The 288,358-nt window shown below is 36.2% G+C and overlaps 1 protein-coding gene and 1 long non-coding RNA gene across 2 annotated transcripts; both read right to left on the minus strand.

The window, feature by feature from the left end:
• Positions 1-71,800: 71,800 nt before the first annotated feature.
• On the minus strand, positions 71,801-187,022 carry LOC139360894 (uncharacterized). The gene is made up of 3 exons (XR_011618456.1): positions 186,983-187,022; positions 74,389-74,580; positions 71,801-72,328 (listed from the first exon to the last, which is right to left on the minus strand). It is a non-coding gene; the product is annotated as an uncharacterized lncRNA (long non-coding RNA).
• Positions 187,023-213,095: 26,073 nt separating this feature from the next.
• Positions 213,096-214,488, minus strand: LOC105499106 (keratin, type I cytoskeletal 18). The gene has a single exon (XM_011771571.3). It carries the CDS (start codon positions 214,450-214,452, stop codon positions 213,160-213,162), a length of 1,293 nt encoding a protein of 430 aa, XP_011769873.2. The 5' UTR covers positions 214,453-214,488; the 3' UTR covers positions 213,096-213,159.
• Between the last annotated feature and the right edge of the window lie 73,870 nt (positions 214,489-288,358).

Here is a 288,358-nt window from a genome sequence, read left to right on the forward strand (position 1 = left end):
ATACCATCTAATTGAGCCATTGGTTTTGAAGAGGACTCTTTGTTAGTTTAATCTATGCCTTAACAAATAAAAAGAACAAAGTTATTTTTGGCAGAGCAATACCATGAGAAACACAGCTCAACATTTTTTAAGAAAACCAAACTGAAAGAAATCCTGTTAAATGCTGAATGTTGCTGAGTTTTAGGGAGATTTATTTGTCAGCAGTGTTTAAAGCAGTCTCCTGCTAAGAATCTCACTCTGAAGGCTGGGAAGGGCGTGTGGAGCAGGATGAAGAGAATGGGTGAATGGGTACAAAATACGCATAGGAAGTGTAAGTTCTAGTGTTTGATAGCACAGTAAGAGTGACTATAGTTAACAATTTATTGCACATTTCAAAATAGCTAGAAGAAAGGATATTGAATGTTCCCAACACAAAAAAATGATAAATGTTTGAGGTGATGGCTATCCTAATTACCTTGATATGATTCTTGCACGTTGTACACAGATATCAAAATATCACATGTATCCCACAACATGTACAATTGTTAGGTATCAATAAAAAGCAGAACAAAAGATAACATAAATGACAAAGGAATGTGGGTTTGAATTTTACACAAATATTGATAGAAAAAATTTTACCTAAAAGATTTAAAGGGTAAGCTAATCTCATGTATCTGTAATTATCATACGCCCCCCAAAAAGTATAAAGGGAAATTAGGGCTTAAATTCTCACTTTAGGTATTCAAACATCTGTAAATAAATTGTATTAAATTGTTTCAAAACTTAGACAAATGACAGTGTGATTATTGCACCATGCGCATTATAAACTAAGCATGTCCAAAATTAACCTCAACTTGTATACTTCCATTCATACTCCACTGACCTGAACTTAACCATATGACCCCATCCCAGCATAAATTTAGGAGATTCTATTACTAAAAGCAAAAAGTTATAATAGATGGAGGAGAACTAGCAGTCTCTGCCAAATGTCTACCAAATAGAGTATATATTTCTAACCTGTGCATTCAGTTGGTTTCATGTTCCAATGTCGGGCTACTTTTCAAGAGTCAAGGGATTCAACTTAGTTTCTAAAGTGAACCTCATATTTTCCTAGCTTTCCCAAGTCTGCTAGAAATATTCTGGCAATATTATTTGGTTTTCTGCAACCTTGACCTAGGAAAATTATCTATGAAAATTCTGCCAGTTCTTCTACACTCAGACCAAATTCTGCTCTCATGAAGCTTTCCTAGATCCTTTTCACCACACTTTAATCACATATTCATCCATACTTTTTTGGGCATCATCTCTATGCCAAACCTTGGATTAAATATTAGAGAATGGTAGATGAATAAGAACAATTTTCTGCCTTGGACATTGTCTCTCTCACTCTTCTATATCTTCTTGTTTTATTTCACATGCTAGTTGTCACATTCTATATTTAATTGGAATTATTTGTTCACATAATCAATTTTGGTTTCATCAATTCCTTGAGGCAAGGAAACACAGTTTGGTTTTTTCATTCTATTGCCATTTAACAAAGGACATTACCTATTGTAGTCACTGTTTTGAATCAGCCAAGAGAGTGAGTGAAATTATAAATCATATTGTCAGTATTCTCCAAAGCATATTTCATATTAAAGTTCTGTGACTCACTACTTTTTAAACTGACTTTGCCTCATAGTATCATATTATTTCCACTCAAATTTGTTAGCACTGCCCAAATTAAAGTAGGCTTTTTGGTTTAAATCTAGAAATATTTTTTCAATCAAATAGTTCCTGAGATAACATAAAATAGATATTTCAAAATAGAATAAGCTGGGCTTTTGGCACATTAAACACAGACATGTCTTTGTTAGTCCCCCTGACACCTCATTAAAATAACAGTACATAAAATAGAAATGTGTAAGGCCACAATAGTGAAAAGCATGGGGGTAGAGCCATCAACAGACAAGAAATGAAACAATTACCTGTAAAATGGAAAGCATATTGCCTTCCATAATGTTGGCAGGCCTTATCCAATCAGTTAAAGGGCTGAATAGTACAAAAAGGCTGACCCTCCTCCAAGTAAAGATAATTTTTCCTCACTGATAGCCTTTGAACTAGGATACAGGAATTTTTTCCTGCCCTCTTACTTGAACCGAACCTTTGGTTCTTCCTTGGCCTTGAGTCATCCAACCTTTGAACTGGAAGTATCCCATCAGCTCTTCAGATTCTTAGGCCTTTGAACTCAAACTGGAATTAAACTATTGACTCTACTGTGTCTGTAGCTTGCTAACTCACTTCAAAGACCTTGGAGTTGCCAGCCTCCATAATTGTGTGAGCTGGTTTCTTTTTTTTTTTTTTTTTTTTTTTTTTTGAGACAGAGTCTCGCTCTGTCGCCCAGGCTGGAGTGCTGTGGCCAGATCTCAGCTCACTGCAAGCTCCGCCTCCTGGGTTCCCGCCGTTCTCCTGCCTCAGCCTCCCGAGTAGCTGGGACTACAGGCACCCGCCACCTCGCCCGGCTAGTTTTTTGTATTTTTTAGTAGAGACGGGGTTTCACCGTGTTAGCCAGGATGGTCTCGATCTCCTGACCTCCTGATCCGCCCGTCTCGGCCTCCCAAAGTGCTGGGATTACAGGCTTGAGCCACCGCGCCCGGCAGCTGGTTTCTTATAAATCACATATATAGAACCAATAAGATGTATGTGTGTGTGTGGGGGGGGGGGGGGTATATGTATGCAGACATACACATCCTGTTAGTTCCATATCTCTGGAGAACCCTGACTAATACAGAAAGGAGAAGGTGATTTAGAAATTCATTTAGAGTAATGGAACAAGAAATAGAGGTTTAAAATATTTGACAGGGAGGATAAGATGAGTGGAGGAGTTGAGATTACTGTTATGAAACTGACTGGGGAGAGACAACAGCAGGATAGTCAAGCAGAAACCTTTTGTGTTTGTTCCTCCCCGCGAAAATAACCCAAAAGACAAACGACTACATTTTGATTAAAATAACTAAAGGAAAGCACCAGTGTGCATCAGAGGAGTAGCAGAAACCCTGTAGAACACAGAAACCCAGGATGATTACATGGAGAAAGAAAGAAAATACCTGGCCTCCACCCCATCCACCAGCCCAAATCAGCTCAGGACCAGCAGGGACTTCTCCCTGTGGAGAAAAGGTAAGCAAGAGTACTTCAGCAGCTCCAATCAATACCTTAGACACCTATGGTCCTTACCACTAGGAAACCCCTACAGTCCACATACACTAAGCCCAGCTGAGGGAGCTTCCTGGAGTCCACACAACCATGCTCCCCATAGATAAACAGCCAGCAGTGCCCCACTCGCTGTGGCCTATTGGGCTACACCATCTTGGAACTGGAACTACTGCTGGAGTGTGTCCTGCTGCAGTGGTGAGTGGCCACAGCACCCTTCCACCAGTGAAACTTAGCTGCCACTGAGCCACCCTTGCCTGGTGGTCTGCCATACCTGAGCCAAACTACTGCTACACCCTACCCCATGGGGCCAAGCTACTGTGGAGGTGGTCCATCTACCCCTCCCAGTCACTACTGAGCCTTTCCTCTCAGGGCTTGACCTAAAGCTGTACACTGCCTTCCAATGAAACAGCGCATTGGCAGAGCCATTCTATCTACCCCCTCTACTGCTGCTGCTCCCCATCCTCTGTGCCTGAGCTGATGCGGCACCCTGCATCCCAGGGAAATGGTGTCTTGGCTGTCCAAAGTAGTAATGCCTTCCAGGCCTGAGCTGAAGAGGTGCATCACCTCCTGGGAAACCAGTGCCTTGGCCAAGCCAAACAGACCTACATCCCAGAGCAGAACTGACATAGTATCCCATGTCCCAGGGAAACAGAGCTTTGACTGAGCTGAGAAACCCCACCCTACAGGCAAAACAACTCTAGGACCCTGCTTCCCTGGAACTAGACTAGGACCCTAGACACTTGAGCTTTTGAGACACCCTTCTACCTGGGAAGTGGAGTCATGATTGTGCTGCTTCCTGCCCCCCAACGGCACAGGCTACACTCTACCATTCCGAGATCCTTCCTGGCGCTGCGTCTGGACTCAGAGTTTGAGATACTGCCGTGTCCCATCATCTAAGGATCCAGAGTCACCACTAAAAGATGCAGGATGAGAAACCAACACACAAAATTGTGTAGTGTTTCTATGCACTAACAGTAAACTATCTGAAAAGGAAAGCAAGAAAGCAATCCCACTTGAAATAGCTACAAAAAAGATACCTAGTAATAAATTCAACCAAAGTGATAAAAGACCTCTACAATGAAAACTATGAAACATTGATGAAGGACATTTAAGAGGATACAAATAAGTGGAAATATAACCCTATCATGATTAGTAGAATTAATATTGTTGAAATGTTCATACTGCCCAAAGAAATCTACAAATTCAATGCAATTCCTATCAAAATAACAATGACATTATTCACAGACATAGAAAAAATCCTAAAATTCATATAAAACCACAGAAGACTGAACAGTCAAAGCAATATTGAACAAAAAGAACAAAGCTGGAGACATCACACTACCTGTCTTCAAAATATGGTAATCGAAACAGCATGGTACTGGCATAAAAACGAACACACAGACTAATGAAACAGAATAGATAGGGAGCCCATAAATAAACACGTACATCTACAGCTAACTGACTTTCAACAAAGACGCCAAAAGCACTCACTGGGGAAAGGACAGTACTCTCAAAAAATGATGTTAAGAAAATTGGGTATCCATATGCAGAAGAATAAAACTAGACCCCCATGTCTCACATAAACAGAAATCAAATCAAGATGGATTAAAGATTCAAAGGTAAGACCCACTAACTATGAAATTACTAGAAGAAAACATAGGAGAAATGCTATGATGTTGGTCTGGGCAAGCGATTTTGGATAAGACCTCAAAAGCACAGACAACAACAGCAAAAAAAGAATCAAATAGCATTACCTGAAACTGTAAAAACTTCTGCACAGCAAAGAAAATAGCAATATGAAGAGACAGTCTACAGAATGGGAGGAAATATTTGCATACTATACATCTGACAAGGGGTTAATATCCAAAATTTTATAAGGATCTCGAACAACTCAATAGCAAATAATATAATTCAATTAAAATCAGCAAAATATCTGAATAGACATTTTTCAAAAGAAGAGATAAAAATAGCAAGCAGGTATATGGAAACCTCTCAGAAGCACCGATCGTCAGGCAAATGCAAATCAAAACCACAATGGGATATCACCTCTCTCTAGTTAGAATGACTGTTATTTTAATAGAAGAGAGAAGTGTTGGCAAGGATGTGGAGAAAAGAGAACTTTACACACTATTGGTGGGAACGTAAATTAGTGTAACCATTATGAAAAACAAAATTGAGGTTTCTAAAAAAATTAAAAATAGAATTACTATATGATCCAGCAATCCCACTACTGTATATATGTACAAAGGAAGTGAAATCAGTATGTCAAAGAAATAACTGTACTTTCATGTTTAATGCACCAATAGCAAAAATATGAAATCAACCTGTGTCCATCAAGGGATGAATGGATTAAAAAATGTGGTATATATACACAATGGAATACTATTCAGCCCTAAAAAGCAATAAAATCCTGTCATTTGTATTAACATGAATGAACTTGGAGGACATTATGTTAAGTGAAATAAGACAGACACAGAAAGACAAATACTACATGATTATCACTTATGTGTCGAATATAAAATGCTGATCTCATAGAAGTAGAAGGCAGAAGAGCGGCTACCAGAGGCTGAGGAGAGTAGGGGAGAAGCAAGGAAGGCATGAGGTTGGTCAACAGATATAAAGTAGATAGGAGGAAATAGTTTTGGTGTTCCATTGCACAGTAAAAGTGATTGTAGTTAGCAATAATATATTTCACAAAAGCTAGGAAAGGGGATTTTGTATGTTCTCACTACAAAGAAATGATAAATATTTGATGCAATGGATATGCTAATTACCCTGATTTGATCATTACACAATGTATACACTATGCAAAAAGTAAATTATACCCCATAAATATGTAAAATTATGTGTCGATTAAACATAACACTGTAAAAAATAAAAAACAACAAAACTGACTTGGCAAGATAAGAAATAGAGGGTGTGGGATGGTGTAAATAAGCCAGTTGCTTATCATCAATAGAGAAAGCCACAGACAAATATTAAAGTCAATAAATGTAAGCATTATTATATAATATTTAGAAAGAGGACAGCAGCCATAAAAGGACCTTCAAGCAGAAAATGTTCAAATTGATTATTTCTGGGAAATGAACCAAACAAGGGATGATTGGGAATAGAAGATTATTGATTGTATTAAACACCTTTCTGTACTATTTTATTTAAAAACGTGCATGTATTACTTTGGCAAAATTATAAAAAGTTGATTTTCATTAAAATGAATTAAATACCAAATTTCTTTTTCAAAAAAAGCAAAGCATCAAATAAGACTATAAATTCTAATTTTATTTCTCTATATGCAAAATTCGTTTCCCTATTATTAAAAAGCAAGTTGTCTCTTGTATAGTGAACGGAAGGCATATATATCATTTCGTATGAATCAACACATTTAATATGCAAGGAAATTATTTTGCAACTTGTCCAGTTGCTCACAAACAGTAAGTGACAGACTAAGGAATCATGCACCTTTTCTTGTGACCATAGAGCAGATGCTCTGAAACTATTGCCTTGGAAGGGAAATTTGGGAAGGCAGTGTAGGGGCTGAAAAGGAGCGTTATAAAATCATAGACATGGTATTAAATTTGGCAATGGCATGAAACATTGATAGTTAAAATAAAAGGCTTTTGGAAAATACTGAATGAAAGGTTCAGGATAAAATTATGACCCTTTCTCATGCATGCACCCTCCTTCCTCTTCCCTGAATCCATCCCACACCTACTGTCAAAAAGATAGTGCTAAAACAAAACTATAAGTATTACAATCTGGGTCCCCATACCACCCTATGAGTAACTTTATCCATCACTTACTCTGGTGTACTATAGGTGCCACTTCAATTATCTGTCTCCCAAAAAGATTGTAAAATACGTAAGGATGGGAATATATTACATTTATGTGTGTATCTTAATGCCTAACAACACATCTTGTATACAGCTTGTACTCAATAAAGACTGGTTAGATTAGCAGAATAATTGTGTTTAGGCTCAGACTGCCCAAGATATCCCTGCTCAATTAACATTGATTTAGTGTTCATTATGTGCCAGGTACTGAGGCATGGTCACTGTCTTTGAGAAGTTCACAATTTAGAGCTAGGGAAAGTCACATAGATAGATAGATAGATAGATAGATAGATAGATAGATAGATAGATAGATAGATAGGGCACAAATACAGTTGTTCAATATTGGGAGAGTTAGGAAAGGAAAGAGACTATCTTTAAATATCACTGGTTAAAAAGAGTGAAATGGTACCAGCACTATTACTTTAAGGTATTGAGGACTCTGCAAATCATATTTTACTATGGTCTTAGTAGGGAGGATACTCACTGTACAGTGTGTTCTTAAGCCATATCATTCATTCGGTACAGGAAGAAATAATTATCTAGGTTTCTACATATCTGTCATTTGGATTCATTGGCTTCATGCTGATACACAATAAATTTTGTTTTCATTGGTCTCGGTTCTTTTTATCCTCCTAGAAGCATAGTTTAACAAGAAATAAATTCTGGTTTGATCAGTTGATAAAGGGTTTCTCCTTTTTGTTTTCACAAATATCTTTGGAGGAAATGTCCACAGGGTAGTAAACTGTGTGCCTCGCTATATGCAGGTTTCCTGGAACTCTTCCAAAATATAAGGCAGCTTATATCAATGATCATTGCTAGTCATGTTTTTTTCAATGATGAGGGGGTGAACAAGTTGAACTGTGATACTCTAAGAGTGTACTTTATGATGGTGCCAAGTAAATGGGGAAAAATAAAATTCATTCAAAACAAAACCCATTAAAAATTAAGCAATCTTTTTGACAAATATAATAATTTTGACAAATATAATACTTTTTCATATATAATTCTATAACATTACATAAACAACTTGGTTGAACTGCAGTATCAGAACCAATTATCTTACTAATTATCCAGATTAAATATACTATGAAAATTTCACTGTGACTAAGGAAGTCTGTTTTAATTAGATGGGTTACTTTTCATAGGTTTTCTCAATAAGCTGAATTATATATTATATTAATGATCTGTCTTAGTCAATCACATCCTTCTAAATCTTATCTATATCACAAATGTTTCATGTTTTCCTTAGTTAGAATTTAAATTAATTATGACCGTTGACTTAACTATTTCTCAAACTTTCAAGTTCTTTTTAATATTTATACTCAATTAGCCCAATCTATACTTACATCACCAAAAAATCCAGTTGTGTGCTTTGCACTATATTTCAAAAATTAGATTTTCCTTGTGGTCTTGAACATAAGCCTTTTTTTATGCCAGAAAATTACACTGGGAACCTGCCTCTGGAGTCTTAAAATAATCATAATTTTAAAAATTATTTTTTTGTTGAACAAAATTATATATATTTATCATGTACAACATGTTTTGAAATATATTTAGGTTGTGGAATAGCTAAATTGAGATAAATGAAATTATTTTTTGTGGCAAGAACACTTAATATCTCTCTCAGCAATTTTTAAGAGTATGATACATTGTTATTAAGTGTAGTCACAATGTTGAACAATAGATCTCTTGAACTTATTTCTCCTATCTGATTTTCTATCATTTGAACCAACATCTCCCCAATCCTAGCCTCTGGTAATCAACATTCTACTATCTACTTCCATGAGTTCATCTTTTCTAGATTCCACATGGGAGTGAGATCATGTAGTATTCGTCTTTCTATGCCTGACTTATTTCACTTAGCATAATGTCCTCCAGGTTCATTCATGTTGTTGCAAATGATGAGATTTCATTCTTTATTAAGATTGAAAGGTATTCCATTATGGACATATAGCACATTTTCGTTATCCATTCATCTGTTGGTGGACACTTAGATTGATTACATATCTTGGCTATTGTAAATAAGGCTACCATGAGCATGAGAGTGCAGATATACCTTTGAAATACTGATTTCATTTTCTTTGTATGTATAACCAGTAGTGGGATTGCTGGATCACAGGGTAGTTCTATTTTTACTTTTATTTTTATTTGTAGATCCTTCATATTGTTTTCAATAATGGCTACATTAATTTACATTCCCACCAACAGTGTGCAAGGGTTCCCTTTTCTCCATATCCTCTCTAAAACTTACCTTTCATCTTTGTGGATAATAGCCATTCTAACAGGTATGAGGTGATATCTCACTGTGGTTTAAATTTACATTTCTCTGATGATTAGTAATTTTGAGCATTTTTTTTTTCATATACCTAATGGCTATTCGTATGTCTTCTTTGAGAAATTTCTATTCAGATCTCTTTCCAATATTTTAAATGGGCTGTTTTCTTACTATTGAGTTGAGTTCATTATATATTTTGGATATTAACTCCTTGTCAGATGTATAGTTTGCAAGTATTTTCTTTCATCCTATAGGTTGTCTCTTCATTCTATGGTTTGTTTCCTTGGCTGTGCAGAAAATTAAATTTTACCTAATTCCATTTGTCTAATTTTGTTTTTGTTATGCTTTTGGACTCATATCAAAAAAATCATTGCCCAGATCAGTGTTGTGGAGCTTTTTTCCTATGTTTTCTTCTACTAAGTGTATTGTTTCACATCTTACATTTCAGTCTTTAATCCATTTTAAATTGACTTTTGGATATGGTATGAGATAAGGGTCTAATTCCATTCTTCTGAATGTGTTTATCAAATATTCTTAATACCATTTATTGAGGAGACTATCTTCCCCATTGTGTGCTCTTGGTACCCTTGCTGAAAATCAATTGACTATAAATACGTGGACTTATTTATGGGCTCTCTATTCTGTTCCATTCATCTATGTGTCTGTTCATGTGCCAGTACCATGCTGTTTGGGTTGGTTAGCTTTGTAGTATATTTTGAAGTCAGATACTGTGATGCTTTTAGCTTTGTTCTTTTTGTTTAAGATTGCTTTGGCTATTCGGGGTCTTTTGTGTTTCCACACACATTTTAGGATTTTTTTTTTTTTCTATTTCTGTGGAAAATGTTACTGGTATTTTAATGGGGATTGAATTGAATCTATAGATTTCTTTGGGTGGTATGGACATTTTAGCAATATTAATGGTCCAATCCATGAGCACAGAATGTATTTTCTTTTATTTGTGTCCTCTTCAATTTTTTTAAATTGCTGTTTCATAGTTCCCAGTATATGGGCCTTTCCCTTTTTGGGTTAGATTTATTCCTAGTATTTTCTTTTATAGCTATTGAAAATAGGCTTGTTTTCTTGATTATTCTTCAGGTAGTTCATTTCTGGTATATAGAAATGCTACTGATCTTGTATGTTGATTTTGTATCCTGCAACTTTGCTGAATTCATTTATTAGTTCTTAGTCTTTTCATGGAATCATTAAGGTTTTTTTATACATAAGATCATGTCATCGGCCACAATTTAACTTCTTGCTTTCCAATTTGGATACCTCTTATTGCTTGCCTTCTTGCTCTAGGCTAGGACTTCTAGTGCTATGTTGAACAGAAGTGGCGAGAGTCAGCATCCTTGTCTTGTTTCTTATCTTAAAGGTAAAGCTTTCATTTTTTTTTTTACCATTGAGTATGATGTTAGTGGTGGGCTTGTCATATATAACTTTGATTGTGTTGGGGTACATTTCTTCTATGCCTAATTTGTTGATAATTTTTATGATGAAAGGATGCTGAATTTTTAAAATTGCTTTTTGTCCATTGCTCAAGATGATCATATGGTTTTTGTCCTTCATTCTGTTAGTGTGGTGTATCGCATTTATAAATTTGTGTATGTTGAACCATCCTTGCATCTTGCATCCCTGAGACAAATTTAACTTTGTCATGGTGCATAAGCCTTTTATTATGATGTTGAATTTGGTATAATAGCATTTTGTTAAGTAATTTTTCATCTACGTTCATCGGGGATATTGGCTTGTAATTTTCTTTTTTCCTTTGTTTGGCTTTGGTATCAGGGTAATACTGGCCTCATAAAATGACCTTGGATGTATTTTTTCTTCAATTTTTGGGAAGAGTTTGAGAAGGATTCTTATTCTTCCTTAAATGTTTGGTAGGACTTAGCAGTGAAGGCATCAGCTACTGTGCTTTTCATTTTTATCACTCATTCAATTTCTTTTTTGCTGTTTCTTCCCGATTCAATCTTGATAGGTTGTATATGTCTAGGAATTTATTCATTTCTTCTAGTTTATCCAATTTGTTGGCATAAAATTGTTTATATTAGTCTCTTATGAGTCTTTATATTTCTGTCATACCAGTTACAATATCTCTAATTTCCGATTTTATTCATTTGAGCCTTCTTTTTTTCTTAGTCGAGTTAGTCAATTTTATCTTTGAAAAAAGCAACCCTTAATTTTGTGAATCTTTTCTCTTGTTTTCATAGTCTCTATTTCATTTATTTCTTCTCTGATCTTTATTATTTCCTTCCTTTTGCTAACTTTGTGCTTAGTTTGTTCTTATTTTTCTAGTTTATTAAGGTGTAACATTAAGTTATTTGGGATCTTTCTTCATTTTTTACTGCTGTAAACTTCCTTTTTTATAACTGTTTCTGCTGTGCTCCATCACTTTTGGTATGTTGTGTGTTCATTTTCATTTGTTACAAGATTTTTTTTAAGTTTCCTTTTTAATTTATTCATTGACCCATTGGTTGTTCAAAAGTATGTTGTTTTATTTTCAGGTATTTGTGATTTTTTTTTTTTTAAATTCCACCTGATATTGATTTCTAGTTTTATACCATTGTGGTCAGAAAAGATACTTGATATTATTTCAATCTTTTAATATTTGTTAGGACTTATTTTGTGTCCTAATGTATGATCTCTCCTGGAAACTGTCTTGTGTGCCCTTGAGAAGAATATTTTCTTTAGCTGTTGGATCAGATGTTCTATATATGTCTGTTAGGCCCATTTGGCCTAAAGTGTAGTTTAAGTCCAATGGCTTTTTATTGATTTTCTGTCTGGATGATCTGTCCTTTGTTGAAAGTGGGGTCTTGAATTCTCCTACTATTATTATTTACTGTCTTTTTCTTCATATCTATTACTATTTGCTTTATATATTTAGGCATTCCAATGTTGGGTGCATGTATTTGTAATTTTATATCCTCTTGGTGAATTGACCCCTTTATCGTTATATAACGATCTTCTTTGTCTCATTTTACAGTTATTGACTTAATGTATATTTTATCTCATTTAAATATTGCTACTCTTACTCTCTTTTGGTTTACATTTGCTGCAATACCGTTTACCATCCCTTCACTTTCAGTCTATGTGTGTCCTTACAGGTGAAGTGAGTCGCTTCTGGCAGCATGTATGTCATTTTAAAAAAAAATCACTCAGTCACTTTTATATCTTTTGCTTGGTGAATTTATTTACATTGAAGGTAGTTATTGATATGTAAGGACTTATTGCTGCCAATTTGTTAATAGTAATTTTGAAGTAGCTTAATGATCACTCAGTAGAAGCGCAAGACTGCTTAGAATACTTTGCATCTCTTTCTTTTCTCCTTCACCTAGTCCATGTCTAACAATACTTATAAAGTTTGGTCTCAGTCTGTGTTACCCCTGCCCCACTCCATAAGCATGATAATGAAATACTGCCAAGGCAAAAATGCTATAAGGGGTAGGTTAAGTTTAAAGACAGTATAGAAAAAGGTCTACTTGGCATTTTTAAAGTTGAATTCTAGCAATCTCTAACCTGCTAAAGTAAAACTATAGAAATACATTTCGTAGAAAAACTATAATCAAGGTCCTTGATCAATATATTTTTGTGATTAGGAACTAACCTCATACACTTTTTCTACTCAAATGAAGATTACTTATGCCACTGAAATTCATGCTTTGCTGTTATGCTCCCAATTATTTGACTACTTCTTGCAGCCATTTTCCAAATATAAACTTTGTCTTAATTTACCCTGTTCTTCTGGAAAGCCAAAATGTGTAAGAGTAAGATCAATACTTGTTAATGTATTATCAGCTCATTTGAATCATGCAGCCTATCACTGAGCATGGATATGAAGTACTTACTGTATTCCAGACACTGTTCGTGGCATTGACACAGGATTCATGAAACTTTCATTATCAAAAGCTTTCTTTGGAGAAGAGGACTGTTTTGATTTTACTTTGTTTTGTTTGCAGAGATGGTGTTTGCAAATATATTACAGGAACTGTTTTAGTGAAAAATAATCTTAATAGGTTGATGTAAAAATGTTACTGCAATCCAAAGCATTCAGTAGAAAAGTACCTCAGGCAGCAGAGATCACTCATGTTATACAATGGACTGGTGAGCCACAGAAAGATGTAGATTTTGAGATTTGCTTCCCTGTTAAAAATATTCTTTAAAAACCCTTAATATTAGAAAAAAACTAAATTAAACTTGAAATATTTAAATGTGAGGGAAGCAGCTCATAATTAGCATAAACATTTGGAGTAACTGCCTGTAGATAGTTATTCTCTCCTCTTAGCTTGAGTCCCTAAGTCTAAATCATCAAGCCTGACCTGACCACTTCAGAGACTGACAATAGATGTAGCGAATAAGAGTCTAGTTGGGTGTCTAAAAATATTCCCTTCATAAAAGTCAGAACTAGATTTCCAGGACACAGACCTAGAAACCATGTTTCTTTGTTTCTCCTTCCCCTATTTTTCTCTGTCTCACTAGTGATTTTGTTAATTAACACTTTATCCAAGTGTTATATCTCTTAGAGGCTCAAGAGAGTGTGAAATTGTCCTGCTGATAATGACAAAGATGAAGGAAAATCTTAGTCTTATAGCTGTTACTCTACATCTAGACTTAATATTTAATATTTTAAAGACTACTCTGGTGACAGAAAAATATGATTCTATGGCAATGGTTCTCAAAATGTGATCCCTAGACTAGCTATATCACCACTACTCAGGAAAGTGTTAGAAATGCAAATTATCGAGCCCTATTCCAGACCTAGTAAATCAGAATATCTGGAGCTGGGGCCCAGTAATCTGTGTTTTAACAAGTTGCTCTGGTGATTCTCATGCATGATAAAGTTTGAGAACCATTGGTCTGTGAAATTACTATGTTGCTTGTGAATATATTATTTAGTGATACAAGAAGGCTTAGGTTGAATTATTGGTTAGTAATTTACATTGTAAACCACTGCCTTAGAATGTAAAACAGACTAGTTCAAGTCCATGGGGCTCCATCATTATTGTATTTCATTACACAGCATGTAGGTCTGTTGGCAGAGAAAGAACTAATTGTCTTAGTAAATACAAAAGAAGGAAATGCCAGCTGGTGAGTGGCAACACTTGTTTAAACAAAGGCTCCCAACTAAAAATGCACTCAGTAGTTAGGGTTTTAAATGCCATCATATTCATTCTTGATACTTTGTATAATCTTCAAGAATTATTATTGCTTCTTTGTCCCTGTCTTACGTCATAGTGATCTCAATCAGCTCATTTACCATTGTGGTTTTACCATGTTAATGTTATTTGTTCTAAATAATGCTAATTAGTAGTATTGCTAATTTTGATGCCAAGGCAATATTGTTGTTGAAGAGAAAGTAGGAGTTCCCTGAATGAAGGTAAAGGCAGAATTTTATCCCTATGAACTCAATTTTTCATAGTGGAAAATTCAGCCCTGTTCATTTCCTCCTCTCTCACTCACCACAAGTGATCTGTTGTCAGGTCCTGTAACTTTTTTTCTCAGCCTTCTCCATCCACCTTCTGCATTTCAATTCCTTTGCCACTGCTGTGATTCAATTGCTAATCATCTCTCAACTGGTTGACTCTAAATCCAGAGACACAGAAAGGATTACTGTATCTATAAAATCCCAACTATTTCACAGGTCTAATAGCCATTCTAGCGTCTAAAGTGAGCTCAGGTACTTCTTTATTGCTGCTGTTACCATAAGCGAACTGAATAGGAGAACCACCTAGGTGGATTGTGATGGTTTCGTTCCTTTAAAAATCTCCCCTGCCTCCCTCATAATGTACTATATTAATGATGATTGCAGTAATTCATTTAGTCAAAAATTTTTTCTTATGTGTCAGGAGCTGTTTTAAACATAAAGATAACAGTAGTCAACAAAGACAAACATCAGAAACACTCTGCTTGTAGAATTCATAATGTAATGTTAGTAATGAGTGGATGAAGACATACTGTTATATCTACATCTATATCTATAGCTATATCTACATATATATCCACATCTACAGGTGTATTAATATCTAGCTATCTATTTTGTTATTTTTGATATGATGGTGAAAGACGTCTTCTGATGTGGTGACATTTGAACAGAGACCTGAATGAAGTGATGAGGATGCCACCTGGCTATATGTGGAAAAAATGTTCCAGTATAGCAATTGAGGAGCCTGGGGGAAAGAAAGGAGAGTGATATGAATAAAGAGAGATAAGGAAGGGGCAGGGTAGAAAAAGAGGTCAGAGGTAGGAAACAGATCACCAGGGACCATGTAGATTATAGTGTAGGATTTAGTTTTTATTTTAATGAGATGAGAAGCTTTTAAGATTTTGAGAAGAGAGATGATATAATGTGGTTGATATTTTTAAAGGATAACAGTGATAACTGTGAAGCAGAGACTATAGGCAAGCAGGAGTTGAAGCCAGGAGACCAGTTAAGGGACTATTTGCAATAAAACTTATAAGATTTGATGATGGCATAAACCAGGGTGGTAGGGGTAGAGGAGGTGATATTTCCTATTGGATTTAATGTGGTGAGGGATTGGCAAGAGTCAAGGATAAACATAAAAATTTTGGCCTGAGCAAACCGAAGGTGGAATTACCATGTGCTGAGACAGGGAAGGGCTTAGAAGGGGAAAATTTGCTGGGGAGAGGAGAGAGGGGATGTTGTTGAGGAAACAAGATTTTAGCATCGAATGCATTATTGGGATACCTACTGGAAATCAAATTAAAATAAGCCATAAATTATTGGAGTCATGAATTCAGGTAGGAGATTTAAAAATATACCCTTAAGTCTCATTCTTTTCTAAATTAATTTTTTTATTGTATAGTGTTGTCTAATATTTCTGTTCTTAATACAAATCAAAGCTGCTCATTCCTCAAAAATACAATACACAGATATATAAAAGAAAACTAAAAATTAGTATCATCTATTCTTTCCAGATATCCGTTGTCAACACCTGAGTGTACATATTTCCAAATCATATGTTATATGCATATATATTAGTTTAAACCATATGAAACTACTACTATTCAATCTTTTCAACCTATACAAAATTGTATATTTCATCCCAATATATAGAGATATTAACACTTCATTAAAAAATGTGCAGAGCATGCTTATATATGCAATTGTCAGATGTTTGAATTATTTCAACTGATACTCTTATGTTGCCCATGACCAGAAAAACCTGGAATAACTGGAATAAGTCTAATGCAGGGAAATGAATGAAGAGAACGTTACAATATGTCATGTATGAAGTGATGAGTGCCTGAATTACAGTATACAAAATTCTTAATTCCTCACATGCCCCTTGCTTACTCTCCATAAACCAAATATTCCAGTTTAATAATAACTTTGCTTAAGGATACAGCTAATCATTTCCCAGGATACACAAAATAAATTATATTTTTTCTACTATTAGCATCTTACATTAATGTGGTTCATTTATTATAATTGATGAACAAATATTAATACACTTATTAATACACTTTTATTAACTAAACACCAAAGTTTACATTAGAGCTCAATCTTTGTATTGTACATTAATGGGTTTTAGCAAATATATAATGCCATGTATCCACCATTACAATACCATACAGAATAATTTTACTCTCCTAAATATCTTCCATACCCTGCCTATTCACCTCTCCCTTCCTCCCTCCTCCTGGACCGCAATAATCACTGGTCTCTTTATTGTCTCTATAGTTTTGCTGTTTCCAGAATGTCATATAGTTTAAATTGCAGCCTTTTCAAACTTGTTCATTATTTACTTAGCAGTACTTAAGCTTCCTCCATGTCTCTTCATAGCTTGACAGCTTATTTATTTTTATCACTAAGTAATATCTCATTGTATAGATGTACCAGTTTGTTTATCCATTGACCTCTATGGTGACATCTTTGTTGCTTTCAAGTTTTGGCATTTATAAATAAAGTTGTTATAAACACTTGTGTGTAGGTTTTTATGTGGATATACATTTTCAACTCGCTTGGGCAAATACCAGAGTACAATTAATTATTTGTATGGTAGGATCATGTTAACTTTGCAATAAACTGCCAAACTGTCTTCCAAAGAAGCTATACCATTTTGCATCCCCATCACCATCTTTATATGTGTAATCAAGATTATTTTTGAGATTTTTATCATAGTTTTTATAATAATATACAATTTTTGCCTAAATGGGTTTCTGCCCTGGCCATTTTACAAAATTTCAAATCACTAGTATTAATTGGGGAAAGGCTATTCTCTTTTTTTTTTCTTTTTTTTTTTTGAGATGGAGAGTCTCGCTCTGTCGCCCAGGCTGGAGTGAAGTGGCCGGATCTCAGCTCACTGCAAGCTCCGCCTCCCGGGTTCACGCCATTCTCCTGCCTCAGCCTCCCTAGAAGCTGGGACTACAGGCGCCCGCCACCTCACCCGGCTAATTTTTTGTATTTTTTAGTAGAGACAGGGTTTCACCATGTTAGCCAGCATGGTCTCGATCTCCTGACCTCGTGATCTGCCCATCTCGGCCTCCCAAAGTGCTGGGATTACAGGCTTGAGCCACCGCGCCCGGCCCAAAAAGGCTATTCTCTCAAGTCATACATAGTCTTCATATTAGTTTTATATCTTATAAACTATTGATGCAGTCTCTATTTAGAATGTAGAGCAATTTAGCAAAAACTATTAAATAATGATGTAGCTTATTTTTACAAGGATTTCTCTGGTTGATGGGTGGAAAGTCAACTATATAAGTACAAGAGCAGAAACAGAGAGACCAGATATTATAATAGAAGAAGTAGGTATTCGATGATCCTAAGATCTAGAGCATTAACTCTGGAGATAATGTGAAGTGCTCAGCTTCAGAATATAACTTGAATGTAGAAGCAACAGGACGTAGTGATAAAATGAATGTGGAAGATGAAAGAAAAGACTAATGATGACATTTGTAATATTGACATGAACAATTAGATTTTAACTGAGGCATGTAGGGGTGAGGGTCTTGGGAAGAGTCAACAATTCAACCTGGACATACGATATATGAGATAGCTATTAAACATTCAAATGGAGAGATGAGTATTTGGATTTAGTAGTCTCAAATTCAGTAGAGTTCATAAGAATCTAAATTTGAGAGACACTGGCATATATAAAGAAATCAAAGCCATGGGACAGAATGAAACCTAAGAATTGAATATAAACTTCTTCCTAATACTGTACTTATGGTTCCAAGTAAATTCACTTACAATCAAAGAAACTTACCTTATTATGGATATGGTTAGCAATGGATGTGATGAAAGTGACTCTTATACTATGGTTTGGATGTCTCTGTTTTCTTCGAATTGTCAGTATATCTCAAAGTTGGATCTCTAGCCATTTTGTAAATATATAGATGTTCTGGGTTCTCTTATATTGTCTTTCCCCTTTGTTTCTGTTGTAACAATTTGGGTCTACCCTTCAGTGTTTTACCCTCTGCAAGACTGTACACTAAAAACAGTGAATTACTTCTCATTGGCTAGTCTATTTAAAGTAGAGCCTGTTCTTTTTAACTCAATTGCAATACCTTGATTTTTAGATCTATCAAATATAGAACAATAAAATGTTCAAACTGCTAAACTTCAGGGGTATTTAATGGAAGGACAATTTATAAAGGTGTGGAGAGTCTGTTAGGAAAGTACAAGCACTGTAGGACACAATGTTACTAATCCTATGCCTAAAGAATGAGAGTAGAAGGAAATTTCCAGAACCTGGAGACAAAGAGCTGTGTGAAGAAGGGCAACTGACAGGAGCAAACAAAGTTGGGGATTTGCAACCAGCTTAAGCGGATCTGCAAGGAGGAGGCAGAAAGAATAAGCACCCTGATCTTATTTGTCTCCCAGTTTCCTACCTGTGGGTGTTCTTAATATTTAGGACTCTCCATGGGTGCCACCATAGCTAATTTAAAAGAATAAATAAAGTTTAGAGACTGCATCTCACTATGTTGCTTAGGCTTGTCTTAAATGCCTGGCCTCAAGCAATCCTCCCACCTCAGCCTCCCCCGTAGCTTGGATTACAAGTGTGATCCATCATGCCCAGCTCTGTTATTTTAAAGAAGAAAAATTGCTCTCAGCTCTCATACTCCAAGAGGCTTTAACCCCAGGCTAAACACAACTTCGGCACAGACATTTGGTAAAGTGGAGGGAGCTGACAGTGCCAAGGAAATTGATAGTGCCAAGGCTAAAGGGATATTGAAGATGTGTAGGCCGGGCACGGTGGCTCACGCCTGTAATCCCAGCACTTTGGGAGGTCGAGGTGGGTGGACCACCTGAGGTCGGGAGTTTGAGACCACCCTGACCAACATGGAGAAACCCCGTCTCTACTAGAAATACAAAATTAGTTGGGCGTGGTGACACATGCCTATAATCCCAGCTATTCGGGAGGCCAAGGCAGGAAAATCTCTTGAACCTGGGAGGCGGAGGTTGCGGTGAGCCGAGACCACGCCATTGCACTCCAGCCTGGGAGTGTAGCAGAAGGTGCTTATAGACAATATATTCAATCACATGGCTAGTTGCAGAAAGGAAAATGATGGCCATTACACATTTTATTTATTAATATAAGTCAACTTTTATTCTCTATTTTGTATATAGACTATTTGGTTATTTAACTTGAAATGTTAAAATAAAAAATATTATTAAGTGATAGTGACTAAGCTAATAAAGGAGCATATATTATCCAGAGACGAACAGAGTTATTTATGGGCAGGGTGACTATATAATTTATTTTTATAACTTGGAAAATTTAAGATATAAGGGGAAGATAACAAAATTATAAATTAAAAATATTTATCTATGTCAGTGAACCTCAAAATTAGTTCTGTTCAAAAATTTTCTATAATGACTCTCAAAAAACATATATCTGCATACATTAAAACAATTTTATTCATATTCTGAACATTAAAATATAAGTGAAATAATTATTAAATATCCACATACTTCTATCAGTTTTAAAATATATATTGCTAATAGTGTATCATTAGTATTTTTCTATAAAACATATTTTTCCAATGTTGTCTTGTTTTAAATTTTTTCCAAGATAATATTTGCAACTTCCTTGAAGTTGCATTTAGTGGCTAATAAATTTTGAATTGGTGACAATTTCGAATGCCTTGTCTCTGTAAACTTTAATAATTTTAATTGAGAGAAGTATCTCTGTATAGGTGCTTAGTTGCCTGGTAAGCTCAAGCTAAATCTGCTAAATGGGAGATATTGTCAAGGCTGTTTTTTCATATTTAAAAGAATAAATATTTAATTTCAAATATTTTATTTTTTATTCATACTAAGTGTCTTTGATAAATATTTTACCAGAAAAACTTATAAAATAAGTTGCTTCTATTCATGATGCTTTTTAAATATTTCATTGGATTTAGAGACCATATAGTCATATTCTTTCTATTTATCTCCTTTTCAGGACAGAATACATTTTTTTCAATTAAAAATATGAACTCCATTAAGACATTCTTCCTACATGTCTAGATTTCCAGGCACAATTATAAAATTTCAAAATTAGATATCATATTACATGTAAGCTCTTACAGTTTATTGTTTCTTCCTTGCCTTTGTAAAAATAAATTTTAATAATTTACTGTTTATAAGCTTTTTAAAAATAATTGCAGTTTGCAAACAAAGTTCTTTGTTGCTCCCTTTTGTGACTACTGTGATTAAAGCCTTCATACTGATTTTGAACAAAATGCAGCTGACATTTAGAAGAATCATTTAGAAAAACATCGTTCAGACAACAAATATGGTCAATTGATATGCAGTAGTGATGGTTGAATAATTGGATATCCATGTGCAAAAAAAACACAAAAAAAGTAAGAGAGAGAGAGAGAGAGCTCCCACCCATACTTAACACCATATACAAAAATCATTTCAACATGGACCCTAGATATTAATTTAAACCCCAAATTATAAAACTTGTAGAAGAAAATATAGGAGAAAATTGTTATGGTCTAGGATTAGCAAAGATTTCTTAGATACAACACGATAAGCACATTCCATAGAAGAAAAAAAAAATTGGACTTCATCAAAATTCAAAAGATGATTAAGAGAATGAAAAGCCAAACCACAATTCTGATAAATTATTTGTGTCCATGTTATACGTAAATTTAAAAATATGTAAATATATATTCACTATATATGTACATATGCATATATATACACATACATTCTCAAACGCTAAGAAAACAACCCAGTAAAAACTGAAAATGGGCAAAAGAGTATATGGACACTTATCCAGAGAGGAAAAATGGATGCCAAATATGTGAGGATGCTTATTAGTCATTAGGGAAATGAAAAATTAAAACCACAATAAGATACAACTACACATGTACTAGACTAGCTAAAACCTCTGACCATACCAAATGTTGGCAAGTATATTAAACAATGGGAAGTTTTAGTCGCTGATGATTGGAATGTAAAATAGTACAGCCAGTTTTGAAAAAAGTTTGGAAGTTTCTTTTAAAAATTGTTTATATTTAAGATGTACAATATGACATTCTCAGATACACATACATATTGAAATTATCACTACAAAGAAATTTACATAGCCATCATCTTTCATAGTAATTTTTTTGTGGTTAAGAGCACCTAAAATTTATTCTCTCAGCAAATTTTCAGTATTTAATGTTATTAATAATAATCTTCATGCTATACATTAGAGCTCTAGACTTATTCATCCTACCTAACTGCTAATTTGTGTCCTTGAACTACATCTCTCCATTTTCTCCCGCATCCCCACCCCTTGTAACCACAGTTCTACCCTCTATTTCTACTTATTTACCTTTTCTCTTTTTAGATTCCACATACAACTGAGATCATATACTATTTGTATTTCTGTGTCTGGCTTAGTTCACTTAGCATAATATCCTCCAAGTCCATCCATGTTGTCACAAATGGCAGTATCTCCTCTTTTAAGACCAAATAATGCTCCATTGTATGTATGAATCACAATTTCTTTATGGATTCATCTGTCATTGGACACTTAGGTTGTTTCCATATCTTGGCTATTGTGAATAATGCCATAAAGAATATGGGAGTACAGCTATCTCTATGGAATGCTGATTTCATTTCATTTGTGTAGACACCCAGTAGATGGACTTTAATTTTAAAAATTGATATTTTTAGTTTTATTAAAGAGAGAAATTAGTTGTTAAATAAATGCAGTAAAATGTCATATGTATTAAATTTTCCAAAAGAATGAGATTCCTTATTAAAATTGTAGATTTTAATTCAATAAAATATTTTTATTCACTTTAATAAACAGTCATCCATCTAATTTTTCTCCAAACTTGTATGGGTTTCTGAAATAATTTGGAAATATTGAGGTCCACTTGCCAATGAACTTGCTTCCTTATTTGCAAAATAGGATGCTGAATTATCTTAACTGCCAGGACATGATTGTTGTGACTATAATGTGACAGATTATAGAGAAAGGTTTAAATAAAAGAAACATCCTACAGAAATATAAAGCATTTTATCATGAAAATAATCAAATATTTGTTCCATATTTTTTCAGAATCAAAATTATTAAGAGCAAACCCATCTGGATTTTTTAGGATAAAGGTAAGTTTATGTGACAAAAATGAAAACACACATGGCTAAAAGTAGACAAAAGCATATTTATTTCTCAGATGAGCTCAATAGGCTAAAGGTGTGGCTCAGCTCAATCATGGTATACAGTGGTGTAGATACTTTCCACATTGGTGTAGCATCATTCCCTAGCATATAGACTACTTCTGTATGGTCACAGTTGTTCACTGCCTCATTTGGCTTTAACCAAAAGGGGATAGGAAATAGGGAAAGTTCAGATTCACAAAAAAATTGTTTATGCTTATACTTTATTAGCAAGGCTTTAGTTGAGTGTCCAAACATGGCTACCTACAAAGGAGGCTGGGAATATTGTCTTCAATTAGGTTAGCCTATATGACCAGGGAGAAAAGTGCAACAAATTTAGAGGAGAAAACTACCAGTCAGTTGCATCCCCCTATGCAGCATATCTGACCACTTAGTATTTACTATGGAATTCAGTAATAATATTTTAATGAATTTCTTTGTATTCATGATGTAATTGACTTTGTGTCTAAGTCATACCGTTTATCTTTTACTCTGTGTGGATTTTCTTTACAGGCTATAATTTAGTATAAGACAAAAAATAATTTTGACAAGTCTTCTGCATTTTATAAGGATTTTATCTCTTCTAGTCACAAAGGAACTCTGTTCCATCATCAGATGTCTTGCTTCTCAGTATCGCACTGTGTAAAACTTCATGAGCGTTGTGGACGAAATTAATGTTTGAAATTGGTTAACTTTGATGGCGTCTGTGAGGGATACGAAAAAAAAAAAGTGAGGAGAGAATATCTGAGCTATTTCAGAGAAAAACACATTTTATACAAAAAGCTTATAATGCAACTTACAGATTTGGCAAAATGCCCAAGAGGTAGTTTAACATGCCATAGTAATGGGAGATTGCTTTAATACGCTCATGAAGAAGCAATTTCTTTGTTAAAGGCTTTCCAATTGAATGAGTATGTCCTGTGCATACCGTAGGAGGCCTTCCTTTCCTAGGAACCCATGTGCATTGCTTAATGCATGTCTGGAGACAAACCTAACCTTGATTTTCCAAGGGAAAAAAATCTTACCTTTAATTCGAAAAATGGACTTAATATATCAACCCATTAAGCCTTTCATTATTAAGTATTATTTCTAGGATTAGGAATAACCTCATACTATTCAAAACTCCCTCCGTTACAAGAAGCATGTGGTTTGGGACAGAAGGTCTCAAATCTAATTTCAAAATTTCCATGGTTGGTGTAAATTACTTTGGGCAGAAAGGTGGTAGCAGAGTTCCTGTGAAAGATACTATTTTAAATGTCATAGAGAGAATCGATAATCAAGGTTTGTAACATAAAGTTTCTTTTGGCAGATACAAGAATGGAGAGAGGCTCTATAAATTCCCTAAGGTCTTTTGTCTTATTCCTACACAAGGAATTAATAGTAAGTGAACAGTTTGAGCAACTTAAAAAAATAATTCCTTCATGATCTGGAGAATGAAAAATGAGAATTCAAAAGAACGTGTTAGAGTCATTAAGCAGCTATTTCAGAAATTGTGAAAAATAGGGGATGTGAAGTCATCATAGTGAGAAACCAGTTACATGCTTATTTTTTAAAAAATATTTTACAAAAATGTATCATAGATTCAGACAAGTAAACAAATCTTAACTGTACAACTTGTTAAATTTTCACTAAGTAAACACATCCATATAACCACTACCAAGATCCGGGAGTAGAATATTACCATCACCTTTGAAGTCCTCCTTGTACCTACTTCTAGGCTCTAAGTGCCACAGTAAAAGTAACCATCATCCTGCTTTCTAACACCTTCAACAAGTGTTGCCTGGTCTTGAACTTTATATGAGTGAAATTATACAATATATAGTCTTTGGCATCTTTCACTAAATGTTATGTTGATACTTTTCATGTTAATGGTGTGTAACAATAATTTATTTCCTCTCATTGTTATATAGTGTTCAATCGTGTGAATATTTCGCAGTTTATTCTTTCTAGAGATGATATGCATTTAGATTGCTTCCAGTTTAGACCACATGTGAATAATACTGCTATGAACACTTTTGTATCTATAGATAGATAATTGATAGGTAGATTAGATAGATAGATGCAGGTACACACATTATTTTGGGTTATGCATACTTAGGACTTGAATTTATTTGTCATGCATAAATAAAGTATATATATGTTCAGATTTAGGAGATATTGACAAAGATATTTCCAAAGCAATTGTACCAAAATAAACTCTCAACAGCAAGATATGAAGGTTCCAGTTACTCTCTATCCTCAAAGATCCTTAAAATTGTCAGTCTCTTTAGTTTTAGGCATTCTGATTGGCATGTGATTACAACTTCTTTTGTTTTAAAATTCATATGTAAATTTGCATTTAAGCATATAAGAATAGTTTAATTCATATATGATTTAGGGGCAGTAAAATTAATTATATAATATCACTAAATATAATAAATCATTGCAAACTTCAAGCATTCTGCACTATATATGAATATACATAGAGACAGATTTTAGTTTGTGAATTATTTACACATGTTATCTTAATAGCAATTTATTTTAGTAGAAATTTTAAGACCTTCATTATCCTTTAGGAATCAGATGAAACATTTTCTACATTTCCATTTGACTGAATAGGTTATATCATAAAATATAATCAAATTATTGAAAGAAACACTTTAATAGCACATGCTGAGTCTCTATCACAAAATTTGGTTCAAGGAGTTTATGTTCCTTTCCATTTAAGGAGTTGAGTCATTATGCTGCAATAATGAGAAATTAATAGATTTTTTGAGTTCTGCAAGCAAAAAATCTTACACTCCTACATTATTCTTAATTATAAAATGTTATGGCTGATTTCCTTCAATGTCGATCTATACAACAAAGGTACAATTTTAAATGGATGTAAACCTTTCACTAAGGCACATGGAAAATTTAGTTTGTTCTTAACAATTGTTCAGAAATTAAATAGCCTGCAATTTAAGAATCATAGACTTCCTGCTAAAGAAATAGTTGATACAAAAACTAAAATGTCCTTATAACTCACTACCTCCAGACCTTCTTGAAAGAGGGAGCTAGTCATCAGTTAGCACTGTTTTGTAGGTCTAGAAAACCATCTAAAAAATAGTAACAAGGCTTCATAAATGTTTCTTTCATTGATTTTATTTCTTAATATAACATAGTATGATAATAAGGTGGATTAATCTGTGCAAGTTCTCAAATGATCTAAGGTTAGAGGCACTGAATATAGAAAATGAACCCACAGGTTAGAACTCAATAACATTCATTTACCCTTTAAACAACTGGAGAAATCCATTATCACTCTGTTTAAGATGACTATCTTATTGCCAGCTGTACAGTGTTTTATCTGCTTTTTTTAAGAATTAAACTCTAACTCTGTTGGAGCAATTTAAGCTTGATCCTAATGCTTTCCTCTCTGTAGCATGCCCTTTCTCATGTGACTTTGTAGTTTCACTAGAGGCAGAGTTAACTTTCTTCTTGATTTGGGCTCAACCATATGACTTGCTTTGGCTAATACGTTTTAGCAGAAGTGATGCAACCAAAATCATGAAACCTACTTGGTTAGTAGGACTATGCTCTTGAAATTGTGCCACCACTATGAAAAGAGAATGGGTCTCAAACTAATGCTGAATAAAATGGAGCCCAATATATAGCCAGGAATCATGCCCAGCAGAACTTGACATTTGAAGCAGCCAATCAGATGATTAAAGGAGCGATTACCCAATCCACAATTAACCTCCATACCCATGAGCGTAAAAGTAAATCTTTATGGTTACATGCCACTAAGTTGGTTATATAGCATTGTTGTCGCTGTAAGTCATTGATATAATTCTCTTTTTTATTTTTGAGATGGAGTTTTGATCTTGTCACCCAGGCTGGAGTGCAATGGCTCAATCTTGGCTCACTGCAATCTCTACCTCCTGGGTTCAAATGATTCTCCTGCCTCAGTCTCCCGAGTAGCTAGGATTACAGGCCCCCACCACCATGTTCAGCTAATTTTTGTATTTTTAGTAGGGACAGGGTTTCACTGTGTTGGCCAGGCTGGTCTTGAACTCCTGACCTCAGGTGATCCACCCACCTCGGCCTCCCAAAGTGTGGAATTACAGGCACAAGCCACCACGCCCGGCCTCACTGATGTAATTCTTAAAGGCAGACACTATGTTGAATTCGAGTTTGTCCATAGCTTTTATCTAAATGCATATAGTAGGTGATCAAAAAAAGATTATGATATGAAATATATGAAAATAATTATTTTCAAAAGCCCAAGCTTTGAGGACTTCATTTTCTTCTCAGTATTTTATTTATTTGCTGTTATTTTATTATTTTATTTTTTATAATTTCAACTTTTATTTTAGATTCAGGGGATAGCATGTGCAGGCTTGTTACATAGGTATATTGTGTGATGCTGAGGCTTGGAGTATGATTGATCCCATCACCTAGGGGCTGAACATAGTACCCAATAGTTAGTTTTTCAACCCCCACCCCTTCCCTGCCTCCCGCATCTATTAGTCTCCAGTATTGTTGCTATCTTTATGTCCATGAGTACCCAATATTTAGCTCCCACTTATAAGTGAGAACGTGCAGTGTTTGGTTTTCTGTTCTTCCATTAATTCGCTTAGGATAATGGCCTCCAAATGCATCCATGTTGCTGCAAAGGACATAATTTTATTCTTTTCATGGCTGCATAGTATTCTGTGGTATATATGTATTATGTTTTATTTATCTAATATACCATTGATGGGCACCTAGGTCCATTTCAGGTCTTTGCTATTGCGAATAGTGCTGTGATGAACATACGAATGCATCTTTTTGGTATAATAATGTATTTATTTATTTTTTGATATATACCTAGTAGTGGGATTGCTGGGTCAAATAGTAGTCCTCGTTTAAGTTCTTTGAGAAATCTTCAAACTGCTTTCTACAGTGGCTGAATAATTTGCATTCCCACCAACAGTTTATAAGCATTCTCTTTTCTCTGCAGCCTCACCAACATCTGTTGTTTGGGGACTTTTTAGTAATGGCCATTCTGACTGATATGAGATGGTATCTCCTTGTGGTTTTGATTTGCATTTCTCTGATGATTAGTGATATGGAGCATTTTTTTCATGTTTGTTGGCTGCTTGTATGTCTTTTGAGAAATGTCTGTTGATGTTTTGCACACTTTTAATGGGGTCGTTCTTTGCTTGCTGAATTGTTTAAAACTCTTATAAGTTCTGGATATTAGGCCTTTGTCAGATGCATAGTTGGTGAATATTTTCTCCTATTCTGTAGGTTGTTTACTCTATTGCTAGTTTCTTTTGCTGCGCAGAAGCTCTTTAGTTTAATTATGTCTCACTTGTCAATTTTTGTTGCAATTGTTTCTGGGGACTTACTCATAAATTCTTTCCCAAGGTTGATATCCAGAATGGTGTTTTCTAGGTTTTCTTCTAGGATTTTTATAGTTTGAGATCTTACATTAAAATCTTTAATCAATCCTGAGTTAATTTTTGTATATGTTGAAAGGTACTGGTCTAGTTTCATTCTTCTGCATATGGCTAGCCAGCTATCCCAGCAACATTTATTGAATAGGGAATCCTTTCTCTATTGTTTACTTTGTCAGCTTTGTTGAACAGCATTTGGTTGTAGGTGTGCAGCTTTATTTCTGGGTTCTCTATTCTGTTCCATTGGTTTATGTGTCTGTTTTTGTACTGGTTCCATGCTATTTTGTTTACTGTAGCCTTATAGTTTGAAGTCAGCTAATGTGATGCCTCTGGCTTTGTCCTTTTTGCTTAGGATCGCTTTTGCTATATGGCCTATTATTTTTGTTCCATATGAATTTTAGAATATATTTTCTAATTCTGTGAAAAGTGACGTTGGTAACTTGATAGAAATAGCACTGAATTTGTAGATTGCTTTGGGCCATATAGCCATTTTAACAATTTGATTCTTCCCATCCATGAGCGTGGAATTTTTTTTATTTGTTTGTGTCATCTATGATTTCTTTCAGTAGTGTTTTGTAATTCTCCTTGTAGAGATCTTTTACTGTTGTCAGTATTTATTATCAACATTGATACTGAGAAAAGCTGAAAGAATAGTACAGGGAACACCCATATACCCACCACTTATATTTGCAAACCTAACATAAAAGTTGATATGTCATTTACAATAACCAATAAAATAATCTCATAGAATGTTCATGCACTTTTCCCCATACATTGTGGTTATCACTTTGTTTTATCATTTATTACATTCCTTAAGTAACTCAGGAAAAAAAAAAAACAGATCAAGGCTAGTATGCTAAAGGATAACTACTCAATACATGCTCCATTGGGATTTTAGAAAGAGTAATTGAATTACTAAGACAAATTACATAATTGCATTGCATATACATTACATTACTAAGTATACATTTAGGTAAGAATGGTTTCTGTTATTGATTATCTTTCCCTGGCATAGTTCTTTCGAGAAATGCCCAAATAGACATACTGAGAAATAACACTTCATGTTGAGGAACAGGGAATCATTTTTCATGGAGTGGAACTAGGCTAGGTTTGTCATCTCTGGGTGTCCCACTAGACACAGGGTCTCTTCCAGAGATAAGGAGAAGAAGTGACTTACATTTCAGGGCTTATCATTCCACCCACTATACATTGTGTAACTATAAATAAAGACTCAAAGGTGTTTAAAACAAAGAGATTATGAAGTTGAGGAAGCACAATCTAGTCTAAACCACTCAGCATGCTATACATCCCTCTCATGCTATGTGCATTTGTGTTTTTTGTTGTACTGTTGAAGCACACCAGTGTGCATTTAACTCATACTAATTTAACTACATACACTCAAAAGGGAAGAATGGAGGAATAAGAGAGAGAAGAAAAACAATTAAAATATTTGTAGTGATTCTGTAGTTATTCCATTCAACCAAACATACATTTAGATAGAAGAAATAAGTTCTACTATTCAATAGCAGGATAGGGTGACTATAGTTTGCAACACTATATTGTATACTTCTGAATATTCTGAAGAGAAGAAATGTTCTAACACATAGTAATTATGAATACTCAAGGTGATGAATGCCCCAAATTCCCTGACTTGATCTTAACATATTCTATGCAAGTATCAAATACTCATATGTACTTTGTTAATATGTAAAATATTATGTATCAATAAAATAGAAAAAGAAAAAAATACATGTTTTCATACACTATAATCTTAAAATATAAGCAAAATAGTTCATCTGTTGCCAAACTGAAGAAAGAGAGCTCTCCTAAAGGAAGAGCTAGATAAAAAGCTATCTGTGAGATGGGATGTCCAGACAAAATCAACCCCCACAATTCTAAGGATGATCAAAGGTAATTTTGACTTCAAATGATATTGTGTACACTGATGTTAAAATCTAAGCCTCATGAAAAATTGATTTCAGTCCCCTGACATGAGAATAAAACCTCTCTCAAATGAATTATGAAGTATCCAATCTATCACATAGAAATAAGATTTATTAAATTTTATAATGAATTAATATTTATCAAATACTACTAATATATGAATCATAGTTTTACTGTTTACCATCTGTAAAATGATTTCCAGTAGTTATTTGCCTGTTTCTTATCTCCTATACTAGATTCTAGACATTTTGCTCTCTTTGCATTGCTCAGAGCATTAGAATATTTCACTGCATAATCTTGTGAATGAACAACTAAATAAATTAGTAAAAAAACATTAAATGTAAACAGATGGGAATATAGATACTATGGTTTTATATTATGCTAACTCAATATAGAGTCAGACAAATTATGTTAAAAACAAAAGAGGAAAAAGCAGTGTGATATAACAGCTACGACACATAGGAGATCTAATCTGATGAAAAGCAAATCTTTTCTTATTTGAATCATTTAATTGTAAGGATTGACTTGGAAAAATATAGAACTAAAAGAAAATACTACAATATTTTATAATGCTAACATTTTTTGACTTCTTAAAACAATCCTACGAGGTAGGTACTATTCTTATCTTCATTTTTTAGATGAGAAAACTATCACGTGAAGTTAAGTAATTTGCCTAATGTCACACAGCTGATGTTATTGCTGGAATTTGAACCCAGGCAGGCTAGCTCCAGTCTGTATATAGAATCTTTTTGTTTTAGTACCTAGTATAGGTATATGACACTAAAAACTTATATCTATACAAATGTTTCCCCTTTTTGCCCTGTTGGGAGTGAGAATTCATATATATGAATTAGATTGTGACTATCAACTCTCATTTTAAGAAATATATTCCCAAAGCGATGTACTTGGCCATGAAATAATAATTTTAAAAAGGAAAAACCTTTGGAAGCATTTTTGAATCTAACACTATATGAGGAAATAATGCACAAATCAGCAAAATCAATCAATTCTACATTGTAGAAGCAGCTTATAAGAAAAGAGATAACTCTTCGGTACCAACAATTGATCAACACATGTTTTATGAGTAAAAAACAAAAGCAGTCTTTATTGTAACTGTACTGAAGTCCAAATAAAAATCTAAACGTATTGATAGTCTTTTTCAGCTTTATCACTAACATTTCACGTAACAAATTGCTTCTCAAACCCATGTTCTATCTACAATTTATCTGGAAACATCATTATCTATTGTGGTTTAGTATCGTTTGGATAGGTAAAGACAAGCACCCCAAGAAGACTGAATACAGGCTGTATCTTGTCAATTACTTAGGAAAGCCCTGATCATTGTGTTCTCTTTATATCTAGGAGTAGGTATGCTTTTGTATTTTTCTATGTGTGTTAATAAATTCACATTTTCCAGTGCTCATTCTAATGAAAATTGGGGCTGCCTATTTCCCATTTGTTCCTTTTCTCAAATATGTTTTGTCCTCTTCTCTGCTGTCACTCCTTTCCTATGATTACTTAGAACTACTAAATAAATGTTTGTGAATAATGAATAGTATCACATAAACAAAAATCCTTAAACCCCAACCACCTTACATGCTGATTTTCTAGCTTCCAAACATCATAATTCACGACTACTTTTCTAATTGATTATCTTGACATCCAAAAGGATAAATCCAATCCAATGAATCTTCTGATTTTCTTTGGGGCAATTTTAATACAACCCAGAACATTCAGTGGACTCCACAGGACCTTTACTACTTCTTTTAACTTTAAGATTGACACACCTATCTGGAATTTGATTCAGATTAACTCAGCCAGTAAGTTCTGAGGTAAAAAATGAGATTGTGGTTTATTCCCCATAAGCCTAAAAGACATGTATTTTTTATTTTACTAGTAGCACTTCCATTCAGACCCCTGATATTTGGTAAATCTATTATTTCATTTTGATAAACTGTAAAATTACAACAAAAGGCCACTTTCACCTTATTTACAATATACAGTTAGAATTCATTAAATATAATTTATATATTAGGTAAATGTACAATATTAATAGATCAAATGTTACTTCCACTGCCTGCTTTTTAAATAGCCTGTGTCCCCAAATAAGCAATCACATATATGAGCAAAGACACATTTATACTCTAAAAACAAACTTCCACCATTAAAATACCTAAGCTTTAAAACTTCCAGATGGATGGTTTCTAATTAGGAAGAGGGAGAACCTAACACTTTCATAGGTAGTAAGAAAAGTGCCTAACAAAGGATTTTAGCTAATCCTGTGTGGGTGGAAATTTCAGTCAAGAGAAAAGAAACCTCATAAGAAAGATGTTGAACAGAAAAAAACAAACTTTTTTAATGCTACAGGAAGGAAAAATATAGTAACTTACCAAAATTTGACACATTTGTCTGTGTCACCACATTATAGGGCAAACAGGCTATATGCGTCTATCAGAGTCAATAAGAAAACACCTTTTTAACACCTCCCATGTGATATGGCCTAGGTCAGTAAAATTCAGACCTAAGGAGGAGACATCCTTTTTTTTTTTTTTTCTTCCAGATGTGAGTGGGAAAATACTTTGCAACACCATTGAGGTCATTATGATGAAAGCGATTAAAGGTGATCTGGGGTAAATATAACAACATAGTTCACTGACTGACGGTACAGAGTCTTAAGGTTGAACTGGCTGTATTTGATCCTGGTTCTCCTATATTTGTCTGCATGGCCATGAGTAAATTATGCAACCTTTCAGGTCTCATCGTCTCTTTATATAACACCAAAGTAATAGAATTCTTATAAGGAATAAACAAGATTTTGTATGTGAAGCTCGTGGGACAGTGTCTGTAATGCAGCAGAGCTGTAGTTATGGGTTTGAGATGTTAACAAGACTCATAAGACAAAATTAGACTTTACTCTGATTCTACATTTACTTAGTTTCATAGAACAATTCAAGGCAGGAAATACAACAGGTAGGTCATCAGCATCTCATTGGCAGACCCAGCATCTATCCAAGTTCACACATTCTTTTTCCCGTTACTCTTCTACAGCATGAGCACCAAGGTGCCTGTGGGTCACCTTGAAATATAAAGGCCACAAGCCCATCTCCTTATTAATCTTTTATACTGTCCCAGTCACATAGGCCAGAGTCCTGCATGCCAAACCAGAGCTCTGTCAACATAGGCAGCTTCCCACAACAAAGGGGGGAGACATAGCTTTTCCCATTTATCTTTACTGTTTGCAAGGAGATAATGGTGCAGATCCCCAGATCATTCTCTGTAAGGTCTGCATCAGCCCTAACCTTATGATAATCCTTGATTCACAGTCAAGCATGTAGAAAGTGTTCTAAAAATGTTGCCTGTTATTGCTCCAATTAGCAAAACAGGTAATATTTTAGGTGAGTTAGTGTGTACTCTCACGGCTAATGAAGGGTACTGACAATAACACATAAAAGTGAAGACTCTGGAAGAATTTAAATGATCCATTGAGTATTGAGACAGTAACTGTATGTTGTAAATAGAAGGAGTTGCTTTTTTTGTCTGATCAGTATCCACTTCCTCTTTATTCTGGTAAGAATATAATATTGTAGTTTTTCTTTGTGAGGTTTATTCTTTCTTCAATCCCATGTAGTTCTGATGGGTTGAACCACCCTTCTATCTAATGGCAGGACTTGCATCACAAATATCTGCCCCTGTGGTGAATTCAGGACTGACATATGACTTAAGCGAGGTCAATGAGTATTACCTTGGATTTTTCCAGAGATATTACAAAAGAATTTTTTTTCAGCCACTAGTTTGTTACAGTAGCACTTCCTGGGAGAGTGTCAATGACCTGATACCAAATGGATAAAGCCTACCTGGGAATAAAGGAGACACGGAGAAAATCAATGACAAAAGATGAAAAGAAGGTAAAATCTGAGCTCTCTGGAATTTTCAAAAATGTAAGTCAATAAATTCCTTTTTTATTTTCAATTCAGTTTGAATTTGATGTCTGTTAAATGGAGTCTATAAGATTCTTGACTAATACAGGGCATGAATTGGATGAGGAGATGCACTTGGAAAGAGCCTGCTTAAAGAGAAAGAGCAAAATCTATAACAAATAATTCTAGCAAGTATTTGCCAATGTAGATCAATTCCATACATGTATCAATGGCTGAAAGAGGTGGTCTGAAAAGGACTAGGATTGAGGTTGGAGAGAGGGTCAGGTAAACCATTTATTGGGAATAGACACTTATGAATGTCCCCTGGCAGATATGAACAGTCTATTGTAAAGCAAAGATGAATTGCAACAAGCTTAATTCCTGGAAAAGACTGGCAAACCTTTGGCACACAAGACATATCCAGTCTGTTGCCCAAGACATAGGACTTGGCTTCTTTCAAGAACCAGAAATCCTGTGGGGATGAAAAAACCTGGGGTTATCCCAGAGACAGAGGCAGAAGCAGCCAGAGACCAGAGGGAAGATGAAATTGACATTTAAGGAAACTTCCTGATTGTGTTAAAAAAAAAATTCTTGTGGATCCAATGTGAGCAGTGTGGAGATGAAGGAGGAACATGGCTGGTATTTGGTGAGGGACTACTATGCGACAGGCCTTGCTATTTTACATTACTAGGAAAATATAAAAGATATTATTTGCTTCCCAAATTTATTGGATAAGAAAAATAAAAGGCCAGTAGAACTAAAAGTTTTTTTAATGTTTGTCATTCAAATGAAATAAACCCTTTTAATGAATCCAGTAAAGTTGTAGGATATGAAATCAACATACAAAAATCAGTTGTTTCTCTATTCATTAATAATATACTATCTATAAAGAAAATTAGCAAAGCAATCTCATTAACAATAGCATCAAAAAGAATAAAATAAGGAAGTGAAGGACTTCCTTATTTCTGAATTTTAATTAGAATTTCTGAAACCATAATAAAACAAATTTTAAAAGACATGAAAGTATCTCCTGTTCATGATAGGAAGAATTATTATTGCCCAAAACAATCTACAGCCTCAACGCAATCCCTATCAACATCCCAATGGCATTTTTTCCAGAAATATAAAAAACAATATTAAAATTCATGTGGCACCACAAAAGACCCCCAAACAGCGAAACAATCTTGATAAAGAAGAACAAAGCTGGAGACATCACACTTCTTGATTTCAATATATATTACAAAGTTACAACAGTGAAAACAGTAAAGTACTGGCATAAAGACAGACATACAGACCAATGGAATGGAATAGAGAATCCATAAATAAACACACATATATGGTCAACTGATCTTTAATGAAGCTTCCAAGAACACCCAATAGAGAAATAACAGGCTCTTCAACAAAGGGTGCGGGGAAAATTGAATATCCACCTGGAAAAGAATTAATTGGGATACTTGTCTTACACATACATTTTATTCAAGTATAAATGGATTAAAGACTTAAAAGTTAAGACCTGCAACTATGACACTCCTTGAAGAAAACACAGGAAAATTCTTCATGACATTGGTCTTGGCAATGATTTCATGGATATGACACTAAAAGCACAGGCAACAAAAGCAAAAATAGACAGTGGAACTAAGTCAAATTAAAAAGCTGCATAGCAAAGCAAACAACAGAATGAAAGGGCAACCTGTGGAATGGGAGAAAATATTTGCAAACCATATAGCAGATAAGGGGTTAACTGCCAAACTATACAAAGGAGTCAATAACAACAACAACAAAACCCTAATAACCCAGTTAAATGGGCTGAGGACTTAAATAGACATTTCTCCAAAGAAGACATACAAATGTTCAATAAGTATATTAAAAGATGCTCATCATAACTAATCATCAGGGAAAGGCAAATCAAAATTATAATGAGATGTCGCTTCACATCTGCCAGGATAACTATTATCAGAAAAGTCCTCTAAAACAAAAGACAAATGTTGGCACGATTGTAGAGAAATTGCAACAGTTGTACACTGTTAGTAGGAATGCAAAATGGTGCAACCACTATAGAAAATAGTGTGAAGATTCCTCCAAAAATTAAAAATAGAACTATCTTATGATCCAGCAATCCCACTTCTGAGTATTTAGCCAAAAGAATTGAAATCAGGATCTCAAGAACTTATTAGCACTCCCATATTCACTGCAGTACTATTCACAACAGCCAAAATGTGGAAACAACCTAAATGTTCATCAAGGGATGAATGAATAAAAAATACAGTATATGCATTCAATGGAATATTACTCTAAATATACAGAAGGAAACCCTGCTATGTGCAATAACATGGATGAGCTCTGAGGACACTATGCTAAGTGAAATAAGCTAATCAAAGAAGGGCAAATACTACATGATTCCACTTTTATGAAATATCTAAAATTATAACATTTATGGAAGCAAATAATAGAATTTGGGGTATCAGACTTAGGGAAATGGGGAGTTGCTAATCAGTTATGCAAGATGAATATGTTATAGAGATCTGCTACATAACATTTTTCCTATTAACAATATGGTATTGTATACTTTACAATCTGTTAAGAGGGTAGATCTCATGTTAAATGTCTTACCACAACAAATAAAAAAAAAACAGCAGTTATCGACAGCAAAAAATAAAGCAGTGATTATATACTTTTTAAAAATAGTAGAAAATGGGACAATTTCTCTTAAGGACAATCTCATTAGTGGAGATGTTATATAGCATTAGATACATAAAAATATCAAAAATTTTAAAAAGCAGCATATATATAGCAATAAAATATTTCTCTTTTATTGGTTAATAGAAAATATTGATGACATACAAATATACTAGAGACTTAAAATCAAAATTGATATAATACAAGTAAACATTACAGGGTTATGTGATATATTCTGGTCAGGCATTTCTGTAAATTAGGTAAAATGAAGCATATATATACAAAAGTATCAGTATATAAAACATCATTCCTAAAAACTGCAGATGATTGAAAGTCAAGCTGTATTCTTTAATAGTCTAATATAATTTATTCACAATTTACTACATGATAATGTTAACAATAAGCATAGAGTACTTAATGAGGGCTCACTAGGAATATGTTGAATAGTTTCACATATGTTTTCTAATTTATTAAAAGAATTCCCTCAGGCTCCAGCACACTACAAGATCAAATGACATCACATTAAAAGTAAAAACCTAGATTTCCATGGCTCTTACCCCCAGTGCTTATAAAGGACTTCCACTTACCTGCAAAAATCTCACACGGTTATATCTGAGAGTCTGCAGGTGTGAACCTATGTATGTTCATATAAGTGCCTATAGTTGCTGGGTACCTTCATAGTCACAGGCAATGGGCATACTATTGAAAACTATTTTCAGCCACTGCGGGACACTCTGTTATTCCTCCAGACATCCAGAGATAAAGTCTCTTCTAGTCATCCTCTGGGTGCCATGTCCTATTTCTGTTAGGTCAGACATCTAGAATTGTCGCTGAGCAGTACAAATGAAGGCTTGATACACTTCTGTTGGCAAAGCTGTTCAAGAGTGGTGCAGTGAAGCAGTACAGTGAACCCTTAAATCAGAATCTCTGGCTCTACCTGCCTACTGTGGCATGTGCTTGTTCACTGTTATTAGTATACTACAAAAGATGAAGCATCTGATAAATGTTGCCTTCCCTGCTGTGTTTAAGTTCCATTCAACCAGATATTTGGCTCTTTGTTCATGCCAACTTGCAAAAAAGTAACTGACACTCATGTATTAGCAATGAATTGGCCGGCCATCAGTTCAGTGCTGTTTTGGGGATACTGCCAATGCAGTGGCTCAAAAACTCCCCATAACCGACCCGATATTCTAGCCAGAGATTTTTTAAAAATTATATGTTAGAGATGCTCTAAGTTTGCGTGGAAACAAACGTGGCAGTATTTTCTCCATATATTTAATACAACATTGAATCAGTATGTCATTAGCTTTGCCCTGGCCACCTCTAAAAGTCACCATATTGAGAAAGCTCCTCAGCTTACCTTCGTGATAAAAGCTTAAAGAAAAAGAAGGAGGTTGTTTCTTCTGTTAAGAAAATTAAGGCCTGAAATGATATTTTTAAATGCCTATGCATTTTAGAATACAAAAGCTGACAAGAGTAAAATGAAGAACCAGCAAGGATGCATCCACAAAGGAGCACTTGCCCAAGGATCTGCATCGTTAACATTTACACTCATTAAGATTTGAGAAATAATTTGAGGCAGTTGTTACCAACCTTTGCAGTATAGTAGAAGCATCTGGGGAGGATTAACAAACACTGTATTCTGGATCCCAGCCCCCAAATCTCTGATGTAATTGGTCTGGCATGTAGTCTTTGTGTTCCACAGGTAATTCTAATATGCAGTGGAGGTTGAGAACCACTGTGACAGGGGAATATGATATTGATTACTGAAAACATTTACAAAGGTGTTTTAAAGGCCATTTCTCTTCTGAGGAGAAATGTGAAGAAAGTGTTCATCAATGTGGCAAAAGAAACTGGGGAGGTTTTTCTAGGAGAAATAATGGTGAATATAAAAACTCAGAGGCAAGCCTAAGACATGAACTCTCAAAAGTAATTAGGTTTGGAATACAGAGGTTTATGAACGTGACTGGATGGAAAATAGGGACTTTTAGATAAAAGTGTATAAACAAGTCGAGAACCTTACCACCCAGAATCAGGAAATTAAATTCAAACTGAGAGCCAATTAAGAGCCATCATAGGAGTCTGCAAATGGCAGTGGCATGATGAAAACCATGTTTTAAAATGAAAACGTTGGCCAGGTGCGGTGGCTCATGCCTGTAATTCCAGCACTTTGGGAGGCCGAAGCAAGCAGATCACTTGAGGTCAGGAGTTCGAGACCAGCCTGGCCCACATGGCAAAACCCCATCTCTAACAAAAATACAAAAATTAGGTGGACGTGGTGGTGTGCGCCTGTAATCCCAGCTACTCGGGAGGCTGAGGCAGGAGAATCGCTTGAACCCAGAAGGTGGAGGTTGCAGTGAGCCGCATTGTGCCACCGCACTCCAGCCTGGGTGACAGAGTGAGACTCGGTTAAAAAAATAAATAAAAAGAAAAAAGAAAACATCACTAATAGCATAGCAAGGTAGTCAATCCAATGTATGTTTTTAAAAAACCACCTCCAGGGAGCTGCATTTCCTTGTTTCTCCCTAAGAGGCATTTTAAGCTACAACAATGAAATATATCCACAAGGAAACTACATGTGGGATCATCAAATTATCTAATATTTAACAATGCAATTTTATGATGTCTGTTGAGTTAGGCCAGATTACAATTGTTAGTATATGTTTAAAGACTGATGAAAATGAAGATTTTTGAGTTAATTTGACTTTGTTGCAAATAAGCAGGACAAAGGATCCATGCACCTGCACATGATGCCATGAAACCTGAGTTGTTCCTTGGGAAGCAATTATGCTTGAAGTTAGCTTGCCAGAGCAAGCAGGAAGTGAGGACTCTATCATGTGAGAAGAGCCAAGAACAAAGGACTCAGTACTTTTTAAATATCATTCTGCTTAAGGTTTTTTCTTTGTACGTCAGCACTCAAAGATCCCCCTCAATATAAAAGGACATCATTGCAGGACCACAGTAAAATACTTTCTTGTTCTAATTTTTACTTCGTTCTTGGGACAGCAGTAGGCCTGAAGACTACCAACTATACCTGGCAACAACCAGATCAGGAATGTGCTCTGTTGAACCATTGGGTATGTAATGGTGCTTGTCAACGGAGCTGAGTAGATTCAGATAAGGGGAGGCTCTACTGAAGAACTAATCAGTGACGGGATGATCAGTTGAGGTCATTCGGTTTAGGTGTGGTACTCCTAATCTAAATATGTCAAACTAAAAGTCTTTAATTTGGGACTTACAAAACAAGGATTTGAGGAGAACCCAAAAAAATATATTTGGTAGAACCATATGAAAGATAGGTTAAATGGCTAAACTTAGCACTTATATAATTAATTGTAACAAATTTGGCCCAGGTATTGTCAGACTCTGCCAGGTTTCCAAGTCTTATATTCCCCTTTCCCAACAAATGAGACAATTTGCCTTCTATCTGATGCTTCAAATTTTAAGACATATTATGACCTTATGTGGTCAGAGTTCCTTAAGGTATAATCCTTGACCAGCTGTATTAAAATTCCCGAGTTTCTTTCTCCAAAAATGTGACTCCTTGGTCCTATCAGAGACCTCTTCAATCAGAACATCTGGTGGATACAGCCCATTAATATCCATTTGTCTATGTTATCCAAATACCAAAGTTGAAAACCACTGCTCTGGTAACTTTCAAATATAGTACTTCCTAAAGTCAGGGAGTTGTATACTAGGCAGGAGTTTTATGCTACCAGCCTAATACCAGACTGGGTACCAGCATTTGGATATTGAAGTTCTAAGGCCTGCAGGTATCACATCCCCACTTGACAAAAATTCCTCCTGGTCCTGTTGACCAGTTTTGGTCCTTGCCTAGTATTAAAGTCACTCTCCCAGACTATTACATATTTTGGTTGTTAATAAACTCTCTATTTAGTCCCGATGCTAAATCTCAGTGATTACTATGGCCTCCACTAGCACATTATCAACTTCTAACAGTTCTTTCTCTATGGTCTGGGATGGAAAATGATACAGTATTTCAAAATATTGCTGGTTATGGTCTGATTAGCAGTAATGAGACAGAAAAGAATAAGGAGACCCACTATCTTAGACATACCCATTTGAACAGGTATATTCTAGAGGGCAAACTCAATTATTATCTTAGATAGGAAATCCAAGCCCTAGGGTGTGGGTGAAGGATCAAAGTGCTAAATGTGTAGGGATGGTACTCCAGGGACTCTTTATTGGAGGATTCAAAATAAAACTGTGCTGATTTCTTAATTGCTGGCAATGGCAATGGAGGAAACAGCAGTCAACATTGGAAAATCAGGATTGACAGATTTGGGGATCATGCAATCTTAGAAGTAGGTAACAGAGTTCCAAGTATTGGTCTTTACTATAAGGGCAGAATTCCACCCAACTGGAGTGAATTTTTTTTCTCTTAAACTTCATTTCTTATAGAAGTTACCAAGTCAAGAACTTACAAACAGGCAACCCCTCTTTGGCATATGATATAGGGACATATCTTAGAACCTACTGGAAGAAAGGATGACTTGATGGGCTAGAGCCTCTTAAATCTCTCCTATGTTAGGTTGAACCTGAGGCTGCTTATCAGAATTATCCTCAGAGCATCTTTGTTATTATTGTCTTGTTGTTTATATACAGATCCAGAAATTCAAGAAGCATATAATGAGAATCTCCTATGTTTTGTACATTTTAAAACTGCACAGGTCATTCATATGAGCTACAGTCCTAAAAATCAGAATCAGGCTGAATCTGAAAGGGGTACTGGGCAATGGGCAGTGGTGGTGAAAGTGTCAAGTGAATGTAACTATTGGGCCAATCAAAATAAATCTCTGGGCAAAGTGCAATAAAGAATATTAATGCTTAAGAAACATAAAGCAATTCTTTTTTTCTGGTCCACCTACTCCACTGAATCATAAAATGTAAATAAAAAGAGTTCAGCTTTGTATTCCAAAATTGTGGAGGGTTGAGAATTACTGCAATCCGAGGAAAGGGGAGCCTTTTCAGCACTTTTACCTTTCTCTCGCCCCTGCAAATATAGGTTACCGTGACACACAGAAGATTTTATTTATACCCTATGGACCATTACACATTTAGGTCTGTTATTCAAAAGAATTTCGTACTATGAAAAATCTCTGAAACATCTAAAGAAAGTAATTTTGGCACTTTTCTATCATTCAAAAATTGATAAACGATTCACTTCTCACCTCCCAGTTATATTATTTTAGATGAGGGAATTTTGTTATCAGTGATTCTTTCATATCTGTCCAGAAAACCCATTACAAACAACCACAGGAAAGCAACTATCATCTCGCTAAAAGTGAGAGTAAACACAAGGCTTAATTTGTTCATGTGCAGTAAACAGTTTATTTTTGAAAGCAGAACCTGAAGATTTTATTTCTTTGTGGTCATTTTGATCTCCCCAGTTGAAAGATACTACTGAGAGATAAGGAAGTGTCAAAACCTAGCAGCAAGTAATCAGAGTTGAAGGAATATAACTTTCTTTGGCATTATTGTCTTAAATCTTCTTTGGCTCAAGATAGTAAAGCTTGTACCCCTTACGGGCTTTCTTCTGAGATGGCTTGAGATACGAATCTGGCCTGTACATACTTTAGGAGCCAAATAGTGAAATACAAAGATTCAGTTGGTAATTAGGTGCTTGGGATTCAGATCTTGCTGCCAAATGAGGAGGAGAAGGCAAAATCTGTTATATTGCTTCTAAGTTGGAGAGGCTAGGTCACTTCGTGATTATGTTTGTCAGATACCCAAGATCATTATCACCATGGAAAAAGACAACCAACTCCAAAACAGCTTTGATCAGCAGGAGTGCACACCATGGATCTGGGACTAGAGAGGACATCATATCCCTGAGACCAGAGTGGCTTTAGAGTGGGAGTTCAGAATTGCTAATTGGCTCACTGTTTACTGAGGGATACACCCTCCTGTTGCAACATGCACTCAGACTAGTAGAGCTCTTGTATGCATTGTCTTTTTCTTTTAAATGAAAATAGTAATTCTATGAAAGATGATTTCACAGTAGGTATAAATATCTAAAGCTGCAGTTCTTTACTGGTGCCAAGGAATCCATACTGTTTGTTGTTTAAGTCGAAAGTCAGTTATGTTGTGACTGTACCTTATTCAGTTACATTTTGAAATTTCTTTGACAGACATTATTTTTCCTCACGCAAGCTTTTCTGAAGCTGAACAGACAACTTCCATAAACAAATAATTGACACTTCTCTAGAAAATGTAAACCTCAACGTGCAATATTCTGTCTTTGGAAATAGTAAAAATATATACAAAGAATAAGCTGGTTTATAACAAGAAAGCCAACTATTATTTCAAATCTCCAGACTAACACTTTCACCTTTTCACTTTATTCCAGATAACTGCTGCATGAAGGTAAGTACAGGGGAAAAAGGAATCTGACACAAAATTGGTTTCTAGTATACTCTGGAATGAGATGATTAGTGCTGGATCAGACCCTGATCCAACTTGGGTCAACCACGCTCTTTTCCATGGGAATTTTAAAGTCACATTGAGAGAAAGAATGGCCAACCTTGCTAAACATAAAGTCAACATCTATGAGTTGTTTTCAACAAATCATCTACCATATTTTTTTCTTCAGGAAAATCAGGGGAAGCCTATCTCAAAGGGAAAAACAAAATAAGCAAACAAGCATAAAGTGACAATTTGTGCAAAAGGAATACCGGGGAAACTGCTTATAGTTAACTTCTGTGTTCTGGAGAAATCCCTGACTCAAAGTTCATTGAGATACCTCTGAATCCTGATACTAAATATCACCCCCACAATTTGTATGTATAGTCTAGTGCAAGTAATGCAGTTTCCCTGACTAGCAACAGTAATCTTTTCTAATACATTAATTTTAAAATGTGGAAAAAAAATCTTATTGGTAGTGATCAAAAATGTAAAATCTCTGATAATAATAACACAATGTTATAAATGATATGGGATTTTATATCAAAAATATAATTACTGAAGTATATAAAAGAAGATATGCATAAATGGAAAGAGGTAATCAATTTCTATGTTAAAAAGACTCATATAAAGACAAATTCTCATTCACTTAAAATATATTCTGGATGAATTATGGCTATCTTTTAACTTGACAAAATGATTCTAAACTTCTTTTTAGAAGAATTAACAAAAAAACTAAAAAGAAAGAAGGAGGTATCTTTCAGTGTTGTATATTAGAATCTGGATTAAAATGCTAATTATTACAATACTGTGTAAATGTGCAGGAATAGAAAGATCTCTGAAACATAAAATCCAGAAACAGACCAAGTTTTATCTAAACAATTACTGTTTGATTAAGAAGGATCATCTAACAAATAGGGTTTGGTTAAATTATTATTTTTGGAACTATAAATTAAAATTGGAGCTCTATATCCAATTATACAACAAAATCAATCTCAGGTAAATTAAATACAGAAATCTAGTTAAAAATCATACATGTACACAAATTAGAATAATGTATGGTTAAATATTAATTGGATTGCTGGTCAAGGAAGACCTATTTAAGTACAAAAGTAAATAAATAGGAAGGCCTAGTTGGAGGAATCAGGCAAGAGAAAGAAATAAAAGGCATCCAAATAGGAAAAGTAGAAGTCAAAATATTATATCTCTCTTCACTGATTATATGATTCTGCACCTATAAAAACCTAAAGATTCTGCCAACAGGCTACTAGATCTGATAATTTCAGTAAGATTTCAGGATACAAAATCAATGTACAAAAATAAGTAGCATTTCAATACACCAGCAGTGTCCAGACTGAGAGTCAAATTAAGAACACAATCCCATTTACAATGACCACACAGAAAATTATATACCTAGGAATACAGCTAACTAAGGAGGTGAAGGATCTCTAAAAGAAGAACTACAAAACACTATTGAAACAAATCAGAGATGACTCAAATTAATGTAAAAACATTCCATGCTCATGGATTAGAAGAGTCAATATCATAAAAATGACCATACTGCCCAAAGCAATTTACAATTTCAACACTATTCCTATCAATCTATGAACATCATTCTTCACAGAACTAGAAAAACTATTATAAAATTCATATGGAACCAAAAAAGAGCTGAAATAGCAAAAGCAATCCTAAGCAAAAAGAACAAAGCTGGAGACATCAGGCTACCTGAGTTTGAACTATACTGTAAGGCTATAGTAACCAAAACAGCATGGTACTGGTAAAGAAAGAGACACATAGACCAATGGAACAGACTAGAAAACTTAGAAATAAAGCCATACACTTGATCTTCAACAAGGTCAACAAAAGCAATGGTGAAAGGACTCCCTATTCAATAAACAGTGCTGGAATAACTGGCTAGCCATATGCAGAAGAATGAAACTGGATGCTTACCTTTCACTATATATAAAAATTAGCTTAAAATGGATGAAAGATTTAAATGTAAAACCTCAAACTAAAAATCCTAGGAGAAAACCTAGGAAATACCCTTCTTGACATAGTCTTGGCAAAGAATTTTTGGCTAGGTCCTCAAAAGTAATTGCAATAAAAACAAAAATTGACAAGTTGGACCTAATTAAAGAGCTACTGCATAGCAAAAGAAACTATATGAGCATGTGAACAGAGTACATAGACAACCTACGGAATTGGAGAAAATGTTCACAAACTATGCATCCAACAAAGGTCTAATATCCAGAATCTATAAGGAACTTAAATTAACAAGCAAAAAGGAAATAACCTCATTAAAAAGGAGCAAAGGACATGAACAGACACTTCTTAAAAGAAGACATACAAACAGCCAACAAACATGAAAAAATGTTCATCATCACTAACCATCAGAGAAATGCAAATTAAAACTACAGTGAGATACCATCTCAGGCCAGTCAAAATGGCTATCAAAAAGTCAAAAAACAAATGCTGGTGAAGCTGCAGCAAAAAGGGACGCTTATACACTGTTGCTGGGAATGTAAATTAGTTCAGCCACTATGGAAGGCAGTTTGGAGATTTCTCAACTTAGAACTACCGTTCAACCCAGCAATCTCATTATTGGGTATATATTCAAAAGAAAATAGATCATTATACAAAAAAAGACACATGCACTCATGTTCATCACTGCTCTACTCACAATAGCAGACATGGAATCAATCTAGGTGCCCACCAATTGTGGATTGGATAAAAACAAAAAATGTGATACGTATACCCCATGGAATACTATGCAGCCACAGAAAGGAATGAGACCATGTCCTTCACAGAAATATGGATGGAGCTGGAGGCCATTATCCTAAGCAAACTAATGCAGGGAGAGAAAACCAAATACTGCATGTTCTGACTTCTAAGTGGGAGCTAAACATTGGGCACACATGGACATAAACACGGGAATGATAGACACTGGGGACTACTAGAACAAGCAGGGAGGGAGTTGGGAATGGGTTGAAAAAGTACCTATTGGGTACTATGCTTACTACCTGGATGTGGCATGCTCATGTAACAGACATGCACATGTACCCCCTATATCTAAAATAAAAGTCGAAATTTAAAAATAAGTAAACATGATATATGGGATTATATAAAGATTTAAGATATTCTTATGTGAATAATAACCACAAGCAAAAATAGATATATTGGGAAAAATATGTTCACATTATATATCAAATTAGATCCTGATATTTTAGATAAAACAATCTTAAACAGATAAAGGACATGGACTAGCAGCTCAGGAACAAAATAAGAAAAATTAATAAACATGCAAATTTACAAAGTATCCAAGGAATTAAATTAAAACAACAATGAAATTTCACTGGCCAATTTGTTGTTTGTTTATTTGTTTTGCTATATTAAGAAGTACCTTAGCCCCCTTGCATGTTTCTGAATTAGAGTAAATATGTATGACCTTACCATTAAGCTGCTTTCCAAAACATATGAAAAATGCTCAGAGCCTAAATCAGTTATTTAATTTGGGGAACTTATTCTATGGAAATTATGAAAAATATTCACAAAGAAGTAACCATGAAGATGGAGAGTGCAGAAATTTTACCACCTGAAATGGCTAAAATATACAGTAATAATTTATCAATTAAATTGTTGAAGGCTGGGTCCATCCTGCAGACCCTGGCTAAGCAACAGATGAAAGGAGTACTCAGACACAGGTATGCAGTGTTAGAGCAGCTAGGGGACTGCTGAAGAGTGAGCAGTTTTGATAAGCTGGAGCTGCTTGCTTTTATTTAGTACAGACATAATGCCAAAAGCCTGGAGCCAACACAGTCTGTGGGTAATTAATATTATTGTTCCCCCTTTCTAGGAGCAGTCTTGCGTGGATGATCAAAGGTCGATTCCTGGTTAATATAAGTAAACAAGCCTATTTACGCTAAATTCCCCTACACTTCCTTGTACTTACTCCTTACCCTCTGCCTCAGGGTAAAAGAACAGCTTCCTTCAGCTTCTTTTCCCCCAAAGCTATGCAGAACCTTCTGACCTTTCAGAAAGTTTGTGCCCTTTCCCTATAATTTATCCCACCACTCTGACCAATCTCCTACGTCTCCCCCTTTTCTGTTGTTTGCATCAGGTTTTGCTGATTGAAGAGGACAGGTGTGTGCAGCAACAGGTTTGACAGGCATACCAGTTACAGCTCCTGTTCTGGCTTTGCATCCTAGAATTAGTAAACAGCATAAGACAAACATGAGTATAATCAGTAATACTTTTTTCCAATCAAGGAGTGACCCCCCCAGGAGTGGCGGCCTATTCAAGAGAGATGTTCTTGCACATCCTTCCATATGCCTGTTTGTTGGGCATGTAGATCTATGGTGTTTAGGCATTCTTGAATTTTAGTTTTAAGTTGCTTTATGTCTGCTGTTAAATTATCATGTACGGTTCCCCAGAGGTGGTGTTTCACCTCATCCCAACTATATATTGATTGATTCCGTGGTAGAGAGGTGACACAAATATGCTTATGCTCCCAGTCGCAGTTTAATTCCTGTTGGAATGCCAGTGTATCTTGTCATTCCCCTACCTATTCCAAGGCAGCCTTGAGGGCTTGCAGATGTGCAAGAATTTTTTGATTTATACCCTGCTGTAGGAGAAGTTCATTAGACACATTTCTGGCTAAGCTATCCACAAAGGTAGCTATTTGTGCCAGTTCAGTAATAGATGCAACAGCAACACTAGCAGTGGCTAGGATGACTATGGCTGAGACCGTAAAGGCTATAAGTATACCTATGAATCTTTTGCGTCTGACCTGGGACAGGGCTCATGCTAAGGTGGCAAGAGCAGAGGAACCTTGCCAATTGCATATCAAATTGACTGGTAGTAATGCCTCAGATTGTCTTCTTAATACCATGACACTAGTAATATTTAAATTAGATATATTGTAATTAGTGATACATGAGGCGAACCAAGCCTTTCCCTGCACTCAGGTCACAAACATGGAGTTTTGGGGTGTTATGGAAATACTGGTTTCCATAAGGAAAGTATATGGATGGGAAGTGCAAATCAGGCATTGAACTGTGTAATTATGAATAAAGGTCATAGTATAATTGTTACTGGAATTTTGATATTTCCTATGCCAGGTTTTAAGGGTGGTGCTAAGATGTCCCAGGTACCATAAAGTGTCTTGGAGTGGCATGGACTTTATTTGGGGTCTGGGGTTTCCTATCCCCCCATCGGCCCAAATCACAGGGGAATGGGATGTGCCTATGAAACTGTGATTGATGCCACAATGGACGTGGACATCAGTATGGTTAGCCTGCAAGTGGCCGTGGGGTCTCCAGTCTACGATGTTATCATTGCCTAACTGGAGGCTATGGGCTTGTCCCCTATGACAGACCTCCCAGCCAAAGTGGGATCCATTACTTTCCTGCCTTTGTCCTTTAGCACAGGGAGGAATGTTGGGAAAGCGGCATTGGTTGTGTTGCCCAGTTTGACACTACCTTCAACCAAGAATGTTAAGGCATTTCCTTTCCCATGATGTAGCCATAATTGTGTTTGAGCAGGTACACAGTAGGGGTTAGAACTTTTATAACTTACGCACAGTGGGAGGATAGTGGAGTGATATGTAGTGTTACCTGACACCTTAGTCCAATGTGTGCCATTAATGAGGGACCTTACTGGGGGTATGTCAATCCCTCCTAGCCAAGTAGTCACATTGTTACAAGCTGGGAAGGGGGCGTCCACCCAAGTAACAAGGTGGAAGAAGGGCAGATCCAGAAGATGGGCCCAATAGAGAGTAGCGGGTACGGGTTGCAGGCAGAGTGAGAGAATAAGAAAGGTTAATAACCTGCGAGAGTTGCAGTGTACAACAGAAAGCATAGCAAGGAACAAATTATCTGGAGTGAATGGTATCTGTGTCCAGAGCAGGATTTGCTCAGCCTTCTGAGTTGTCTTCTTTAGCATCCCTCAGGTAATATCCAGGGTCTGTGTCATCTGAGGAAGCCGCATCGTCTGGGGCTTTGGGTCCTGCAGGGTCATTTCCTTCATTTCTGGTACCAGGTTGGGTCCTAGCCACATCACGGTATGGTTTGATGTGTTGTGCTGGAATCCAAAGAGGACCTGAGGGGTGTGAACACAAGCATATCCTCTTTCCCACGTTAACAAATCATTTGGACCACACCATACATTACTATTTATATCTTTCCATAAAGCTGCAGGTTTTATGTCTTAAGGGGCTTTTGCAAAATGCTTTTCTATGGCTGATTGAAATTTATCTAAATTTAAACAGTCAAGGGTAAATAAGGCTTGTGCCAGTAGTGTTGTAGGGTCCTTACTTATATTCCCCCTTTTTTGTTTTCTGAGTATCTCTTTAAGGGTGGAGTGGACATGTTCTACTATGGCCTGTCCTTGGGGGTTATATGGGATGCCTGTGGAATGTTGGATGTTTCATGTGTGACAAAATTGATGAAATTGTGAGCTGGCATAAGCCAGACCATTATCAGTTTTAATTTTTGTGAGTCATCCCATAAACGCAAAAGTTAAGAGAAGATGTTTAATGACATTTTGGGAAGACTCCAGGAAGAGCATGAGCACTAATTAGATGGGAACAGGTATCAATGGATATATGTACATATCTTAGTTTTCCAGATTTAGGGATGTGTGTAACATCTGTTTGCCATAATTGATTAGGTTCTAGTCCTCTAAACACCTGTTGAAGGAGGGGATGTGCCTGTGAGCTGGCAATCTGGGCACTGTAAAATAATTTGTTTAGTCTTTGGATGAGTTGAAATTGTTTAGTTAAGTTTCTCCAATTTTAGTGGAACAATTGATGCGACTGGGTGGCTTGGTCAAGCAGTGACATCATAACCTGCAGGTCTGCTTGATCATTGCCATGAATTAGTGGACTGGGCAGTGAGCTGTGGGCCCAAACATGTGGAATAAAAATAGGATATGTTCATTGATCCAGCAGTTGCTGAAGTTGAAGAAAAGGTGCACACAGGGTGGGCTTGAGAGTGGACTTAATGAGGGCTGTCTCAATGTTCTGCAATAAATAGAGTAAGCAGAGTCACTAGGCTGAGAGGAAAAAGTTTCTAGGACCACTATTAGGGCTTTAACTTCAGCTCTCTGAGTACTAGTAAATCCAGATTGAGTGAGGGAGTTATGCGGTTCCCACCAAATAGCTGCCTTTCCATTTTTACCACAGCCATCAGTGAAAAGTGTTAAAGCGTTAGGTATGGGGGAGTAAACAACCTTTGTAGGTATAACTATAGGAGTATGAGATAAGAACTGGAGTAGTAAGCAGGAAGGGCATGTTTTATATGACCCACATATTCAGAGAGTGCTATCTGAAGGTTTAGAGATAGGGGCAGGACTGCTTCAAATTGTTGTTTACTTAAGGGTATTCTTATGACATCAGGGTCATAACCTAGCAATTGATTGCATCATCTGTGGCCTGTATAGATGACTTTACTAACTAGCTGGACATAGGGAGATAGTGTTTTAGTCTAGGCATGTGAGCAAAAAACCCATTCTAGGAAATGTAGCCCTGGGGCCATCTGTCTTATTAATCCTGTTGGGGAATGTTTAGTAGGAAATACAAATAATTGGACTGAATATCATGGGTTTATGCGATCTAGTTGCCTCTGAGAAATAGTTTGCTTTATTTCCTCAATTTCCCTTTTTGCAGCAGGGGTTAAATAACTGGGGTAGTCCAGGGCTGCACTGCCCTTTAGCATAGAAAACAGGTTCTGTAATTTATCAGTACTTATGCCCAAGGTGGGGCAAAGCCAGTTAATACTGCCCAGTAATTTTTGATAATTATTTAAGGTGTATAAGTTGTCAGTGTTCAGTTTAACCTTTTGAGGTCTCACTGACCAGGAAGTTAGTATGTATTTAAGATATTTCCAAGGAGAGGTCATCTGTCTTTTTTAGGTGCTATGATTAAACCTTTTAACTGTGTATTCTTTTTGACAGAGACATATACATTTAAAAGTATTGGCTCTGTTGGTGCTGCCAGTAAGAGATCATCCATGAAATGGATGATCTTGCAATTAGGAAATTCTTTTCTACTGGGGAGCAAAGCCTGATTTACATGATACTGACACATGGTAGGACTGTTTAGCATTCCTTGAGGAAGTACTTTCCAGTGAAATCCGCAAGCTGGCCATTCATTATTGATAGCTGGTAGTGTAAATACAAATTTTTTTCTGTTCTGTTTTGCAAGGGGAATAGTATAAAAACAGTTTTTAAGTTAATAATGACAATGGGTCAATCTTGAGGAATCCCTGTGGGGGAAGGGAGCCCCTGTTGAAGGGGCCTCATAGGTTGCAAATTAGCATTGATAGCATGTAAGTCATGTAAAGGTCTCCATTTACCATTTTTTGGGAATGACAAAAATGGGCGAATTCCAAGGACTGTTTGATGGTTTTATATGGCTGGCTTTTAATTGTTCCTTAACTGATTCATGGGCTCTTTGTAATTTCTCTCCCTTTAAAGGCCACTGTTCTACCCAAATTGGATTATGAGAGAGCCACGTCAGGGGCAGGGAAGGAATAAGTGGCTGTTAATAGAAAGGGGTCAGCAGAGTGACCCCCTAATTGGGCTAATAGGTCCCATCCCCAAAGATTAACAGGGATGGGCATGATTAGAGGTGTATGACTGCTTTCCTTCCCTCTGAATTGCTACATGTTAGGGAGTGTGCACTCTTCCTGGCTGTATGTGCTTCCCCGATGCCAACAATTTTTGTTTCTTAGTGACCCAATGCCAAGTTTTGATTACTAATGATCGAAATGTCCGCTCCTGTGTCTAATAAATCAGTAAAATTTTCATTTCCAATTTTTAAGGTAATCGTGGGTCTCTGATCAGTGATTAATTGGTTCCAGTATACTCTTGTGGCTCCCGTGCTTCCAAAATCTCCTTGTCCCCTTTCCTTTCCCTGGGCGTTGGGGATCCAGTATGGTACAACTAGTAACTGAGCTATTTTAGATTTGAGGGGAAGAATATGTAGACCTTTATATTGCAACATAACTAATATCTCACCTTGACAATCACAATTACCCTGGTGAGCACATTGATTCCTTTACTGGATAGGCTTGATCGCCCTAGGACTAATCCCAGTGTTCACGGAGGCAGTGGGCCCCAGATTCCTATTGCAACCCTTTTAGGGTCTTCTCCTCCTTTTAGCACTAATTTGTTGGGGGCAGAGTTAAGTCCAGTCCTGTACTCCCCAAGGTGGCTGCTCTAAGAGAATTGTGGGCCTCCCATCTGACCGAGGAAAGCCTCTGGTATTGCCCCAGTTTGGAGCGGGGCTTATGGCTGGCCCTGCATTAAATTTCCCACCTGATTACTTAGGGGGGTTCCTTTTTTTAAAAAATCAAATTTAGACCTGCATTGATTTGCCCAATGTTTCCCCTTTTTACATCAGGGGCATATAGAGGGGGGTACTTTTCCTGAGTTACTTTGGTCTTTACTATTGGGGCATTCCCGCTTCATAAGACCTGGCTCTTCACATAGAAAACAATTTGGGTTTTTCTGCCCTTTTCACGTTAGGAGGCTTTAATGCCATAGCCAATATTCTGGCTTTGTGTGTTTCAGTCCCCACCAGCTGACATGCTCATATAAGTTTCCCAACTGTAGCTGCCTTTCCTCTGATTGCCTGCATTGCCTGCTGGCAGTCTACATTAGTATTTTCATAAGCCAACTGCAACAATAAGATATCAGCGGCCTGTGCATGATTGTTTTTTAATTGCCTGGGTTAACTGATTGATAAATTCAACAAATGGCTCCTGAGGCCCTTGTCGAACATTTACAAAAGATCCCTGTTGAATTCTGCATTTGAGAATTCGGCCCCAAGCCCTGAGAGCACACAAAGACACTTGTGCATAGGCCTGGGGAACAAAACTTAATTGTTGTTGTACATTGACATAGGGACCACTCCCCTGGAGCATAGCAGCCGTTATGTTTTGCCTGGCAAATTGATTCTGGTTGGCTTGTTGTTTGCACAAGTCATCATATTCCGCCATCCAGAGGAGGTATTGACTGGTCTCTAAAGTTGTTTTAGCTAGCACTGACCAGTCCCATGGGGTCATATGGAAGTTGTCTGCTGTAGTCTCAATTAATCCTTTCATAAATGGGCTAGCGGCTTCATTTTCTCTAATGCTTTTCCTTATCTCTTTATAAGTATTGCCTTGTCGATCTTGCATCACCGGGCAGGGCAAGAGCTCCCCTTTTAATGCTGCTTGCCTAAGTAAGACAGGGTTCCATAACTGTACTGTATCCCTTGTCTTTTTTCCAATGTATTAGGGGAGAGGGCTCAGGGAAAATCTATTTCCTCTTTCGTATCTTTACCCGGTAATAGCAGGGCTGAGGGAGGAGGTGGTGGTAAGGTAGGTGATGGTTCTTCCTCCTTTCCCATTTTAGGCTCTTCTGTGTAGAGCAGGGCCAAAGCAGCCCTAAGGCCCATAACGTTAAAGATGTTACTGGGACCCATTGCCATTGTGCATCATGATGTTTGTGATTTCTCCCCACTTGCTCCCAGAGCTCTAGGTCTAGCGTACCTTTTTCTGGGAACCATAGGTTACGGGAAACAACAGTTTGCATTAGATTCCTTAACTGAGCCTGAGAAACCGAGGCTCTGCCAGCTTTAAACAGCTGTTTCAATATTTTTACATACTGTTGTTATTGATCTGATAACTGTTGTCCCATGATGAAACCCTAGCTTGAAAATTCCCTCAAACTTGGAAATCCCGAGCGGGCACCAATGACTTACTGCACAGTCTCTTCACCTTCATTTTTGAGGGTTCTGTCACAATCCATTGCAGTGATCCTCATACAGGGCACCAGCTGCCAGGTCCATCCCACAGACCCTGGCTGAGCAATGGATGAAAGGAGTACTCAGACACAGGTATGCAGTGTTAGAGCAGCTAGGGGACTACTGAAGAGTGAGCAGTTTTGATAAGTTGGAGCTGCCTGCTTTTATTTAGTACAGACATAATGCCAAAAGCCTGGAGCCAACACAGTCTGTGGGTAATTAACATTATTGTTCCCCCTTTCTGGAAGCAGTCTTGTGTGGATGATCAAAGATCGGTTCCTGGTTAACATAAGTAAACAAGCCTGTTTATGCTAAATTCCCTTATACTTCCTTATACCTACTCCTTGCCCTCTGCCTCAGGGTAGGAGAACAGCTCCCTTCAGCTTCTTCTGCCCTGATGCTATGCAGAGCCTTCTGACCTTTCAGAAGGTTTGTACCCTTTCCCTATAATTTCTCCCACCACTTTGACTGATCTCCTACAGTTGAATGTAATTGTGATAGTTAAAAATAGTTATTAGATTATCAAATAGTAGTAAGAGAAGCTCACAATATTGCAAGGAATGGTAGATTATAAAATAGTATTCATGATAGTCCATAATAGTTTAAATTATAACGTTGTTTAAATAAATGACTAGACGTATACAGACCAAAACTACAGTTATAGATGGATTTGTATGGTGAGATTTTTATTTTCCAAAACTTTCCAAATTTCCCAGAATTAAAACAAAAAAGTACAATCATGCCAACAGAAAAAAAAATGTTAAAAAAATAGTAACAATAATATCAACAATTCAAAACAACAAAGCAAAAATGAAAGACAGAAAGTAGGCAGGAATAGTCATTCCAGACACAGGGGACCCATGCACAAAAGTACTAAAGTAGTAAAGTTTGAGATATTCTGGAAACTCCAAGCAATTCCATGTAGTTAAGACACAGGCTAAAAAAGGGATAATATCAAAAGATGCAGTTCAAAAGGACCTTGTCCTAGCATAAAAGAGTATATTAGTTTCCTGGTGATACTGTACTGAATTACTACAAACTCAGAGCCTGCCATGAGGAGTCTGCTCTGGAGATACATTAGTGGTGGGGAGACCAGTTATAAGTGTTACCTTAACAAATCAAGGGTAAGTTTTTAACTAGCCTGGATAAAATGTCATTTACACAGAGACTTGTAGAACGTGAAAGAATGGAGGGTAAACTGGTGTCTTCAAAAGCAAGGATGAGAGAGATTACCTACCTCACTCCTTTCCACAGATCCAAAGCCTGTGCTTAGGGCAATGTCTTACATGTAGCAGGGGATCAAGAGATTCATGTTGAGTTACACTTGCTGAGTCACAACTTGCTGATTTGACCCAAGCAATAATTCATTCTATTTTCCTAAGTTTCTAGAGTTCAATGATACCATCTCAGACTTCCTTAAATCTGTCTGAACCTTTTAGTTTAGCATTTGGTCAAGCAACAACATTGTTTTGCTTGTATTCTTTATTTCACCAACTATGTTGACATATAATTCTGTTATTAAAATTGACCTGTCATATTAGCCACTATCTAGTTGGTGAAAGAGTGGTATTCTATAAACTACACCTTTGAAAGCTTGTTTTTGTAAGCAAACTTTCATACTTTGTGGACTCTCCATATAGATATGGCTGATATTTTTCCAGGTAGATATGACTACAACTTCTGTTCTCTCTCTTTTTTTGTGTGTGTGTGTGTGTACTTTTGTTATGGCTTCAAGGACAAGTACTATATAATCATAAAGGGATTTATTGAGTAGTTGTGAGGTTACTAGAATAACAACAACAACAAAAAACTTTTCTGTATATTTTGCATAGCCTTACTTCCCTCTCCAGTATCCTGATATATCATAAAATTTTGAATAGTAGTCAGAGTTTGTTATGTCAATTGTTAAAATGGATAGTTCTCTGTTATTTTAAATGTAGCTGAACCTGAATAAAGTATAAAAAGAGCAGAGCTCAAAAGTTCAGCATCTTAGAAACATTATGTGAATATTTACAATAAACTCCATGCTATTTCTCATCTTAATTTTAGAATTTATTCTGAATCATCTTTACATTGAGTACACAAGTATAATTTAATAAGCATCCTCAAGTAATATTAATGAATGACACTTATACTCAAGTTATGTCAAGATATATTAATGACAAAGACACCAGAGCATATTTTGTATGACAATATAATGATCTTGTAGGGCAGAAATAGCTGATAATTCAGGAGAAAGCAGGACTCACTGCAAAAAGAGTATCTTATAAAAAATGTAAATGAGATAAAGAGATCGTGTGGAAGGTAAAGCATTTTGCCAGGTAAGTGCAGTATGAAGGGCAAGTAAGCTAGTAATGGCCAGGGACTTGCTACAATTGAAGGACTCCAGAATATAAGCTGAATAAGAAAGGAAGTCAGTGTATGGGGGGTGGGATTGTGGGTACAGAAATATTAATGTAATATAAATAGATTGGAGATTTAGGGGTCATTGAAAAATAATGGAGTGAAGATAGGGAGTAGGCTAGAAGGACTGGCAGGGGTGGTCAGAGTTGTAATTACAGTCACACACAACATAACAATGTTTGGGTCAACGACAGACCACATTTATGAAGGTAGTCCTATAAGATTATAAAGGAGCTGAAAAATTCCTATTGCCTAGAGATATAGTAGCCATTTGTAAAGTAATAGCATAAAACATTACTCACGTATTTGTGATGATGCTGGTGTAAATAAACCTACTGCCCTGCCAGTCATATGAAAGTATCACATATACAACTGTGTACAGTACATAATACTTGATAATAAATTACTATGTTACTGGTTTATGTATTATACTATACATTTTTGGTTATCTTTGTGTGTACTCCTACTGATTTTTATTAAGTTTAACTGTAAAACCGTCTCAGGGAGGCTCTTCAGTAGGTATTCCAGAAGAAAGCATTGTTATCATAGGACATGGCAGCTCCATGTGTGTTATTGCCTCTGAAGACCTTCCAATGGGACAAGATATAGAGGTAGAAGACCGTGACGTTGACATTGATCCTGACGCTGTGTAGGCGTAGGCTAATGTGTGTGTGTATGTATTTGTTTTTAACAAAAATGTTTAAGAAGTAAATAAATAGAACAAAACTTATAGAAGAAATATTTTTGTACAGCTGAACAATGTGTGTATTTTAAGCTAAGTTTTATTACAAAAGAGTCAAAAAGCAAAAAAACTTGAAAAGTTTAAAAAGTAGAAAGTGTAAAGTAAGCAAAAGATAATTTTAGAGAAAGAAAAACATTTTTATAAATTTAGGGTAGCCTAAGTATACAGTATTTATAAAGTCTATAGTAGTGTATAGTAATGTCCTGGCCTTCATATTCACTCACCACTCACTCACCCAGAGCAACTTCCAGTCCTTCAGCCTCCATCCATGGTAAGTACCCTATTTAGGGTACCATTTTTAATCTTTTGTATCATATTTTCACAGTATCTTTTCTGTTTATGTTTAGATAAATACTTGTCATTGTGTTACAACTGTGTACAGTATTCAGTAGTCGCATGCTATACAGATTGGTAGCCTAGGACCCATAAGCTACACCATATAGTCTAGGTGTGTAGTAGGCTATACTATTTAGGTTTATGTAAGTACACTCTATGATGTTCGCACAACTAAATCACCTTATTGATGCGTTTCTCACAATGTATTTCCATCATGAAGTAACTCATGACAATACAAGATTACATGTTGAGCATCCTTAATCCAAAAATCTGACACCTGAAAAGCTCCAAAATCCATAACTTTTTGAGCATTGACATGACACCACCAGGGAAAATTCCATACATAAGTACTTAAACGTTGTTTCAGGCACAAAATTATTTAAAATATTGTATAAAGATACCTTCAGGCTATGTGTATAAGGTGTATATGAAACATAAACGAATTTCATGTTTATCCTTGAGTCCCATTCCAAAATATCTCATTATATATGTGCAAATATTCCAAAATCTGAAAAAAAAAAATCTAAAATCTGAAACACTTCTTTCCGGTCCTAAGCATTTCACAAAGGGATACTCAACCTCAGTACTACTATTCTGAGTGTTAAGTGGGAGAAATAGAAGGTGTCCTGGGAGCCTAGAACCAGACAGACCTAACAAAGTTTGCAATGTCAGGCAGTCTTCCTAACAGAAATGATGCTTAAGCTTAGCCTTATAAGATGTGAAAGGGATAGGCTGAGAAAGTTGAAAGTGTTACATTTAGAAAGAAGGCCTTGATCTGTTAAACTTATGGTGCATTGGAGCAGTTAATTAATTTATTTATTCAGGTAACAAATTTTCTGAGTGTCTTCTATGTTCCAGGCACCATTTTAGAGGTAAGAGACAGAAATATGTAAAGCCAAGGAGGGAGAGTTTGGGGAAGCCACGTTGTAGGTGTTGAATAAGGATTTCAACTTTTATCTTGCAGGCAAAAAGAATCCATTGAAATAATTTGGACAGTAAAGGAACAGATTTGCATTGTTTCCATTATAAAAGCTATACATGATTATGGTTTAAAAATTAAAGAAGATTAAGCTAAAAAAAAGATATTCCCTTTTTCTGGTTATTTATCCCACAGACATAAAACTATTGATATTTCTATTGTTTCCTTACAAACAGACACACAGACACACAGACACACACACACACACACACACACGTACGTGTATTAGTTTCCTTTACACAAATGTAACAATACGTATTTTTTCTGTAACTTTTTTAGATTTAATATATTTTGAACCTTGTTATATTAGTAGTTATGTATCTACTTCATTTATTTAAAAACTTTATTTTCTTGCAGTACAGTATTTTAATATATTTAATTTTCCATTTGTTATCAGACATCTAGGTTGCTCCCAGTTACTTGCTGTAGTAGTTTCTGAGGGCTGCCATAACAAAGTACTACAAATCAAGTGGCTTAACCCATTAGAAATGTATTGTCTCACAGTTCTGGAGGATGGAAGTCCAAATTCAAGGTATCTGCAGGGCAATACTCCCTCTGGAACCTGTAGGGGAATCTTTCCTTGCGTCTTTCTAGCTTATGTTTATTTGCCAGCAATCTTGGGCATTCCTTGGCGTGCAGTTGCATAATTCCAGTATTTGTCTTTGTTATCACATGACATTCTCCCTATGTGTTTCTGCCCAAACTTCCCTTTTCCTATAAGAATAGCAGTCATATTGAATAAGAACCTAGTCTACTCCAGTATGACCTCCTCTAAACCAATTACATCTGCAATGACCCCATGCCCAAATAAAGTCACATTCTGATTACTGGGGGCTAGGACTTCAGCATATCCTTTGGTGGGACACAACACATGACTCTAATATAGAATGCTGCTAAAACCCTCCTTGTACACATTTTTTTCCAATTTATGCAGTGAGTGCATTTATGAAAACACTAAGAATCAAAATGTAGCCAGGAACTCAGCCCTGTCCCTATCCATACCTCCTCCTAATCTCTAACCTTTCCCACTCCTATCACAATTGATTAATTTTACCTTTCTGCAGTTAATATAAATGGAATCACATAGTATATTCAATTTTGTTTTTGATATATTTGGTTCTTTGAGGTTCATCCATGCAATTAGTTTCTGCACTGTTTTATTTGTATTGATATATAGAATCAATTCTCAAACTGTAGTCTGGGCACCCTTGGGAATTCCCAAGACCCTTTCAGAGGGTCAGTAACATCAAAACTACCATCATCATCAGATATTATTTGACTTTTCATTTTCTTTTGAGTATACGGAAGTTTTCAAACGCTATGTAACATGTGATATCAAAACAGAATGAATGCAAAAGCAGATACGCTTCTTTCACTAAACCAGGCATTGAATAGATTTGTAAAGTTGTAAAGCAATGCCACTCTCTCCAATAATTTTGTTTTGGAAAATAACAATTTTTCATAAAATGTTATTTATTTTAACGTGGAATAAGTGGGCTGGAGGATAATTCTTTGAGCCTCTTCTGTTTCTGCACTTTCTTATGAATGGAAGGACTCCCTGACTTTGTTTCGGAGTGCTTTTTCAAGGATGTTTATATAAGGAATAGCTTTGGGAAAGAGAGGTACTGTCTCCCTCCTGAACAAAGGGAAGACATGCTTACTGCTCATTATAAAATAATCAGGCTCCTAAGCTCAGGGTTTCTCTCCTATAACATTACTCATTGCATGTGCTGCTGTCACTTGGCCGTAATCATATTGTCCTGGGGGAACTTGGGCTTGGAAAACTGACATAAGATAATGCTGATACTCTGTGTACTGCTATTGCTGTAAGTTACAATGTCCTTTGTCTTTGACTTGATATTCTTGTGTCTTCTACCAGCATGCATGAAACTCTGGCAGGCGAACTTGTTAGCTTACAAGCAGAGTAAATTCTCAGACACTTCACAATTCTTGACAGAACATTTAAAACATCTCAGTTTCAGTTGCTAATACTGTAAATATCGATAGACAAAACTCGTATAAACAAAAGCATTTTAAGGTCTTCAATTTTTTGTTAGAGTGTAAAAGTCTCCTTAGATAAAAAGTCTAAGAACCATTGCTATTATAGGTTTTCATTGTATGATGTGTCCTATATTTATTTGTCCATTTACTAACAGACATTGGGTTGTTTCTCATTTTGGCAATTACAAATAAAGCTGCTGCAAACATTCTAACATATGTTTTTTGATTCAGTTTTATTTTGGGAAGATATGTGTGCTTTATACTATTATAAATAGTACCATTTTTAACATTTTCCAATTTTGCTAGGATATAAGAATGCAATTGATATTTTTGTATTAACCTTGCCAATACCATTATTAATTTGATTAGTCTTCCTGTTATTTTTTATTTTCTAAATAGACAATGATATATGAGAATTAGTTTTATTTTTTCCTTAAAAACACACATACTTTCGTTCATTTTTCTGACATTTTTGCACTCTTGGAACTTTCAATTCAATGATGAATAGAGGTGATTATAGAGTACATCCCTTTATTCTTTATCATAGAGGGAAGGCTTTCAACATTTTGCTATTAAATTCAATGTTTCACATAGTTTTATTTTTTGTAGGAAATCTTGACAAATTTAAGAAAGTTGTCTCCAATTTCTAGTTCGCTAAGAGGTTATATTTTCTTTTTGGTAAGTAATGTTTGGACATTGTATTTTATCAATTGCTTTCCTCATATCAATTGAAATGATCATGTGATTTTTTAATCCTTTATTTGATGGTGTGCAAAATGGCACTGGTACATTCTTAAATATGAATCCAACCTTTAATTCTTGTAAAACTACTTGACCATAATATACTTTATGTATATCTTGATGTGTTATGTTATTTTTTCATTTATGATTTTTGTATCAATTTTTCTGATACTGGCCTGTAATTTTCCTTTATTATGAGTCTCATTAGGTTTTTCAACTCAAACTTTACATTAGAGTCCCAAAACAAGTTGGAAAGTCTTCACTTTTTGGTTCTCTAGAAAAATTTATATCAAATAGGTATCTTTCTTAAAATTAAACTTTTAGAAGAATTTACCTGGGAAGTAATTTGTGCCTGGAGTTCTCTTTGTGAGGATTATTTAATAAAATGTGGCTATTCAGAATTTTTAAAAATTTTTCCTTTTAAATTTATATGTAATAACTGTACATATTTATGGGATACAGTCAATAATGTGTTTTAAGAAATTGCCCATTTTATATGTTTATAATTATTCTAACATTATTAATAACATCCTTTATGCTCTCTTAAATATCTGTGTAATCTGTAGTAATTTATCTTTCTTTGTTCCTCGCATAAATATATATCTCTATATATATAATTATTATTACACTTTAAGTTCTCGGGTACAGAACTTGCAGAACGTGGAGGTTTGTTACATGGGTATACATACATGTGCCTTGGTAATTTGCTGCACCTATCAACCTGTCCTCTACATTAGGTGTTTCTCCTAATGCTATCCCTCCTCTGGCCCCCCCAACCCCCGACAGGCCCTAGTGTGTGATGTTCCCCTCCCTGTGTCCATGTGTTCTCATCGTTCAACTCCCACTTAGGAGTTAGAATATGCAGTGTTTGGTTTTCTGTTCTTGTGTTAGTTTGCTGAGAATGATGGTTTCCAGCTTCATCCATGTCCCTGCAAAGGACATGAACTCATCCATTTTTATGGCTGCATAGTATTCCATGGTTTATATGTGCCACATTTTCTTTATCCAGTCTATCATTGATGGGTATTTGTGTTGGTGCCAAGTCTTTGCTATTGTGAACAGTGCCACAGAAACGTATGTGTCCATTTGTCTTTATAATAGAATGATTTATAATTCTTCGGGTATATACCCAGTAATGGGATTGCTGGGTCAAAAGGTATTTCTAGTTCTAGAATCTTGAGGAATTGCCCGATATTTATGGGATACATTCAATAATGTGTTTTATTAAGAAATTGCCCATCATTCACAATGGTTGAACTAATTTACACTCCCACCAACAGTGTAAAACCATTCCTATTTCTCCACATCCTCTCCAGCATCTGTTCTTCCCTGACTTTTTAATGATTGCCATTCTAACTGGCATGAGATGGTATCTCATTTTGGTTTTGATTTGGATTTCTCTAATGACCAGTGGTGATGAACATTTTTTCATATGTTTATTGGCTGCATAAATGTCTTCTTTTGAGAAGTGTCTGTTCATAGCCGTTGCCCACTTTTTGATGGTTTTTTTTTTTTTCTTGTAAATTTAAGTTATTTGTAGATTCTGGATATTAGCCCTTTGTCAGATGGATAGATTGCAAAAATTTTCTCCCATTCTGTAGGTTGCCTGTGCACTCTGATGATAGTTTCTTTTGCTGTGCAGAAGCTCTTTAGTTTAATTAGATCCCATTTGTCTATTTTGGCTTTTGTTGCTGTTGCTTTTGGTGTTTTAGTCATGAAGTCTTTGCCCATGCCTATGTCTTGAATGGTATTGCCTAGGTTTTATTCAAGGGTTTTTATGGTTTTAGGTCTAACATTTAAGTCTTTAATCCATCTTGAGTTAATTTTTGTATAAAGTGTAAGGAATGGATCCCAGTTTCAGCTTGCTGCATATGGCTAGCCAGTTTTCCCAAAACCATTTATTAAATAGGGAATCCTTTCCCCCATTGCTTGTTTCTGGCAGCTTTGTCAAAGATCAGATGGTTTGTAGATGTGTGACATTATTTCTGAGGCCTCTGTTCTGTTCCATTGGTCTGTATCTCTGTTTTGGTACCAGTATCATGCTGTTTTGGTACCAGTATCATGCTGTTTTGGTTACTGTAGCCTTGTAGTAGAGTTTGAAGTCAGGTAGCATAATGCCTCCAGCTTTGTTCTTTTTGCTTAGGATTGTCTTGGCTATGTGGACTCTTTTTTGGTTCCATATGAAATTTAAAGTAGTTTTTCCCAGTTCTGTGAAGAAAGTCAATGGTAGCTTGATGGGAATAACATTGAATCTAGAAATTACTTTGGGCGGTATGGCCATTTCCATGATATTGATTCTTTCTATCCATGAGCATGGGATGTTTTTCCATTTGTTTGTGTCCTCTCTTATATCCTTGAGCAGTAATTTGTAGTTCTCCTTGAAGAGGTCCTTCACATCCCTTGTAAGTTGTATTCCTAGGTACTTTATTCTCTTTGCAGCAATAGTGAATTGGAGTTCACTCATGGTTTGTCTCTCTGTTTGTCTGTATTGGTGTATAGGAATGCTTGTGATTTTTGCAAATTGATATTGTATCCTGAGACTGCTGAATTTGGTTATCAGTAAGGAGATTTTGGGCTGAGATGATGGGGTTTTCTAAATATACAATCATGTCATCTGCAAACAGAGACAATTTGACTTCCTCTCTTCCTACTTGAATACCCTTTATTTCTTTCTCTTGCCTGGTTACCCTGGCCAGAACTTCCAATACTCTGTTGAATAGGAGTGGTGAGAGAGGGCATCCTTGTCTTGTGCCAGTTTTCAAAGGGAATGCTTCCAGTTTTTGCCAATTCAGTATGATATTGGCTGTAGGTGTGTCATAAATAGCTCTTATTGTTTTGAGATATATTCCATTGATATCTAGTTTATTGAGAGTTTTTAGAATGAAAGGCTGTTGAATGCCTTTTCTGTCTATTGAGATAATCTTGTGGTTTTTGTCATTGGTTCTGTTTATGTGATGGATTACATTGATTGATTTGTGTATGTTGAACCAGGCTTGCATCCCAAGGATGAAGCCGACTTGATCATGGTGGATAAGCTTTTCGATGTGCTGCTGGATTTGGTTTGCCAGTGTTTTATTGAGGATTATCACATTGAAGTTCATCAGGGATATTGGTCTAAAATTCTTTTTTTGTTGTGTCTCTGCCAGGTTTTGGTATCAGGGTGATGCTGGCCTCATAAAATGAGTTAGGGAGGATTCCCTCTTTTTCTACTGATTGGAATAGTTTCAGAAGGAATGGTACCAGCTCCTCTTTGTACCTCTGGTAGAATTCAGCTGTGAATCCATCTGGTCCTGGAATTTTTTGGTTGGTTAGGCTATTAATTACTCCCTCAATTTCAGAATTTGTGATTGGTCTACTCAGGGACTCGACTTCTTCCTGGTTTAGTCTTGGGAGGGTGTATGTGTCCAAGAATTTATCCATTTCTTCTAGATTTTCTAGTTTATTTGTGTAGAGGTGTTTATATTATTCTCTGATGGTAGTTTGTATTTCTGTGGGATTGGTGGTGATATCCCCCTTTATCATTTTGTATATCGTCTATGTGATTCTTCTCTCTTTTCTTCTTTATTGGTCTTGCTAGCAGTCTATTTTGTTGATCTTGTCAAAAAACCATCTCCTGGATTCATTGACTTTTTGAAGGGTTTTTCCTGTCTCTATCTCCTTTAGTTCTGCTCTGATCTTAGTTATTTCTTGTCTTCTGCTAGCCCTTGAATTTGTTTGCTCTTGCTACTCTAGTTCTTTTAATTGTGATGTTAGGATGTCGATTTTAGATCTTTCCTGCTTTCTCTTGTGGGCACTTAGTGCTATAAATTTCCCTCTACACATGCCTTAAATATGTACCAGAGATTCTGGTACGTTGTGTCTTTGTTCTCATTGGTTTCAAAGAACATCTTTATTTCTGCCTTCATTTTGTTATTTACCCAGTAGTCATTCAGGAGCAGGCTGTTCAGTTTCCATGTAGTTGTGTGGTTTTGAGTGAGTTTCTTAATTCTGAGTTCTAATTTGATTGTACTGTGGTCTGAGAGACAGTTTGTTATGATTTCCTTCTTTTGCATTTGCTGAGGAGTGTTTTACTTCCAACTATGTGGTCAATTTTAGAATAAGTGCAATGTGGTGCTGAGAAGAATGTATATTCTGTTGATTTGGGGTAGAGAGTTCTGTAGATGTCTATTAGGTCTACTTGGTCCAGAGCTGAATTCAAGTTATGGACATGCTTGTTAATTTTTTGTCTCGTTGATCTCTCTAGTGTTGACAGTGGGGTGTTAAAGTCTCTCACTGTTATTGTGTGGGAGTCTAAGTCTCTTTGTAGGTCTCTAAGCACTTGCTTTATGAATCTGGGCCCTTCTGTATATATATTTAGGATAGTTAGCTCTTCTTTTTGCATTGATCCCTTTACCATTATGTAATGGCCTTCTTTGTCTCTTGATCTTTGTTGGTTTAAAGTCTGTTTTATCAGAGACTAGGATTGCAACCCCTGCTTTTTGTGCTTTCCATTTGCCTGGTAGATCTTCCTCCATCCCTTTATTTTGAGCCTATGTGTGTCTCTGCACATGAGATGGTTTTCCTGAATACAGCACACTGATGGGTCTTGACTCTTTATCCAATTTGCCAGTCTGTGTCTTTTAATTGTGGGGTATTTAGTCTGTTTACATTTACGGTTAATATTGTTATGTGTGAATTTGATCCTGTCATTATGATGCTAGCTGGTTATTTTGCCCGTTAGTTGATGCAGTTGCTTCATAGTCTCGATGGTCTTTACAATTTGGTGTGTTTTTGAAGTGGCTGGTACTGGTTCTTCCTTTCCATGCTTAGTGCTTCCTTCAGGAGCTCTTGTGAGGGAGGACTGGTGGTGACAAAATCTCTCAGCATTTGCTTGTCTGTAAAGGATTTTATTTCTCTTTCACTTATGAAGCTTAGTTTGGCTGGATATGAAATTCTGGGTTGAAAATTCTTTTCTTTAAGAATGTTGAATATTGGTCCCCACTCTCTCCTGGCTTGTAGGGTTTCTGCCGAGAGATCTGCTGTTATTCTCATGGGCCTCCCTTTGGGGGTAACCCAACCTTTCTCTCTGGCTGCCCTTAATATTTTTTTCCTTCATTTCAACCTTGGTGAATCTGACAATTATGTGTCTTGGGGCTGCTCTTTTCGAGGAATGTCTTTGTGGTGTTCTCTGTATTTCCTGAATTTGAATGTTGACCTGCCTTGTTAGGTCGGGGATCTTCTCCTGGATAATATACTGAAGAGTGTTTTCCAACTTGGTTCCATTCTCCCTGTCACTTTCAGGTACACCAATCAAACATATATTTGGCTATTTCACATAGTCCCATATTTCTTGGAGGCTTTGTTCATTTCTTTTCACTTTTTTCTCTAATCTTGTCTTCTTGCTTTATTTCACTGAGTTGATCTTCAGTGTCTGATATCCTTTCTTCCACTTGATCGATTTGGCTATTGATACTTGTGTATGCTTCACGAAGTTCTCTTGCAGTGCTTTTCAGCTCCATCAGGTCACTTATGTTCTTCTCTAAACTGGTTATTCTAGTTAGCAGTTCATCTGACCTTTTTTCAAGGTTCTTAGCTTCCTTACATTGGGTTAGAACATGCGCCTTTAGCTCTGAGGAGTTTGTTATTTCCCAGTTTCTGAAGCCTACTTCTGTGAATTCATCAAACTCCTCCTCCATCCAACTTTGTTCCCTTGCTGGCAAGGAGTTCTGATCCTTTGGAGGAGAAGAGGCGTTCTGGTTTTTGGAGTTTTCAGCCTTTTTGTGCTGGTTTCTCCCCATCTTTGTGGATTTATCTACCTTTGGTCTTTGATGCTGGTGACCTTTGGATGGGGTCTCTGAATGGACGTCCTTTTTGTTGATGTTGCTACTATTCCTTTCTGTTTGTTAGTTTTCCTTCTAACAGTCAGGCCCCTCTTCTACAGATCTGCTGGCGTTTGCTGGAGTTCTACTCCAGACCCTGTTTGCCTGGGTATCACCAGCAGAGGCTTCAGAACAGCCAATATTGCTGCCTGTTCCTTCCTCTGGAGGCTTCATCCCAGAGGGGCACCTGCCAGATGCCAGCAAGAGCTCTCCTGTATGAGGTGTCTGTCGGTCCCTCTGGGAAGTGTCTCCCAGTTAGGATACATGGGGGTCAGGGACCCAGTTGAGGAGGCAGCCTGTCCCTTATCAGAGCTCAAATACTGTGCTGGGAGATCCACTGCTCTCTTAAGAGCTGTCAGGCAGAGATGTTTAAGTCTGCTGAAGCTGTGTACACAGCCACCCCTTCCTCCAGATATTTTGTCCCAGGGAGATGAGGGTTTTATCTGTAAGCCCCTGACTGGGGCTGCTGCTTTTTCAGAGATGCCCTGCCTAAAGAGGCAGTCTGGCTACAGCAGCCTTGCTCAGCTTTGGTGGGCTCCACCCAGTTTGAACTTCCCAGATGCTTTGTTTACACTATAAGGGGAAAACTGCCTCCTCAAGCCTCAGCAATGGCAACGACCCTCCTTGCACCAATCTGGAGAGTCCTAGGTGGACCTCAGACTGCTGTCTAGCAGCAAGAATTTCAAGCCAGTGGATCTTAGCTTGCTAGGCTCTGTGAGGGTGGGACCCGCCAAGCCAGGCACTGGAGGGGGTCTCCTGGTCTGCTGGTTTTGAAGACCATGGGAAAAGTGCAGTATCTGGGCCAGAGTGTACTGTTTCTCCTAGTACAGTCTCTCATGGCTTCCCTTGGCTAGGAACGGGAAATCCCCCAACCCCTTGTGCCTCCGGGTTGAGACAATGCCCCACCCTGCTTCGGCTCACCCTCCCTGGGCTGCACCCACTGTCTAACCAGTCCCAATGAGGTGAACTGAGTACCTCAGTTGGAAAAGCAGAAATCACCCGCCTTTTGTGTCAATCTCGCTGGGAGCTGCCCTGGCATATACATTTTGTTTATTGTCCCAATCATTCTTGCCAGTACATTAGCAGTGTTTTAGTCTTTTCAAAGGACCATCTTTTCACTATCCCTATCGCTTTCCATTCTATTAATTTCTTTTATCTTTATCATTTCTTTTTTATTGTATTTGTGTAGAATACACTGTCCTTTTTCTAATGTCTTGATAAGTTGTTAGGATGCAGTCTGGAAAACAGAAATCACACAAATACTTAAAACAGATGGCTTTTAACAAATAGCATTGTTTAATTCCTATTCTCAGCCTCAGATAACCACTAATGCTTTTTATCACTATAATTTAGATTTGTCATGGCTTGAATTTTATGTAAATAACATCATATAATATATATTCTCTTATACCTGGCTTTTTCACTCAGTAAAATGTTCTCCAGATTATCTAAAAGATCTAAGATTATCTCCAGAATATCTAAGATATTCCATGTTATCCATAGTTCTTTCTTATTACTAAGTAGTATTCCATCATATAGATATACCATAATTGTTTTGAGTTGTTTGCAGGTTTTGGTTATTAGGATCATCTTGATTTGTTTTCTGTTGCTAATAACAGAATACCTGAAACTGGGTACTTTATAAAGAAAATATATTTATTTCTTACAGTTATGGAGGCTGAGAAGTCCAAAGTCAAGGGGCCACATCTGATGAGGGCCTTCTTGCTGGTGGGGACTCTGTGCAGCGTCCCAAGTTGACCCAGGGCATCACATGGCAAGGGGACTGACCATACTAATATGCTAGCTCAAGTCTCTGTTCCTTTTCTTAAAAAGCCATCAGTCCCACTCCAGTGATAACCCATTAATCCATGCAGGAGATTAGGTCATTCATGAGGGCAGAGTCCTCGTGACCCAGTTACCTATTAAAGCCACCCCCTCCCCCTGATAGTGCCACATTAGGGATTAAGTTTCAACATGAATTTTGAAGGAGACAAAAATTCATACTATAGCAAGGATAAAGAGTCTATGAACAGTACTATATAAGTTTTTGTGTAGATATATATTATTTTTCTCAAACAGGTGTGGAAATTCTGAGTTATATGGAAATTATATTGAGATATTAAATGCAATTCTTAAGAAGGTTTAGTTAGTGACCCTCTTATAGTCCCTTAATAGCTTAACAGTATACTTTTCAATATTAGGCACTTTTTTCACTGTAACTTCATTGATATATTTGTGGGTTGTTAGGTGATGCTACACTTAAATTCTAGGCCTGAATTCATGGTAGTAAACATTTGTTAAGTGTTAGCAGTATTATAATTACTTTATGTCATTTAATTTTTTATAATAACCCAAAAGAGTCTGTATTCTCAATTTTTAGATGAGGTATAAACTGAGGCAAAATCACATTAATTAACTTACCCAAAGACACAAGCCTAATAAGTTGCAGAGCTAGGAATTGAACTAAGTTGTCTTCTCAAGTCTATGTCTCTGTTACCTTAAATATAGAATTAAAGGGTAAATATGTACCTAAAAGTTGAAACAAGAAAGAAAAAAGATGCACGTGGATTTAGCAGAAACTGCAATATTTATTGAAATGAAGTAGATTCTGGATGTCTAATTTTGTTCAATATATGCAAATTACAGATTAAAGTATAGAAATTAGGCTAGAAAATAAGTTTAGGTATATTTTAAAACGTTCATTAATTTTGTCTATCTTGTGAAACTCTGATAGCCTCACCCAGTTTAAGAACTATTTATTTCAGAAGTCAGAACTCAAACTATTTATCTATAACATATACATACTGTATTAGTCTGTTTTCACACTGCCAATAAAGACATACCTGAGACTGGGCAATTTACAAAAGAAAGAGGTTTAGTTGGACTTACAGTTCCACGTGGCTGGGGAAGCTTCACAATCATGGCAGAAGGCAAGGGGGAGCAAGTCATATCTTACATGGATGGCAGCAGGCAAAGAGAGGAGCACTTGTGCGGGAAGCTCCCCCTTTTTATAACCATCAAATCTTGTGAGACTTATTCACTATTTCGAGAACAGCATGGGAAAGACATGCCCCCATGATTCAATTACCTTTCACCGGGTCCCTCCCACAACATGTAGGAATTCAAGATGAGGTTTGGGTGGGGACACAGCCAAACCATATCACACACCAAATATTGTTTATGTATTATTTTGGTATTAGACTAGTTTTTGTAAACACTAATAGTACATAATTGATTAAATAATTAAAATGATACATGCCAGTCTTGGTCTGTTTTTGGTGCAATGGCAAAATACCATAGAATACCATAGACTAGGTAATTTATAAGTAATAGAAATTTATTTGTTATAGTTTTGGAGGCCTGGGAAGTCCAAGATAATGGTGCCAGTACATTTGACATCTGATAAGGGCTATTCTGTAGATGGCCTTTTGTTGAGGCGTTCTCACATGGTGGAAAAGACAGAAGGCATAAACACTGTGTTCACACATGACAGAAGAAATGGAAGGGCCAGGAAGCTGCAGCCTCCATGGTAAGGACACTAATCCCATTTATGAAGGCAGAGCCCTCATAACTACTTCCCCAAATGGTCTACCTCTTAATACCACCACAATGGGAATTAAGTTTCAATATAAAAATTCAGAAGAGCACAAACACTCAAACCATAGCAATGTCATATTTTTGAGTTTTTTTCTACTTTTTGCAGTGGCTGTTTGAGTTTCTGTACAATTTCTTCTACCAGTTGTACAAAACAAATGCCTATATAGCTGTCATATCGTCACTTTATTTCTCAGCTGTTGACAAGGAATGAATGAAAAATCTACAGTGTTACTGTATTAATCATGATGATAGGAAAAGTTCAATTAATGTCTCTTTCAAAGAAGAAAAGTAACAGTTGTTTAGTATCAATTTTTTGACAATGTGAATCTTTTTTTTTGAGAAATTATTTTAAAACTTGCTAGTAAAAGAGGCTTTAAAATAACAGTTTATGTTCTGAAATATAGAAACTATATTACAATCTCTGTATGTAAACAGAATGTATGTTTGTTGGGTGCAATGCTTTTCAGTTTATCACAGCTCCTATTGATATAGAATATTGCCATTGAGATCTCTAAAGAGAACAGTAAATAATAATTTCCTGAGAAAAAATAGTATCTTTATTAGATAAGTGAAAACAGTTTAATCTATTACTGAGAGATCTATAAGACAAACATTTGAGAGAGGAAAAGTCACACTTTGTACATGCCGCCTGACAAGGATTGCTTATAGGAAGAAAAGGGGCCATGTGCATTGTAAGATAGAAAGACAGGAATTTGAACTAAACAAACTTAAAATATCTGCTCACATACTTAGTACTTGTAATGCATATTACAAATATTTTTCTATTTGCCCAAGAAGAAAATTCCCTTGTATGAGCCATCTCTGATTTTATAAACTGTAATCATGAAAACAATAGCCAGTTTGGTTAAAAAAAAATACAACATTCAAGGTTTTAGAACTGATATTTAGTTATTACAAACTGCACAAATTCTCAAAACTATTAACTTCCTTAAAAATAAACTCTTTCTTTCATATCGATTATAAAAAGGCACATTCACCACTCACAGAAACAGTGATTTCGGATTGCAAGAAACCCATGCAAAATCTATATGGAATGCCATTTACAGAGTGTCGTAAAAGTGAACTGTTGCTAATGAGCCCTTCCCCGTGGTTTGCGTCATGCTCATTTCTAACTCTGCTTTTATGGCAGCTACTGTTCAGGAAAAAATCCCATCCATTCCATGTAAATCTGGCTGTTCCCTGCTCTAGTACCAGTGTTAGGAAACTCAATTTAAATCAAGCCTAATCACTTCTGCCAGCTGCAGTGCACTTCCCAGTACTCCTCACCCACCTGTACATTCTAGCATGACTTTGTTTCTTGCATCTCTCAGCCTTACTCCAATTCAACCACACTCTAATTGGCTGGCTGGGGATTCCACTGTCACTCAAGCTAAACCCCAGGCTCATTGAGAGAATTGGAAGCTGAGTTTGCAGTTTGAGTTTCGCTCCCAGGGTACATATTTCCTGGCCTTTTTATTTTTTCAAGCTCCTATAAGTAGCCAGAGAGAAAGTTAAAACAATGCATGAAACTGTACCTTAAAATACAGCAGCTTTTTCTTTTCTGACAGGTTTAATTGTTTAGTTCCATGTTGGTGGTCAAGAAGGGAACTGAAGGCTTGTCTTCACATTTTGCTGTGAAAAAAAATGAATCATGACATCATTCCATGGCCCTTTTCAACAACCACTGGTTTACCACTTTTTAAAATGATCTCTTGTGACCTAAACATTATTTGGTTTCTGAGAGGAAAGTTAGCAATACTTTTCTGTAAGTACCAATTCAGACAATTTAAGATTTAGTTTTCTGCTTCTAAATTAGAGCTGTTAGCCTCAAATCATTTAAATGTTTTAAATTCACAAAATGCAAAATATTTCTGGATTGTTACTAATGTCCAAGATACTAGATAATATAAGAGACAAATTGTATCTCAGTTATGCTGTGCAAACATTAGGGGAGATATTATTAGCTCTGTGTCACTGAGTTTTAATTTCACTGACAATGAACAAAGGACCAGCTGGTGGAATCTCTTACTGTGTGGTAAGTGTTAGGGGGGCTACAAAGAAACCTGACACAAAGTCCTTGCCTTCAAGTAGTTTCCATCTTTTGAAGGAGATATTTAAATAGAAAATGCCCAGTTACATATAAATTAAGGACCAAATTTGAAACACAAGCCACAATTAATAAAGTACTCTGAGGTGGTGAGAGATGACTAAGGTAGGTATTTGTCTCAGTTACCACTCTTGACTAGCGATTTTCTCCTCTGCTTCTCTGGTCAAAGGCAGAGCAGCAGCAGCAGTAAGCCCAATAACTGGTTAACCTCAGCCCTCAAATAATTCTAAGTGGCTTTGTGTGATTCAGCAGGAACGCACAGTATGGCCATTGCACAATCAATTTCCCCGAGTCAATTGCAAATCTGACTTATATCAAAACTACAAATTTGCCAAATTGACTTAAGCAATGAAAAACAACCTTTTTACCCTAGATTTAAATTCATGTGAACAAGTACCAGACTAGAGTTGACTCCTAGGGGACCGAAGTGAGCTTTTCTTTTTCTTTCTTCACAGTTTTTTTTTTTTTTTTTTTTTTTTGGTATTAGTTTATGTCTGTTTTTTGATCACATAGCCTTAATATAACACAATCTTTTTAAAATGCCTTGTTTTCATTTCCTAGCATAAAATTTCCCTATGCTCACTTTTTATTTCCAATCTTGGTCAATTAAATATTTTAGTATATATTTTCCAGTTGTTGCTTATTTTCCCCCTTTTCACAATTATCTTATTTAACTTTATCATACGCTTGACCCATTTTGTTTCTACTAGACAAAATGTAAGCAAATCTCCTCAATAAAAGAAATGTTTGTTGTTGCTCCATTAAAAACAACATTAAATAGAACATAAACCTTACTTATAATGTTCTCACTTCTGAGGAGCTGTCATGTCATTGAGTTGGCTTTTATTAACTCTGGGAATTCAAATGGCTTATCCCTTTAAAATGGAACATCCAAATAGTAGATACAGAGTACCTACCCTTCTCCTATGCTCACACAAATCACAAATCTAAGTCATTGGACTTGGCACTGAGAAGGACGGAATGAGTCTCATTGTCTCATTTTCCTGTTATATAAAATCACTCTGTGTAATTTCAGATTTTTTTTTCTCTCTGGAAGAAAGTCCCTTAAGTATCTTTGTCTGAAACAAGCTATTTTATTAAATACTCTAAGCAGTTTTCCTAAATCTTTATTCTTTGTTGATGAGGATGAGGATAATGTTGATTTGGGGGGTTGTCTAGTCCAAAATAATCTTTCCAAGCATATTACAAGCTAGAGATTTATATGAGATTTTGTTTGTTTTTTTCAGTGATTTCAGCTTTACCAGAAAGCTGGTCCCTTCTCTTGTAGCTAACTTGCTGAAAGATAACCAAAACCCTGTGGCATAGAAGGAAAAAATATCAGTTTTTAAAATATGTAAATTTAACTATTAATCATTAGCAGGTCTCTTAAATTCCCCAAACCTCAATTTCCTCATCTCTAAAATGAAAACATTGAACAACATATTTTTTAAGATCTGCCATAGGTAGATACTGAGATAAAGATCAATTGCATGAAAGCAAACTTCTTAGAAAATTTAATTATTAAGTCCATAGATAGCCCAGAACCACTATTTACTTCATTTTCCCAAACTAGTCCTTTTCCTACCATCGAGATGAATCTCCATCAGATTGGACCACCCAGTGTTCTCACTCTTTCTATTTTACTTCACCGTTGTTCTTCTGGTCTTCTCAGATCCCTTCTCAGATCTTCTCAGGTCCAGCTTCCTTTTCCTGTCAATTTCATGACGCCCATTAAGGTAAGGGGCTTCAGATTCTGAGTGTAGCAGGCAGGGATGAACTGAAATGGTATAATGAAAAAAAAATCATAAATTGTTTCCTTGGTAAAATTGATAATTTAATGATGTAACAACAATATATTGTTACACTAACAGCATATCTGTTCTCCCCATCTTACCTTATTACTATTGCCCTATCTTTGTTTTGATCAGGACCTAAGAAGGGCTACGTCAATGTATGCTAATATCACATTTTAGAAAAGAAGTTAGGAGGTAAATAGCATGCCTTCAACACATGATCCTGAGGCACTCTCCACATTATTTGTCTTTTCATAAGCAGGTATGTCCTGGTGAAAGTTGTCGCTTTCCTACTGTTTTCAGGGACTAGCAGTCTCCACTGTAATAGGATATTCAAGCTCTTATTTCCCTAGGGATCAAGCTCATTATGAAATTGTACCTTCTGATTTCCATCTCTCATCAAAAGGATGCCTGTTCTATGTATTGATTATTCAAGTCCTTGTAGATAAGCTGATAAATGATTTTAAATATGCTAATGATCGCTCATTAATGTGTCCACACTAGTGTTTCATTTTTTAAATTTTATTTATTTTTGGAGACAGGGTCTCATTCTGTCACCCAGGGTGGAGTGCAGTGACACAGTGATAGCTCACTGCAGCCTGGAATTCCTGAACTCAAGCAATCCTCCTAAGTAGCTGGGACTACAGGTACAGGCACTACACCCAGCTAATTTCTGTATTTTTTGTAGAGACAGGATCTCACTATGTTTCCCAGGCTGGTCTTGAACTCCTGACCTAGTGATCCACCCGCCCTGGCCTCCCAAAGTGCCGGGATTACAGGTGTGAGCCACCACACCCGGCCCAGTATTTCTGTTTTTAAAAGTCTTCAGTAACTATACTAAAAGAATCCAACTATATAACCATGTGAAAATCCTAAGTTCAACTGAAGGACTAGACGGGAGGAAATATTTTGGGCTTGGGAAATTTTTAGAATTGCTCTATTTATATCAATAAGGAGAATGCTTACGAATAAAATTATCAATAAGTGTTTGAAAACAAAATGAATGACTTTGTCTATTAAGGATCTACATACAGAAGAGTGATTATATACATAGAATTGACTGAAGTTCTTCTGTTTTTTTTTTTTTTTTTTTTTTTTTTTTTTTTTTTTTTTTTTGAGACAGAGTCTCGCTCTGTTGCCCAGGCTGGAGTGCAGTGGTGCAATCTCGGCTCACTGCAACCTCCACCTCCCGGGTTCAAGCAATTCTCCCTGCCTCAGCCTCCCAGGTAGCTGGGATTACAAGCACCTGCCAGCACGCCTGGTTAATTTTTGTATTTTTAGTAGAGAAGGGGTTTCACCATGTTGGCCAGGCTGGTCTTGAACTCCTGATCTCAGGTGATCTGCCCACCTTGGCCTCCCAAAGTGCTGGGATTACAGGCGTGAGCCACCGCACCTGGCCAGAAGTTCTTAAATACAAATGCATATGTATATGGCAATTCAGACAGAACGTTCATCTGTACTCCATGACTCTAAAGTTTCCAACCACTTCCCACAATTTTGTTTCCCTGTTCAATAAGCAAAATGCCAATGTAACAAGGTACCATAAGGCAAAATTTTCTCTTAGAAGAACTTTGCTATCACAAAATTCCTATCCCTTTCCCATACCTCTTTCACATTTAGAGTACTTAATCGGTGGTTACAACTAAACAGAGCAGGCCTTGCTTCAGTTTTCTACTTTTGGGATACACTACTTAAACTGACATCCAAAGTACTTGAAGACTTTGTGAAGGAACAGATCAGGAAACGTTGAGGACAAACCATATGGGATTTAGAGGAAAAGCAGCTATAAGTAAGAGGGATTTTTGAACATGTTGACATTTAATGAATATGTAATGTCTTATGCAAATAAACACATAACTTTTTTCCTTGAATCAGTCTGATAATCAGAATCTGATACCATTGTCACTTGGTTTAAACAGAAATATTTTGAGTAATTCAATAACAATTCAACCACGTGACTATTTGGGAAGCAGTCTGTTAAAATAATCAACATCCATAAGCTAACAATATGCATCTGAATTTCTTAAGCAGATCATGATTATGCAATGTTTTCAGCAACACAGAACAATTGAAATACAAGACATTTGAACTGGATTATTCCCTCCATGATTCTTTTCTGATATTTAAAATGATACTTCATCATTCTTATTTCTGTCCCATTAATGTTCCTCCTTCAACTCTGATGTGTAAAGGCATCTCATACTTCAAACTACCAAAAAACTAAAATATGACTGTTGGTTCTTGTTCTTCCCACCCACCACAATAAAACCTGCTTCACATTAAGTCATATTTAGTTTGAACAGCTGTCCCAATTTGCCTAGGACTAAGGGTTTTCCCAGGACACAGGACTTTCAGTGCTGAAACTGGGAAAGTCTTAGACATGCCAGGATGAGTAAATCACACTAAGCCATCATCCGTGTACACTCATGCATCACTTAATGACAGGAATACATTCTGAGAGATGCAGCATTAGGCAATTTCATTGTTGTGCAAACATCATAGAGTGTACTTACATAAACCTAGATGGGATAGTCTACTACACACCAGCGTATATGCTATAAACTATTGTCATATGCTACAAACCTATACAGCACATGACTGTACTTCATGCTGTAGACAACTGTAACACAATGGTAAGTGTGTGTGTATTTAAACATATCTAAATATAGAAAAGGTATAGTAAAAATACAGTATAAAAGATAAAACAAGGGTACACCTATATATGGCATTTGCCATGAATGGAGATTGCATGTCTGGAACTTGCTCTGGGTGAGTCAGTTAATGATTGGTGAGTAAATGTGAAGGCCTAGGACATTACTGTGCACTACTGTAGGCTTTATAAGCACTGTACACTTAGGCTACACTAACTTTATTTTTCTTTCTTCTGTAATAACACTGGCATCAGCACAAATATGTGCATAATATGTTGTGCTATGATGTTACAACAGCTATGACATCTATAGGCAATAGGAATTTTTCAGCTCCATTATACTCTTATAAGACCACTGTCATCTATATGGTCCATTGTTGATTGAAACATTATGTGGCACATGACTAGTTTTTCTAAATCAAAATCTAGGTGTCACCCAAGATTCTTCCTCCTTAATTCTCTAGCTCTAAACCATTAGTAAATCTTGAAGTCCCTGCTATTAAAATGACCCCTGAACTCACCACTCTTTACGTCTCAGCTGTAGCCACAGCAGGTGGAGCCAGCATTACCCCTCACCTGTGCCACTATAAGGGCTAAGGAAGTATTCCCCTTGTAGCCTTGCCCATTTACAAAACTCCGTACCCGTGAATACCAGATCATGCATGATCTTGTCTCATCTCCTATTACTCTTGAACCTGCCACTACAATTCAGTTAGGCTGTCTTTTGTTCTTGTTCCTCAAACATGCTGAGTTTGATCCTGTCAGGAGATCTGTGCACCACTGTTTCCATAGCTTGCACTGATAATCACCTGTTTTTTTCCTGCAGCTAATTACAGTGCTTGCCATATATTCTAAGATTACGTAGAACCTCCACAGAGAGCCTTCATTGACAACGCAATTTAAAAATCCACTCAGTGACTTTCAATCACATCACCACAATTTAATTCTCTGTGTAACAGAGAGATTAAATTCTGTGTAACAGAGAGCTCTGTAACAGAGAGATCTGTTAACAAGTATTACTGTCTGATATTTTCGTGTTTCTACTTGTTTATTCTATATTTTAAGGTCAATTTTTTACAAAAGGTGCATAATTATGAACACCATAAGAACACAATCCTTTAAAACAGATGCAAAAATATGTGCAATGAAATATTTAAAACTAAATGTGTATCTTTGGAAAGTAAGTCATGGGTGATTTGTATTTTTTTATTTATGCTTTCTATATATTCCATATTTCTATTATATTCAATGCTTTTATAAGTTTATAATTAAAATCAGTATCATAAAAGGGTTCTAGCCTCTGCTATGGCCTCTGCTTGGAAACCTCACCCAGAATTGTTTAGTAGGCCATAATCCCCGTTGCTTTGTCTTTTTTTTTCTTTTTGTATGCCTTTAGCATAGTACTTATTGGATCATTTGCAATTTTCTCTTTGTAAGTCTCACTCTACATTCTGAGCTCCAGTGATGAATAAAAGGCAAGGTCTGTGTCTTTGGGTTTTCATTCCTAGTATCTACAGCATATATAAACAAACTCTGCCTTTGAACATTTCCATTCATAGTTATGCCATCTATATTGCTATTTATCCATAATTTTAAAATGGTTTTACACTTCTAATTCCTATCTACACACGTTTAGTTGCATAGTTTTTCTTAAAATAACAATCTCAGCATATGTCAATAAACTATCTTAAGCATGTCACTTGAAACTGCTCTACCACCAGTTCATTCCCCTTTTAAATTTCAATAATCATACATGGCAAACTCCTCGGGATAGTCTAGATTTCCTATATTTTGTTGCATCAACTACATAAATATGCCCTAACTAGGTTGATTATGTGTTTCACTTGCTTGTTTTGTTTTTTTCCAAAAATGTCTGCTGTAGAAAGTTTTCTTAGAAAAATAAATTTTTTAATTTAAACTTTTTCTTTAATGAGCAAAATATTTGAACAGACACTTCACCAAAAAAGACATACAGATGGCAAATAAACACATGAAAGATGCTGATAACCATGAGTCATTAGGAAAATGCAAATGAAACCCACAATCAAATACCACCACACACTTATTATAATATATGCAATTAAGACTGACTATACCAAGTGTTGGCAAGGATGTGGAACAATTAGAACACTCAAGCGATCCTGGGGAATGTAAAATGGTGCAAATTATTTGGAGAATAGTTGGATTGAGTCATGTAGTAGGTGCATATTTAAATTTTCAGAAAATATAATTTTTAATCCTATTAGAGTTTTAAAGATTAAAAATCTTGGCATATATATTCTGGAATTAATATGCCTGTCTTTCTCTCCCTGGATTTGTCTTTCTTATTGAGTGTGCAAAGGAAATAGCACAAAAACTCATGACAATCTAGTGATGTGAAAAACATAAATCTATCACATGACATTTTAAAGTCCCGCAATTGTGATGTAAATCATTTACCATTGACATTGCAACATAGGAAAAGTTAACAAACATTAGAAATTCTAATTATATCACTCTAATTTATATCATGTACCATGAAAATCAGAGAGCTAACTTCTCTTGGGAGAATTAAGTAAGGTGATAGATGTCTTGCAGCTTACAAATAAGTAAGAGGTTTCCAGGTGAAAGTTAGGAAAAGGTGATCCAGGAAGACTCAATAGCATTATGAAATGTGTACAATTAGGAGGAAGTTAAGAGTGCAGGAATTTTAGAGAAAACTGGAAGGAGAGAGGGTTACAGATATAGATAGGAAATCAAGTTAGAAAAAATGTATTTGTATGTGGAACTGAGGAGACAGTGTTTATTCACTAGAAAACTGGGAGCCATTTGAATAGATTAGAAGTTTTAGGTGATTAATCTGACAGAACTGTAGAAGACGAATTTAAATAAGAGGACTTAATGTTAGGAAGAATGCCTGAGTATCTTAAAATAAAATATACTGGTACAATTTATTGCCTTTGAGATAGCTTCAAAATGTATCTTATTTCTTATTTTAGATTATTTGATTTATCAAGCTATATATTATCAAACTATCTCTTACTCATTTCCTTTTGTGTTTGGTTTGTTTTACCTTCTGCAAAACCATGAAATTAATATATTCTTTCAAACCAAGCGTGTATGAGGCAATATCTAAAAATCATTCTTTAAGACAATACAAATATTTTAACACTTAGTAATAAAGAATACTGAGCAAACTAGTAATAAAGAGTACTGAGCAAACTACTAACATTTTTTATGCACCAACAAGCTTGTAAAAAAAGGTTAACAGATAACAAAATAAAAATTCAGTCCTCTAGATGGTAAATTTTAATTACCATCCTGAAATGGCTCTAATTTAACATTTATCTAAGCTACTTTTAAATGGTGTTTTTTTTTTCACAGTAGTAATTTTAGTTCTCACAGATATAAGGAAGATAAATATTTTGCCTGAGGAATCACTCAAGATCTGATTATTAGTCCACTGCCATGTTATTGTTTAGAATTTTGAATAAAAGTAAAGAGGAGATATAAATACCATGTCATTTATCTATGAATGAAGTTTCATTTCATTTCATTTCTAATGTTCTTGAAAAGTATCTTGACTATAATTAATAATGTATTACATATCTCAAAATAGCTAGAAGAGAGGACTTGGAATGTCTTGAGTATAATCAGTTATATTTTTTTTCTAAGCAACTGTAACAAACACAGAGAAAGCTGAAATACATCTCTAGATCTATGTTTGAAGGCACTGGAGAAATATTAAGGCAGTGAAGATTCAAGGGGTCAACATGCCAAGAGAAAAAATCCAGAGCAGTGAGCCTCAAATACCACACTGCTTTACTTTTTGAGGCATTTGTAAATTCACAATTAGTATTAATCCAAACAGAAAGCAGTGGACTAAGAGGATGGGAAGATGAGCAGAGCTACTAGTAGTCTTATGCAAGTCAAGTGATAAAAGCTAAGGTTACGGCCCATCAAATATGAGGGGCCCTGGTAGCCACTACAGATATTCAGTTGTGATGGCCAAAGGATTAAGAGTGAAATAGACTAGCCTGTAAAAATACTGAAGCCCTGTTTTGAAACAGCTAAACTCCAAATTGGGTTAGGTTTACTTACCCTGAATATCACTGCATGCCAGAATCAAAGTACATTCCTTCAAGAGTACATCATCCAGTGATGCAAATTATTATTATTATTATTATTATTTTTTTTTTTTTTTTTGAGACGGAGTCTCGCTCTGTCGCCCAGGCTGGAGTGCAGTGGCCAGATCTCAGCTCACTGCAAGCTCCGCCTCCCGGGTTCCCGCCATTCTCCTGCCTCAGCCTCCCGAGTAGCTGGGACCACAGGCGCCGCCACCTCGCCCGGCTAATTTTTCGTGTTTTTAGTAGAGACGGGGTTTCGCCGTGTTAGCCAGGATGGTCTCGATCTCCTGACCTTGTGATCCGCCCGTCTCGGCCTCCCAAAGTGCTGGGATTACAGGCTTGAGCCACCGCGCCCGGCCGATGCAAATTATTTCACAGTGTGTTTTGTATAATGTCCAACAATCCATTAAAAAGTAAGCAGTCCTATAAGACCCAATGCATGAAAAAGAAAAGACCAAATAAATAACAGAAGCAGAATCTAAGAGATTCAGATATTAGTGTTATCAGAGGTGAGGTTTAAAATGACTGCAATTAATATGTTCAAGAAAGTAGTTGAAAGCATGAAGAATTTCAGAAGACAACAGAAAATTATGGCAAAAATAAAATATCTAGAACTAGAAAAGATAACTGATATCAAGAACACAATGAGTGTGCAATAGCACATTAAACACTGTTTAAAAAGGTGTAGTGAACTGGAAGACAGTTCAATGGAAAAATGCATATTAAAATATGGAGAGACAAGGGTTAGAAAATACAGATGAGATCATAAGAATCATACTGAACATGGTGAAAACATCTAACATATAAGTCATTAAAATAGTAAAAAGAAGAGAGAATGATCAAGAATTTTCCCAAGTCCATGAAAGACATCAAGCCACAGATTCAAGAAATACCCCAAATACCAAGCAGAAAATATGCAAAGAAAACCACTCCAAGACATATCACAGTAGTAAAACTGCCAAAAAAAAAAAACCAAAAAAAAACTAACAGTTGATGCCAAAAGACAATGGAATTCGTCTTCAATGTGTGACAGGAAAAAACTGCAAGCATAGAATTTTAGACCGAGAAAAATGTCTTTCAAATAAAGGCAGCAAAAAGACATTTTCAGTGAAGTAAGAACTGACAGGAATCAATCATCTCTAGCCAACATGCAATAATGAAAATATTAAGGGAAGTACTTAAGCAGATCAAAATGAACTCATTTGGAAGCACAGAGGATTGAAGAGTAGCACAAAATATTAAATTAAAATAAATAAATATTGGCTGTCTAAAAAGTAAAAATGTTATGGTATTTAAAATAAGTGTATTGTAAGAGTATATGAAAATGACAGCAGAAAAGATGGGAGGTTAGTAAAAGTATTATCAGTCTGTTTTTCTGGAAGTGATTGAAGTACTAATTTACAACATACTTTAATGAGTTAATGATGAATATTTTAATTGCTTAGATAAATGAGGAAAGTTAAAATATAAGCTGACCAAGTAGAAACAGTCAATATTTACAAAAGCAAAACAAAAGAAGGCAAGGAAAAAGAGAAATGGACTGAAGAAAAGTTAGGGAAATTAAAGAGCATATAGTTTTATAGTTGATTCAACCCCAAATATATTATTTACATTATTAAATGCATTAATTAAAGTGTTTGAATGTGAACTGGACTGTAGTAAAAACAAGCTTGGAAGCAAGGATCTCACTGTGATGGTTCAAGAGAGAGAGGTTGAATGAAATGATGTCAGAAAATAGCAAAGAGACCATTCAGAGACACAAAGTAGGAAACAAACTAGGCAGATAAACATGGTCATGGGTGCTGACAAGTTGATGGGTGCAGCACACCAACATGGCACATGTATACATATGTAACAAACCTGCACATTGTGCACATGTACCCTAGAACTTTAAAAAAAAAAAAAAAGTCATGGCTGGTTGCAGAAAAGATGATAACATGAAGTAGATATGAGATCTTAAATTTACTCTAAGATTGTGTATTAGTTTGCTAAGACTACCATAAACAAGTGTCACAGACTAAGTGGTTTAAACAATATAAATTTATTGTCTCAGTTCCAGAGGCTGGAAGTTGAAATCAACTTTCTGAGGACTGCGTGGAAAGGATCTGTCCTACGCTTCTCTGCTTGGTTTTGTGGATGGCTTTCTTTTCCCTAAGTCTTGTCACATTGTCTTCCCTCTATCCGTGTCTGCGTACAAATTTCCTCTTCTTATAGGGACATGAGTCGTATTGGATTAGGGCCTACCCTAATAACCTAATTTTAATTTGATAACCTTTGTAAAGACCCTATTTTCAACCTATTTTCAAATAAGGTCACATTCTGAATCACTGGAGGTTAGGACTCCAACAATGTGAGTTGGGGGTGGGAGGACATAACTTCAGCCACAATAGATTGCTTATCATTAGTGTAGTGATCTGAAAATAAAATGCATTTGGACTGCTAAATAAGCCTTTTGAAAATGTTAGCAGAGCTATAAAAATGTTAGTAGAGTATATAATTCCTGTTATACACGAGTGGAAATAGATTCTGCTATCATTAGCAGTAAATCAACTGAAGGATCTCTTATTTGTGTACAATTATGGGTTCCACACATAGAAAGATTTCAAAATGCTGTAGAAGATAGAACTAAAGTGTTAGTCAGATACCAGTTAATATCATTTACAAAGAATAAGAGATTTGAAATCAGTTATTTAATAAAAAGATATTCACTTCTTTTTTTCCCATGCCCAGAACACCCAATACCCACCCCCAAAATGTTGGATGAGTTTCTACAACTCCTTTTAAATATTGTTTGTGGCATTTTAATGACATCATAATTGAATACACGCTGATATACACTGATATTTTTTAAAGTTCTACTTAGAGTACATAAATGCTCAGCTATCTTGCCTCTTTTATTTTTAAATAATACCTTAATACCACCACATTAAATTATATTTTTGTCCTTCAAAGTGGGTTGTGTGAAAAACAAGAAGTTTGCAAGATATTCAATTTGGGTAGAGGAGGAAGGAAAATGTAATCTATTTTAATTCCAGAAATATAAAAAATTAAGCTTTTTTGATTTCTCTTGTAAAATTTGTGCATTTGAAACCTGATCCCCAATGCAGACATACAGGGAGGTGAAACTATTAAGAGGTGTTTAGATCATGAGGGTACCAGCTTTGTGAATGGATTAATTATGTGGATTTGTTATCCTGGGAGTGGGTTACCTATAACAGAATGAGTTTGGGCCCCCTCCTGCTCTTTCTCTTTTTCTTACCCACTCTTTGCCCTTCTGCCATAGCTTGACAGAGCAAAAAGGCCCTCAGAAGCAGCAGCCCCTCAATCTTGGACTTCCCACCCTCCAGAACCATGAGCCAATACATTTCTGTTCATCATAAATTAACCAGTCTGTGGCATCCTTTATAGCAGCACAAAATGGGTTAAGATAGAAAATTGGTATTGGAGAAATGGAGTGTTACTATAACAAATACTGAAAATGTAGAAGCAGCTTTGGAACCTAACTCTTGTTCATATCAATGAGCTTATTGAAAATTGGTTTTGTTATACTTTGTTTCACTTAAAGTCACAGTATCCAAGAACCTATCAACAACATTAAGTGAGGACTTACTGTGCAGGTATTAGAGTTTTCTCTCTTTTTTTCTTAGTTTCTGTAGAAAAGTATTTCTGAATATTGTTTGTCTTTTCATAAAACGTAGTTTTTTATTTTTAAAAATTGATACATAATTGTACATATTTTTGGGGTACATGTGATATTTTGATACATATAAATAATGTATAATCAAATAAGAGTATTGGGATATTTATCATATATCAAACATTTATAATTTATGTTGGGAACATTCCAAATCTTCTCTTCTAGCTATTTTGAAATATATAATAAATTACTGCTAATTGTTGCCACCTTAACACTAGAACTTACTCCTACCTAACCGTATTTTTGTACCCATTAACCAATCTCTCTTCATCTCTCCCTCCCACCTACTTGTCCCAATCTCTGGTGACTGGCATTCTACTCTCTACCTTTGTGAGACAAACTTTTTTTAGTTCCCACATGTAAGTGAGAACATGCAATAAGCATCTTTCTGTGCCTGGCTTATTTCACTTAATATTATGACCCAGTTACATCCATATTGCTCTAAATGACAGGGATTCATTCCCTTTTATGGCTGAATAGTATCCCATTCTGTATATATACCACATTTTATCTCTTTATTCATCTATTGATGCATACAGATTGATTCCATATCTTGGCTACTGTGAATAGTGTTACAAAATCATGATAGTGCAGATATTTCTTTGATATATTGATTTCCTTTCTTTGTATAAATAACCAGTAGTGAGATAGCTGGATCATACGATATATCTATTGTTAGTTTTTTGAGTAACCTCTATACTGTTTTCCATACTGGGTATATTAATTTACATTCTTACCAACAGTGTGTTAGTGTTCCCCCTTCTCAGAATTCTCACCAGCATTTGAGATAGGCAATAAGAAAAGATGTAAATTTTGAAACATCAGTAAATCAAAATGGGGTGAGAGATGATGTTAGAGTTTGTTTTGTTCCTTTTTTATTTACTTGCAATTAAAAATAACCTGCTATAACTAAAGAGGTCTTTTATAAACCTCATGGTAACTACAAAGCAAAAACCTATAATAGATACACTAAATATATACTAAACGTATATATCACAGAATAAAAATGTGCTACTAGAAAAAAATCAATAAACCACTAAGGAAGAGAGAGACAGGGAAAAAAGGCACAAGGAATCTAAAAAAAAAAAAAAAAAAAAAACTAGTAACAAAATGGCCACAGTAAACTCTTACCTATCAAAAATAATTTGAATATAAATGGATTAAATTCTCCAATTTGAAGACAAAATGCCTAAATGGATTAAAAATAAGACCCAACTATATGCTGTCTACAGAAAACACTTCATCTATGAAGAAATACATAGACTGAAAGGGAAGAGATAGAAAAAGTTACTCCACGCAAGTAGAAACCAGAACAGAGCAGGAGTAGTTATACATTTTTTTTCTCTGTTGCCCAGGCTGGAGTGCAGTGGCGCAATCTCGGCTCACTGCAAGCTCCGCCTCCCGGGTTCATGCCATTCTCCTGCCTCACCCTCCTGAGTAGCTGGGACTATAGGTGTGTGCCACCACGCCTGGCTAATTTTTGTATTTTTTTAAGTAGAGACGGGGTTTCATCATGTTAGCCAGGATGGTCTCGATCTCCTGACCTCGTGATCTGCCTGCCTCGGCCTCCCAAAGTGCTGGGATTACAGGTGTGAGCCACCGCACCAGGCCGGGAGTAGCTATACTTTTAACAGATAAAATATGCCTTAAGAATGGAAAAGAAAAAACAAAGAAGACCTTTGTATGATAAGGGAGTCAATACAACAAAAGGATATGACAAATTAAAAATGTATATGCACCCAAAACTAGAGAACCCAAATATATTATTTATAACAAATGTTGATATTTTCTGTTGCTTTTCTGTTACCTATTTCAGTGCTGATCTTTGTTACTCCCTTTATTCTAATTTTGGGCTCCTTTTGTTCTTCTAGTTTCTTGGGGTACAAACTTAAATTATTTGAGATTTTTCTTTTCTATCAATGTGGACATTTATATGCAGCAAAAGCTGTTCTAAGAAAAATGTTAAGTTTTTGTATGTTGTGTTTCCATTTTCAATTGTGTTAAAATACTTTTTGATTTCCCTTTTGATTTCTCCTTTGATCCATTGATTTCTCAGAAGTATATTGTTTCATTTTCACATATTTATGAATGCTCCATCATTCTTTATATTATTGAGTTCTAGTCTCATACCATATCATTGAAAAAGATATTTGATATGATTTTAAACTTCTTAAATTTGTTAAATTTTTAACAATTTGTGAAATTGTTTTGGGGACTAACGTGATCTACCTTGGAGAACATTCCATGTGTGCTTGAAAAGAATATGTATTCTGCTGCTGTGGGATGGTATATTCTGTAAATGTCTGTTAGGTTCATTTGGTCTACAGGGTTGTTCAAGTTTGTTGTGCCCTTACTGACTTTCTGTCTATGATCTATCCATTGTTGAAAATTGGGTATTGAAATTCCATACTATTATTGTATTGCTATTTCTCCCTTCGGTTCTGTTACTACTTTATATACTTAGGTGTTCTGATCTTGACTACACATTTACATTTTTATATCCTCTTGATAAATTGACCCCTTTTTATTATATAATTGCAATATTTGTTTCTTGTGACTTTTTTTTTTTAACTTAAAGTTGTAGCATCAACTCTGATCTCTCTTAGTTACCATTTACAATGAAATATTTTTCTTTCTTTTTTTTTGTTTTTGAGACGGAGTCTCACTCTGTCACCCAGGCTGGAGTGCAGTAGCGTGATCTTGGCTCACTGCAAGCTCCACCTCCTGGGTTCATGCCATTCTCCTGCCTCAGCCTCCCGATGAAATATTTTTCAGTCCCTTCACTCCCAGCCTATTTGTATCTGTAAAGCTAAAGTGAGTCTCTTATTGGCAACATATAATTTAATCTATTTTTCTTTCATTCGGTCACTCTACATCATTTGATTAGAGATTTAATTATTTACAGTTAAAGTAATTGTTAATAGGTAAGAACTTACTACTGTCATTTTATTGTTTTCTGTATGTCTTATAGTTAATTTTCCCACTTTCCCTCTCATGCCGCCTTCCTTTGTGTTTCATTGATTTTTTGTAGTGACTTTCTTTGATTTTTTTTACACTCTATTTTATGCATCTTCTATAGTTTCCTTTGTGTCTACCATGGGTGTTGCATAAAACATCTTACAGTTATAACAGTCTATTTTAAGTTGGTAATAACTTCAACTGCATACAAAAACTTTGCACTTTAACTTCTACCCCCATATTCATGTTATTGATGTCAATTTACATCTTTTATGTATCTATCCATTAAAAAATTATTATAACTATAGTTATTTTAACACTTCTTTCTCTTTTGTACTAGAGTTAAAAAGTGGTAAACACATCACTATTACAATATTGGAAAATTCTTATGTTTTCATATTATTCATTAGTGTCTTTTCATCTCAACTTGAAGAGTTCCCTTTAGCGTATCTTACAAGGCAGATATAGTGGTGAAGAAGTCCCATAGCTTTTTTTCATCTGGGGGAAGTCTTTAGTTCACCTTTATTTATGAAGGACAACTCTGAAAGCTATAGTATTGTTGGTTGACAGGTTTTCTCTTTCAGCACTTTGAATATATCATCCCTCTTTCTCATGGCCTGCAAGATTTTTGATGAGAAAACTATTCATAGTGTTGTATCTTTGACAAAGCAAATAAAAACATAAAGTGGGGAAAGGACACCCTGTTCAACAAATGGTGCTGGGATAATTGGCAAGCCACATGTAGAAGAATGAAACTGGATCCTCATCTCTCACCTTCTACAAAAATCAACTCAAGATGGATCAAGAACTTAAATCTAAGACCTGAAACTATAAAAATTCTAGAATGTAGCATCATAAAAACCCTTCTAAACATTGGCTTATGCAAGGATTTCATGACCAAGAACCCAAAAGCAAATGAAATAAAAACATAAATAGCTGAGACTTAATTAAACTAAAGAGCTTTTGCATGGCAAAAGGAACAGTCAGCAGAGTAAACAGACAACCCACAGAATGGGAGAAAATCTTCATAATCTATACATCTGACAAAGACTAATAACCAGAACCTACAATGAACTCAAACAAATTAGCAAGAATAAAAACAATCCATCAAAAAGTGGGCTAAGGACATGAATAGACAATTCTCAAAAGAAGATATACACATGGCCAACACACATACAAAAAAAATGAACAACATCACTAATTATCAGGGAAATGCAAATCAAAACCACAATGCGTACCACCTTAATCCTGCAAGAATTTCCATAATCAAAAAATAAAAAAATAATGTTGGCGTGGATGCAGTGAATAGGGAACATTTCTACACTGCTGATCCAAGTGTAAACTAGTACAACCACTATGGAAAACAGTGTGGAGTTTCCTTAAAGAACTAAAAGTAGAACTACCATTTGATCCAGCAATCCCACTACCGGGTATCTACCCAAGGAAAAGAAGTCATTATACGAAAAAGACTCTTGCACACGCATGTTTATAGCAGCACAATTCACAATTGCAAAAATGTGGAACCAACCCAAATGCCCATCAATCAACTAGTGGATAAAGAAACTGTGGTGTGTATATATATATGTGTGTGTGTGTGTGTATATGTGTGTGTGTATATCTACATATATATGTGTGTGTATATATATATGATGGAATACTACTCAGCCATAAAAAGGAGTGAATTAATATTCTTCGTTAGGGAGTTTTTGGATTTCCTTTTCTTTAAGGTTGGTTACTGGTGCTTTATTTTTTTTTCCTTTGCTGGTTTTAAGTTTCCCTAATTATTCATAATCCTGTGACCTAGCATTAGTATTTGTACATATAAAGAAGTAGGAACCTCTTCCAGTCTTTTTGCACTGCATTTGGCAGAGAAATCTTTCACAAGTCAGCCCATCCAGACATTCTGGGTGGGCCCACTGGCAGGGACTGCAGGTGAGCTTGCTGCTAGAGTCCTTGGACTGGCTTTCCTGGTGCTAAGGTCAGCAGGCATGTGGGCCTGGCTACTGTGTCCACAGGGCTAGCCTAATGCCTTTGTCTATAGGAGCAAGCCTGGAGCCTGGGCCAACTGATGCAGGTCTTGTGCCTTCATCAACTTGGCTGAGTTTGGCACCTGCATAAATGGGGCAAGCCTAAACTGTGGGTCCACAGGTGTGGGCCTGGATTCTGGGTCTCTGGGGTCCAATGGGGGTAGGCCTGATGACTGTGTCCACAGGAACAGGCCTGGAGTTTGCATCCATAGGGATGGACCTAAAGACTGGATCCATAAGAGCTGGCCTGGGGCCACTGAGGCTGGCATAGTGCTAAGGTGGGCCTGGAACCTGAATCTGCTGGGGGATACCTGGAGCCTGGATCTTCAGTGGTGGGCTTGGAGTCTGAGACCTTGTGGGCTGGCCTGGAACTTGAGTCTGTGAGGGCTGGTCTGATGAAGTGGTTCACTGGGGCTTGCCTGGTGCTGAGGTCTGTGGTAAAGTTGAATGCTTAATTCACTTTCCTTTCCCCGTACAGAGGGTATCTCTCTCCATGCTTTAATGTGCAGATGTGAGAAAGGGATAACACATGTAATGTAAAAGCATCCTTTCTGTCCTCTTCACTGCATTTTTCTTATTTCTGCATTCCACTTAAGTGCCATAATCTCTCACCTGGATTCCTTAGCTCTTATGAAGGTATTTTTATGGGTGGATGATTGTTCAAATTGATGTTTTTGTAAGAGCATGAGAGCTGGAAATTCATATTTTTCTATCTTGCTGACATCAGTCTCCGAATATATTTTGAAGGTAAAACCAATAGTACTTGATGTGGAATTAGGAGAGAACAGGGGAAAACTGAAAATAGCTCTAAGGTTTAGGGCCAAAGCAACTCAAATTGACATTGGGAAGAGCATGTTTGGTTCAGGTGGGGTGGAGGAGCTCATTAGGGAGAATGAAGGAAGGTCATTAAGGACAAAGGAAGTGCATTAGCAAGGAGAAAGAAAGTTTGGAAGTATTATATAGGAACAAGGAGTGGGCCCACTCTAGATCCATGGTACAAACAATGAGTTTATGAAATACTAGAGCCAGTAGAGAAGGAAGCTGCAACAGAAGCAGTGCTATCAGGGGAAAGCAAAGTTTCAGATAGAGTAATAAGATGAAGGGAACATCTTAAAGAAAGATCTAAGGGATACAGATTTATGATGTGGAGTTTCGCTGATCAGAATAAAATGAGGCTCAGAGACACTAGTGGAAATATTTGTGAAAAGAGGGTTTGGGATAGATTAAGGAATGTACAGAGTTATGTGGGTATAAGAGTCAGGGAAGAGGGACATACAAAGTGGAGGGCATTATATAGTAATGCCTACTGACCTAATATTTTGATAATTGATATTATGATAACATCATTTGATTAAAATATATCATTATTATTTCAAATATAAATCAAGTTCCAAAGAACTCTTGAAGACAAACCATGTCAAGAAGTTCAATGCTAAGAATGCTAATAACAATGTAGTTGGAGATTTAATCCAAATACATGAAAATTTTTATAAATCTAGTAATTTATAAAAATTAAAAATATAAAATTGTTGTAAGGCTATATTTAAACAAGCACCAAATGTGTGACATATTTTTCAAAGTACAAGTTCAGAGGAGAGATAACTAAGTGTGGTCTCAGGTTGCCTGAGGAGGTATAATAAAAATAGTGAAAAACAACATAGTTTCAAGGGGGAAGAAGAATTTTAGGCAGACAGAAAGATAAAAATGTAAGGAACTTTGCTGAGTTTCTAGGTAGATTTTCTTCTTCTATTCAAAACATAAATTCTACATGAATACTGAAATATTGTATTAGTATGATTATTAATTATTGGATATTTCTTTTCAAATGTATTAACCAGCTTGTCTCTACTGACATAGCGATACATTTTTATTTTTAATTATGCTACTGACATAAAAAGAAAGCAAAGACAGCAGATGTGTATTCCACAGGATTTAAAGATTAATCTATCCTCCATTGCACCCACTTAGTTTCAGGCAGGAAGAAACACTTGCTAATGAGTCAGATGATTACCAGCATGGAGTTTATTTAGAGGAATTCCATGTGTGAGGGTGGGCTTGGAGTGAGTACACTCAGAAGTGAAAATGTGAATGCCACTCTTTCAACATTATTAGCAAAAAGACATGCTGACAGTGCTTTGCACAACTGAACTTTATCAATTGTTAGTGTTTTAAAGTGAAGCTTAAATCGAGATGTTCTCCTAACAGAGACTAATTTTATAGGTGTTGGTAAGCTGCCCACACAGCAGAGGTATGCATGACAAAAACCAGAAATTGAAATAATGCCATGTACTTGGAAAGTCTATGGCAAGAATTCTACTGCCATCAAGAGCATCTTTCCTTCATAGCAGGTTAAATGTGTCTCTAATTCAATTTGTAAAAGGCTAAATCTTTGTTGGAGAAATAGCTGTACCAGCTCCCCCAAAGCACTATGAATACTCTGTCTATATCAAGCTGAAATTTATTTTACAATAACTATTTGCTTTTAGATGTAAACTCAACAATTCACTACAACAATACATGCTGTTTATCATTAATTTGCTATGAATGTTAGAGGGATACACGCATACTAATAATCTGCCACAAAAAAAAAGAAAGCATTTCTTCTTTTGATTTCAGATTATAATAATTGCTTGGTTATTTTGTTTTAGTAAACAAAATACTTCAAATTTATAAGTTAATGAGTCTGTTTGCAAACATATGATAAAATATATTTTCTAACTTTGATTTTTTCAATTCTATGTTAAAATGCTGTTTTAATTTTTGTCTTTTCTCCAAAAGACATCTTATCTCTTTTTAGGAAATCTGCTGATTTCAGAAATATTTAAGATACTTGATAATCTGAAAGGGGCTGCACAGTTTCACTTCTCTCAGCATTTAATGATATCCAATCTTAGGTAATACTCTTGTACAGCTACAGTGAAAAAATCATTACTCTTTCTAGAGTGAGTCTGACATATCCCCAAATAAAAGATTTACTTGAGGATTGTCTCCTTAAACATCATAGTATCACAGAGTTTATAGTACAGTTGCTCCAAGGTTTGTACTTAAAGGTGATTCTGAGCAATAGTTACAGATGTTGACATTTATCTGATAATGTAGATTAAGATTTTTGAATTAAGTGACTTTGCCTTTCTCATAATGGTGCAAATGGTCAAATATATTAATGAACAAAACAGTTGCTTACAGCATTTTTGTTTTCTAACAGACCCACTACCTAGAATCCAGATACCTGGGTTCTAATCTTATTTGCTGTTTGTTAGTAAGGCTAACTAACCTGAGTCTGTTTCTGTTAATATTTAAGACAGTGATGTTAACTTATATTTCATGGTTGTTGAAAGAATTAAATGATTGCCTGTCACATATTTGGTCACATCATAACAAACTAATTAACTGCCTATATTTGCTCTAGCCCCATAAAAATTATTTAAATCAATTACACGATTATAAAAGGTGATAGAAGGGAAATATTCTCTATTAGGTAATAGCAAGTATCTGGGAAAACAGTTATTTCCACAGGCATAGAATCAGTATTATATACTCTCTATTTTCCCATCCTCAACACACACACATGTGCCACCATGGTCTCCACACTACCAGAAGGCATGAGGCACCCATTAAAGGAAAGACTATTACCTCCATATAGTAATTGATAGGAATTGGATGGGAAAAAGAAAGATATGTAGGCCAAGATCTAAATCTGGATAACATGAAAGTCAAGGTATAAAAGAAAGGAGAACATTAGTACAATGAGTAAACAGTTATTCTAGGATTTTGGCTTTCGAAATTTGAAGAGCATCTGGAAGAGGCAAAGCCAGCAGACAGTGGATATAGGTATCTAGAGTTCAGGAATGAATTCTAGATTAGATGTATATATTAGAAGTTCAATAGCATTTAGGAACTAATTGAAGCCATGTGTATGGATGAGATTTCTCTATAAGAATACATAGGATGAGAAAAGGCAATGTCAAAAGATAGAATATTACCTTAGGGACACCTGTATACAAGCGTAGTCAAAGGAAAAGAAACCCACATTGGGAAATAAAATATTTGGTAGATAGATATAAGGAAAACAAATATGAGTAGTCTCACAGAAATTTGGGAAAAAGGAGAAATAGGAAATAGGAAAAGTGATCATTGGATTTAACGGTTATTTTCTAGGAAAAGTGACAACAATTGCCATATTTATCTGATGTCTACGAAATTAGTGACTTAGAAATTGCAAAAACAGTAAGTATAGCCTATTTCATTAGGAAGTTTGAGAACAGAGGGAAAAAACTGGACACTATTTATTGTGGGACATAGGCTCTAAATACGGTATTTTCAGAATACGTCTTAAGCAGAGGAATCCAGTATACAGAAAGAAAGTTGAAATGCAAGGGAGAGAATAATAGATACCAGAGGAGAATGGAAATGAGTCTTGAAGAAGAGGAATGGATTAACATCTAAAACTTAGTGTGATTTCCCATGACTCCAAGGAAGGACGGATAAAAGGTTTCATTAATGCATAAAAACTGTCAGATACAACATAACATCACTTGGTCATCTGCCAGAAGTCACATTCAGCTAAGATAGTTCATACAATAAATTACTGACTTTCAATGCTGATAATTCTATTATTTCAACAGTTGAGAAGGCAGCCTATGAAAACGTGCTAAACTCTACCCACTAAAAAATTGGAGGTGAGGTAGAAGGGATAAAATGTCTGGAAGAAAGTGACTGAATCAGATAAGAAGGTTCAACTGAAATTAAGGAAATGTCTGGAGCCTGAAATGGCCTATAGACAACAAGAAGACGGCTTCTAGAAAGTTCATAGTAAAAGCCACTGTGATGAGTTGGGTGGAGATTACAAACACAAGATTCATACCAAAGGATGAAAGATACTGAGAAAGATAAATAACAAAATTTGTTTGACTTCTGATACTGTGAGCTAGAAAAAAGACTATGAATCTAGATCAGAACATGATATCCAGAAACAGGTGGTTTTATCTGACAATACAGAACCTTTCAATATTTATTTTCATTGAATCTTTGCTACCAAGGACCATGATTTTCAAACTGAAAATAATAAAGTGAGCATGGTCAAAAGGTATTTGAAACAGGAGGTGACATAAGAGAGAATAATTTCCAGTATTAAAGAATACATAAATAATTCCCAGAGGACAAAAAGTACTGGCAAATCCAGCAAATACAATCCTTTGAGACTGTTATTTTTAAATAGAAAAACAAGGCGCAAGGAAGCATGAGGGAAAAATCATCTTAACTACTTTTCTTAAAAGAGAGATCACAGAATCTTAGGAACCATAATGCTAAAGGCAAAACGCTATAATGTATTATTATATAATATATAAATATATATATAAATATATATAAATATATAAATATAAATATTATATAAATACTTTGTACATATGAGAGATCAAAGAAGGAAAAAGTGATAACACATAGCTTGTGGGGTGTCTTAGTCCATTTTGTGCTGCTATAACAGAATAACACAGACTAGGTACTTTATAAACAATAGAAGTTTATTTGGCTCACCGTTGTGCAGGCTGAGAAGTCCAAGAGCATGGCACTGGGATCTGGTGAGGGCCAGGGCCTTCCTAGTGCATCATGCCATGGCTGAAGGTGGAAGAGTAAGAGAGCAAAAGAGAGCAAGAGGAAACAAAGATGACTTTTACCAGGAAGCCACTGCTGTGGTAACAGCATAAATCCATTCATGAGGACAGAACCCTCATGGCCTAATCACCTGTTAAAGGTCCTACTTCTTAATATGGTCACAATGGCCATTACATTTCAACCTGAGTTTTGGATGGGTATTCAAACCATAGCATGGGGATATCCACAAAGGCTCTTTAGAAGAGATGCCTTTTGAACAATAAAGAATGGGAATATTTTAACATGAGAAAGAGGGCAGGAACAGAGCAGGGGCAGTGGGTAGGGCATGTCAGACAATGGAAATAGCACTTCAGAGAAAGAAGCAAGAGTGTACTTGTTATGTTTGAAAAAAATAAGTGGTATACATATGGTGGAATAGAAAATAGATCTGGAACTAAAATGAAGTAAGTGGGTATATTATGCTTTTCCTGGTAATGATAGTGTTAGCAAATGATAGGTTAGCTTGAATGCCAAGCTAAATATTGACCTTTTTAAAATTTCAAGGTGTAGCATTCATAATATTAAAAAAACTCTATCTACTTTAAACTCACAACCAAATCAAGAGGGAAGAAGCAAGGCCTCTATCAAGACATCTTTGCAAATTCTAACATGTTAGGGGTCCTTTACAGAAAGCCTCGTTAACCCTTTACTTTACTGTAGTAAAGGTCAATACTGCAGCACTTCCTACACACTTTAAAGGTTTTCATTATTCACTTCTTAATATGCCTTGAGTCGTCTTCAATACATCCCTTCACAGTGTAGGTGTTCTATTAAGGGTTTTGCTCTATTTTATAAGATGTCAGCCTGGCAGGCAGAGTTGTGGAAAGAGTGAGTGATGAGAGTCAAAGATGTTCAGAACTCTGATGACCTAAGTATTACATTTTGATCATGTGCATCTTTTTAAATAAAAAATTCAATAAAGGTCTTGATACTTCAAAGACTGTTACCCATCAATACTAGGTCCCTTATTGTCAAGATATTGTCACCATCAGCCTTCTTCAGACTAAATGCACAATGCAATATGGCAATTTTATTTATGCATGAATAAACCTATTCCATTCCCTTAAGTTTCCGTAGTAAAGCAAACAATATAATTTTCTGGGCAGTTGGAAAAATAACACTTGTACATTTCAGTAGCATTCCAACAGATGTACTGGTAGATATTTTAATAGCTTAGGCAATAACTTAAACAATAGTGTTGATTATAGACTTGGAAAACTCAAAATTATAAAACATACATAAATTGAATTTAGGGTACTAGCAAGGGACACATGTTACACTGATCTGGTTTTAAACTAGGGATCCATATGTTTGACTCAGATTTAGCCTTCCAGTTAATCATCTGTAAGATGGGAATCATTTACATAATTGTGATAGTATCAGAAACAAAATAGAATATAAACGTACATAGTACATAGTAAATGACTAATTTTATTGTAACATTTATATTTGCGTCTTTTAATAAAGGTATTTCTTGACCCAGATTTGGCACAGACATTTGTCTAAATGATTATTTAAAATATTTGAAACTTTTGGAAAACATATGTAAGCTGAAGTCTATTAAGACCATTTTGTTTTGAAATATTAATTTTTCTCAAGCAACCTATTACTTCACAGGGACTTCTGTTGTATCTTCAACATAACCCATTTTTTTCACAACTCAGCTTCAACTTGCAGGGAATATTTCATCTAGTCAAGTATTGACATAGAAAATGTATTCCTGTCCTAACCCAGGCAATAAACAGCCGACACATAGAGGTTCAATATTTGTGCACCAAGTGTTATACAGATGATTTGTGATGACACAAAAGTGTACTTTTCATCTTTTTGAAAGCATTTCCTTGGCTTTCTGCTGAAAGAGGGGAAAACCTGCCATCACACGTTTCTATTTAGACACCTGAATTTCATTGAGGAGACTTGGTGACAGAGTGACATGATTACATGCTGCCTAGTGGTTTTGCTGAGCAGGGGGATACCAAGGCAGGTTTGAGGATGAGGGAGAATGTGAGAAATGAGTTAGTTCATGCATTTGATATTTGCTTAACCAAAATGACTATATGTAGTTATAAAAAGACACACTGCTTTTGTATGCATCTTTCACATGGCCATATTTTAACCCCCAATTAGCTGAAGTCTCCCCGGTTTTCCCTAACGCCCAGCCAGCTGGCTTCTGAACATAAGGCAGGCCTGATGCCAAATCCTAGAGTATCTGGCACCTACAGGTATAATGACCTGCCTGTGGCCACAGGTCACCTACATCTACCAGGCAGGAGTGACAATTTGATTTTTATATCTCTTGTCATTACAGTGAAGCAGACGCACATACTCATGGCATCTATTTCCTGTCACTGGAAGAAGGAATTGGTAACTTTTTTTTTTTAACTAGGTCATTTTACTTGCTAATGAAAACAGGTTTTCCTGAAGCAGCTAATAACCTCAAGGCACATGGATGAGACAAATTTCTTCAAAATGGGGACATAATTTCTTCTCAAGCTGTTGAATTAGTGTCACCTTAGGCCAGAGGAAACTGAGAATGCAAGCCAATTGAGAAAAAAATTCTTGGGGGATGACCCTCAAGTATAGAGCACTCATTTTATAAAACAGATTAGGTCTATTCAATACACAGAACAGCTACAGTTTTACCTGGTTCATACATAACTCCTCAATCCCAATAGATACATTCACCAGTTCTCCACAAGAAATAGATTAAAAGGGAGTACCCATCCCAATGAAACGCTCTTAGCAGTCCAGTGAATGGAAGAAATGGAGAGCAAAATGCAATCATCCATCAATGACAGCCACCACTGTGCTACTTTTAGCATCTTTGGAAGCCAGCAGCTAGAATGGCAGTCCCACTCAGAACACCTACATCTATACCCAGCTTCTACCTACACAGTAAAACTAGGAAGCTTTTTCTTCCTGGTTGATCATTTTCCATTTTTAAAGTGCTTTCTGAAGAATATCAACAAGTGAAATACATATCATTTTCACTAATGGCCTTGATCTCCTACAACTCCAAACACAAATCTTGAATAAATCAACCACCAAAGTAATGTTTTTTATTTGAGATATTTACTGTTCTTCAAAAGTGGAAATATCTCAAATGAAGCATAGATCTAAACTGGTAAGGAGTACAATAAAAATGATATATATAGTACATGTGTATGAATGTATACATTTATACATACTTGATGTTTCATATTTAATATTTGGCATTTCCTCATGGGAATATATCTCTTCATTTCTGCATTAAAAAACAAATTTTGAAGCAATAATGTTGTTCCTTTTACCTTTCGACATCTATTTAATTATGTTTAGGAATGGGGGCTTTAAGATTATAACAAAATCTACATAGTTATTCTGCTTCCTCCAAATACTATTGGTCCTAATAAAGCAAGTTCACACTTAAAAGGGCATCAGTCTCAATCTAAGAGAGTCACTCTATTTTTTTTTTTTTTAATTTTGAGACAGAGTCTCACTCTGTCACCCAGGCTGGAGTGCAGTGGCACGATCTTGGCTCACTGCAAGCTCTGCCTTCCAGGTTCACGCCATTCTCCTGCCTCAGCCTCCCAAGTAGCTGGGACTACAGGCGCCCGCCCCCACGCCCGGCTAATTTTTGTGTTTTTAGTAGAGACGGGGTTTCACCTTGTTAGCCAGGATGGTCTGAATCTCCTGACCTCGTGATCCACCCACCTCGGCCTCCCAAAGTGCTGGGATTACAGGCGTGAGCCACCATGCCCGGCCTCTATTTTTAACACATTAAAAAGTCTAGTGTGAAGGGAGACAAATGTTTAATCTCTCCATTTGGATTGATAAGGTATATGCAGTTTGTGTTTCTCTCGCTCTCTCTGTGTGTTCGCCCTGTTGTATATTGTGTAACTTACCTCCCTGGAGATAACTTTAACAGACACACCTCAGGCCCTGGAAAGTGACCCAATACCTTGGAAATAGGCATCAGGCCAGGTTGACAGATGGATATCAGTTTGACAAGAAATATGCTGGGCTACGGATCATGTAAGTGCATCACAAGCCAAATTCTCCTTTGAAACCACTCAAAGGGAAGTCTGTGAATACTTGCATGCTTTTATACGTGAAGAGATTTTCTAATTAGGCTATTACGGTATTATCTTAAATGGATTACTTAGAAGTAAATTTAGTTGTTCTTGTTTGTTGATTTTACTTTTTTTGTTAGACTTTGAGTTTATACACTTATCCATATACAACACGAAATGGTTTTTATATTGCTGAAATTTGTGGAATGCTCTCAGAAATTGTATCCAAAAGGCTTCTGTCCTCCTGCGCAAGTCTCTAGCCAAAGCAGGAAAATAATCACTCAGGACTGTTTCTCCTGGATGCTGAAGCTTGCTACGGAATTGCTAAATGTATTTTACCCCATCTTGTACTTGATTGAATCTGCTCTATAAACTAAATGAAGATGAAATATCACCTTCTTTGATAATCACTAAATAGTTCACAGATTAGCATGAAACTGCAAATGAAGGGATAATGTGTCTTTTTGAGAAAAACAGATGCTTTCTGTTCTAAAGTATATGTGATAACACAGTGGAATAGTTAATGTACAATGCATGCCATCTGCTGACTAATACAGAGTATTTACAAGGGTAAATACTTCCAATAAACTGTGCTTAGTAAATGACTATCTGACTTAATACAACTACATTTGAACCACAAATTTGATTTTGCCCGTTGTTTTAAATTTCCTGGCCATGATTTGGCATTAAACTAATTAGAAAAAAAAATTAAAGGTAATTGCTTTGAGGTCAGATGCCATGGTAAGTTTTCAAATGCCTCTCAGAGATATAATAAATAATGAATAAATCTGAATGCTTCTCCCTTTATCCATGTGAATTGAAGAAATACATTTCTTAAAACCCCATAGGGAGAATCATGAATTTCTGTACTTTTCCCATTTCTAATGTATGTTTTGTGCTACTTTACAAATCAATTTGAATGTAAAAAACATAATTGAAGAAATGTGATTTGTTATGTCTTTGTTTAGTAACAGATGACTTTTAGAGATTGTGTACAATTTATAATCAGTAGAAACAATCAAAGAAATGATGATGACCTATCTCTGTACTGTTAATAGTTAAATCTTTACAACTGGAATGTGTTTATATGTAAATCCATTTAGCAGTGCAAAGCAATTTTCAGGTAGTGATTTTATGGCTATAATAATTTCTGCCATCAAAGATAAATAGAATAACAGAATAACAATATTAATTATATTGTTTTCTAGAGTAAAATTTTACCTCTAATGATAACCTTTGATTTACTGCCACAGATAATTCATATTTTCAGTTTCTAAGGTCAAATATCATTTTAAATGTCATGGAAACTTTATCACCAACTTCATTTGACTTGTACATGTTATTAGATTATAATATCACCACCTCTGCATAGGTATTTATTTAAATTGATTATGTGAATTCCCATTTTAAGGGTCATGAGAAAAGAGAGTATAAAGCAGAAAGAAACTGAAAGTAATTTGAGTCTTGAAATAAAAGAATCTTACTTTGTGATCAATTAAACACTTTTTCACCTGAGGGCAGTTCTTAGTTCTTACAATGAGGAATAGTTAGAACTCAAGGGAAATCTCAGTCTTACTGCCTTGAGGAGTCAGAATATAAAGTTTTAGGTGGTCTGAATGGTTGGGAATTGAGGAAAGAATTCACAGAAAAGAGAGTCAAAGAGGGGGGCTCCAAAATCTGCATATAAATTCCATTTAAATATTTAGCTGACCTCTACACTGTGCATGTGCAAGAAAGACCAGGAACAACAAAAGGAAGGATAGCTGCCTATTTCAGCAAAGACAGAGTTTGAATCCAGCCAAGGTAACTAATAAAATCAACACAATTCAGAAGAAGAAAACAGAGTCTCTACAACATATAATTTAAATGTCTACTAAATAATAAAAAAATTAGTAGACATAAGTGAAATGTGGCTCATGTTTAATAGAAATCAAGCCTGAAAGGACCCAGATGTTGAAATTAGCAAGCAAAAGTTTTAGATCAGCTATGAGAAATATGTTCAAAGACTTAAAAGCTATGGTCATAATGAGTGTACCAATGGGGAACATCAAGAGAGAAATGGAAGTTATTTTTAAAAGGACCAGGCAGAAAGTCTGGAAATGTTAAAATACAATATCTGAAAGTACAAGTTCAGTAGAAGTGCTTAATAGGAGATTAGGAGAAGACAGAAAGGATGCAGTGAACTTGAAGAGATCAACAACAATTATCTAATCAGGAGAGCAGGGAGAAAACATACTGAAAAACAAAATAGAGACTAGTGACCTGTGGGACAATATTAGGGATCTAATACATATGTAATTGGAATATTAGAGAAGACTAGAAGAGAGTGAGAGGATGAGGCAGAAAAAAAACTGGAAAAAAAATGGCCAAGGTTTTATAAGTTTGGGAAATATATATATATTTCCAAACTCAAGAGGTCCAGAAAACCCAAAGCAGGATAATGCCCAAAAAACATGCCTAGGCATATCATAATCAAACTTCTGAAAGCCAAACATAAACATAAAATTTAAAAACAGGTAGAAAAAACAACATATTATATACAGGAGAAGAATTAATACAAGTAATGACTACATTCTCATCAAAGGAGACCAGATGTTATATTTAAATTTCTGAAAGAAAAAAAAATCGTTTAACTCAGAATTATATGTCCAGTGAAAATATCCTCCAGAAATGAAGCTCAAATAAAGACATTCTCAAAAAGAAGACCTGCATTAGAAAAAAGAAATGCTGAAAGTATATCATCAACCCAAATAGAAATTGTACCATAAAATGGTGTTAAAAATGAAATGAAGAAGGCCGGGCGCGGTGGCTCAGGCCTGTAATCCCAGCACTTTGGGAGGCCGAGATGGGCGGATCATGAGGTCAGGAGATCCAGACCATCCTGGCTAACACGGTGAAACCCCGTCTCTACTAAAATACAAAAAAAATTAGCCGGGCGAGGTGGCGGGCGCCTGTACTCCCAGCTACTTGGGAGGCTGAGGCAGGAGAATGGCGTGAACCCGGGAGGCGGGGCTTGCAGTGAGCTGAGATCCGGCCACTGCACTCCAGCCTGGGCAACAGAGCCAGACTCCATCTCAAAAAAAAAAAAAAAAAAAAAAAAATGAAATGAAGAACACCAAAGAAGGCCAATATCTGGGCAAATGTAAAGGACAAGTTTTTATTGCCATGTATTTTATTTTCTTAAATTTCTTTATTAGAACCACAACTGTTTAACTCAAAATATGAAAAAGTAATTGTGGGTTTCATAGCTATGGCACAGTAAAACATAAGATAACAAAAATTAAAATAGCAGTAGGTATAAATAGAGTTATGAAGGCTTTAATATTATGTGGACTTTGATTCTGTAATTTATAATCTCTAGATCTACTGCTAAAATAACCCAAAGAGGTATAGTTAAATGTTAATATAGTAGGTAAAATAGAATCTTAAAAAAATAGGCCATACTCCTTAAGAAGGCAGGAGATAGGGGAAAAGAATATGTAAGTATAAAAATTGATATACTATGAAAACATTGGTCTTAAGAAACCTGATAAGGCTATTGTACTATAAATCAGTGTAGACCATGCATATTGCTAGTAGAGATAAGGATGAATACTTCACAATGATAAAATGATCAAATCATCAAGAAAATATAGTCCCACATGTGCATGCACCTAGCAACAGAGATTTAAAATACGTGAAGCAAAAAACTGACAGAACTAAAGGTCAAAAGTAGATAAATTTATAATCATAGTTGAGTATTTTAACACCCATTCTTAGCAATTTATGGACAAGTACACCAAAAGAACTGAAAAATACATAGAATATTTGTACAAGTAATCAAAACAAATGATCAAAATCAACCAATTGAAATATATGAAAAACTATACCCATGAAGAGAAGAATACATTTTCATTCAAGAGCACATGGAACAGAACAATGACCAAGATAAATCAAACTTTGAAAGGACCGAAATCGTAGTGAATATGTGCTCTGCCTACAATGGAATGAAATTAGGAATCAATAAAATAATGTATCTAGAAAAGGCTCAAATGTTAAGAAAAATTATCAACTTACATCTAAATACCCATGGGTCAAATAAATCAACATCACTTTTTTCAGGAATATTCAAATTAAAATATAACTGTGATACAATTTCACAAACACTAGGATGCCCCCCTCACCCAACAAGAACAAAAAAAACAACCGAAAACTACCAAAACCAAACCTGAAAACACCAAATGTTGGAGAGTATGTAGATCAACTGCAACTCTCTTACTTTTCTGGCAAGCAATTAAAATGGTATAACCACGTTATTACATATTTTAGTAGTTTTTTTTTTTTTTTTTTACAGAGGTAAGCACACACCTGCTTTTTGACTCACCATGTATACCAGGTATTTATTCAAAAGGAAAGTAAACATATATTGACAAAAAGACTTATACAAGAATGCGTATTGCACCATATCCATAATAGCTAAAAATCAGATACAACCCATCAACCAAAAAAATAAATTAGGTTGTATCTATGCAATGGAACTACACACATAAAAATAATGAACTAGTGATATACAAAATAACAATGAATCTAAAGAACTGTAGGTTTAGTGAAGAATCCATACATGAAAGAGTATATTTTGAATAATTTTTTATCTGTGAAGTTTAAGGAATAGGCAAAATTACTGTATTGTGATGGAATTCAAAAAGAGCTTGCCAATGAAGGTTATGGGTTGGCTGGAAGTGGACATGAGAAACTTGTCTGGGGCTATGGAGTTTTCCTATTTATTGATTGGAATAATTATCACCAAATTACATACACATTTATCAAACTGTACCCTTCATAACTGAGCATTTCACTGTATGTAACTTTCACCTAAAAATAACTGTAAACAAATATTGGACTCTAGTTAGTAGACAAGGTTTGCTTTTTGTAGTGGCATGGGTTAGCAATTCTGAAACTAATATTCTAGGTGTGAACAAATAAGTTAATATATTAAAGATAATAGGTGGAAGTTTTCTCATTATTGGAGAAAAGTTACAAAGATGGAAGAGAAGGCTAGAATAAACCCTTTAGTATGGAACTGGAGTTATCAAGGAAATAAATTTGTGTGTGTGTGTGTGTGTGTGTGTCGGTCTGTTTGTTTTCTAGTTCAGTCCACGTAAAGTAGCAATAGTTTCCCAGAACATGGCCTACCTACTACCTACATCTTGGTTTCTAAATACCATTCTCCACCAAAATAAGAAATATGGCTTCCTAGGAAAATAGCTGACTCTAGCATCGAGACTGTGCCAGCAAATAATTAAGTGCTCAAAGAATTGCAAGAACACACAAAAACATACCATAGTCAGCTGAAAGAAACTTGCACAGCTCAAATCTGGGAAAATTTGAATATCAAAATAAATTAAAAAATACTAAGGGAATACAGCCAACTGAGTAAAATAAGAGCCCAAGAATCCATGTTTTCATATTAATACTAAATAAAGAAATAAGTTAATAAAGAAGGAAAAGATCTTCATAGTACAATGCCAACTAATTGATATAAAATCCATAATGGTGTTACAATATTATCAATGGAAGATAAAGCTAATGGGTGAAAACTGAATGAAAAAGGATATTTCTATAGCCTCATTGCATCACTCCACAACTTATAAATTACAAACAAAGATATAGTTACTTTACATTGGCACATTCTGGCAGACGGTATTTTAACCAAGTTCAGAGAATGTATGCATATACACATACAAACACACACACATTTATAGAAGGAGGGAATGATTAAGGAGCAAAACAATATATAAACAATTGGTAGACTCAATAAGGATATATGACAGTTCTTGGCACTATTTTTATATCTTTTATCTTTGAATTCATATTAAAATTAAAAGTTAAAAATAAAATATCATCAATGTTCTGGTTCCACTGTAGTAGTATACACCCACTGCAACCCATTGTGCCACTGGTGACAACAACAACTCTGACCAAAATATAAAAGCCAGCTACCTGAGGACTCTGAAAAGTAAAGAAAAGCAGGAAGATTGTGGAGGGAGGGGATCAAAACATGGTAAAGCAACCTGTTAGGAGGAGCCTATACTCAGCTTGTTTTCTAAGTGTTTTTACTATCTTGCTTTATTTTCACATAAACGAAACTGAAAATCATACACAGTCCATCATGGTTGCAGTTATGTAAAAAAAAAAAAAAAAAAAAAAAAAAAAAAAAGTTCGTGCAGTGGGATAAAACCCAAAGAAATTTTAGTGAATAGATGCAAGCTATATTTTTTTAGTATAGGTAAACATTTTTAAAATGTTATGGTTTGCCATCGAGTACATGGAAACAAAGAAGGGAACAACAGATACCAGGGCCAACTTGCAGGTGGAAGCAGATAACAGGGTATGGATAGAAAACCTACCTACCTATTGGGTACTATGCTTATCAGTTCGGTAACAAAATAATCTGTACACCAAACCCCTGTGACATGTAATTTACTTATATAACAAACCTGCACATATACTTCTGAACCTAAAATAAAAGTTTAAAAAAATGTTATGGTTGGTATATATCTTATGATTTCCCATTTAAACAAAAGTTTTCAATTTACCAAAACTTTTGGCCATAATCCTGTGATATGATGGAGTTTCTACTCTACTAACAAATTCGCCAGTGGCAAAAATAATGAAAACAAATGGTATTCGGTCAATATAATATGCACATGTACAAAATTTTGCTAAGATTGTGCTTCAACAGTGTTTTGTATTTTCCAACTTTAACAAAGGAATTTCTTAAATTCCTGTGAGATTAAAAGAAAATTAGATTAAAATTAACCCAAAAATGTAATGATATAGACGATTAAAAATGTCAAAAAGTCTACGTAAATGCTAGATCTTTTAGTTTTGAATGTCTACTGTTTGGAATACTTGGAGGAAGTTTGGATATTTTATAGAATTGGGAGTTATTAAATTAGAATACTTGCAAATGATAAAGTATAATTTTTAACAAAAGCATAGGAAGAACATAAAGTTTAAAGTTAAATATAAATGTAATAAATTTTATTGTAGGTATTAACATTATTATTACCATAATTTTTATGTGCTACAGCACTAAAATCACTCTTACTGAGGAGATCTTGAAAATGTACTGTTTTCCTCAGAAGCATATAAAAGCGTTGGGACTGGAGAAAGAGATTACCTTGATCTCTTGTACATTAATAGAGAACAAACAACAAAACACAAGTCATTGTAACAGATGATCATAAATTGTTGCCAAAAAAACCCACATGGTTATGGGACGAGAAGATCAAGAATTGAGTGATTGTTATCTTCAACAATCTGGGGGACAAGGTGGAAGACAGATTAGAGAAGGTTACATTTTAAGGTGATTTTTCCTTTTCAATTTCTTTGATCAGTGTTTTGTTATTTTCATTGGAGAGGTCTTTCACTTCTTTTGTTAAATTTAGTCCTAGATATTTAATTTTTATAGCTCTTATAAATGGGATTGCTTTCTTGATTTCTTATTCAGAGTACTCACTGTTGATGCATAGAAATGCTACTAAGTTTTCGAGACCATCCTGGCTAACATGGTGAAACCCTGTCTCTACTAAAAATACAAAAAAACTAGCCGGGCGAGGTGGCGGGCGCCTGTAGTCCCAGCTACTTGGGAGGCTGAGGCAGGAGAATGGCGTAAACCCGGGAGGTGGAGCTTGCAGTGAGCTGAGATCCGGCCACTGCACTCCAGCTTGGGCGACAGAGCAAGACTCTGTCTCAAAAAAAAAAAAAAAAAAAAAAGCTACTAAGTTTTATATGTTGGTTTTATATCCTGAATTTGTTTATCAGATCTAAATAAATAGAACCGATTATATATTATAGGAATAGTTTTTTTGATGGAGTCTTTAGTTTTTTCTAAACATAAGATCATGTTGTCTGCAAATAAGACCATTTAACTTCCTCCTCCCAATTTGAATGCCCTTTATTTATTTATCTTGCCTAATTGGTGTGGCTAGGATTTTCAGTAGCTATGTTGAATAAAAGTGGTGAAAGGTGGCATCCTTGTCTTGTTCCAGTTCTAAGAGGAAAGGCTTCCAATTTTTCTCCACTCAGTATGCGGTTAGCTGTGGGTTTGTCATATATGGCACTTAATGTTTTAAGGTATGTTCCTTCTATGTCCAGTTAAGTAAGGATTTTTGTCATGAAAAGATGTTGAATTTTATCAAATTCTTTTTCAGCATCTATATTTTCTTGGTCTTTTTTACATTTTGATTTTTGGATTCATGGGGTACATGTGAAGGTTTGTTACAAGAGTATATTGCGGGGGCGGAGCAAGATGGCCGAATAGGAGCAGCTCCAGTCTCCAACTCCCAGCGCGAGCGACACAGAAGACCGGTGATTTCTGCATTTTCAACTGAGGTACTGGGTTCATCTCACTGGGGAGTGCCGGACGATCGGTGCTGGTCAGCTGCTGCAGCCCGACCAGCGAGAGCTGAAGCAGGGCGAGGCATTGCCTCACCTGGGAAGCGCAAGGGGGAAGGGAATTCCTTTTCCTAGCCAGGGGAACTGAGACACACAACACCTGGAAAATCGGGTAACTCCCACCCCAATACTACGCTTTAAGCAAACAGGCACACCAGGAGATCATATCCCACACCTGGCCGGGAGGGTCCCACACCCACAGAGCCTCCCTCATTGCTAGCACAGCAGTCTGTGATCTACCGGCAAGGCAGCAGCGAGGCTGGGGGAGGGGCGCCCGCCATTGCTGAGGCTTAAGTAGGTAAACAAAGCTGCTGGGAAGCTCGAACTGGGTGGAGCTCACAGCAGCTCAAGGAAACCTGCCTGTCTCTGTAGACTCCACCTCTGGGGACAGGGCACAGTAAACTAAACAAACACAGCAGACACCTCTGCAGACGCAAACGACTCTGTCTGACAGCTTTGAAGAGAGCAGTGGGTCTCCCAACACGGAGGTTGAGATCTGAGAAGGGACAGACTCCCTGCTCAAGTGGGTCCCTGACCCCTGAGTAGCCTAACTGGGAGACATCCCCCACTAGGGGCAGTCTGACACCCCACACCTCACAGGGAGGAGTACACCCCTGAGAGGAAGCTTCCAAAGCAAGAATCAGACAGGTACACTCGCTGTTCAGAAATATTCTATCTTCTGCAGCCTCTGCTGCTGATACCCAGGCAAACAGGGTCTGGAGTGGACCTCAAGCAATCTCCAACAGACCTACAGCTGAGGGTCCTGACTGTTAGAAGGAAAACTATCAAACAGGAAGGACACCTACACCAAAACCCCATCAGTACATCACCATCATCAAAGACCAGAGGCAGATAAAACCACAAAGATGGGGAAAAAGCAGGGCAGAAAAGCTGGAAATTCAAAAAATAAGAGCGCATCTCCCCCGGCAAAGGAGCGCAGCTCATCGCCAGCAACGGATCAAAGCTGGACGGAGAATGACTTTGACGAGATGAGAGAAGAAGGCTTCAGTCCATCAAATTTCTCAGAGCTAAAGGAGGAATTACGTACCCAGCGCAAAGAAACTAAAAATCTTGAAAAAAAAGTGGAAGAATTGATGGCTAGAGTAATTAATGCAGAGAAGGTCCTAAACGAAATGAAAGAGATGAAAACCATGACACGAGAAATACGTGACAAATGCACAAGCTTCAGTAACCGACTCGATCAACTGGAAGAAAGAGTATCAGCGATTGAGGATCAAATGAATGAAATGAAGCGAGAAGAGAAACCAAAAGAAAAAAGAAGAAAAAGAAATGAACAAAGCCTGCAAGAAGTATGGGATTATGTAAAAAGACCAAATCTACGTCTGATTGGGGTGCCTGAAAGTGAGGGGGAAAATGGAACCAAGTTGGAAAACACTCTTCAGGATATCATCCAGGAGAACTTCCCCAACCTAGTAGGGCAGGCCAACATTCAAATCCAGGAAATACAGAGAACGCCACAAAGATACTCCTCGAGAAGAGCAACTCCAAGACACATAATTGCCAGATTCACCAAAATTGAAATGAAGGAAAAAATCTTAAGGGCAGCCAGAGAGAAAGGTCGGGTTACCCACAAAGGGAAGCCCATCAGACTAACAGCAGATCTCTCGGCAGAAACTCTCCAAGCCAGAAGAGAGTGGGGGCCAATATTCAACGTTCTTAAAGAAAAGAATTTTAAACCCAGAATTTCATATCCAGCCAAACTAAGTTTCATAAGTGAAGGAGAAATAAAATCCTTTACAGATAAGCAAATGCTTAGAGATTTTGTCACCACTAGGCCTGCCTTACAAGAGACCCTGAAGGAAGCACTAAACATGGAAAGGAACAACCGGTACCAGCCATTGCAAAAACATGCCAAAATGTAAAGACCATTGAGGCTAGGAAGAAACTGCATCAACTAACGAGCAAAATAACCAGTTAATATCATAATGGCAGGATCAAGTTCACACATAACAATCTTAACCTTAAATGTCAATGGACTAAATGCTCCAATTAAAAGACACAGACTGGCAAACTGGATAAAGAGTCAAGACCCATCAGTCTGCTGTATTCAGGAGACCCATCTCACACGCAGAGACATACATAGGCTCAAAATAAAGGGATGGAGGAAGATTTACCAAGCAAATGGAGAACAAAAAAAAGCAGGGGTTGCAATACTAGTCTCTGATAAAACAGACTTTAAACCATCAAAGATCAAAAGAGACAAAGGAGGCCATTACATAATGGTAAAGGGATCAATTCAACAGGAAGAGCTAACTATCCTAAATATATATGCACCCAATACAGGAGCACCCAGATTCATAAAGCAAGTCCTTAGAGACTTACAAAGAGACTTAGACTCCCACACAATAATAATGGGAGACTTCAACACTCCACTGTCAATATTAGACAGATCAACAAGACAGAAAGTTAACAAGGATATCCAGGAATTGAACTCATCTCTGCAGCAAGCAGACCTAATAGACATCTATAGAACTCTCCACCCCAAATCAACAGAATATACATTCTTCTCAGCACCACATCATACTTACTCCAAAATTGACCACGTAATTGGAAGTAAAGCACTCCTCAGCAAATGTACAAGAACAGAAATTATAACAAACTGTCTCTCAGACCACAGTGCAATCAAACTAGAACTCAGGACTAAGAAACTCAATCAAAACCGCTCAACTACATGGAAACTGAACAACCTGCTCCTGAATGACTACTGGGTACATAACGAAATGAAGGCAGAAATAAAGATGTTCTTTGAAACCAATGAGAACAAAGATACAACATACCAGAATCTCTGGGACACATTTAAAGCAGTGTGTAGAGGGAAATGTATAGCACTAAATGCCCACAAGAGAAAGCAGGAAAGATCTAAAATTGACACTCTAACATCGCAATTAAAAGAACTAGAGAAGCAAGAGCAAACACATTCGAAAGCTAGCAGAAGGCAAGAAATAACTAAGATCAGAGCAGAACTGAAGGAAATAGAGACACAAAAAAACCTCCAAAAAAATCAATGAATCCAGGAGTTGGTTTTTTGAAAAGATCAACAAAATTGACAGCCCACTAGCCAGACTAATAAAGAAGAAAAGAGAGAAGAATCAAATCGACGCAATTAAAAATGATAAAGGGGATATCACCACCGACCCCACAGAAATACAAACTACCATCAGAGAATACTATAAACACCTCTACGCAAATAAACTGGAAAATCTAGAAGAAATGGATAATTTCCTGGACACTTACACTCTTCTAAGACTAAACCAGGAAGAAGTTGAATCCCTGAATAGACCAATAGCAGGCTCTGAAATTGAGGCAACAATTAATAGCCTACAAACCAAAAAAAGTCCAGGACCAGATGGATTCACAGCTGAATTCTACCAGAGGTACAAGGAGGAGTTGGTACCATTCCTTCTGAAACTATTCCAATCAATAGAAAAAAAGGGAATCCTCCCTAACTCATTTTATGAGGCCAACATCATCCTGATACCAAAGCCTGGCAGAGACACAACAAAAAAAGAGAATTTTAGACCAATATCCCTGATGAACATCGATGCAAAAATCCTCAATAAAATACTGGCAAACCGGATTCAGCAACACATCAAAAAGCTTATCCACCATGATCAAGTGGGCTTCATCCCTGGGATGCAAGGCTGGTTCAACATTCGCAAATCAATAAACATAATCCAGCATATAAACAGAACCAAAGACAAGAAGCACATGATTATCTCAATTGATGCAGAAAAGGCTTTTGACAAAATTCAACAGCCCTTCATGCTAAAAACGCTCAATAAATTCGGTATTGATGGAACGTACCTCAAAATAATAAGAGCTATTTATGACAAACCCACAGCCAATATCATACTGAATGGGCAAAAACTGGAAAAATTCCCTTTGAAACCTGGCACAAGACAGGGATGCCCTCTCTCACCACTCCTATTCAACATAGTGTTGGAAGTTCTGGCTAGGGCAATCAGGCAAGATAAAGAAATCAAGGGTATTCAGTTAGGAAAAGAAGAAGTCAAATTGTCCCTATTTGCAGATGACATGATTGTATATTTAGAAAACCCCATTGTCTCAGCCCAAAATCTCCTTAAGCTGATAAGCAACTTCAGCAAAGTCTCAGGATACAAAATTAATGTGCAAAAATCACAAGCATTCTTATACATCAGTAACAGACAAACAGAGAGCCAAATCAGGAATGAACTTCCATTCACAATTGCTTCAAAGAGAATAAAATACCTAGGAATCCAACTTACAAGGGATGTAAAGGACCTCTTCAAGGAGAACTACAAACCACTGCTCAGTGAAATCAAAGAGGACACAAACAAATGGAAGAACATACCATGCTCATGGATAGGAAGAATCAATATCGTGAAAATGGCCATACTGCCCAAGGTAATTTATAGATTCAATGCCATCCCCATCAAGCTACCAATGAGTTTCTTCACAGAATTGGAAAAAACTGCTTTAAAGTTCATATGGAACCAAAAAAGAGCCTGCATCTCCAAGACAATCCTAAGTCAAAAGAACAAAGCTGGAGGCATCACGCTACCTGACTTCAAACTATACTACAAGGCTACAGTAACCAAAACAGCATGGTACTGGTACCAAAACAGAGATATAGACCAATGGAACAGAACAGAGTCCTCAGAAATAATACCACACATCTACAGCCATCTGATCTTTGACAAACCTGAGAGAAACAAGAAATGGGGAAAGGATTCCCTATTTAATAAATGGTGCTGGGAAAATTGGCTAGCCATAAGTAGAAAGCTGAAACTGGATCCTTTCCTTACTCCTTATACAAAAATTAATTCAAGATGGATTAGAGACTTAAATGTTAGACCTAATACCATAAAAATCCTAGAGGAAAACCTAGGTAGTACCATTCAGGACATAGGCATGGGCAAAGACTTCATGTCTAAAACACCAAAAGCAACGGCAGCAAAAGCCAAAATTGACAAATGGGATCTCATTAAACTAAAGAGCTTCTGCACAGCAAAAGAAACTACCATCAGAGTGAACAGGCAACCTACAGAATGGGAGAAAATTTTTGCAATCTACTCATCTGACAAAGGGCTAATATCCAGAACCTACAAAGAACTCAAACAAATTTACAAGAAAAAAACAACCCCATCAAAAAGTGGGCAAAGGATATGAACAGACATTTCTCAAAAGAAGACATTCATACACATGAAACAGACACATGAAAAAATGCTCATCATCACTGGCCATCAGAGAAATGCAAATCAAAACCACAATGAGATACCATCTCACACCAGTTAGAATGGCAATCATTAAAAAGTCAGGAAACAACAGGTGCTGGAGAGGATGTGGAGAAATAGGAACACTTTTACACTGTTGGTGGGATTGTAAACTAGTTCAACCATTATGGAAAACAGTATGGCGATTCCTCAAGGATCTAGAACTAGATGTACCATATGACCCAGCCATCCCATTACTGGGTATATACCCAAAGGATTATAAATTACGCTGCTAGAAAGACACATGCACACGTATGTTTATTGCAGCACTATTCACAATAGCAAAGACTTGGAATCAACCCAAATGTCCATCAGTGACAGACTGGATTAAGAAAATGTGGCACATATACACCATGGAATACTATGCAGCCATAAAAAAGGATGAGTTTGAGTCCTTTGTAGGGACTTGGATGCAGCTGGAATCCATCATTCTTAGCAAACTATCACAAGAACAGAAAACCAAACACCGCATGTTCTCACTCATAGGTGGGAACTGAACAATGAGATCACTCGGACTCAGGAAGGGGAACATCACACACTGGGGCCTATCATGGGGAGGGGGGAGGGGGGAGGGATTGCATTGGGAGTTATACCTGATGTAAATGACGAGTTGATGGGTGCAGCACAGCAACATGGCACAAGTATACATATGTAACAAACCTGCACGTTATGCACATGTACCCTACAACTTAAAGTATAATAATAATAAATAAATTTAAAAAAAAAAGAGTATATTGCATGATGCTGAGATTTGGGTTTCTATTGATTCCATCACCCAGAGAGTGAATATAGTACCCAATAGGAAGTTTCTCAGCCCTTCCCCTACTCCCTCCCTCCTTTTGGAGTCCCCAGTGTCAATTGTCCCCATCTTTATATCTGTGTGCACTTACTGTTTAGTTCCCACTTATAAGTGAGAACATAGAATATTAGGTTTTCTATCTCTGCATTAATTCACTTAGGTTACAGGCCTACAGCTGCATCCGTGTTGCTGCAAAAAAACATGATTTTATTCTTTTTTTATGGCTGCACAGTATTTCATGCTGTATGTGTACCACATTTTCTTTATCGATGGGCACCTAGGTTATTTCCATGTCTTTGCTATTGTTTCAGCATCTATTGAACTGATCACATGGTTTTGGCCTTGATTCTATTAATATGATGTGTCTCATTTATTAATTTCCATATGTTGAACCATCTTTGCATCCCTGTGATGACTGCCACTTATCCCACTAGATCATGGTGAATGAGATATTTTTAATATATTGTTGAATTTGATTAGCTAGTATTTTGTTGAGGATTTTTGCATCTATATTTATTACATATTGGCCTGTAGTGGGGGGTGTATGTGTGTGTGTGTCCTTGGCTGGTTTTGGTATCAGGGTAATGCTGCTGACCTCATATAATGAGTTTGGAAGTATTCCCTATTCTTCAATTTTTTGGAATACTTTGAGCAAAACTGGTATTCATTATCCTTTAAATGTTTGGTAGATTGAACGATATCCCATGTTTATGGATTTGAAGAATATTGTTCAAATGACTGGTATAATCAACAATGATAAATAGATTCAATGCAATTCCTATTGAAATATCAATGACATTTCTCATGGAAATAGAAAAAACAATCCTAAAATTTGTTTGGAACTACAAAGGACCCAGAATAACCAATGCAATTCAGAACAAAAAGAATGAGGCTGGCTGCATCACACTATCTCGCTTCAAAATACACCACAAACTGTAGTTAAGTAAGCATGGTACTGGCATAAAAACAGACACATATACCAATAGAACACAATTGAGAATAGAGAAATAAATCCACGTTTCTAGCCAACTCATTTTTGAAAAAGGTGCCAAGAACATAGATTGGGGGAAAAGCAGTCTCTTCCATAAATGGGACTGGAAAACCTGCATATCCATTTGCAGGAGAATAAAACGAGATCCCTATCTATCACCATATATAAAAATCAAATTGAAATGGATTAATGACTTAAATTTAAGACCTGAAACTATGAAATTACTAGAAGAAGACATTGAGGAAATGCCTTGGGACATTGGTCTGGGCAAAGGCTTTAGGAGTAAAATCTCAAAAGCATAGGCAATAAATAAAATACTGACAAATGGGATATATCAAGCTGAAAAATTTCTGCCCAGCAAAGGAAACAATAGAATGAAGAGAAAAGCTACAAAATGGGAGATGATATTTGCAAACTATCCATTTGACAAGGAATTAATAACAACTCAATAGCCAAAAAAAACCCATTTCAAAAATAAATTATTTGAATAGACATTTCTGAAAAGACATAGAAATGACAAACAGCTACATTAAAAAAATGCTCACCATCATTAATCATCAAGGAAATAATACAAACAGAAGTCACAATGAGGTGTCACCTCACTCCAGTTGAAATGGCTATCATTGAAAGACAAAAAATAAAATGCTGGTGAGGATGCAGAGAAAAGGTAACTCTCAGACACTATTGGTGGGAATGTAAATTAGCAGAGCCATTATGAAAAAGAGAGGTTTTTCATAATGGAGGTTTCTCAAAAAACTTAAAATAGAACTCCCATATGATCCAGCAATCCCACTACTGGGTTTATATTCAAAAGAAAGGAAATCAGTATGTCAAAGACATATCTGCACTCCCATGTTTATTGTAGCACTATTCACAACAGCCAAGATATAAAATCAACCTAAGTGTCCATCAATGGGTGAATGGATAAAGCAAATGTGGTATATATCCATGATGGAATACAATTCAGCCAAGAAAAAGAATAAAATTCTTTGATTTGCAGCAACACAGATGAACTTGGAAGGCATTATATTAATTGAAATAAATCAGGCACAGAAAGGCAAATATTGCATGTTTCCACTTACATATGGGAATTTAAAAAGTGGATCTAGAGGTAGAGAGTAAAATGATGACTACCAGAGGCTAGGAAGGGTAGACGAGAGGGAGGGATGAAAAGAGTTTTGTCAATGGGTACAAACATACAGTTAAACAGAACGAGTAAGTTCTAATAGTCAATTAAGGTGCTATAGTTAATAATAATTTGCTGTATATTTCAAAACAGCTAGAAGGGAAGATTTGGAATATTTCCAACACAAAATATAAATATTTGAAGTGATGGATATCTCGATTACTTTGTTTTTATTATTACACATTCTATGTGTGTTTCTTTTTACATTTTAAGTTCAGGAGTACATTTGCAAGTTTGTTATATAGGTAAAGTCATGCCATGGAGGTTTGTTGTACAGAGTATTTTGTCATCCATGTATTAAGCCGAGTATCCATTGGTTATTTTTCCTCATCCTCTCCCTCCTCCCACCATCCACCCTCCAGTAGGCCCCAGTATCTGTTGTTCTCCTCTATGTATCCATGTGTTCTCATCATTTAGCTCACACTTACAAGTGAGAACATGCAGTATTTGGTTTTCTGTTCCTGTGCTGGTTTGCTAAGGGTAATGGCCTTCAGCTCCATCCATGCTCCTGCAAAGGACATGATCTCATTCTTTTTTTTTGGCTGCATAGTAGTCCATACTGTATATGTACCACATTTTATTTATCCAGTCTATCACTGATGGGCATTTAGGTTGATTCCACATCTTTGCTATTGTGAATAATGCAACAATGAACATTCGCATGCATGCATCTTTATGATGCAATGATTCATATCCCTTTGGGTATATACCCAGTAACAGGATTGCTGGGTCAAATGGTAGTTCTGTTTTTAGCTCTTTGAGGAATCACCACACTGCTTTACACAATGGTAGATGTGATTTACACTTCCACCAACAGTGCATAAGTGTTTCTTTTTCTCCACAACCTCACCAGCATCTGTCATTTTTTGATTTTTTAGTAATAGCCATTCTGACTGGCGTGAGATGGTTTCTTATTGTGGTTTTGATTTGCATTTCTCTAATGATCAGTGATATTGAGCATGTTTTCATATGCTTGTTGGCCATATGTGTGTCTTCTTTTGAAAAGTGTCTGTTCCTGTCCTTTGCCCACTATTTTTTACATTGGATAAAATTTATTATTTCTTCCATGTATGTTTGCTTGAATTTTCCAGAGAAATATTGTGGGTCTTGAATTTTCTTGTTTTTATTTTTTATTTCAGTAGCTTTTGGGGTACAACTGGTTTTTTGTTACTTGGATGGTGGTGAATTCTGAGATTTTAGTGCATCTGTCAACTGAGTAGCACACATGGTACATAATGTGTAGGTTGTTTTTTTTTTTTTTTTTTTTTTTTTATCCTTATACACCTACCCCTCCTGACTCCCACTTCTGAGTCTACAAATTCCATTCCATTACTCTGTATGCCTTTGCATACTCATAGCTTAGCTCCCACTTATAAGTGAGAACATACAGTTTTTGGTTTTCCACTTCTGTGTTACTTCACATAGAATAATGGCCTCCATTACAAGTTGCACAAAAGACATTATTTCATTCATTTTAATGGATGAGTAGTATTCCATGGTGTATGTATACCACATTTTATTTATCCACTCATTTGCTGATAGGCACTTAGGTTGTTTTTACATCTTTGCAATTGTGAATTGTGCTGCTATAAACATACGTGTGCAAGTGTCTTTTTTTATATAATGACTTCTTTTCCTTTGGGTAGATACCCAGTAGTGGGATGGCTGGATCAAATGGTAGATCTACTTTTAGCTGTTTAAGAATCTCCATACTGTTTTCCATAGAGATTGCACTAATTTACATTCCCACCAGTAGTGTACATGCATTCTCTTTTCACTACATCCATGCCAACATCTATTGTTGCTTGACTGTTAAATAATGGTCATTCTTGCAGGAGTAAGGTGGTATCTCATTGTGGTTTTAATTTGCGTTTCCCTGATGATTAGTGATGTTGAGCATTTTTCCATATGCTTGTTAGCCATTTGTATATCTTCTTTTGAGAAATGTCTATTCCTGTCCTTTGCCCACTTTTTAATGGGATTATTTATTCTACTTGTTGCTGATTTGTTTGGTTCCTATAGATTCTGGATACTAGCCCTTTGTTGGATATGTAGTTTGCAAATATTTTCTCCCATCCTGTGGGTTGTCTGTTTCCTCTGTTGATTATTTCTTTTGCTGTTCAGAAACTTTTTAGTTTAATTAGGTCTCATTTATTTTTGTTTTTGTTACATTTGCTTCTGGGGTCTTACTCATGAATTCTTTGCCTAGGCCAGTGTCTAAAAGAGTTTTTCCAATGTTGTATTCTAGAATTTTTATGGTTTCAGGTCCTATGTTTAAATTTGTGATCGATCTTGAGTTCATTTTTGTATAAGGTGAGAGAGAGGGATCCAGTTTCAGTTTCATTCTCCTACATGTGGTTTGCCAGTTTTCCCAGAACCATTTATTAAATAGGGTGTCCATTCCCCAACTTATGTTTTTGTATGCTTTGTCAAAGATGAGTGGGCTGTACATATTTGGCTTTAATTCTAGGTTTTCAATTCTGTTCCATTGGTCTATGTGCCTACTTTTATACCAATACCATGCTGTTTTGATAACTATAGACGTAGTATAATTTGAAGTTCTGTAATGTGATGCTTCCAGATTTGTTCTTTTTGCTTAGTATTGTTTTGGCTATTTAGCCTTTTTTTGTTCCATACTAATTTGAGGACTTTTAAAAATTATTTGCCCACGTTTTAATTGTTTTTTTTTTCTTGTAAATTTATTTAAGTTTCTTATAAATGCTGGATATTAGACCTTTGTCAGATGCATAGTTTGCAAATAATTTCTCCCATTCTGTAGGTTGTCTGTTTGTTGATAGTTTCTTTTGCTGTGCAGAAGCTCTTTAGTTTAATTAGGTCCAATTTGTCAATTTTTGCTTTCGTTGTGATTGCTTTTGGTATCTTTACAATGAAATCTTTGCCTGGTTCTATGTCCAGAATGGTATTTCCTAGGTTATCTTCCGGAGTTTCTGTAGTTTTAGGTTTAATATTTAAGTTCTTAATGTATCTTGAGTTGATTTTCGTATACAGTATAAGGAAGTGGTCCAGTTTCAATCTTCTGCATATGGCTAGCCATTATCCCAGCACCATTTATTAAATAGGGAGTCCTTTCCCTGTTGCTGGCTTTTGTCAGCTTTGTCAAAGATCAGGTGGTTGTAGGTGTGCAGCCTTATTTCTGGGCTCTCTACTCTGTTCCACTGATCTATGTGTCTGTTTTTGTACCAGTAAAATGCTGTTTAGGTTACTGTAGCCCTGTAGTATAATTTGAAGTCAGGTGACATGATGCCTCCAGCTTTGTTCTTTTTGCTTAGGATTGCCTTGAGTATTTGGATTCTTTTTTGATTCCATATGAATTTTAAAATAGTTTTTTTTTTTAGTTCTGTGAATAATGTCTTTGGTTGTTTGATAGGAATATCATTGAATCTATAAGTTACTTTGGGAAGTATGGGCATTTTAATTATATTTATTCTTCCTATCCATGAGCATGAAATGTTTTTTCATTTCTTTTTGTCATCTCTAATTTCTTTGAGCAGTGTTTCATAGTTCTCATTGTAGAGATCTTTCACCTCCCTGGTTAGTATTCTATCACATGTACCCCATGAATATATACAACTATTATGTATTTATAAAAAAGGAAATACTATATCAAATTTAAGAATATTGGTTGGGAGGCTGAGGGGAGGATCACTTGAGTCCAGGAGTTCAAGACCAGCCTGGGCAAAATGGTAAGACACTATCACTACAAAAAATAAGCTTTAAAAATTAGCTAGTTGTGGTGGTGTACACCTGTAGCCCTTGCTACTCAGGAGGCTGAGGTCAGAGGATAACTCGAGCCCAGGAGATTGAGGTTGCAGTGAGCTGTTATCACACCACTGCACTCCAGCCTGGGCAATGGAGCAAGACTGTGTCTCCCAAAACAAAACAAAACAACCACAACAGAAAGGAATATTCATGGGATCCTTCTAATAATATAAACAACATATATTTTAGAACATTTGGAAAAAAAGAAAATTTGAAAAAAGTGATGTTTCAAAATACCTAGGCATTTAAACTAATCTTTACATCATTATAAAATTTAATCTGAGGAGCTAGACTATACTTAATTTAAATATGCCCTAATTCTTAGAAAATGCCTGAGTTTAGGTTACTGTATTAGAAGACAGTGAAGACGACTATGTAACGCTATCTAACATCTTAAAATTGTTTTTGATCCTTGGTTTATTGAGAAACACTTGAATTCATCAATCTAATCCAATTAACTTAATTTGTATTCCTAAGAATAGCAGGGCTTTTGCATTTTAAAAATTAATTTTTACATAACTCAAAGCCACTTTTATTCTTATATTTTTCTAAACTTAGAACATGCTTTCAAGAAACAATAATAAGTCATGAATTATTTCAATTTCATTGTTCTTCACTCCTTTCTGCAACAGCTCCAAAATCCTCTGAGATCCAACATCTCTGTAGGTTTGCATTTGAAAACCACAATAGCCCAAGCCTCAACCTCTGTAACTTTTATTTCTTCACATCCCTCATTTATTCTGCTTTCCCTTGTGTATTTTTCAGATGCTGGTGCTTCATCTCTTTAAAATGCAACTAGATTTTTAAACCTAACTCATCTCTCCAAAGCTTCTCTTGACAAAGACTTATAGAGCCACCTGGGGATCAGTATAGAAGACAGTCTAATAAAACAGAACAGTCTCAAGACTTTTCACTTCGGCTGCATTGAAAGAGGGCATGTAAACCCTTATTGCAGAGATCACTGTGAGGAAAATGCAGTTGGAGTTCCGTGAAAATAAACTGCTCCCCCTCAAGTCAAGGAAATAGAAAATATTTTAAAAGGTAACACAAGTAAATTAGATCTGAACAAAACACATAAATTAGATTTAAATGTAAAGAAAAGATGGTAGAAAATGTTTTTTTAAAAAATGAAATACTGTTATTTGCAGCAACATGGATGGAACTGGAAGTTATTATGTAAAGTAAAATAAGCCAAGTACAGAAAGACAAATGTTTCATGTTCTCCCTCATATGTGGGAGCTAAAAAAGTAGATCTCAAGGAGGTAGAGAGTAGAACGATGCTTATCAAAGGCTGGGAAAGGAAGGAAGGGATGAAGAAAAGTTGGTGAAGAGATGCAAAAATATAGTTAGATAGAAGGAATACATTCTAGTATTGGTAGTATGACAGGGAAATTATAGTTAAAAATTACTTATTATATATTTAAAAATAGGGTAGGCACAGTGGCTCATGTTTGTAACACCATTGCTTTGGGAGGCCAAGGTGGGAGGCTCGTGACCCAAGAATTCAAGGCTGCAGTGAGCTGTGATTGCAACACTGCACTCCATCTAATCTAGGTGACAGAGCAAGACCCTGTGTAAAAAAAAAAAAAAAAAGCTAGAAAAGAAGAGTTGTCATTTTCTCAATACAAAGAAATGATAAATGTTTGAGTTGACTGATATCCCAATAATCCTGATTTGATCATTACACATTGTATACATGTATCAGAATATCACATGTATCCCTCAAATATGTAAGACTATTGTAGATCAATAAATTTTTTAAAGATTAATATGTAACAAACCATTCAATGCTGAAATAATAATTGAAAATATTGCATTGAGTAAAAACATTTACTTGGCCCATATAAGAAACACATATGTGTATCTCATGTAAGAAATATATGTATTACATAATATGTAATATATTTATATAAAATATATATTTCCTATAAGAAATCTAATCAACCTTTGTATCTGTGTACAGTTACTGAGGCATAGAATATTCACATATTTGTGATGTTCTTGATATACAATATATTAATGGTTTTAGACACTAAACGAACCAAAACAAAACCATCTCACAATTATGAGACCTTAATGTAACCTAATCCAAGCATGAAGCTATGAAGAGCCTGCTAGATTTCAACTGATCTTCAATCCTTACATTGAAAGGTGACAATTAAATTGTACTGTAGTGGCTCAATACTTAATTTTACATAATTTTAAAAAATTTAATGTATATGACATTATTTTTACCCCAAGGCTTCATTCAGAAAATGATGTATTTGTTTAAAACATATTCTGCAGCACTTACAATGGATCTGTCTCCATCTTAATATAAAAATGACCATCCATTTGATAAATATTTCCTCAATAATATAAATTACTCAATAACTATGAAAGATATCTTTGTGACCAAAACCCATCAAGCTACCAATCTGCTAGGGCAATGAATCATCATCATAGTAATAAACTCAATAAAAACCACTTAAAAGGAGGGCTGAAGTCAGATAAAAGTTATCAATAGAGATAAAGCAGGGAGTTAGTAATATACTTAGAAAGTGAATACATGCACTTGGTCAGACATTATTAGCTTTCCATGTTCTTAAGAACACTACTCAATACTCCACGGAAAAACTTTTAAGGAATTTTGAGTGCTATTTGTCTTACCTAGCTTTATTGCAAATTATCCTAAATTGTTACTTAACATCATGCTTTAACATAATCAGTAGAATAAAGCACACTGGTCCATCAACATACATTTAGCAATTGTAATGTGTAAGGCATTGCCAAACTCAAAGTCTGTTGTTGATCTCCAGCTAAAATGTGAGGTTTTTTCCCTCCAAATAGGTTCTTCATAACGTTTTAAAACATCAAAACTTATTTACTTGGTAATCAATAGACTTTAAAACTTGTAACTGAAGTGTATTATAATACCTAAAGAGACATATTTCATAAGCTGATACTTTGATAAATATTTACCAAGTATATAATTGTACAATCAACACCTTGTATTACGGGTGCTAATTGTGGCATCAACACCCTGTATTAAGGGTGTTGATTGTTCTCTGTATTAAGAAAGAGAGCATTATATGCATTCCAGAAGCCTCCTTATTTACCCTCCCAGTGATTCCATCTCTACAAATAACTACTATCCTGCCTCTAACTGGATAGGTAAGTCTTTGCCTCATATTGAACTTCATGTAATGGAATCACATAGTATAAGCTCTTCTGTGACTGGCTTCTTCCAATATTACATTTGTGGGATTCATCCACATTGTTATATGTAGCTATAGGTCATTCGTTTTCATTGCTGTATAGTATTCCACAATGTGAATATACCCCCCATTTATTTATCTATTCTTCTTTTGTAGAACATTAATATTTCTGTTTGAAGCTATTACAAGAGGTGATGCTAGGAATATTCTAATGTATGCTTTTTTGTAAACATGAGTATATAACTGGGATGAAATTGCTAGGTTATTATACTTATTAATTTGTAAATACATTTTAAAGTTGAAAAATGAAAGTGTTAAAAAATTCACTAGGAAGTTCACCATTTTGAAAAAACATACAAAGTAAGAAGTTAAAGGAACACTCCCCAACTTTAACCTAAGTCTTAGCCCATGCCAGATAACCACATTCTGCAATCTTACATATACTTCTCCAGACTTCTTCTGTGCTATGTGGAATTAATAAAGGCAGAACAACCATTACAAATGGGAGTCAAGAGTGAAATCACACCAGGTGTTGAGTGAGGCTGTTAATTCTCATTTCAAAAATATCTCATCACCAATGTACAGAAAATATTTCTGATCACATCATGGTAATTAAACTGAGAAGCAGACAGCATGAGATTGGGAAACTACTGCTATCTTTGCCAGTAGATAGCCAACAGCTCGAGAAATTTGTTTACTGACATTTTAAGGTACTTTCCTTGATTTTATAATTTGAATGGCACTCAGCTATGTGATCCCTTATGGTAATAGCCAAGTTTTACAGCTTTACACAAGTCTTTAACATAAAAGCATCTGAATGAAAGCACTTCTGATTCAAATTACAGCAGATACATGTATTTTTCCACCAGAAAAAATAAGCTTCACACTTTTAATTCTCTCAGTTTACATGCTATTTTCAAACTTAAAAAGAATTAAACCCAAATATTTGTCACTATCTCTCATATAAAGAAACATAAAGCCAGACAAGGACACAACAAAAAACAGAGCTACAGATCAATATCCCTGATGAACATAGGTGCAGAAATCCTCAACAAAATACTACCAAACTGAATCCAACATGATATCATAAAGATAATATACCACAACCAAGTGTGTTTTGTTTTAGGGATGCAAGCATGGTTCAACATATGTAAATCAATAAATGTAATTCACCACATAAATATAATTAAAGACAAAAACCCTATTATTGTCTCAATAGATGCAAAAAAAGTATTCGATAAAATTTAGTATCTCTTCATGATAAAAACCCTCAACAAACTAGGCATAGAAGAAACATACCTTAAAATAATAAAAGTCGTATGTAACAAACCCACAGCCAACATCACACTGAATGAGGAAAAGTTGAAACCATTCTCCCTAAGTAATGGTAAAGAAGAACAGAATACCTATCCACCACTCTTATTCAACACAATACTGGAAGTCTTAGCTAGAGCCATCAGGCATGAGAAAGAAAAAGTATCCAAATTGGAAAAGAGAGAGTCAAATTATCTCTGTTTGCTGACGATATGATTTTTAAACCTAGAAAACCCTGAAAACTCCTCCAAAAGACTCTTAGATTTGATCAATGAATTCAGTAAAGTTTCAAGATTCAACATCAACATACAAAAAACAGTAGCATTTCTATACACCAATAATGATCAAACTGACAACCAAATCAACAAGTCAATCCCATTTACCATAACTACAAAAAAAAAAAAAAAAGAAAAAAAAAGAAACCTAGGAATATTTAAGATGGTGAAAGATCTGTACAAATAAAACTACAAGACACTGATGAAACAAATTGTAGATGACACAAATAGGAAAACATCCCATGTTCATGGATTAAAAGGATCAATATCATTAAAATGACCAGACTTCCTGAAGCAATCTACAATTCACTTCCATTCCTATCAAAATACCAATGTCATTTTTCACAGAATTAGAAGTAACAATCCTAAAATTCATAGGGAACCATAAAGGAGCCCAAATAGCCAAAGCAATTCTAAGCAGAAAGAACAAAACCAGAGTCATCACACGACTTGATTTCAAATTATACTGAAAGTCTGTAATAACCAAAACAGCATGGTACTAGTATAAAAACAGACATAAAAATCAATGGAACAGAATGAAGAAATCAGAAATAAAGACACATACCTACAGCCACTCTGATCTTTGACAAAGTCAACAAAAACATACACTGGGAATAGGACACCGTTTTCAATAAATTGTGCTGGGAAAATATTGGATTGCTATATGCAGAAGAATGAAACTGGACCCCTATCTCTCTCCATATGCAAAAATTAAGATGAACAAAATACTTAAATGTAAGACCTGAAGCTATATATACTAGAAGTAAACCTAAAAAACCTCTTCTGGACTTGGAGTAGGCCAAGAATTCATAACTAAGACCTCAAAAGTGAATGCAACAAAAACAAAAATAGACAAATGGAACTTAAACTAAAGTTTCTGCACAGCAAAAGATATAATCAATGGAATGAACAGGCAACCTTCAGAATGGGATAAAATATTCAAAAACTACGCATCTGTCAAGGGACTAATATCCAGAATCTACAAGGAACTCAACAGCAAAAATCCAAATAATGCAATTTAAAAATGGACAGATGTTCCCCTTCCTGTGTCCAAGTGTTCTCATTGTTCAATTCCCACCTATGAGTGAGAACATGCAGTGTTTGGTTTTTTGTCTTTGTGATAGTTTGGAGAAGGGAGGGATAGCATTAGGAGATATACCTAATGTAAATGATGAGTTAATGGGTGCAGCACACCAATATGGCACATGAATGCACATGTACCCTAGAACTTAAAATATTATAATAAAAAAATGGACAAATGATCTAAATAGGTATTTCTTTAAAGAAGATGTACAAATGGCCAAAAGGCATATGAAAAAATGCCCATCATCACTAATCATCAGAGAAATGTAAATTAAAACCACAATGAGATATCATCTTTCGCCAGTCAGAATGGCTATTATTGAAAAGTCAAAAAATAACAGAGGTTAGCAAGCTTGTGCAGAAAAGGGAACTCTTGTACAGTATTGATGGGAATGTAAATTAGTACAATCTCTTTAGAAAACAGTATAGAGATTTCTCAAAAGAACTAAAAAGAGATCTACTCTGTAATCCAGCAATCCTACTACTGAATATATACCCAAATATATATCAAAAAGATAAGCACACTCATATGTTTACAGTACTATTCACAATAGCAAAGATATGGAATCATATCTTTGCAAAATGGATGGAACAGGAGGCCATTCTCTTAAGTTAAATAACTCAAGCAAAGTTAAATACCAAATGCTCTTACTTATAAGTGGGAACTAAATAATGTGGACACATGCACATGAAGTGTGGAATAATAGACATCGTAGACTCAGGGGAAGGAGACTGGGAAGGGGGTGACGGATGAGAAATAAAATAATGTGCAATGTATATTGTTTGGGTAATGGTTACACTAAAGTACAGACTTTACCACCACACAATATATCCATGTGACACTTGTATCCCCTAAATTTATGCAAATGAAAAAAGAAATATATTTAACAATGATAATCTTAAGCAAACAATTTTTAAAACCCCACTTTCTCTTCTCATAGACATTTACATATTTAAAATATCCCCACCACTTTAAATAAGTGTCATTTTTCCCCACTGTTTAAATCTGGATTAAACAACAGTTTTCTTTGAACCTCACTTAGTTCTCTTACTGCACTCTACTCTTCTTTTTCTCTACTTTTAAATTTGCTGAAGATTCTGAAATATCACAGGAAACAGAAGATAATGTTTTACTTTTGACTTTAGATTAAAGATATTTTGAAGCATCCTTCTGTTTTCAGATAAATTATTGTATTATGTAAAGCTACTTCCTCAACAGTAGCCTTAGAAGTGTCTCAGTGCCGAAGATTCCTTGTCTCTTTCTCCTGAAGTTACTCGTACATACAGATCTTACTTTTAAATAAAATCGACATCTCAGTGTTTTATAAACAATCCTCACTGAAACTTATTTGAACAATAGTTTTTAAAAGTACACTTTTCCTTTTTAACTAACATTTATTGAGTGCTTAGTATACATCATGTCCTAACTTAAGTGCTTTGTACGTACAATCTCATTTAGTCTTCACCCCCTCCTCAACAAAAGGAAAGCTAAGATTAATAATATTATTATGGTCATTATTCTTATTTAATAAATTTAAAAATAAGGCATAGTGAGGTTAAGTAATTTTCTTAAGACCATGCACAATCAAATGCAGGAGCCAGGATCTGACCCAAGGCAGAGCGACAGTGAAGTCCACCTACTTAACTACCATGCTGTCTCCCAGTTTCATGGATATGTCTGTATATTCAAAAGACTTTTAATCTACTCACTGTTCCCACACAAAACTCTCAAAACAGTAAAGAAATATCTTCTGCTGATGAGTTGATGGGTGCAGCACACCAACATGGCACAAGTATACATATGTAACAAACCTGCACGTTATGCACATGTACCCTACAACTTAAAGTATAATAATAATAATAAAGAAATATCTTCAATCACCAAGAACTGGAATAATTACTTTAAGGAACATTCAGTACCCCTAGAGACTGGATTGTCAAAAAACTAAGGTGGCCTACTGACACCAATTGAGCATCTTAAGACTGATGGCCCTTGTAGGTGGATTCAAAAGGAAGATGGAACAACTTAGGCATCCACTGTCCATGAAAAAGATCATCATCTTGGGGATGTGCAGTGACTGAAGGGGCAGGCAAAATGTATCAAAGATTCAGGGAAAGTGGGTGGAAGAATGACAGGAGTTGGAGTAAGGGAAGAAATTAAGGAAAAGAACAGATCATCAGTACTTACAGCTCAGAAAGAATATCTGCTATCCTACTACAAAAAGGCACACATTTCCTACTCAACCCCCAAGAGTCAATGCTATATAAGCCTGCCTTAAGACTGGTGGGAGGTGAACACATATTGATGGTATGTGAGGGCAGGAAACCAACCCCTGAATGAGAAGATATTGTTCTTATGTCAGATTAGCATAGGAGCCCTGCAAAGCTAAGTGGGAACAAATCGAGCACTGTAAAATACTCCAAGTGGGGAAAAGGTGCCAATTCCGGTCTCAGAGCCACTCCAGGTAAACTTCCCCTGCTTAGAAGTTTTACACTGAGCAATACACGAAATTATGAAATCACAATATTAGAGGGATTTCATAAAGTTTAAGATTGCATATCTCTAAATATCTTGTTTACCCATCTGTAATGCTTTTTTCTTCTCTCTTCTTTTCCAATTAGAAATCAGCAGGGGAAGATAAAAGGGATAAAAGTTGAGAGGCAGGAAAAAAATCTCATGCACATGCATATAACACATATACAAATGTCCCAATTCTGTAACTGAAATATTAAGCCCTTAAAAATCATCAAAACTATGGACTATATTCAGAGTTAAATCTTTTCCCCTTCCCTAACTGGGCTTTGCCAATGTGAAGTGAGGAAGAGTAAGGGAAGGTAGAAAAACAGAGACTTAGTTGTCTTTGCTTCCATAGGATGTCACCATTATTTTCTGGGCCAAGAGAATATTTATTATGTTAATTCTTTCTTATGTAGGTATTTTTATGGATTCTTCCAAAGCCCCTACTAAGAAAAATCATTTACACTTCTCATGACACAGGAGACTCCCCTAGAGGCAGATCATTCTACACAGACTCTTTATTGTTGTTCCTTGGCCTTTCTAACCTGTCCCCTTTGGGCAAGAATTTTTTTTGTTGGTTTTTTTGAGACAGAGTCTCGCTCTGTCGCCCAGGCTGGAGTGCAGTGGCGCGATCCCGGCTCACTGCAAGCTCCGCCTCCCGGGTTCACGCCATTCTCCTGCCTCAGCCTCCTGAGTAGCTGGGACTACAGGCGCCCGCCACCACGCCTGGCTAATTTTTTGTATTTTTTAGTAGAGACGGGGTTTTGCCGTGTTAGCCAGGATGGTCTCGATCTCCTGACCTTGTGATCCGCCCACCTCGGTCTCCCAAAGTGCTGGGATTACAGGCGTGAGCCACCGCGCCTTTGGGGAAGATTTTTAAAAAAACCCAGGCCAGATCTGTTTCCTCACTTGACCCGCATCTGGTCCAACTGCATCTTTTGGAAGTCCCACCCAAATTCCATGTAGCTGCCTCTCCTCATTGCATCATCAGAGTGAGCAGATCCATCCAAATCCTCTCAGATTTACACTCCTGAACTGTATGGCAGATGATAGGCCACTCTGTCCCCATACAGCAGGAGACACAAATGAAGCCCTTCGAATGTTCCTGTCACACGTCAAGTGTTGTCTCACCTATGGTGAACTGAAAGATAAAATTCCTCATGCCTTCTTCGCAGGAGGGTGAGTTCACAACATGCTAGCAATTCTCCCCCAACTAATCTTAAATATAAGGCTGGGCGCAGTGGCTCACATCTGTAATCCCAGCACTTTGGGAGACTGAGGTGGGTGGATCATCTGAGGTCAGGAGTTCCAGATCAACCTGGCTAATAATGGCGAAACCCTGTCTCTACTAAAAATATAAAAATAAGCTAGGAATGGTGGTGCACACCTGTAATCCCAGCTATTCAGGAGGCTGAGGCAGGAGAATCGCTTGAATCCAGGGGACGGAGGTTGCAGTGAGCCGAGATCACGCCACTGCACTCCAGCCTGGGTGACAGAAAGAGACTTCCTAGCAAAAAAAATAAATAAAATAAAATAAAAATAAACCAAACCTTTCTTAATTACCACTTAAGACAAGGTGGAAAGTAAATGATAAATAGTAGGAGACCATAAAAAAGCCTTTAATTTGGGCTTAATATTAAATTATTAAAATATGCTTATTTTATTTTATAAATAACAGACTTTAGTTGCAATGCTGCCCTATTCATTAGAACAAAACAAAAATAAATCAAGTCCAAATGTTTTTGCCTAATTTCAACAAAACTGTACAATGTCGTATGACAGTTTCCATTGAACTTTTGACTTTAGGTGGCTATCTTTTAAAGAAGATCCTGTTGTAAGAAATAGTTGAGGGCTTTATCCTTAGTTTCAGTGTACCCTGTGAATACTTTGTTATTCAAGTAATCCACTTCTGAAGAGCTTTTGCAATTGTTTTGCATCGTTATTTTAGTTTACCTTTGCAACTTGTGGCAACCACAGAAAGACCAACAGGAGAGGCACTAATGTTAAACAGAGAAGGATTTAGTGGGGTGCAGGGAAGACTAATTGTATATCTCTTTATTCATTAACAAATGTTTTAACATTGCAACAACTTTTATTTTTCTAAAACTTTCCCCAAATATGGGACTCTGATGAAGAATACTGAGATAATAAAGACCCACTATACTCAGTTACTGTGGGCATATTTATATATTGATAAAGGCACAGAATAGCATCTACAAGGAAATCTACCAATCATATATGTATGGACACTAATGAGGTAAACATCTGTCAGTTTAGTTAGTTGATTCATTTATTTCCTCATTATGAGTCTTATTTTCCTGCATCTTTGCATGTCTGGTAAATTTTGATTGTGTTTCAAGACACCGTGATTTTGCCTTGTTGGATACTGGATATTTTTGTATTCCTAAAATATTACAAAGCTTTATTCTGGGATGCCATTAAGTTATGGAAATAGTTTTATTACTTTGGATGTTCCTTTTAAGATTGGTTTGGAAGGACTAGAGCAGTGCCCAGTCTAGGGATGATTATTCCTCACTACTAAGGCAAGACTTTTCTGTATACCCTATCTAATACTACATGCTTTCCTTCTCTGACTGGTAGAAACAGGTACATTTCTCAGCCCTGTGTGTACACGGGACACTTCTACCCCTAATTATTTTAAGTTTTTCTTTCCCCTGACTCAAGTAGTTTTGTCATATGCTGATCAGTACTCAACTGAATACTTGGGTGGAATTCTTTGCAGATCTTTGGAGATCTCTCCTCTCTAGTGTTCTGTCCTGCAATCTCTAGCCACCTTGGTCTCCCAGTACACTTAGCTTTCTCCTCAAATTGGTGAGTTTACTGGACTTTGCCTGATTTCCACTCCTACACTCCCATACATGCACCATGGCCAGGAAACCTGCAGGCAGTAGCTGGATTTATCATATGGTTCTCCTTATTTGTTTCTTATCTCCCAGAGATCTGTGCCCTTCATTGCCTGATGTTCAGGAGTTCATTTATTTTATTTTTCCTTTTTATTGTTACTGTTTCAGGCGGGAGGTTAAATCCTGCCCCTCTTATTCCTTCTTAGCTGAAAATGGAATTCCTCTGTTTGTTTTAAATAGAAGAAAAGGAAGAAGATATATATATATACACACACACATACACACACACATATCTTCTATATCTTCTATATATACGTGTGTGTGTATAGATACATATATAGATACCCCCCCATACGCACATATGTGAATATGTGTGCATATTTTAAATCTGTGTTCCAAAGGGGGCTTTGTTTTCATCTCAGAGTGTTAGGTCTATTCCAATGGTCCCACTAAAACTGCTTAAATTGGCTACTAACGATTCTGCTGTGGCTGCCACCAACTTTTGTGACCTTTTTCTCTCTGTGAACTTGATGACTGTTTTATGAAGCTCCCAAGAGAAGAACCTGGATCTTAGAGTGGTGAACAACGTTCTCTGGGATGTACTGGAAGAGAATCTCTGGTACCACTAAGCATCACGCAAAAATGCCATGACTTATCTCCCAAAAGACCCCGAGCAACTCTCCCATAGAGGCGCAAACATTTTTGTACACTCTAAGGTCAAGACTTTCCTACTGTCCGTTACTTCTAGCATCATTATCAAAGAATTGGTCTAGAGACTGCATTTTCAGATGACATATCTTGCCCCTCCATCCTTTTCCACCTTTCCTCACCAGGGTTCCTCACTGTGCTTAAATAATAGAATGTATATATTTCAAATATCTTTTGTTCATTTTATGTAAAATGTTATTTCCCATATCTGCGATATTTTCTTGATGAATAATGTAAAATAAGATTTTCCAAGATGAAATGGAGATTATTACTCTGTTGAAAATTTATACTGGTTATGATATTTCACATAAGGCAATGTTTTATTGCTCTCCAATAATAAGGGAACAAATTTCTATGTGAAATACATAAACTCACTTTTAATAATGTAATTGGAAAGGTTAACTGTTCCTGTTTGTCCCTTACTTCTCATCTTTGGTTTCTTTCTTTCTTTCAGCCCCCTATTTTTCTTTTGCGTTTGAAAATGTTTTACTTCACTTGTGTCATCCTGTCCCCTTTAGCCCTTCAATATATGTAGATACCTCTGGAGTGCCTTTGAATCTGCTTGGCATCTTTACAAAAAGTGGTAGTATAAGTTGAAGAGTTTAGCTTTCCTTTGTCCTAATCCATTAATAATTGCCTAATAGGCCCACAAAATTGAATCCTGGGAGATGTGATAGCATATTCTTATTTATCTGTAAAGAAATAAATCTACTTAGAAGATTTAATCTTAGAATCCTTTAAGAAATGGGCCCAAATGTCATTGACTTCCAACTGAGAAGTCAATTTTTTCAATGTAGGAAAATAACGCACCATTTTTCATGAGAAAAATCTTTATCAGTTTTCGATTTTTAAGAATATTATCATTAATATCAATTTAAAGTACACGTAATGTCAGATTGTACAGATCAAACAAGAAGAGTCATTCTTAGGTTCATGTTATATAAGCTTTTAGATGATGTAGGAGTGTGTGGTGGTGGTAGTGGTGGTGTGTGTGTTGTATATTGGTTACATGAGGAATACAATGATTATAAGAAGATGCCTTTCTTTTTTCATAGATAAATGGATCCATGGATGGATGCATTGGAAAAGAACATAAATTATGTCTGCACTAAAGGCAGTACAAAGAAAATTTCTTATAGATATACATAAAGCCAGAAATGTATCAAATATACTTTTGACCACAATCTATACTATTGATTGAAATCATAAAATCTTACTTTTGTGAAATTGGAATAAGGAAAGTAAGTAGCCAGAGACCAAGTCTGACAAATAGTGAATCTATTAACAGTGATGGATAAAAGTATGGATTCTGGAAATAATTTTAAAAAGAATTCTTTAAGATCTGGCTAAGTGTCAAAATAAATTTGAAATTGGGAAAATGAGAAATCAAAGAAGATTCTAAAATCATATTTTAGAGTCTTGTATTAGACAGAAAGAAGAATGATGAGGAGGAAAGTTATGGGAAATGTGTAAAGTTCAATTTCCCACAGAATCTTGGCAAGACCCTGGGAAAGAGAATAACCTCCTTTCATGAAGATATTTAAATCAAAAGAACGTATTTATCTGAATTGGTTTGAAAGCAATTCTACCTAGAGCTACAAAAGGTGAACTGGAAAATATTTTACAATATTTTAAATTACAGAAGCCTAAGCCACAAGTCAAAGGCGAACATCTCTTTTTGTTTATTTTTTATTCAACAAGAACTTGCTAAGTGCTTAAAATGTTTTAAATAAGCTGATGTGTTCAGTACTGAATCTAAAAGGGAGGTGGCTCATGAAGTAAGAAACTTCCTTTCCTCTATAAATACAACACTATAGAAGCAACTGTATTAATACAGGTTTCGGTTTAGGCCAAGAACAGTGAGCTAATTTTCTATCCTTTTCACTACAGAGATGGCACGGCTGGCATGCCATCTCTAGGTGTTTCCCTCTGAGTTCTTCTTGAAATGGTAAGGAAGGATGTGACCCAGTCTATTTCTACTTTTGTACACAATTCCCCTAATGAATAGAGAACACTCTTCTAAAGGGCATACCCAAATGTAGTAGCTATGTAGAAACCATGAGAAAGTTGAATGTCCAGATATACCTCATTTTATTGTGCTTCGCTGCATTGCATTGTGCAGACATTTTGTGTTTTCTAAATAGAAGGTTTGCAGCAAACCTGCACCAAGCAAATGTATTGGCATCATTTTTCCAACATTGTGTGCTCACTTCACATGTCTGTGTCACATTTTGGTAATTCTCACAATATTTCAAACTTTTATATTACTATTACATTTGTTACAGTGATATATAGTTGATGGTCTTTGATGTTACTATTGTAATGGTTTTAAGGTGCCATGAACCATGCCCATATGAGGCAGTAAACTTAATGGATCAATGTTTTATGTGTTCTGACTGCTCCATCGATATGCCATTGTCCCATCTCTCTCCCTCTCCTCAGGTGTTCCTATTTTCTGAGACACAATAAAATATTGTCAATAACTAACGCTACAATGACCTCTAAGTGTTCAGGTGAAAGGAAGAGGTTGCACATCTCTCTCTTTAAATCAAAAGCTAGAAATGATTAAGCTTAGTGCGGAAAGCATGCTGAAAGCCAAGACAGATTGAAAGCTAGGCCTCTCGTGCCAAACAGTTAGTTAATTTGCCAACACGAAGGAAATGTTCTCAAAGGAAATTGAAAGTACTACTCCAGTGAACACACAATGATAAGAAAGTAAAACAACCTTATTGCTGATATGAAGAACGTTTTGGTGGTCTGGATAAAAGATCAAACCAGCCACAACATTCCCTTAAGCCAAAGCCTCATCTAGGGCAAGGCCCTAACACTCTTCAATTCTTTGAAGGCTAAGAGAGGTGAGGAAGCTGCAGAAATAAAGTAGAAAATAGCAGAGACTGGTTCATCAGGTTTAAGAAAAGAACTATTTCCATAATATAAAAGTACAAGGTGAAGCAGCAAGTGCTGATGTACAAGCTGCAGCAAGTTATCCAGAAGATCTAGCTAAGATCACTGATGAAGATGGCTACAGTAAAACAACAGAGACAATGGAAGCAATTTTCAAGGGAGACAAAAAACATCCAGATGACTAAGATGTATCTAGGACTTTCATAGCTAGTGAGGAGAAGTCAATGTCTGGCTTCAAAGCTTCAAAGTACAGGCTGACTCTCTTATTAGGGGCTAATGCAACTGGTAACTTTAAGTTGGCTCATTTACCACATCAAACATCCAAAGGCCCTTAAAAATTATGTGAAATCTACTCTGCTTGTGCTCTACAAATGGAACAGCAGAGCCTGAATGACAGCACATCTGCTTACAGCATGTTTTACTGAATATTTTAAACCCACTGTTGAGACCTACTGTTTAGAAAAAAAGATTATTTTCAAAAATCACTGCTCATTGACAATGCAGCTGGTCACCTAAAAGCTCTGGTGGAGATAAATAAGAAGGTTAATCCTATTTTCATGCCTGCCATCACAACATTCATTCTGTAGCCTATGGATCAAGGAGTAATTCTTGACATTCAAGTCTTATTATTTAAGAAATAAATTTCATAAGGCTATAGATGTTATAGATAATGATTTCTCTGATGGATCTGGGCAAAGAAAATGGAAAACCTTCTGAAAACAATTAATTATTCTAGATGCCATTAAGAACCTTCATGATTCAGGGCAGGTGGTAAAAATGTCAATATTAACAGGAGTTTGGAAGAGATTGTTTCCAACTCTCATGCATGACTTTGAGGGGTTTGAGACTTCAGTGGAGGAAATCAATGGAGATGTAGTGGAAACAGCAAGAGAACTAGAATTTAAAATAGAGCCTGAAGATGTAACTGAATTGCTACAATCTCATCACAAAACTAGAACAAATGAGGAGTTGCTTCTTATGAATGAACAAAACAAAGTAGTTTTTTGAGTTTGAATCTACTCCTGGTGAAGCTGCTGGGAACATTATTGAAATGACAGCAATTGATCTAAAATACTAAATAAACTTAGTTGATAAAGCAGTGGCAAGGCTTAAGAAGACACTCCAATTTTGAAAGAAGTTCTGTTGTGAGTAATAGCATCACATACTATGCAGAAATGTTTTGTGAAAGGAAGGGTCAATTGATGTGGGAAACTTTACTGTTGCCTTATTCTAAGAAATTTCCCCCACCACCTGACCCTTCAGCAACCCGCATCCTGATCAGTCAGTCAGCAGCCATCTATATGGAGGCAAGACTCTCCACCAGCAAATAGATTACAACTCACTGAAGGCTCATATTTTCCTTAGCATTTTTTAACAATAAACTTTTTATTTTAAAATTAAGGTATGTACACTGTTTTTAGACATAATTCTATTGCATACTTTGTAGACTACAATATAGTGTAAATATAAGTTGTATATGCACTGGGAAACAAAAACAATTTGTGTGACTTGCCTTATTGTAATATTTGCTTTATTGCTGTGGTCTGGAACCAAACACACAATATCTCTGAGGTGTGCCTGTTACTGGTTCACAGTTCATTAAGGACACTGGTGGAATCATTAGAAATTCTAAGCAACAAATCTAATGAGGCACAGAGAAAGAGATTAAATTAAAGTCTGTAAAATTGCAATGGCTATAGATTTTAATTCACTATAGAATGAGGTGGTCTATTTCTAAGAAGCCTATTTAACCCTACTATTTTACTCTCCCTAAAACCAAAGAGAATAATCACTCAAAAGAGCAATCATTGGTGCACAGGCAAACATGGTAAAATAGAATATAATCCCGTTTATGTGTGTGCATTTCTGTGTTTATGTATGTGTAGATTAGAAAGCAGACAAGAGACATAAAGCTTGTTTTAAGATTGCTATCTTAATCACTGAAATTTTAGGCTGAAGGTTAGTTTCCAAATGTGTTTAAATTATTCAGTGGAAGTTCTGATAAAAAGAATTATGTAGTCAAAAGAAGTTCCTGCTACTTATATTAAAATGCTTGTTATGCTTCTCTATGTTTTTTGCAGGAGCATTTTTGGAGTCCTGGTAAAATGTCTATATAAGGGTAACAAACTATCACCATTGTGTAAATATTTGTTTCAAAACTGTGAAGAAATTATAATGAGAGAGCAGGAAAGTAAAATAAACAGAATAAATAAGATCACATGAAAATCAGATATAGGCTGCCACCATGAATGAAATTTGTATTCAATGCCTCCCTAATCACCATGATTAAAATGATAATATACACAGAAAGTTTTGAAAATGTATTACATATGCTCAGGAATTTATAACTTAGCTAATATAAAATTATTCATTTTTCAATAAAAACCTAAGGAAATTTTTTATTAATATCATCTTTCTTCTTTGTTGTGCATATGCATTATCACAAATTGGAAATTTTGAAAAGATGCGTTTTTCCCTTAGAAGGAGCACTGCCACTTCTAAGTGGCATCAACTACCTCATTTGTAATGAAATATTGATAGAATTAATATTGGAGAAGCCCAATAATACTGATTATTATAAAAAGCAGAATGATACTATATCCTCAAGACATACACACCTACATGCCACTGTACATTCGACTACAACAACTAGCAGTAGTAGTGGTAGATCTTCTAATAAGATGGTAGCTGGCTCAGGGTGTTTTGATCAACATATCTGCATTTTTATCATACAATAATATAGTTCCATATGCCCAGTATTTGATTCTACGCCTCAGTCTTCAGAGTAGATGTTCCCTAGGCTTCCTTTTTTGCATACAGAAGGTGGATTTCCAATAGAAAATTTGAAAAAGTAACTACTGTGCTTTAATTTATCAAGGGAATTAATTACATATTCCCTGCATCTTGCCCTCAATTCTCTCACTTCCCACTTCCATTATACCATTCAGAGATGGCCTTAAAAGCAGTTGTGGTCTGCCATCAGGTGATTTCTAGAAGGGTAAATGTTGTTAACAATAATAGCTAATATTGCTTTAGTAATTTCTATCTGCCAAACACTTCTCTAAGTGTTTCAGCCATTTTTATTAACCACATTTTCAGAAGAAACAGAAGCTTAGAAAGATTAAGTACTTTATTCAAAATTACAGAGTTATTAAGGGTGGAGCTAGAATTCAAACCTCCGATGTGTCCTACTCAAGAAAACAAGTATTTAATCACTCTTACACTGCTTGCAATTCAAAAGTAACTACAGAAATACTGGTTATGTGCCAATTTCTGATGTCTTGAGGCTAGATAGGAAAAACTGAGGATGACTCAGAAAATTCTAGAATCACAGACAGCATATGGTTCATTGAGCATATGCTGATGGCACTTAGTTTCAGTCCCAGTCTTGTCTTTAATATATGTCTGTGTCAAATGAGGCAGCAAGATATTCTCGGGCCACTCTAGACATTTAGATCACTGATGTTCTCTCTTTTGTCTATGTATTTGGAATATCTGTTACTGATGCAAGTTTAAGATCTTCATCAGTCACTTGCCTATCTTTTTGTGAAGATTTTATCAACTATTTGTTCATACGCTTTTTCCTGTTTCCACCAGCTTTGAGGTATATTTGATATACAAAGAACTGAGCATATTTAATGTGTACAATTTGATGACTTTGAACATATTTAAACACCCATGATACCAATACCACAATCAACATAACAGACATATTCAACACCTCTTAAAGTTTCCTTGTGTCCCTCTTTGTTTTTGTTTTTGTGGTAAGAACACTTCTTAACAGATTTTGAAGTGCACAATACGTTATTGCTAATTATAGGCACTACGTTGTACAGCAGATCTCTAGAACTTACTCATCTAGCAAAACTAAAACTTTGTACCAATTAAACAACTCCCTACTTCCCTCACCCCCTTCCCCTGGCAACCACTATTATATTCTCTGCATCTATGATTTTAACTATTAAATAACTTCTCCAAGTGGAATCATGCAATATTTGTCCTTCTGGGGTTTATTTTATGTAGCACAATGGCCTCCAGTTTTATCCATATTGTCACAAATGGCAGTATTTCCTTCTTTTTAAAGCTGAATAATATTCCATTATATATTATATATTGTAATATTATATATAGGAATATTATATATTATATATAATGAAATATATAATATATAATGAAATATATAATGAAATATTGTATATTATATATAATGGATTATACATAATGAAATATATATTGTATATAATGAAATATTGTATATTATATATAATGGAATATTATATATGTAACAAAATATTATATATTATATATAATGGAATATTATATATGTAACAAAATATTGTATATTATAACAGAATAGTATATATATTTTGTATAATGGAATATATAATTAATCATACACCATACATTATTCATTCATACATTCATCCAGACACTTGGTTGTTTCCGTATCTTGTCTAATATGAATAATGCTTCAATGAACATGGGAGTACAGATATCTCTTTGAGATTATTATTTCAATTATTTTGAATATATACCCAGAAGTAATAGTGCTGGATCATATGGTAATTCCATTTATAATTTTTTGAGGAACATCCATGCTGTTTTCCATAGCTGCTGTACTATTTTATACTCCCACCAACAGTGTACAATGATTCCAGTTTATCCAGATCCTCACCAACACTTCCTTTTTAATAATAGCCATCCTAACAGGTGTGAGTTGATATTTTATTGTAGTTTTGATTTGAATTTTCCTGTCAATTAATGATTTTGAGTACATTTCTATATACCTTGTTGGTCATTTGTATGTCTTCTTGGAGAAATTTCTGTTCAAGTTCTTTGCCCATTTTCAATTGGGTTATTTATATGTTTATTTGCTATAAATTTGTAGGAGTTCCTTATACATTTTTGAAATTAGCCCCTTATCAGGTGTATAGCTTGCACATATGTTCTCCCATTCTGTAGGTTCTCTTTTTATTCTCTTGATTATATCATTTGGGGTGCAAAATATTTTTGTTTGATGTAGTACCATGATATGGTTTGGCCCTGTGTCCCCACTCAAATCTTATCTTGAATTGTACTCCCATAATTCCCATGTGTTGAGGGAGGAAACCGGTGGGAGATAACTGAATCATGCGGGCAGTTTCCCCCATACTGTTCTCATGGTAGTGAATAAGTCTCATGAGATCTGATGGTTTTATTAGGGGTTTCCGCTTTTGCATCTTCCTTATTCTCTCTTTGCCTGTTGCCATACATGTAAGACAGGACTTGCTCCTCCTTGCCTTCTGCCATGATTGTGAGGCTTCTCCAGCCAAGTAGAACAGTAAGTCCAATTAAACCTCTTTCTTTTATAAATTGCCCAGTCTCACGTATGTCTTAACTAGCAGTGTGAAAAAGGACTAATTCATACCACTTGTCTATTTTTTCTTTTATTGTCTAAGCTTTTGTTGTCATATCCAAGAAATCATTGCAGAGACCAATATCCAGAAGATATTCCCCTATGTTTTCTTCTTGGGGTTTTAGGTTTCAGGTCCTACATTTAAGTCGTTAGTCCATTTTGAGTTGGTTTTTATGTATGGTGTAATACAGGGGTCTGATTTTATTCTTACATATGTGAATATTCAGTTGTCCTAACACTATTTGTTGAGGAGTGCCCTTTTTTTCATTGTGTGTTCTTGGAACTCTTGTCAAAAATCAGTTGGCCATATATGTATGGATTTATTTCCGTCCCTTGGTCCATATCTCCACCTTCATGCCAGTACCATACTGTTTTAATTATTGTAGCTTGTAATATATTTTGATGTCAGGAACTGTGATGCCTCCAAGTTTGTTCTTTCTGAAGATCACTTTGTTTATTCTGGGTCATTTGTGGCTCCATATGAATTGTAGGATTGATTTTCTCTTTATGCATAAAACATGCTATTCTAATTTTGATGGAGATGGCACCGACTCTGCAGGTTACTTTGGGTAGTACAGACATTTAACTTAAGTCTTCCAATGCATAAATACAGGATGTCTGTCATTTATTTGTGTATCCTTTAGTTTCTTTAATCAATGTTTTGTAGTTTTTAGTGTATACACCTTTCACTTCATTGGTTAAGTTTATTCCTAACCATTTTATTATTTTTGATGCTATTGTAAATGGGATTGTTTTATAATTTTTGAGAGTTCATTATCAGTGTATAGAAATGCAATGTATTTTTGTATGATGATTTATATCCTGCAATTTTACTGAGTAGGTTATTAATTCTAACAGTTTTTTTTGTGGAGTGTGCTTTGTGAAATCTTTAAAATCTATTGCCTAATGTCTGAGAAGTACAAAAGACTTGGCTTCTGTACATTATAATAAGATCTTTTTTATTTACATAGATATATTCTTTATAGGATATTCTTTATAGGAGTACTAATAGTCAAATTTTACTGTTTAAATTCTATTTAAATAGTTAAATAGAATTTCATATGCTTCAAGAGCTTTGGTGAAGATGTTGAGATATGGAATAAATATCTCAATCAATTGTTATCCACTTTTTAACCTGCATCTGAATAAATGTAGCTGCTCTTAGTCATCTCTGTTGCCATCCTCACAGGTTCTATATAGCAATCAGGTGTGGCTAGTCAAAGTAGATTCAATTATACACCTATAGAATGTTTTTACTTATAGCTCAGAAATGTCAACACAGATATATTTTGAATTCTATACAGTAGAATTATAGTATGTTAGAAAACTTCCTTAAACTTGAGCAACTCTGAAAGCTCTGAAAACCTTCTTACCCTGCATCCCTCATAGATTGTAAATGGTACATAGATGTCCGTGAGAAAACTCAATTTTATTTTTCAGAAAATTTTATTTTATTTCTGAAAAATAAAATTTTCTCCATTTTATTTTTCACCATGATATGCTTGTTAAAAGTCCATTTCCAAGGCCAGAAAGTCTGTTGCTATTTTCCAGGTGTTCTGAAGAGGGACTTTATTCATGGTTTCTGTGTTGCTAAAACTTAATCACATAATCTCCTACCAAGTCCTGAGATGGCACAAAGTAAATAATGCTTTACTGAATAACAAGGGGAAAGTTAATGAAAAGGTTAGGGAGGGGAAAGAAAAAGAGCAGGACCCCACAGAGGAAAAAACAGAGTTGGATTTCTTCCATTTAGTTCTGATATATCATGAAAACTAATGATATAACTCTCATGAACTGCATGCAAATCAGGGCATTAATCTCTAGCAAAATGGCTTATGTTATAGGAACCCACAAACAGATTTCCTTCAACTGCAGTAAATCAAACATGGTGGGTAGTTTCCGTTTGACTGATGAGTACACATGTCACTGGCGGGAGGGCAGTGACATATGGAAGAGCAATAAATATTTTTTTCTGACACTTCAGCAGCCCTTGCTCAATGACACTAAAGGAAGATAGAAGACTTCAGGAGAAAATGCAAGCCTGTCTCTATCAGCTGTCGTACCACTGCCGAGGCGGCAACTCCGAGGTAATTTCGTGTTCTTTGGTGTAGCTTGCACATTTAGTCTTAAACAAATGAGTAGTCTGAAAGCAAAGAATCAATAGTTCTCTCAGAACAGTGCTTGCATTTTCCTTCTAATTATGGCATTCTCTCAATAACTTAGATGTCCTTTAATGACAGTGATATTGGGCATCTTTAGATTCTATGACACAGTGCCCAACCAAAGTTTGTTAAAGCCTTTATTCTTTGTCCCCCTAAACAATAAAATCATAAAGACAGAAAGTGTCTTTATAATTTCCCATTTTCAATGGGAAAAAATCAGGGACAAATGTGTTAAAATATATTACACAGGACGCATTTTACATATTATATTATAATCCATGTCCAAGAGATTTTGAGGTATTTGGTTCCAAAATGCCTTTTACTAATTTTTTCAACTATCTCAGCATTTTCCCAACCTCCTCAAATGTTATGATTTTGGCACTGATTAAGCATGTTTATTAATTGCTACCATAATTCCCTCTAATAGGCAAAATTGAACTGTATTAAAATATAAACCTGAGTTGTTTCCAATTTGACACACGTGGCTTCTAATTCCTTTTGAACACCTACTGTCAGGTACCAGAAGACACCCTAAATCTCAAGTGCTGAGCTGACTCAACTCATGGTTGACCAAATGCATTTCAAAATGGACCTCTAACAATTCCGGTGCCAGGAACCAAGTATAGTGAAGTATAAATAACTCACGGGATTCAACCAGATTCTGTGAGCCAGTACTGGGAACGCAGAGTCCTGAGTTTCCCACAGGGGACTGATCCAACCAGAGAGCCAACCATTTTCAGGGCTGCCAAGCAAATCACACAAAGAGATGTATGTGGCAATTAATAGCAATAGGAGACAGGCAAAGTATACATTTTGAGATCCAAAGAAAATAAGCTGGAGAGGTGTGGATACCACATCATGGTAAAAGCATTGTAAGGCTCTTTGGTCATGTTACTAGGAGCTGTGTTTGCTTTTTGAATGCCCTTATTCCAATTTCCTGATTGTACATTAAGGGAAATTAACAAATCTGTCTTGGCCTCATATTCATTCAAAATTTCATACTTAAAATGTAGGAATATTATGGAACAGAAAAAGAGGTCAGAAATTTGGAGTTACAATTTTCTTCTACCACTAATTATCTTTATGACATTGGGCAAATCACTTATTATTTGTATTTATTTATGACGTGTTTTTGTTGTGCTAAATGAAGCCTAGGGTAGTTCTACCTTTCAAATTCTGACATTTTAATTCTACTTATTATTGAAGAGATATATTTACAATCATATCTTTCTATTTAGCTGTTGTGTTATAATCACAATTTATAATGAATCATTCTTGCTCATAAGTTATGTTATGCATTGTCAATTTTACAAAATATATTTCAAGATTTAAAGTTTTCATGAATTGCAAGTGTCAATATACCTAATATATAATGTAGTTTTCTTCAATATACCTAATATATAAACATTACAAAGCTAAAAATTAAAAAATATATAAAAGCTAAAACATTTCACAGAACAGATAAAAGTAGAGAGATTACTATTCACTATATTAAAAGTTAATTTTTTCATCAATTAATTCAACAACTATTCATTGAACAAGTACCATGAGCCAGATCCTGTATTAAGGGGCTTGGGATAAGGAAGATGGGACTTGAATAAGGAAGATAAGGACTTTATCTTCATAGACCCCGCATGTTGGGGGGAATTAAAATCAGCTAGGGAATATTTATATTGTCATTTATAAATGTCCTGGGCAGTGTAGTCCCTGTCCTAATGAAACACAGTTTAGCTGGAAGAAACATCGTTTAGCTGCAAAACAAGTGGTTACATGAATACTTTCACTCATGACAGGTATTACAAAGAAGTGCAAGGAACAGAGGGAACATAAAACATTGCAAATGAACCTGCTATGGGGATCAAAGGATGCTTTTCCAAGAAAGTGACTTTATCCTATAAGATAAAGGAGGGAATTTTGTTTCTTAAAAGTGAGAAAAGCAAATGGAGGAGGGAGGAAAAGAAGAGTGTTTCTGGTGTGGAGCATGTGCCAAAGCCTGAGACAGAATGGATTTTGGAACACTGGAGGAAATTAAAGGCCACTGAGTATCATTCGTGCACAGTAATTGAGAGGTAGAATTGCAAACCAACACACTGGGGAGATGGACAGTGATCATATCAGCTAAGGCCTGGTTGCCAATTTTCTCATTTCTTTGATTTTAAAATAACAAATACATTTTCAATACAATTCTACCCATTTAAAATATTGTATAAAAATTGTTTGTATCTCTTTTGTAAAGTGAGAAAAACAATATGTAAACCTGTGATTATCAAAATGTTTGAAATATTGATGTTAACCTGCCCCTGAGTATATATGCCATATCATTTTTATGTGTGTCTGTGTGCATGTGTGCATTCTATTACTGAAAATTTCAGAATTGTATAAGCTCTTTCTCAAGGGACATATACGTCTCCTATAATACTCAAAATAAAAAATTAGTTTGCTGGCAAAAGATTTTAAAATATTATCTGGTTAGTTATGATACTGCTGGGAAAGTGACATAAATTGTAAGGGCAACATTAATTTTCTAGGGCAGTTCCAAACATTATATACTTAGTTCATGTGCTACAGAGTAAAGAAAAAATTCTGGGGTTCCCAGCCCAGATTCTGACTCAAACATTTTATTTTTCCTCATGCAGAGGCTTAATCAGGCCAATTGAACACAATAAAGAATTCAATCTTATATTTACAAGTAATATTGAATAATTATGCATAGACATAAGGGAAATAAATTATCCTCTCTAGACATTGTATCGTGAAGATATATACCCTTTATATCAATAAACTATTTGTAGAATTTACTCTGAAACTTAGGTATTCCAAAGCTTAAGAGAAGCTCTTAGAAAGGACACCAACACAGCTAGATTCATTGATGAGGACTGGAATAAGAATCAAAGCAATGCTCTTAGTGGCAGATGCCTCTAGATCATTCTGTTTTCTAGCAAGCCCTGAAAACTTAGCTGCTCTGACATGAATCACACCCATTCCTTACATTAAGTACAAGCTAGGAACATGCAGTCAGAAATTGATGAGGGAAACAGTGCGCTTTGAGTGTAAACATTTCTTTTTGAGGGTTTTAAATTTCCTATTTCAGTTCCATTAAGTCTAGCTAATTTCCACTTCTTTTCTTTCAGTTTTTTTCTGATACATCCCTCTATCAAACATTGATAAACGTGTGAAGTAAATACATGTATTAGTTTATTTTTGTGTAATATAATGTCACATTGTGTAAACTATGGGTTCAAATTACAATTCTGCATCTGACACCATTTTTGTTTTTTTTTTTTTTTTTTTTTTTTGAGACGGAGTCTCGCTCTGTCACCCAGGCTTCATTTGTTATTTTTATTTTTCAGAATCTGGGGCAGAAAGTTCAGGCTTTAAAAAATAGCAGTTACACTCAATCTACCACATATTTTAGATTCAGTCTGTAAATTCAGGGAATAGTGTTTTTGTTTTTATTTTTTTCTTTTTATTCTTTAATCTCAGAAGATTAAAGAAGAAAATATAAAACTCAATTTAGATCAACTTTATAACATGTTAAAATTGAAGTTTAAATCAAGAACCAATGCACAATGAATATTACATTTCAAAGTCAGATTACTACATGCAGAAATTATAGGCCAGATGTAGTACCCTATGACTATAATCCCAGCACTTTGGGAAGTCAAGACAGGAGGATTGCTTGAGGCCAAAAGTTCAAGACAAACCTGGGCAACAGTGTGAAACCCCATCTCTACAAAATTTAAAAAATTATTTGGGTATGGTGGTGCACACCTGTAGTCCTAGCCACTTGGGAGGCTGAGGCAGGAGGATCACTTGAGCCAAAGAGCTCCAGCCTGGGTGACATAGCCAGACTCTCTCTCTGTCTCTCGCTCTTTCTCTATCTATCATCTATCTATCTATCTATCTATCTATCTATCTATCTATCTATCTATCTCTATCTCTCTCTCTCTCTCTCTCTCCCCCTCCCTCCCTACTTACTTATATGTGTGTGTGTGAAAATATATGTGTGTGTGTATAGAAATATGTATATATAAGAAATATTTTTTAACTTTTGGATGCACATCGAAATAACCCAAGGAGCTCAGGAAAATACTGATACCTCAGTTAGTTCTATCTCGAGGAATTATTACATTTGGCTGATGTAGCCTGGGAATTGGGATTTTTAAAAAGCTCCCTGTATTAGGGTTCTCCAAAGAAATATAATGAATAGGGGAAAGAGAGTAAGAGAGAGACAGAGAAATAGGTAGATGAAAGGAGATTTATCAGGGAAATTGGCTCACAGAATTATGGAGTCTGGGAAGTCCCAGACCATCTGCATGCTGCAAACACTGGGATACCAGTATCACGGCTCAGTCCAAGTCTGAAGGCCTCAGAACCTGGGGGACTGCTGGTGTTAAGTGTTGGAATCCAAAGACTGAAGAGCCTAGACATCCTGTCCAAGGGCAGGAGAAGAGTGTATCTCAGCCCCAGGGGAGAGAGAGGGGGTGGGGGAGGGGGAAGGGGAGGGGAAGAGAAGGGGGGAAGAGGGGGAGGGAGAGGGAAAGAGAATGAGAGAGGGAGAGAAGAAGAGAGGGAGGGAAGGAGAGGAAGAGAGAAGGAGAGAGGAAGAGAGAGGGAGGGAAGGAGAGAGGGAGAGAGGGAGAGAGGGAGAGAGGGAGAGGAGGAGAGAGGGAGAGAGAGAGAGAGCAATTAGCTTTTCTTCTGTTTTTGTCCTTTTCAGGCTTCCAGCTGATTGGATGGTACCTACACACATTCAGGGTGAATCTTCCCCCACTTAGTCCATTTAGACTCACACACCAGTGTCCTCTGAAAACACCCTAACAGACATACCCAGAAATAATGCTTTACCAGTTCTCTAGGTTTTCCTTAATTTAGTCAAGCTGACACCTAAAATCAGCCATCACAAATCCACCCCTTGTCAACTTTGCACCCTTATGTATCTCCTTAAATCATAATTTCCTGCATACAACCAAAAATGCACTAATTCCTTTCCAGAAAAAAAGATAAAGTCATTGGGTGATGTTTACTCTTCTCCTGATATCCCATAACAAATACTGTAATTTTTTTTTTTTTTTTTTGAGACAGTCTTGCTCTGCCGCCCAGGATGGAGTGCAGTGGCATGGTCTCAGCTCACTGCAACCTCTACCTCCCAGGTTCAAGCGATTTTAGTGCCTCAGTCTCCCAGGTAGCTGGGATTACAGGCCTGCACCACCACCCCCGGCTAATTTTTGTATTTTTAGTAAAGATAGGGTTTTGCCATGTTGGCCAGGCTGGTCTCTAACTCCTGGCCTCAGGGGATCCACCCACCTTGATCTCCCAAAGTGCTAGGATTACAGGTATAAGCCACCATGCCCAGTCTATGACATAAATTTAACAGTACTTAAATACTGATATAAAGTCAATAAATTTTATGTTACATGATAAAGAAATGAGAGGAAAGAATGATATGTACTTAATGTTGAAAGCCACCATTTTAGCTAATAGTAATGTTTCAGAGAACGTTAAGAGGATATACTTTCCAAATGATTAACCAATGTAGTTGCTCAATAAATATTTGTTGAATTAAATGAATAACTAATGCCTCAAATCCTAAGGCTAGTGAAATATTAATGTAGGAATTCTGTTTAAACTAGTGAAATAGAGATTTAAGTATCCCTCAGCTGATACTGCTTGTGGACTTGCTAGGAATAAAGCCAGCTGTCTTTACAGAGTCTTTCTATAAGAACTATAAGAGCATAGCTAGTTCTTCTGTTATTTATTGAATCACATATAGTGTAGGTTTATTAATGTCTAGATCGGTTATAATTTGATATGTGTAGAAACTTTTGTTAAAGTCTAAAAACAATATTCTTGGATTAAATGTTATCTGGACAGTACAATTTCAAAATAGATTCTACCTATTAAATTTGTAGGTATTGTGTTACAGAAAACTAAGGAGTATTCTTCTTATACAGGTCACAAAATAACAGTTACAGACCTGAATTTGGGAAATAATTTAGGACTGTTAGAAAGCTCTACCAGCTGAGAGGTTCTAGCAAAATATTAATTAATTAAATTTCCCATGAAGCTTTCTACGATTTACTCTGTACCTGCACCCTTGTGTGTTACCATCACATTCACATTTTAGCACAACCAGAACTTTTTACTTCAACCATTCTTTCCTCTTCTGTACTTAACACCAGTCAATTTGCTTTGCTTCTTGTATTTCCAACAACTTTAAAACTCTAGTCTGAGGGATGCTCTATAGTTTTGGGATTAAAAGCAGACACAATGGCAGCTTATCAACAAGAAAGTTGTGTTGTCCATACATATGGACAATTAACTTTGGGAGTTTAGAGAAGGACTGGGAATAACTGAATATTAATATCTCCCATGTAGCATCATAACTAGAGAGGTTTAGACAGTTGTCCTTTTCTTTAGCCAATAGTGATATAAATTCTTTCAATGGTCCTTCTGCTTGCAATATTATAAATGTCTCATTAATAGGCTCTCAATTTGCAGAGAATTGAATTTTGTTATTTTATTCAAAGAAACAGTTATTTTATGTCATCATCAGTTAATTTCTGCCTGTCAGTAAGGAAACTATTTTCTTAGTTGGTTGATTGAAAAGACTGGGCACATTCTTTAATGACACTGGCTGAAAACCAGTAAAAGACCTCAGTATCACTTCCAATGAGATACATTAATTATTATCCATATTAAGAAACTCCTCAAATTGCATTTCACAAAGTGATTATATTTCTGCTGAGGCTGTTACTCAATACTCTGGAAAAGTAAAAAGCACTGTATTGTAAATTTCTTTGTGTAAACATCACTGTAATATTTAATAATGATTTACTTAAAGTTTCTATCATCTTCATCCACCTCACCATAACTCTCTTTGTTCATAAATAAGTGCAAGTGTAGGGTATATGGCTATTTAACAGCATGTTTTTTTCTCCACCCTGAGTACCCCAAAAGTTTAGGACAGATTCCTAAAATCCAGCAGAGTTAACAAGACTGAGATACAGAAAAGACTAAAGACGTAAGGAAGAACTAGCCTATTGATTTCATTTGTTTCCATCCTATTACAGATTTGGCCTGGCAAAGTTTACAAACTCATGAAACTAAGCTCAATAATGTCCTCAAGGATAGGTATTGTTAAGTACAAGTGTAGTCAACCAATAGAGGAGCAGTTCTATAAGGAGGAGGCAATTACTTTGCAATTAGACAATCCTACTGTCAAATGCTAGCTCTGCTACTTACTAATGGTTTAACTCCTCTAAGTCGCAAGTTATCATTAGCACAATAGAAAGAAGTTTCTGAGAAAGCTGAGTGGTATTCAGTCAGTTTAGACTGTTATTCAGCAAATATTCATAGATCATTTACTGTATCTCAAGTATAACACAAGGGCTGAGAATATGAAAATGAAAAAGGCAGATTCTGCATTCAAGGGGACTAAGAGGTGACAGGCATACAGACTTATAAACCACTATAACAGAATATGGTAATCACTGTAATTACAGTGTGTGGTGGGTAGAAAGGGGAAGGATGTCCAGAGATGCTTAAAAGAATAAAGGAACTCTCCACAAGGAAGATAGCCTTGGGCTGAGGCTTTGAGGGTTCAAATAAATTATTAGAGATACTATTTTAGGGACGGCATACTTGACAGAAAGAAGAATGATATAAATGACATAAAGATGTAAGATTAGTCTTGGGCAAGAGATTAACAGTCAGAGGATATTAAAGAGCAGTTATAGAAAAGTTGCATTGGTCAGGGAAGTGAGGGCCAAGAATGAAGATACTAGTATATCATGCCAAAGAATCTCTGATTTTATTCTAAAGGTGATGAGATATTTTGTGCAAATCTCAAGAAGAGATTAACTTCTTGCAGAAAATATTTTATTTGAGGAAGATTATTATCAAAAGATTTTTGGAAGATGGAATGGAAATGGGTAAAAATTAAGGGAGAGAGAACAGTGAAAAGGATATTCAATGGTACAGGTAAGATATAATGAGAGTGCTGGTAGGGCTGGAGACAAGTTCATAGATCAAGACATTAGTCATGGAGTAGAATGAATAAATAAGTGTACACATGGAGTATGGGAGATAGGGAGAGCTAGAGCTAGTTTTAGGTTTGGAACTTGGACAACTGAATGAATGATATTGTTAATTAACCAGATAAGAAATTTCAAAAGAAGCAGGTAGAAATGAGGAGGTGGTGAACTTGATAATAAGCCTCCAGGATATGAGGTGTTTATGACATGTTCATTTGAAAGTGTAAACCATCTGGAAAAGAGCCTGACATATCATAGTCAATAAATTGTAAACCATCTTCATTTTGCACCAAGAAGAATTTTCATTAAGCTATTGAATACATGTAAATTAACTTGAAGAAGAATAACTGATATCCTTTCAGTTTAATAACAAGTTCTTTTCTAGAGATATTGCACATGCTCGTCCTTTTGCCTCTACATTTCTGCCTGCCCAGTCTTTCACATGGCCAGTGAAAGACTTCTTTCATCCTTCCAGTCTTGATTTGAACATCTACTAAGTCAGGCTTTTTCTAGTCATGCTAAGCAACAGTCTTTTCCCAACTTAGTATGTATTGTGTATTGCTATTCATAGCCTTCATAGAAAATTTCTCAATTTTCAAATAAATAATTGATATTGACTTATTTTCTTATTAGATTATCTGCCTTTCCCACCAGATTCTAACCTAAGGTCTACACTGAATAAATGAATTAAGTCCGTACACTCTGCTTTATTCTTAATTATTCAACTTGTAGATATGAAAATTATTTAAGTTATGTGTATTATAAATATATGCAGAACTCACTGTTTTCAGCTTTTGCATATTTTACTCCTAAACATCTCAGAATAAAGCAGGGAAAGAAGAGGAAGTTAAAAAAAAAAAAAGTAAAATTGTGAAATAGTCTTTTCCACAAGTAATAAGAAATGCCTGAGGTTTTTGCACCATCCCATGGCAAATGTATTGATGATTACAATTCTAACAATAACAATAAAAGAACCAACAAGGAAATATCCCCAAGAGCAATGAAAGTCAAGAAAATCCTACTCGAGCATCTATTACAGAAAAAACACTGTACCATTTTTCACACGTGATAAAAATGATTTACAGTATCTTTCTTAAATGAATTTACAATTTAGTAATGACGATAAGAAAATTACAAATGACTAAATCACATGGCAGAATGTAAAACAAACGATGAGAGATGTTCAAACACAGCAACATCAGAAACTATAAAAGTCCTTTCCCAAGTCAGCAATGTGCTTTCTTAAAATATAGGACATCATTTCTAAGGTAAGCATAGACAAAGTAAAAATCCTGAGAGCAAGGGATGGAGTCAGGCCATGGGAACGTGATGCTGTCTTTGGAAATGCATGCCACAGAGTGTAATGCAATCATAGGATCAGAAACCACAGAATAAGTTCATGGTTTCAGTGCATATGTGGTAACCATATCTTATCAAATTTTTGTGAGTTTTTAGGCATCTTAGTGAAAGTAGTTTTAGTAAAATGTAACAGTGACTACAGAATACATTTTTAAGGAATTCCATATTCTACCTAGGGGCATGCTAAATTATTGCATATACTACTATGTTCTAATTGTTTTTCCTTCATGTAACTTTTGACTTTCAAATACACATAAAAGACCCATAATGTCTACAGCCTGAGAAATTATATTTGTGATTTTTATACTCATAGTCCTTTTATTGCTTACCTTATCACCTGAGAAATACAAATCAATGGTCAATTCATTTCCTTAATGATGCAGGACCAAACAAAACCCAGGCCAATTGTCCTGGTTGTGAAGTGATGAGACATTTTGTCAAAGTAAATAGGATATGAAGACACTGAATGATACATTAAATAAGGTTTCAATAATAGTCATCTTTATCATTAATTCCACAAATTAATTATTAAATATCTGCTTCTAAAACTTTTCTTCATGTTGAATTTTAATACACCAGAATTTTTATTTAAACATAATGAAGAAATTCTACAGTAAAATTAAAAAATCTTACTTCTTTTGGCCGGGCGCGGTGGCTGACGCCTGTAAATCCCAGCACTTTGGGAGGCTGAGGCGGGCAGATCATGAGGTCAGGAGATAGAGACCATCCTGGCTAACACGGTGAAACCCCATCCCCACTAAAAATACAAAAAATTACCCAGGCATGGTGGTGGGCGCCTATAGTCCCAGCTATTGTGGAGGCTGAGGCAGGAGAATGGCGTGAACCCGGGAGGCGGAGCTTCCAGTGAGCCAAGATTGGGCCACTGCACTCCAGTCTGGGCGACAGTGTGAGACTCAGTCTCAAAAAAATAAATAAATAAAAATAAATCTTCTTTTACCACATAGATCAGGCCAAAATTTACAATAATGCTTATGACTCCCATGACTATTGCTTTTAGATTAAGTTCAATGTCTGTATTCTTCCACATGTGTTAATTTGTGTCTTAACAATTTAATGCAGTCATTTGATAATGAAATAGATCATTTTATTTCTACCATATTCATTATAGTTATTATTTTATAAGTAATATTTCCTTAAGTATATGATTTCATTACAATTTTATGTGAACTGTAAGAACTTACTGGTGTCAATGGCTCCATTCTTTCAATAGATAGTAGCAATGCATTCTCTTTAGCACTCCACTCATCACTTTATCCTTTTATTAACATTATATCAATATTAACTTTTATTAACATTATATGCATTAATTAAAAAGTCCTATGTTACTCCTTAAAAGTCCTTTATTACTGACAAAGGATATAATAGTTGCAAATTACATGAAACTCCGTATTTATTTGTAAAGGGTACAGCATAAAGAAATAATTTTCATAATAAAACGTAATGCACCGTGGGGTTGGGAGGGTGGAGCAAGATGGCAGAACAGAAGGTTGTACCAATTGTCCCTCAATCCCCCTGCAGGAACACCAGATTTAACAACTATCTACACAAAGAAGTCACCTTCATAAGAAACAAAAATCAGGTCAGCAATCAGAGTACCTGGTTTCAACTTCATATTCCTGAAACAAGCACTGGGAAGGGCAGGAAAAAAAGTCTTGAATTGCTAATGCCACCCCTCCCCCAGCCCCATGGCAGTGACTGAGTAATGCAGAGAATCTGTGCATTTGGGATGGGAGAACACAGAAATTCTGAGACTTTGCATTGAACTCAGTGCTGCCCTGTCACAGCAGAAAGAAGAATTGGACTGTATTTAGCTGACACCCACTCATAGATGGAGCATTTGGACCAGCCCTAGCCAAAGGGGAATTGCCCATCCCAGTGGCTGGAACTTAAGTTTCTCTGCAGGCCTCACCACTGCAGGATAAAGTGCTCTGGGGTTCTAGGTGAACTTGAAAGGCAGTCTAGGCCACAAAGACTGCAACTCCTAGGTGAGTTCTAGTACTGAGATGGGCTCAGAGGCAGGGGACACATGAACTGCTGGGACACCAGTGGAGGCAACCAAAGGAGTGCTTGCACCACCCCTTTCCCAATCCCAGGTTGCACAGCTTGCACCTCCAAGAGACTCTTTCCTTCTGCTAGAGGAGAGAAAAGAGAAGATAGAGGACTTTGTTTTGCATCTCAGATACTAGCTTGGCCACAGCAGGATAGGGTACCAGTGAGAGTCATAAGTCCCCCTTTCCAGGCCCTAGGTCCTGCCTGACATTTCTAGACATATCCTGGGCCAGAAGGGAACCTGCTTCCTTGAAGTTAAGGACCCAGTCCTGCCAGGACACATCATCTGCTGACTAAAGAGCCCTTGGGCCCTGAATAACCAGCAGAAATACCTAAATAATATGCTATGGGCCTTGGATGAGACTGAGATTTCCTGGTTTCAGGTGAGACTCAGCACAAGATTCCTCCTGCTTGAGAAAAGCAGAGGAAAAAGTAAAGGAGATTTTGTCTTATACCTTAGGTACCAGTTGGGCAGCAGTGGGGTAAGATACCAAATGCTCTCTTGGGGTCCCCAATTCCAGGCATTGGTTCTTAGACAGAATTTCTGGATGTGCACTGGGCGACAAGGGAACCCACTACCCTAAAGAGTGAGTCCCAGGCCAGGCAGAATTTACTGCAAGCTGCCTGAAGAACCCCTGGGCCTGAAAGGAACATCAGCAGTAGCCTGGCAGCACTCCCCGTGGGCTTGTGGTGGTAGCAGCCATGGGATGAGGCTCCTCTGCCTTTGGAAAGGTGAGGAAAGAGTGGGAAGGACTGCGTCTTGTGGTTCGAGCGCCAGCTCAGTCACAGTACAATAGAATACCAGGTAGACTTCTAAGGTTTTTGACTCTACTTCCTGGCTCCCAGACAGTACCTCTGGACCTGCCTAGGGCCTGGGGGAACTTGCTCCCCTAAAGGGAGGGACACAAAACTGGCTGGTTTCACCACCTGCTAAGGGCCTTGAAAAAATAAACATAGGCAGTAGCCAGGTAGTGGTTACAGCAGACTATAGGCAAGACCCAGTGCTATGCTGGCTTCAGGACTGACCCAGCACAGTCTCAGTGGTGGTGGCCACAGGGGTGCCTGTGTCACCCCACCACCAGCTCCTGGCAGCTCAGAACAGAGACACAGACTTTTTTTGATTGGGAGAAAGTAAGGGAAGAGAACAAGAGTCTCTGCCTGGTAATCCAGAGAATTCTCCTGGATATGATACAAGACCATCAAGGTGGTACCTCTACAAGTCTGTAAGTGCCAGTGTTATTCAGCTTGGATTCCCCTAATACAAGCTTAAATCACAACACCCACATCCATTCAAATACCTGGAAAGCCTTCCCAAGGACGGGTACAAAAATGCCCAGCCTGAAAAAACTACAATAAATAACTAAGCAATGGCCAGACAGAGATGAATATCCATGGGTATTAAGATCATCCAGGAAAACATGATCTCACCAAATGAATTAAATAAGTATCAGGGATCATCCTGGAGAAACAGAAATATGTAATCTTTCAGACAGAGAATTCAAAATAGCTGTTTTGAGGAAACTCAAATTCAATGTAACACAGTGAAGGAATTCAGAATTCAATTAGACAAATTTAACAGGGAATGAAATAATAAAAAAGAATCCAACAATTCTGGAGTCAAAAAATGCAATTAGCATGCTGAAAAATGCATCCGAGTATTTTAATAGCAGAATTGATCAAGCAGAAGAAAAAATTAGTCAGCTTGAAGACAGGCTATTTGAAAATACACTGTGAGAGGAGAAAAATGAAAAAGGAATAAAAGAAAACAACGAAACATGGCTACAGGATCTAGAAAATAGCCTCAAAAGGACAAATCTAAGAGTTATTGGCTTTAAAGAGCAGGTAGAGAAAGAAATTGAGGTAGAAATTTATTCAAAGGTATAACAACACAGAACTTCTCAAACCTAGAGAAAGATATCAATATCCAAGTACAAGAGGGTTAGAGAACACCAAGCAGATTTAACCCAAAAAACACTACCTCAAGACATTCAATAATCAAAATCCCCAAGATTGAAGACAAAGCAAGGATCCCAAAAGCACCAAGAGGAAAGAAACAAGTAACATACAATGAAACTCCAATACATCTGGCAGCAGACTTTTCTGTGAAAACCTTACAGGCCAGGAGAGAGTGGCATTACATATTTAAATGTGAAGGGAAAACACACACACATACACACACACACATACACACACACAAACTTTTGCCCTAGAATAGTAGTATAGCTTGCAAAAATATCCTTCAAACATAAAGGAGAAATACATGCTTTCCCAGACAAACAAAAGCTGAGGGATTTCACAAACACTGAACCTGTCCTAGAAGAAATGCTCAAGACAGTACTTCAATCAGAAGGAAAAGGAAGTTAATGAGCAAAAAGAAATTGTCTGAAGGAACAAAATTCATCAGTAATAGGAAATGCACAGAAAAAAACACAGAATATTATAGCAATGTAACTGTGGTGTGTAAACTACTATTATCGTAAGTAGAAAGACTAAAAGATGAACCAATCAAAAATAATAACTACAACAACTTTTCAATACACAGACAGTACAATAAGATGAATAGAAACAACAAAATGTTAAAAGGTGGGGGGAATGAAGTCAAGGCATAGAGTCTTCATCGGTTTTCATTTTGCTTGCTTGTTTATGAAAACAGTGGTAAGTTGTTATCAGCTTAAAATAATGGGTTATAAGATAGTATTTACAAACCTCACAGTAACTTCAAATAAAAAGTACAATGGATACACAAAAATAAAAAGCAAGAAATTAAATCATACTACCAGAGAAAATTACCTTCACTAAAATAAAGACAGGGAGGAAGGAAATAAGAGAAGACCTGAAAAAAAAAATAACAAAATAAGAGGAGTAAGTCATTACTTATCAATAATAACATTAAATGTGAATGAACTAAACTCTCCCATAAAAAGACATAAGAGTGAACTAATTTACACTCCCACCAATAGTGTAAAACCGTCCCTATTTCTACACATCTTCTCCAGCACCTGTTGTTTCCTGACTTTTTAATGACTGATGTGAGATTGTGGTTTTGATTTGCATTTATCTAATGACCAGTGATGATGAGCTTTTTTTCATGTTTGTTGGTCACATATCTTCTTTTGAGAAGTGTCTGTTCATATCCTTCACCCACTTTTTGATGGGGTTGTTTTTTTTTTTTTTTGTAAATTTAAGTTCCTTGTAGATTCCGGGTATTAGCTCTTTGTCAGGTGGATAGATTGCAAAATTTTTCTCCCATTCTATACACTGCCTGCCATTGTGGAAGACAGCATGGTGATTCCTCAAGGATCGAGAGCCAAAAATACCAACCAGCAATCCTATTGCTGGGTATCTATCCAAAGGACTATAAATCTTTCTACTATAAAGACACATGAACACATATGTTTACTGTAGCACTATTCACAACAGCAAAGACTTAGAACCAACCCAAATGTTCATCAATGAAAGACTGGATAAAGAAAATGTGGCACATATACACCATGGAATACTATGCAGCTATAAAAAAGGATGAGTTAATGTCCTTTGCAGAGACATGGATGAAGCTGGAAACCATCATTCTCAGCAAAATATCACAGGGACAGAAAACCAAACACTGCATGTTCTCACTCATAAGTGGGAGTTGAACAATGAGAGCACATGGACACAGGGAGGGGAACATCACACACCAGGGACTTTTGGTGGGTGGGGGGGAGGGGTTGGGGAGGGATAGCATTAGGAGAAATACCAAATGTAGATGACGGGTTGATGGGTACAGCAAACCACCATGGGACACGTATACCTATGTAACAAAACTGCACATTCTGCATATGTAACCCAGAACTTAAAGTAAAATTAAAAAAAAAAAAAAAAAAAAGAGTGCCTGCATGAATTAAAAAAAAAAAAAAAAAAAAAAAGACCCAATGATCTGTTGCCTACAAAAAATACCAAGAAACACACTTCACCTATAAAGATACACATAGACTGAAAATAAAGGGATAGAAAAGGATATTTTATGCCATTGGAAACCAATAAAGAGCAAGAGTCACTATACTTATATCAGACAAAACGTATTTCAAAACAAAAACTACAAGAAAAGACAAAGAAGGTCACTATATAATGATAAAAGGGTCAATTCAGCAAAAGGATACAAAAATTGTAACTATATATGCACCCAACATTGTAGCACCCAGATATATAAAGCAAATATTATTAGAGCTAAAGGAAGCAATAGACCACAACGCATTAATAGCTGGAGACTAGAGCACCTCACTTTCAGCACTGGACCGATCTTACAGACAAAAAGTTAACAAAGAAACATTAGACTTCATCTGCACCATAGAACAAACGTACCTAATAGATATTTACAGAATATTTCATCCAACGGTTGCAGAATACAATTCCTTTCCTTGCATATGGATTATTTTCAAGGATAGGCCATATGTAAAGTCACAAAACAGGTCTTAAAGCTTTAAAAAAAAAAAAAACCCAAGTAATATCCAGTATCTTCTCTGACCACAATGGATAAAAACCAAAAATAACAAGAGGAACTTTGGAAACTATACAAGTGCATGGAAATTTTAAAATATGGTCCTGAATGACCAGTGGGTCAATGAAGAAATTAAGAAGAAAATTGAAAAAAATTCAAACAAATGATAATGGAAACACAACATATCAAAACCTATGGGATACAGTGAAAGCAGTAGTATTATAAGTTTATATAAATTTATAGCTATAACTGCCTATATTATATACCTATTCTATGCCTATTATTATAAATTTACGTAAGTTTATAGCTATAAGTGCTTACATCGAAAAAGAAGAAAAACTTCAATAAACAACTTAATAATGCATCTTGAACTAGAAAATCAAGAGCAAACCAAACACAAAATTAGTAGAAAAAACAATAATAATGAAGATCAGAGCAGAAATAAGTGAAATTGAAGTAAAGTTCATCGGTACATTAAAAAAAAGAAATAAATAAGACCTCCTATTTGACAGGACTATTTGGTGACTATAGCCAATAATAACTTAACTGTATATTTTTTAATAACTTAAGAAATGTAATTGGATTATTTGTAACTCAAAGGATAAATGTTTGAGGGGATGGATACCCCATTCTCTATGATGTACTAATTTCGCATTACATGCCTATATCAAAACATCTAATGTACCCCATAAATATATGCACCTATGTACCCGCAAATTTTTTTAAAAAATCAAAAAATTAAAAAGAGAAAACAATATAAAAGATCAATGAAACAAAAACATAGTTTTTTTGAAAATATGAACAAAACTGACAAATTTTTAGCCAGACTAATGAGGAAAAAAGAGAGATGACCCAAATAAATAAAATCATAGATGAAAAAGGAATATTACAACTGATACCACAGAAATTCAAAGAATCATTAGTGGCTAATATAAGCACCCATATGCCAATAAATTGGAAAATCTAGAAGAAATGAACAAATTCCTAGACATATACAATCTACCAAGAATGAGCCAGAAAGAAATCCAAAACCTGAACTCACCAATAACAAGTAACAAGAGTGAAGTCATAATGAAAAGTCTCCCGGCAAAAGAAAAAGACCAGGACCTGAGGGTTTCACTGCTATATTCTACCAAATATTTTAAAAACAGCTAGTATAAATCCTACTCAAAATATTACAAAAAATAGAGGAGGAGGAAATACTTCCAGACTCATTCTATGAGGCCAGAGTTACCCTGATACCAAAACCAGACAAAAACATATATATATATAAAGAAAACTACAGGCCAATGTTACTGATGAATATTGCTTCAAAAAGCCTCAACAAAACACTAGCAAGCCAAATTCAACAACACTTTAAAAAGATCATTCATCATGACCACATAGGATTTACCCCAGGAATGCAAGGATGGATGGACATATGCAAAGCAATCAGTGTGATACATCTTATCAACAGAATGAAGGACAAAAATTACAATTGATAATTTCAACAGAGGATGAAAAAGCATTTGATAAAATCCAACATGCCTCCATGATAAACACGCTAAATATCTGGGTATATAAGGAACATACTTAAACATCATAAAGACATATGTGAGAAATCCACAGCTAGTATCATACTAAATGTGGACAATTTGGAAACCTTTCCCCTTAGATACAGAACATGACAAGGATGGCCACTGTCAACACAGTAGCATTTCTATATGCCAACAGTAAACAACGTGAAAAATAAATTTAAAAAGTAATCCCATTTACATTAGCTACAAACAACATTAAACACCTAGGAATTAACTTAAGCAAAGAAGTGAAAGATGTCTATAATGAAAAATATAAAAGATTGATGCAAGAAATTGAATACAAAACAAAATAGAGAAAGATATTCCATGTTCATGGATTAGAATAATCAATATTGTTAAAATGTCCATATGAGCCAAAGCAATCTACAGATTTAATGCAATCTCTATCAAAATACCAATGACATTCTTCACAAAAATAGAAAAAAAAAATCACAAAAGACTCAGAATAGCCAAAGATATTCTAAGCAAAAAGAATAAAACTGGTAGACTCATATTATCTGACTTCAAATAATACTAAAGAGCTATTATAAACAAAACAGTATGTTACTAGCATAAAAGCAGACACATAGATCAATGGAACAGAATAAGGAGCCCAGAAACAAATCCACACATCTACAGTGAACTCATTTTTGAAAAAGGTGCCAAGAACATACACTGGAGAAAAGATAGTCTCTTCAATAAACAGTTCTAGAAAAACTGGATATCCATATGCAGAAGGATGAAACTAGACCTTTTCCTCTTACCATATACAAACATCAAATGAAAATGGACTACAGACTTAAATCTATGGTCTCAAACTATGAAACCACTACAGGAAAATATTTGGGGAAATCTCCTGGGCATTGGACTGGGTGAAGAGTTATTAAGTAATACCCCACAAGCACAGGCAACCAAAGCGAAAATGGACAAATGGGTTCACATCAAATTAAAAAGCTTCTTTACGGCAAAAGAAACAGTAAACGAAGTGAAGAGACAACCCACAGAATGGGAGAAAATATTTGCAAGCTACCCCTCTGACAAAGGATTAATAACCAGAAGATGTAAGGAGCTCCCACAACTCTATAGGAAAAAAAATCTAATAAATCTGATTTTTAATGGGCAAAATATTTCAATAGACATTTATCAAAGGAAGACATAAAAATGGCAAACACACATATGAAAAGGCACTCAACATCATTGATCATCAGAGAAATACAAATCAAAATTAGAATGAGGTATCATCTCACCCCAGTTAAAATGGCTTTTATTCAAAGGCAGACAGTAACAAATGCTGGTGAGCATTTGGAGAAAAGGGAACTCTCATACACTGTTTTTGGGAATATAAATTAGTACAACCACTATGGAGAACAGTATGGGGGTTCCTCAAAAAACTAAAAATAGAGCTACCTTAGGATTCAGCAATCCCACTCATATGTATATACGCAAAAGAAAGGAAATCAGTATACTGAAGACATAACTACACTCTCGTGTTTATTGCAGCACTACTAACAATAGTCAAGGTTGATAAGCAATCTAAGTGTTCATCAACTTAGAAAATGGGGTGCATATGCACAATGGAGCGATATTCAGCCATAAAAAAGAATGAGATTCTGTCATTTGCAACAGCATGGATGGAACTGGAGGCCATTATGTTAAGTGAAATAAATCAAGCAAAGAAAGACAAACATCTCACTTTCTCACATCTGTGGAAGCTAATATTTAAAACAATTGAATTCATGGATATATAGAGTAAAAGGATGGCTACCAGAGGTTGGGAAAAGTCGTGAGGAGGGAGTAGAAGTGGGGAGGGTTAACGGGTGCAAAAAATAGTTACAAAGAATGAGGAAGACCTAGTATTTGCTAGCACAATAGGGTGACTATAGTCCAAAATAATTTAATTGTACATTTAAAAATAACTAAAAGAGAATAATCAGATTGTTTGAATCACAATGCATAAATGCTTGAGGTGACGGATATGCCATTTACCCTAATGTGATTTACACATTGCATGCCTATATCAAAATATCTCATGTAACCCATAAATATATACATCTACTATATACCCACAAAAATTTAAAAAGTTAAAAACTTAATGCACTCTATTAAGATAACAGACTAAATTGAAGCTATAGGAATTACTTTTGTAGACATGTTGATTTTAAGTAACTTTACTCTTTAATATCACTTGTTTCCCCCTGAATTCATTTTAAGTCATTTTTTAAAATCATTATAAATTGTAGGGTTTTTCAAATAACATTCATTTATAATTATAAAGTAAATGAATTGAAAATTGCATATCTAAAACTACAACCATTGAATCTTTCAATACACTGCAATTTACCAATTATTTTCTATTAATAATTGATTATACAGCAACTCTGACTTCTATTGAACCCTAATGACATTATTATTCTACATTTTGGGGAAGTATCAGATTTGTCAGTAAAGTTCCCACTCCAGCTTTAGATTCTGTATTAGTCCATTTTCCCACTGCTATAAAGATACTACCTGAGACTAGGTAATTTATAAGGAAAAATAAGAGGTTTTTGGGGGGGTTTTTTGTCTTTTTTTTGTTTTGTTTTTGAGACAGAGTTTCGCTCTTGTTCCCCAGGCTGGGGTGCAATGATGTGATCTCGGCTCAACACAACCTCCGTCTCCTGGGTTCAAGCAATTCTCCTGCCTCAGGTTCCTGAGTAGCTAGGATTATAGGCATGCACCACCACACCCAGCTAATTTTGTAGTTTTAGTAGAGATGGGGTTTCTCCATGTTGGTCAGGTGGGTCTCAAACTCCCGACCTCAAGTGATCCACCCGCCTCAGCCTCCCAAAGTGCTGGGATTACAGGCGCAAGCCACTGCACCCAACCAGAAAAAGAAGTTTAATTGACTCACAGTTCTCCATGGCTGGGGAGGCCTCAAAAAACTTAACAATCATGGCTGAAGCTGAAGGGGAAGCAAGGTATGTCTTACATGGCAGCAGGCCAGAGAGAGAGAAGGGGTAAGTGCCACTTATCAAACCAACAGATCTCATGAGAATTCACTCCTGGCATGACAACAGCATGGGGAAAACCACCCTCATGATCAGATCACCTCCCATGAGGTTCCTCCTTCAACACAATTCGGATTACAATTCGGATTACAATTTGAGATGAGATTTGGGTGGGAACACAGCCAAACCATATCAGTATCTCCTTAATGGAGAGTGGGAAGTTTTTCAATATATTTTTAGTTTGTCTTGTCTTCATTACAAACATAAAGGGGAAGCATTAAAGATGTTCCTTTTGTGAAACACAATTAAAAGAGAAATATAATTAAAGGTGAAGCTAGTTCCTCCAACTTTGGACAAGTTCTGTATATAAATGTGCACCCTCTGTTCCTCAAATATGTCTCATCCTACAAAATATATTATATCTTCAATTTAAAATGTCATGAACTTGAAATAGGCTTACCTTCATTCATTCAAGGCAAAAAGTACATTCATTTCTAGCTCACTGCTGACAAATGCCGCTAATACACATTGATTTTAATCATTCCCATACATGAAGTAATTCTACAACTGAGCAAGAAGCCAACAGCCTATTAAGAATTGTGGGCAGATGATGCGACCAGGCAGTTCACAAAAAAAAAAAAAAAAGAAATTCAAATGGCTATTAAACATATAAAAGGATGCTCAACCTCACTCAAAATAAAAGTGCAGATTAAAACTCTACTAATATACCATTTTTCATCTTTTCAACTGGCAAAAATCAAACATTTTAAGAATGTTTGAAGATATGGTGATACATACATACTTTGAAGATATGGTGATACATACATTCTCATACACTGTGAGTAGGAGTATCAACAGGGAGAGCCCCTATGGAGAGCAATCTGGCAATATCTGTCTAATTTAGAAATACATACGCTGTTTTACCAAACAACTCCCACCTCTGGGAATTGATCCTATAAAAACACATACATGTGTGCACATGCCAAATGAGACATAAACCGAATTTCTCAGATCAGCACTCATGCCAACTCCTCTTGAAGTTAGGTATGATCGCATCACTAAGTGCTTCCCAGTGAAATGTGGGCAGAGGTTATGGGTACCTTTACCAAAGAACCCACAAGTTTGCTCCACTCTTTCCCCTTAAGCAGAGTGACGGTGGAAGCCACGTTTCTGGATTCTGTAAATGTCATTTTTGAGTTTTGATTTTTTATTAGAAGTGACCCATAGCATGAATAATCAGAATACACATCTTATATACCTTGACAACATGAAAGTGGTGTTATAACTAATAGAAAGTCAGAGGTACAGGAGTAAAGCTGAAGGAAAGTGGTGAGAGGGGGCTAAGTTTTTCATTTGACATAGACCAGGATCAAGAGACACTTTCTAAAATTGATAAAGAAATGTATGTTTATGTAAATTATGAAATGTAATAAGAGAAACAAAATTTAACCCATATATAGATGAGGAGGGTGATATATGGCATAAGGAAACTAATCTTCCTCTTTCATAACTTAGAGTCAATGCATATTGCTTAAATATGATAAATCAAAAAACAGAGGGAGAAACAAATGTATTCTTTTAGAGTTACTAAGGAATATCTTAAATTCCTAAAAAAAAAAAAAAAAGTCAAAAGCCATTATCTCTGAGGAGTGAAATTTAGCAAGTACTTTATCTTTACCTCTTTTTTTTTCCTGTTAACTTCAAACAAAATTTATTTGAATAATTTTATTTAAAATTAGATTAGCCCTCCAGTTTCTGAACATCAGTGCTACAGAATAAAAGTACAGAGGGCAACCCTACAGCTTGTACCTTCCTTCCATCCGCCCCTTCCTTTCCTCCTTCCTTCCTTCTTTCCTTCTCTCGCTCTCTCTTTCTGATTTTTCCCCCTTATGTACACTCATTTGTTTCTATATGTGGTCAAAATAAGGCTTATCAACTTTGCAGGATACAAATATTCTCATATATAAGCACTCGGAAAAAAAAAAAAAGACAGCTGGTATTATTTAGCATGGTATAGGAGCTCAAAGCAGTCGGAAACATGCAGGTTTTATTTTATGATGTTTCCTAAAAATGATGCACCTCACCTCTGATTTGACCTATTCCTTTTCTACCCCAGTGTTGTCTTACTTTTTTCCTTCCTCAAATGCTTTATATCTAATAATTCTTGCTCCTGGAAGCACAGTCTTCTTTTCTGCTTCACATAAAACACTTACTTCTATGCTACAATATCCAAATCAAATCCTACGGTCTGGCAAAAACCACCTGCCCAGATTCTCAGACAACAAAGTAGTCCTTCCTGGGTCACATGAAGCTATTAAGACTTTAGAAGTATTTTTTAATGATGAGCAGCACTTTAAAATGGTAAAAATATACTATGATTGCAACATTGTCCAAAGCATAGTGAGAATAGAACTTTCAAATTCCCTAACCTTATGCAGTGACCACCTTGCCAGAAGGTAGTTCTTTTTCCAGTTTGATAGCCCTGCAGTCATCTTAGAAATAAATAGCTCATTAGAAACCTAGTATTCAGTTGCCATTTCAAATTTCTAAGGCAAAAATAAGCATGAAGGGCAGCAAATCTCAATTCTGCCAAAAACAAAAAACATTTGACTTTATAAAATGAAGCGCAACTCTGACTTCTGTTGAACCCTAATTCATCTAATAATTCACAAATCACTTAACTCTCTCACTAAAGCAGAGATGTAGCTGCAAAAATTTAAGTTTGAAGCTCTTGATATCAGCACAGAATTAATACCACTAAATTTCATGTTCTTATAAATCATTAATAAAAATGGTCTTAGACTATAAGTCGAAAAATAACAACTATCTTAGATAGAATGTTTAATTCTCACATTTTCTACTCATTCCTTGCCAAAACACACAATGAAAAGGAGCTAGAGTGTGGTATTGTAATTATGAGGCAAAAATGCAGAAAAACACATGAATTGGGACAAGAGCAAAGATGATTCTGCTGTGTTGAAGAATATTCTCACGAGTTTTCTCATTTTAAAATAAATATAGTGAAGAAAGCAAACCAAGCTAATAAAGTTCACTCATTCTGTGATCTAGCTGATCTTTACATTGGAGTTATTTATAATAATATATGTGTATATTATTATAAAAATGCTTTGGAATGCTTTGAAGGACTTTGAACATGGTCCTCTTAATTTTCAAAATCTCAACTAAGGTAAAGAATCTGCTAATTTTATTGTGTAAGCCTAAGGAACCTGTTAAAGAAAGCAGTCAGGCTCTAAGTGACTTTCAGGCCAGGCCTGTGCTTTATCTTTCTTTTTATTTTGAGCCTAGCATTCATAGTATATGCTTAATATATCTTTGTTAAACTAAGGACAAAAATAAAGAAATAAGAAAAGTGGAAGGGAGGGAGGGAGGAAGAGATGGAAATGGGAAGAAAGAAACAAAGGAAGGGAGGAAAGAAAGAAATGAATCTGAAGAGCAATGCCATGTTCATTTCCTTCTGTGAATTGCTCAAAAATGACATGTTTATTTAAAAATACCTAAATATAAACTGATTAAATGAAAGGAAAAAAGGGCAAAATACATTAATGGCTATCTAAGGAGGAATACTGATATTGTCACAAGAGAAATAAGTGAGCAGAATTTATGGGGCACACTATTTCTCTAATTCGTGCCATCTTAATACGGAATCACATGAAACCCTATGATCTGGCAAAGACCACCTTCCCAGGAACTATGTTCTCAGACAACAAAATAGCCTTTCCTGGGTCACATGAAGCTCTTAAGATATTAGAATTATTTTTTATGATGACCAGCACCTTAAAATTGGTATTTAAAAGAGACTGTTATGATTACAGTATTTTCCAAACTGGCAAACTTCTACTGGCAATGAAAACCCTGGAACATGTATTTGACTAGGTCTTCAGTTGATAAAATTCAAGACCAAATTTTTTTAAATCATCTAGTCCTCCAGATATCACATGATATAATCAATTGATAAACAACTATGCAGGCTCAATTTTATCTTTCTGACACCAGGTTTTAGCAATGTTTGAGGAATTTTTTTGCAGAAAGCAAAAATATGACTTTAAAACAATATTTTTAAAATTGAAGGTGTTTCTGGGCACCAGAAAATACAAGGAAGGAGATACAGTGTTTTACTAAGAGAAACAGGAAACCAGGAACTAAAGTTGTGAGCATGGAGATGGAATACCCGGTTTCTGCAAACCACTCAGTTTATAACATTTTGTATGCTCTTAGAAAGATGGTTCTTCACTCTAATTATTCAGTTTTTTCTTTATAATTATTTTATATCCACCAAAGAACATACTACCTGATGACCTGAAAAAGAAAGTTTACAACGTTGACAACTGAGAGAAGTAAAACTTAAAATGCAATGCAACCTAAAATACAAAAGAATGAAGTAGAAAATTATCATTGAGACAAATTAACTTATAGATTTCCTTTCCCTCAATATAGTTGGAAAGAGATACTCAACATCACCCAGTTGATTTCCCTTTATGTTGGGAATTAGCTTACAGTACTTATAACTGGTTTATTTAATCAAAAGAGGCAGGGGATTTTTATAAATGACATTGATAGCACAAAATCTCAATAAAAGCAATAGTTTTGTTCAGCCCAGAGATTTTTTTTTTTCATTTCTATTTAGGCCATTTATAGTACATGTGAAAATCAGAACTGTTAGCAGGGATATGGGTCTGAACTAATGAGTGTGCTACAAGACAAATGACTGATTTTTTTTTCAACTTTACTCAACACTGTAATGCAAGTCCATGCCCAGTGTCTTTAATGCCTATTAGGAAACCAGGGAGGAAGAAAGAATTGTCACTTTCAGTGAAAATAATGAGAACCATTCTAGTATAAATCCCAATTTTGATCAGGCTAGCAAAGCAACAGTGAGATTACACATTTAACAAGTCCCAAGTTTGTCCCAACAAACTGCACAATTGACTATTAAGGACTTAAAATGTGGCACACAATGCTAGGGCCCATTACCAAAGTATAACAGTTGTTAAGTTTTGGAATTTGTCTCAGCTTAATCTGAATAATCATGTCAAGCCAAAAAAAAAAATTCTCTACGCTTTGACATAAAATACTTATAGAACTGTAGGGAAAATGCCCTTAACTCTTTTTTGATACATAATAGATGTACATATTTTTGAGGTGCACGTGATATTTTGATACATTCCTATAATGTGTAATGATCAAATCAAGATAACTGGATCATTTCACGAAGCATAATGACCTCCAGTTCTGTTCATCTTTCTGTAAATGGCAGGATTTATTTTTCTATGGCTAAATAATATTGCATATGTATATATACCACATTTTCTTAACCCATTCATCTATTGATGGGCACTTAAAATGGTTCCAAATCTTGGCTATTGTGAATAGTTTTGCAGTAAACATGGGGTGCAGGTATCTCTATGACATATTGATTTCTTTTCTTTTGGATATATATCCAGTAGTGGAATTGCTGGATCATATGGTAGTTTTATATTTAATTTTTTAAGGAAACTTCATACTGTTTTCCATAGTGGCCATACTAATGTACATCCCATCAAGAATGTACAAGGATTCCCCTTTCTCCACATCTCCACCAGCATCTGTTATTCTGCCATTTTTATAAAAGCTGTGTAAACTGGGATGAGATGATATCTCATTGTGGTTTTGATTTGCATTTCTCTCATGACTAGTAATGTTGAACATTTTTTATACCTGTTGGTCATTTGTATATATTTGGGAAATGTCTTTTCAGATCATTTGCCCATTTTTAAATAAATTTGATCATTTGGGTTGTTTTTGGTTTTGTTTTGCTATTAAGTTGAATTCCTTATATATTCTGATTATTAACCCCTTGTCAGATGGACAGTTTCCAAATATTCTATCCCATTCCATAGTTTGTCCCTTCACTCTGTTAATTATTTTATTTTCTGCGTGAAGCTTTCTACCTTGATATAATCTCATTTGTCTATCTTTGATTTGGCTGCCTGTGCAGTGGCATGATCTTGGCTCACTGCAACCTCTACCTCCTGGGTTCAAGTGATTCTCCTGCCTCAGCCTCCCAAGTAGCTGGGATTACATGCATGTGCCACCACACCTGGCTACTTTTTGTATTTTTAGTACAGATGGGGTTTCACCATGTTGGCCAGGCTGATCTCAAACTCCCGACCTCAAGCAATCCACCCGCCTTGGCCTCTCAAAGTGCTGGGATTACAGGTGTGAGCTACTATGCCTGGCCTGAGAATATTTTCTTATAGTTTCTGGGTTGCATTTTTACTTTCTTAATGGTGTCTTTAAATGAACAGAAGTTCTTAATTCTCATATGCCCTACTGTGTCATTTTTCTCTCCTTACTGGGTAGTGTTTCTCATATCCTGTTCGAAAATGTCTGAATACTTCAGAATCATGAAGATGTTTTCCTATGTTTTCTCCTAAAATTATAGTGGTTTTCATATCATAATTAGTGCTGAAATCCATCGGGAAGTGTTTTTTGTATACTCTATGAAGTATAGTACAGATATCCCTTTTTCAATCTGTATAATGAATACACTCAACACCATTTAGTAAACTATTCTTTTCCCACTGCACCAAAATGTCATCTTTGTCATAAATCACATAACCGTGTGTGTGTCAGATTGTTTTGGGGCTATTCTGTTTCACCAATCAGTTTATCTACCTGTGCATCAACACCAGACTGTTGTAATCATTACAGCTTTATAATAGATCTTGATATCTGGAGTGAATATCCTCCAGCTTTGTTTTTTCTCAAGGTGGCCTTGGTTACTTTGGGCCCTCTGATTACCATATGAATTTTAGTTTGTCAGAGTCTCCCAAAAATAAATTAATAAAATAATCTGCTAGGATTTTGACCGTGATTGCATTCAGTCCATAAAGTAAGCAGAGGAGAACTGCTAACACTGAACATTACATTTTCCAATCCCTAAACATTTATTTAGGTCTTCTTTATCTTATGTTGAGAATGTTTTGTAATTTTTAGTGTAGAAGACTTGTACATATATCTTATGTTGAGAATGTTTTGTAATTTTTAGTGTAGAAGACTTGTACATATTTTGATGGGTTTTTTTCCCCGGGTATTTGATGAAATGATGAACATTTCATTTTCTATGTGTTCATTTCTGCCATATATAATTGATTTTTTTGCATACTTTGCATGTTGCTAATTTTATCTATATATGTTTTTGACTTTTATCACTTTTAGTTCTTCTATTCCAGTCTGTATTCATTTTTATTTCTTCTATTCTAATCTATGTCATTTTACTTCTTTTTCTTGACTTATTGCATTGGCAACTTCCCTTATTATGTTGAATAGAATGTGAAAGCAAGCATCCTTGCCTCATTCCCAGTTTCTGGGGGAAAGCTTTCAATAGTTTGCCATCAACTATAAGCATTGCTGTACAACTTTTGTAGATATTCTTCATCAAAAGAGGTTCCCTGATATCCTTAATTTACTAAGATTTTTAAAATTATTAGTGGTTGTTGTACTTGTCAAATTTTTGCATCTACTGTGATAATCTTATTATTTCCCTTTTTTGTTAATGTACTAAATTAATTACATTGATTAATTTTTTAATAAAAAACTTACTTTGCATCCAAGGAATATTAATCCTTCTCATTTGTAATATATCAGACTTTTTCTGCATTGTTAGATTACATATTGTATTCATTTTCTAGGGCTGGCATAATAAAGTACCACAAACTGTGTGGCTTAAACAACAGAAATTTATTGTCTCACAGTTCTAGAGGTGTGAAGTCCAAAATCAAGGTGCAGGCGGGATTGTTTCCTTCTGAGAGCTGTAAAGGATGGATCTGTTCCAGGTCTCTCTCCATGGCTTCTTAGCTGTCTTTATGTTTACTTGGTGATCTCCCTCTATACCTGTCTGTCTCCAAATTTCCCCTTTTTATAGGGAATCAAGTCCTTTTTTATTAGGGCCCACTCTAATGTCTTCATTTTAATTTGATTACTTCTGTAAAGACTCTATCTCCCAACAAGGTTACATTCTAAGGCGATAGGATATCAACATGAATTTGGGACAGACACAATTTAACCTACAACAAATATGTTAACATTTTGATTTAGAATTTGTGTGAGATTTAGAATTTTTATGTGAGAGATTGGACTGTAATATTTCTTTCTTGTTATGTCTTTGTAATGTTTCCATATTAAGGTTATACTGACATATTTACAAATTTCAAATTCTTTTATTACCAGAATGATTTGGGACTTTAGAACTTTGCATTTTGTCTTTGTTTTTTGTATTTGGTAGATTACATCTTCATATCTTTAGCATCTTTTGCTACGAGGATCCATTTTTTATTAATTATAAGTAAGAACTTTTATTATGGGATAAGACCTTTTGCCTGTTGCATGATGCTGTATTTTTCAGATTTTATATGTTTTTAACCAGTTAGACATTATTAATACTTAGGTACTCAAGTTTATAATTTTTATGCATTGTTTACTGTCATGTTCTTCCCTCATGAAATCCCTCCCTCATGTCAAAATTATATTATTTAAGGTATTATATGGCCATCTAAGTTTATTATTCATCTTACATACTTGACCTGTTTTCTATAGCATTTAATGTATAATCTAATATAATATTTTAATGCTGATTTGAAATGCCAAAGTTTTGTATGATACACATATGTATAAAATTACATCTCTTTCTATACTTTCAGTTTTTCTCAAGTCATTTATCTATCAATCTGTACACCAATACTTATTTTGGCTACTATAGTTTTCTAATACATTGTAGTATCTGTAAGACTAAGTACTACCAAAATGTTACATAATACTCAATATATTTTTTTTCTAAAATCTGTCTGTGCTATTCTCATATGTTTAGTTTTTCAACTAAAGTATAGAATCCTTATTCTCAGGTGCAGGAAAAGAAATACACCATTGGGATTTTTGTGGTAACTGTGTTAAATGCATAGATTGACTTGAGATAAAATGACCATCTTTACAGTACCGAAACATCCATCCAGCAAAATAATATCTGTCTTCATTTCGCCTATTCTTCTGCTAAGAAGTTTTGTGATTTTCTTCATATAGTTTTTCTGCATTTTGGGTTCATTTTGTTCTCAGGCTTAAAATTTGTTTGATAGGAAAAGGATATTTTGTTTCATTTTACTTCTAATTTGTTATATTTGTTTACTTTCAAATCATAACTGTTATTTTAAAATGTATTTATGAATACCTTATCTGATATCAGTGAGAATAGCTACTCAGATAGCTTCTTGTGCAATGTACAATTCTAGGATGTTTTCTCATATATACTGTGATATAAATGACATCCCCCTGGAGTTGCCTACAGCCTCAGTATTTTATATTTTTAATGAATTTGACCCTTTGGCTAAAATACTGTATACTTTAGTGTTATTTATTTTTAATTTCAAATTAGTGAGTCATAAAAATAATGGCCAAATGTTCTTTATAAATTTAAATGTTTTGCCTTCTCTGTTATCATCTCAATAGTGCACTCAGAACTGCAAGTGATGGAAACATTATTGATGCCAACAAATGGTTACATAAAGAATAAAAGAATATTCATAGTGGTGAGACATGCAATATTTTTCCTCACATGGCTCACTTATGTTCATAACTGTTTCCACAATCACATTTAACTCAGCATGCTTGACACAAAACTGATCCTCCTCCTCATCCCAAAGAGTATCTCTGATTGGTTTATATATATATTTTTTCTATCAGCTGGTCCCAGGTGCTCTGAGTTTAAAAAGCTCACAGACATTTTCTCCACCTCCAAGTAATCTGCAAATTCAATCAATTCTTCCATCAAGAGGCATCTTGAATTCACCTTTGAATTTCCTCCTTCACTGCCAGCATCCTAGACGAGTTTTATGTTACAACAGTCTGTTTTACTTCTTTCATTATAAAATTTTAACACAGTAAAGTTAACATTTTTCTTCCTCACATCTAGGTCCATCCTTCTTACCCCATTATCTAGGACTAATTTTTGTCCAGGGGCAACATTATTAGTCAGTTCAGGAAAACAACATCAAACTTGCCTTGGCCCTTTGTTTCCTCTGAGTCCTTGGCAATTGGATTTCCTTCACTGTTCTCTAATCACATTTTATTACATCTTACCACTGTTCTTGTAGTCTGTCTTCTAACCTCACCGTCTTTGCCTACATCCTAGTTTTCTAGAGTCTGGCTCCCCAGAACACACTACTGGACTTCCTCATTAAATGTATTTTCCTGAGCTTCTACCATCTCTGAAGCACTTTAACATCTGCCATGCACCAGTACTGATCTGCTTGGGCCTTGTACTTGGCTGGAATTCTTTGTGAATATGACCTCCCCCCAGCTTCAGGTCAGTCGCATATCAAACTTTATTTGACCTTTAAAAATATTCAAATCTTGTTCCCATATTCAGAACACTAACCTTGCCTTTAGCCTACACATGTTCCCAGATCACTTAAATAGCATATAGCAAGTAGTGATTGCTAAATGGAACAATTAAAGTTGACATGTTTAAAACAAATGGCTACACTGAAATACTAACAAGACTAGATAATAGAAAAACAAATAGCAGTTTTCACTTTTCTGAAATTTGCATCTCTCATGATTCAACCATTAAAATCAGTCAGCCAAATGCTTTCATTTATAAATGTCATAAATGTGTAAAGTTTTACTTCAAAGTGAGGGCTGAAAACAATATTGCTAATTGAAAACTGAAAATGTCAACAATTTTTATGTATTTATTATTGGAAACCATTAGTGTTTTATGTCAGACATATAAAAAAAACAACAACGAGAAACTTCATTTCTAAGTTGATACTTGAAAACCACACAGAATTTAATCATACCTGCAAAGAATGCTTGTTGGAAAATTGACCTCAAATATCATGAAAGCTCTCTAATTTGTCTCTTTGAGATTTGTGTTGCTTGTATTTTCTTCTGAGTGGCAGAAATGGGAAGTCTTCTCTAACACAGTTGTCCTTTGATATCCATGGGGGATTGGTTCCACAACCTGGTGGATACCAAAGTCCATGGGTGCTCAAGTCCTTTATATAATAAAATGGCAGGGGGCTTGCATATAACCTGTGTACATCCTCCTATATATGTTAAACCATCTCTAGATTACTTATAATACCTAACACGATGTAAAAGCTATGTAAATAGTTGTTATGCTGTATTGGTTTTAAAATGTGTATGATTTTCATTGCTGTATTGCTATTTTATTGTTTTTATTTTCACAATATTTTCAATGCCCTATTGGTTGAATCCATGGATGCAGAACCTGTAGATACCGAGGACTAACAGTATTTATATATACCGAAGATTGACAGTATTTATGAAGGTTGATAGATGATGTCATTGTGCCAGGTATTTTACAGCAGAGGGAGAAACATATGGCTACATTTTCTGATATGGTATTCAGTAGCACTACAGAGAAACAGACAGACGTGTAACTCTGGTGTTTTAAGTAGAATTCTATACTTGTTTCTTTTTTTTTTTTTAACTATCTGGGTCCAATGACCCCTCTTTAAAAATTGTTATTGTAAACTGTCAATTTATAATTGTATATATTACTAGGTACAAAGTAATGTTATGGTGTACAAATGCAATGTGGAATAATTAAGTTAAGCTAATTCACATATCTATCCCCTCAAATATTTATTTTTGTGGTAAGAACTTTGAAATTTACTTTCTTAGCGACCTTGAAATGTACAATACACTATTATTAACTATATTCACCACACTGTACAATAGATCTAAAAAAGAAAAAAAAACTTATTCCTCCTGTCAAACTTAGACTTTGTACCCTTAGGCCATTATTCCCTCACTTCCCCTACCCCAGGCTCTATAACCCCCATTCCACTCTCTGTTTTGTATGAGTTTAATTGTTTTAGATTCCAGATATAATTGAAAACATGTATTTGTCTTTCTGTACCTGGCTTATTTTACTTAGCAAAATGTTCTCCAATTCCATCCATGTTTCTGCCAATGACAGAATTTCCTTATTTTCTAAGGATTAATGGTATTCCATTTTGTATATATACCACATTTTCTTTATCCATTTATCTGTGGATGGTCACTTAGGCTGATTCCATAACTTGGCTATTGTGAATAGCGCTGCAATAAACATGGGAGTGGAGACATCTCTGACATTCTGATTTCAAATCTTTTGGGCATATACCCAGGAGTGGGATTTCTGGATCATACGGTAATTCTATTTTTAGTCTTTCAAAGAACCTCCATACAGATTTCCACAATGACTGTCCTAATTTACATTCCTACCAACAGTGCACAAAGGTTTCTTTTTCCCTATGTTCTCACCAACGTTTATTATCTTTCGTCTTTTTTTATTACAGCCAGTCTGACTGGTGTGAGGTGATATATAATTTTGATTTCAATTTGCATTTCCCTAATTATTAGCAATGTTGAGTATTTCTCATATACCTGTTGGCCATTTTTATGTCTTCTTTTGAGAAATTTCTATTCAGGTCCTTTACCCATTTTTAAACTGGGTTATTTATTACTTTGCCATTGAGTTCCTTATATATTTTGAATATTAACCCCTTATTAGATACAGGTTTGCAAACATTTTTCCCCAATCTATAGGTTATCTCTTCACTCTGTTAATGTTTTCTTTACTGTGCAGAACGTTTTTAGGTTGATATAATCCCATACACTTTGAAGTCAAATTCAACCCAGACCAATGTCATGGAGCTTTTCTCCTATGTTTTCTTCTAGTATTTTTACAGTTCCAGGTCTTATATTTAAGTCTTTAATCCATTTGGAGTTGATTTTTGTATATGGTGTAAGACAAGGGTCCTACTGAATGTTTCTTTGAAAGCCTCAATCATTTATTTTGACTCACAAACTATGTTTTCCCCCAAGAGTAATAGAAAGCTGTTAAAATAACTAATTCTGCATAAGTTTAAAGCTTCTGATATGGCCTTGATGAAAGCCCCCATCTTTCAATATTCTTTTGCATTAGGTGAATCTTCTGGCCAGCCAAGCCCAGTCTGTTGCTAGTCCAGCCTTAACTGGCCAAAGAAACAGGTTGTGAGGAAATCATTATATTCAGGGCCCCCTGAAGAGCATCCTTGTCCAAATACAAGCCAAAGTCCTTGAGATAAATCCAAGAGTTAAAGCCAGGTTGGCTAGAAAGAAGCATCCAGTCCAAAGAGAGAAGCAGAGTCCCTGGTAGCAGAGATGGAGCCAAGAGTCAGAAGCCAGATGGATTCGAGCGTGGTCAAATGAAGGCAAACAAAGCAGTTTTGGCACAATTGATTTTCAAAGAGGACAGGATCAACATGGATACCAGTGCTCTTCCAATTGGTATCACAGATATTTGTAGAAAAGGCATTACAGCAGTACCTTCCAATTTGAGTCATTCAATTTAGATAATCACTTACAGAGAATAGATTAAACCAGAAAAAGAAAACTATGCCTGCCAATAATGAAAAAAGAATTTTAAAAAAAATAAAGATGAATCAATTAGACAACACAATACAATCTATTTTATCGAATACTCTATTAACTAACATTCTCCATTAATTGAATCATCTACACACCCATAATGCAATTATAATAGATGGTTATAAGACAGACCCTCAGGCTCTACAGTATTCTGAAGTAATTTCTTAGCACTAGATGAACAAATTATATTATGAATGGTTTGGAAGCAAAGGTAATCGATTCCTTCTTAAATGAAAAATTAATTCAATTAAGCATTTAAACTGCCTAGTTATGTACAATTGAATGACGATACAGTTTTTATATTCATTAAAATACTTTAGTATTCACAACAAGATCTTGCCTCACAACAGAGTTTTCTGACTAGATAACTTTTATCTAGTCAGTTTTTTATTCATCAGAATACTTTAGTAATCATAGAAAGATCTTGCCCCCAAACAGAAAGTTTTCTGACTAGATAAAAATATAACAACATTAAACATGAGGAATAATGCTTAATTTCTGTGCTGTTATAAAAATAATACTTTATATTTGTTAAACATGTACTATGTACCAAGTTCTATTTTAAACACTTAACATGTTTGCCTCCTTAATCTGAATAGCAGTTCAATTTAGTATTTACTATTATTACCATCCAAATTTATAGTTGAAAATTGAGATTGAGATGTTAAGTAACTTGGTCAATTTCACACAGACAATATATAAAAGATCTATCATAATGTATAGCTAGGCAGGTAGGAGACAGACATAAATAGAAGGATAAAACAAGAGAAAACAATACTTATTATTATTATTTTTGGAAGGGCAGACTGCATCACACCTAATTTATAGTTGAGAAACTGGGATTTAGAGCTCAAAAGCCTTAGCTAGGATAAAGAGTAGAAATCAAATTCATCCTTGACTTTTTATTTAGGTTAAATTATATGGAATTCCCAATACTTGAACATTTTTGACCTAGAAAAATGGCACTGTCATGTGGTTCAATCTAATACATCCTTTTACAAAGCACTTAAAAATACAATTGCCTCAATATTAGAAGTCATATTACTTATACTACTACTCCTTATGAAACACTTAATTTGGCAATGATAACTAAATAAAATTTATCTGAGCATGCACATAACCTTAAAAACAATAAATTTAGGAAGGATCTACTACAATGGTTTGATTTGGGTAATAACTTAGCAAATAGATTTAAAATAAGTTTAACACTTTTTATTCAAAATTTTCAAAATACTTTAGAACAATGCCTTTATAAATTCCACATCTTCACGATGTGGGCAAGCTCTTATTACCATTCTTAAACATCCTGGAAACCAAAACACAAAAAAATTTAAATGACTTTCTGCTGTCATTCAATGAGTCAGCAGTGATAGCAACATTTTGAGTTATGAAGCATTATTTATTCCATGCCACATAGTTAATTTCACAATATCATATGGTGGGGTATATTTTGTTTGACTTTCATATAATAAATGAAATTCCTACAACACTACCTAAGAAAAAAATATTAAAAATAATGTGATGATTGTAAGTAATGAATGAACCAGATGAAAACTATAAAACTTTGGCAGTTCAGTTGGCTCATCTTTATAGTGTCACCATAGCTGGCATCCAACAACACGATTCTCTCTTTCATTGCAGTTACAGACAACCGCAATAGTCTGGGATCATTTTATTCATAATCTTCCATCTGGCTATCTCCCCGTTTAGCCTTGGTCTACCATCAGTCAAGTGAAATCTCTTGGTTCCGTTAACATTTACGAATAATTTCACATTCCTGATCTGTGAAGTTTCTGATATTTTTAATATTCTATTTGTCCAATACTGTACTCTAAATCCAGTGCCTAATTAAATGTTTGTTGAATAAAGGAATCTCTCATTATGCAAAAAGGATCCAAAACTACTGAGATGCTAGCAAAGCCACTAAACTGAAGCTACTGAATTTGTCTTTGTCTGGTGACATACTTGGTCAGAATCCTGAGAAAAGTGTACTTTCATGGTGACTTCACTCAAACAAGTCTTACGTATGGTAAGATGTTTTCATCAAGTGGAATATGCTTAAATATACAGTCCTTCCTTCACATTGTCCTGATATACATACATTTCAGTTACCACAATTTAGCTAAATAACACAAGTCCCAGACACCACCATTCAAATTTCAATTGTCATAATATATTAACTGTGAGAAATTGCTTAAAGTATAAACTTTTTTGCCAGCTCTTCAGTCTACAGATCTGAATAACAGATAACATAAATAACAGTGTGTCTCATGACAAGTAACAACTCATATCTCTCCTTTCTAAGTCTGTCAGTGATTGATTACTGGGCATTCAGTACTCAGACAGCAAAGTACATAGTTGTGTTGCCTCCTTGTTACCCCCATGGATAAACTTATGTGACATTTTACACAAATTGGTAATCCAAAAAGGGAATTGGGCAACAAAATGTAAGTGAAACAAAGAAGTAAAGAGTAATAATGCTGGAAGTGATTTTCAAATAGATTGTATATGGATTTATGGAAGAAAGAGTTAACCATGGGAATGATAATACCACTACCATTTGAGGGAATATAGGTATATAGCCAGAGAAACTAGGTAAAGGTGAACTTAATGGAATAATTGATAGAAGTAGTCACGACAAAAAGAATGATGCTGTCCCAGAGGAAGTGATGCCAGCAAAAATATTCACATTAAAGGAACTCTTGGAGATATTTCATAACATTTAATGAACAAAGGATAAAATATTAGAAGTTGATCCAATCTTAGAAAAAATAGTATGGCAATTCACCTTGGCAGAGAAAGACTACTGCTATATTTCATAAGTTTTATAAGGAGAAAGCTAGCACTGTTCAAACTGTCCTGGATAAGTTGTTTACAAAGAAATAAAACACTTTAATTCTCAATGTCCCTAACATTTTAATTTACATGGTACTAAATAAACATTTGTTTGACTATTTTTATCCTTCCACATTTAAAAATGAAGACAGTTTTAATATTTTGATAAGAATTTTCAAGGGTCATAAAATAATCACAATTTTTCCCATTGGTTATTAAAATCATATTGCATTATTTCAAATTGCACATTCATTTTTATGGTCTTGCACTACTCTGAACATTGAGTATTTCCTATAGTTTATTATAGGTCAGAATCAACTTCTGCTAAGAACAACTAGAAACAATGGACTAAAACAACAGATAATTTTTTTTTTAAGTTGTCTGTTTAAAGCTATTAGGGAACAACAGAGGTGTTGAGGACTTTTTGACACAGGAGTGGAGTGCCAAGTACGTGGAAGTTCTAGGGAACTAGAGAGTCTCTAGATCACTAAAAGTGCTCAGTATGTGATTGTCAAGTGAATTAATGAATAAATAATAAATGAAAGAAGGAAATAATTCAGCTTCCAATTATTACCATTACCTAGGTTAAGAAAAGTAGCACTGATAATTATTCTTTGTGTTGACAGAAATCCTCACTGGGTTTTCAACCTGCCAAGATTAATGAGAAGGCCATAAAGCAGCTACTGAGTTTAACTCACTGCCAGCATATATATATATATATTTTGGCCACAAAAATCCTTGAATAGATAACATCAGCAATAGAGAGAGAATGACAATTTGAGGCTTGATTTCTCATCTGATATTCTGATTACTGTCTGCCATAAGTGTTTTGGGGGAAAAAAAGGAAATATATTGAATTTTGAAGACAGAACTCAATAGGAAATTACTCTGTGTACATACAAGAATCTTGCCTTTCACACTAGAATCTTCCATGATCTTCCTTACCTGTCCTTTACTAATAAAATATGTTGCCATGTCCTTTGCTTCCTGATCCACTGCAGAGAAGAAGAAACCATGGCCTCTGATGCCCATCACTTCTACTCATGTTGGCATGGGTTTACTAACATTTGAATTCAACATTGTCTATGTTCAGGTTTAAGTTCAGAGTCTGGGACTAAGAATGTATAACCAGCTACTAAATTGTGGCCATGAATCCTATGCCCTCTCTCTTTCTATCTAGCCTTTTAGCAACCCAGTCCTTAATGGTTTAATTTCATTGTTATATAAACCCATATATGCCTATTGTAAGTGAAAGGTACATATCACTCTAAAGATGAGAACTGAACAATACACTTGGAATAAGGACATGATAAAAATCCAGGTCAATTTTATCACCCCAATAGTAGTCAAGAGATCTCTGAAAAAATCACTTCTATTTGATATCACATTGTGAAAACTATATGATAAGTTGTGATTTCATAACCAGGTACTGTGATGATAATCTTTGGCTAGCTTAGAAACAAAGCCAAATGACTGTATTAAATAGTACAATGATAGCTGGGCACAGTGGCTCATGCCTGTAATCCCAGCATGTTGGGAGGCCAAGGCAGGTGGATCACCTGAGGTCAGGAGTTAGAGACCAGCCTCCCCAACATGGTGAAACCCCATCTCTACTAAAAATACAAAAAATCAGCTGGCCATGGTGATGGGCGCCTGTAATCCCAGCTACTTGGGAGGCTGAGGCAGGAGAATCGCTTGAACCTGGGAGGCGGAGGTTACAGTGAGCTGAGATCGCGCCACTGCACTCCAGCCTGGGCAACAAGAGCGAAACTCTGTCTCAAAAAATAAATAAACTAAAATAAAACAAAACTAAACTAAATAAAATAAAATAAAATAAAATAAAATAAAATGAGTGAAGTGATAAGAGATGTTTCTTCCATCAGTTCCCAGTCTTGAATGACAACACTTGTCTGAGAAAACCCTAGGGGTAAATTAAGATAGCACAAGTATACTCTTCTGATAGAGTGATACATGGTCTAGTGAAACAATAAAAGATATATTAACACTATAGGTTTTATACTATAATATACATAAATTAATATATAAAAATAAAATATAAAATGATATTAAGAATTTTAACAGATGAAAGATTAACAAGCTAATCGATACTTTTTTAAGGATTTTACTTGAATAACTTCATTCATTTGGATTGTACTAAATTGCATTTCATAGATTTTGAGTTATAGCAATGATGAAATGGGTTGATTCTGACCAATTCTCCCTCTGAGAAAAGATAGATTATATAAATAAAATATTTTACAAAAAAAAAAGTCTCCTTTTAAAGGCATTTAACAGCTACCAAGGCAGTGAGCACCTGTAAGGCTAAGATCCAGAAAAGAGGTGAGCCTAAGATTTGGTATTTCAAAGAGAGGTAAGAGGGATTGGGACAGGACCAATATTTGAAGATATAATTCCTAAGAATTTTCCTAATCTGATGAAAGGCATCAAGGTATAGATTAAAGAAGTAACATGAATATCTAGCAGGGTCAATTCAAAGGGAATCACATTTAAAAATATTCTAATAAAACTGTTGGAAACCAAAGACAAAAGAAAATATAAAGTGTCCACAGTGAAAATAGCATATTAGCTTCAAAAATAAAACTGAGACTTAAAAATAAGTTTTAAAACAATAACAAATATCTGACTTCCCCCAAAATTAAGTAACACCAGAAAACAATGAGATGATATAATCGAGGTCTGAAAGGAATAATGGCCAATTTATATTTCTCTTTACAGTAAAATGTTATTTAAAAATAAAGATAAAATGAAAACATTTTTAAACAAATAAAACACAATTTATCACAAACAGATCACCTCCTAAAGAAATACTCAAGGTAGATTTTAGGGCAGAAGTAAAATGAAGCAAATGGAAAATTCAAAAATGCAAGAAGAAAAGAAGAACAGAGGAAAAGGAAATGGGTAAATATAAATGAATATTGGCAGTATTAAGTAATAATAAGATCTTCATTGGAGTGGAGAGAGCAAATAAAAATACACGACAACAATAGTGCATGAGTCTGTAGTAAGTAAATGCCTGTTAGCACTGCAAGTAGTCAATTTTATCCTGGGGATCTTTGAGCAATCAAAAAGAAAAAAATGAAACAAAAGTCTTAAGAGTTGGAAAGGAATAAATAAAATACTTGGCATTCAAGACAATATGACTATTTAGAAACTCCAAAAGAATAGACAGATAAATCACTAGTATACATACATATTTATATTAGAAGGTACTTAATGTGATTTCAATTTTTAAAAATGTATTGATATTTCCTTTGTGGGATTAACATATCATCTATCTTAGAGAAAGTTCCATGTGCTAAGAAAAAGAATGTATATTCCATGGTGGTTGGGTAGAATTTTCTGTAAATATCTGTTAGGGTCATTTGGTCTAAAATCCAATTTAGTCCAGTGTTTCTTTGCTGATTTTCTGTTTCATTATCTGTCTATTGCTATGACTAGGGTGTCGAAGTTCCCCATTATGATTATATTGCTGTCTGTCTCTTTTCTTAGTTCTAGTAATATTTGTTTTACATATCTGAATGCTCTGGTGTTCCATGAATATACATGTAGGATTGTTATGTTTCCTTGTTGAATTGATACCTTGATAATTATATAATGGCCTTCTTTTTTTTTTTTTTTTTTTTTTTTACTGTTGCTGATTTAAAGTCTGTTTATTAAAATATAATTCATAAAATTAAAATACAGATTTGTGAGGTGCTTACATTTACAATTATCAGTACAAACAATTTTCAAAGCTAATCGGTAGTATTAGATTGGTTTCTGCCATTACTTTTAATGACAAAAACAGTAATTACCTTTGTACCAACCTAATGTTAAATAAATGAGAGGTATTTAACAAATCAAGAACAAACTATTTTTTTGAAAATTTGTCATGCCTATATAAAATAAATAAAATACTAATTGGAAACTATTTTGATGTAAGTAAATTTAGCACAAGAAAAAAAGTTTACTTGTGACTAGTTACTATGTTTACCTGAAAGTAATAAAGCTTCATTAATTTTAATTATATTTTAGAAATCAGATTTTTCCATGAAATCAAGCAAGCCTCTCACATTTACCAGAATTAAATTTTAATGTGTTTGGGTATTTCTACACATCATTAACATGGTGAACGGGACTAACTTTGGCAAAATTTAGACAAATTAATTTATGTATTTTTGATATAAAAGCCACATTAATATTTTTACACTTTGTCCCTGATTTATTCTTGTTCTCTCCTAGACCTTTAGTTATCTTTGTGTGAACATTATTTATATGTAGGAAATGTTTATCATTTAAAATGTCATCTTCAGATCATACATTATGTTACCTGTTCTTTTTCAACACCACAGCAGTTCATTACAGGAGACAGAAAACTGGACAGAAAAGCCAAGGAACATGCTCTGCCATTAGGTATCTGAGCGATCTTGGGTGAATCACTTTACCACGTTGGGCCTCAGTGATGTTGTATGTAAAGTAAGGAGAGGAAACTTTCACTTGTTAACATTTAAGGAACCTATAAATCTATTTTACCTTAAACTTTTGATTTTGGACAGAGAAGATTTGCTAAAAGTCATTATGATTATTCTTTCCTTGTTCTATTCCACCCCATCTTGAGTGATCCAACCCAACTCTTCTGCTTGCTTAGATTACTTGAATCTGAAGCCAACTAACTCAGTCTTTTCCCCAGTCTCAGTTCCTAAGGGATTCTCCGAAGAAGCAGAGCCAACAAATGGAGTGGTTAAGACAATACGGATAAACTAAACACTGTTGGAAAACTCCACTGATTTGAGTAGGGTTAAGGGGAGAAGAAGCAAGTCTGCAGTACCTAGAAACTTTATCAGATGTGCTGGTTTATATTAATCTCTTTGTACATGACTCAAATTCCCCAATTTACACCACTTCTCTGCCTCCCCTACAAATCTCTGCAAAAGGTGGTCCTTGATCTTACCTTTCACTCAGGTCAAAAAACCTAGATGTCTCTGATGATTAACGATCATGAGAATGTTTTTCATATGTTTGTTGGCCATGTGTATGTATTTTTGGAGAAGTGTCTGTTCCTGTCCTTTGCCCATATTTTAATGGGGTTATTGGTTTTTTCGCATGTTAATTTAAGTTCTGGATAGTAGACCTTCGTTGGTTGCATAGTTTGTGAACATTTTCTTTCATTCTGTTGGTAGTCTGTTTATTCTATTGATAGTTTCTTTGTGGCTATTGCAAATGGGATTCTGTCAATAAGATACCATCTCACACCAGTCATAATGGCTATTATTAAAAAGTCAAAAAACAACAGATGGCGAGGCTGTGGAGAAAAGGGAATACTTATATGCTGTTGGTGGGAATATAAATTAGTTCAGCCACTGTGGAAAGCAGTTAGGAGATTGTTTAAAGAACTTAGAACTGAGCTATCATGTAACCCAATAATCCCATTACTGGGTATATACCCAAAGGAAAATAAATCACTATACTGAAAAGACACTTGTAATCATATTTTCATCCCCACACTATTCTCAATAGCAAAGACATGGAATGAACCTAAGTGCCCATCAGTGGTGGATTGGATAAAGCAAATGTGATACATACACACCATGGAATACTACACAGCCATAAAAAAAATTAAATCGTGTACTTTGCAGCAACGTGCATAGAGCTGGAGCTGGATGCCATAATCCTAATACAGGAACAGAAAACCAAATACCACATGTTCTGACTGATAAGTGGTAGCTAACCATTGAGCACACATGGGCAAAAACATGAGAATAAAGACACTGTGAACTACTAGAGCAGGCAGGAGGGAGCATAGGTTGAAAAAGTACCTATTGGGTACCTTTCTCATTACCTGAGTACAATATGCCCATGTAACAAACCTGCACTCATACCCCCATATTTAAAATAAAAGGTGAAGTTTAAAAACAAAATAAAAATGTAGATTGCATTTGTCCTTATCTCTCAAGAAATACCACTTAAATGTGATATTTCCCTTATGACGTTTCCACGGGAGTTTGGGACCTAACGCCACTGTAACAAAATTAGAATGCACACAATTCACCCTCAATTTGGATAATGACTCCACTCAGTTTGACCTTTATTATGTTTTTCACTACTTTCATTATTGTGGCCAAGAGAATGCAAACCACTTCATAGTTTTGCTTGCTTTATTTCTTCTCCCACTCTTCCCCCTCTCAAAGGTTAGCCTGATCTCTAAAATTTACTTTTAATGTATAAAGTCACTCCTTTTATTTCTATAAGATAATATTTATACTATTTTGTTCTCCTATACAATAGGTGGCCCTTTTAAATCCTCCCTTATTACTTCCCATTCAGGATTCCCATTTAATGTCCCACTCAGCATTCTTAATATTAAATTTTTATTTATCTATATATATATTTAAAAACTCTATATTTTACAGCCCAATGGTTCATCAGAAGTCCAGGGTAGCCATTATCTAATTTGTGTTAATTGACATATATTTTATAGACACTTAAAATTCATGCAATTTGGTTTATGCATTGTAATTACATTTAACAAGTTCTGAGTACCCATTCCATTGATAGTATTGACATGAAACCAGGACTTCTTCTAAACTCATTGTTGTAATTAACTTTAATCATTCTATCCCTTTTTAATATGCAATTGTCACTACTTGGCCATTGGCAGCCCTCTTTGTATGCTGGCCACTTTGTCCTTTTAAACACTAATCCATGTTTCTCTGAATGAATCCTGGCTTTCTTGCAACAATAAGATGCTCCAAGCTCATTTTTATTTGCTTCTTCCCCAAACAAGAAATTTTTTCTTCTAGTGGAATACAATGTTGAGTTCAAATATATGAGAACCTAGAAAGCACATTAGGTTGTTCTATTAAATGACCTGAGTAGCCAGGATAGTGCCAGAGATTAGTCACTTTATTGACAAAGTAAGAGTTCCCTTAAAAAGAAAAGAGGGGCAGAGGATCCGCAGTCATATTAATTTTTCCAACTTAGTTGTATTTTTACTTATCTCCACACTTTACTATGAGAGCTTATTACTTCATTTTTTTCTGTTTTGAGCTACCATTTTACAGTTATCTAACTTTAAATATTTCATGCTATATATTGTATATGTGATTAAATTATGCTAATGCCCCCTCCAGAAAATTTTTTAATCTTCTTTACATGCATTATTTTTGTTCATTTTGACCTGTGGCCAAATGATCCTGAAGTTGGCCGTAAACTGTACAGGTCTAGATGACCTAATGTGTCAACTTTTTCTGAGCCTAGAGGATAAAACCATCCAAACTAATTTCAGAGGAAAACCAAAATATTAAAGTCATACAGCACTTAGATCAACAAATTAAATCCATGTACTTGGTGTAAAATAACAAATAACTGAGTTTCAAGATTTTTACATAAAATCTTTCAGTTTTCATTCCCATGAGCCAAAATATGTGCTTAAAACCCCATATTTGAGATACACTATTTTAATCTACTTTCTCATTTCCTTTGCCCTTATTATTGTTCATTTAAGGCACAAGAATTCTAGTGAACTCTGATATTTGCAGAAACCCTTAGGTATATACTTACGTATATACTTATGACTCCAAATGCTCTAAACCAAATATATCTGAAAAAAATAGAAATTAATATTGAGAATTACCAAATAATTATGCCAAATATTACAACATGTAAATACTTAATCTCCTAATCAGAAAGTTGATGTATTAGCCATATTATTGTCCATACAAAGCACATTCACAAATACTGTTCACCATGACTATGCTCCACAAGACTCAGCTCATAAAATGCAAATGCACAATTGATGATAGCACATTTCAGAATTCTATAGTAGCTCTCAATTCCATTGGCCCATATCCAGAGATTGTTTTAGTCTCATAAAGTAAATACTGAGCATTGAGAAAGCTATATCTACAGGAAAACTTACTGCTTACCCTGCTCTGGGTTCCTAGGTTTCCATCAATCAGAAATGAGAATGAGTATTAGAACTGGTGAGAAAACGTAGAAAATTTACTACATTATGTATTACTACTGACCAAAGTAAGTTGGAAAGATAGCAGATATGCAGTATCCTAAAATTCTTGTACATGCACCAGTTCATGTAAATCCTTTAATATTTGACTCAAATTATTCCTAATGTCCTCACCAACTTGCTTGCCACACAAATGCCTTCCAGGTGTATCTGGAGAATTTCCCACCTGAGGGAGAAATAGCTAGCACAAGTGTGTTCCTGCCTCTCATAAACTTTTATTTCAATTGCATATTAGAGTTCATATTAAAATTCCATCCCCTTAAGATATGATCCTATTTGGACTAATCACTGTTTTATAAACTAGGCCACTTGAGGGCTAAGATAAATAAGATAAATAAGAAAGTAGGAAAGGAAAAAGAAATATCTCTCTTTTACTAGATCCAAGTTTCAGTTCCATAACTATTATGATGGGAGGGGCATTATAAGAAATCTAAACTGTAAACCCTAATTCAAAATTTCTTAAGCTCAAAACTTAAAAACATATACTTTGGATTCCCTAGGCAGGATAATTTTTTGTAATAATTAATTAATATTGACTATGGTAATTCATAAAGTAATTCGTGTACTCCGTAGTTTCCTGTGCAAGAATATCTTATACATTCTGTGTCACTTGGGATATTTCTCAGGCACACACACACACATACTCACACACACACAAACTTAGTGCCTCAGCAACTTTAAAAAATACACAGAGATATTACTAATTGCATGCTCAAATTAGTAATTTTATACAATAGCCTCAAGGAACAGTTTTTTTTTTATTTCAATGAGTTGTTAAATTTGTTTGTTTCTTTCAATTCGGTTTAAACCTGAACCTCACAGAAGTGATCTGAATTTCTCTTTTTCTACATTGTTTAAACTTTGGCTGAAAAAGTTTATAATTTTGCCAGCTGACTATAATTACATAGTCCCCATCCATCTCCATTATTGCCTTTGTTTAGAAGATGAATTCTATACCACTTCTGTTCCCCAAGCCACAGCTTCTTTAAAGTAATCAGTACTTGATATCACTATGTAGTTCATCTTCTTTTTCACTTGTTTAATAGCTTTATTGAGATATGATTCACATACCATAAATTACATCTTTTAAAAATGTACAATTCAGTGATTTTTACTAATACGGTGGTCACTCAGTATATGCAGGGGATTGGTTCCAGGACCCCCATGTATACCAAAATCTGTGCATACTTAAGTCCCACAGTCAGCCCTGTGGAACCCACATGTATGAAAAATCCACACTCCATAGATGTGGGTTTCACATCCTGAGAATACTGTAGTTTCAATCTGCGTTTCATTGAAAAATCTCATATCAGTGGATCGGTGCAGTTGAAACCCATGTTATTCAAGAGTCAACTGTACTTACAGAATTATGCAACCACTGCTGCTATTCTATTTCAGAACATTTCCATCACCCTAAAAATGGGAAACTCTTGTTCCCATCAGCAGTCACTCACCATTTTCCCTCAAGGTCTACCCACCCAGCCCTAGACAAGCACCAGTCTATTTCTGACTCTATGGATTTACCTATTCTGGGTATTTCATATAAATGAAAATTAAACACTACATGTTTTTTGTGTCTGGCTTTTAACCTAGTAAAATGTTTTCAAGGTTCATCCATATTATAGCATGTATCAATACTTAATTCTTTTTTATGACTGAATAATATTCCATTGTATGGATATAAAACATTTTGTTTATCCATTCATCAGTTCATGAGCATTCTGGTTGTTTCATTTATTGGGCTATTATAAATAATGCTGCTGTGAACATCTATGAACCCCGTTTTTGTTGATATATGTTTTCAGTTCTTTCTGGAGTGGAATTGCTGAGTCATAATAGTAACTCTGTGCTTAAACACTGAAGAACTACCACACTTTTCCAAAGGGGCTGCATCCTTCTACATTCCCACCAACAATGTATGAGAGTTCTAATCCTTAGTTCATCTTTAATTACCATATTAAAACTGATAATTTTTCACTAATAAATGTTTTCATTAAAAGCAAAGTATTCAGTTTTATTTTGTCCTGGGTTTTTATTTTTTCCAAGCCCTTTATACATTTTTATTGCATGAAACTAGACCCCTAATTTTAATGCATAAAACTTAATTTATCTATCCTGACTTGGTGCTTCTTGCTCTTACAATTCATCCTCAGCCCCAGCAAGCTTTCAACCTGCCTATATCCATCTCATTACTATTGTTCTCTTAAAGTAATAAAGAACTATGAGGCTCATGATTCTTAGCAATGTCAGGCTTTTAGAACCTGCATAAATTATGAGAGAGAAATGTTGAATGTTTCAGTTAGTGATGAATTTCAAATCACTGTGACTATGCAGAGGGAGCCACAGTTTAAATTATATTCTGTCAATATGTCTTGTTTATGAGTGCTTATTTTCACATTTAATATGAGGCCTCAGAATCCAGATCCCAGGAACAATTGTTTCTGTTGTTTGAAGCAGTTTGTTTCTTACTATTATAAAAATAATGCTACTTAGAGAAGTAACTGCTGCTTATTTGGTTTCCTTGTTTCCAATTTAATACAGAAGGTGGAAATGCTCAAAGGCTAATGATATTCATTTTATAGTTTTACACTCCTGTTCACTTTTAGCCCAATGGCCTGCGTGAGCAGAGATATCAGTGGCACAGTTTTAACCACAAAAATTGGATTACTGCTGTTCTTTGCTCATTCTGCTAGGCAGCAGAATCTGAACTGTTTTTCTGGTGCTTATTATCTATGGAAAAGAGGCTAAACAGCACAGTATTTTTTACCCTTTCAGCCGCAAATATTCTTTATTCTGAACAAATACTTTAGTTTTCCATCCAGATTTTCAGATTGGTCCCCTCACTTCTAGTGTTGCTGATAAACATCTGGGCCAACAGTGAAATTGTGCTTCATGCATACAAACTAAATCATATTCATTTGTCTACAAAGAATGTGGCTATGTTGATGCCATAGAAAGTCTCCGTTTATTAAGCAGGTCCCTTTGCACCTGTTCAGTGATCGGCTCAATTTAATCTGGGCACTTCACTAAATATTAATGAGGTTGAACAGGCAAAATTTTTCAAATCCTTGCCACCTCTAAAAAAGGAATTCTCAAAGAATATTATGAACAGTTAACACATTTAGAGTATCCTAATTGTGTATGTGCTTGGTGTCCACATTGTCTGGAAAACACAAGCATAATTACTGTAACATCAATTGCAGATAGATTCTTAACAAGAACAGAAAAACTAAAATGTGAATTCAATGAATAAAGGAAGAAAGCTCTTAAGAAAATAAGGATTTTTTATTGTTTTCCCCTCTCTATATGGGTACTTAGCCCTGGCTGCAAATTACAATCAACTGAGGGAGCTTTAAACCTATCAAGGCTTAAGATGGTATTCCGTATGTATATTGCAAATATATTATGCTTCAATAAAGCATTAAATGAAGAAAAAAATCCAAGGCCTGGGTCCCATCTCAAATCAATGCAAAAGTATACAGTTTACATATTTCAAATATTCTTCCATCCTAGGACACAGCCTTATGAGCCCATCAGGTGATAATAACTGTGTACTGCTGTGATCTCAGGGTTACCCTGAACGAGGTTTACCTTCCCAGAAGGACATGGGGTTGTGCCTTCATCTGGTGTGGGACTTCCTCATTCTCTTACTTAACCACGTGGGTTTTGAGTTAATCATTTTTATTACAATCTGAGCTCTACCACTCACTGGCCTTATGGCCTTGGGAGAGGCATTTAATCTCTCTGAGCATTATTTTCTTCACCTTTCCATGGGAGGTATTTTATGACCCTCTCTACGTATTGAAGCTGAAATGAGATGCTAAGTGTAAAACTTTAGTACAGGTCCTGACACTCAGTATTGTAGGTTTTCTTATTAATCATTGAAATCAAATGTTTTAGATTCAGTGAAAAATATAGGATTTCAAAGCAAGGACAGCAAGCTAAGGCTCATCAACTAAGAGTCACAAATGATTGTCTTAGACCTGTGTGTTAGACCATTTCAACTTTGAAAGTAGCCTCTAGTCAAATATGGGTATGTTTTAATTGTCCAAAATGTGTACCTGTAGTCAAAGTTAGGTAGGAGGGAAGGACATGTGAAAGGAAGATTTCAGAATGTTTTTCATTTACATTTTGGAGGAAGAGAAAGAGTGCACTCATTCCTGGAAATCTCTCTCTTGTGTTCCCCATTGGCCAGGCACATGCGTGTCTCTCTGATATTCTTAAAATATCAAGTTTGTGGGAGTTGGTATCTGGCTCATGGAGCAAACTGTATCCACATGTAGACAGTCACTTAGGTGATGTGATTCCAGGAGCCCCTAGAAGTCCATGAATCTCCACTCTCTTCCTCTATTATCTGTAACATTGTGGGCTATTCTGTCATTGACGTTTATTCTTTGTGTTGAGTCTTCACCTTTTAATGCTCTGTCTTGGTCATACTCATACAAACTAATCATTAGAACATGACCTTATATTAACTACTAAAGTCTGGAATGCTTTTGAATGCTGATTACAGTATACATCTATAATTTGTCAATTTAAAGAAACACAGAGTGCTGATCCCCACCCCCAGAGTTCCTGATGCAGTAGATCTGGGGCAGGGCCTAAGAATTTGCATTCCCAGGTGGTACTGATGAGGCTGGTCAGGGAATGCACTTTGAGAACCACTGCTCTAGGCTATATCTGGACCTTACCATATACAAAAATAAAATAATTTAAGACACAATTATAGTTTTCACAAAGTACAAATACTAAAGCAGTAATTCTCTGAAACATATTAACTCACTCAATATGTATTTTGAACAGGTTGAGTTATCTGCTTTCCTATACACATAAAATGAAAGCTTCAAGTCTGAAGCAAAGTTAATGCTCTGGTGGAAACATACTTTTACAATTGTCTGAGCATCAGTGATGAAGGAGCAGATATATTAAAAAGTAGAAATGGAACTCATAAAGCACAACAGGTGTCAGGGAACTAACGCTGCCAAAAAAAAAAAAAAAAAAAATCTGTGCCTCAGCCTCACCCACTATACAGCCAGCTGTTCCCAATTACCAGCAACCTGTAGATACCTACATCAGGGTTACTCAGAAGTGACTCTCAGTAAGGTTTAGAGGTATGTGTGGCAAACAGGGTTCTTCTTTCTGCTAGAAACTTGCATATGCACTTCTACCTGCCTAAATGCTTAAAAAAAAAAAAAAAAAGACCAAATTCATGAAACAGAAGCTACTGGAACAATGTTAGTGATCCTAGTTTCCTAGTTTTTGTTTTTCTGTTTGTTTATTTTGAGACAGAGTCTTGCTCTGGAGAGTAGTGATGCAATCTTGACTCACTGCAACCTCCACCTCCCAGGTTCAAGCAATTCTCCTGCCTCAGCCTCCCAATTAGCTGAGATTACAGGGGTGCACCACCATGCCTGGCCAATCTTTTTTGTTTTTAATTTTTAGTAGAGATGGGGTTTCACCATGTTGGCCAGGCTGGTCTCAAACTCCTGACCTCAGGTGATCCACCCGCCTCAGCCTCCCAAAGTCCTGGAATTACAGGCGTGAGCCACTGTGCCCAGCCTCCTAGTTTCTATTATAGATCTACCAAGTGCTGATTGCCTGGGTTTTAAAACTCATTTCTGCACATACACACTGCCCTCCCCAGTTCCCACTCACATATGAATTGTCTTTATTTTAATTTGCCTATCTAGCTAACTCCTAACTGAAGAGATGCTTATATTCAACATGACCATTTTCCCAGCCCTTGCTCCTTCTATGAACCCTTAATCTGATGCAACCTTTAACCTGGTATGATGCAGCTAATTTAACATGCAGCTAATCTGTGCGTGTAGGAATTAGATATATGGTCTACCTATGCCAATGACCACATGCACTTCCCCTAAATTTTAGTAGTAGCCAGATATAGATCAATATATTGCAATATCAAATATTTTAGTAAGTTGCTGAAGTACATTTTTTAAAATACAGAAAAAAACAGAAAAGCATAGAAGCTAAATATATTAATTATTCTTTATCCCATCACTCAGAGGTAACTTCTATCATATCATATACATCTATATGTCTGTGTGTGTGTGTGTGTGTGTGTGTGTGTGTGTGTGTGTATTTAAGAGACATGCTCTGTGTTTCCCAGGCTGGTCCTGAACTCCTTGGTTTAAGTGATCCTCCCACCTCAGCCTGTTGAGTACCTGGGACTACAGTTGTGCATCACCACCATCTCTTTATCTAAATAAATTATTTGGTATTGTTTATACAACTCTCTAATCTGCATTTTTCTCAATGTGCCTGATTATGTTAGATAGGGTACTCTTTTCTCCCTCCCTTTCCCTAAACATCCCCCTCCTCCAATCCACTCTATGAGGAAATGTCTATTTTCATCCTCCAGGAAGGAGCATTATCACATGGAGCTTCGAACTTGTATCTGATTTTCAGTGATAACGTTTTGGAAGAAGAATGGATTACTTGAATGGAGGCTGCTTTAAAGCCTCAAGTTGATTGGTACAAATTACCAGTAGTGTCTAAAAATAAACCAACCCCAGTTAGAATGGCAATAATTAAAAAGTCAGGAAACAACAGATGCTGGAGAGGATGTGGAGAAATAGGAACACTTTTACACTGTTGGAGTAGGAGTATAAATTAGTTCAACCATTGTGGAAGACAGTGTGGCAATTCCTCAAGGATCTAGAAACAGAAATACCATTTGACCCAGCGGTCCCATTACTGGGTATATACCCAAAGGATTATAAATCATACTACTACAAAGACACATGCACACGTATGTTTATTGCAGCACTGTTCACAATAGCAAAGACTTGGAACCAACCCAAATGCCCATCGGTAATAGACTGGATAAAGAAAATGTGGCACATATACACCATGGAATACTATGCAGCCATTAAAAGGATGAGTTTATGTCCTTTGCAGGGACATGGGTGAAGCTGGAAACCATCGTTCTCAGCAGACTAACACAAGAACAGAAAACCAAACACTACATGTTCTGACTCATAAATGGAAGTTGAACAACGAGAACACATGGACACAGGGAGGGGAATGTCACATACCACAGCCTGTTGAGGGTTGGGCGGCTAGGGGAGGGAGAGCATGAGGAGAAATACCTAATGTAGATAATGGGTTGATGGGTGCAGCAAACCACCATGGCATGTGTATACCTATGTAACAAATCTGCAGGTTGTGCACATGTATCCCAGAACTTAAAGTATAATCGAAAAAAAATTTTTTTTAAATAAAATAAACCAACCTACAACCCTCTCTCTCTTTTGTCTCTTAAATGACCTCCCCTCAAGCTTCTGACAGGTCTATCCCAGGGGTCTGCCATATTTGCTCCATCCTCTGAATTATTTACAGTCAAGAACTTTGCAAGAGCTAAGTTAGGAGCTGGAGGTCAGAGGCCAGATGCATTGGCCTGTTCTCCATTCTAGCTTTAACTACAATAAAGCTGAAAATGTAAACCCTTTTAGATTCCCTGTGATTATTTTTAATTGACTCAAACCAAAGTGTGGTAAGAGGATGTCTGAGTGTTTGTATTTACTTGGTTCCTGACTCTTGCATGTACTTGTTACCTCCAAGTATTTATATCTATACAACTGCTTTAATAAAAATCATTTCACATATATATCTGATTACCTCTTTGTCATAGAGTATGTTTATACAAATGGTATTACTGAATCAAAAAGTATGAGCATTATAAGGTTTTTGATATGTATTACCAATGTTTTTCTACAAAGTTTTCAATAATTGACCATCCCACCAGTAATATATAAAATTGCTATCTTATTTTATCCTCATCAGCATTGAGTATTATCACTGTTAAATGTGTTAATATTATAAAAGAAAATTATTTTAATATTTTATTTTGATTATTAGCTAACAAACAATTTAACATATTTATTAATCATTTTTATTTATTTGGTTGCTATACACATTTCATAATTTTCACATTGGATGTTTAACAGTAAAGATTTTTAAATTATTTCAAGGAACCATTTTCAGACAAGATATATTTGGTGAAAATGGTGAGATTGGTTACCACACTATTATTTTTCCGTGTACAATCTTCATGGCAGTTAGATTGGGGTGACAGGGCAGCAGTGTCACCAATGGGAACATGAGCAGAAGACATGTATCACTCCTACTGCGAGTCAGTATAAAGCATTGTGAATTCTCCTTGGCTTGCTCTTTCATTCATATAGCAAGAAGTAAAGAACTGTTGAGGTGGCTAAACTGCAATAAAGAAGCCTGAAGTTGCAATATAGAGGTCTAAATTATCAATATGGAAGCTGTCCTAGATTTCCTTCATTGAGGAAGAACCACAAAGAAGAGCCAACTGACTTTCAAAATACAGTGAAGTGAGTGAAAACAAACATTTTGTGTTAACTCCCTATCTATCACAATTAGTACAACATAGCACAGCCTAACAAAGGGGAAAAGCCAAAAATCAGTTATTCTAAACCGGGGGTGGATTCGGCACCTCAAAGGGGATATTGACATTGTATGGAGACCTTTTTTGCTTATCAAAACTGGAAGTATACTAACTGCATCTGATTGGTAGAGACCAGGGATGCTGCTAAGCATCCTGCAATGTATAGGACTACCCCTCAGAGCAAAAATTTATGTGGCTTAAAATGTTGACAGTGTTTAGGTTGGGGCGTGCTTTAAATCTATCATATTTGCAGGAAATATTTTCCCAGTTTATCTTAGACTCTTAAACTTTCTTTATAGAAGGTTTTCCGAAGTCCATAAACATTTTCCGATATAGTTTGTGTGGGGGTTAATTTGTTTCCATTGTAAGAAAAACATATGGTCACAATAGATTACTTGGGAAATAGAGGACATCCTTGCTAGATGAACCTGCATAATTGGGTGAGAAAAGCTGATCTTTATGACCAAAATGGGGAAAATAAGAAACATCTTTCCTCAGAACTTGAACTAAGAAATAGTTTTAAATAGATGGCATGAATTTCAGACTGAAAAAAAGTCACCTAGGGACGATGCCATTCTTACCAAGAGAAATGGTGCTATGTGGTAGGAAATGAGTAAAGGACATCCTGGGAAACATCATCGACACTTTCAAAGTTGGAAAAAATTGCAGGGGAAAGGGGAAGACTTTGTTAAGCTATTTTTTTTCTCTGAAGACAATTTCATTCAGAGGTTGCTTTAGCCAAGGAGTCTCACCAAATTTAAAGTCTCTGGCAGTGCTCTCACAAAGACCCATGTCCTCATCAGTCATTTAGCATCATCCTGAGGTAGAGAAACACTTCCCGGAATTAGATTCTCCCAACCTACAAGGGCAAGTATTGGAGGTGAGTGCAAGCTACAGGACAGGAAGGAACCACTCCCCAGAGAGCCATTTTTACCTTGCATTTGGAAATAATAGAATAATTGATTAATAAAAAACACGTAGCAAATTGCAAGTTGAAAGCATACAGGATGTGTTCTAGATATGTACTGCTAAGTTACAAACCACCCCATTGTTTTTAGCTTAGAACATTTATTCAGCTCATGAATTTGCAATCTGGGCAGGGTTCACTCAAGAGAGCCTGTCTCTGCTCCACACAGCATTAGCTGGGATTGCTCCAAGGCTAGGGGCTGAAATGAGCTGAAGGTTTGCTCACTCCTGTGTCTGGCAGTTGATGCTGGAAATATAGAAACTGTCAGGGACTGAAACAGCAGTGTCCTGGTATCTATCGGCCCTAAGTGACATCTGGGAGCTGTTTAGGTTACAGCTTTCTGGTTTGTTTTCCCCATATCGCCATAATTTCTCGATAGACATGTATAGTTTACGCCCATGCAGTTTTCTGATGCTTTTTCCTCATGCAACTAACTCCCTCCTCTCTCATACTATTCCCTGTAAGTCTTAGCCACCTAGACCTCCCTGTCTCTTCAAATCAGAGAAAGTTTCATGCTCTACCTGTGATTCCTTTCAGTATAGGGGAGGACAGCATATGCCTCCACACAACAGGTCAGGACAATCACAGGGTGCACATTTGTTTTCCTTTTCAGAGACCACAGGCCTGAATTTCCTATTGTGCAATGTCCAAAAATAATACATACATGTCAATGAAAAGAAGTCAAACTCTGTAAAAATTTGCAGAGATTTATTCTAAGCCAAATGTGAGGTCTATGACCCATGACAGCCCCAGGAGGTCCTGAGAACATGTGCTCAAATTGGTGGGGTTACAGCTTTTACACACTTTAGGAAGACAGTAGTTACAGGCAGATACACAAATCAATATATACATGTAAGGTGGACATTGATTCAGCCCAAAAGGAGGGACAGCTTGAAGGTGGGGGAGGGGGCTTCCACATCATAGGTGCATTTAAATATTTCCTGATTGGCAATTGGTTGAAAGGGCTAAGCTCTGCCTCAAGAGTAGAAGTGAGCAGAAAGAAATGATTGTAGATAAGGGGGGTTATGGAAGCCAAGGTCCTTGTTATATAGATGAAGCCCCCAGGTAGTGAGCTTCAGAGAGAATAGATGGTAAATATCTCTTGTCAGATCATGAAAGGTGCCAGACTCTTAGTTAAATCTCTCCTGGATCAGGAAAAGACCTGGAAAGGGAAGGGGATTCTTTACAGAATGTAGATCTTCCCCTCAAGAGACAGTTTCCAGGGCCACTTCAAAATATGTCAAAGAAGGCCGGGCGCGGTGGCTCAAGCCTGTAATCCCAGCACTTTGGGAGGCCGAGACGGGCGGATCACGAGGTCAGGAGATCGAGACCATCCTGGCTAACACGGTGAAACCCCGTCTCTACTAAAAAATACAAAAAACTAGCCGGGCGAAGTGGCGGGCGCCTGTAGTCCCAGCTACTTGGGAGGCTGAGGCAAGAGAATGGCGTAAACCTGGGAGGCGGAGCTTGCAGTGAGCTGAGATCCCGCCACTGCACTCCAGCCTGGGCGACAGAGCGAGACTCCGTCTCAAAAAAAAAAAAAAAAAAAAAAAAAAAAAAAAAATATATATATATATATATATATATATATATATGTCAAAGAAATGTATTTTGGCAAAATACTTCAATTTATTTCAGGGCCCGTTGTCTGTCTAGAGTCAGGTTGAAATTTGGTAACTTATTGCTACAAAGAGTCTGTCTTTTTTCTTTTTTTCTTTTTTTTTTGAGACGGAGTTTCACTCTTGTTGCCCAGGCTGGAGTGCAATGGCGCAATCTCGGCTCACAGCAACCTCCACCTCCCACTTCAAGCAATTCTCCCGCCTCAGCTTTCCAAGTAGCTAGGACTATAGGTGCCCGCCACCATGCCTGATTAATTTTTATATTCTTAGTAAAGATGGGGTTTCACCATGTTGGCCAGGCTGGTCTCAAACTCCTGACCTCAGGTGATCCACTCGCCTTGGCCTTCCAAAGTGCTAGGATTACAGGCATGAGCCACCATGCCTGGCCAATTTATTTATTTCAGGGCTCGCTGTCTGTCCTGTGATGCTACACTAGAGTCAGGTTGGAATTTGGTATCTTATTGCTACAAAGCGTCTGTTCTGTCAGTCTTAAGATATCTGTTTTAATGTTAATGCTGGACAGTTGTGCCTGAATTACAACGGGAGAAGAGTATAATGAGGCACGTCTAACCCTGCCTTCCCATAATGGCCTGAATTTGTTTTTTCAGGTTTACTTTGGAATCCCCTTGGCCAACAGGAGAGGTCCATTCAGTTGGTTAGGGGGGCTTAGAATTTTATTTTTGGTTTGCATATATATTGATATGATTTGGATCTGTGCCCCCACCCAAATCTCACGTCAAATTTTAATCCCCAGTGTTGGAGGTAGGGCCTGGTGGGAGGTGACTGGATCATGGGAGTGGATTTCCCCCTTGATGCTGTTCTCATGATAGTAAGTTCTCATGAGATCTGGTTGTTTAAAAGTGTGTGGCACTCTCTCTCTTTCTCCTGCTGCAGTCAAGTGCCTGCTTCCCCTTCACCTTCCACCATGATTGTAAGTTTCCTAAAGGCTCCCCAGAAGCAGAAGCTACTATGCTTCCTGTATAGCCTGCAGAACTGTGAGCCAATTAAACTTCTTTTCTTTATAAATTGCCCAGTCTCAGGTATTTTTTCATAGCAATGCAAGAACAGACTAATATATATACACACATATATATACATATATAGACACACATATACATATATACACACACATATATACATATATATATGGAAGCAAGGAAAGTCTAGTGCCTCTTCCTGTATCATGGCCTGGAGCATCAATTATATATTGATTATAAATGTTTAAGCTAATGGGTACATCAGGTCCACTCTACTATTATCTCTACTGTGATATATGATTATTTCCCTGTAGCCAAAAGAAACAACCTAAAAGAGCTGTTAGATGAGATTTCTAACCAAGTTGCCATTCCCATTTTAGAAGAACAAAAAGACAATTTCAATATCTGGTATTCAAATCTACAGAGGATAACCACCATAAATTTCCTGTCTGAAAACTGATGCTCCAAAAATAAGCAATCCAATAATTTGAACATAAAATTGTACTTAAACATAAAACTAGAAGTCACAGTGATAGCTATTCGAAATATGTAAAAGAGTGATGAATAGAATTTTTAAAGGTCACATTAGCAAAAATTTGTTGAGGCTCTAAGTAAAGATTAAAAAAGCTTTCAAATATAAATAATTCTTCAGACATCCAGGAAGAAAAATCAAGTCACCTATCAAGGGGGAAACGTAGACAAGCCTCAGAGTCTCCACATGAGTAGCTAATGTCAGAGGGCAATGGCACACTACGAGTTCTGAGGATCAAGCCCAGGATACCCAGACACATTGTTGTTTAAAAAGATCAGTAACAAGAAGACATTTTTAAACATTAAAGAAGTCAGCTTCTCAAGACACTTTTTGAAAAACTACTCCACATAAAAGATCAGGAAACCAAAAGATGAAACAAAATAAAATAATTGAGGAGTGGAATAACTGCGATAAAAAGGACTGATGGGAAACGTTGAAGCTAAATATGCAACCAAGCTTAAAAGACCAGAGTAATTACTATACACACACATATACACACATATACAAACACACACATATACACATGAACATATATACACATACACACTCATGCATACTTGAACATATTTTCATATATATGTATATATACATATCCATTAAGTGTCATATAGGACGGTGACTTCTTGGATGCTAATATGTGTGTAAGATAAAAGTCATATTAATGCAAAAATTACCCTCAAAAATCCTTTAAACCTCTAAGAGAGTTCAACACACATGGTTTTGTGTCTGCAACCTTATATATTAAATATTTTAAAGACTAACACTGCCTTGAAAATTACTCCTTTAACAAAAGGAAGGAACTAAAGGAAATTTGTATGCAGATAACTGGGTATGCAAACAATTCTGCCTTTAAGCTACTTCTCAAATACTTATTGTGAATAAGGAATTGGTAGAGAATTCAAAAACATTTCTGTTCTTCTGCAGGGTTGATTCCATTCTGTTTTAGTATTATACATGTATTCACTATGCAGCTCTCCAGAAATTCAAAAAAAAAAAAAAAAATCCAGTGGTGAATGGAAAAGTGATAGAAAATTCTAAAGAGTTCTCCCTTGCTTACAGAATTTACTCTAATTTGTTTAAATATCAAGCATCTATAAACATAATAAATGTTAATAAATGTATTTGTGATTGTAAAGATTAAAGGTTAACTTGTAAAATCAGTGTGTAACTTAAAAGATTCTACTGTAAATCTTAGCAAAGTTAAAATATATGCACAATTATAAAAAATGGAGTAAATTTTTAAAAATAAGTACTTTATCTTTTATAGTAGAGAGTAAACAAATACCATCTAAAATTGGAAGTTAGCTTTTGAAAATGGTACAATGAATGAAAATCCTTTCATTTATGTAACAACCTTTTCTCTCAGTTTCAAATGGATATTTCAGGAACTAGTACATGTTATATTGAAGAATACAGATAGGTTCAGTTTCACTCCATTTTCTTTATCATCAATAAAATAAATCCAATCAAATTTTTGTATTTTATTTAAATTAGAATGTACAATATAACCCAGGTTTTCTATAATTATTTCTATCTCCCTACCTGTTTTTCTAACTCTATGCTTGTATAAAAGATGTCTCTGAAAATACTAACACTGATGATTTTTGGTGACAATTTGAATGAATTCAATTTTTAAAAATTATTAGTTTCTATATTGCTATAACGACATCAAAACTAAAAAAAAACAAAAACAAAAACAAAAAACAAAAAACAAAAACTCTCTAAGCAAGTGACAGAAGTGCCAGTGTCCTATCCCCTCCATTGCCCTCGTTCACCATTTCTATACCAACTGCTACTTTTAGGTGTCAAAAAAGAAAAGCCTCTCTTCTCTTTCAACAACAAAAAGAATCTTTCCTCCACATAAACACCTTCTAATAGATATACATAGAGGTCTAGTTCAGTACTAGCTATCAGTTTATAAGCATTTTATCCCAAAGAACCCTGTTACAGCTCTGTCTTCATAAATGTATTTGATATTTTGACAAAATCCAATAATAAAATGACTAAAAACAGACATCTTCCCACACCAGACTACACCAGTTCAGTGATATAATTCAGAGTGATGGCTTGCTCAATTGCAGATTAATATAGTATATTCATGAATGAACAGCTAATTCTTCCTCAAAGTTACAGTTTTTATTTTGTTGCCTAAAACCGATGCTTTTTAACAGTGATAGTTTGTAACTTTTTAAGTTTCATTTTTCTTGGCTTTGTCATTTTGATGACCATTAAAAGCACACTTTAGCGATGTCTATTATATGACGCATGTCTTCTTTAAGGAGAATAATTTCTTTTTATAATTAACTCCTCAGCCACTGACTGGTCTGTCAGGATTCTTCTGATTTGGTCTTCAAAACCTGGCTTTAACTTTGGAACATAAGGTTAACATAGTGAGAAACATTTAAAATAACTAAAGAGTAAAGCTCCATTGTTTTGAATTTTAGACTACCCTTAAAGGATACATTTTTTTATCCTCCTCACCCCTTAAGTACAAATGAAACACTTTGTTTTCCTATCTTTTACTGGAGACGGAAGTGTAGATTTCCTTGTCAACACTTGCCGTGACTGGTAAATGCTGAACAAGGTAGTTGGCATGGAGAATTTCTGTGGCAAAAATGAAAATAAAGTCACCATAGACCTTGTGGATTTAACCCTAACATTGGCTTTGCTTTTTGACACTGCAATCAAACATAACCTAATATTTCTATGTGGTATGTGTATGCATCGCTCACCACAAGATCAGTGTGCTGGGGCTTAAAAGGAAAACATTTATGAAAATATAGCACACATGTAGGACATATATACACACAAAGTGTTGAAAATTTGGTGGTAAGAGTTATATTAGACCACATCTACGATGACAGGTATAGCTCCACATTCCATGGTTTACCAGAATGTTGAACTATAGAAAGTCTAAAAAGGAAGGTGACCAAATTGAGGGAGATCTAGAAACTATGCTAGGAAAAGAAAGAGGAGGATGGAAAATGTCCACCTTGAGTAAGAAGAGCCTCAGGAAAACCAGGATAAGCTGGCATGTGGAATACTTTAAGGGAAAACCTTAACCAATAAGTTACTATTTTAGGAAGGTAGATTTCAAGTCAGTAGAGGAAACAACTATCAATGCTAATATTAGAACAAAGTGGTTGGGAGGGGTTGTTTGTTTTGAGATGGCGTTTCGCTCTCATTGCCCAGGCTGGAATGCAATGGCACAATCTCAGCTCACTGCAACCTCCACCTCCAGGGTTCAAGCGAGTCTCCTGCCTCAGCCTCCTGAGTAGTTGGGGTTACGGGCACCACACCTGGCTAATTTTTTTTTTAGTACAGACAGGGTTTCACACTTTTGCCCAGGCTAGTCTCGAACTCCTGACCTCAGGTGATCCGCCCGCCTTGGCCTCCCAAAGTGCTGGGATTACAGGCAAGAGCCACCACACTGGGCCAAAATAAAGTTTTATGTTAAAAAAAGAAAATTCCCATCTTTGAACTGCTTTAAAAGGAAGTCAAAGTGACCTATCAAGCTCTCAGAAATGTAGCACGAATGATGATTAAAGTGAACAGAAATTCTTTCTATATGTCCCAATTATTTTACATTCTAAGAATTTCATCACTTGGTTAATAAGGAGAGAGAAATCCAGTTTTCGAAAGCGTAATGAAAGAGTTGGCTTTCAGAGAATTGTCCAATTATGAACAGGGAATGCTGAAGCTGGAATCCAGATCTTCTAACTGTAAATATGTTCTACCTGTCTAAGTTTTTTTATAAAACTGTTCAGATAAATAATACTCATTAGTAATATAATATTAAAATATTTAAAATCATGGTCATGGGAATACAAAGAAGAGTTCTTAATCCTTAATCTGCCTCCCTGTATCTTAATATTGCATCACTCAACTTTAACTAATATGGCTTTTGAAGATTTCACTAAATCTGTTCTTCCTGAGTGAAATACTTTCTGAATTTATCTCATAGGTAGAGGGCACTTATATTTTAAAATGTCCACTAATAGACCATTTAGATTATATAAAGGCAGGCACAGTCCACTGGAATGTAAGCTTCGTAAGTGCAGGCATTCATTCATTCATTCATTCATTCATTCATTTGAGATGGAGCCTCGCTCTGTCACCCAGACTGGAGTGCAGTGGCACGATCTATGCTCACTGCAACCTCTGCCTCTCGGGTTCAAGCGATTCTCTTGTCTCAACCTCCCGAGTGGCTGGGATTATAAGTGCACACTACCACGCCCGGCTAATTTTTGCATTTTTAGTAGGGACAGGGTTTCACCATGTTGGCCAGGCTGGTCTCAAACTCCTGACCTCAGGTGATCCGCCTGCCTCGGCCTCCCAAAGTCGTGGGATTACAGGCATGAGCTACCGCACATGGCCAAGAGCAGGCATTTTCATCTGTTTCTCTGAGCCTAAGGGCCTAGAACACAGCCCAACACATGGCAGGTACTCAATAAACATTTATTGAGTCAATCATTGAGTGAATGGAGATTAAGGCAAAATGAAAAAAGTATGTTTTTAGTTGTCTCCTGGCTTATTCAGAGGAAAGGGATAACGGCTTTAACCTCAGAGAAGACAGGAGATAAGAGACGGCGCTTATGGCAGGAAGGAAGAGAGGGTATGATCCGGAGAAAGGACTGGATAGAGGATGGCAGCTTCAGGAAGCAAGATGACAAGAGAGGATAAGAAATCTAATTCAAAGCTCCTACACTTCTTTGAATGAATCTAAGACATAAAGTGATAACTGAACTATAAAGGCATTTTAAAACTAGAATTATAAAAGTGAATGGATTTCTAATGGTATCTGGTAATAGAAGTTTAGAATTTAAAATGCATTAGCAAAATCTTAAAAAAACTACATTGTTTGCTTGAAAAGATTTTCTTGGAAATTTGTTTCCTTCTAAAAAGAAAAATGGGATGGTTAGTCAGTAGAGCTAGGGCATTTATAACAATGTCCTTTATATCTTACCATTGATTTGTTTTCATTAGGTAAGTAGCTTGTTTTCTAAAGCCTTTTTTCCCCTTTTGCTCTTGGCCTTAATAAAATTGGTGGTTCTGGCACAGTCATTAATTCCATAGTTGTAAAATTCCCTTAGAGAAACACGGTAACTTCAGTTTATTGAAAATACTAGGAGAAGGGTAGTTTATTAGGTATTTGGATGACTGGATGTTGAGAAATATATCATTTATCATTTAAAATATCCTTGATACAAGGGCACTGCTAAGTATATGCATATAAAATACTGAACATCTGGATTAAAACAGAAATGGCAATGAGATGTGATGTCTTCATTATGCCAGACAACTAGATATGTGGCACATATGGCAGAGTGAGTTTTTACATTTTATTGGCATGTTTATAGATCCACAGAAAGAGCCTAGAAGGAATCCATCCAATTCTAGAAGCTAAGTGTTTTTTTCTTCCATTTTAGATATTAGGAACAATTAGGAAAATCATCCCATACCACAACTGTATGAGATTCAGTCAGTAACAGACAAAAGGATGTCTAAACAGCCAAATCTTAAATAGGATAGTAATACTGATGGCCAAGTTGGATCTATCAATACCTATGCAATTTATCATAAATGTCCTCCAAAATATCAAATCTAAGAATTATATTAGTACAAATTTAAAGCTGGGAAGGATTTTGGAGATTATCTTGCCTGATCCATCAACTTTAGTGAAGAGAAAATCAAAATGATGATAGTAACACACATTCCTGTCTTCGAGGGGTTATCAGCTTAATGAAAAGATAACCCCTCAACAGGAAATTACAATATAGGGTAATGGAGGGCAAATGGATACAAAAACTGAGTATTATAGGGTTACATAAAAATGATATTATCTCTTGCTTTGAGGGCTGAGGATCAAAAATAACCTCCCAGAACAGATAACTCTGAAGCTAAATCAATAAAGAAAGAGTAAGAGTTATGCAGGTCAAGCAGAGAAAAGGCATTACAGGAATGGAAATAGAAATAGAACAGAAATAGAAATAGAAATCCCTTAAGGAAAGAAAAGCCATGTTGTATTGAGGGAGCTGCAAGCAGTCCATTTGAGTTGGTTGGCACACAGAAATGGCAGTAAGACAGAGGCTTCTGGGTGTCAGGATAAGAAATAAACTCTACAACTACACTTAATACGTTTATGTGTGTATATGTGTTTATGTATGTATACATGCATATGAGTGGATGTGTGAATCAAAATTCAATGGCATAATACTTAGCCACTTACAGGCAATGCACTCTATTTTCTATTCTTATTGTAATTTATTTAAAAATATTGGTAAACGCTCACTAACATAAAGGACATGATCCACTAAAGTGCTATGATCTGCTGTTTGAAAGACACTCATGAAAGTTGAAGGACAGTAAGGTCATGATAAACTATGGATATCAGACATTATGCATTGGAGAATAGAGAGTCATGGAAGAATTTTGAGCAGGGGAGTGAAGTGATGCCACTTGCATATAGAAAGATCATCTAAATCACTCCAAAAAGGCCTGGAAAGGCTTTCATGAAGGAGGTCAATTTGAGAAGTTTCTAGAGGTAATTTAAACCATTGATAGTGGTGCCAGAATTAAGATATATGTTTTGAGGATGATGAAATGCAATTAAGAAGTTATAATTAATTGGACTTCATTATTATTTGGAAGAGGGTAAATCAGGGGGGAACGTGGTGAGATTTTGGAGTCTGTCATAGGAAGTATGTGGATAGTAATACCATTCACTGAAGGAAAAATAGGAAGAATTTTTCCTATTTTTAATAGGAAGGGCTGAGAATAATGATTCGGTTTGGGCATTCTGAGTTTCAGGTATCTGTTGGATATCTAAACAGAGATATCAAGCTAAATGGTAAATACAGATGCTCCTCAGCTTACGATAGGGTTACATTCTGATCAACCCAATTGTAAGTTGAAAATATCTAAGTGGAAAATGCATTTAATACACCTAACCTACTGAACATCATAGCCTAGCCTACCTTTGAGGTGCCCAGAGCACTTTCATTAGCCTATAATTAAGCAAAATCATCTGGGAACACAGTACACTGTAGAGTATCAGTCGTTTACCCTCATGATCACATAGCTGAGTAGGAGCTGTGGTTCAGTACCACTGCTCAGCATCTTGAGAGAGTATAGCACACTTTCTACTGAATGTGTGTGATTTTCACACCACCCTAATACCAAAAAATCTTAAGTTGAGCTGTCGTAAATTGAGGACTGTCTGATATGATTCCAGAGAGCAAATGACAGTTGTGGCTGGACAGATTTACAAGCTAGTACTGTACATGAAATAACTGAAGCCACCGTTTAAAAACCCATTTATGGATTGCGAATATTTGCAATAATATTTTCTGACCCTCTAAATGCATAAAACAATATTATAACATGTGTGAGGTACATTATTATCATGCCCATGTATAGATCAGGAAACAGGCCCAGAGACTTTAAATACTTTTTAAAGCTTAGTTTTGCCAGAATGCAAGACAGAAGCCCAAATTTTTTTATGATGCCCCTTTTGTTTTTTTTCCCCAGTCTACTGGGTTGTTCCTCTTCATCATGCCATCTGCTTTAGCTCAAGTAAGAATAAATACATCTCTTCTTGTCCAAATAATACCTAGTTTATCTGCATTTATAAGTCATTAATTATTAGGTTGTTTGTTTTGCTCTGTTTTGTTTTTTGTGTGCAGGGTTTTGATTAATCATCCTTCATAATTCATAGAACATCATCATCATTCATTCCTGGAAGGCCAGTCTCTTATGTATTTATTCTCTTTTATCCTCATTCAATATTTTTATGTCCTGCTATTGACTACCTTTCTAATATGTTAGATATTCATCCTGTTATTTATGTTGTTAAAGCAAACTAAATATGACCTGAGAAGGACTCCATACTTCTCTATTTGAGTCCTTGTGGACGAACCGAAACCTAACTTAATAGGTAGACAAGATTGAGAACCTAACTTGGGAGTGTGCATCTGTAACAGTGGCCAGGCCTTGGCCAATCCCACTAGACATACGTCAACCACTCATATACTGTCGAGTGTTCGAACTTTGTTCAAATAAGGCAAATGCTGAACTGTAACCAGTCCAGTTGTTTCTGTACCTCACTTCCGATTTCTGTAGGTAACTTCCCTTTTTAGTCTATAAATCTTCCTCTACCACATGGCTGCACTGGAGTCTCTCTGAATCTCCTGTGATTCTTAGGGCTGCCTGATTCACAAATCGTTCATTGCTCAATTAAACTCCTTTAAATTTAACTCGGCTAAATTTTTTAACAGACGGTGTCAGAAGCGGGGTCCAAAGTAGACCCTCTAACGAACCCCAGGAGTACTGAGTGAACAAACAAGGTACCTGCAGAACCCACTTGTGTCCATTGATCTCTCAAGAGCAGTTGGAGATCATGGGTAAGTTCTCTCTTGGATTTTGGAGCTCCACGGATTGGTGTTTTGAATTCTACAAGTTTCTTTGAGCAAACTTCCAATAGAAACTGGGTTTGGAAGTCATGACAGAAACTGCGCTGGGTCCAGGAATGGATTTTATCTGGTAATTAGCTGACTTGGATCCAGTTAGAGGCCTCTTACATCTGACTCGCTCAGAAAGCAACTGGTAGTAAATGGTAATATTGCAGGGGTTGTAAAATTTGGCTTTTAAAAATTCGAGGGGATTTTTGTGTTCTCCCCCTTTGTTTCATTTTTCTTTTACATACTTAGGTAAGAAAAATCATTGGCTAAGTTAAGGTAATACGCTCTATAACAGATCTACTGTAAAGGCTATAGTTACACATCAGACTTTAAGTTCTCTTGTAAAAGTTATGTTAAATAATAGAATTGACTAAACAGAAAAGTATCTGTACAACTACTGACCCTTGTGGCCTATGGAAAAATACATCAAATGTAGATTATAAAAATTCAGTTATAGGTGATTAATGAAAAGACCACTTAGTTAAGTGAAAAGACTCTTCATCTAACTCATTCCTTGATCTATTTGATTTTAGGTGGTTTGGTTTTTGAGGACCCTGAGTGAAGAACATACTCCAAACACTTGGTATTATCCTCCTGACAGTCATAATAATAGTCTCCCTGGTACACCACATTCTCTCAAAGGTTTTAAATGTTTACATTTAAACAAATATTTACATTTAAATTTATATTTTCATTTACATTTTTTAAAAAATCAAAGGTTTTAAAGGTTTTACACACAGCCATCTCTAGAATGTCAAATGGTCTCTCTTCAACTGGAATGACAAAAACCGAAAAAAAATAAATACAACCATGAGGACATCATAACCTATGAATGACGTACTGAGGCCAAAAACCCAAAATGATGGTAACTAAGAGTGACACTAAGGCCCTAAGTTTTAGTCACACTCTCACCTAAATGAAAACCTGGCCAAAAAGGAAGCACCTTTTTAGACAAAATTATGGAAGGCCATTATTTTGGACTGAGCTCATACACCAGACCCCAACAAACTAAACTAAACCAAAATGGAGTCACTTATACTAAATGTAACATAATCAAACTAAGACTTTAAAGAAACATATAGATCCTAAAACAGACCAAGTTTTGTTTTTCTCCTGTAAACAGAATGTTTCAACATAAGGAACTACCCTCTACTCAGTCCTTCTTCCTACCCTTACAAAACTCACTGTTCTACTGTTCCCCAAGGGGTTTCAAGACCAAATAAATACATATAGGATGGTAACAATGACATCAATGACTAAAGTTTTGGCCAGTCTCTCAAAATTGAGAAAATGACCAAAAAGGGGGAATTGTTAAAACAAACTAAATATGGTCTAAGAAGGACTCCTATATTTGCATAGAACTATAGAAGTACTACTATATTTGAGTCCTTGTGGATGAACTACAACCTGACTTAATAGGTAGACAAGATTGAAAACCTAACTTGAGAGTGTGCACCTGTAACAGTGACTGGGTCTTGGCCAATTCCAACAGCCATACATTAACTTCTCATACACCGTCAAGTGTTGAAAGTGTGTTCAAATGAGACAAACACTGAACTGTAACCAATCCAGTTGTTTCTGTACCTCACTTCTGATTTCCATGCCTCACTTCTCTTTTTTTGTCTATAAATCTTCTTCCACTACGTGTCTGCACTACAGCCTCCCTGAATCTACTATGATTCTGGGGCCTGCCCATTCATTGCTCAATTAAACTTCTTTAAATTGAATTCGGCTGAATTTTTTACCTTAACAATGTGTACTGTGTTATAAGCGTCCATTTCAGTTTGTTTTCTTATTGTCTTAACTCAGCACTATTGTTTTTAACAGCTATTCATAACTATGTAGACATATCTAGTCTGTTCTTTCCAACTACTCCATAGCAATCCAAGGTATCTATCAACCACATTTTGTTTATCACTTCCCTCTGAGGTTGGTATCTAGTTGTCTCTAACTTTTTGTTACTGACAACAACCCTGTGGCAAATTTCCATGTAAATATTTTCTTAATAGACCTCTATGAGAATCATCTGAGCTATATACCCCAAATAGAAATGCAAGCTCATAGGATATGCATGCACTTAATTTCATTAAGTGTTATCAGACGTTTTTTCAGAATGGCTATTAACAGTGTGCTCTCCAAATCACGTTTGTATGTTAGTTTTATTGAAGAAGTTCTCCCCATTCCTAGGTCTCCAAAATACTGCTCTACTTTTCTTCTATTAATTTTATGGTTTTACCTCTCATATTTAGACCTTAACCCACATTAATTACATATACCTATATATATAATTGATTATATATATTACATGTGGTGACTATTTATAGTTTTTAACAGCTTTATTGAGGTATGATATTGATATAGGGAAAAACTGCATGTTTAATATATACAAGCTGGTGAGCATGAACATATGCCTATATATAATGTCTTATATAAAATAAATTTTAGTAATGTAATTTACTACCCAATCCATATTTTCTCCATTAGTTTTCAGTGTCATTGTTATCAAATATTAATTTTCTGTATCAACATACTCTATCTTCTCTAAAGCATGACTCTCCAGCCTTGGAAAGAATCATCTAGTAGGTTTTTATTTAATTCAATCAGCTTATCTCAAGCTTTTATAAATGTACATTTTTCTTATTGCAGTCCTTCTATGGAAGCAGTGAATCCCTTGATTTTAAGTAATGTTAAATGGGATTCAACCCAGTTGTGCCACACCTCTTTGAACATTTGAATTTGGCAAAAGCCTCTAAAACTGGTAGATACAACACACCTGAGAAATAACATTGCAAAGAAGTGTGAGAGCTTACACACAGCTTTGGGTTACAATAACCCCAATTGTTCCACTGATTCAAGAAATGATTTCAGGGCAGTTATTTTCGTCCTTCCTGGGTAAAATAAATATTATACCTGCCACCTGCGTACTTTGAAGAAAGTTTCAGATTCACTGACTGGTATTTATGGGATAATAATGTGAGACATTTACTGATACAAAATCTCTGTATTTCCAATTTATAAATTTAGATATTCTGAACAATTAGTAAAGATGTCTGATGACCCTTCTTTCCTTCTAAACCAAATCTGAATAAACACATAAATTATTTTTTGTACAATTTGTTACTCAATGTTATCTTTATAATAAAGGTCTCCCTATCTCTCCAAAATAGTTTTTAAAATTCTAATTTAGGTCGGGCATGGTGGCTCATGCCTGTAATCCCAGCACTTTGGGAGGCCAAAGCAGATAGATAACAAGGTCAGGAGTTCAAGACCAGCCTGGCCAAGATGGTGAAACCCCATCTCTACTAAAAAGAAAAGAAAAGGCCGGGCGTGGGGGTTCACACTTGCAATCCCAGCACTTTGGGAGGCCGAGGCGGGCGGATCACAAGGTCAGGAGATTGAGGCCATCCTGGCTAACACGGTGAAACCCCGTCGCTACTAAAAAATACAAAAAAGTAGCCAGGCATGGTGGCGGGGGCCTGAGGCAGGAGAGTGGTGTGAACCTAGGAGGTGGAGCTTGCAGTGAGCCAAGATCATGCCACTGCACTCCAGCCTGGGCAACAGAGTGAGACTCTGTCTCAAAATAAATAAATAAATAAATACATACATACATATATATATATATATTAGCCGGGCAGGGTCGTGTGCACCTGTAATCCCAGCTACTCGGGAGGCTGAGACAGGAGAATCGCTTGAACTTGGGAGGCGAAGGTTGTAGTGAGCCGAGATTGTGCCACTGCACTCCAGCCTGGGTGGCAGAGTGAGACTCTGTCTCAAAAAAAAGAAAAAAAAAATTCTAATTTAACTAACAAGTTGTCCCTAAAATATGAACAACCTTTAAAAACAAAGTCTTAAATATCATGCTATTAACAGATTCACTGTCCTAAAACTCTCTTCTGGACAAACAGGAAACACAGAATCTTCCTTTTCTCCTCCTCTCACACCACCAGCAATCCCATTAGTTGCTAGTTCTCCTTAGCATCTCTGTTTGTCAAAACTAGTATAATGGCTGTTAATTCACAAACACTTGCAGAAGCCTATGCAAATTTATTCCAGATGAGGGCGGCCAGTAGCTACTTCTAATACTTCTGTTCTCTGTTATCGTGCAGCCTACCTCAGCTCTAAGTAACAATTTGAACTTTACATTTGCCAAATGATGCTAGAAACATCTGTTGACTGATTCCCCCTAATATAGCTCTGGGTATCTAACCTTCATCACCCCTATTCCAAAAGGTCAGACCATTTTAGCCTCTACTAATTGCCATGGTATCTCTCCCTATAAGCATCGTTAAGACAAATTGTCCCTTCCTCTGCTCTTTATCATCATTCTTTGAGTAATTTTCATCCAATTTTTTAAACTTTTAAAGTGACTGACAGTATTCATTTGAAGAACAGTCTCACCTCTTCTTTATTTCTTAATACTTCAGTTTTAGGAAAGCAAATGTGAAAGAACACGAGCTGATGAATTTCTCACTTCTTGTACCTTTTTACAAACATTTATGCATTATTTTTCTTAGAGAAACTATTATATGGTAATTAATTCAAAACCATTCTCATTTTCTCTATTTCACATTATTAGAACAGTCTTAATATCTCCCCAATCCAACCTTCAAATCTATCAAAATATTTGTAAGTTATTATTATTATTATTATTATTTGACATCCAATGAACTCTGAACTTTTTATTGGCCTCCTGCTCCCCAAAGGGTACCCTGCTTCTGCTGGCTTAATGCCTCAGAACTTTGGTGTCGTTGGTCTCAGACACCACTTTGCCATCCACTATCCGGCGGGTGGTGGTCTTTTGGATGGTTTGCATGGAGTTGCTGCTGTCCAAGGCATCACCAAGATTGAATTCCTCGCCATCTTCCAGCAGGCGGCGGTAGGTGGCGATCTCAGCTTCCAGCTTGACCTTGATGTTCAACAAGGCCTCATACTCCTGGGCCTGTCGCTGTCCCTCTGCCCGGGTCTGTGCCAGCTCTGACTCCAGGTGCAGCAGGATCCCATTGAGCTGCTCCATCTGTAGGGCATAGCGGGCCTCCACCTCCCTCAGGCTGTTCTCCAAGCTGGCCTTCAGATTTCTCATGGAGTCCAGGTCGATCTCCAAGGACTGGACTGTACATCTCAGCTCTGTGAGCGTCGTCTCAGCAGCTCCAACCTCGGCGGACTGTGTGGTGACCACTGTGGTGCTCTCCTCAATCTGCTGAGACCAGTACTTGTCTAGTTCCTCTCGGTTCTTCCGAGCCAGCTCGTCATATTGGGCCCGGATGTCTGCCATGATCTTGGCGAGGTCCTGAGATTTGGGGGCATCTACCTCCACGGTCAACCCAGAGCTGGCAATCTGGGCTTGTAGGCCTTTTACTTCCTCTTCGTGGTTCTTCTTCATGAAGAGCAGCTCCTCCTTGAGAGCCTCGATCTCTGTCTCCAGCTGCAGTCGAGTGACATTGGTGTCATCAATGACCTTGCGGAGCCCATGGATGTCGTTCTCTACAGACTGGCGCATGGCCAGCTCTGTCTCATACTTGACTCTAAAGTCATCAGCAGCAAGACGGGCATTGTCAATCTGCAGAAGGATGCGGGCATTGTCCACAGTATTTGCGAAGATCTGAGCCCTCAGGTCCTCGATGATCTTGAAGTAATGGCTCCAGTCTCTGACCTGGGGTCCCTTCTTCTCCAAGTGCTCCCGGATTTTGCTCTCCAGCCTCCGGTTCTCGGTCTCCAGGCTCCTCACTCTGTCCAGGTAAGAGGCCAGGCGGTTGTTCAGGCTTTGCATGGTCTCCTTCTCATTCTGGATGCCTCCCATTCCTGCCAGACCCCCGGCCATCCCTGAGGCCAGGCCCCCGGACCCCATGCCGCCCCGGAAGCTGGTGGAGCGGGACACGGAGATCTGGGAACCAGAACCTCCGGCGCCTGCATAGACACTGGCCGCGCTGCTGACCGACCAGGCGCCGTAGCTGGGCGCCTGGACAGAGCCCAGGGACCGGTAGTTGGTAGAGAAGGTGGAGCGAGTGGTGAAGCTCATGCTGTATGGGAGGAAGGCGAGACGACAGGACTCAGGCTTTGCCGACCAGTTATTATTAATATAATAAGAGTTATCTTCCTCTGAGTGATTTCTTTCCTTGTCACAATTCCTTTGAAAGCATTATTTGAAGAGTTTTTCATTTCCATCCTTTTCATGGTGAATGTGTTTTGGTTTCCTTAAGCACTGCTATGTATGAAAGCTACAGCACATCAAAATGCTGAAACAGAGTAAACACACACACAAAAAAACCAGCATAGGAAAAGCAAAAAATCACATCTGCTTTTCAGCATTGTGAACAAATTCACTCATCTTCAGAAGACATGGTTTTGAGCAGATAAGAATTAAAGGCTTTTGGCTGCATTTGTTACGAGTAAAGACAGGGCACTGACTACTGTAATTAATGTCAACATTCAAAAGAAAAAACCCCAGCAAGTTATTTGAAAGAGTGATTCAGCATTTTAGTTATTTCTCCAGTAAGAAAAAAAATTAAGAAAGTTAACTCATAGAAAAAAAAATGAGCCAGATGATTATAAAGGAAATATTTAGAAGGAAGAGGCATAAACATTCTGATGAGAAAACTTGTAAGAAAAGAAGAGAGAAGAAATGATGTGAGAAGAGAAGAATGGAGATGGCAGAGAATAACAGAGGTAGTTAAGAGGAGAACAAAAAGAAGAAAGAGAGATAGTGAGAAGAGAAACAATAATGCAGGGTTAAAAGAATATTCTTGGAACCACTGTACAAATCACACGGTCCTGCTCACCAGAGAAATTTACTGCACAAGTCCTTCAAGAATAAAGTCTTAAACAGTGTCAGTCACATTTTGAACATGCATCACTGACTGTGTGTCAGTATATGTGTATGTGTGTGTGTATGTGTGTGTGCATGTGTGTGCATGCAAGAAAGAGAAACCAAGACAGATCACAAAATCTATTACAATTCCATTTGTCATGATTTTAATCAGAGTACATATCTAAATGTTTACAAGATTTACTTATTAAAACAATTACTAGCACTATAACTTTGAGCAAGTTATGTAACCCCTTTGAATTTCAATGTCCTCACCTATGAAATGGGGATTATAACATCTATCCTGAAGTTTTTGTGAGGATTAAATTAGCTAACATACATAAATAACTTCTAATAGGGCCTGACATATAGTGAGTACTTAAAAGTATTACCTAAAATTAGTAGCAGAGTTAATAGGAGTAATAACAGCATTAAAGAAGCTGTGGATGAACTGGTACACAGAATTGGTTAATATTCTTTCCAGAGAATCAACAGAATGATGTGTACATGAAGAAATCCAAGACCAGGAGTTACAGGATAAGGATTTAAGTTTGCATTCCTCAGTATACGACTATGTGACCTTTTAATTTAATTTCCCTGAGCCTGGCTTTCCTCATATCTGACAGGAATGCATTGGTTTATTGGTTTAATGCATCTGATTTATATCAAAGTTTTTACACACACTAATCTTCGATGGCAGCTTTTATCTATGATTTAAGTTATCATGGGATCTAGTGTTTAGAAGATCTGTCACTAAAGAGGGTGCTTGATGATAAACATAGCCCTTGGCCATGTGGGTTCACATAAGGTGATGGTGCTGATCCAGAGCTCAGGATGAGCTACTGATTCAGAGCACAGGATGAGCCACAGTATAAGCCACTCTTCCTGTGGCCACTTCATGTTATTTCTTACTACAATCACTGAACCAAAGCCTTTTGAAGAGGGCCACGCCTGCGCAAAGTATGAAGAGAACACAGATGGGCCAAGGCCTTCTAGAAACCACCACCTCACAGTCCTCACCCTGTTATCTTTGCCTATCACTCTACCTTAGGTTACATCCATTATAGGAGTCTGAACAATTTTTCAGAAAAGCTAATACCTGAATATTTTGCTAAGTAACTTAGATGTCAGGCTTGATTTGAAACTCCACTGTCTCACAGTTTTCAGAGACTCCCTGTCTTAAGTTGCCCTGTTGAATATGCTAACTCATTTTTTCCATCCATTCACCATTCTCTCCGAGGCTATGAAGTATGTGTATGAAGTATGAAGTATGTGCCATATCCTAGGAGTCTCCAATGTGGTGTTATAAATGGCCTGTTAAGGAGCAGAAAAACCTAAATGAATTTTTTGGATTAGCTGTGAGTAGACAGTTATGAATAGATTGGTTATATTAAAAAGCCCACTTGTAGGGTTAAAAAAAGCATTATAAATGTCTAGATTGAAAATTATACCATTGATTCAATAATTTTTAGTGACAATAATTTTTAGTGAGAACAGTGTACTGATAAAATCCAGCAGTGCCAAACCTATGGAGAGAAAATTTAAATGAAACTTTGAAAAAAAATAAGAGAACAATCTATTAATCTATAATCCTGGAGTAGCGTTAGAGATTTGATTACTATGATCTTATATGCCAGCCAATATCAAATTATATGAAATTTCAATATTTAATTGTAAAGGTAATGGCAATCTGATATGTATATCATTGTATATATATACAGCCATAATTTACCTAGGCTATCTATATGTGTGTATATATATATATATATTCCCATTTAGCTTGAGAAACTAAAGAACATGTAGAGTCATAGCCAAAAACATATTTTATAGCCCCCATTTCTCGAAGTTATTTTCAAATAAGTAATACTAAGTTTTTTATTAACTTATGAAACTCTAAATACTACCACCCTAAATTATATTGCAGTGAACTTTGCAAGTATATTTTGTTTTCTTGATAAATATTGTATATTGCGATTCAGCATGAATTATCACTTAATTTTTCACTTTGTACTTGCTCATTATTTTATTCCTTTCCTCCATCAGTACCTGAAATTATGAAGATTTATGATTTCATTCAATAAGCACATATTGATTCCTCAGGAGTTACACATGTTTCCAGGAAGCTTTAAACACCAGACATCTTGGTCTTCTCCGTGTTCTTTGCTTGACTGAGTCTGAAACTTGTTTCACCATTTCTTAAACTTCTAAAGCTTAATAAAGTAGAAGAGTGTTTTGTGAACACTCACTGTATCCCTTCAAGACAATCAATATTTGGAAGTGTATTCAACAGTCAGTAAATAACTCTTCAGACAATAATTATAGAGCACAATGGCAGCTTCTCATTCATCAGTGTAAAAAAAAAATGTCTAGGGGAGGTAAAAGAACATCTAGGGTAGGGAAAAATTCACCTGAGATTCTGCTCCCGAAACATTCTCTTTCGTTGACACATACCCATTAGTTGGGCTTGGTTGTGAAGAGTTTGCTTGCTTTGTAACAAAATGTTGATGCCATTACAAAAAATGGTGCATTCTGTCAGCTGTTTCTCAGCATAATTACTTCAGAGATGACAAATGGTTGCTCAGACTATTAACACAGCGGTTTATCATCTTTTGGTGGGGGCAACTCTGCCACATTAAAAGAGCAACAGAGCTATTTTTCCCAAAGAGTAGTAAAGGAATTTGGGGAAAATATTTATTTAGTAAGCCTATTTATATATCTAATATAGCTCAAAAAGATAAGCCAAAATGTTTTAAATGAAAAGTATAATAAATGAGAAAGTGTGTTTGGCTCAAGGAATGCTGAACAAATGCACATGTCTACTGCCAAGCAACTCTATGGCCCAACAGCATCATTTTTTGGTCTGAAGGATCACAACTTTCCATGTATTAGTGTTAACAGCAAAAATATTAGCTTTCTCTTCTTTCCAATGGAACTCATAGGAAGTACATTATGGTTTACATTCTCTTTTCTTTTGAGGATTTGAATTATGAAAGAATAAAATCTTTCTCATCAAAAATGGATGTCGCCTTGTAGATTACATGAAAAATACAGAAAATAGAATAAAAGTCATACAATGAACTTTACAAAAAATTACTAAAGGACCTCTCTTAGCTCACTGTCACAGAACCACTTGTCAACTGAGCTTAACTAAAACTATGACCTAAACTGTATTTAAGTTCAAGCAAAGTTTGTTGCAGAAACACCTATCAGATGCTTACAACATGCCATGTATTACCCTAAGTACCACTCAGACACAGAGACACAGACACACAATATCTCAATTAATCCTCAGAACAATAGCATGCACTAGACATTTTAATTACCAGCCATTTTAATATTTTTTATCTTTAAATTTTATAATAGACATTTAAATGGAAGCTCAGTGTTGTCAAATAACGTCCTCAAGGACACATAGCTTGAAAGTGAAGAAAATCGAATTAAAATGCAGGTTTAACTCCAAAGCATTTGTTCTTTCTGCCTCCATTAACTCCATTATGCTGCCTCCATTAACTCCTCTATTAGTTGTAGTCTAATGGGTTACCCTAAAATTGATTAGTTTGCATTTCCATTTTAATTCTTGTGATATCATTTACTGTTCTTCCTTCCTCACTTCCCCATCCCTAAATTTGTGCTTTACACTGTCCTTTACCATCATGGAGTAAATAAATGACTCAAAAAATACTTACGGAGCAACTACTCTGTGCTCAGCACTGTGCTGGGAGATTAAAATAGAGTAAGTTCTGCTCCTGGGATCCATGGATCCCCAGTATGGGAAAGAGTGAAAGCAGAAACAAACACACAATAATCATCATATGCTAATTAACCTCTAATTAATACACTAATTAATTTCTATGTGTCAAACAGTGTACGTACGTTATATGTAAAACTACTTCTAATTCTAACAACATTCTTATAGGACAGAAATTACCAATATTCCCAACTTATCAATGACGGTAACCATCCATAGTTTAGGAAGCTAAATAACTTTCCCAAAGAAAACAGTTTGTAAGAGACATAACTCACATTTAAAGTCATGTTCTTAAGGGCACCCCAAATTAAGGCTGCTATCTTCTTTTCCCAGTTAAGAGAACCACCCCCCATGTACACACCAAAAAAAATGCATTTCTTCCAACTTGAATATATAAAAACCTTTTTGGAGATAGACTTGATATATTCATGTGTCTAGTTTTAATACTTGATTTATTAATATGGTTATGCATAAGTACAAGGAAAATCACATATTTTATAAAGAATTAAGAAATACAGCATTTCTTTTCCTATCACATTTTGAATAACAATTTTCCTTGCTATACTTTCATATAGTATCATGATGTCACTGGAGCCACAGGCATCTAATGCAGCTTCCTGAGCATTTTGTTGTTACTTTTACCAAGATTACCTGAGCCATAGCACCTTTTTATTCTATCTATAATACTGTCACTGCTAATTGTACCACAACCCACCAGCACCAATTCTCATAACTGTAGGACCATTGTTTACTTTCTTTTTTCTTTTTTTTTTTTTTTTTTTTTGAGACAGCATCTAGTTCTGTTGTCCAGGCTGGAGTGCAGTGGTGCAATCTCGGCTCACTGCAACCTCCGCGTCTTGGGTTCAAGCGATTCTCCTGCCTTGGACTCCTGAGTACCTAAGATAACAGCCCCCCACCACCACACCTGGCTAATTTTTGTGTTTTTAGTAGAGATGGAGTTTCACCATGTTGGCCAGGCTGGTCTCGAACTCTTGACCTCAGGTGATCCACCCTACCTTAGCCTCCCAAAGTGGTGGGATTACAGGCATGAGCCACTGGCCTGTACTCATTCTTTAATTATTTGTTGATGTATAACAAAGTATTTCTGATTTTTAGTGTCTCTTAAAAGGCTTATTTACAATTTCTAATGTCTGCAGTTATAAAATTATAAACCCAGGCAGTCCAAAGGAAGAGATTTGAAAAGGACAAAGTAACAGAAATGGTCTCAGGATATAATTTGCACACAGAAAAATTCATGGCCTTAATTACTGAAAAAAAAAGGACTAAAAGAATTAATAAAAATTAATTAATCATCCAAGCAGGAAGGTGAGAAAAAGAACAAAAAGTAAACCAAAAAAGTAGAAAGGAAATAATAAATATAAAAGCAAAATGTAATAAGGTTGAAAACAAAGGTAGTGGAATAAATAAGGTTTTTTTTTCAAAAAAAAAACAAAAATGGCAAAACAGGACAATCACTAGGTAACCTAATCAAGAAAAGAAAGCATAACATACACACAATAACAAATGACATGATTGAAATAACCACTAAAAGACTACATTTTAAAAATTGGGATGAGCATCTTCCACTAGTCTCTCCCTGTCTTGTTTTCCCTGCCCTGTGCCCTAGGAGAGCTGCCCCATAAAAGTTTCAAGCCGCCTTATCCTATGGTTTCCATTTGGGTTTGGCCAAATGAAAGATTAGAGAATGTTAGTAAGGAAATCAGATTGGAGCAATTATCCCTACTACCCCAAAGGTTCTCCTACTGGGCTATTTTGGATTGGCTGCATTCCTCTCCAAAACCACAGCTCCTGCCAGTTGGTCCTCACTATGAAACCATCCTCTCTGTGTTCTAGTAATTACTCCTTCTCTTTGCCCCTTCCCTGGGTTGGTGATGCCAGCCCTGGGTTAAAAGCGCAGGATTCTATACTATTTCTCTTTGATTTCCTTAAGCCTTGTCCACATTTTGTACATTGTCTTTTTATTTAACTGTTCTCAGAATGCCCAGGTTAAATACATGTTTCCTGCCATGATTTCTGACCAATGGAAGAATCATAGTCATTGCAAATATATCTGAAAAAAATAAGTGAAATTGATAATTTTATTTATTTTTTAAATTTAATTTAGGCCAGGCGCAGTGGCTCACGCCTGTAATTGCAGGACTTTGGGCGGCCGAGGCGGGTGGATCCCCTGAGGTCAGGAGTTCGAGACCAGCCTGGCCAATGCGGTGAAGCCCTGTCTCTACCAAAAATACAAAAATTAGCCGGGCATGGTGTCAGGTTGCCTGTAATCCCAGCTACTCAGGAGGCTGAGGTAGGAGAATCACTTGAACCCTGGAGGCAGAGGTTGCAGTGATCCGAGATGGCATCATCACACTCCAGCCTGGGTGACAAGAGCAAAACTCCATCTCAAAAAAAAAAAAAAAATTATTTTAGGTTCGGGGTACATGTGCAGGTTTGTTATATAGGTAAACTCGTGTCATGGGGGGTTTTTGTATAGATCATTTAGTCACCTGGGTACTAAGCTTAGTACCCAATAGTTATTTTTTTTAATCCTCTCCCACCTCCCACCCTCCACCCTCAAGTAGGCCCCAGTGTCTGTTGTTCCCCTTTGTGTACATGCGTTCTTACCATTTAGCTCCCACTTACAAGTAAGAACATGTGGTATTTGATTTTCTGTTCCTGTGTTAGTTTGCTAAGGATAATGACCTCCAGCTCCATTCATGTTCCTGCAAAGGAACTATAAAGACAATTACAATACATGAATTGTAGTTGGATCCTGATTCCAAATAAGTCAGCTATAAAATAGAGGGTGGCAATTAAGGAAATTGGAATATGAACTAGATAGTCACTGAATATTAGGATATTATTTTTAATTCTTCTGAATAATGATATATTATTATGTAAGATAACGGCCTAATTTTTAGGAGGTACATGCTTAAGTATTTAGGGTTATACTGCTGTTGTGTTTATAACTTAATTTCAAATGATTCAGAACAATAGGAAGATGGATGGAAGGATGAAAGGATTGTTGGATAGATGCTAGACAGACGACTGATACATAAAAAGAAATTTGGCAAAATATAAAGTTCAAAGTTGTTGAGTGTACCTGGTGGCTAAATATGTGCCCATCGTATCTTTAATTCAAATTTTATGTATATTAGAAAGATTTTATTACTACAAAATAAGAAAACACTAACAAAAACAGGTTGTTCTACTTACATTTGAGATTTTACTCACCAAACCATTTATGTAATAATAGAAATTTATATTTAAAGAACATCCGGGTCGGGCGCGGTGGCTCAAGCCTGTAATCCCAGCACTTTGGGAGGCCGAGGCAGGCGGATCACGAGGTCAGGAGATCGAGACCATCCTGGCTAACACGGTGAAACACCGTCTCTACTAAAAATACAAAAAAAATTAGCTGGGCATGGTGGTGGGCGCCTGTAGTCCCAGCTACTCGGGAGGCTGACGCAGGAGAATGGTGTGAACCTGGGAGGTAGAGCTTACAGTGAGCCGAGATCGCACCACTGCAATCCAGTCTGGGCGACAGAGCAAGACTCCATCTCAAAAAAATAAAATAAAATAAAATAAAAAATAAAATAAAATAATAAAAAAAGAACATCCAAGTTGGGCACTCTTCTAATTTCAAAACAATCAGTCCTAAGATTACCTATCACTTCTCACCTCCTTCTAGAATTGCTCCCTGAAGTATCTGTTTCTCCATCATCTTCTATCATATCGTTACTCCAAAAACCAGCCTTCTCTTTACTTAATCTTCCCTATCTTTTTTTTTTTTTTTTTTTTTTTTTTTTTTTTTTTTTTTTTTTTTTTTGAGACAGAGTCTCGCTCTGTCGCCTGGGCTGGAGTGCAGTGGCCGGATCTCAGCTCACTGCAAGCTCCGCCTCCCGGGTTCACGCCATTCTCCTGCCTCAGCCTCCCGAGTAGCTGGGACTACAGGCGCCCACCACCGCGCCCGGCTAATTTTTTGTATTTTTTAGTAGAGACGGGGTTTCACCGTGTTAGCCAGGATGGTCTCGATCTCCTGACCTCGTGATCCGCCCGTCTCGGCCTCCCAAAGTGCTGGGATTACAGGCTTGAGCCACCGCGCCCGGCCAATCTTCCCTATCTTAAAACACATTTTCTTGATGCTGAATATATACACCAGATATTTTCAGTTCATTAAATGTCAAACTTTCCAAAAATACTGCTTAACACCTTATCATCGATATTCTATATGTGCCTTCAATCTGCAACACTTAACAATTTGACTTTCGCTAATCCGTCTATAAAACTTCACAAGTAAAACCCATTCAGGTCACAGCACAGTCATACTACTGACATTTTACATTTTCAAATCTAAACTTTCAGATATTGACATGGACAAGTCTGGGGAAATCCTTATTTGGATAAGCATTACTAGAGTATGGTAGAGGGGGAGGAGGTGGAGCAAGATGACCAAATAGAACCCTCCAGCATTGTCCACCCTATAGGAACACCAAATTGAACAACTATCCACACAAGAAAGCACCTTCATAAGAATAAAAAATCAGGTGAGTGATCACAGTACTTAGTTTTTTGTTTTGTTTTGTTTTTTTGAGACAGAGTCTTGCACTATTGCCCAGGCTGGAGTGCAGTGGCATGATCTTGGCTCTCTGCAACCTCTGTTTCCCAGGCTCATGCAATTCTCATGCTTCAGCCTCCCTAGTAGCTGGGATTACAGGCGAGTGCCATCACACCCAGCTAATTTTTGGATTTTTAGTAGACACGGGGTTTCACAAAGTTGGCCACGCTGGTCTTGAACTCCTGACCTCAAGTGATCCGCCCGCCTCGGCCTCCCAAAGTGCTAGGATTACAGGCATGAGCTACCGCACCTGACCCACAGTACTTAGTTTTAACATCATAGCAAGGAAAGAGGCATTGAGGAGGGTAGAAAAGACAGTCTTGAATTGCCAATGCCACCACTCTCCCATCTCCTGGCACTGGCCACATGGTGTGGAGGATCTGTGGGCTTGGTGGGAAGACAGCGTAATGATTATGCGAATTTGCAGTGGAACATAGTGCTGCCCTGTAATAGTAGAAAGCAACACGAGGCAGAACTCAGCTGGTGACCATGGAGGGAGCATTTAGAATGACCCTAGTTGGAGGCAAATTTCCATCCCAGCACTTGGAATCTGAGTTCTGGCAAGCTCCACCACCATGGGCTTAAGTGCTCTGGGATCCTAAGTAAAATCGAAAGGCAGTCTAGGCCACAAGTACTGGAATTCCTGGGCAGGTCCCAATGCTGTGCTGGGCTCAGAGCCCATGCACACTGGTTGCATGCGACCTAGTGAGATAGCAGCTGAGGCAGTCAACAGAGTGCTTGTATCACCCTTCCCTCAACCCCAGACAGCACAGCTTCCAAGTCTGGGTGATACTCCTTCCTTCCACTAGAGAAGAGAAGGGAGAGTAAAGAGAACTTTGTCTTGTGACTTGGATATCAGCTCAGCCTCAGCAGAATGAGCACCAGGCAGAGACCTGAGGCCTCCGTTCCAGGCCCTAGCTCCCAAACATTTCTAGACACACCCTGGGCCAGAACAGAACCTGCTTTCTGGAAGGAAAGGACTGAGTCCTAGCAGGATTCATTAACTACTGACTAAAGAGCCCTTGAGCTCTGAATAATCAGCAGTGTTAGCCAGGCAATACTTGTCACAGGCCTTGGGTATTGCCCAGTGCTGTGACAGCTTCAGTTGTAACCCAACACATTCACAGCTATTTTGACTATGAGAAGACACTCTTGCTTGAGAAAAGCAGATGGAAGAGAAAAGGAGACTTTGTCTTGCAACATGGGGACCAGATTGGCCACAGTGGGGAAGAGCACCAAGCAGCCTCCTGGGGTGCATGATTCCAAGCCTTGGCCCATGGATGGCATTTATAAGTCTGTACTTAGCTAGAGGGGAGCCCCTTGCCCTGAAGGCCTGGTAGTATTCACACAAGCTGACTGATCAGCCCTTGGACCTTGAGTAAACACTGGCAATAGCCGGGCAGTACTTGACATGGGCCTGGGATGGTGGTATCTATGAGGAGAGAAAGGAAAGGGAAGAGTGGGAAAGACTTTGTGTAGGGGCTGAAGTGTAAGCTCAGCCATTGAATAGAACACCAAGCAGATCCCTAAGGTTCTCGACTCCAGGTCCTGGCTCCGAGATGGCATGTCTGAACCTGCTCTGGGCTGGGGTGGAGTTCATCACCTGTATTAGTCCATTCTCATGTTGCTATAAAGAACTGCCAGAGATCGGATAAATTATAAATCAAAGAGGTTTAACTGACTTGCCGTTTCACATGGCTGGGAAGGCCTCAGGAAACTTACAATCATGGTGGAAGGCAACTCTTCACAGGGCAGGACGGGAGAGAATGAGTGCCCGGTGAAGGGAGAAGCCCCTTATAAAACCATCCGATCTCATGAGAATTAACTCATTATCATGAGAACACGATAGGGGAAACTGTCCCCATGATTCAGTTGTCTCCACCTGGTCCCTCCCATGACACGTGGGGATTATGGGACCTACAATTCTAGATGAGATTTGGGTAGGAACACAGCCCAACCTTATCATCACCCTAAAAGGAAGGACATAAGCCTGGCTAGATTAGCCACCTGCTGACTGGAGAGCCCTTTGGCCTTCAGTGAACATTGGTGATAGCCAGGCAGTGGTCACTATGGCGCTTGGGTATAATCCAGTGCTCTCATGGCTTTAGTTGTGACCAAGCACAGTGCCAGTGGTGGTGACCACAGGGGTGCTTGTGTCACCCCTCTCCCAGCCCAAGAGGCTGAGCACACAGAGAGAGAAAGAGAAACCCCATTTTTCTAGGGGAAAGTAAGAGAAGAGATCAAGAGGGTCTGCCCGATAATCCTGGGAATTCTCCTGAATCTTACCCGAGATCAGCACGGTAGTACCTCTATGAGTCTTCAAGAGTTAACAGAATTACTGGGTTTGAGGTGCCCCCTAATTCAGATACAGGTGCAATAACTAAAGATTTAGATCACAACACTCCATTATCTTTGAATACTTGGAAAGCCTCCCCAAGAAGGATGGATCCAAACAAGCCCAGACAGCAAATACTACAAAAAATACCTAACGATTCAATGCCCAGACAGTAATGGACAATCACAATCATCAAGACCATTCAAGAAAACATGACCTCACCAAACAAACTAAATAAGGCAGCAGAGGCAAACGCTGGAGAGAGAGAGATGTGACCGTTCAAACAGAGAATTCAAAATAGCTGTTTTGAGGAAACTCAAAGAAATTCAAGATAAACACAGAGAAGGAATTCAGAATTCTATCAGAAAAATTTAACAAAGAGTTTGAAATAATGAAAAAGAGTCAAACAGAAATTCTGGAGTTGAAAAATGCAATAGACATACTGAAGAAAGCATCAGAGTATTTTAGTAGAACAATTAATAAAGCAGAAGAAAGCATTAGTGAGCTTGAAGACAGGCTATTTGAAAATATACAGTCAGAGGAGATAAAAGAAAAAAATGAAGCAAATCTGCAGGATGTAGAAAGTAGCGTTAAAAGGGAAAATCTAAGAATTATTGGACTTAAAGAGGTCAGAGAGAGACGGGGTAGAAAGCTTATTCAAAGGGATAATATCTGAGAACTTTCCAAACCTAGAGAAAGATCAATATCCAAGTACAAGAGGATTATAGAAAACCAAGCAGATTTAACCCACAGAAGACTACCTCAAGGAGTTTAATAATCAAACTCCCAAAGGTCAAGGATAAAGAACACATCCTAAAAGCTGCAATAGAAAAGAAACATATCACATACACAGAAGCTCCAATACATCTGGCAGCAGACTTCTCATAGGACACCTTACAGATCAGGAAAAATGTTAAGGTGTTGGGGGGCGGGGGTTAGTGGGAATGGTTAATGGGTACAAAGATATAGCTAGATAGAATGAATAAGATCCAGTATTTGATAAAACAATATGGTGAGTTAAGTCAACAATAATTTGCTGTACATTTTAAAATAAAGAGTATAACTGGAACATTCATAACACAAAGAAATGATAAATGCTTGAGGTGATGGACGCTCCACTTACCCTGTTGTCATTACACATTGTTTGCCTGTATCAATATATCTCGTGTACCTCATATATTTGCCTATCATATACCTATGAAAATTAAAAATTAAAACAAAGAATATTTTTAAAATATGGTAGACTACCTAGTATATAGGTGCTAAAAATTTTGTTCAGTGGACCAATAAATAAATACGTAAAAGACTTATTTTGCCCTGTCTTCTCTGAGCTCATACAAATGCCTATTTGTATCTCTACTTAAAGCTTTCAAAAGTGTTTCAAATCCAAAATTTTCACACTATTCTAAAATCCTTTATTCTTTGTTCCCACCTTGGTATTCTACCTTAGTGAATGATATGTCTCCAATCCATTCTCCACATTATAGCCATGATCAATAATTGATAGAAAATGGTATATAATATAGTGGTATCTAAAGCCTCTGAGCGTTAATACTTTAGGAAGAGGAAAGAACAAATGAGAGGAGAATCTGTGATGCTGGACAGCTTAACATGGCCATTTCCTTTTTCTTCCAAATGGCTATTCAACTCCAATGGCTTTCTATACCCCTATTGTTCTAGCATTTACAAGTCTTGCCCCACTCCTTGTAAGAGCTCTTGAACCCAGCTTTCAGTTTTCTTTAAATTTCCACAAGCAGTAAAGACAAGGAAAACTACTAAGGAATTCCTTGTAAGTTCAGGTTTCTGATACTATTGTAACAGAATCAGAATGGCAAAACTAGGGTTTAGAGTAGAAACAGATGCCTGCTGTCACCAGAATTTCTCATTGAATTTATCACTAAGTAGCTAAGCAGACAAACAAAACTTCAAACTAAATTTTGGGTAACTCTTTTATCCTCGAAAATAAATAATGAACAATCAGATTTGTGTGTTGTTTAGAATAGCTGTGTGTTAGAGTATTTGGCTGTTAATACTTAAAGTCTACAGCAATAGCACCAAAGAAATGAACACAAATTTTTAATAAAATAAGTTTGAAAACTAGAAATGTTTGAAATAGCTGTAAGACCTTCAAAATGATCAGCCCGGTGTGGATATATATCCAAAAGAATTCAAAACAGGATCTCAGAGAAATACTTGCATACCCATATTTATAGTGGGATTATTTACAATAGCCAAGAGGTAGAAGCAACTCAGTCTATAGATGAATGATAGTCATATATCATTGTCAGTCTATAGATGTCAGTCTATAGATGAATGATTTTTAAAAATGTGGTATCTATGTAAAATAAGAGTATTAATCAACCTTAAAAAAATAAGAAAATCCTGTCACATGCTATAACATGAATGAACCTTGAAGGACACTATGCTAAGTGAAATAAGCCAGTCACAAAAGACAAATCCTGTGTGATTCCACCTATAGGAAGTATCTAAGGTAGTTAAACTCATCAAAACAGAAAGTAGAATGGGAGTTAACAGGAACGGGGGAGGGGAGGGAAAGGAGAGGAGAGTTGGTGGTCAAAGGGAGAGGAGAGGAGAGTCAGTTTTGCAAGATGAAAAAGGCCAAGAGATCAGTTGCATAATAATGTGCATACACTTAACTTACTAAACTGTAACTTACAAATCATTATTGTGATAGGAAATTTTATGCTATTTTTTTTTACCACAATACTAAAAAAAAAAAAAAGAAAAAGAACGATCAGCCATGGATTTGGTTCAACAGTTACTATAGTGATTAAAAATAACAACTTTATAATCAATCAAAATTCGATTTGAACCCTAGCTCTACTACATTCTAGTACTGTGATGTTTAAAGGCCACAGCGAAGGTGTGTGCCTATTATACTACCTATAAAATAGAGACATATAAGAGCCCAGACGCGGGAGACAGATTACCTAGATTTGAGTGCCCACTCTGCTACTTATTTTTTTATAACTTTGTGAAAATTACTTAACTTCTTAAAGCCTCAATTTTCTAATCTGTAAAATGTAGATAACAATATATTTTCTTTGTGAGGATACAATGAAATTATGTATTAATAGCATTTCACAGGCAGGCACATAATATTCATTAAATGAAAACAAACATTTATTAAATATCCAATATGTGTCAGGCACTATTCCAGTTGCTGGGGATATAGCAGTGACTTACATTTCCTCCCAGAGCTTGTCATGATATTAATATAGTTTAAAAGAAAATATATTACTTCCCTGAAGCCCTCAAAGTCACTTATTTGTATTTGAGCCTCTTATTTTAGGTAGATAACTATTTTTTCCCTTGATTTCGTGTCGCTAATTAACTTTTAGTCCCTATTTCCCTGCATTCTGCTTCCCTATTGCCTCGAATGGAAGGAAAACAAGGGAAGAATATTACAGTACTAGTTGACAAGATGTGATCCCTTGGTAAGACATTCAGCATCTAAATAGCTGAATACTGAAAGTTTAAATGTTAACATGAGGTTCCATGTATAAAAGAGTGCTCAATCTCTGAAACTTCTTGCATACTTAACAATATTAATCTAGTTTTCCAAAAAAACTCTTTAAAAGGCAAATAATTCACTAATAAGAGCTTAAGTTTCTATTAATGGCAATGTACATAATTCATGCTTCAGGTGGGCACCATTGGTGACATCATTAATCAAAGTAAAATCCATTAAGAAGTCCTCTATACAGCCTCTGTGTGCCTAATATCAGAAACGACTGCCATCCCCTTGAAAAAATAACCATTCAATTCAGGCACCAAGTCCTGATTCTGGCAACAGATCATTACAGAGGGTTGTTACTCCTGCCTCAACATACTTCAGTATGAATTGTAATTATTTCTTCTCTAAATCTAAATTCAACATAAGGAGAAAAAATAATGTAGTAGTTATTTGTAAATGTCATTTTTAAAATATATTTTGCCAATATGAATACTTGGTGTATTATTATGAAACGCTAAAATATCCTACTGAGGCTTTCTGGTTTTTTTGTTTTTTTGTTTTTTCTGCAGAAGCAGCAGCAGCGCCATCTTCTGGAATAAACAGAATGAGAACTATGGTGAATTCATTATCTATATGCGTACAGCAAAATAAAAAGCCAGCAAATAATTTTAGTTGTTAGTTATCACGTAAGAAATTATGGGAAGGGTAGTGGGGGAGGTTTAGGGGAAGTAAGGATGGTTAATGGGTACAAAAAATAGAAAGAATGAATAAGATATAGCATTTGATAGCACAACAACAGAGTCAATAATACTTTAACTGTACATTTTAAAATAACTACAAGGGCATATTTGGATTATTTGTAACACAAAGGATACACTCTTGAGGTGATGGATACCCAGTTTACCCTGATGCAATTATTCATTGTATGCCTGTTTCAAAATATCTCATGTACTCCATAAATATATACACCTACTACGTACCCACAAGAATTAAAGGTAAAAAAAAAAAAATTTAAAAAAATTAACACAACAAATTTCTGACACTAGATAGCAACTGCACAAGAGCAGCAAACCTCTCTCCCACCATCAAGATTGTGTGGGTAGCTCATGCCATCATGAAATTTTTTTTTTTTTTTTTTTTTTTTTTTTTTTTTTTTTGAGACGGAATGTCACTCTGTCGCCCAGGCTGGAGTGCAGTGGAGTGATCTCGGCTCACTGCAAGCTCCGCCTCCCGGGTTTACGCCATTCTCCTGCCTCAGCCTCCAGAGTAGCTGGGACTACAGGCGCCCGCCACCAGGCCCAGCTAATTTTTGGTATTTTTAGTAGAGACGGGGTGTCACCGTGTTAGCCAGGATGGTCTCCATCTCCTGACCTCGTAATTCGCCCGTCTCAGCCTCCCAAAGTGCTGGGATTACAGGCGTGAGCCACCGTGCCCAGCCGAAATTTTTTAACGTATAAAATATGCCTGGAAATGACACACAATTAGCCAAAAAGTATGTTTCATGAATTAATTGAAAAAAGTGAATCATGAGATCTTTTGCTATGGGAAAGTGGGAGAGATAGATAAAAATATAAATAAAATTTGTATTTATATTCTTGTCTGCCAGTGAAGATACATATAACATCGAAAGGAATAAAAAAGTTCACAAAAGAAAATGACTGCAGCAAACCACACAGTGAGTCAATAAATGGTGGAGCAGGATTGCATCTGGGATAGGTTAACCTAGGGCACTAGTTAAAAGGAGCACTGAAACCATCCCTGGGAAATTAAGGTTATGAAAAAGAAAATTATCAGCCGGGCATGGTGGCTCATGCCTGTAATCCCAGCACTTTGGGAGGCCGAGGCGAGTGGATCATTTGAGGCCAGGAATTCGAGACCACCATGGCCAACACGGTGCAACCCCGTGTCTACTAAAAATAAAAAAATTAAAAAAAAAAAAAATTAGCCGGGCCTGGTGGCCGGCGCCTGTAGTCCCAGCTACTCGGGAGGCTGAGGCAGGAGAATGGCGTGAACCCGGGAGGTGGACATTGCAGTGAGCCCAGATCGCGCCGCTGCACTCCAGTCTGGGCGACAGAGCGAGACTCCGTCTCAAAAAAAAAAAAAAGAAAATTTCCGGGAGGGGGGAGGGATTGCATTGGGAGTTATACCTGATGTAAATGACGAGTTGATGGGTGCAGCACACCAACATGGCACAAGTATACATATGTAACAAACCTGCACGTTATGCACATGTACCCTACAACTTAAAGTATAATAATAATAAATTTAAAAAAAAAAAAAAAAAGAAAATTTCCAACAGAGCTCTTGCTAACATGGCTAAACGGAATACTTAGAATTGTGGGATGGGAGCGGAGCCTCTCGCAGTGGGGAAGAGGCTGGGAGGCACCCGTAAAGGGCATGTTCAGCGTGGTAGGCAGAAGGAAGAATTCTTTTTTTTTTTTTTTTTTTTTTTGAGACAGAGTCTTGCTTTGTCGCCCAGGCCTGAGTGCAGTGGTGCGATCTCGGCTCACTGTAATCTCTGCCTCCCGGGTTCAAGCTATTCTCCTGTCTCAGCCTCCTGAGTAGCTGGAATTACAGGCACCTGCCACTATGCCGGGCTAATTTTTGTATTTTTAGTACAGACGGGGTTTCACCATGTTGGTCAGGCTGGTCTCGAATTCCTGACCTCAGGTGATCCACCCGCCTCCGCCTCCCAAAGTGCTGGGATCACAGGCATGAGCCACTGCACCAGGCCGTGGTAGGCAGAATTCTAAGATATCCATCCAATATTCCCTCTCCCTCATATTTACTCATCTTCTCCAGTTATTCAAACACTAATCTAAAAAATTCTGTGTAGAAACTTTGCAGTGAATTGACTTTAAGATACAGAATGTCAGCTGGGTGTGGTGGCTCATCCCTGTAATCCCAGCACTTTGAGAGACTGAGGCAGGAGGGTCCCTGGAGCCCAGGAGTTCAAGGCTGCAGTGAGCTATGATCACGCCACAGTGCTGTACCCCAAGCAACAGAGTGAGACTGTTTCTTAAAACACCAACAAAAATACGAAGTGCAGCGAGGTGCAGCTGACTTAACCAGTAGCCCTTTAAGAGCATCATGTTTTTCCCTGGCTGGTGGCAAAAGGAGAAAGGGCCACATGGAAAGGCATGTGGGTGGCCTCTAGAGGTGAGAAGCAGCCCCTGCTGACAGCTAGCAAGGGAATGGGGACCTCAGTCCTACAATTGCAAAGAAATTAATTCTGTCAACAAAAAATGCACTTGAAAGCAAATTTTCCCCCAGAGTCTCCAAATAGAAATTCCACCTGGGTGACACCTTGATTTCAGCTCTTGATATGTGATATTCTGAGCTGAGAACCTGGCTATGCCATACTATACTTTTAACCCATAGGATTGTGAGCTAATAAATAAGTGGTTGTTTGAAACTACTACGTTTGTGGCAATCTGTTATGCAGCAATAGAAAATTCAGAGTTAGAAAAAAAAAAAAAAAAACAGGCTTAAAATTGCTTTCTAAGTAAAGTTCTTCCTGTAACCATCCTGCTTTTGTATTTGCTCAGGAGGTTGCACAATCTGCCTTTTCCTTTCACAATGCTTAGTCTCATCTTTAAATAAATACTTTGGGACACAATAAAAGATTAATGCTGTGTCCAGCAACAAATTATCAGTTTTCTCAGTGGGCCTACATCATTATCTCACACTCAGGTGCCTTCATGTTTGCCAGTAACCAGGGGTGAGAATCGAAATATTGAACTAGTAGTGCATGGACATGGACCAATCACTCAGATGCCCAATCTATCAGAAAGACTGCCAGCTGGTTATTATACTGCCATTGGCCAAATGTTGCCCCTGCCAACAAGCCATGTTCCTAAAGAGAAACAGATGAGAACAAAGGTTTGAAAGTGGTAGAACATCTTCTTGGGAGGCAGGGAATAAGACAGTTTTGCAAAGCTTATTTTCTCTATGCGTCATTCCTTCTTGGTTTCTTGAAGGTGCAGTTCTCACTCCCAATAGCTTCATCATTAGGATTGACAGATTTAAGTAAAAAAACAAAAAACAAAAAACATGACACTGAATTAGATTTAGATTTCAGATAAATAATGATTTTTCTTAGTATAACATGTACCAAATATTTCATGGACCCAATGTAGATGAGTTGGCCCCCAGGCAATCCAATCACCAAATACTGCATGAGACATAATTCTACTGTAAAAAGTTATTGTTTATCTGAAATTCACATTTAACCAAGCATCCTGTATCTTACTGGGCAACTGTCATTTTTGTCTTCTCTTCCTAGATAAGTCATTTTTACTTAAAATTGATCTAAGTTTCAGGTCTTTGTCTCTTCCAAAATATGTTACATTAACAACCCAAATGTTTACCATGGCTATATTTGGGCACTGTAACTTTTAAGTTCATCTTTATTAAGAGTTGGAGTATATTTCCCAACCCACTGACTTTGGGTTCAGTCACGTTACTTGCTTTGACCCACAGAACAAGGTGGACATGACATTATGCCATTTCCAAGTTTGAACGTCATAAAAGCTTGTGTGTTTCCACTTGCCCACTTGTACATCTGTATCACCTTGAGTGTAAGGAGGAGGATGACAGGCACATGCAGCCACCCTAGCTGAGTTCAATATAGACCTGTTTACTCCCAATTACCAGACTCATGATTGGAATAAAGGTGTATCGATTTGTTGTTTGCCAGGGAGATTTTGTGGTGGCTTCTTACACAAGCACTACTGTTATCCTATGTAACCCACACTTCCCTTATCACTCATAATTAAGGTATTAAAAGAGAAGTTAAATGACCACAGTGCTGGCTGGTTTAAAAGTCCACAAAAAGAGAAAAAGAAAATCAGCCCCTATACATGCAAGAATAAATTGTACTACCTCTATGGCTCCCTCAGTGCTCTGAGAGAATCCCAGTGAAAGCACTAAGGGGAAAAAGGAAACTTACTGTACCTGACTCTAATGTCCCAAGAGTTATTGTCTTGTCATAGCCCTATTTTATTTTGAACTGTCGTGCTGAGTTTTATTGAGAATTACAATGCTGGTAGAGAGGGTTTGATAAAGCTTGTGGAACCTTTCCTTGTGTCCTAAACTTTTTTTTCATTTTACCTGGTATATATGTGAATCGAGCACTTATGATTTTATTATCCACCTAAGGATTAGTGCTAAATAACTTTATTAAAGCCCAATGAACTATAGTTCAATTTTCCCACACTCAGATATATTTCCTGCATATGTAAGGCTTTCACATACATAAATATCTCCACAGTTTGATTTCTTTTCCAGTATACTTTCTTAGAGTGTGGGCAGTTGAGCATTTATTTTTAATATGATTGATACTCTAGCAGATACCCAGTAAATCTCTGTGCCACATAACCTTTCAAATATGGATTGAGGTAATAGCTCATACTTGTTCATTTGGCTTCTGTGATTGTTGAAAGACTGAGAATGGAATATTGGTCCATGTATTTCTGGTTCGTCATCTCTCCGAATTCATCTGGATGTCATCACCAAAAGTACCATGAAAGCTGGTATATGCAGCATTCTATCAAGTGGACATCTCTATTAACTAGCGCTGCTACTTTTTGCCAGGGTAATGATTGCAGTATATATACAAGCCCCTAAAATGCCTCCTGGCTTGTAACATTAAATTGTATCCAGTGTCATTTTTGTGCTACATGAATATTACTGAACCTCAGTACTCCTAACATTGGAAGATCACACATATTGCATGTAGCAGAATTCAACTTACTTCATTAGAGCAAGCTGATCTTTCTCTCACTATGTGGATAACACTTTACTGAGACTGCATTGTCTCAAAGGATCATTTATATTTGCTTCCAGGAAACAAAGAACTGCTACCCTTTAGGGAGTCCTTATAAGCATAACTGCAACTGGTATTCCAGGCATATTTTAGAAACCTTAGGATGATCTTAAAGGAATGCTTTGCTTATCAGGTGTGATCTGCAGGGCAGCAGTATCAGCATCACCTGGAAGTTGTTAGAAATGCAGAATCTCAAGCCCACATCAGACCTCCTAAGTCACAATCTGTACTTTATCAAGATCCCCAGGTAATTTTTATGAACACGAAAGTTTAAAAAGTGCAGCTCAACACTTGTTACCACTAGGCTATTACTCCTAGAAGCAAGATACACTCTCAAGTTTCCAGCCAGGCACTTTAGATATGCCACCAAGTCTTAGAAGGCTGAATTTTCCAACTAAATGGGTTTCGCATGGCCCATATGTCTCAAATATTAAATAGCATACATTTGAAAGCAATAAAGAGCCTATACAAATGGTAGCTGTTGCTACTTTTCAATGAGTGTTCCCTCGTCTTTTCATTCCTGGTGGAGTGTTCAAAAAGAATTATAATGATAGTCGATATTTATTAAGTCCATATCATGTGCCAGATACTCATCTAGGGCTTTACACAACAACCTCAAGAAGTAGAGTCTGCTGGCTCCATGTTATAGGAGGTAGAACTGAGGCACAGATTCAAACCCAGGCAGTCTTCTCCAGAGCTATTTTCTTAGGCCATACCCCAAACTGTCGCTCATTCTGATACACTAAGAAATCTTTTATATGTGAGGTCACATTATTCTTAGCCTCTCTTTTCCTTAAGAGTCATCTGACATGCTCATGACAAAATATAAATCTGAAGCCCCTCCCCTGGAGATGCTGATGCAATAGGTCTGGAGTCTGGCCTAGGAATGGATATTTTTAAGATGTGTTCAGGGGAATTTTGTCATCAGTAAGGTTAGTGAAATACTATTCTGCCTTGGGGTACCCACTTCAGACCCAGCTGTGGCCATGAGCTTGCAGCACTTTGGTAGTCTCATAAATATCGATATCATCTCCACACATATTTTAAGAGTCTGGCCCACAAAGTACAGAGCCCAGCTCTCCTTGGGCTTGCATCAGAGCTTCACTACCTCTCATGCTTCTCTTGGTGACACAGGCCAGGATGCACCTGCCTTCATCTTGTAAATGAACTGAAGTCACCAAGACAGGTCTTCTCTCACTCACATACCTAGAGCAGATGTGGACATACTAATGAGACCTCTCTCCCACTTTGTCATTGCCTCTGCCCTTACCCCTGCCATGCCCTGGAATAAATCTAAATCAGGTGGCATGTCTAGCTTTATTCCTGACATATACTTTGGTGCTCAGGTCCCCAAACTATGTTTGTAGTTGAGAAGGTAGCAATATCATTCCAACAACAAGAATTTCTATGTCTGAACCTACATTATGTTTTGAATTCCAAGTCTGCCATTACATAGAAGTTGAAATGCCATGCAATTCCCCAAAGTTGGGTGGCCTGCACAATGACAACATGTTGGGGTGGCTAGCATACTCTTGCACACTGATTTCCACTGTGACATCCACATTGCCATCCATTTTGTGTGTGTGTGTGTGTGTGTGTGTGTGATTTGTCCATGGAGATCACTGTTTGAACCTCTATTAGTCATCCAAACAATGGGACCTCTTCAGATGTATCAGCTACATGTGCCAGGTTTGTGGCACTGTCAGAGACATGGAATAAATTCTGCCCTGCATTGAACACCAGGAAACTTTGTGACAGGGTCTCAAACCCACTATTCTTCCTGTACAGTAATGTCTCATGATTTCCTGTGTTTTGCCAGGAAAGGGAAATGATAGGCAAGAATTAGAAGTATCCTTTGTTCTTGGATTCCACAGAGCTACCTGGGATTTTAGTGGAAAGAGGGTAACAGTAGGTCCCAAGGCTCCTTCCCTAGGATCCCCAAACCAAGCTTTTTTTGTCACTCCTCTTACTCTCCCTGCCTCATTTTGGGCATCTATTTAAACTTGAGAGGAGAAAATATTTGCTCTATGATATTAACTTTTCCAAAGTGATGGCTTATGCCTTGGGCTTTTGCATCCTCTCCAAAACTTAAGCTTTTGAAATCCAAACATCAAGAACTGACTTCTGCTTTCTGCTGTGAATACAGATTTAATCATTTAACCTAACTGTCCAAACACAGGGAAGTGTAAGAACAGGAGGAAATATAAGGGAAAGATGCATAGGTTGACATTTCAAAAATAATATTCTTATACACAATTATTTTTGAAGCATAATGGCATTGCACACCCTCCCCATCTCAGTAGCAGCCACAGTGAAAGAAGCAGCAGGGACATGACATGGGTCATCGAAACTGCACCATCAGAAAGAATGAGGAAGCAGTATTCGCAAGTCTACATTAACTCTATCAAGCCACTCAGCATTTAATTTTTCCTTCTGATAAAATGGACAAAGCATCCCTCTCTTGGTGCACTTAGTTAGGGTTCCACCAAGGAAGAAATTCTAATTAGACTCAAATTGGAGAAGCACATACACATGGAACAGTGGAGGGAACTGGAAGGGAAGTGTTAACTCCCTGTCTGGCTTGTCAAATTAACCTTGGCAATAACAAAAGTTAATGTCTACTGATGGTGTATTATGTGGTGTCAGGTACTCTACAGAGCCCTTTGCACTTATTATTTCCTTTTTACTTCAAATTCTATGATTGTATTATCTCTACTTTTTCAGATGAGAAACATAATTGTTGGTAGAAGTTGTATGTCTCAAACACAAGTGTTTCTGAATCCCAAAACTAAATTCACAACCACCACATTGTATTGCAGATGAAGAAGAAACAGATGTCACAATCAGACTGTACTCTCATTTAATTGGGTATTGGATCTTATTTGGTGCCCCTGAGAGCAAAGCCTGTATGAATCAACCATGTAAGCAAACCCGATATGTTTAGAGAAGTATTACCACCTGACCTACCACTTCCATAATCTGGAGATACCTATTTAATCTTGGAATGACGTATGTAGGAGGCTCCTTTTTCTTCTGAGGACAGTAGAGTATTATGTAGACGTTAGTAGGTACAAAACATGGATTTCAGACTAAAACGTATTGTGGCATAATCAATAATCTTTCAGTTGAAATCTGAAGATATCTAACCTATTTGAGGTACCTCCTCCAAGTAAGTTTCTGGCCTGTAAATATAAAATAAAACCCAGGAAGACAAACTTACATGAACTGAACAAATAAAAGGCTAACAGAAAATTCATTTAAATATGAAATGTGTATGCTATATATCTACTCATTTCATTTGTGCTTAATTGTATGGTTTTGTAGAAGTTTCCATGGATATTTTAACTCCTTAATCATCATTTCATACATAATATCTTGCCAGCTTCCTCTTGTATTGACAACTATTTTCACTCCGAAGCTATCACTATTATATCACAATTAGCTATGTATAGAGTTGAGTCCTGTCAGAATGGGGGGAGGCCTATAATCCAGTTGCAGGCTTCTTTGTCTCTGGCTATAAGCGCTCCTTTTGATAACATGCTCGTTATGGGAACTAAATGACTAACTCTTTTGAAGCACATAAAGAAACACAACTTACGCTTAATTGGTAAATATGAACTAATGCTTAAGCGTCATCTACCCCAGCCCATGGGGCCCATGGTGCTCCATAATGGCAGTGCTTCAGCCCCACACACAGCATGAGCTTCTTTCATTGCTGTTTTCCTACATTTCAATTCTACTCGCTGAGCAGAAAGGATTTCGCTAAGAACACTTCATTCCCCCAGCCAAAACGAATTTATAATTATAAAGTAACCAGTTGCATTGTGTTGTACTTAAAGTGCTTTAAGAACTTGTGTTGCCCTGAAAATGAGCCCTTTTAACTTTGATGTAAACTTGTTTGGTCTTAATCACCCAGCTTTAACTCTCTCCAACCTTCTTTTCCGTGGTCTCTCCCCATCTGATGTCTTTCCCACGGGAGAAATGTAACAGTAGCATATTTAATTACTTAATACACTTTTCAAATAAATTTTAGGATAACCTAACCATCACTGAGAGCCAAACAAAATAACATCTTACAGCTCAACAAGACCCAAGGAATTAACCTCCTTTATTATTTTATGGGCTTTCAAATTTCCTCCAAGAAGAAAATATTTTTCCCTCCTTTCCACTGGTCTTTAATTTCTTCAATTATTTAATTAGAATAATTCCTTTCAAAAAGTCATTTTTCATCTTTCTCCTTATTGCAAGGATAAACTGCTTACAATGTCACAGCTAGAGATATAGGAATTTCAAAGATTCAATAACATAATCCTCTCATTTTACAAACAAGGGGCTTAATGTCCAAGGAAGTCAAATGACTTTATCAAGGTAACTTAGCAAGTTACACCCCTTACTTTCTTTCTTCAAGTAATTAATATTATTTTCATATTTCCAACATTCCATATCAAACTCTCAAATGACATTTCACAAAGTTATTGAACATGAATAATTATTGGTTTAATGGGATTTGAACCCCCAATGAAACATGTACAAAATACCTGCTCGCTGGAATTGACAACACATTCTCATTGGGATAAACAAGTTGCAATGACATTCATTAAGGCAGACATTTATTGTTTAAAAATGCTTAGAGGCAAAGTGACTTTGCAACCTGCAACATTCACTAGCTTAGCTACAACTCCATGTAGTCTGATAAATTGCTGCCCCTGGTTCTTAAAAGGAAGTGTCAGAATTAGTTTCTTGCCTCAGTCAATACCTATTTTCTCAGTTCTATAACAATTCCATTAAAATGTGGGATATTTGTATGGTTTATGGGTTACATTGAAGAAAATGAAAAATATTTTTTCCAAAAGTATAGCCCTTCAGAGGGTAACAGTTGAAGGGCACTGTGTGTACAGATGGCTGCTGAAAAGGGCTTGAACTATGGTTGGGTAGAAATGCAATGCTTTGGTCAAAAGTTGAAAAAATGCTAGCTGTTTTAACCTCTATGTCATGTGGAAGTAGTCTGGCTCCAACAGTAGATCATTTAAAACTATAAAAACTTCTTCAATAATACCAGCAAGGCTCATTAGCCCCTCCAAAAGTCTCAACTATACCATTTTTTCCACAATATTTCAGTGGCGAGCTGAACAGATATTATTTTAAGAAATGAAAGTACTTCTCTACCTTAGAAGATGGAATATGATAGGATACTCAAAAATTCAATAGCTATCCCAATGTATTAACAAAATAATGTGTTATTTTTAACTATTTATTAAATGTCTATTATTTGCCAGACTCTGTTCTTACTGTTAGGGAACAATTTATAGTAGTAAACTAGATGAAGCTCTTACCCTCATTTGAATCCATTTGCCTTGCAATTTGACAAAGAATTCCCACCCACTCCCCCATTACAGGCAGAAATCCCTATTATAAAAGTAGCCTCAATCAATAAGTACTGTGTGAGAACACACTATGTTTTCATCTGAATATGTGATATAGTTCCCAATCTCCACATTAATATAGTCACTGATCCTTCTCCTTTGACTGTAAATTTGGCTGACAATTAGCTTCTCCTTATTTGGAATTCTAAAGTGCAATTGCCCCTACAGAGCTCATTAGGACTCTTGCTCAAGTTACATGCACTCTGGTTCACAGTTGGCATATTTTCTAACATTATGAGTGTGTCTTATTAAGCAGAATCTTGCTGAATGAGGCAGACACCCATTCTTGCCCTCATTTTTATAAGAGAAAAAACAAGATACTATTGAATTCCAGAAATATAGGCTTTAAGCACTCCAAGAAAATGCAAAACTAGCCCATAAAAGTGACCATAATTTCCGACTCTTCTAGCAAGTGCACTATGAAATACTTATTTTTTCATCAACATTAAACATTTAAATCAACTGCATACAACAAAAAATCTAATTATCTGATATCTTCTATAAATATGAATATAGGTTCATTAATTGATAAAAATAAGTGATTTATATAAAATTAGGGACTGGCAAAATTTATCTATGGTGATAAAAATTAAAACAATGGCCACTATGGGTTGTGGGGGTAAACTAGATGTGGGCATGAGGGAACTTTCAGGAGTGATGTAATGTTTTGTATCTTGATTGGGCTGTTGGATAATTAGGTACATACATTTGTCAAAACTCATCTAATAGTTAGGATCTGTGTATTTCACTACATGTAAATTTCATTTCCATTAAAAAATAATAGGTAGAGATAACTAAATATATGAGGGGAAAATATAACCAAAATTACTCTATAAGGAAGAAAAAATTCAGATGTTCAGGATTCAGGAACAGTTGGAACAGTTTCCAGGAGAATTAGCAGCCAATAATAGATATGAAGAATGATATGAATTAGTCATATAATGAAAGAGAGGCAGGGAAGGCTATCCTAGATGTTAAGGGAAAAATAGACATAAAGGTGGGGCTTAGGTGAGGAATGATGATAAAAGAGGGTGAAAGTTACACAAGAGCCAAGTCATGGAGAAATTTAATGTCCTACTAAAGATATCATGAAAGATATTTGGAGAAGGCTTAGAGAATTTTAAACTGAGGGATGATACACGCACATATACACATACTCAATTTGCAACAACGTGAAGAATAGATTAAAGGAGGTCAAGACAGAAGTTCAATAACTACTTTCATAGGCTATTTTCTAATTGGGGAATGAAATTGAAAGCCTCAACTCAAGCAAGAACAACAGGCATGGAGACCAAGGAGAGAGTGGACAGACTTATAATTCATTATTAAGGAAAACATGCTGATAGAATTTACAGACCTATGGAGCAGAAGGTAAGGGATTAGGAGCAGTTCGGGATACTGACCATATTTCTGACTTGGGCAACTGTGGGAAATGATGATGTGGCAGTAGAGAATGCAAGATGAGAAGATATGGAAGAAAAAGCTGATCTCTCTCAGGCCACTGTATTTTAAGAGCCTAAAAGACATCCAAGTAGAGCTATCAAATGGGCTGTCGGTTACATGTAGGGTGATCATATCTACAGATCTGCCCAAGACAATTCTTATTTATTACTGTTATCCCAGAAAAAATTAATAGTACCACCTTTCACTTCTCCAAAATGTTCCAGTTTTGTCAATAAATTATAAAGTCACCCTGGTCATGTGGAACTAGATTTTAGGGCACATGTGTTCAATTTAGAGATAAGATCTTTTGGGTTATAATTTTATAGGTAGTAAGTAAAGCCCAGTTAAAAGATGAGATCATGCAAACAGAGATTTTGATGGAAACTTGGAAATGTCAACACTAAGAAAGGTGAAAGGAAAGGTACCAAAAAAGGAGAATAGCAAAACTAACTAAAGTGCTGAGTGGTGGGGGGCAGGGTGGAGGGGGAACTAAAAAAAAATCATTCTGGAAACCAAGGATGCTTTCTTTAAGTAATCCTTTCTAGAAGACTAAAAACTCTTCAAGAGGAGGAGCAACTTCTACTGCACTTAAAGAGTGCTAATGTCTACTGTAGAACCTTATATGTAGAAAATCTCAGTAGATATCTGATGATTAATTAGTGGAAAGATAGAATTTCTGTTCCTAGGTGGCAAAAAATTCATATTGAAGCTGCTTTAATCAGTTCAGGCTGCCACAACAAAAATATCACAGACTTGATGGCTTAAACCATACAACTTTATTCCTCACAGTTCTACAGGCTAGAAGTCCAAGATCAAGGTGCCAGCTGTTTCAGTTCCTGGTGAGGGTCCTCTTCCTGGTTTGCAGACAGATACCTTCTTGCTGTATCCTCACATAGGTGACAGATCATCTTTCTTGTGTCTGTTCTTTTTGGGGCACTAATCTCATCATGGAGGCTCCACCCTCATGACTTAATTACTTCCCAAAGACACTAACTCCAAATACCATCACACAGGGGATTAAGGCTTCAACATATGAATTTGAGGGAGCAACAAAAATAGTCCATAGCAGAGGCCCAGTTTCAAAAATGTGAAATTATTATAAAATAAACCTTTGGTTTCAGGAACTATGACACAAATAAATTCTCCTTTTGAAATAGAGTACACATTATAGCTCTAATATTATATACTCTGTGTGATTCTTCTTTCTTGCTTCAAATGATATACAAGGAGATATGTCTTTGTCCATAATTCTCTCAAATACTGTCTTCTCTTAGCTTTTACTGCTCTATATTATCTTTGAGTGTAGAGATTTCAATTTTAAAAGTATTGCCCTTCCTACTGTTTATATGTACCTAACAACTAGAATTATTTTCCCCTATCATTCTTACATTTTTCAGCCATCTCCACAGAATCTTGCCAAAAACAAAAACAGTAGCCAAAATCTTCTACAAAGAAATTGTTCATCTCTTGGCACATCTAGAAGTTAACTGTTTGATATCCATCAGTAAATATAGAATATGCATAATTATAGCAAAAAAGTTATAAAGGGTGGAAGAGCTACCTAAGATGTCTTTTCCTATTCTCAGAAATATAAAAAGTCAAAGTTTTACTTGATCAGGTTTATTTATACAAATCTAAACACTCCCATGAACAATAATTTACATAAATCTTCTAAGAGTTGGAGCTTATCATAACTCAGAAAATAAATTGGCATTCTACAATCTAAATCTCAAGTAATTTTATCTTAAAATCAATAGCTTATCTGTGCTGATGGTACCCAAAAGAGAAAAAATAAACAGGAGGAAAAAAAAAAAACACACATCTTATTACTAACAAGAGGTATAATGGGCATAGTTGCTGACAAATCTGTCAGGTTGAAACTGGCATACAGTAAATTATCAAAAAATAAAAAAGTAAGTTTCCTTTCTTTTTAGAATAAATAAGAATGCTTCTGAAAACAGTGAGAAGAATCTGGTTGATTTACCAGGCTCACGTGGATGATCCAGAGTAAATAAGTGCCCAGCATGGTACTTTGAAGTGGTATTTCAAAGTCTGATGCTCTTCAGTGCCTAACCAGTGGTGAGGCACTGAAGAGAAGGTCTACCCATATGCATTTGGCTGAATGACTATAAAACACTGTAATACGCATTCCTTCCTTGTATCAATTTTGATTGGCTTTATCATAGAATATGACTCTAGAGTCTTCCCTCTGCTGGTATGACATCCTTTGCTAGATTTAATACCACATTATCTAACCATGACCCTTATCATAGACTGAGTTTTAGCTTATTGTTTCATAGCTTTCATAACATAGTAGAAGTTTTTAATAACATCTGTATTGTTACACAGGAGTGGTAAAAACAGAATATAAAGTAGGAAAATGTATTTGGACTTGTAGCAACTTTGGACCTGTAGTAAATCTTGAACACCAAAAGAAGAAATCTGGACTATATCTAATGGGTAACAATGAGTTACATATAGTTTTTAACCAGTGGCCTTATAGTAATGTAAGGCTGGGGAAAGGTAGTCCGACATCCTTGCAAACAGATCAGAAAAGAAAAATAAAGTACAAAGAACAACCTTGATGATGACTTAATTCTTAGGCTAAATTTTGGGAAACTTGGTACATAGGTTATCTAAGCTATTCTTCAGACATAACTGGGCTTATTTTAACATAGTTATTTATATTTTCTCAGTAATTCATACTGGCGCTTTCTTCCATAAATGTTAATGAAGCTTTACAAAGGTATCATTAAAAACAGCAAGAACACAAGTTTGTAATTTTGACACTCAATTTAGTGCAATCTTACCTATCATGAAATAGTTTAGACATGACATTCTTGCCTTAAATTCTGAAAAACAAAATTTATTCAATGAAATTGCATGGCTCGGCTAAACTTTCAGTCTTCTGAGTAATCACCACAATAGGAATCAGCTAGATATGGCAAAGTTTTACCTTATGAAGCTAAATAATATTTTGAGATATTGAGGGTTTTTTCCCTCTATAAGTTTCCTTGAGACCATTTCTCTTCTTTTCACCATTCAGCATCCTCAAGGGGAGGATGAATACAGTTAAAAAGTTAATTGAGCTTCTGCAAGAAATAAAAATGAAAACAGACAAATAGTAGACATAATATTTCTGAAAGTCATGGTTTTCAATCTCAAGATCTATGAACTTGGAAGAGAGACAAATTATTTTGCTTTTTTAATTACAGAGATTTGTCATGTATATTAACACCCGGCAGTTTAGAGCACAGTATTAGTTTTTTTTCACCCTACTAGAAAGAACACTTGATACTGGGTAGTTTATAAAGGAAAAAGGTTTACTTGACTCACAGTTCCATATGGCTGGGGAGGCCTCAAGAAACTTATAATCACAGCAGAATGGAAAGCAGGCACCTTCTCCACAAGGCAACAGGAGAGACTGCATGTGTGAGTGCAGGAAAAACTACCATTTAGAAAACCATCAAATCAAGTAAGAATTCACTCCCTATCATGAAAACAGCATGGAGGAAACTGTCCCCATAATCCAATCACTTCTTTCTCTCTACATGGGGGGATGAAAGGTCCCTCCCTTGACATTTGGGGATTAAAATACAAGATGAGATTTGGGTAAGGATAAAGAGCCAAACTACATCATTCCACCAATGGCTCGAGATTTCACGTCCTCACATTTCAAAACCAAACATGCCTTCCCAACAATCCTTCTAAGTCTTAACTCATTACAGCATTAACTTAAAAATCCAAGTCCAAAGTCTCATCTGAGACAAGTCAAGTCCCTTTCACCTATGAGCCTATAAAACCAAAAGCAAGTTAGTTACTTCCAAGATACAAAAATGGTCCCATTCCAAATGGGAGCAACTGGCAAAAATAAAGGGACTACAGGCCCCATGCAAGTCTGAAATCCAACAGGACAGTCATTAAATCTTAAAGCTCCAAAATGATCTCCTTCAACTCCATGTCTCACATCCACATCACAGTGATGCAAGAGGTGGGCTCCCATGGTTTTGGGCAGCTCCTCCCCTGTGGCTTTGCAGGGTACAATCCCCCTCGAGGCTGCTTTTACTACTGGCATTGAGTGTGTGCGGCTTTTCTAGGCACATGGTACAAGCTGTCAGTAGATCTACCATTCTGGGGTCTGGAGAATTGTGGCCCTTTTCTCACAGCTCCACTAGGCAGTACCCCAGTGGGGACTCTGTGTGGGGGCTTTGACCCCACATTTCCCTTCCACACTGCCGTAGCAGAGGTTCTCTATGAGGGCTCTGCCCCTGCAACAGACTTCTGCCTGGACAACCAGGTATTTCCAAACATCTTCTGAAATCTAGGCAAAGATTCCCAAACATCAATTCATGACTTCTGTGCACCTGTAGGCCCAGCAACACATGGAACCTGCCAAGGCTTGGGGCTTGCACCCTCTGAAGCAACAGTCTGAGCTGTACCTTGTCCCCTTTTAGCCACAACTGGAGCTGAAGCAGTTGGGAAGCAGGGTGCCATGTCCCAAGGCAGTACAGAGCAGCGGGGGCCCTGGGCCCAGTCCAGGAAGCCATTTTCCTCCTACTTCTGTGGGCCTGTGATGGGAGCGGCTGCTGCCAAGGTCTCTGACATGCCCTGGAGACATTTCCCCCATTGTCTTGGGGATTAACATTCGGTTTCTCATTGCTTATGCAAATTTCTGCAGCCTGTGTGAGTTTCCCCTCAGAAAATGAGATTTTCTTTTCTATCACATTGTCAGGCTGCAAATTTTCTGAACATTTATGCTCTGCTTCCCTTTTAAACATAAGTTCCAATTTCAAACCATCTCTTTGTGAATGTATAAAACTGAATGCTTTTAGAATAATCCAGGTCACATGTTCAATGCTTTGCTGCTTAGACATTTCTTTCACCAGACACCCTAAATCATCTCTCTCAAGTTCAAAGTTCTAAGATCTCTAGGACGGGGGCAAAATGCCACCAGTCTCTTTGATAAAGCATAGCATGAGTGACCTTTACTCCAGTTTTCAATAAGTTCCTCATTTCTATCTGAGACCACCTCAACCTGGACTTTATTGTTCACATCACTATCAGCATTTTGGTCAAAACCATTCAACAAGTCTCTAGGAAGCTCCAAACTTTCTCGCATCTTCCTTTCTTCTTCTAAGCCCTCCAAACTTATGGGCAGAGGTTCCAACCTCTGCCCATTACCCAGTTCCAAAGTCACTTCCATAATTTCAAGTATCTTTATAGCAGTGCCCCACTTTTTATGGTACCAATTTACTGTATTAATTTGTTTTCACACTGCCATAAAAAACACTCAACACTGGGTAATTTATAAAGGAAAGAGGTATAATTGACTCATAGTTCCACATGGCTGGGGAAGCCTCAGAAAACTTACAATCATGGTGGAAGGGGAAGCAGGCACCTTCTTCACAAGGTGGTAGGAGAGAGATAGCATGTGTGAGCACAGGAAAAAATACCATTTACAAAACCATCAGCTCTCATGAGTGAACAGCATGGGGGAAGCACCCCCATAATTTAATCGCTTCCCTCCCTCCACATCTGGGGATTACAATTTGAAATGAGATTTGGGTGGGGGTACAGAGCCAAACCACATAAAGCACTGATAATTCAGTAGTAGAGAATCAAAACATTAGGGAGTCTGTGGGCAGATGGACATGGAGGAGAACTCACTAAGTCCTCTCATTCAATCATTTATTCATTCAACTAATTTCTCCAGGGGATTATCATGTTCTAGTCACTGGTTTTGATGCTGAGGATATAATAATAATTAAAACAGGCAAAAGCCAGTCTCTCAAAGAGATAATATCCTAATTGGTGCAGACAGACAAAAAAATGAGATAACACAGTAAAATGTATAATGTGCTATGTAGTAACAGGTGTGAAGGTAATAAATGTAGTGTGGGAGTAGCTCCAAATTGACTAAGAAATAAAATGGACACCCAAAGGAATCTGGTACAAGGATGAAGAGAACAAAAAGTACATCGCCACCATGAGCAAAGACCATCATAGAAAACTGAGACACTTAGTTGTGGATCCAAGCAAACAGCTTGATATCCAACAACCTCATGGACTAAAGCAAAGGTTAGCAAGGACAAGAGTTTTCAGACAAAGCTGATGCTTCTCTTCCAATGCCTATGTAGTAGATTCCTTGCAAAGACAGTTATAACTTTATCCCTATTTGTGTTGACATTCTTTGAAATGTGACTTTGTGGCAATTCCCATCAAGAAGTCGAATCTATTTCCACAACTCTTGAAACTCGTTTGGCCTTTTTACATAATTTGGCCATAATGAAGTACAGTTGTGGTGTACCAGTTGTGAGCCTGAGCCTCAAGAGACTATGTGTCTTTTCACATACTCTTTTGGAATTCTGGCAGCACCACCACATGAGCAAGCTTGGGCTACCCTGACAGAGGATAAAAGATCACTTTCAGGAAACCTCAGTTATCTCAGTAAAAGCCATCGTAGACCACCAGACTGTTGACACATGACCACCAGATATGTAAATGAACCCCAGAAAAATCAGTAGGGCAGCAGATACCTAAATGAACACAGCTGAGACTATAAGAAACACCCAGCTGACAACTTGTGAGCAATAATTGACGTTAATTATTTAAAGCCACTGAGTTCTGTAGTGTCTTGTTACACAGCAATAAATAACCGATATAGCCAGGAAAATGTATGAATTCCATATAAATTCTGCAGGATCTTATAATACCCCTAGGTAGAGTGTAGAAGAGTAGAAAAATATTGAATTAATTGAGTTTAAATCCTGAACTGACCACATTTAAATCTGGAAGTAATCAAGTAACTTTTGATTGGTAGACATGGGGGTTTGTGAACTATCAAGTTCAGTATGAAAGAAAAAAGTCACACACACACATGAGATGCAATTGTAAATTGTAAACTGGTTGCGCTTCTGCTAAAATAATTTCAGTTATTCCAGTGAGGCAGCTACTTCAGAGAAATCACTGTTGTCATTAGGCAGCCATGTCCTTCAGAGACCACAGCACCTAGTATACCTCATAGTTTCGGAATAAAAAATTATTTTAAGAATTCTGTAATTCTTGTTTCCTTGGCACATTATTTAATTTTTTTTAATGAGAGTATTATCTCTGTGTACAATGGGTAGCTTCTGAAAGAAAAATGTGAAATTAACTCTAGGCTGTAGCTAAAAGCATGCAGGCTATAATATTACCAAGAAGACTACAGATTTCCTCATCCTCTGTTACTTATGTGACCTAAAGTAGGGATTGAAATAAAGCCCCTCTATATGTTTGCTATTGCTTATGCAATAATATTTAATCACCTACTATCCTCAACCAATAACTTTGATAAGAGAATAAGAGCTGGGAACCAGGCTAGTGAGGACACTGGGGGATTGGATTTCAGAGAGTATCATCTAATGCTAGAAGTCAATGAGTTAACAAAACTAGGCTCCAATTCAGGAATGATAATTCAAAACAATACAAATGGAAGAAGAACAGTTGAAAAGATTAGGAAGACCTTTCTAAATAATTTTGTTTCTCTTTTGTTTTCTGAGAATATTTCACAACTCCAGGAGTCAATTTCATATACTGATCTATGTAATTGACACCCTCTGTAGTTGTGCTGCGTACAGCACATTTCTCTCCAAGAGAAATGTGGGTAGATCAAAGATTTATGGATGAATTATTTGTAGCTACTATGTGGCCGGGCAGTTTGCTCATGTTATGTCACTTGATTGTGCAATCATTAGCCATTATAATTATTAATAATTATAATATAATCAATGATAATATGTAGCTACTCAAAGCTCCAAAATAGAATAGGGGGAAACATTTATGTTCTTGCTGCTCAAAGTGTGGTTGACCATAGACCAGCAGCATCAGCATCACTGGAAAACTTGTTAGAAATACATATTTCTCAAAGAACTAAAAATGGAACTACTATTGGACCCAGTAATCCCACTACTGGGTATCTACCCAAAGGAAAAGAAATTGTTCCATCAAAAACGAATCTACACTCGTATGTTTATCACAACACTATTCACAATAGCAAAGTCATAGAATCAACCTAAGTGTCCATCAATGATTGACTGAATGAAGAAAATGTGGTACATATACACCATGGAATACTATGCAGCCATAAGAAAGAACAAAATCAAGCCCTTTGCAGCAACATGGATACAGCTGGAAGCCATTATCCTGAGCAAATTAATGAAGAACAGAAAATCAAATACCACATGTTCTCACTTGTAAGTGGGAACTAAACACTGGATACACATGGACATAAAGAGGGGAAAGATAGACACTGGAGACTCCAAAAGAGGGGATAAGGAGAGTAAGGGTTGGAAAACTACCTATTAAGTACTTGTTCATTATTTGGGTGATGGGTTCAGTAGAAGCCAAAACCCCAGCATTATACAATATACTCGTGTAACAAACCCACACATGTACCCCCCTGAATCTAAAATTTTAAAAAAAAAGAAATACAGAATCTCAAGACCAACTCTAGATCTGCTCCACACCCAGACCTATTAAATAAGAATCTGCATTTTTAATAAGATCCCCATGTGATTTGTATGCACATTAAAGATTGAGAAACATTGACCTATACAACATTAAGCAGTGTCATATGCCATACTATTCTTTAACTTCCAAGGCTGTGACCTAAGTTGGGTAATAAAGAAGCCTGCATTTCCCATCAGATAATAAAAATTTTTATAAATTGATGTTAGTTTGAAAATCATATCAAGTCATGTTGCTATCCACAGAAAAAAGCACATTTAAAAAATGCCTATAAATTCAAGGTGCCCCGAAGCATTCATCCTTATCTCATAAACAGATGGGATCTATGTCCCTCCCTTTGAACCTGGGTTGATCTGTGACTATCACAAAAGTGAGGTTAGGTGACTGGCAAAGCTAAGTCATAAAAGGCGATAGATACAGCTTCTGCCTAGAGTCCTTGTCTTGCTTTGGAAGCTAGCTGCCATACTGAGAGAAAGCCAAGCAGCCACATAAAGGAGACACATAAAGATGTTCTGGCTAACAGCCAGCATCCACCACCAAACATGAAAAATTGAGAGTCTGAAATCATAAGAAGAAGAAACTAAGAATGGAAGTTTTTCTGAGTCACCTCCAGACTTCCATCTGCCCCAACTTATATCACATGGAGCAGAGATGAGCTGTCATCACTGAACAGTGTTCAAACTGCAGATTTGTGAGACAAGTAAATAACTATTGTTGTTTTATGCCACTACATTTGGGGTGGTTTGGTATGCAGCGATAGATACCAGAACCAATTTGGTCCATAAGCCCCAAGTAAGGACCACTACCTAAAAATGTTCTCTCAGTGTTGTCATGGGGAGTGCAACCTCCTCTTCTAGCAAGATTCAAATCTGGAAAACAAGAAACTTCGTAAAAACAGGCTTTATTTCCTTTTGATTCCCACTGGGCCCTGACAAATCTACAAAACTGAAATATCAAGAGCAGCCCTTGGTATCTGATATGGTTTGGCTCTGTTTCCCCACCTGAATTTCATCTTGTAGCTCTCATAATCCCCACGTGTTGTGGGTGGGACTGGTGGGAGATGATTGAATCATGGAGGAGGATCTTTTCCATGCTGTTCTAGTGATAGTGAATAAGTCTCACAAGATCATGAGTTTAAACAAGTGGGAGTTTGCCTGCACAACTCTCTCTGCCCGCTGCCATCCACACAAGATGTGACTTGCTTCTCCTTGACATGCACCATGATTGTGAGGCCTCCCCAGCCACGTGGAACTATAAGTCAATTAAACCTCTTTCTTTTGTAAATTGTCCAGTCTCGGGTATGTCTTTATCCACAGCATGAAAACAGACTAATGCAGTATCTCACCATCCCTCAGGTTAAAAACCTATCTAGCCAGGCATGGTGGCTCATGCCTGTAACCCCAGCACTTTGGGAGGCAGAGGCAGTAGGAGCTCTTGAACCCAGGAGTGTGAGACCAGCCTGGGCAACATGGTAAGACCACGTTTCTACAAGAATATAAAAGTTTTTTTTAAAAGCCAGGCATAGTGGCCTGCATCTCTAGTAATAGTTACTCCAGAGACTGGGGTGAGATGATCATTTGAGCCTGGGAGGTCAAGGCTGCAGTGAGCCGTGATCACACCAATGCACTCCAGTCTCAGTGATAGAGCAAGACCTTATCTTGGGGAAAAAAAAAAAAAAACCATAAAAAAAATTTCAAAACAAAAACCCACTATCTCTAGAACCCTAGGTGATAAAATATGTCTTTGCAGAATCCTACATAGCTTGGAAGTTTCTAAGGTTAAAATACTGATTATAAAGAAATCCATATCTTCTGCAATTAGAAAGTGGGTCCAGAGTTCAGTTAGCATGTCTCCTTTTATCTCCTTATGGATACTGGATACTATGGATACTCTGAGACTCTCCCCCCGACTGATCAGATGCCCCGTATGGTTGCTCATGTCAACAAAGGGACTCTAAATAGTGATTTTTTAAAAAAATCTTTTGCCAGAAAGGTGCATGTGAGTTCTGAATAAGAAAGTCTGGTCAAGACTGTTCACTGACATACTTAGGGCATGTGGTGTTCTCAATAATTCAGTACTCTAATTCCCTATTGTCCACTACTACCCATGTGTGGCCATCTATATTTAAAATAAAATGAATTAAATAAAACTAAATTATGAATTTGATAAATTGAATTCAATTGAATTTATCAAATTATAAATTCAATTCAATTCAGTAGCCACATTTCAAATGCTCAATAGCCACATGTGTATTACATTGTACAGATAAAGGATATTTTCATATTTACAGAAGTTTCTACTGAACAGCACTGACCAAATTATCTAATATCAACCAGAAAAATGCTCTTTTTTAACTTAAATACATTTTTCATGTACCCTTTGATAATAGCTGATCCTGGCTTGTCTGACAATTACTAATTTTAAAAGTAAGCTAAAATTTCAAGGTTAAAGTAGATTGAGGTTTGCATTGAATCCAGTCCAGGTCTTGGAATTTTCTCTTTTGAAACAACAAGAATAACAAAATTCTGTCATCCAAAACCAACAAAAGACTCTGCCTTGTTCTGCAAAACTAATTTACATAATAAATGTAATGATTCTAAAAAGTGATATGATTAGCTGGGATTTGGATAATAAAAAATTTTCCCAATTGTATCTCACAGCAATTTACTGATATTTAAGGAAGAAGGAATTTCAACACAGAATCAAATGCCTTCAAAGTAAACTGACTTGATTTATGAGAATTTCATCTACAAATTATTTGAAAAAATAAAATTCTTCTAGAAACAAAGAAAAGCATTTTTCTCAGAAAACATCTCTTCAAGGCCAAAGAAGAACTTAAGAAAAAACATCTCTTCCCTTTCCCAAAAAACATCAGAGTTCTTAGTTCATTGCTATCAAAAGCACATAAAGATCAAAATGGACAATATATGTAAGTCACATTATCGCCATTAAACAAATTTGCAAGTCATCTCAATACCTAACCAGAGTGCATCAGGTACATCTTATTCTTGCATTTGAAGGATGAAGAATTTTCTTATTGGTTAAATCTATATAAAAGAGACGATCCTGTACTTGACCCTTGTAACAGCGAACTCTTTTTGATCTCAGTTCTTAAAACATAAGATCAGAAAGTAAGCAGGAACAAATTGTTTACTGCTTGTCTTTTCTGTTATTTTTCAGGGTTGGAGGGGATTATATTTGTAAGTAAGCTCCCAGAACTCTTTTTCCAAATTATAGTCTCTTAACCTAGCAAAAAGGAAGTAGTTTGGTAATATATGTGGAAGCAATACAAATATTATGAAATTACTTTTTTTTTTGTAAGAATGGAAGTTTTTCTTTACAATCTCATTGCAATACTGCAGTAGTCATTCCACTCATAATTTAAAAGCTTGGTGTTCTAAATCTAAAACCTACAATGGTACACAGATCATAAGGCTACAGAAAGTAGCGACTATATTTTAAACAGATTTAGACTATGTTGTGTACATAAAGGAGAGTTTTTAAAAGGTATCTGAAGTTGGCTGAATAATATTATAAAAACCAAAAGTCAGAAATGTCATGAAGATGTAAAGCAGCATTATAATATTATTTACACTAGGAATATATCTGTATTCTGGGTAAGCATTTGGTTCAGAAAAGTCTATGTAATTAATCATGTCTGTGCTTACACATTAAACACTAAAATAGAAAAATTTCATCTTGGTGGTTGCCAATAGAGGTCCTTCAACTTTTAATATGTGAAGAATGTAAAGAGGACTTACAGCAAAGAAATAAAAATGATTAAAGGTATAGAAATAGGACTTAAGAATAAAGCTGAAATGATTTGGCACTATTTAAACCTAAGGCAAAGAAGGGCAGGAGGTGTTTTAATAATGATCTCTAAAACATGAAGGCTTATTACAGAAAGACTGGGTCTCCATCTCTGGCACTGACAGAATAAAAGGAATTATTGAAAGATAAGTAGAGCTGCTGTTTTCTGGTGGAATGCTGTCACACATTCTGTCACAAGCTTAGAAAACATTGTTTTCAGGCTGTAGAATGAATTTTTAGTTACATAAAAATCACAATCAAAGAAGAGAGGCAAGTCCCCCCATGTAGTCCCTTATCTTACCTTGTAGATTCATATTTGCCACTAATAAAGGAGGTAACAATCATACCCTTCAGTCTCCCATCTTAACACCATGTAAACAAAACACCTTAGCAAACCACATCCTGTCACCACCACAACCACCAATCAATTTTTATCCAGTCAAAACTTACTAAGGCACATGAGAAAGAAGGAAACAGACAAGTCATTAGGCAAAGAGCTAAAAGATTTGACTCTTCAATATCAAAAAATTGAACACTAGAAAAGTGATTTTTAAAAACAGAATGCCATTTAAGTTAGATCAAACAGGGTTTAAATTCCATCTCAGCTATTTACTAACTGAATAACCTTTCACCCTGTGTTGCTTTTATTTCTTCAATCAACAGATACTTAGTGAGCACCTACTGTGGTATTGAGCACTGCTCAGGCTCCTGTGGTAATATCAGTGAGCAAAGCATAATAACCCTTGTCCTTTTGGAATGTATTGTGTAGGGCCTTATATGCCATTGCAAAAGAACTTTGGCTTTTATTCTGAGAATGTATTCGACAAAAGAGTGACCTGATCTAACAAACATTTTTTAGGAGATTGCTCTAGTTTCTACATGGAGAATCAATTGCAGAAGGTCATGAGTGGAGTAAACAGATTAAACACTAACGCAATAATCCAGGGAAGAGATGATAGTGGTTTGGACCAGGATGATAGCAGTGGATATGGTCTGCTTCTGTAAATATGTTGGATGTAGAATAAATATGATTTATTGATAAATTGAATTTGAAGTATGATAGAGAAATCAAATACAACCCCAAGCTGTTACACTAGAGCAACTGGAAAGATAGGCTTGCCATTAACTGAGATGGACAAGACTGTGGGTTAAAAAGATTGTGGGGAGAAGATACTAAGTATTAAACAAATGTTTGAGATGCCTATTAGAACACTAAGTGGAGATGTCAAGAAAGCTATGAGGTAGGGAAGAGGAGGTGGAGCAAGATGATGGAATAGAAGGTACCACCGATAGTCCCCCACCCAGCAAGGACATTAAATTAACAACTATCTACACAGGGAGGGGAAAAAAATCTTCATAAGAACCAAAAGTCAGGAGGCAAGCAGTCATAGTACCTGGTTTTAACTTCGTATCACTGGAAGAGGCACTAGAGAGATAGGAAAAAAAAAAAAAAAAAACTACAGAATTCCCAATTCCATCCCTCCCTCACCCCTGGCAGTGGCAGCATGGTGCCTAGAGCATCTCTGGGGGCTGGGCGGTGGGGGTGGGAGAAAACAGCAATTGGGAGGCATTGAACTCAGTGCTGTCCTGTTAGAGCAGAAAGGAAATCAGAACGAACTCAGCTGATGTCCAACCACCGAGGAAGCATTTAAACCAGCCCTAGCCAGAGGGGAATCATTGATCCCAGTGATCAGAACTAGAGTGCCTGCAAGCCTCGCCACAGAGGTCTACAGTGCTCTGTGTCTCCAAGTAAACTTGAAAGTAAGTCTAGATCCTAAGGACTGCAACTCTTAAGTGAGTCCTAGTGCTGAACAAGGCCCAAGACTGTGGACCAGGGAAGCATGTGACATATTTAGACTCCAGCTGGGGTGGCTAAGGGAGTGCTGGCATCACCCCTCCCCTAAACCCAAGATACACAGCTCCAGGCTCCAAAAGAGACCCCTTCTTTCCACTTAAGGAGAGGAGAGGGAAGAGCGAGAAGGATTTTGTCTTGCATCTTGGATACCAGCTCAGCCGCAGAAGGATAGGGCACTAGTCAGTCATGAGGCCCCCATTTCAAGTTCTAGCTCCTAGACAACATTTCTAGATATACCCTGGGTCAGAAGGTAACCCAGTGCCTTGAAGAAAAAGACCTGGTCCTGGCAGCATTCATCATCTGCTAACTGAAGAACCCTCGGGCCCTGAATAAGCAGCAGTGATACCCAAGTACTACATCAAGGGCCTTGGCTAAGCATCTGAGAGTTGCTGGCTTCAGGTACCATCATGGCCACAGGGCAGCAGAGCACCAAGCAGGCTCTTGGGGTCCCGGATTCCAGGACTTGACTCTTAGACAGCATTTCTGGACCTGCCCTGGGCCAGAGGGGAGTCCACTGCCCTGAAGGGTGAGTCCCAGGTCAAGGCAGCATTCACTACAAGCTGACTTAAGAGCCCTTGGGCTGTAAGGGAACATCGACTGATAGTGTGTAGTATGGCAGTACTCCTTAGGGCCTAGGGTGGCGGTGGCTCCTGGATCAAGCTCCTCTATCTTTGAAAAGGGAGGGAAGAGTGGGAAGGACTGTGTCTTGGGGTTTGAGTACCAGCCCAGCTGCAATACTAGAGGTGGGTGGAGGGAGAGGATCAGGAAAAATAACTAATGGGTACTAGGCTTAATACCTTGGTGATGAAATAATCTGTACAATAAACCCCCATGACACAAGTTTACCTACATAACAAGCCTGCACATGTACCACTGAACTTAAAAGTTAAATTTAAAAAATAAAAATAAATTTAAAAATAACACGAGGTAGACCTCTAATGATTTTGACTCTACTCTCTGACTCCTGGACAGCACCCCTGGATGTACTTGGGGCCTGGGGGACCTCGCTGCCCTGAAAGGAAAGACATAGGCCTGTCTGGCTTTGCCACCTGCTGACTGTAAAGTTCCAGGACACTGAGCAAACATAGGCACTAGCCAGGGAGCAGTTACAGCAGACCTTGGGTGAGATCCAGTGCTGTGCTGGTTTCAGCGCTGACCCAGCACTGTCATAGTGGTGGAGGCCACAGGGGAGCCTGTGTCACCAAACCCACCAGATTTAGGTGGCTCAGAACAGAGAAAGATTCTGTTTATTTGGGAGAAAGTAAGGAAAAAGAACAAGAGTCTCTGCCTAGTAATACAGAGAATTCTCTCAAATCTTGTCCAAGACCATCAAGGTGGTACCTCTATGAGTCTGCAAGAACCACAACATTACTGGGCTTGGGGTGTCCCATAAAGCAGGAACAGCTAAGATCAGAACACCCTCATTCTTTCAAATATCTGAAAAGCCTTCCCAAGAAGGATGGCTACAAACAAGCCCAGACAGTGAAGACTATAATAAATACCTGCCCACCATTTATTATTTATTTATTTATATATTTTGAGACAAAGTCTCACTCTGTCACCCAGGCTGGAGTGCAGTGGCACGATCTCGGCTCACTGAAACCTCCGCCTCCCGGGTTCAAGTGATTCTCGTGCCTCAGCCTCCTGGGTAGCTAGGATTACAGGCGCCCACCACCATGCCCGGCTAATTTTTGTATTTTAGTAGAGATAGGGTTTCACCATGTTGGCCAGGCTGGTCTCAAACTCCTGACCTCAGGTGATCCACCCACCTCGGCCTCCCAAAGTGTTGGGATTACAGGCATGAGCCACCGTGCCTGGCCAATACCTAACTCTTTAATGCCCAGACACTGAAGGACATCTACTAGCATCAATACCATCCAGAAAGTCATAACCTCACCAGATTGACTAAATAAGGCATCAAGGACCAAATGAACTAAATAAGGCACCAGGCATCCTGGAGAAACAGAGATACGGAACCTTTCAGACAGAGAATTCAACATAGTTGTGTTGAACAAAGTCAAAGAAATTCAAGATAACATAGAGAAGGAATTCAGAATTCTGTAAGATAAATTTAACAAAGAGACTAAAATAATCTCTAAAAGTCAAGCAGAAATTCTGGAGCTGAAAAATGCAATTGACATAATAAAGAATGCATCAGAGTCCTTTAATGGCAGAATTGATTGAGCCGAAGAAAGAATTAGTGAGCTAGAACATAAGGTATTGAAAATACACAGTCAGAGGAGACAAAAGAAAAAAGAGTAAAAAACAATGAAGGACACCTACAGGATCTAGAAAATAGCCTCGAAGGGCAAATCTAAGAATTATTGGCCTTAAAGAGGAGGTAGAGAAAGAGATAGGGATAGAAAGTTTACTCAAAGGGATAATAACAGAGAAGTTCCCAAACCTAGAGAAAGATACCAATATTCAAGTACAAGAAGGCTACAGAACACCAAGAAGATTTAATCCAAAGAAGACTACTTCAAGCATTTAATAGTCAAACTCCCCAAGGACAAGGATAGAGAAAGGATCCTAAAAGCAGCAAGAAAACAGAAACAAATAATATACAATGGAGCTCCAATAAGTCTGGCAGCAGACTTTTCAGTGGAAACCTTACAGGCCAGGAGAGAGTGACATGACATATTTGAGGAACTGAAGCAAAAAAAAATTTTACACTAGAATAGTATATCTGGTGAAAATATCCTTCAAACATGAAGGAAAAATACTTTCCCAGACAAACAAAAGCTGAGGAATTTCATCAATAGCAGGCCTGCCCTTAAGAAATGCTAAAAGGGGTACTTCAATCAGGAAGAAAGGACATTGATGAGCAGTAAATAATCACCTGAAGGTACAAAACTCACTGGTAATAGTAAGTACACAGAAAAACACAGAATATTCTAACACTTGTAACTGTGGTGTATAAACTACTCTTCTCCTAAGTGGAAAGACTAACTGATGAACCAATCAAAAATAATAACTACAACTTTCCAAGACATAGTCAGTAAAATAAGATGTAAATAGCAACAACAAAAAGTTGAAAAGCAGAGGATGAAGTTAAAGCGTTGAGTTTTATTAGTTTTCTTTTTGCTTGTTTGTTATGCAAATAGGGTTAAGTTGTTATCAGGTTAAAATAATGGATTATAAGATAGTATTTGCAAGCCTCATGGTAACCTCAAACAAACATACAATGAACACACAAAAAACAAAATGCAAGAAACTAAATCATATCACCAGAGAAAATCACCTTCACTAGAGGAAGATAGGAAGGAAAAAAAAAAGAACAAAGAAAAGACCACAATACAACCAAAAAACAAATAACAAAATGGCAGGAGTAAGTCCATACTTATCAAAATAACATTGAATATAAAAAATAACATTGAATATAAATAAACTCTCCAATTAAAAGACAGAGACTGGCTTACTGAATGAAAAAACAAGACACATTGATCTGTTACCTACAAGAAATGCACTTCACCTATATAAAGATATACATAGACTGAAAATAGAGGGATGAAAAAAAGATATTCCATGTCAATGCAAATCAAAAAAGAACAGGAGTCACTATATTTATATCAGGCAAAAAAGATTACAAGACAAAACCATAAGAAAAGACAAAGAAGGTCACTGTGTAATGATAAAGGGGTCAATTCAGCAAGAGAATATAACAATTTTAATATATATGCACCCAACACTGGAGCACCAGATATACAAAGAAAATATTATTAGAGCTAAAGAGAGAGATAAGCATGAATACAATATTAGCTGGCGTCTTCAACACCCCACTTTCAGCATTGGAAAGATCTCCTAGACAGAAAATCAACAAAGAAACATTAGACTTAATCTGCACTATAGACCAAATAGATCTAATAGATATTTACAGAATATTTCATCCAAGAGCTGGAGAATACACATTCTTATCCTCAGCACATGTATCATTCTCAAGGATAGACCATACGTTAGGTCATGAAACAACTCTAAAAACATTCATAAAACTGAAATAGTATCAAGCAGATTCTTTGACCACAATGGAATAAAACTAGAAATTAATAAGAAGAGGAATTTTGGAAACTATACAATATATAGAAATTAAACAATATGCTTCTAAATGACCAGTGGGTCAACAACGAAATTAAGAAGGAAATAAATGTTCTTAAAACAAATAATGGAAACACAACATTCCAAAACCTATGGGATGCAGCAAAAGCAGTATTGAGAGGGAAGTTTAAGGCTATAAAAGCCTACATCAAAAAAGAGAAAAAAAACTTCAAATGAACAATCTAATGATGTATCTTAAAGAATGAGAAAAGCAAGAGCAAGTCAAACCCAAAATTAGTAAAAGAAAACAAAGACCAGAGCAGAAATAAATGAAATTTAAGTTAAATAAACAATACAAAAGATCAACGAAACAAAAGTTGAAAAGTTAAACAAACTTGATAAAACTTTAGCCAGACTAAGAAAACAAGAGAGAAGATCCAAATAAGTAAAATCAGAAATGAAAATGAAGATATTACAATGAATATGCAGAAATTGAAAGTATCATTAAGTGGTTACTATAAGCAACTATATGCCAATAAACTGGAAAATCAAGAAGAAATGAACAAATTCGTAGACACACACAACCTATCAAGATAGAACCAGGAAGAAAACCAAAATCTGAACAGACCAATAAATCTAATAATCCAATCAAAACATGGGCAAAAGATTTGAATACACATTTCTCAAAAGAAGACATACAAATGGCAAACAGGCATGTGAAAAGGTGCTCAACATCATTGATCATAGGAGAAATGCAAATGAAAACTAGCATAAGATATCATCTCACCCCAGTTAAAATGGCTTATATCCAAAAGACTGGCAATAGTGAATGCTGGCGAGGATGTGGACAAAAGAGAACCCTTTTATACAGTTGGTGGGAATGTAAATTAGTACAACCACTATGGAGAACAGTTTGGATATTTCTCAAAAAAATGAAAACTTGAGTTACCCTATGATCCAGCGATTTCATTGCTGGGTATATAACTAAAAGAAAGAAAATCAGTATATTGAAGAGCTATCTGCACTCCCATATGTATTGTGGTACTGTTTCAACAGTTAAGATTTGGAAGTAACCTAAGTGTCCATTAACAGATAGATGAATAAAGCAAATATGGCACATATTCACAATAGAGTATTATTTGGCCATAAAAAACAATGAGATCTAGTCATTTGCAACAACATGGATTGGAGATAATTACGTTAAGTGAAATAAGCCAGGTACAAAAAGACAAACATCACATGTTCTCACTTATTTGTGGGATCTAAAACTTGAAACAATTGAACTCATGGACATAGAGAGTAGAAGGATGGTTACCAGAGACTGGGAAGGATAGTGGGAAGGTGAGGGGAGGTGGGGATGTTTAATAGGTACAAAAATAGTTAGAAAGAATGAATAAGACCTACTATTCGATAGCACAACAGGGTGACTACAGTCAATAATAACCTAATTATATATTTTTAAACAACTTAGAGTTTAATTGGATTGTTCCTAATGGTAATGGATACCCCATTCTCCATGATGTATTTAACTCACATTACATACCTGTATCAAAATATCTGATATACCCCATATATATATATACACCTACTATGTACCCATAAAAGTTAAAAATTTAAAAAAGTGATTAGATGAACTTCACACCTCTGAACTTCATTCTATTTATCTTTAAAATTAGGTAATAATAGCTACCTTTAAGAAATGAAAGAATCAAAGAGAGATGTAAAAGCACCTGGCACATACTAGGCAATCAGTAGAGTGCATGGTAACCACTATTATTCTTCAACAAGACTATGCTAATGTCAGCAGGGTAGACTAAGGCAAGAAACTGATAATTATGTTTCTGTCATTCTGCAAAACAGCCGTAACATCTCAGAGGCAGACAACAGTAAACATTTATTTAGCCGACTGTCAGCTGATTTAGGCTGATCCAGACTGGGCACACTCATGTATCCGCCACCAGCCAGAAACTCAACTGATTTAGGCCAGTGGCAGCTTAGAGTGGCTCTATTCCATGTGGCTTTCGTCATCCTCTTTGGACCAGTATATTAGTTCCACAGTAATAAGTGATGCTCAAGAGATTAATACTGAATAGTTAAGAAAAGTAATTTTGTTGGAATATATCACTTAATTTCATACTAACTAAACTAACTTAGGCATCCATCTCTAAACCCCTTTGGTCAGCTCAGAACTGCCAATACTGCGCTATTGCCCCTTAGTGACAGGGATTCATCCTGGAAGCCCTTGGTTAAGGGCCATCCTGCTCAAAAGCTGATTTAAACTGTACATGGCATAACAGATTGTCACAGATCTACATACCATCATAAATCTAACCACATTATTGCAGGAGATACTAGATTAACAGTGAAAGATATTTTCCACTTTAAATATGAGAAAAATGCATATCTCTTGATTCTATAACAACACAAATGGCCAATGTTTTCTGAGTTACCAAAATATTTCTAACTGCTTGCTAATGATGACTAGGATTCAGATTCAATCTCAAAAGTGATCACTTCAATTTCACTTATTACTCTCTTTCTTACCCTTAGCCTGATTTCTTAAAAATCCAAGCATTACAATATATTAGTGGATGGGGGGGATCATTAAGAATTGGGCTATGTTTCCTACATTTCTCAAATTAAATCATTTTTATGAGCTGATGTTTTCACGGATGGAGTAAATGTACCAACTAGTACAAGTTAATACTAGGATATGAAATGTAAATGAACTTGTCTGAGATACAAAAGGCTCCATTATCTATGTTTAGTCCTGCTTGTATTATGTATACATACATATAGCATATAGATTTAAATATAGTTTATGAGGATGGAATTATGGTTTAATTATTAATTAAGCAATATGTAGCAAGGCAACAGTTCTGACATTTATGAGAAAATTAAATTTCCAACATAGAAAGCATAAGACACAGTCGGGTACATCCAATCCCCCAAGGATGTGATTATCTAATGATAAACCATGTTTTCTGCAGCTGCATGATTGCCGGTACAAAAAAAATGTTTATTATAAGTAAGATTGTGTTCTTTTTGCACGGAGAATAGATGAAGTTGGTTGCACAGAATATCAAACAGATGTTTCAACCAAATTGTGTATCTTCAATGGATTAATTCTTGCTATTTAAACTGGACTACATCTGAAAGCAGATACAGTCTATATGAGGAAAATGTAAATACTTCTCAAGCAAATTTCACATCACTGTAAAATAACAAACAGCTAGTAAAGGTACAGATGCAGGCAGTTTTGAGCTTTCCAGCCTCATTTTGTATGTACATATACACAAAAGCTCATGAGAATAATACTGACTCAGGATGATTTGTGAAATTTTTCCATTAGTAGGACTAGTTTTGCTGTGTTTCCACCATCTGTGAGAAGACTGTCAAGGAATAAGCACAAGCTCTTTTTTTTTTTTATTTTTTTTATTTTTATTTTTTTACTTAGTAGAGATTAAATCTAACTTTTAAACAATTTTCCCGATGTCTTGATCTCAATCTGGGCAGGCCCACTATGTGCTAAACAATTTATAAGACATTTACATATACCATTTCATCTTAACCATAACCTTGAGAAGGTGTTTTTACTATTACTACAAACTGAGGTCAAGGTATATAAATCATGTTATACATTATCACACAACTAGAGAATAGAAACACTTGGATTTGGAACTAAGATCTGGCAGATTTCAAAACCACACTTCTTTTCATTATGTCATTGTGTTGGATATATTCCATTTGACCCATCCAGATCTACTTTCCATCCTTCTCCATTCTGTTTTTGCTACATGGAACCTAATCTGTATGGACTACATGAATATATTCCCTTGCCTTCTTACTTGTGATTGGGTTTGGCCAAAGGTATCACCAGAGGAGATCTAAAAGCTACTGTCTGGAAGCCTTCTCCTCCTTCTTCTCCTTCTCTCTCTCTTTCTCTCCCACCCCCCTCCCCACCCTGACTCTCTCCCATTCTCTCTCCCTCGCTCTCGCCCCCGCCCTGCCCTCCCTCCATAAAGTCCACTAGCAGCTCCCTACCTGGCTACCTCACTTGTTTAGGCCATGGTGGCAATACCTACCTGATATGACTAATACCAATTCATTGCACTTTCTCCCTGTTTTCTACCCCTATGTAAAGATTTCCTTTATTACACTATCTTCAAATTATTTAACCTTAGTGTTCCGTTTGCTGCTGACACTCTAATATGGCCATGTGTGGTTTTTTTTTTTTTTTAACTTATTAGGTAATATTCTAAAAATTTTAGTTTGACCTTAATCTTTTAAAAACAGTTTTTAAGTACAGTTATCATGTTCTACACACTGCTAGGTACTAAAAACACTTAAAGATAAAGCACAGCTTTTCCTTGAAGAAGCTGAAAATCTAGGAAGTCAAAACATTTTTTAATGGTATTATATAGTCCCAGCTACTGGGAAGCAGAGGTGGGAGGATCACTTGACCCCTGGAGTTTGAGGTAATAATGAGGTATGATTATGCCACTGCACTCCAGCCTGGATGACAAAGCGAGACCCTGTCTCAATCAATCAATCAATAAAAAAGTGTTATAGAGGAAGTTACAGAGGACGAGGTCTTAATCCAAATACAAGGGTCAGGGAAAGCTTCCTAAGTAGGTGATGTCTGAACTGGACCTTAAAAGGATGCATGGAAATTCGTGCTTATGGCATTGGAGTTGCTGAAGGGGAATTTCAATCAGAGGGCTCAGGGTGTCAAAGTCACAGAGGCTTGAGAAATCAAGGGATGGAGGTGGAGGAGGTAATCCTGAAGAGGTTAACTATTGGTTTCTAATGATGAACTTTCTGGTCTGTCCCTGGCAGTTTTATTTCAGTCTTGAAATATTACAAATAGAATAGGTACATCCTTTGCCTTGCATTTTAGGAAATATTTTGAAAACAAAAAAGGGAGTGGATAGAAGGAGCAAGTCATGAATACCAGTTCAGAAGATATTATAAAAGTTTGAGGCAGAAGTTATTTTGGCTTGAAATGGCCATTACCATTAGAGTACTTCTCTACTTTCCATTAAAGTAGAGAAGAGGCAGATAGAACATTTTCTCTTGGTGAATTGGTCTCTCTATATATATGTGGTCTATATATAAGGACATTGGAGAAGGTATCAAGGATGCCTCCAAGATTTCTGGTTTAGGCTACCAGGTGAAAATCTCCTAAATATCAAAGTTTCTCAACTGCAGCACCATTGACATTTGGGGCCAGATAATTCTTTGTCATGGGGAGTAGGGGAATGTTCTTCCTGTGAATTATAGGATGGTTAGCAGTATCCTTGACCTCTACCCACTAGATACCAGCTGCAACTGCCTTCCCCCAAGTTGTGACAACAAAAAGTATCTCCAGGCAGTGTCAAATGTTCACTGGGGAAAGGGAGCAAAATCATTCCCAATCAGGAACCACTCACTGCCTGATGTGGTAGCACTAAGGAATGAGTTGTGTAGCAAAACAATGAATACCATCTTGGACAAAGGAAATTTGAAGTTTTTATGATAAAGGAGTTATTTGTACAAACAAGAAGGGGATCTACGGCTGGATATTTCCATTTGAGGACATTAGTACATAGACAGTTGAAACCCTTGGAGAAACTGAGATCATCTCGGGTGCATGGGTAGTTGTCTGACATATTTCAATCAGGAAATTTATAAAGGCCATCTGAACTTTTATGAAAATAAAACAATCATATACACTAGAAATAGTATTTTGTTTCTGAGTTTCCAGAATCTATAACATACTATAAACAAATTTAAATATACAGAATCAAACAGCTTTTGGTTTATCTGGGAACCAATAGTCCATCAAACAAATCTGTGTGGGTATCAATGTGTGTGGACAGTTTCCACTTTCACTGCTTTCCCACAGCTATCTTAGAAAGTGAGGGGAAACAGCATTTATTGCTAAAATATCTCTGTTTTGAATATATAGAGTTAATATTGTCTATAGTCACTTGAATGGAAAGCAGCAGAGCAGGAAGTAGAGCTTAATGGTGTATGACTTTTTGTCAGGTACATGTTTTTGTCAACACAATATGCACGTTTCTGTATTTTATAAAGAGCCCAATAGCACTTGCAATCTTGTCTACCATCCTGATAATGATAGCTAATGCCATTGAGAACTCACCAAGTGCCAGAAACCCTTAAACTTTTATAGGCACTGTCTCATTTAATATTCCCCCACCAAACCCTGGGAGTCAGACATTGTTATTATTCTCTTTCACCAAAAAAAAAAAAAAAAAAAAAGAGAGAGAGAGAGAGAGAGACAGAAAGGTTTAGAGAGATAATGAACTTGCCCAAGAAGGCATAGCTGGTAGATAGCATAGAGCTGGAACTGGAATGCTGGTTGGTACTATTACAAGCCTCCCTCTTAAACACCATTCCACAGTTTCTCTGTCTCGTATACCTATAGATACCTGGCAAATAAAAAAGTAGGGTTTGCATTTGACTTAGTAATATAAAATGACTGTTCAAAAATTGTCAAGCTTTTCAAATACTTAATGCATGGGTATACTCAGAACTGAAACTAGAAATTGTGTTTCAAAAAACCTTGAGTTTTTTTTTTTTTTTTTTTTTAGCTCTTATTTTACTCGGATTTGTATTTCCTCTAGTCGTTTACAAGATTGTCTTTCCCATTCGATTTTAAACTCCTTGAGAGCAGAGACTGTGTCTTTGTAACTCTTATAATACAAGGTTGTATTGATTGACACATGTAAGTACCCTCAAACTGTTTTCTGATTGCTTAATTATAAATTAAGGAATGGATTAGATTCTAAATGTCTGACGGTGAACTTATTGCTGCATATTGTGGTATTATCGCATTGTATTAAACTGTGCTTCTGGCTGTTTCTTTTAAACGGCAAATAAATCCTGTTCAATTCTTACAGACAAAGATTGTCCCCTAAAATTTAATTATTTGACCTGCTAAAATATTTCCTGTAGAGAGGTAAATTATTATTTTTCTTATTTTGAGTATGGCTCTTTGTTGAATAAATTCCTTCAGGAAAAAAAAAAGATTTAGGCAGCTATTTTACTTTGTTCCCAGTTTACATGGTTCAAGAGAACAGAATAGCAAGTAGTCGAGTAGTAACACATTCAAGTTTTGGCGTCAGACAAATATGGGTTCAAATACTACAACTGTAACTTAATAGCTGTTTGATCTTGGGCAAGTTATTTATCCAAACTTACTGAGTCTCAGGATATTTTTTCCTTCAATCTAAAATGGAGATATCAGCAACTTTATTAGGATGCCATGCAATTCAAATAAAATAACACATCCTAAGAGTTCTCCACAGCTTGCCATTCTTTCACATAGGTTTCTAGTTCTGGGGACACTGCTGAACCAGGTGGAAGATAGCTTCTGCCTTCATGGAGCTTACCCTACATTAGATGAGGGGAAGAATATATAGTAAAGATACTTAAAATACTGCACACAAGTTTAAAAAGGAAACAGATGACCTACTGAGATGGGGAGACATGGGGGAACATATTATCTGATCCTTCTTCATGGACAGTGATGTTCAAGCATTTTGGATACCATAAGACTTTTGGTTCCCATGGGAGTGGGGGGTTTCTACATGGTTGAAAATTCTTTGTTGGGAAACCAGACCATCAGTGAAGGGGTTGAAGATTCAGTGAACACAGATAATCAAAGCTCCAACCAATGTAGATGCTAATTTCACCACGTATCAAAAAATTCCTTATTAATGCCAACTGATAGAACTTACTACAATCATGGAAATATTATTTATCTGTTTTTCTCCATATGGTTGACACTAGGAATATACAATTACTTAAGAATATGAAATGTGGCTAGTGCAACTGAGAAACTGAACCTTGAAATTTATCTTATTTATAGTCATACATCACTTATTGATGGATATACATTCTGAGAAATATGTCACTGGGTGATTTCATCATTGTGGAAACATCATAGAGTGTACTTACAGAAATCTAGATGGTATAGCCTACTGCACACCTAGGCTACATGGTATAGCCTATGTTGCCAAGAATACAAACCTGTACGGCATGTGACCGTACTGAAAACTGTAGGCAGCTATAAAAATGGTAAGTACTTGTGTATCTAAACACAGCAAAGATACAATAAAAATAAAGTACTATAATATTATGGGACCACTGTCCTATATGTAGTCAGTCATTGACCAAAAGTTCATTATGCAGCACATAATTGTAATTATATGCATCTGGGAGCTACCATATTGGATTGCTCAGTTTTAGACTGTTCAGTCCAGTGATCTTCATTTCTTTGGGTGTTGAGGATATTGTCATTCATTTCCTTTTTCTGGTCACCTGAATTTAAATAGAATAAATCTTAATATCTTTTTCAGACAAAGACCTGGTCTAAGTTTTCTTCTACAGGTGAGACCAAGATATAGAGCTTTTGCACATAGTTTCCACATAATAAACTAAAATGTCTTCTTCTCTATAGACCTAATCCTTCATAAACCATCTAGTTACTCTTTAGAAATGTCTGTCTCTGTTCCCCTCTCTTCTGTGGAGATCTTTGAGACCTGGTGCCAACAGCAATCCCTGGTAGGTGGTACTAAGTCTATGGTGGAAATAATAGTGGTAGACATTAAACTGATATATTTTCCTCTTAATCCCAGTCTTTAAGATGTGAGTTCAAGAGCTAGGATAGAGTACCTTTCACAGGGTAAAAAAAAAAAAATCCATTTCCATTCATGACATAAAGTCTACTGTCATGTATTATATGGATGTAATAGAGGTTACAAAGCAAAACCCCACCTATTAATGGGCTGGATTGTGCCACCCTGCAAATTCTTTATAGAAGCTATAATCCCCAGTACCTCAGAATGTGACTATATTTGGAGATAAGGCCTTTAAAGAGGTTGTTAAGAATAAATTTGGACATAGAGAGAGACATCAGGGTTGTACCTGTGGAGAGGAAGTATCATGCGAAGATACAGCAGGAAAATGGCCATCTACTGCCCAAGAAGAGAAGCCTCAGGAGAAACCAATCCTGCAGACACTCTGATTGTAGACGTAACAGTCACCAAACTTGTAAGACATCTGTTTAAGTCACTCAGTCTGTGGCATTTTTTATGGCAGCCCTAATAAACTAACGTGCCACCCCTTAAGGTCTTGGTATATTGTGAGGGAAAAGGAGAGGGAAGAAAACAAGGGAAGTCTCTTATCCACACCCACCTCAGCCTCTTCCCCAACCCAATCCAGACTCAAAGAAATAAGGAGAAAGAGGGGCCTTAGAAATATCAGGAGTGATGATTTTCTGCTCTAAGTATGGGATGAGGTATGTTGCAAGCATTAAACCTATATGAGAATGTCAGTTATTGCCTAGGATTCACTCCCTTGATGGTGAAGTAGAAAGAAACATATAGAGCCTGAGTCAGCTGCACTGATTTTCCACTATGTCTTTGCATAATTCATGGGAACCAGAAGTGATCATCTACATTATACCCCTACTCTAAATCAGCAAGCCTCACAACCAACATCCCAAGCCTGGAGTATCTTCTCTATCCAATGTTTTCCAATAGGAAAAACATTATGACCTTGGACCGTAAGTGGGGCTTCCGTCCTTGTAGCTGTAGGATGATTTGGAACTAAAGGTTATGGAAAAAGAAAACATATTGGTTCAATATCTCCCAAATAGTATCTTACCTCAAGCTATTAATAGAAAGTATATATTAAGAGTTCCAGGAAATTTATTAGTAGGGAAACAATTTATGTTAGTTAATTAAAACTTTTGGCTTCTATTGTTTAAATTATACTAAATGGGCAGAGTTGAGATTGTTTAAAATGTTAAGGGCATTAAGCAAATCATTAAAGGCAGAGTCCTTCTGTGACTAGAATCTGGGCATGAAATTTCTCTGTCAATAAGCTCTGGAAAATGTATAAAACCAGAAACAATAAAGGAATAGGGTAGCCATCTGAACCTGGTGCATGCATCCTGTGCATCATGAGAGGACCCCTTGAATCCAGCAAAAAGATGTGAACTGTAACCTAACTGCTAATGAGAGGCAGAAAGCCATTCAAACAAACCTTTCAAACCCCACAGGTGGGGTAGATCCTTCTGTTCTCAAGTATTTTAATATATTAACCTCATGATTTTCAGACGTTGTGTTTCTCCTAACGCACTGAAAAACATACACCCTTTCTTCCTTTCTGGGCCTTAATTCTTTCCCCTAATCCACAAAACAAATACTTTGACCAGGCTGTTCTGACAATGCTGGATTTTGTTTGTGCATGTTTGCTTGTTTCTGACTTTCAACTCATTTTGTTATTAGGTGAAACATATTCACTCATGGCATAATCAGATGGGTTTTAATATTTTAAAGTATTTATTCATGTCCCAACCCTTGGGTGACCCCCAAGGTCTTAGCCTGGATGTATCTCAGACCGTGCGAGTGTGAGGAGAAAGGACTGTATTTGGGCCCTCAGCTTCTCCAATAGTCTCTGTTCATCACCTGGATGTAGCAGAGCAGCAAATATCTACAAATCCAATTCCCTATTTGAGGTAACAACACGGCAGAAGATAGCAAATGAATCTAAGACATCTTATATAATAGAAGCATCAGTAGTATATCAGTATATTATCACATAAAATTCGGATTATTATATATGACTGATGTGGGACTTGTGTTAGGCATGTTCTCATTTGATCCTTACAAGTACTCCATGAACTAGGTCCTATTATCATCCCCATCTACAGATCAGGAAACAGAGAAACAGAGTAGTTAAGTGACTTGCAAAAGTCACACAACTAGGAAGTGGCAGAACAGGATTCAAACCCATGGAATCTAGCTCTGGCATCCATCTCCATAGCCCCTATCCTCCCTTGTTGATGCCCCAGGTGGCTTAATCTTTCCATCCCCAATGGAAAAGATCATTAAGTATCTAACGTGATGTAGGTGTGTCTAGTCAAGCCTTTGAAGAAAACATGCAAAGACCAGCCCTAGCCTCAATCAGCCACACAGTGTACACAGGAACCCTCACCATGTGCTGCTACTGTGCTATGGCTGGTCATGACCAGTCACCAGGGGACACTGCTGGTGACTAAAGGATACCAACAGTCATTGACAATCAAAGGTAGTCAAAACTGGTTGAACCCAGTCATGGCAAAACTCATTGCAACCAGCCAAAATGAATAGAAACAAGACACAACCAGTCAAAGCCAGTAGAAGCTGATCAAAGTCAGCTAAAAATGAAACTGGTCTAAACCAGTAACAACCAGCCAAAACCAGTAGAAACCATTATAGAAAAAAACAGTCATAACTAATTGTAAACATTAGAACCAGTTATGGACAGCCAAAGCCAGTTGAAGCTGGTCAAAACTGGCTTAAGCCAGTCTAAACTGGTACTGACCAGTCAAAACAAGTTTATCTGCTGGTTTCCAGGTAAAACTAGTTTAGATCAATTGTGATGAGTCTAAAGCTGCTGTGGCCATAGAAACCAGTCAGAATCTGTGATGACTAGCCAAAACAAGTCTAAACAGACTGAAGCCAATCTAGACCATCTAAACCAGTCCTGGCCAGTCAAAACCAGTCTAAAATGGTTATGCCTGGCCAAACCCTGAAACAACCAGTCCTTTCCAGCCAAAATCATTATAAATTTGTCATGGGAGTTGAAACCAGTTGAAGTCAGTCTAAACCAATTGTGGCCCATCAAAAACCGTTGAATTTCATTGCAGCTGGGCAAAACAAAGACTAAGCTGGCTGCGGCAAATTTAGACTAAACCAGTTGTGGCTGCTTGAAACCAGTTGAAGCTAGTCTAAACCAGTTGTGACTGGTCTAAACCAGTTGGGGCCATTCAAAACCAGTTGTGGCAAGTTGAACCTGGCCCAACACAGTTGCAGCTAGTCAAAAAACAGTTTAAACTGGTCAAGGCCAATCTAAACTGGTCATGACTGGTCAAAAAATGTTAAGTTCAGTTGTGGCTTGTGGACAGTCAAAACTGGCCTAAAATGGTGGTAGCAAGTCTAAACTGGTATAGACATTCAAAACTGGTGTAAAGTGGCCAAGGTTACAACCAAACTAAAACTAGCCTGGATGGATTTGAACTAGCCATGACTAGTCAAAACTGGTCTAACCTGGTCATGCAAAGTCTAGAGTTATTTATGAAAACTCAAAACATGTCTAATCTATTTGTACCCAGTCTACACCAGTCAAAGCCAGTCTAAACAAGTCATGGCCAGTCCAACTGGTCAAATCTGGTGTAGCCAGTTAAAACCAATTGAATCTGATTGTGGCCAGCCTACACTGGTCAAAGCCAGTCTGAAGAAGCCAGTGCCATCTGAACTGGTTATGGCCAGTCAAAATTTATTAAATCCCACTGTGGCTGGTCTAAACCAGTCATGGCCAGGATAAACCAGTTGTAACCACTTGAAACTGACCTAAACTGATTGTAGCTGGTCAAAGCCAGTTATGCCAGACAAAACTGGTCTAAACTGGATGCAGCTAGTCAAACCAATCTAAACTGGTAGAGGCCTACTTTAAACAGATATTGCCAAAAAGTCAAATCCAGTTGTGTCCAGGTGAAACTGGCTAAATCAAGTTGCAGACAGTCTAAACCAGTATAGTCAGGTTGTGGCCAGTCAAAACCAGTCTAAACCAGGAGAGACTGATCAAAAACACTCAAAACAAGTCAAGGCCAGTTACAACAGTTTTAAACCAGTCGTGGCCAGTCTAAACCAGCCTGGACTGGTCACAACAACCTAAGTGGACTTGGTAGGAACTGGTCAGAACTGGCCTGAACTGGTCAGGTCCAGTCTAAACTCATCTAAACTGGTTACTCCTGGAAAAAACTGTTCAAATCTCATTGTGGCCAGTCTCACCAAATCATGGCCAGTCAAAAACAGCCAAAACCAGTTTCAGCTGGTCACAACCAGTTCAAGCTGTTCAAGACCTGCTAAACCAGTTGTGGCAGATCCAAACCAGTTCGAGATGGTTGAGATACACCTAAACATCTTCTGCCTTGTGTAAACTAATCAAATGTGGTTGTAGCTGGTCTAAACTGGTCAAAACTGGTTTTAACCACTTGATGCTTCTCTGAACTGGTAGTGGGCATTCAAAATCAGTCACATCATTATGCAGCCAATCTACACCCCTTGTGGCTAGTAGAAATGATTGTAGCCAGACAAAACTAGTCAAAACCAGCTGACACATGACTCAACCAGTTGCCACCAGTGACAGTAAAAACCAGCCAAATCCAGTTGCTGGTGGTGTGAACCTATATAAAACAGTGTGGCTGGGCTTGCTGAAACTGGCCTAAGCTTGTTGAGGGCTGGAAAAAAAACAATCTAAGCCAGTTGAGCCCAGTCATAACCTGTCTAAACAGTTTATGACCAGTCCAAACCAGCCTGGACTGGTCAGAACTAGCCCTGATTGGTCAAAACTGGCCTAAACCAGTCACATCCAGTCTAGGCTGACCTAAACTTCCTGGGGCTAGTCAAGACAAGTCTAAACCCGTCACTGCCAGCTGAAACCAGTCAATGCCAGTAATGGCCAATCAAGACCAGTCAGATCCTGTTGTAATCATTAGAGTGTGTTTGAGGCTGATCCAAACAAGTCATAGCCAGTTGAATCCATTTATGTTTGGGCAAAACTTGTCTAAACTGGTTGCACCTGGTCTAAACTGGTCATGGCCAGTGAAAATCAGCCTAAACTGGTTGCCACCAGGCACAATTGACCTATGCTATTTGCATCAAGTCTAAACCAGTTTAGGCCAGGTGCAGTGGTTCATGCCTGTAATTCCAGAACTTCAGGAGGCCAAGGCAGGAGAATTGAGCCCAGAGGTTGGAGACCAGCCTGGGCAACATGGCAAAACCCTGTCTCCACAAAAAAATACAAAAAATTAACCAGGCGTGGTGTTGCATGCCTGTAGCCCCAGTTACTCAGGAGACTGAGGTGAGAGAATCACTTGAGCCCAGGAGGTTGAGGCTGCAGTGAGCCATGATCGCACCACTGCACTTCAGCCTGGGCAACAGAGTGAGATCCTGTCTCAAAAACAAAAACAACAAACAAAAACAACAAACAAAAACAGTTGAGTCCAACCTAAGCTGATTGAAGCTGATCTAGACCAATCAATGCTGGTCTGAACTGGTCATGGAAAGTCTAATCCAGTTGTGGCCAGCCAAACCTGGCCTGAACAAGTTGCATCCAACCAAGAATGGTTCAACCCACTCAAAGCCTAAGTCAGTCATGGCCAGTCAAAACCATTCAAATCTGGGTGCAGCTGGTCTAAACCAGTGTAAACTGGCTGTGGCCAGTCACGACCAGACTAAACCAGTTGTGGCTAGTCTAAACAGGTCAGTGCTGTTCAAAACCTCTCCAAACCAGTTGAGGCCAGTCACAGTCAGTCTAACCCATGACAGTCCAAACCAGCCTGGACTGGCTGGAACCAGCCATGACCAGTCAAAACTGGCCAAATCCTATTGCATCCATTCTAGACTCATCTATACCACCCATTGCTGTTCAAGATAGGTCTAAAATGGTTGTGGTAGGCAGAAAGCCTTACCAGTACCTCCTTAAATAACAATTACATCCAAATAAGCAGAAAACTGTACTTTGGGGCATTCATTTTGCTTTCTAGGCCAGCACTGACCTACAGATGGAGGCATCTATAATTTGGTCCTCATATTCAAATAGCTTTACTATTAACAATTTAAGCCACTTTGTCAAATTATTTTCATGGCAGCTGAATTTCACAGCAGATTAAGTGTCTGGCAGGAGATTAATTAGATGCAATATCTAGTGAACGCTTTTTAAACATTGCTCACAATTCAGCCAGAGTAAATACAGGCTAAAAAATTTCACTACACAATTCTTCCCGAGGTCTTGAGTTTAAAAGTATATCAAAATTCAGTCGTAAATATGGGAAGTTGGTGAATTCCATGAAAAATCTATGTGCTAATACTTCTCTTCCTTTTTGTCAGTTCTGCATATATATCCTTTAAAAGTTAACAAAGTGTCCTTTTCAAAATAATTTCAAACTTAGAGAAGGAATGCAAGAATGAAACAAGACAAAAAACTCCTGTACAATCCTCAGTCAAACATATTAATTGCTAACATTTCCCCGCTAACCAATTTGGGTGAACGTTGCAGACATCAGGCCTCTATATCCACAAATATTTCAGTGTGTATTTCCTAAGAGCCAGGACATATAATTATATAACTATAGTACAATTAGAAAAGTCAAAAACTTTAACATCACTAAACATTAATAATTAACTGTAACTTCAAATTTGGCTGTTTGTCCTAACAATCCTATTCCCACCCACCACCTCTAACTAAACAGTTCTATTAATTTCTGGTTTCTTTCCTGACTAAATTTTTGAAAAATGAACAAATATTTTTGTTATTTCTTTTTGTTGTTATACATGAAATGCTTTATTTTCCCCATATTATTCCAATTTTAGAATAAATGTTACCAAAGGGAGCACTAAGGAAGTATGTGAAGTCAATAATTTTCTAAGATACAGCTGCTTAATGTGGCTTTGTGGACAAGCAGACAAGTATATGTCCTCCAACTATACCAGTCCTCAAGGAGACAGATGGAGAAATAGAAAGTAAGTGTGCTTGCAAATTTTTCTTAGCAAACTGGAGAAGTAATTTTATGCCTATTGAGTCTAGTCATTAAAAAAACTTGGATTGCATTTTACACCATTGTTAATTTTTCCAATGTTTAATTTTTATTGTATTTTACAAAAATATGTGTCCACAATGAATTTGAAATTTAACTTCTTGTTATCTTGTTACTGTTCAAGAGGAACTTCTCTGTGTGTTTTTTAAAATTTTGAAATTACAAAGTCTTAAAGAAGTATGCTTAGTAGAAAGTAGTGAAAGTATTGAATTAACTCAGCTGGGATACTGAAAATACAAATATTCAATTCGATTTAGTAAACAGCTGCTGAACATGTTCTACATATACAAGATATATATGTTGATTTTTAAAGGAAGCTAGGAATAAGCAATGATAAGAATATGGATTTTAGAGTCAAAAAGGTAGTCCCAAGTTAAAATTCCAGTCTCACCACTTTTACAAGCTAAGAACTAATGCTTACCTCCTTTGATGTTTAGATCCTTCTTCAACAAAACACGAAAAATATTAATTCTGCATATTTGTGAAGAAAAAGGTAAAGTTTAAGTTAGAGATTAATATCTATATATATTGCTTGACACACATAGATTTATTGTTTTGTTTTAAGTGTCTTTAAAAGAGGTATATACTATTGAGACGGGGCTACCAGTTTCCACTGAGTTATATTATACCTTCACTAACATATACTAAGATCCCATTTTAACTTATAGATTAATCCTTGGGTGCACACAAGCCTGAATATGAAGGTGCTTGGCTTCAGAGGGTACCAAATGAAGGTCTGATTCTAAATATGCATTGAAAACACACGAAACTAGAAATCAAGTAGGTAATTTATCTTCAAATGCGCTGATCATATGTGTGCTTTTCTAAATATCCATTTAGGCATAACTTATAAAACTTTTTAATCAAAGCTTGCGAGTTATCTAGTAATAAAGAATAGACTGTAGTAGAAAAAAAAAGCATCCTAGAATAAGAGTCACTCTTGAAATTCTTATTACAGTTCCTCATCTGCCCATTTTTTATATAAATATAATGTCTTCGTTTCCTTGCCTCTTCAAAAAGTGCTTTTCTGGCATCCAAACTGATTTTAAGATTGAGTTTCCATTTTAAAAGCCTAAATTGGAACTTAACACTGAAGCAAAGCACAAATAGAAACTAAGACTTGAAAGCTGCATGGGAACCCTGTTGAACAGCTATTGAAGCAAGGTTGGCAAGGCAATTTGGTATGCTGCTCTTTTCCGGCACTGTCTCACTGCTCGAGCTGCTGTGTTCAGCAGTTCTTTGTTGATGGCTAGTCCACAGTCAGTTTTTGTTCCCTTTAAAAAGCTAAATTTAAGGATTTTATTTTTGACAGCAATCTAGTCGCATGGTCGCCAATACCCACCTACTAGTGTTTCGGAGAGCTAGGATAGGACAAGAAATAAAAAATATTGCCTTCATGCTGAAGCATGCTATTGACTTATATGTTCTTCATCAAGGATATAAAATTTCTGTTAGGAGATGAAAAGTGTATGTGAGAGAGAGAGAGAGAGAGAGAGAGAGAGAGAGTGTGTGTAATGGCAAAAGCAAGAGATGAGAGAGTGATGAGATGAGATAGATGAGATGCTAATTTGAGGCTAGAGAAAACTCAGAAAAGGAAATATTCTCGAAAGTAAAATTTTAGTTTTAGATTATTGCAATGATGGCCCACAATTTGTTCACATTTCCCTATATTATACCTTTGAGAAGTCCCCTCCCATGCTGACTCTGCCCGGGGCCATATGAATTGCTTTGGTCCTTCGGAGATTTGAAAAATTCTTATGGACCGAGACTCTCTTCCTTTTCTTGGAAACTGCTGCCATGTGAAAAAGCCTGTGCTCGTTTGCTGAATGAGGAGAGTCACATAGGCCATTTGTTCCCTAACGCTATGTCTGACAGCCAGCCAGCCCCAGAAGCAAGGCAACATTGCTAACTTGCATCTGAATGTAGATGCATGAGTGGGTTCAACTAAGACTAAAAAAAAGTACCCAGTCGAGTCTTGCCCACATTGCCAACCTACAGAATCATGAACTTAATTAGTGGTTGTTGTCTTGAACCACTAAGTTTTGGGGTGGTTACACAGTAATAGACAGCCAATACAAGCCAGTTTGAGTTTTATTTCTTAAAAGTGTTAGATAAATGCAAAATGATAATGTTCTTATCATGCTTCCAATCTTGGTATTATTGCCTGTAATAGAAGTGCTCAAAAGAAAAATCAGTTCTATTCATACATAACAGTAAGTAAATATTATTGCCACCTCTTTTCATTTTCTCAAGACTTTATTTTAATAACACACTATCTTAAAGGTTGCAAGTGTTGAATCTATAATTTTATACTGAAGTTACTTGTGAAAAATACTTAGCATAGGGCTCTCAGACAATGTGTTTTTAAAAAGAAAAACACCGAACAAAAACGGTAAAAATATTTGGGCAACTCGAAAATTAACAACCAAAGCCACCTCTAGGGACAAAAAAGGCTTTCAAATGTAAAATCTTATATTAAATTAAACATATTGCAATGTTTCTAGCTCTCAATCATAAGCAGTTAATGAAGAAGCCACTGAAGAAATGATTTAAAATAACTAAGAGGAAAAGCCCTGGGAAGGAATGGTTTAATAGCAGGCCTTTAATTTAGTCCCTACCTACTGGGTGAAAGACTTTGTCCAGACTGCCATGTAAACACTCCAATGGTATTTACCAGCAGATTTTTAAAGTGTAAACAAACCTGGAATTTGTGTATTTATGAAGTATGGCTACCTGGAGATGAGGGATAACCAAATAAGCTATGTAATTAATGAAATTTAAAAATGAAAATATTACAAACCCAAATGGATTCTTTTTGTTGGGAGTGTTTCTACATACATTGCCTAAGCCACATCTGTTAACCCAGCACCAAAAAGTGGCTAATGAAAAAAGGGCATGTTTGGAGGCTGGAACTGACTGTGTTGGTATCCTCCAGGGATAGAATGTTTTACCTGTGTCTAATGCTTTTCTGTATCCTGTGAATTATTTAGTTTTGTTCTGAGTAAGACTGATTATGATTCTGTTTTGTGTTATCATGAGCAATTTCTACCTTTGTGACAGATTTCTTCATAAGCCATTAGTTAATAAGTGTTATTGTAACCATGGTTAATAACAATGTATTGTATTCTTTTCTGAACATTGTTGAGTAGATTTTAAGTGTCCTCACTACAAAAGAATGATAAATATTTGAGGTTATGCATATGTCATTTAGTTCAATTTAGCCATTCTGCAATGTAGAAATATTTCCAAAAATCATATTGTCCTAGTTTATACAATATATGTTTTTTTCTCCAAATAACCAATTAATCAATTAAAAATAAATGCTATTGACTGACCAACCCTTTCAGATCTCCAGCAAAATTGTCTCCAAATTCTGTGTTCCTATAACAGTTCTAGTACAGATTTATCATGTTTCATATAGTTATGGCTTACAAATCTGGACCCCCCCTGCCCCAGAGACTATGGATTTCTTAATGTTAGGAAATGTATTCACTTTTATGTCTTCATCAAAATACCTAGTATCTAGGAGACATTTAATAAATGTCTGTTAATTCAATTAAATAACAGGAAACTCTTTTCACATTGAAACTTTAGAATAAATACTTCTAAAATGATCACAGACATGTTAAAAAGTATTTTAAAGGAGTAACGTGCATTTTTACGTAATCTTGGGGATTGGGGATGGGCCCTTCTAAGAATGAATCCCAAAGAATAGGTCATATTGGAAAAATATTCAGATTTGTCTATCTAAAAATTTAGAATTTCTTATGGAAAATATTAACAAATAAATAAAAATAAAAGCAAATACTAATCTAGGAAAATATTTACAATATATACAATAGACCAAGGGAAAAATAATTCTCATATAGATAATTCTTGTAAATTAAATTTTAAAATAAACATTTCAATAGAAGAATGGACAAATAAATGAGCAATTCATAAAAGAAATACAAATAGGCATAACATACATGAAAAAGTTCAAACCTGTAATCAAATAAGAACATAGTGAGAAACTTTTGTCCAGCCAGATTAGCAAAGATAAAACAGAATGATAAACTTCAGCAGACATCTGGAAACATAGCAGATGTGAAAAAATGACAGACAATATATGAAACAAATTTAAAAGAAAATCTAAACCAGAAAAATACAACTTCACTTCACTTCTATTCATCTAAGGTGGTTAAGTACTTTTCCCAAAATCTCTTCTATTAAGGGAAGGTTATTAGACAAGGTGATATTTGGAAGGTAGAAGAGAAGCAGCAGACAGAACTCCCAGATTTTAAGTAGATCTACACAGTGACAAACAAACATAACTTCCAGCTTATATTTCCCAGCTTCTGGCCCAACTGACCAACACTGGCCCCAATTCTACCTCACAGTAGTACCAGCTTGCACAGACCTCTCCAGTAGCCCATTTGTGTTACCACTTCAGCAGTCAGACATCCATGGCTTCTTGGATTTTACCACAACCTTTCCATGATTGTGCTTTAGGCTCTCACGGTTAGTAAATTACTTTAATCCTCTGATTTCTGCCTTTCAAAGTTTCAGTTCTCCCTCGCTCCTTCCACTTTTATGTAAATTATAATTATTTTGGTCAATCCCACGTACACACACATGCACACAAACACAAACATTAAGAACTCAATACTAAATGGACGGGTTTAACTGTAGGATAAAGGAGAACTCATGAATTGTAACATAGGTCAGATAAAGGCCATTCAACACTCACATATGAGCACATATTAATAAAATGGCAAAACCACTCTGGAAGACTCTTTGGTAGTTTCTTAAACATATAGCTACCTTACAAATCTGCAACTCTACACCTAAGCATTTACCTAAGAGAAATAAAGTATATGTCCACAAAAAGATATTCATGAGAATGTTCATAAAGCTCTATTTTTAATAGCCTCAAACTAGAAACAATGCAAATGTCAAAGGTGAAGGGATAAACAGATATTCATACATTGGAAACCTACATAGCAATGAAAAGGAATAAATCATTGATACAGGCAACAACATGTGAATCTCAAAAACATTGTTTTGAGTAAAAGAAGCCAGAAACCAAAGAGTATATATTATACAATTTTATATATAGGAAGTTAAAGAACTGGCAAAACTATCCAGGGGGATAGATGTCAGAAAAGTGGTTGCTTCAGGAGAAGGGGATTGACTGGAAAGGGGTACAAGAATATTTACTGGAGTGATAGAAACATTCTACACATTGATTGCTGTTGTAGCTACATGGACATATATACTTGTCAAAGCTTATTAAATTCTACACTTAAAAATCTGTATTTTATTATATATAAATTATACCTTCAGCCGGGCATAGTGGCTCACGCCTGTAATCCCAGCACTTTGGGAGGCCAAGGCGGGTGGATCACCTGAGGTCAGTCCCAGCTATTCGGGAGGCTGAGGCAGAAGAATTGCTTGAACCCGGGAGGCGGAGGTTGCAGTAAGCCAAGAAGGCACCATTGCACTCCAGCCTGGGTGACAAGAGTGAAACTCCATCTCAAAAAAAAAAAAAAAAAAAAAATTATACCTTAATAAAACAATTTAAATACAGTGGAAAAAGAATGAGAATCTAATATCTGTTTATGCGAAGCGCCAAAAAGAAAGCAGAAACGTGACAGAAACAGCATTTGAAGAGATAATGACTAACGTTCTCTAAAACAGAAGGATGAAGTGTTAGGTTAACATAAAAAATGAGTATTTCCTGAAGAAAACACAGATACTTTTGCATGAGGTGCTGAATTTTCATAAACATTTGGCAGGCATACAGTTAAACTAGTAATTTTCCTCCTTAATGAGAAGATACTAAAATATTTTTACATAACTTTATCCCTAAAATCTCAACTATCTCTTACACATTTACTTTAATGAAGGCTCAGATCCAATCGGAAAGAAAACGCTTGTCTCCACACTTTTTAATTCCAGCAAGGTGTTCTTAATTATCTCCTCTGATGGGCCTTTAAATGCCCTCATTCTAAAGAGCTACCAGCTCAAATAGGAAAACTCCAGAAAGTGAGGTAAAATACAGAGATTGGCCTTAAAATTCTATTACCTTGTTTACTGTTTGTCATTGAAAACAAAAAACAAAAAACAAAAAAACTCATGTTCATTGACTTCTGTATCCCTCACTGTCTAAGGCAGCATCTAGCACAGAGTAGGCACTCCAAATTTATTTGGCAAATAAATTGATTAAAGGCTTATTATTTTTCAAGTTTTGTGCTACTAATTTTACAATCAGTATCTCACTTAATGCTTATACTAATCCCATAAGGTAGGTATTGTCAACCCATTTTACAGATGAGAAAAAATATGTGAACTTTCCTATGTGAGAGCTGGATTTGAGTCTAGGTTGTATGGTCCCCTCTTTTGTTTTTTGGCTTCTGTTTTATAGCTTCAGGCTATAAACCTCAGTCCTAGATTCAGTCACCCAGTTGATGACCAGAGTTTATGATCAATTATTCTCTGATCATAATCTCTGATCAATTAATCTCTGCACCAAACCATGTTCCACCTCAGGTTTTGAACTCATGGCTACTGTGCCTAGGTTATAGACCGGGTTTTTGACCTCTTCTCTAAAGCCTTTGTCAGTGCTGTAGCACACATAGCTAACTACCACTCATATCTAGATCTGTCCTATTCAGTACGATAGCCATCAGCCACATGTGACTATTGAGCACTTGAAATAGGGTTACCAAAAATTGAGATGTGCTACAGGTACAAAATACACATTGGATTTCAAAGGCTTAGTGCGATAAAAAGAACATAAAATATCTCAGTACTTTTATGTTGATTGTATGTTAAAATAATACTATTTTAGATATATTGGGTTAAATATATTAAAATTAATTTCACCTATTTTTATTACCCTGTTAAGTGGCTATTGGAAAATTTAAAATTAGATGAGTAGCTCAAATTTGTGGCTTATGTTATATTTTTATTGGACAGAGATGGCCTAGGCAGATACCAACACCATTTTTAAAACATTTTTATTGTGAAAAAATATGTGCATAGAAAACTTCACAATACATAATACATAACTCAATGAATAATTATAAATAGAACATCCATAGCCACAACCCTGGTCAAGAAATAAAACATTTGTAGGATTCCAGAAATCTACCATATGCCCATTCTCATTCATAATATTGTTTCTTTTTCCCCTAAAAGTAACTATTCGTTTATTGTAGTCATAATGTTTTTTTAGTTTTACCACCCATATATGTAACCCTATAGAACATGGTTTAGTTTTTGTCTTTTTTATACCTTTACATGAATTAAATCAAACTATATGTAGTCCTTTTGGTCTTATTTTAAATATGTTTTCAATATTATTTATGGCAATATGTGTATCTGTACATTTCTATGGTTACATAGTGTTCCACTGTATGACTATACCATAGAATTCATATTCATTTTCCTGTTGATAGACATGAGTTGCTTTCAGGGCTATTACTGTTATTGTTTTGGCATTATGAATAATGCTATTATAAACAGTTATGTACATATACCCAGAAGGATATTCTGGAAGTACATACATTTGAGAGAGTTGACTGGATCATAGATCATGCATATTTTCAATTACTAAATATAAATTTTTCCAAAGCAGTTATATGCAAATTATACTTCCACCAATAAACTTTACATCCCATTGCTCATCATTCTTGCCAAAACTTAATCATTATAAATTTTACTATTTGTTATTTTAGTGAGTGTATACTAGTATCTCTTTGTAGTTTTAAATTGCCTTTTACTAGTCACCAATGAAATAGAGCAGGTTTTCAAATGCTTAATGGCTATTTGAATTTCTTCTTTCTTCAAGTACCTGTTAAGTCTTTTGCTCGTATTCTATTAACCATTGATTTATATTTTGATTCTCTTGTATAACCACCAAAACTGCACTCAATTTAACAGGTAATTATTCCACACTGGCCAACGCTGTCAGTAAGAAAATATCTTCGTTAGAATGTCCTCAGTTAGAAAGTTGGTCTGATTTACTATTCCATCATTTTAAAAATCAGAAATTCAGACAATTTTTTTGGTTTATACTGATTTATTATCATACAAAACTTTGTTGTGATTTTCATATATATTGATCTTCTATTTAAAAATTTACTACATGGATTTTTGCTGCCTAAGAAGAAATAACTGCTGTAAGAAGTACCCTTTCACTATAAACAATCAGAAAACAACAAAAATTATGAAGTAACTGCTTTGTGACATTAGACACCTGGCAGCATGGGACTGTGATCCCTGAGGGAAGGAAAATAAATGAGATCTATGCCTGACTCAGCTCTTTGCTGGGAGGAACTTTCTGAACCGTGGCAAACGGAGAGGGAATCAAACAATCCTTGAAAATCTCACTGAGTTGAGGAAACAAAAATGAAATTTGAGGAGGCCAAGGTGGCTAGAATTTTGGAGGTAGAGTACCACAGCAGAGAGAGCTACACAGAGAACATCCTCCAGAAAATATTTTGTTTGTTTTCTTGAATCTTTATATGAATACAAATCTACATATGCACAGGGTGAAACTCCCTGAGGCCAGGCAAAGCAGAACTGGTGGGCAAAAAACAATTACTAGGGAGCACAAAGTTGAGACTTACTCAGCTATTCACTGGCCTGAGAGGAGAAACCTTGTTAAATACATGAAGTATTTGGAAAAAACCCCAAAGGACAGTGTCTTCATAGTGAGGCTAAACCAATCCCAAAATAAAGACTACTGTACACCTACCCAAAGGAAAGCTTTAAAACAAGCCTGGAAAGGATCAAGCTGATCTGTAAATACCTAAACTGACTGCCAGAACAAGTCTGACTTAACAAAAAATTTAAAATGTCAGAAATTCAGTAGAAAATTAGTAGATATATGAAGAAACAGAAGAATATAATCCATAAGCAGGGAAAAAAAAAGTCAAAATAAGCAGACCTAGAAATGACAGAGATGAGGAAATTAACAAGGATTTTAAAAGTTATTACATGCTCTAAAGTTTGAAAGAAAGCATGAACACAATGAAAATAGAAATAAAACAATGAGTAAGATGGAACTTCAGAAGATGGAAAATGCAATATCTAAAATGTAAATTTCACTGGAGAGAATTTACAGCAAATTAGATGCTATATATTTTTTTTTAATCTGTAAACATGAAGCCCTGGGAATAGAAACTATTCAAAATGAAGCACAAAAATGAATAAAAATAGTGAAAAATAAACCTAGCTTCAGTGCTCTGTAGCACAATACCAATCAGTGTGTAGCATATGTAATCACAATCCCGGAAAGAAAGTGGGTGGTGAGGGTGAGTCAGAAATAATGTCTAAAATAATGATGGTCAAAAATTTTCTAGTTGATGAAAACTATAAACCCACAGTTGCAAGAAGCTTAACAAAAACCCAGTGAAAAGCACAAACACAATCATGCCAAGGCATTTCACAAGTTGATGAAAACATTAGTAAAGAGAAAGTAAAAAAGCAGCTAGAGAAGAAAGATACATTATATGCAAAGAAACAAAGATACAAAACACTATATACTTCTCATCTGAAATTATGCAAGGCGGAAGAAAATTGAACCGTTTTTAAATGCTGAAGAAAAAAATGTCAATCTTGAATTCTATCCACTGTGAAAATACCCTTCAGAAATGAAGGTGAAATAAACAATTTTTGTCAGACAAGAGCTGAAAGACTTTATCGCCAACAGACCTGTACTATAGAAAATGTTACAGTAAGTTCTACGGGCAGAAGGAAAATGATAACAGATGAACTCGGACGTACACAAAGAAATGAAGACTACTGGAAAGGGTACATATATGGGTAAATGTTAAGTATTTTCTCATGTTTTTAATGAGAAAATGGATACCTAGAGAAAAATGGTAATAATGTATTGTCAGGTTTTAAATATATGTACAATAAAGTGTATGACAGCAATAGCACAAAGAACAGTACGAGAAATCAAAGTACACTATTCATAAGGGCCTTACATTATTTGCAAGACTGTATATTATTTGAAGGTAGATTGTGATGAATTGATAAATTAAAATACACATTACATACCCTAGAGGAACCCCTGAGAAAATAAGCCAAAACATTATAGCCAGTAAACCAATAGAGGAAATATATAATGGAAAAAAATCAATTTATCTAAAAGAAAATGGGAAAAGTGGGCAAAAAGGACAAAGAACAGATGGGACCAATGGATACAAACAGCAAGATGGCAGATTTAAACCCAGCTGAATCTGTAATTAAATTTTAAAAACTGATCTGACGATTCCAATTAAAAGGCACAGATTGGCAAACTGGATTTTAAAAAACGCAAGATCTGACTATGTATGTGCTTTTTATAAGGAACCCACTTTAAAGACAGATTGTTTAAAAAGATGAAAAATGTATGCCATGCAAACAAAACTAGGAATTTATCCAAGAGAAATGTAAACATATGTCCAACCAATGATTTCTATGAAAATGTTAATAGAAGCTTTATTTATAACGGTCAGAAACTGGAAAGAGCCCAAATTTCTCCCAACGATTAAATGCATAGTTTGTAATATATCCATAAAACAAAACTCTACTCAGTAATAAAAATAACGCACCACTGATACAGTATGTTTGAAATTCATTATGCTGTCCAAAATAAATCAGGCAAAAAATAGTACATACCATGAAATTCTAAAAAGGTAAAACTAATGTATATAGTGATAGAAAGCAGATCATTGGTTGCCTGGGGCTGAGGATTGAATGGAGGTATTCACAGCACACTCAAGGGAATTTTCGCAGATGACAGAAAATATTCTATATTTTGATTGTTGTGGTTACACAAATGTTTACATCTGTCAAAACTCCCGCAACTGTACCTTTAAAATTGACGCATTTTATTGAATGTGATTTTTCACCAATAAAATTGATTTTTATGGAAATGCTTTCTAAGTTGTGAGCCAAAGTTTTGAGTCTTATCTCCCCATTCCCTTTCATTCATTCTGGACTCCAGGCTTCTTGAACTCCTAGCAATTTCCAGAAAGAACAATGGTTTTTTCATTTATATGAGTCAGGACCTGGAATGTCCTTCATTCGTTATGTACCTGGAAAACTCTTATTTATCCTTCATGACATTGCTCAAATAGAATGGCAACATTTCCTAGAAACAGATCTGGATAGAATGTATTCTGCCATATTTTTGCTCTGCGACATAGAAAAAATTAGCTAATCATCTTCAAGCTGATATCCTCATTAGTAGCCTTAGGATATAAATTCATTCTTCATATAAATTTTTGTAAGGGTTAAATAAAATAGGATACATAAAAAGCACTTGGAATATATCGGACACATGATAAAGGCTCATTTTCATTCCTCTATCCTAGCTCTCATTATATCATAATATGATTATCTCCAACATCTACCAGAGTGTCTGACAAATAATAAACACTAACTGAGTATGTGTTAGTGATATTAACATGAATGAACAAGGATGAATAAGGAGCCATGAAGGCTAAATTTTAGTTCTAATTTCCTTACTATTTTTGCATATTTTCTTATTTTTATGGAACCCCAAACTCCTTTATTCCCTTTTTTCCTTCAGCATATTTTCCATATAAAAGATTTGGTAAAGCTTATGCAATATAGATGACCTAAACTGATATATAACTGGCATCTTCCAAGAGGTATCTCTATTGAATAACAAGGTTCTCATAAAATTGTATGACTCTAAAATGAGTATGTTGCTATTATAAGAAAATTAATAATATTTTAATTGATTGGTTCAAAAAAGATTAGTGGTGATATTTATCAACTTCCATTCAGAATGAAAACAAGTAATATTTTATAGGTATTATAGGTATAAGCCCCCATCTTTTAAAAATATTAGTCAGATCTCTTAATTTTAAAAAATATAAAATATTCATGTTTTTCTACCTTATGAAGAATGATTAAAGCCAGTTGACAGATTTTTCTAACACCTTTATACTAATGTCAACAACCTTGTCTTTTCTTTCCTTCATCTTCCTTAAAAGCAGCCTATTTTGGTTTTGATAAAACCAAGATTTCTGTATTCAAGGCTGACACCATAAAATGGGGGCAAAAACATCTGGTGGGTGTAGAATTGAGTCGTCATTTTGTGCAGGGCGATGGCAGTTGTAAGAGAGAAGCAAAACGACAGCTGTGAGGAGGTTCTGAGCAGTTCCTATTTTCAGGATGTGCTGAACTCATAATTCAGGCCTAATGAATATGTCTTTGAGATGTAACAGCCTGTTTAGATTCCTGCTTCCGCCACTGCAGAAGAACTGAATACAAAAATGGTAATGATTTCATGTAAAATTCATAAATAAAATGCAAAGACAAGGGGAATGGCGTGCCCCAGTGATACACAATGGATTGCCATGCAGTATGAAGGCTAAGT

The sequence above is a fragment of the Macaca nemestrina genome, chromosome X (genome assembly GCF_043159975.1).
Source record: "Macaca nemestrina isolate mMacNem1 chromosome X, mMacNem.hap1, whole genome shotgun sequence".
Lineage (NCBI taxonomy): Eukaryota > Metazoa > Chordata > Mammalia > Primates > Cercopithecidae > Macaca > Macaca nemestrina.

Coding starts and splice junctions, on each gene's coding strand:
- LOC105499106 (XM_011771571.3), bottom strand. CDS start 214,452: ATGAGCTTCACCACTCGCTCCACCTTCTCTACCAACTACCGGTCCCTG.